This window comes from Bidens hawaiensis, unplaced genomic scaffold, assembly GCF_021521415.1.
Source record: "Bidens hawaiensis isolate Kalapana, Puna unplaced genomic scaffold, B.hawaiensis_p1.1 tig00013690_1, whole genome shotgun sequence".
Lineage (NCBI taxonomy): Eukaryota > Viridiplantae > Streptophyta > Magnoliopsida > Asterales > Asteraceae > Bidens > Bidens hawaiensis.
Window position 1 is genome coordinate 335,142 of NW_027492164.1, and position 288,358 is coordinate 623,499.

Sequence of the window (288,358 nt, forward strand, 5' to 3'; positions counted from 1 at the left end):
TTGGTGTAAATTCTCGTTCATGTAGTTTTTCCTTTTTGTGTTATTTTTATGTGGCTTCTCTCCGGGTTGTGGAGGTTGCTTTGTGGGTGTTTGTTTGGCTGTTTATAAAAGTTCACAATTCAAAAAAAAGTAGCATGCAATGGAAATAACCAACACACTCATAAGAAAACAAATATCACGTAGAAACAAAAATTTAAACGACACAAAAAAAAATAATGTGATTCAGTCCTAGCTGGTGATCTACATACACGAGATACAAATTATGGTTTCTCTTTATTAGCTCGGTACTAAAGATTAGAATTACATTTAACTAGATATTTCAACTTAACAATAAACAAATTTGGGCCTTAGACCTTGTGGTCAGTTTAAGCCCATTTCTAAAACCGGCCCAAATTCTAATAATGAACATTGCCAAATGCCAACTATTTAACTAATATTTTATATTTGTTATATTTATTCAGATTTTAAGTTTTAGTTTTTAAGTTTTTCAACTAAATAGTTACGGGTTCTAGTCTCTTTTAATAATGATACATGAGGTAAACAAGTGGGAAGAAAATTAGTTGTTAACATAAAAACCTTTTACAAAAATTAACTATTTATTCTAACTATTTATCGTATCATAGTCAATTATCAAATATTATGGTGTCTTTAAAGATTCAAGACGTTCTTAACCACCACCTAATACCAACCATCATCATGATAAACAATAATCAAATCGGTTCAGAACCACTATCACTACTACTAACATGAAAAAACAACCACATTGAAGAACAAAATTAACGGTTTATAAGAAGACAACTCATGATATGTTAAGTTTTTAACGAAATGATCTTGGATAGCTTATGAGCGTTTCAACTCGTTTACACCCTCATTTCAAATGATCCCATGTAATAAGCTTTCGATACTTAAGCCTTTATGTTAAAACATTTTTGTTAGTTAAGGGATTACTCCATAAAATAGTAACCAACTTTAAAAATTGTTCCAATCAGGTCACTGATGTAAACGTTTGTTTCAATTAGGTCATTGAACTTTCATTTTTGTTCCAATCCTATATATTTTACCTGGATAGCAGGTAATCTAGGTTTTTTTTTATTTTTCAATGTTTTTACTTTGCATAATAACTTTTAAAAGTTGCGAAAATTAATAAAAATGCAAAGTATAATTTTAAAATTCCGAAAATTTGCAAAAAAAAGTTCAGAAAATTACAATAAATTGCAAAAATTAAAAAAAAAATAAAAAAAATGTTCAAAAACGGGTCGGAACGGGTTAGGGTCAACATGTTCGGGTTAGAACGGGTTAAGATCGGAACTGGTCAAAACAGGTTTCGGGTCAGCTTTTTTTTTGGACCAACGAATCAGCGCGTTTTCAACACGTTACAGCTCGTTTTAACAGCAAAAGTTCGTTTAAGCGATTTTTTCAGTTCGTTTCAACACTTAACAGCTCGTTTAAGCGATTTTTCAGCTCGTTTCAGCACCTAACAGTTCGTTTAAGCGTTTTTTCAGTTCGTTTCAGCACCTAACAGCTCGTTTAAGCGATTTTTCAGCTCGTTTCAGCACCTAACAGCTCGTTTTAAGCGAATTTTCAGCTCGTTTAAGCGATTTTTCAGTTCGTTTCAGCACTTAACAGCTCGTTTAAGTGATTTTTTCAGCTCGTTTCAGCACCTAACAGCTCGTTTAATCGATTTTTCAGCTTGTTTCAGCACCTAACAGCTCGTTTAAGCGATTTTCAGCTCGTTTGAGCACCTAACAGCTCGTTTAAGCGATTTTTCAGCTCGTTTCAGCATCTAACAGCTCGTTTAAAGCGTTTTTTCAGCTCGTTTCAGCACCTAACAGCTAGTTTAAGCGATTTTTCAGCTCGTTTCAGCACCTAACAGCTCGTTTAAAGCGATTTTTCAGCTTGTTTCAGCATGTAACAGCTTGTTTTAAGCGATTTTCAGCTCGTTTCAGCATCTAACAGCTCGTTATAAGCGATTTTTCACTTCGTTTCAGCGTCTAACAGCTCGTTTAAAGCGATTTTTTTAGTTCGTTTCAGCACCTAACAATGATTTAGGAACGGGTTTCGGGTCGGAACGAACTGAAATATCGTTTAAACGAGCTGTTAGATGCTGAAACTAGCTGAAAAATCGCTTAAACGAGCTGTTGGGTGATGAAACGAGCTGAAAAATCGCTTAAACGAGCTGTTAGGTGATGAAACGAGCTGAAAAATCGCTTAAACGAGCTGTTAGGTGCTGAAAAGAACTGAAAAAAACACTTAAACGAGCTGAAAAATCGCTTAAATGAGCTGTTAAGTGCTGAAACGAGCTAAAAAATCGCTTTAAACGAGCTGTTAGGTGCTGAAACGAGCTGAAAAATCGCTTAAACGAGCTGTTAGGTGCTGAAACGAGCTGAAAAATCGCTTAAACGAGCTTTTGCTATTAAAACGAGTTGTAACGTGTTGAAAACGCGCTGATTCGTTGGTAAAAAAAAAGCTGACCCGAAACCTGTTTTGACCAGTTCCGATCTTAACTCGTTCTAACCCGAACATGTTGACCCTAACCCGTTCCGACCCGTTTTGAACATTTTTTTTTCAACTTTTGCAATTTATTGCAATTTTCCGAACTTTTTTTGTAAATTTTCGGAATTTTAAAATTATATTTCGCATTTTTACTAATTTTCGCAACCTTTAAAATTTAAAGTTATTATGCAAAGTAAAAACATTGAAAAAAAAAAACCTAGATTACCTGCTATCCAGGTAAAATATCTAGGATTAGGATTTAAACAAAAATGAAAGTTCAATGACCTAATTGAAACAAAAGTTTACATCAGTTTTCTAATTGAAACAACTTTCAAAGTTGGTTACTATTATATGAGTAATCCTTCTTATATGATTTTGTATTTTGATGTGTATCCACGGTACACCACACTTCAAAGTTCTAACATGAATTATTTTGGGATCCTGGAATCTAGAGCTATAATTGAACACATTAGTGGGCCAATATAGAAAGCCCAAGTATAGTGAGCCCTCAGTCATAGTCTCGGTGAACCATTAACCGGTTAATATGCTAGCCGCTTTTTTTGAGGGAATTAACCGGTTAGACCGGTTTTCGGGTCGGGTAGTAACTGGTTAGAGAGACGGATTTGACCGGTTAGACTGAACCGTTTAACCAGTTAATAATAAAAAAAAAACCCGATTTTTAATAAAATAATATTTAAAAAAGTCGGTTAACTGGTTCAGTTACTAACCGGCGGTTTGGATCCGTTACTAACCGGTGAGGATTAGACCGGTTAGTAACCAGTCACAAGATAATATACAAAACGGTTAGAAACCGGTTAATCGGTTTTTATGTGCACCTCTAGACCATATGGCAATAAAGTAATTTGAGTATGGTCATACTCAAATTACTTTCTTGCCATGTAAATCGCAAAATATTATTGTCTCAAACATTGGAAATGAGATGTAATAAAACAAAAATGCTAAGTAAATAAAGTCATATATAATAGAAATCTATTCTAAATAAGTTAAGAATAATAATTCAAGAGTAGCTTGACTAGAATTTAAGGATATTTCGTTGGATTTATATAATTAACCCCGAATTAAATTCAACCGTAGATGCATGTATAATATATTTTCATCGAAGATATTTTTTATTAACTTAATTGTTTTAAAAGTTATTAACAAGAATAAATACAAAAATAATAACAACCAGGAAGAAAATCACAAATTCATCGTTTTCTTAAAATTGTTTATTTGATAAGATCATTTGTAGTAGGAAAGCTCCACCTATGGTGTTATGTGACACATGACATACACGTCATAAAGAGGGCTTTATGTAAAATGTGGTATATAGTGGTATAAACTCTCATGGACCAACCTTTTTCAATCATTACATAATTATTATTTTTAATTTTTTTTTCTAGTTTTTTTTGACAAATAAAAATATAAAAGTGAAGGAAAACATCATAATTGGCCAAGGCTCTCCCCCACCGACGCTTTCACCAAAACGCCCAAGGTCGATCCCCCCTCCCTCAAATAGCACCTCGGGGCGGTGTTCTGGGGGCTGTGGGGTGTTTTCTCTCCCTTCAAAACGTCCACTATGTGTGGTTTAAGAAATCACTACTTTTAAGAATATTTACATCTCCATATCTCGTTAGATTTTATCATATAATAGTCATATCTATTATATCTATTGTTTTAAATATAGTATACGATACCATACATGTATACAACTTTATACGATTTGACAGTCTTAGTTAGAAATGATTGCGTATTAAATACGCCCTTATATGCATACAAAGTTCTTTTTATGTTAAAGTGAGGTCGTTCTTGATGAAGGAAGTAAAAAAAGTAGAAGTGTTTATGAATTGCTTAGAAGGATTAGTAGTCCGTATATCATAATGTGGATTAGGGATGAGCAAAATCTGTACCGGTACCGAAATTGGTACCGATTTGGTACCGTCGGTACCAAATTTTTGAGTTTCGGTACCGGTACGGGACGGGACCGTTATTTCCCGAATTTTACCTTTAATCCCAGTTCCGTACCGGTACCGGTACCGAACCAAATATTTCGGTACCGGTACCAAGAATTCACAATTTTCGGGACCGGAATCGGTCGGTACCGGTACGATCCCGATTTCATCTCTAATGTGGATTATTAATATCCAAATTCCGTTTAAATTATACAAAGCTAACTCTTTTAAGTAGATACATGTAGAAACGATACACCTGAAATTTTTTATAGTATCTATATGATAATTGTATATTTTTAAAAAGTCAACCATATATACACCCCTCTTCTAAATTTTCATTGTACCTTATCCTTGAAAACATCAATTCAATGAGTCTTGTTTTTTAAAATATACAAGTATTAGGAGAATATATTACTAATGTGACAAATTTACAAAGAAAGGAGTTCAGAAGTAGAAAAATAAATAAATAAGATGTAGGACCCATTTAACACAACCTACTGAATCTAGTTTTTGGAGCAACACTTATGCGAAGTTTATAAACATAAAAGCATCCACATTGACAACTACGAAAAACTTACAAAAAAAGACATGCATACTCAGCTGTCATAAAATAAAAACACTCCAAACTCACAATAAAAAGTTTTAAACACATTAAAAAACATTGTCACATCATCATTATCTTTTACCCCTAAAACTCTCACCCGGGCCCACTGCCTACAAAAAGCTATGTTTTTTTTTGTTTTATGTAGAAAAAAGATCTTTTTAAAATGGATGACAAAAATTACACCCACAATAGATAAAAATGAGTGAGGTAGGCAAACACCTATGGGTGTAAATGAGCTGAGCCGAGCCCGAGCTCGAATAGGCTCGAACTCAGCTCGTTTAACTTACACAAAGCTCGAGCTCGGTCATTGGGTAGATTTTAAAGCTCGAGCTCATCTCGGTGTCAGCTCGTTTACTATTTATCAATTATTTTTTATATAATTATAACTATTTTTATATATTTTTCGTATTATAACTTTTTTGTATAAAATAATATATATTATTTAGTTATTTTATTTATTTATCACATAATATATATTAATTAATAATTATTAAATAATATATTTTAAAAACTATATAAACGATATGCTTGTTGCTCGAGCTCGATGAGTGAAGCTCGGACTTGGGCTTGTTAAAGAAGCTTACTTTTAGGCTCGAGCTCAGGCTCATGCTCGATTAAACTCAACTCGATCGAGCTTTTTAACGAGCATTCCGACTCGTTTACACCCCCTACAAACACTCAAAACCACCTCTTAAAAATCTATTATCATAGATGCTCTTAGGTCATCTGGTATTATAGAGAAAATGAAGCTGCAACTCTGTAAGATCTCAAGTTCGAATCCAATTCAAACCAAATTTTACCATATTGAACCTTTGGACAATATGTTTTCGGTCTTTAAAAATATATTAAATAAATATTTAAAACGCATATAAAAATGACCGGCAATGACCGGTTCCCAAATCAGCGAGTTCACACTGACTAAATAAAAGACGTCAACACGACTCTCAACTCTTTCTTCTTCTTCTTCAGAACTCACACACACACACCTTCAGCTGCGTCTTTACATACAATCTCTATACGTATAGTTTCTATACACACACACACAAACACCTCAATTTCTCTCTAAATTCCTCTGCATTCGTACAAGAGCCTATACATACACACATTTGTACGTATAGTTTGCTGTTGCAGAGTACGATTATTATTATTATTATTATTCATCTCTGTTTAATATTACTGTTTACGTTTTATTATTATTATTATTATTATTATTAGTTACGATTATTCGGATTCTAACGTTTAATGACGCAATTTAGTTGAATATTAATAATAATATGCAATTGTTGACGGTGATCTGTACATACGAGTTAACAGTTATCGATAATTTAGGTTTTTAGGTCTAATTTCAGGATTATTAATTATTATTATTATTAGTTCGAATTCAAAGTTTAATGTCTGCAATTTAGTTGAATAATCAGATGATCTGTACAGAAGAGGAAACAGTTATAGATAATTTAGGTTTTTAGGTCTAAATTCAGTATTATTATTAATTTATTATTATTATTATTATTATTATTATTATTTCGAATTCAAAGTTTAATGTCTGCAATTTAGTTAAATAATAAGGTGATCTGTACGGAAGAGTAAACAGTTATCGATAATTTAGGTTTTAGGTTTTTTCACTTGCTAATTTCAGTATTATTATTATTATTTATTTTTATTTTTATTTTTATTATTCAAGGTTTAATGCTGCAATTTAGTTGAATAATAAGGTGATCTGTACAGAAGAGTAAACAGTTAATGATAATTTAAGTTTTTTAGCTTGCTAATTTCAGGATTATTATTATTATTATTATTATTATTATTATTATTATTATTATTATTCAACGTTTAATGCTGCAATTTAGTTGAATAATAAGGTGATCTGTACAGACGAGTAAACAGTTATCGATAATATAGGTTTTTAGGTCTAATTTCAGTATTATTTTTATTAATTTATCATCATTATTATTATTATTATTATTATTAGTTTGAATTCAAAGTTTAATGCTGCAATTTAGTTGAATAATAAGGTGATCTGTACAGAAGAGTAAACAGTTATTGATAATTTAGGTTTTTTAGCTTGCTAATTTCAGGATTATTATTATTATTATTTATTTTTATTTTTTTTATTCAAGGTTTAATGCTGCAATTTTAGTTGAATAATAAGGTGATCTGTAAAGAAGTGTAAACAGTTATTGATAATATAGGTTTTTTAGGCTTTTTAATTGCTAAATTCAGGTTTTTTATTTTATTTATTTATTTTTTTTGTGTTTACAGGGATGAAGAGGTCTAGAGATGACATTGATTCGCCGCGGCCGATCGTATCGGAACCGTAAGTGTTAATATTTGGATACATTTTGATGTAATTTTGAAGAGTAAAGTTGTGATTTATTGTGTCTTTTGAAGGTTAATTTTGTAGGTTTTGAAGATTTTGCTATGTGATTTGTTTGTACTTTTGTGTACTTATCTTCTAATTAGTCACCTAGGGTTTAAAGTTAAAAAAAGGTTAAATTTTTGTGTTAATGTGGTCTAATTATATAAGTTTAGGGTTAAGACGACTATACGAGAGGTGTATATAAAAGATTAGGGCTGTAAACAGACTGAACGCTCGAAGAAATGATCGGTGGGAAGTTCGTTTATGTTCATTCATTTAATAAATGAACAGACATAAACAAGGAATTTTGTGCGATTAAGTAAATGAACGGACACGAACATAGGCCATGTTCGTTCAATTGTGTCTGTGAACGTTCGGTAAGGTGTTCGTTTGTGTTTTTTTTTTAAATAAATTTTTAATGACTTTTCTAACTTTATCATATGGATTTAAGCAATATTATCGACTATAAACCAAAAATATATAGGAGTATTATGTGATTAGTTTTGATGCACAAGGGAGCTAATCACCTAGGGTTAAAACAAAAGGTTAGGATTTGTGTTAATGAGGTCTATAAGTTTAGGGTTAAATATGACCGCGAACAGAGGCCATGTTCGTTCAACTGTGTCCGTGTACGTTCGGTTAAGGTGTTCGTTTGCGTCCGTTAATGTTTGTTTGTACATTAAAGGTTTTTTTATATTAAAAATGACTTTTCTAATTTTGTCACATAGATTTAAGCAAATTTATTAACTATAAAGCGAAAGTATATTAGATCATTATGCGATTAATTTTGATGCACAAGTGAATTAATCACCTATGGTTAAAACAAAAGGTTAGGATTTGTGATAATGAGATGTGATGCTATAAGTTTAGGGTTAAATATGAGAGTTTTTTTTAATGGTTGAATGAATTGTTTACTTTATTTAAATTATTACGTGTGGAGGGAGTGCACCTAAGGTGACAGAATGTGATGTAGTTGCTTATCTTAAGGACGTGCAAGACACATTTCATGATGACAAGGATACATTGAAAAGTTTATTGGTATTATGAAAGATTATAAAGATGAAAGGTTTGGCTAAACTGTTGCTTTGTTAACCTTGTAATGATGAAGTATAATGATTAATGGTTTTTTTTATTTGGTTATAGGGTTACTAGAACGGGACGCTGTAGAATTGGTTAAAGAACTGTTTAAAGGGCACCAAAAGCTACTATTAGGTTTCAATGTGTTTGTACTAGAAGATGATGAACCACAAGTTAAGAAAGATGTGGAGTTTGAGGATGCGTTAGAACTTGTAATGAAAATTAAGGTAATAATAATAACTAAAATATCACATGACATATATTGTATAACAGTATAATGATTAACAACTTTTATCAAACACACTTTATGCTTGCAGAGGAGATCCCAAGGCGATGATGATCATGTGTACAAATCTTTTATTGAGATTTTGAATATGTACAAAAGGGGAACCAAATCCATTCCTGAGTCCACCAGGAGGTTTGTTATTCATTGACTATATATTCAAGGTGTCGGGTTCTTAACTTGTTAAATAATTTCCTATTCTACAGATTGCTGCTCTTCTTCATAACCATACGGATCTAGTCAATGAATTCACCAACTTTATACCTGATACTTCAGCAGCAGCATCCAATCGTGAAGTTCGTTCCAGTAGGACCCACAAAGATATTGCTTGTCATGATGTCACCGCTGACGCAGCGGATCGTTGTCATGACAATGACCATAAGATTCATGGAAAGAAAGAAAAAATGAGAAGGGAAGAGAGAGTACAACATTCACAAGATAAGATTTTGATAATCATGCGATGAACAAAGCTAGCCGCAAACATAGATCTGCTAATAACACGCTTGAAGATACTGTCACAGAACTATTTCATCAAGGTATGTGCTAGTTCATAATATTAATTATTATATCGGGTTAAATTTTTTATTTAAATTAGTTGTGGCCTTTGGGCAGATATGCGTGAACAAGTGATTAGTCTCCGTGAGAAGGTGAAAGAAAGATTACAAAACTCAGAGATTTATCATGCATTTTTAAAGTGCATTAGGCATTACTGTACAGAGAATCTTACTCGACCAGAACTGCAAGTGTTGGTAAATTTATCTACTCTTCATATCATCATTAAGATTAACTAATTAATTCCCAATATTCAATTATTACAACTTGTATATGGGCCGGTATCTTTATCACTATCAGATTATCCGTCGTTACAAAAAATTTTGGACAATCTATTTTGTTAAAACTTACTTATTTTTGAATGGGTTCTGTAATCGTAAACTAAAAACTTTATATTTCATTAGGTGAATGATCTACTTGGAGCTTATCCAGATCTTATGGAAGAAGTCAGTGAGTTCATTGATCAAAGTGAGAAAAAACAGTAAGCATCGTGAACACTGTAATTTGATCGCCAAATGAGAATATAATTATCCTTTTGACTCTTGTAAAAGTAAAAAAAAATATCTCTAACTATATATGTTGCTAGGTTCTTTGCGGAGTGAATCTTTGAAAGAGGATCAAGATCGTGATAAAGATCATGACAATGAAGAAGAAGGCAGGTGTCGCAAGATCAATGGCAGTAAAAACGCATCAGGATTTAAGCCATCTTTGCTTCCAAGCAATAATGAGTATCTAGCAAAACCAATTCATGAACTTGACCTTTCTGACTGCAAACAATGCACTCCAAGTTACCGGCTTTTACCAAAGAATGTAACTATCTTACATTTATCTACATATAATTAATATCTCTTACCTTATTCTCTTATGTGTTGATTTATTATTTTTTGAAACAGTTTCCAATTCCTTCAGCAAGTCAGCGAACCAATATTGGTGCTGAGGTGTTGAATGATCATTGGGTGTCTGTTACTTCCGGTAGTGAGGATTACTCTTCTAAGCAAATGCGTAAAAACCAGTATGAAGAGAGCTTATTTAGATGCGAAGATGACAGGTATGTTACAGTTATTAAGTTTAATTTTATTTATAAATATAATGTCCTTTATTTTGATTTCTATTTGGGGTAACAAACTTCGTTTACATCCATAAAATGGTAGCGTGCTTCCAAAAGAATTTAATCCGAGTTACCAACTTTAAAAGTTTTGATTTTGAGTAATCTGATCCGGTTACCTCGCTATAATGATGATGTCGCAGCTGACGTGTTGGTAACTTTGACCATGTTGACTTTTATTTCAGGTTTGAACTGGACATGCTATTAGAATCTGTGAATGTGACAATCAGACGCGTGGAGCTACTTTTAGATAAGATTAGTAATAATTCAATCAGAAGAGATGGTGTGGTCCGAGTTGAAGATCATTTTACTGGTGAGAAAATGATAATAAATTCATAAGTCATTAATCATTTTTTTTATATACTTTTACATATTTTTCACCATTATTTTGGTTTGTTATTCAGCTTTAAATTTGAGGTGCATTGAACGCTTATATGGAGATAAACGGCTTGATGCGATGGCTGTATTAAAAAGGAACGCCCCTCTTGCTTTACCAGTAATATTAACTCGTTTGAAGCAAAAAGAAGAAGAATGGGCAAGATGTCGTTTTGGTTTTAATAAAATTTGGAGAGAAATCTATGCAAAAGTTTATCACAAATCTCTTGATCATCGCAGCTTCTATTTCAAACAGCAGGATTCAAAGCGCTTGAGTGCTAAAGGTAATTAAAAATGTAACTTCATAAAAGTTTACTTTTTTACTAAGCTTATAAAACTTAATACATATTCTTTCATAATGCAGCATTATTACTGGAAATTAAGGAAATCAGTGAAGAAAAAACTAAAGAAGAAAACATTTATGAGTATTTTGTTTCTGTGAAAAGACATAACAGTACACCACATCAAGAATTTGAGTACTGTGATTTGGATGTTCATGCTGACATATATCAACTCATGAAATATTATATACCAGAAAATTGTTCCATTGAACAGTTTGACAAATTCATGAAAGTCTGGACTACTTTTGTGGAACCCATGTTTAATGTTCCAGTTCGCCCTCACCTCATCGCGAAAAAAGGCACACAAATTGAGGAAAAAAATGTCCATACAGAAAGAGAGGAGGGTGAAATATCTCCAAATGGAGATTTTGAAGATGATTTTGCATCATTTGGAGAAAATGGCACTAAAGAAAATTACCAAAACGGTTTAGAAAATGAAGCAGACGATGAAGGTGAAGAAGCAAGTGCACATAGATCATCTAGTGACACTGCTGATGATAAAAAGGCTGAAGGTGAAGGTGAAGCAGAAGAACGATTTCTTGAAACAGTAAAGCCAGTTGCAAAATACGCACCTGCAGTGTCACATAATGACGAAAATGGCCCCCGCGTTTTCTATGGGAACGATGACTTCTATGTTTTCTTCAGACTCCATCAAGTAAGACTCATTATGTTACAGTTTACAAACTTTTCCAAATTTTATTTAAGTTAACCTGACCGAAGCGCTGACGTGGCAACTGACATGTTGGTCATATTTTGTCCATGTTGACTCTTTCCTGGTTTGGCATTAATGTGGCAATCTAAATATCGATTATCTTTATTCGTATTTTGTTGGTATTTAATTATTTATTTGTTTTTAATGTATAGACGTTATATTCAAGATTGAAGGAGGCAAAGGAAAACTCTGCTAATGATAAATGGAAGGGTTCGAATGATACAACGCCTAATGATTCATATGCTAGGTTTGACATCTTTTAAATTAATTAATAGATAGTTGTTTGGATAATTATTATAATTTTTGTTTTATGTTGGTGCAGATTTATAAAGTTACTCTACGCTTTTCTTGGTGGTGATACTGACAGTGCAAAATATGAGGATGAATGTCGAACTATTCTTGGAAATTGGTCATTTCCTCTCTTCACATTAGACAAGCTGATTTACAAACTTTCTAAACAGGTGACATGCTTATTTTATATCATTTATTTGTCACAAACAAACCGTCTTTTCTTGCGAAAAAAAAAGAAATGCGACTAATTTTTGCATTTATAGCTCTGCAAATTTCCAAAATTGCTCATGCTGAGAAACAAGGTTGCCGTCTTTGCATTTCTACAAGATTGTTTTTTTTTTGTTTTTGTAAAGGTGGCAATTTTGCATTTGGGTTATCTTTTATCTCAACAGGTTAAATGGGTAATATAAAAAAAACGTTGTTCAAAAGGAAACGGGTCAAATGGGTCAAAACTCACCCGAATTCTATCTTTAACATAAAAACCCTAAATCATTACAAAAACAAATTTTAATGAAATTAGTGGTTTGCATGAAACCGAAATAACTGAACACAAACAAAAACCCGACGGTTTGGTCATATGTTTTAATAAATCCGAACTTTCGGTTCAGTTTCGGTTTTGCATGTAACAAAACCGAAAAAGCCAAACCGAACCGAAGTTATGGATTTACATTTTTTTTTTGAATTTTAAATAATTTAAAAGAATAGCGTTTTACCCATATATATTAGCCTGAATGTATAATAATCAATTTTCTAATTAACAAAAAGATTTAGGCCCAACTTTATTATTTTGGCGGATATTTTTTAATTCTGTCCAAAATTTTTAAGCCCAAATGGTAAAACGGAAAAAACCGGACTGAACCCAAACCAAAATCAAACAGTTTTCGGTTTTAGCCCAAAACCGACCCAGGGATACCCCCCTTATTGACTGAATTGTGTGCCGATAATACCCTTCCACAGCTGCTAGCAATTGCTATGGATGAAGTTGATAACAAGCTTCTTCATCTCTATACTTATGAACACATAAGAAATCCCAGAAGATATGCAGATCAACTCTATTATGCGAATGCAAGAGTGATTGCTAATGATGATAACATTTACAGATTTGAAAATGTAAGTACCAAAATGCCCTTATTTTTTCTGATTGTAGTGCAAAAAACAATGGTTAATGAGTTTTTTTGTTTCTTGATAGTCGGTTGTATCGAAAACAGTTGGTCAAACCCGGTTGACTATTCGGCTAATGGACCCTGGATGTGACATATCAGAAGCACCTACCGTTTCAGTAGACACAAATTTTGAAGCTTATCCAACAAATCAGTTAGTTCCGGTTGTTCCTGGGAAAAAGCAGGCCCCTCTCTTCTTAAAAAGGTATTTAACTTACAAAATCTCGGTTATTTTTGTTCGTCACATCATTCACACTTATGCAAAAGTGTAAATATTTGCATGTAACTGTTTCTTTTTACGTGTTTGTAAGGTTAAATATTTTGACAAAAAATCATACTTTTAAGCTGCATCGAAAAAAGCGTATGCAAATCTAGTAGTTGTCGTAGCGTGTGCTTTAATTTGTTACTAACTTGCTATGCAGAAATAAAAAAGATATGCTTGTGAGGATGAAGATTTGGCATTAATACAAGCCACGGCGGACGTTCAAATATCTAATGGGATAGAATGCTGGATAAATTGCGTCACATATAAGGTATGAATCTTACTCATCATATCGTTAAGTTTATCCCTTTTTTTTTGTTTTGGGATCATGTAACCAATTTTAAATCAGACAAACGGGGTTAAAAGGATTTTCTTTTGTTTTTCAATAAACACGAGCTTGTCTTCGTCCTTATAACGTATGACGAAATAAACAAACAAAGTTGCAGTTTATAAAGCATGATACAAAAAATACATTAGTGATTTTACTATTAAATTTTAATTACTAAGTTGCAGTTTATTACTGATATAGCATTAAATGATTTGTTCAACACATGCTGAACATGATAATAAGTCGTAATTTACATTTTATTACCGATATATGTATGTGTTGTGAGTATATTTATTTTTATTTTTATTTTATTCTCTTTCGCATACGTGGCATCTAATGGATTACTCAAACATGATAATAAGTTGCAAGTTGGTTTTTATCTCGCAGCTAGTTTGAAGTTGTTTGCTAAAATCATGAAAAAAACGATAAAATCTTGTTTCTGTTTCGTGATTAAGAAAATTAAATGACTCTTTAACACTCTTACCTCGAAATATATTTATATTTTTTTTCTTGTGCATCGTTTGTGGCAGATAAAGTATGTTTTAGATACTGAGACTGTATGGTGCGTAAAAGCCGGATAAAAGTCTAACAGTCTAGGATTCAATGCACACCAACATAACAAACCGATTTTAAACTTCAAATTTGGTAAGTATTCTTTACGGTTAGTTCGTTCTCGAATTCGAAGTTGAAAAACTTCCAGTTTGATACTCCATCCGTCCCTCTACAAGTGTCATAGACTCATAGTTTGAAAACCACAAAATTTAAGAAAGTTTGAATGATTGCATTTTTGCTTAATAAATGACAATAATGCCCTTGACATATATAAGCACAAATTTTAAGAAAGTTTGAATGATTGCATTTGTGTAAGGGTAAACTTGGAAATTAACTAATAAATTTTGAAATCGGACATTTGTAATGGGACAAACTAAAAAGGAAATGTGGACACTTTCAAAAGGATGCAGGGAGTAGTATTTAACTATTTATAATATTATTGTGTTGGTATTTTGCAGGATTTGACGGTGAAGAAGGTGGTGTAACGGTAGCTGTTTTTTTGCATATAGACTTGATTAGGAAAATCTTTAATAAATTTCTAGTGATTTTTGTGGCATTTATATTTAGTAAATTCTTCCTTAAACTTGGTTGTGGAACTATGTAAATAGAAAACGAAAATGGTAGTTTTGTGTTATTTCTTATACTGTCTGTAGATCTTTGTTCTTCGAAAATAAACGTTGAGCGGTTTCTCATTTACATATAGGTTTAGAGTCATTCACATGGCTCCTAATTTGGAAGATGAAGATTGTTAAATGTAACTTTAATTCCAAACTTGATAAAAAAGACAAAAATTCTACTATTGCCTTTACCGAAAATAGAAACGTGTCGAGGATCAAGACCCATTAGTTTCACGTTTGAGGTCGTTCGGGAGGGTGAAATCAATAAATTTCGTGTTTATTTGACTTATTATTATTTTCTTTATTTACTCAATTAATTTAAAGCAATGTGTGTGCCAAATCACGCGTCTATTAATAGTGTCTGTAGAACTTTGTTCTTCGGATATAAGCGTTGAGTGGTATCTCATTTATGTACAGGTTTAAATTCATACAAAGTAAATTCTAGCTCCCAATTTAGTTGAAGATTGTTAAATGTATCTTCAATTCCGAATATGATAATAAAGAAACTTCTACTATTGCGTTTAACGAAAATAGGAACGCGTCGAGGATCAAGACCCTTTGTTTTCACGTTTGAGGTCATCCGGGAGGGTTGAATCAGTAATTTACCGTGTTTATTTGATTTTACGATTGATTTATTTTATTTTCTTTATTAAATTTAATTTAAAGTAATGTGTGCATGCCAAATCACGCATATGCTCAAATGTGTTTTAACCGTTTGTGTTCACCATCTACTCATTCATTTCATACATGAGGCCTTAAATATTTAAAGACGTCTTGCAACATAAATGTTTGCGCTACTCACGTACCATTGGTTAGGAGTTGTTGCTACTCTGATGAATCAGTGATGCATACGGAATGACTAACCCAACTAGTGACTTTGTTTTGGGCATTTGAAGACAACCCGACTCCACAATAAAATTGACCCTTACCTTCCATCAAATAAAGAAAAATAGGATGGACCAGACCCGGCCAATAAATGATCAACTTGCCACCCTTCCGTTTGCGATTGCAGTGTGAGCACGGTTCGGTTATTGGGTGAAACTCAAAACGAAACCGAAGCTATCGGTTATTTTAGAATACCAACCGATTGGTTTTCGGTTATTTTCGATTTTCTTAATTGTGAGTAGACATTAAAAAAAAGAATTAAAAAAAATAGACTACCTCATATATATTGAATTTAAAATACAAAAATAGGCACTTGTTATGTGGAACCAAACAAATACAAAGTTATTTGAGTAGTAGAGTTTAAAATTCAACAAAGTTCTTAATTAAAAAAACACTAAAAGTTTGGCCTGAATCTTCGTTCATTATCTTATTCATAACCTAATCTTTAGCATCTTCATAATCTTCATCATCGTTAATGGTAGATTCTTTTGGTGTTTTGTGTCCAGTCATAACATCTTAAAAAAACACGTAGAAAACTATATTCGACCAATCGGTTCGGTTCGTTTTTTCGGTTTTTTTTAAATGGATAACCGAACCTAAACCCAAAAATCGGTTTTTCGAAAAACTAAAAAATTAACCATCGGTTAATGCCTCGGTTCGGTTTTTTTGATTATTCGGTTTCGGTTCAGTTAATTCGGTTTTCCAGCTCACCCCTATTTTATAAAACACGAATTATATATATCTTGTTTGGTTTGTAAGAAGTATTAGGTTTTGGGTTTTCATTTTCACTTCGTCTTCGTATATCTAATTTGATCGGTTCCATCTAACATATTCTCGTATTACATCACCGGTATGCAACTTTATTAATTTAGTCTACTTGGTTTATCATCATGATGAGTTTCGGCTCAAACCGCTTTCCTTAACCCATTCTTTTTATGAACCGAACCTTACTTGCTTAACACAAACTAGTCCAAATAGCTCGTTTATTATCAAGTTTGTGACTTCCCTTTATATCATAATCCGATCTAACAACCTACCAATTTTCAAGACAAGCTGGCATCAAATGAACTACCTTTTTAACGAAAACGTATCTTATTGAGTCTATATCCGAAATCCGGGTTTTGTAGATCATGTTTTTGATGTTAAGCCTTTCACGTTTTCTTTTAATATAATACCGATCCTATGCCTTGGTGAAGTCCTTTCTTGATTCTGAGTTAAACCGATACTTGGTAGCTTGTTATGGGTGTGTTGGTGTTAGGGAGCGTTTAAGCGTATTTATACTCTTGGCCCATGGACCTTAAGCTCGTGCTCATCCTTTAAGCCCATCAAATTTCAAGTCTATGCTCCTTAACAATATTTATTATTTAAAATAAACAATAAACTTCAATCAAGCATAATAATAATTTTCTTATTACTTCAGTGAAATTCGGATGTTACATCTTGTGTGTTGTTGTGGAAAAGGCTTGGATCTCGTTTTGTAAATAACTTCATATTTTAGTTACTTCCACAATGTAATCAGATATGATACAAAATTGGCTCGAGTAGTGTAATTATTCGAAGAAGAAGGAAATGTGGTGTAAGGAATATTTGTATAATGTGGCGGGTGATTTGGAAATGATTTGAAGATAAAGTTAATTTTTTTTTCGAGCGTCAATTTTTCTTTTTATATAAAATTAGCTGTTAAAAAAATTAAATCAAATGGTGTTTTATTCATGAGAATTGAAATAATATGTTTTGACATATTTGCTGAAGAACACCTGAGAATGAAAAGCAAAACAAAAGACTAAAGAGTTTTGATGAAAAGTTTTAGTAATGTTATTAATTTATTTACTAAGGTTATGTGTAGTGTACGTTTCATTATCAATTTATTTACTATTTGATTTTTTTTTCATTTCTACTTTACGTATGTTATACACAATTACACATGGTTTAATGATGGCTTGATATTGAATGGAGGGTTCCATGATAAAAATAGGATGTTAGAATTTTAGTCAATAAATTAATTTAGAGAGATTTTGTAAGGACCATTATCTACTATATATAACCTACAAGTTTGGTGCCGCTAAGCCGGCACTGGGCCACTTGGCGGCACCTTACTTGTCCGTACAATTTTGTTTTTTTTTTTTCGTTTTGGTATCGTAACGAACATAATGAAAGTTGACCGAATGATAATTTTGTTTTTTTTTTGTTTTAATTCTGATATCATAACGAACGTGACGAAAACCGACCCAGTTCGCATAGACTCAACGTCTCAACGTCCGGGACTGACAACGCTCGGTTTTACCAACACCCGAGTTTACCGGCTGACAGCCTTACACCACCCCACTGGTCCACTCAAATTTTATATTTATTTTCCTTTTTAGCTCTGTTACCGTAACAAACGTAGCCGAAACCGATCGAATTCGTGTCCAGTACCGCTTCAATGCTCGGAACTGACAATGTTTGGATTTTTCCATCGCCTGGGTTTACAGACGAAACAGACTTCGTTTTTAATAATTTAATTTTTGTATATGTTAATTTGATGAACATATATATTTTTGGACGCTAAAGTTTTACCAATGGTGCCTATACTATAAAGAATGTAATCGATACTAACTGAATTCGCGTTAACTCATCGGTAACGCTCGGGTTTTACCAACTCCCCAGGTTTCAACGTTGAGGTTTTATTAATTGACCCGACGCGTAGATAGGGGGGGGGGGCAATTACTGGTTTCATAACCTGCCACCCATCAAATTCACCTCGACTCGCAGACGCACTGCACAATTTGATAAGTTGTACGAGTACGACTTTCAATAACATCAACCCGGGGCAACGCGCCGGGAATTTTGCTAGTTGTTTATAAAGCTAATCAAAACGGTAGCGATATGGTGAAGTTAATAAAAGTCAAGATGGAAAATCCGGACAAGTGGAAATTAATGTATCATTAATAAAAGGTGCAACGTGGCACGCTATGATTGCACGAGTTGCAATGTGGCAAACTTTGATTGGCCATGACAGGTATCACACCCCGACCTAAGGCGGCGGAACATGCCGGGGTGCAACGATTGCTCATAAGCGCATGACACTATTTAAAGCGACAATATTTAACAAACTCATTTCATTTCACAACATCGAAAATGTCACATAACAATATTCAAGAGATAGTCAACATCAAGATATAACAAAATATAGCAAATCAAATATTGTTCATTTTTGCTAAATAACTTAAAGGTCTTGGATTTCATTTCTCCACAAGCATCGAATCAAACGAGATGTAAACCTGTAACATTTCATAAAATAAAGTTTGTCAACACAAAGGTTGGTGAGCAATTCATAGTTTTTGAACATATATGTATATAACAGAAAAGCCACAATCTTGTATACGAAACAACAAATAAATAGCAATAATTTGGATAATATGAGGTCGTTAATAAGAATATATTAGCGTCACCGTCTATAAGAGAATACCAAATAGATTCGGATTTCATGAGGTCGTTAATAAGAATACATTAACGGCACCGTGCCATAAGAGAATACCAGATGGTTCACGGATTTATGAATCAACCTTCCAAAAGCGGTAAACACATAAGCATATAATCATGTAAGCATAGAACACCAAATCGAGCATTTATTAGAGTAAAGTATACAATAACGTTCGTGGTTTAAGACTCAAGTATAAAGCATTTGATTTGAATAAGTATGAAATGTCACCCCAAAACAAAAGGTAGAAAAACGGGGTATGAAAGTACTCACGTTCAAGTATAAAACTTGATCGGTAAAAGATGAATAACCGGATGGATGAAGTTTAACGAGCAAGGCCTAAATGAAAATAAAATCTTGGATTTAGAATGGTTATCTTGGAGATCTTTAAATAAAATAATTGTTGCAAAAAGTAAACAATTAAAGTTGAAGGTTTAAAATGTAATTATTTAAGAATTTATAATAACAATCCTTTAAAAATGTAAGTTTGCTCGAAACCGGGTTAAAGTATCTAACCTTAATATTTACTTAACCAATGTTAAGTAATAAGGTGGGAAAAATGCTAAAATGCAAGTTCCTTTGGGACAAAGATACTAAAACGGGTCTTTAACGAGTGTTCGGGTTGTCAGTTCGGGTCTTGACAAATGGTCAAACCCAAAGTCAACTTTCCAACATATTAATTGTTATGAGATAACTCATTAAAATATACTAACACTTAACCAAGAATGTAGATCTATTGTTTAGAACTAACAACGCACGTTTAAGCGAGTGTTCGGTTTTATCGGTCCAAACTATGTGATGAGATCAAGTTGGATCCAACAATTCCAAGTACTTAAGAAAATAATTAAAATCAGTTTGTAAACTATTTTTAAAGAAATATACAAGTCTTGATAGCTAAAAACACACTTGTGTGTCTTAAGCGAGTAAAAGTCGGTATAGTTCGGTTTGGTTCGGTCTCCATCTCACAAATAGTTCATAGATGGTTTCTACATGCCCAAATATCATAGAACTTGTATATTGGTTTATAAATGAAGAAAACTTAAATTTTACAACTAAAAAGTTAACTACAAGTCTTTTAAGCAAAAGTTTCGGTTTAGTTCGGTTTCCATCTCCCAAGGATTTCATAGATGGATTCCATATGCTTAATATCAAAGAACTTGTAAAAATGATTTTGAAACTCAAATCTAGCAATAAACATGTTTAAACAACTATTTTAACAAAACTAGTAAACAAAAGTTCGGTTTCCGGTTTGGACTAGTTTCGGTTAAACCGAGTGAAGAAACACTAAATGACCCCGGCAGATTATGGATAATCCGGGGGTTAAGTAGATGTTTCCCACGAGGGTTAGGTCCGGCAAAGATGGTTATTCTTCTCGACCTGCAAAACAGACACCGTGAGCTCGTCACTGAGAAGGGGGGGGGGGTTCCTTCTTGTGACCACCCTCCGGCGTGAGAATCAGACTAGATTGCTCTGAATATAAGTGTATATTGAGAGAAATAGCTAGAGAGAAGATAAGATGATATGAGATGATAATAAGATATGATACCGTTCCAAGGTGTTGGAGTATTTATAGCCGAAGGTAGGTTTCCAAGCAGGTACGGCCGGCTGTATATAATATTCCTTTTCCACCAACTATGGGCTACGTTCGTGCCACGATGAGAGTTGGTGGGTAGGCAGCGGCTGATAGCGACATTTTGTACTGGAGCGTGCTCCTCCTCGTACTATTGTCGGTGAGCTGTCACCCTGTGATTGGTTCAAGGGTCGCTTTTGTCAGATCTTGTCTATTTGTCCATACCTTGGTAGGTATAGTACAAAAGATCTTCTAGAAGCGCACGGACTGGCTCTTTTGGGCAGGAATATTCCCTCCTTGCTCATTCCTTCTTCAGGTGACATTACTGAAGTATTAAGAGTTAGTGCCTTATGCGTGTAGCCTCACTGTTAGTGCGGGTAGCCTTCCTTCTTGGCTTGTATCTGCAACTGCGGGAACAGGCAGGGTACTTTACCAAGGGAGGCTTTCCTGCGGGAACAGCTGGCTTACTGCATGTAAGGTCTTCATCTCTGAGCATGGTGGGTCCTGCGGATCCAGTTGGTTTTTGCGCAGACATCCCTCTTCAAGGTGAGTCTTGCGGGTCCAACTGGGCTTTGCTGGGACCTACCTCTTCAAGTCCCCCCAGTCCATTGTTCTTCTCATGAATTGTTAATAAGTGAGGTGAACTTTTGGACTTTAAGCAAGGGGTTTTGAAAAGGGTTTTTCATTTTTTAAGGTTTTCCGTGGGGATTCTTCCCGCAGTTTTCCTAATGTCACTTGCAGAAATTCCCGACTTTTCTGCTTGATCTTTGGGTATGATGCGGGTAGGTGTGTAACCTCCTCGCAAGTCGGGAGCGTTGAGTTTCACTTGTGTAGATTCTCCACGAGGTTTTGGTAGTTTGACATAGTGATCAGTTATGTTAAACAACCAATTCCACCTTGAAGCTTCAAACAATCTAGTTCTCAACGTTCCCGCCATGCGGGGGTGCTATTTCTCTTTCCGCAACCATGGCCCATAAGATCCTTCTTGGTTTCAATTCCCTGCAGGTGCTAAGTATGTGAAGGGTTTCGCCTTGACACTGTACCCGCACTTGTCTTATGGTTCCTTGCTTTCCAAGGTATTCTTGGCTTCAATTCCCTGCAAGTGCTAAGTATGTGAAGGGTTTCGCCTTGACACTGTACCCGCACTTGTCTTACGGTTTCTTGTTTTCCAAGGTAAGGGGGTATATTCCCTCTTATTTTTGAATCTTTTTGAATCTTTTTGGAATTCGGAGAGTTGGTGAAAGGATAAGGACAGTCCAAACGGTTGAAGGGACGTTGGCGTCTTCTGACGGTTTCAGGACGTGCAGGAAGTTATGACGACGTGACAGCATGTGGTCAATCAGGACGCTTTTTCAGGCGCTGTGGGCGCGAGTTTCATGACACGCGCCATTCCGACGCCTGTTGCCAGCTTGCTTTATCCACGTGTCGCCGTGTCATTGCGCATGCGCTTTCTCTTTCATCCGCATTAAATTCATCGCATTCATTGCGATGAGTATATAAGGGGGGAGAGGGTGTATCTCGTCCCATACCTTCACTTCACTCTCCTTTTCCTTTTAAGCGATTTCCGGAGAATACTCATCTTTTCCGGCGAGCATTCTCCTGAAACCGCTTTCTTAACACTGAGAAATGTCTTCTTCTACTCATGATCCAGAGGTTAACGTCGAGGAGTCTGACGTTTACCTTGAGAACCCGACGTCTACATCCGATAAGGACGATAAGAGTACTGCTGGCGAGTGCCAGTGTACTCTTTCTGTCGATGTATACCATTACATCGTCAAGAAGTTCATGCTTGAGCCGTATGAGCCAGAGTTTCCGGAGGCCCATCAGACGGTGTACGATGCCCCTAAGGGCAAGATAGGGGTTTACGCCTCGTTCTTCTTATATGGGAATCTGAGATTCCCATTAATGAAGTTCGTGTACCATGTTTTAGAGAAATACGGTGTTCACTTGACGGAGGTGCACCCAATGGCGATTGCTAAAATTCGTCATTTCGAGTGGGTGTGCCGTATTTTGGATGTCGAACCTCTAGTCGACCGCCTGATGACCTTCTACGCTTGGAGGTGCATCCAGGGTTGGTATACCCTTGTTACTCGGATCAAGGGTTTGAAGATCTGCGCTACTGAGCGCAGTCTTCGTTCTTGGAAGCGGGAGTTTTTCTACATCTCCGATCGCGTCGTCCCCTTCGCGATGACATTCAAGAATGGGAGGGCACTTCCTAACCTTCACGCCTCCAACTACCAGGAGACGGAATGGTTCACCAAGATCTCCCAGGTTCAGACTCCGGTTTATCGCTTAGCGGAGTCTGGGATGGTGATGCTTGGGATTAGCCGCGTGTGGAAGGATGCCGGGTCTGGGACGCCGCAGATGCCCATCGTCCTTGAATACGGTTTGAGCTTTATTCCTTACGGTATGCTCCGTCTTTTGTGTTGGTTTAGGGTTTTTCTTCTAACATTGTTATCTTTTTTATTTCAGAGGGGAACGACCTACATTCGCTCTTGCATCCGCGGGAGACTGGTGGTCCCGCACGGTTGAGTATTCGTGATCTTGATGAGAACGAGTTGCCCATTTTGGAGCAAACGGCCGATAGATTCGTAGAGGTTTATCCGCCAGGCCACGAGATTTTGAGCGCCACTCGGCCAGGTAAGGAGTTCTTTAACCCCCGTCCTCTTCACGCTCAAACTTCTGCTGGAATTCCTCTGATCTTGTCATCTTCTGATGAGGGATCCGCAGATGAGCCTTTTATAGTGAGGAAGAAGAAGGCTGCTAGCGTGAAGGGCAAGGCGAAGGTTGCTTCCGTCGTCGACCTGGGGAATCAGTCTGATTCCGAGACTGGAAGTGAGGAGGCGGCGGGGAACCTTGGTGGTGGTGACGAGACCATTGTCTCAGAGGTTGAGACAACTGTCACTTCCGAGCCACCAAGTGTTGCGCAGGTGACTGGCGTGAAGAGGCCAGTCCCGTCGGGTCTATCTCCGCCTGTCAGGTCTTTCAGGATCAAGAAAGCCAGTAAGTATATTTTTTGTGTACCTTTTCTGCATTTCTTTCTGCCATTGTTTTTAATATTTTGTTCTTTATGCAGGAGTGGACGTATCCGCTTTCCAGAGCGGTGCGGGAGGAAGCCGTTCAGGACCCACGACGATAGGTTTGGTCAACCTATCTGAGGCGATGACCCAGGCGGATGCGCCTGTTTCCGGTGCTGGTTCAGTTGCTCATACTGTTGAAGCAACTGTTCCAGTTATGACGTCATCTCCGTCGGCCGTTAGTGCCATCTTTATCACATCCTTCACTGGGCCGGCGGTGACTTTTTCTGCGAGCTCATCCGCAGCGGCAACCACGGTTATGAGTTCATCTCCGATGGTCTCTACCACAGTAGCTTCTACCGTGCCCCAATCGGCGTCAGCGACTACTTCGTCCATGACCGGTTCTTCAGGTATGTTTAGGGTTGGGACCTCTAGACTTACCTCTGTTGACGAGGGGGTCCAATCTTTGCCTCCTTCCCATCTCCTTGACCTCTTGGATGGATATCCTTTAGGTTCGGGTGATGGGTTTGGTGGCTATCGGCCTGTTATCGACCCTACAGGTGCGTGGGGTTACTTTGGCCTATTATCCATTCTTATCATTTTTTTTCTAACTGTTTTTTGTTTTTGCAGTTTCGGATTCCAATGAGGTGTATGCTCCACGGTGGAATATCCGCCGGGGAACGACCCTCCGGACGGTTGCGGACTGCGTCGACTGGGCACGCCATTCCGCCCCAAGCGGTGCGTTGGGGGAAGCAATGGCTAGCTACCAAGAGGGCAGGTTGTCCAACGAGCTCCGAATCCTCCTCGCCCGGATGCAGCCGCGTGTCGAGTTACTTTGTCGTGAAAACGACAAGTTAAAGACTGCGCGTAGCCTGGAATTGGCTCAGGCGCGAGCATTGCGGGAGGAGAATAAGAAGCTTGCTGCCAGCGCTGCAGAGAAGGAGAAGGCCTTCAAGGACCTTGAGGTCGAGATCCAGGCCAGGCATGAGGCCCATTCCAAGGCTACCCAAGCTGTTAACGAACAGCTTAGGTTGGCCAAGGAAACTGCGCGTAATGCGACCGAGAGGGCCACCAAAGCTGAAGCCGTTGCTGAGCCTCCTGAGAATGAAGAGCTTAAAGCCAAACTAGAGAAGCTTCAGCAGGCTCAAGATGCTTTGGCTTTAGAAGATGCCAAGAAGCTACAAGAGCTCTTGGATCAGAAGGGTATGCTTGATCGCACTGAGCGAAAGCTTAAGGGCGTTGAAGAGGCTGCTGCCAAGGATGTGTTGCTTGCCAACCTCAACAAGAATGAAGCCGAACGCGCCCGCGATCAAGCTCAAGCTACCCTTCAAGAAGCTCTGACCAATAAGGAATGGCTTCTACGAGAAGCATTGCCGCAGGTACGCATAGCTCCATAATTTCTTTGCTTTACGCTTTTCTTTATACTTAGAAAAGTTTTTATATATATTATTTTTTTTGTAGGTTGTGCATCGGATTTTCGCGAACACATCTTATGACGATGCCATGAGTGCAGCCCTCAACGCTTCTCATGAGGATGGGGAGAAAGCTGGTTTCTTGCTTGGTCTAGGATTTGCAGAGAAGGGCATCCCGCTTTCTAACTTTCCTTTACACGATGTTGACACTGAAGCTGCCTATGACCAATCTGTGAACCAGTATGCTGCTTTCTTTCATCCGGTCGTGGAGAAGGTGAACGAAGCTGCTGCTGCTGATGACGGGCTAGCTGTTCTCAAAGCTTTCCTTGAAGAGCCGCAGCCAACTGATGGTGCGGGTTCAAGCGGGTTTGGAGGGAGTGGTCCCGAAGCTTGAAGCCGTTTGGATAGATTTACATTTTTTGTAGGCGGGTAGATACCTAGCCATTTTGTAATGCTTGAGCAGCTTTTTATCGTGAATATAAATGATTGTGCGGGTAGGACCGTCACTTTCACTTAATGGCTTGCTTTGTAAACTTTATATGATTTGCTCATGCATATTTTAGTTTAACTTGCAATTGCCTTGCTTTATAAACATTATATGATTTGCTCATGCATATTTTAGTTTAACTAAGCAATTTTCTAAGTGTTTCGAATAAGTTAACTTTTCGACGCGCGATTGATAGTAGGTTAATGTTCAGTTTCCTCTATCATGATTGTGCGGGTAGGACCGTCACTTTCACTTAGTAGGATGACCAAATTTCACCTATATCTGACCTGCGTGAAGGTTTTCCTCATCTTTTCTTTAGAAATTTTCTAAGTGTTTTGAATAAGTTAACCTTTCGACGCGTGATTGATAATAGGTTAATGTTCAGTTTCCTCTATCATGATTGTGCGGGTAGGACCGTCACTTTCACTTAGTAGGATGACCAAACTTCACCTATATCTGACATGCGTGAAGGTTTTCCTCATCTTTTAGAAATTTTCTACCGTTTGTGTTTATGCGGGTTTTGCCGCTTTCCACACTCAACGACTTACTTCCTCCCTCACTTATTTATGCGGTGAATACCGGCATATCAGTGTGGTCAGTTCATAAGTATAAAGGTAAGGCTATCAACATCAATGTGATAAGGAGAATCATTTCCATTAGAAGTGGCTCTAGGCCTTTTCTTTACAAGTTTGGAATTGATCTACATGTGGCATCTGTGTAATTGAGCTCCATTCCATGTTCTTGGGATGGGGGTGCCATCGAGCCTTTCGGGCCGGTATGCGCCTGGTTTGGAATCTCGTTGTTACGCAGCATGTAGTCTCCGACATTGAAGTTGCAGAGTTTCACCCGTGTTTTCCCCAACTGGGGTTCTACACGCGTTAGCCTGCTCAGCATCCATTACGCCACGAGGTGTGTGAGTTTCCCATCTCTGACGAATGCTTCGATGACTTCCTTCAAGGATATGCATTCCTCGTGGTGTGGCCTTTTATCCCGTGGAAGTCACAGGATTTGCTTTGATCAGCGTTTAGACGCTGTCGGATTATTGGAGCCTCTGGCCATGGGAGCCTCTCGGTGGCAAATATCTCGGTGACGCTTTTGGTGAGTGGCGTCCATCTGGGATTCCGGTTCGACGACTGCATGTTGTCCCTTCCGCCTAACCGAGGGTGAGAGCCGGATGAGGTGTCAAAGTTTACCCTTGACTGCCAAATACCAAGCTTCCTCTTTTTGTTTTGTCGAGCGGTAAGGACGTTATTTTCTCTTGTTTTCTAGGTGTAGAGGTTTGTGTTCTGGGGAATATCTCTACCCAGTTGCTTCTCCGTTTCCGCAAAGCGTTTAGCTGCCGTCATGATGGCATCCCACGTGGATGGCATGCCGTCTTTACCCGTCAAGGTGCGGATGAGGTCTGGGTCTTCAGCGCCCTGGATGAAAGCAGCGCGAACAAGATCTTCGCTAATAGTGCCCAGACTTAGCTTCTTTGAGTTGAAGCGCGTGATGAAGTCTAGCAAAGACTCATCTTCCTCTCGGATGCAGTTGAGGATCGTCCATTGCTCTTCAGTATATTTTCTTTGTTGACTGAAGTGCTGGCTGAACTTGTGCTGGAAATCTGCCCAATCATAGATGTGGTGGACCGGTAGATGATCAAACCACGCTCTGGCTGCCCCGACGAGCGTCATTTGGAACATGTAACACCATGTGGGTTCCGTCCAATTACTGACGGTTGCCCCCGCTATGAATCTGTTCAAGTGATCGTCCGGGTCAGATACGCCATCATAAGTGCCTATGTTGGACATCTGTTTGGCACTTTTTGGAGCGATTGCTTCCGCAATGTCCCTTGCAAATTTGGACGTTCCCGCATTCGCAACATTTGGTCTGAAAGTCTTGGTGAAGTCGCGTGGGTTCCCCCCGTGTTCTTTGGTTTGAAAGTTTCTTCAAAATTTCTTCTTGAGTGGAAGTCTGCTTCTTTAAGCTTCTCTTTCGCCCTATGGCGTGGGTTTGCGTCACTGTCAGATTCTTCCCAATCTTCATCATACTCGCACTCATTGCTCATGTTGAGCTGTTGTCGAGTACTTCCGAATTCGTCATTGGCCTGTTGGAGTGAACGTAAACGTTCGTCCAACTCGGCTTGGAATTCTTTTTGACGTGCTTCCGCCCAAGCTTTAACTTGTTCTAGTGTTTGGCGGGGAAGCCTCGTCTGTTGTTTCTCCAACTGGGTATCAATGAATCCCAGGGGAGGATTGTTTACTGCACTTGCCCCGGCTTGGGTAACCAGGGTAGTGTTCGTAAAAATCGTGTATTCACCCGTGTTCCCCCCAGTAGCTGGGGTTGTGGTTACCGGATTTTCTTGGTCACTCGGTGGCTTTGGCATCGGAGTAACCTTAACCATCTTTCCAGAAGTTTGAAAAAACTGAGAAAAAAGATGAATAAGTTCTAGCTTAATGCACGGATGACGCCAATGAAGAAACACTAAATGACCCCGGCAGATTAAGGATAATCTGGGGGTTAAGTAGATGTTTCCCACGAGGGTTAGGTCCGGCAAAGATGGTTATTCTTCTCGACCTGCAAAACAGACACCGTAAGCTCGTCACTGAGAAGGGGGGGTTCCTCCTTGTGACCACCCTCCGGCGTGAGAATCAGACTAGATTGCTCTGAATATAAGTGTATATTGAAAGAAATAGCTAGAGAGAAGATAAGATGATATGAGATGATAATAAGATATGATACCGTTCCAAGGTGTTGGAGTATTTATAGCCGAAGGTAGGTTTCCAAGCAGTTACGGCCGGCTGTATATAATATTCCTTTTCCACCAACCATGGGTTATGTTAGTGCCACGATGGGAGTTGGTGGGTAGGCAGCGGCTGATAGTGACATTTTTTACTGGAGCGTGCTCCTCCTGGTACTATTGTCGGTGGGCTGTCACCCTGTGATTGGTTCATGGGTCGCTTTCGTCAGATCTTGTCTATTTGTCCATACCTTGGTAGGTATAGTACAAAAGATCTTCTAGAAGCGTACGGACTGGCTCTTTTGGGCGGGAATATTCCCGCCTTACTCATTCATTCTTCAGGTGACATTACTGAAGTATTAAGAGTTAGTGCCTTATGTGCGTAGCCTCACTGTTAGTGCGGGTAGCCTTCCTTCTTGGCTTGTATCTACAGCTGCGGGAACAGGCAGGGTACTTTACCAAGGGAGGCTTTCCTGCGGGAACAGCTGGCTTACTGCGTGTAAGGTCTTCATCTCTGAGCATGGTGGATCCTGCGGATCCAGTTGGTCTTTGCGCAGACGTCCCTCTTCAAGGTGAGTCTTGCGGGTCCAACTGGGCTTTGCTGGGACCTACCTCTTCACCGAGGTTAGTCTTATACAAACCCAAACCATGGAACTTGTAAATAAGATGAACAAACTAAAAGGGTTAGAAGTTAGTTATAAGTTATATGTATAATAAGTTATGTGTGTGTAAATATATATCAAGAACACGAGGTCCTCCATGAAGCCTTGCCTGTCGAAACTTAACCAACCGGAGTCGGTGAAGTAGCAAATAAAGGAAACAAGGGGTGTGTATTATATATATGTTGTACCACCATATTCAAGAGTTAGTAATGTTAGATGAACAAGTTAGAATTAAAGATAAAACTCAGTTTGACTTTTAGAAGTCAAACCTTCAAGAACACAATGAAAATAACCTTAAGATCTTTGAATTTGAGATTGAATTTGGGGTTGTAGTAGAGATTAATGGATGGAAAGGGTGGTGTATATATAGGGTAAGTTGAAATGGTCAAGCATAAAGGGTTTTGCATGAAAATGGGGTGTTTTGGGTCACATGTATGAATAAAAACAACCAAAACGAGCTGCTGATCTGCAGGTCCGGTCACGGTACGCTCCCAAGTATTTGATGTCTGGTCGCGATACGCTATGGGTGCAAATATGATATTTTTCAATTTTCAAAAATGGCAGTTTTGGTCCCTGCAGTTCGTTTTAAGTGATTTTTAAGCGTTTTAAAGACCGAAATGAATGTTTTCAAGACCCAACAAGTGTAAAACAATATTGTAACATAAAATCCATCATTTTGATTATATCCAAGGTTTCGGTTTACAAAACGGGTCGGTTTACATCAATAAAGTTTACAAAACGAATACGAATCGAGACCCGAAATTGACGATTGTCACAACAGGTCATGAGTAAACGGTGCAATGTGCACTCTATGATTGCATGAGTTGCAACGTGTCACATTTTGATTGGCTATGACAATTCATCGGCTAGTTGTAAACAGTCTGTTATGGGTATAAAGCATGTAAGGTTTCTTATAGATGTAAACAAGTCGAGTGTCTAGCCAGCTACGCATTGAGGCAAAAACACCTCAAATTAGAATATATCAATTGAAGTACTTGGCTTGGTAAAAGTTCATGGTTACTCTTGGTGGCGAAGCATCATTTGTAATGAACCATCATTGTTAATCGTGAGTTCTTTTTGTCTTTGGTTTCGAATCCATTTTGGAATGCATTTTTCTTTTTAAATTATATTTTAAACATGATTGCTATTGTTTATAACACAAATTGCTGCATTACCTATAGGATGATAAGAAATCAAATCTTTGGCCACAATCACACCGTTTGATGATTTGCATTTTGTCGAGAAAGAAGATGGTACACCTGCTAATGTGTTCAAACCAAGGTCAAATCTTCTAACACCTTGGTTTATAAACATTGATTTTTAGTAATTGTTATAACTTTTGTTTTGACCGATCCATACAAATACAGAGGAATATGTTAGTCTATATTGTGTGAATTTGTGATACGACCGGAACGAAACACGAAATTTGCATCTTTCGGTTTGGTATAGATGGGTTCAGGTCGCTCTCGTGAACCCGTTTAGCTAATTGGGTCGTGTTCAGGTCAAAACCGGTGGGTTTGTGGGTCGACCCGTTTAACGGATTTCTTTCCTTTAACATATGTGTGCAAATATAGTAGTTGTCGTAGCGTATGCTTTAATTTTTTACTAACTTGCTTTAACTTTATCTATGCAGAAATAAAAGAAGATATGCGTGTGATGATGAAGATATAGCATTGGTGCAAGCCATGGAGGAAGTTCAAATATCAAATGGGATTGGGATTGATTGCAAGATAAATTGCATTATACCCTTAGCCCATGAACCTTAAGATGATACTCATCCTTCAAGCCTAATAAATTTCAAGTCTATGCTCTTTAACAATATTTATTTTTTAAAATAAACAATAAACTTAAATCAAGCATAATAATAATTTTTTATTACTATTTCAGTGAAATTAGGATGTTACATCTCGTGTGTTGTTGTGGAAAAGACTTGGATCTCGTTTCGTAAACAACTTTATATTTTAGTTACTTTCACAATGTAACCAGATATGATACAAAATTTGGCTCGACCAGTGTAATTATTCGAAGAAGAAGGAAAATGTGGTGTAAGGAATATTTGTATAATGTGTTGGGTGATTTGGAAATGATTTGAATATGAAGTTCATTTTTTATTCGATTGTCCATTTTTAATTTTATGGATTGTTACTAGAAACAAAAACATTAGTATTTCGTAAACCGGTAGTTTCAAAACCCTCTTCTTTCATGTGATTTTGCTTTAGTGTTATTTAGTTTGCTTTTTCTAACAATCATCTTTTTATATAAAATTAGTTATTAAATAAAATAAATCAAATGTTGTTTTATTCATGAGAATTGAAATAATATGTTTTGACATATTTGCAGAAGAACACTTAAGAATGAAAAGCAAAACAAAAGACTAAAGAGTTTTGAACTATAAATAACAATTATAAGTGGCTGCAAAAAGTATTATAATTTAGACCATGGAGTTTTTTACTGCGAATCTTAATTATTTAATTTTAATGGAAAGTTGTAATAGTGTTATTAATTTCTTTATTATTAGGAGTGACTAAATCTTTTGTAATCACCTTCGTGTGGATGATTCGTTTATGTGAACCCTGTTTATTTTAGTTCATTGAATTGTTTTTCTTTATTTGAAAAATACCTGTGGTTTGATTTATTTAAATGAATTGTTTATGTTTCATTTGTCAATATTTTATCCTTCACATTTGTTTTCTTGCATCATAAGCGGTTTGGTAACTATGAGGGGTAGATGGCATTTATAATTTAGTAACTAGATTGCACGAGTTCATATTAAAAACTTGTGTTTAATTATCACTTGAGTTAACCATTTACAAGACCATATCTATATGTTTAAGGGATCTACCTACTTAAAAAGGTTTCGGTGGATCATTGAACCTAAATCCGAATGGGGTTACATCTTCTTTATATAAATTTTAATTATAATCAAGTACCTAGCTTTATTATAAAAATAATTTAAAGATTATACAATTTGCTTAAGTATTTAGTAAACTTAGTTTATAAACTAAACACTTTTCACTAATTTTATATGGAGATGACCTTTGTTAGCCGTATTCGTATAGGTATTTAAAAGATCATAATTACTTTAATTTTTATTGGACCACGACATCTAGATCATTTAAAATAAATGATTATATCAACCAACTTGAAGGTTTGTGCTGAGTAGTGTACATTTCATTTGCTTCTTATCAATTTATTTACTGTTGTTTTTTTTTCATTTCTACTTTAGGTATGTTATATACATGTCTATGATAAATATAGGATGTTAGAGTTTAAGTCAATAAATTAATTTAGGGAGATTTTGTAAGGACCATTGTTTGTAAAGTTAATCATAACGGTAGCGATATGGTGAAGTTAATAAAAGTCATGGTGGAAAATCCAAACACACATGGAAATAAAAGTGTCATTGTGACAAAAAGGTGCAACGTGGCAAACTATGATTGCACGAGTTGCAATGTGTCAAAATTTGATTGACTATGACAAGTCATAAGTAAACGGTACAACGTGCCACTCTATGATTGCATGAGTTGCAACGTGTCACGCTTTGATCGGCTATGACCAGTCATCAGCTAGTTGTAAACAAGTTGTTATGGGTATAAAGCCTGTAAGGTTTCTTATAAATGTAAACAAATCAAGTGTATGGCCAGCTACCGATTGAGGGAAAAACACCTCAAATTAGAATATATCAATTGAAGTACCTAGCTTGGGTAAAAGTTCAAGGTTACTCTTGGTGGCGAAGCATCGTTTATAATAAACCACCATTGTTAATCGTGAGTTCTTTTTGTCTGTGGTCCTGGATCCATTTTGGAATGCATTTTTCTTTTTAAATTTATGTTTTAAACATGATTGCTATTGTTTATAACACATATTGTTGCATTATCTACAGGATGATAAGAAATCAAATCTCTTGCCACAATCACACCGTTTGATGATTTGCATTTTGTCGAGAAGAAGATGATACGCCTGCTAGTGTTTCAAACCAAGGTCAAATCTTCTAACACCTTGGTTTATAAACGTTGATTTTTGTAATTGTTATAACTTTTGTTTTGACTGAATCCATACAAATACAAAGGAATTTGTCAGTCTATATTGTGTGAATTTGTGATACGACTAGAACGTAACACGGAATTTGCATTATTTGGTTTGGTATAAATGGGTTCGGGTTGCTCTCGTTAACCCGTTTAGCTAATTAGGTCGTGTTCAGGTCAAAACCGGTGGGTTTGTGGGTCGACCCGTTTAACGGATTTCTTTCCTTTAACATATGTGCGAAGTTCTAGTAGTTGTCGTAGCTTGTGCTTTAATTTGTTACAAACCTGCTTTTAACTTTATCTATGCAGAAATAAAAGAAGATATGCGTGTGATGATGAAGATTTAACATTGGTGCAAGCCATGGAGGAAGTTCAAATATCAAATGGGATTGGGATTGAATGCAAGATAAACTGCGTTATACCCTTAGCCCATGAACCTTAAGATGATGCTCATCCTTCAAGCCCAATGAATTTCAAGTCTATGCTCTTTAAAAATATTTATTTTTAAAAATAAACAATAAACTTAAATCAAGCATAATAATAATTTTTTATTACTATTTTAGTGAAATTCGGATGTTACATCTCGTGTGTTGTTGTGGAAAAGGCTTGGATCTAGTTTCGTAAATAACTTTATATTTTAGTTACTTCCACAATGCAACCAGATACGATACAAAATTGGCTCGAGCACTGTAATTATTCAAAAAAGAAGGAAATCTGGTGTAAGGAATATTTGTATAATGTAGTGGATGATATGGAAATGATTTGAAGATGAAGTTCATTTTTTATTAGATTGTCCATTTTTCATTTTTATGGATTGTTACTAGAAAAAAAACATTAGTATTTAGTAGACCAAGTAGTTTCAAAACTCTCTTCTTTCATGTAATTTTATTTTAGTGTTGTTTAGTTAGCTTTTTCTAACCATAATCTTTTTATATAAAATTAGTTGTTAAAAGAATAAAATCAAATGGTGTTTTATTCATGAGAATTGAAATAATGTGTTTTGACATATTTACATAAGAACACTTGGGAATGACAAGCAAAACAAAAGTCTAAAGAGTTTTGAGCTATAAATAACAATTATAAGTGGCTGCAAAAAGTATTATAACTTGGACTATGGAGTGTTATACTGAGAATCTTAGTTATTTAATTTTAATGACAATTTTAAAAGTGTTATTAATTTCTTTATTATTATAAGTGACTTAATTTTTTGTAATCACCTCCGTGTGGTTGGTTCGTTTATGTGAATCTAGTTCATTAGATTGTTTTTCTTTATTTGAAAAATACTTATGGTTTGATTTATTTAAATGAATTGTTTATATTTCATTTGTCCATCTTTTATCCTTCGCATTCATTTTCCAGCATCATGAGCGGTTTGATAACTATGAGGGGTATGTGGCATTTATAATTTGGTAATTAGATTACACGAGTTCATATTAAAAACTTATGTTTAATTATCACTTGAGTTAACCATTTACAAGACCATATCAATATATTTGTGGGATCTACCTACTTAAAAAGGTTTTGGTGGATTATTGAGCCGGAAATCCGGAAGGGTTACTATTCTTTATCTAAATTTTGATTTATGAGGAAAATTATAGTAAAACTTGAAAACATTTCATTCATTGATAAGGAAATTAAGCTCGTTTTATGTGATGAAAGTTGTGAAATTCTTATTAAATTATGCTTGTAAATCAAACATGTACGTTATGATGTAGTTTTATTAATTACATCAGAATTTATGAATTTCACCCTAGAAAACAAACATTAAGCAAGAGATTAATTACTAAAACAAGCCACTCATATAATTTAAATTCGTTATAATTTTATAATAAAAAAATAAATTAATGAGTATGTATCTCAAATAACAATATATAATTTTAATAAAACTTTGACTTTTGTATACACTTTTAAAGTTCCACCTGTAAATAACATTATCACAAGATTATTTAGTTTTTGAGAAACATTAAATACAAAAATTTTAAATCAGTTATAATTGTTTAATAAACAAATGAATTAGTCTGTATATATCTAAAATACTAATATTTAAAAACAATTAGGATGATCCGTTAATTAGTAATACTTATTCTAGGAATATGATTCTAGTTATAAACTTTTAATCAAAACTCTTGTTATAAATACTTCTTTCACCAACACCAATTCACATATCATTTTCCTCAAGAAATCTTAATGAGTTAAGAAGATGATGAACTTTTGCAAAAAGTTAGTTGTCGTGTTGTTACTCTTACCTCTTGTTATCACCACCGCCTCCACTAATTCGCTGGAAACCGCCACCACCACCATCTTGAACCCGAAGCACATATATCATCCTTACTTAAAGTCGCACTTGGTCCATACTCGTAGGCTACTTCTACCACAACCGTCTTTGTTGCCGGAAGAAATCGATCCAAGATATGGAGTTGCAAAAAGATTAGCCCTTCTGGACCTAACCCAATTCACCACTAAAAGCTTCAAGTTCCCGTTGCATTGATCCAAGATTTTATAATTAGATTGTTTCTTTCCGTTTATTTAATCGTGATGTTTTATTTTACATGTTATATTATTGTTGATTTTTAGTTATTGGCAGGGGCGGATCTAGTGTTCGGTCAGGGGGCGTTTGAACCCACTCTAGTCCATAGTTTCATTTATAAATTTTTAATATATAAGGTCCAAATACCCAAGTGACTCATCCAAAAAAAATTTAGTGACCCATCCGAAAATATTTTAGTGACCAATTCATAATTTTTTTAGTGCCCCAACTTACCTTTTTAAACTATGTGTTAGAGATGAATGTAGTAATCCTTCTTCTCAAAATCAAGCAATCAAGATGTTAGGCTATTTAAACTCATTTGAATTTATTTTTTATTTGCAATTGATGTTACACATTTTAGGGCTTACAAATGTATTATCACGAGCTCTACAAAGAAGAGAACAATATATTTTGGAAGTTGTTTATTGGTGGAAACGATTAAAGGACAGTTGCAAGAGTATAGAGAAAATGGATATGATCGGCTTTTAGAGAAAGTACATTCATTTTGTGGAAAATATGGTATTCAAATTTTGCACATGGTATAAAACTATGTCGATGACACTGGTTATAGACCCAAAAGACAAAGGTACATAATCACCAATCAACATTATTATAATTTTTATTGTTTCAACAGTGTTGTCGATATGGAAATTCAAGAATTTGGTAATCGTTTTAATGAAATTAACACGGATTTACTTCAAATCATGTTGGTTTTCAATCCGTATGATTCATTTTTCAAGTTTGATGGATCAAAGGTAATGAGACTGTGTGAGTTTTAGCCATATGGTTTTGATAATGGGGACAAAATTGTTCATGCATTTCAACTTGGCTTGTACATTGATAGTGTGCGAAAAGATGAAAAATTTGCTAATCTGAAATGTATTACTGATCTTGCAAGAGTTATGGTGGAAACAAGGAAACATATGTCTTTTCATTTAGTTTATCGATTATTAAAGCTAACATTAATTTTGCATATTGCAACAGCAACAGTTGAGAGATGTTTTTCGGCAACCAAGATCATAAAGACAAATTTAGGTAATTGATTTGGTGAAGATTTTTTGAATGCTTGTGTAATTTGTAGTGTTGAAAAGAAGCACTTTTAAGTGTTACGAACGAAGCTGTAATTGACCGTTTTTAAAAGATAAAATCATGTAAAGGTCAATTGTAATATTTATTTTGTTTATCTTTAATGAAATTTAATGTTTACATTTCTATACGTAGTTTGTTTAATGTAAATTTTTTACTCGACTCGTTACGGTTTGACCCGACCCACATTGGTTTGACTTGTTTTAGTTTGAATTGACGAGTTCTAGGTTGAACTTTTTTTTTTTGCAACCACTGGCTAATTTTCTGGATCCGCCAGTGGTTATTGGTATCAAACTTGTGTATTGACATGATTTTCTTGAATAACATATGTTCCATATCTTGGTTGATAACCTTTGTTGTTAAAAAATGTAGTGAACGTAAATTAAGAATTGTTTTAATTTTTTATTTAGTTTTCAATGCATAAATGTAAACGTGAAAATTAACATGCATAAGATAAACGTGGCTCTCAATCTTCTACTGAGGCTTCAAGATTTAAGCTCAAACCGTAAGATCTTGTCTTATATTCTGTAACTAAGACTGAACTATATAAAGATAATGCACTAGTATTCATGAAGCATTATATTTTTTTCTTACTTTATGATTATGCTGTTATACCAGTTCATTAGTTATTATTGTCTTGGTGATAGCTTCATTATATTAATTATATGTAGAGTAAATGCCCATGAAACCTTACACCATAAAATTCTTGTAACATTTACAAGGTTAAAAAAGAAGTCATCAGATTATTCACAAATATGCCTTTTTTTGCATGATTAAGTCCCCAATCTACAAAAAATAAGTCTTTCTTTTGCATGATCAAGTCTCTAAACTTTATAGAAAGGACCTTTTTGTTAAGTATATGAGTTTTATTAAGTTTAGGGACTTCATAATGCAAAAGTAAAGTTGAAGACTCAAGAGCTTATGTGTGGATTAAATACATGATATTATGTTTTAGGGATATATTGATGGGGTTGATGAAGCGGTTGATTAAATTGCGTCCTCCAATTTGAAAGTGTTGATCACTTCAGCTACTCTTGATGGTGAAAAGGTGTCAAAGTTTTTCTCTGATTGCCCGATTCTAAATGTTCCTGGGAAATTGTTTCCTGTAGAAATCTCTTAATAGTGCAGAGCAACCGAAAAGTTATATCGAGTCTTCTTTGAGAAAAGCTATTGGTAAGCATACATATCTTTTATCATTCACCATGATCACCATAGTTGTATGATTGATTTTGTGCTCACATTTGCATTTCATATTCAGTAGATAACGTGTTAGGGGTCTGTGGGTTTGCTTATTAAAACAATTTAGCTGCGTATCGTGTTTTTAAAAGCAGATAAGCACTTTTGAGTGTATGAATGAAGAAAAGTGTGAATGACATCCATATACTTTTAGGTAAATTGTAATATAAGTTGTTTTCAATAAGCAGTTTGAAATTGTTTGTTCCAACTGATTATTCTTTGTGGATTCCAAATTACAGTTTTGCTCTTCGAATGAAATGTAACCATATTTGTAAAGTTGTAAGTTGTTTAAATAAGCAATACCAAAGTCCCCTCAAAGTGCATCATTTTTCTGTTGCTTTTTTTTTTTAAATAATTTTTTATGTTATATGCTGAAATGCTAAGTTGCTGATTACTATTTTTGGGACTCTTATGCTGGTAAACTTTTTTTCAGATATACACGTTAATGAACCCGAAGGGGACATTTTGATATTTATGACCGGGCAGGTAATTTATATTTCATGTCTTATAATACCTGCTTTTGCTGTAATAGTTTTTTTCTTACACATTGTTCTTTGCTATTTATATTATCTATTGGAAAGTGATAAGATTTTCTTTAGGATGACATAGAGAAATTGGAGGAAAAGATTCAAAGCCTTGAGATAGGATCTTGTTTGGGCTTCATGGCTCTTTGCCACCTGAAATGCAGGCATGTGATAAACGTCCCCCTTATTCAATTATTTTTTTTCTTTCTCTGATTTTGATTATTTATTCTTATGTTGGTGACATGTTACTTATTTTCACATTTAGCTAATCTTTTCCTCATTTCTTATACAACCATTTTCGCTATAACTGATGTTGAGTCTTGCTTGTTTCTGCAGGTGCGAGTATTTAGTCCTCCGCCTCCAAATTGTAGGCGTTTTATTGTGGCTACAAATATTGCTGAAACCTCATTGACTGTTGATGGTGTTGTGTAAGTGACTTCATACTTGCAAGTTGCAAGGGAGTTTGTTATTGTGTCAACTTAACAACATATTAAAAACATGGTTTTGATTTAAAATGTTGCTTTATCATTCATAGGTATGTCATCGACTCTGGCTATGTGAAGCAACGGCAATATAATCCATCAAGCGGAATGTATTCCCTCGATGTTGTTCAGATTAGCAGGTAATAACTAATTGTATAGGTTTGACTATTTGACTTAATTTTCATAATTTTTTTAGAGACGTTATAGATGTCCACGAATTAAGTATTTAATTTCAAGATAAGTTTAGATGAAATTAGTTATGTTTATTTATAATTCAATCATTATTCTAGACAAACTTTGATTAATATAGAGTACAAATTAGATGACGGATGTCAGTGAATTTTATGTCTATATATTTCATGTTTTGATCATGACGAATACAACAACAAACATAATGCTTTTAGTTTTCTCATAAGCAATCACGCACACGTTTCTTTTTCTTGCATGCTTTTATGATTTAAATTGTATTACTTTCCTGAAAAATCTCATTTTTAATTGACAATCAAAAGTTTAGGAAAAACCTTATGGACTTTTGTTGATTTAACACACAATTCCCTGAACTTTATTGCATGGTTATGTCTCTAAACTTTTAAAATTCAACTAAAAGGTCCTTTATATAAAGTTTAGGGACTTGATCATGCAAAAAGTGTTCAAACAACAAGGACTTGTGTGCGGTTTTTTAGCTTTTAGCGGAAGTACATAAGGTCCTTTCAACAAATTCTTCATCTTCTTGTTGGTTTGTAACAGTTGATTTTCTTGTAAATAGAGTATTTTCTGAATTTTGTTTGATTATTTAATGGAAGGGTGCAAGCCAACCAACGAGCAGGGCGAGCTGGGAGAACGAAGTGCTATCGGTTATACCCATTGGCTGTTTACCATGACGATTTGCTGGATGCTACTGTGCCTGAAATACAACGCTCTTCTCTAGCTGGAAGTGTTCTTTATTTAAAATCACTTGACCTTCCTGATATTGATATTCTTAAATTTGACTTTCTTGATCCACCTTCACGTAAGTTCTTTATTTAAGGTTTTAACGGGACTCTGTTCACTTACACACTTAATATGTCCGGTTTTTCCACGAGCTCATAGGATAACCTTTCATGACTTTTGCTGCAGTTGAGTCTTTACAAGATGCTCTTAAGCAACTGTTTTTGGTTGATGCCTTAGATGAAAATGGTGCCATCACAGAGGATAGGAAAAACTATGGCAGGTATTGCATTAAAATGATGTGTTGCTCTTGAAATTTATTAACTTCTATAATCATATTTGACACACACATATTTTTTATGCAAAATCCAACATGTTCATGTTGAGACACTAGAAAATTGAAGTGTACTATCTGCCATTAATTTTTTTTCACTGTTGACCTGTTTAATATTCTTTTGATAGAGCTTCCTTTGGAACCTTCATTAGCAAGGACTTTAATTGAGGCAAATGAAAATGATTGTTTGACCCAAGCTTTGACTGTAGCTGCTATGCTATCGGTTGAAGGCACACTGCTTCATGGACGAAGGTATAATTCTAAGCATGCTACTTGTTTACCTTACACTTTTTGATATACATTATAATAGCATCATCAAGGTGTTCAACTTGTTTATGCATTATTTTATGATTTGCAGTAAAAGCAGCACAGACAAAAAGAGGAAGCCTCCTCCCTCAGAGCTTCCTGACGGTTTGGGATTGGGTGATCACATTCAGTTACTTCAAATCTATGAACTCTGGGACCAAACTGACTATAGTATTGACTGGTGCAAAGATAACAACTTACAGGTACTTTTTTTAACCTAGAATCATTAAGGGGAACCAATGTGTTGTGTTATATGCTATTCTTGCTCAATAGCTTGGACTTATACAGTATACTTTGTTATGTGTATATTCAGATACGGGGGATGCTATTCGCCAAAGATGTCCGTAAACAGCTGTCTCAAATAATGCAGAAAATTGCAAAAGGTTAGCCATGAACTGACTTAAAGTAACAGAAAATATATTTACTCAAGTTTTCATATTATAAGATGCCAAATAAACGAAAGCAGACATCATGCACCAAGATTATTCTAATTTCACAATAATAACATTTTTTACGCATTTACTTTTTTTTACAGGATTTTTTTTAACGACTACTTTTACAGAAGATGAATATGATGTTGCTTAATGTTTTGAAAACAAAAGTGATATCGAAAATTTAGAAACACATGCAAGAAATTTTGGATGGATCTATATGTAGTTAATCTTTGTATGTGTATGCATCAGGGAGCTTGGATGTAAAGAGAAAGGAAAGACGGAGAGATAGAGAACATGATTACAAGAGTTTAAGGAAGTCTCTGTGTGTTGGATATGCAAGCCAGCTGGCTGAACGGATGATTCGTCACAATGGTTATCGAACTCTTGGCTTCAAGTCTCAGCTTGTTCAGGTAATAATAAAAGGGTTTTTTTTATAGTTTTTCCTGATATTAGCATCCAACTTCAGTTTAGGTGCAAAACAGAAGCCAAAAAGAAAATAAAACGGGTTGTAATTATTTTGTTTTTTATCTTTTTGTTATGTAGGTGCATCCGTCTTCTGTATTGCGAACAGATGACGAAGGAATGCTTCCGAATTATGTTGTATACAATGAACTTATTTCCACTTCACGCCCGCTTATGCGTAATGTTTGTGAAGTAGAGATGCAATGGGTTACTCCAATATTGCAAAAGCTTGACAAAATAAATGTCAACAAGCTCAGGTACATAACTCTCTCTCCCTCTCTCTCTCTCTCTCTATATATATATATATATATATAATATATATATATAATATGCAGACATGTATATGTCCATTTAATAATTTTATTGTTATCTTTTAAGCAGTGGTGGAGCCTACCAGCCCATAGAGAACACCCAAGAAAACCCGAATATTCCCATTAAAGAGGTTAACAATGTGGCCCCTGCAGATGACTCCAGCAGTAGAATACAAGCAGCCCGTGACCGATTTCTTGCTCGTAAAGCAGGCAAATAAAATGGAAACTTTTGGTACACTCATTTTATAACCCCAAAATGCAGTATAGAAACACTCGATTTGCAACAGTTTTTTACACAATGTAACCTGTATTTAACTAACATTGTAGTTATACTAAAATTTTTGAATTTTTGATCATTTAATTAGCATGCTAATGGTTAACCGCATGATCTACATGCAACACGAGCCATGGTGGTGATCTAGGGAAATCTTTTGGAAAGAGAAACTGATGTTTTAGTATTTACTATTTACTTAAAGAGCCATCGGCTTCGGATTTATCTTCCATTTGACTTTTAAAGTCAAACATATTGATTTTGACTTTTAAAGTTAAATGTACTCCTTCAGTCCCAAGAAAGTTTTCCACCTTTCTCTGATTTTAGTTAGAAGTGTTTTGACTTTAAAGCTATTTTTTTCAAGTTTCCCATTCTTTCTTTCTTGTTGACAGCCTTTTGAGATAATAAGAAAATTTGTTTTATCAAATTGAATTTCATAAGACAGTCCGCAACATACGCATTTCTAACATGCTAGCCTAGTCAGTATGCCATATAAGTTTTCCACCTATTCTTCTCAAATGCACATTTTAGCCTCAATGTTACCATTTTCATTCTTTCTACATGCAACCTTATTATTTCCATATCATTACATTTATATTTTTATTTAACACACTATTATTTTTATTAAAGATATAATTTAAATAACTAAATAAAATTTATTAGTTAAGTTTTATTATAATATTATTCTTTTAATAAAATAGTCGTTGGAAAGGTATAAAATAAACTAGCAGTTGGATTTTTTAAATTCTCAACTAAATGGCCATTGTATGTTGTAAGATTATTAAACAAAATTAAAATAATACATAAATATATTGGCGTTAACTTTAAAAATATTGAATAGATAAACCATAATAAGTTATTTATAATGGTATTTATTAAAATATTATATATTTATTAGTTATTATTGTTAAGTATGATGTTAATTATTTATTCTTATTTATTGATATTTATTATTATTATTGAAAAAAGAATATGATGTGAGTGTAGTAGTGGACCCACCAAAAGATGCATTTATCCACGTGCGTCTACCTGTATGCCTGGAGTGCACTGGTCATGTCACAACGTGTGCCGTATTTAATCCGCGTTGTGGGTGGTTTAATAAAAGTTACAAATTTAACAAATATGTTCAGTATTTATTATTGATGAGGAACTAATATCTCAATTGGTTGACTCACAATCTCACAGGTAAAACATAAGGAGAAACAAGTATTTTCATCCTTTTAATCTTGCCAAATAAGGGTTTTTACACATTATTATTTTAGTCTTATTTGAGTTGTAGTGCATTTTTTTTTACATTTGATTCATAATAACTTTAGAAGATATATCTATGTCTCATTGCAATCATTATGACATACTAAGACTATGTGTAGTGATTTAATTAAAAAGTGAAAAACGTCATCATCCACGGACAAACTTTTACAAATAAATGAAAGTACTAAATGAAAATATTTGAATTTAGAACTCAAAAGGGTACTTATTCAAGAATGACTAAAATGAACCCATGCAAAGCCATAACTAAATAACTAATTAACTCAGTTTTTGTTTATGATTTCAGATTTTATTAAAAGTCTACATTCATTTTAAGTTCATACAAATAAGTGAATAACAATGTTGTACGGGTGTAAATATTAGATTAAAATAAACCCAGTAAAGTTATTTATTTATTATTTGGTTAAAATATGTTTCCCTTTTTTTCAAAGAAATATATTCCACATAAAAATGATCGAGATAATCAAAAAGTTAATATAAAATCCTTTCCAAATGTGAATACGATTAATATTAATACTAAAAAAATAGCTTAATAGTTTTTAATTTGATATATGTATGGATATTATTAAATGAAGAAAAAGGTTTTAGGGACTAATATGTATATAAATAATGTTAAAAGCTAATAGTAATTGATCTAATAATAAGTTCAGGAGAGTGTATATTCAGATAATATAGTGGGGGTACGTTTCACAGCACCCATTTTAAACATTGTATCAATTACATAATATGATAACAAATATTGTTACCAAAAATATATATATGATTTTTCCCATATTATTTTTCAAATTTAATAAAAATGAAACTTATAACGGCCAATCACATCCCAAAATTAATGCAATAAAACGCTTAAAATATGACCATTATTTGCGCATGTAATAATTAGAATACAAAATATTTTTGGTAACACTAAATATATTTCATTAATACCCAAAATCACATGCAATATTACCCAAACTAAATCAAATATATAGTTATGGCAGTTATTACCCAAAACCATAATAAGTTATTATTTTTTAATACGTATATTTTATATAGAAATAACCAAATATAATCCAAAAATAATAACATAACTGAAAATCTCATGCATGAAATGATCCAAATAAACTACCATCTTCACCTATATATATGTATATGTATAACAACATCTTCTACAAACAACCTTAACAACATTACCCATAACTTGAACCAGTTTTCCGATTTTCGACATGTCGATGAACCGAAAACAAACTGTCTTGATGTTCCCATGGCTAGGCCATGGTCACATTTCACCTTTCCTAGAACTAGCCAAAAAACTTAACAAAACAAACCTCTTCAACATCTACTTATGTTCCACTCCTGCTAACCTCAACTCCATCAACAAAACCGAGTGCGATTCCATTGGTTTCATCGAACTACACCTCCCGGCACTACCCGAGCTCCCACCACACTTTCACACCACAAATGGTTTACCATCCCATCTTATGCCTACTCTTAAACAAGTCTTTGACATGTCAAGCACAAAGTTTTCAAGAATCTTGAAAACATTAAAACCCGAGTTGTTAATTTACGATATGATCCAGTCGTGGGCCCCGGTGTCGGCTGCTGCGCTTGGAATCCCTTCGGTGGTGTTTGTGACTACTAGTGCTACTATGGCTGCTACCATGTTTCATCTTTACTTAAATTATTCTAAAGGCATTGGGTTCCCGTTTCGAAAGATTTACTTTCGGACGTATGAGTATAAGCATGTGCATGAGATTCTTGAGAGCTCGGCGAATGGACGGAAAGATAAGGATCGTGTGATGGAAGGTGTTGGGAAGTCGTCAAGTATTGTGCTGGTTAAGTCTGTTGAACTGGTTGAAGGTAAGTATGCTGATTATCTTTCTATGCTGACCGGTAAAAAAGTTGTACCGGTGGGTCCACTTGTGGTGGACCCATGTTGTAATAAAGATGGGGAACAGGAACAGGACAGTGTGATGCAGTGGCTTGACAGGAAGGAAACTGGGTCCACTGTGTTTGTTTCTTTCGGGAGTGAGTATTTTCTTTCGAGTGCGGATTTGGAGGAAATAGCTTATGGTTTGGAGATGAGTAATGTGAACTTTATTTGGGTATTAAGGTTTCCAAAAAGTGAAAAAAAAGTTGATATTTTTAAACATTTGCCATTAGGTTATGTTGAAAGAGTGAAAGATAGAGGCTTATTGGTCGACGGGTGGGCCCCGCAGACGATAATATTAAAGCATAAAAATATAGGTGGATTTGTGAGTCATTGTGGATGGAGTTCAGTAATGGAAGCAATGAAACTTGGTGTTCCAATAATAGCAATGCCAATGCATCTTGACCAGCCGGTCAATGCTCGGTTGGTGGTGGAAGTTGGGGTTGGGATGGAGGTGATTAGAGATGGAAACGGGCGGTTAATGCGTGAGAAAGTGGCTGCGGTTGTGCAGCGTGTGGTGGTTAGTGAGTTAGGACGAGTGGTTAGAGAAAAATCCAAGAAAATGAGTGTCAGTTTGATGGAAAACGGTGACGTGGAGATTGATGCGGTGGTGGATGAGCTGTTGAAACTGTGTCAAAGCGGTCGTGGTAATGATAGCCCAAAGGGTCTTCTGAAGACGAAAAGCGAGACGTTTGCTCTTGACTCGTATTTTGCAGTGGAAACTGAAGTTTAGTTTATCTTTAAAAGATGACTAAGTAAGGTACCGAAGAGCGAGTTTAATTAGAGTACTGCTTCTTCTGAGTATCGATTAGCTACCGTAACTCGGGTTTGTTTTTTGAAAATATTTTTAAATTATTTTCATTAAAACAAACTCAAATTCTGATGTTTTTGTTTTTGTGTTATAAGATGTTTAAGGGGAAAGGCTACCCTCTTTTGTGTAGCCTATATCAATTATTAATATATAACTGTTATGAAAATATTGAGTGCATGCTTCATAATTTTAGTTTTATATTTATATGTCAAACTTAGAGTCAAACAAATTTTAAGACAGTTGACTTTTAGAGTCAAACTTGTTACTTTGACTTTTAAAGTCAATGTCAAATTGGCACTCTATTTCTGTCCACTTTTCTCATTTTATTTTTCTGATAATGCGCTATTGATTCTAATGGCACGTCTAAACTAGCTACAACGGTGCTTCTAAGTTTGCCAGGTAAAACCGAGCGTCTAATTAGTTACAAGAGCGCGTTTTGACTAGTTGTAATTATGCATCCGAGTTGTCAAGATCTTACACGCTTGAACAAACTCTGTGGATACAACTGTAACGAAACAAACACTTCACACGCAATATTCACTTTGTATATAACCAACCTCTATAGTATATGCATAAGAAGTAATTAACCATAAAAGAACAGAAAAATTATTAATACTTTTCATCTGAATAAAATTACAAAAAAAATAGCCCGAGAAATGAACAAGCGCATTCCGAATATACAACACGAATAACAAATCAACAACGAGCTTCTTGTTTATACGACAATACTAATACGCATATCGGTCAACGGTCAACCTACCCAACCTTTACAATTCACCAATATACAACTTTCCATGCACACGGTACAAGTCATTACAGAATACTGCTCGGCAACTTACACCTTCACATTATTGTGCAGTTGCATTTAGATTCCAGCATTGGAGGTTTCTTACTCTCTCCGTTACTCGAGTCCCGAACCCCCACAATACGGGTCTTCTGTTGGCCCGTTTGACTTTGTGTTTCCGTGGTGTTTGGGGCTTTTGTTGGGTCAGTTTCGGCATCTTTCTTCTGTCGAGAGCGTTGAGATTTTGATGCGCGTTTGGTTATGGTTTGACTTTGAGTTACGAACTCAGGTTTTCCAGTATCAGATTTCCGGGTAGCGGGAATGAGCGGCCAAGAACCGATGTCATCCACAGGATCCAAACAGGTTTCGGTTTTCTCGATGGCGATTGTTGCAGCATTATGTGCCAAAGTATGAACTATTGAGCTGCAAAAGAGTATTGTGTCGGTTGCTTCTTCTAAAGTCAAACTTCTTCCGTTTTGTTTGACCAAAACCGTTGACTCTTCTGCAACAAAACAAACTTATTATTATTATTCATGGAATATTCATACAAGATTATTATTCACTCATGAAATACGTACCGACAATGTTGGCTGTATGATCAGCAGTATCATCTATGCTGCTTGTAGAACTTAATGACCCGTTACGTTTTAAACCAGGAGAAACCCGACCCGTTTGATCAAATTCTCCAGAAACCACGTCCGGTTGTACTTTATCAACATCAGTACAATCTTTTAGTGTACAAGACTCTAAACCAATAGTATCATCACATCCAGATCCTTCAATTTCTTGAAATTCAGAAGCTTCTTCAATTATGGAAGACTCGGTTAACAAAGATTCCCGGAATCAACATGGGTTTGACTCGGGCCCGTTTCAGAGTCACCCCCTTTGTCGTTTTCAGGGTTAAAAGTGTCATTTTCTGCGTTACCGGAGAAAGTTGATACGCTGCGCTTATGCTTTGCGTTATTAAGGTCGAATTTGTAAGTTTCGATCTCGGATTTTGTGCTGCTTGATTGACGTTGTAAACGGGTACCGGGTTGTCGGTTGACACCAGAAAAGTCAGCGGAAGACGAAACCGACATGCTTCTCATGCTATTATTAGTACTGTCTCTAACATACGAAAAATCATCGTATGAGATACTGCTTGCTGAAAATGTCATGTTTCGGACAACCGTACCCTTGGTGCTGTTTGACCTTTTAAGCAGTAATGAAATTCCTGCTGCTTCTAAAGACTCAACCTTTGACTTTGAAAAGTCAACTGTCATGGTTGACTTGCTTCGTATCGCATTCTTCTGACCGTGATCGAGAAAGAGAATTCTGCGATAAAAAGTTCCAGATTGGTTCTCCCTATGTACCTTGACCGTCTTTGACTAAATCATCATGCTGACTAGACTGAGGTTTGACTTCAACTTCAGCCACTTGGGGGTCAACTGTTGTAGCTGATTCAGTTACCGGGTCAACAGTGGTCAAAGGTAAATACGACTCTATGCATTCTCCACAAAGAGTAGTGTCATTTTCTAACCCATTTGGAGAAAACGAGCATCCGCATTTCGAACAGATTAACAAACCCGATTGACCATCAAAAGTCAAACCGCCAGTCAAAGTTGTTGGATCACGTAATTCATTCAAACCATCATCATCTTTCTCCATCGCAAACACTTCATCACTGACATCAGGCTCTTGAATTTTAACGGGCCCACTAATTACATCATCCGGGCCCATTTTGGGCTCGTGTAACCCTACGCCAGAACTAGTATTACTACTAGTAGTAACCGAAGAATTTCTGGTGTTGTGAGGGGAACTTGATATCTCAACATGAAAAGTTGAACTCGGAACACTAGAAAGTAGCGGTCTAAACATATTTTGAGGACCAACAAAAAAAATAATAAGAAATAAGAACAAAAGAAATTAAAATAATATGAAAATCTTAGGGTTGTTCAAAAAGCTCATACTCGCTCGGAGATAGCTCGTTAGTAAATGAGCCAAACTGAGCTGGCTCGATTTGTAGACGAGTCAGAATAAGAAATAAGAACAAAAGAATTTAAAATAATATGAAAATCTTAGGGTTGTTCAAAAAGCTCATACTCGCTCGGAGATAGCTCGTTAGTAAATGAGCCAAACTGAGCTGGCTCGATTTGTAGACGAGTCAGAGCCAGTGGTCGGCTCGGCTCGTTGTCTCACTCATTTGGTTCATTTAAATCAAAATCCAAATGTTAATATATATGATGATAATAACAATTATAATAATAATAATATAATAATAATAATAGCATATAAATATACTGAAAAAAACAAAAATAACATATATCGCATTTTAAATCAGTCTCTCGATCGTTAAAAAAATGGAAAAAAAAAATTGATACATAAAATATTTTAATTTCTTAAGTTATACATTTTTCATTATGTGAAGGTTAGAAAATTATTTTGTTTTTGTTTTTGTATATAATAATGTCTAAGAGAAGCTAACACGCCACAAGCTGGCACGAGCTTTCTATGAGCCGAGCTAGAGCTCGACTTTTCTGCTTGTTAAGGACGGCTCGTTTAACTTTGAGCTAAAGCCCGGGCCCACCTAGCACGGCTTATCTACAGCCCTAGAAAATATTTAGGATTAACGTTAACATACTTTTCTCATTTTGTATGAAAAAGTCCTCAACCAAGTTTGAAGCATTAAAGTTCTAAACTTGTTAGATTAATAAAATATGGACAATTATTTTATAACAAATTTAAGAAGTAAAAATACCATTTGTCTGAGGGCAAGGTCGAAAGATCTCTTGGGAGCTGAACTAGAAGAAACCGTGCTACTCGGTTTTTTTGAAAATTGCTGAAGTGGCTTCTTCTTACTATTATTATATTGTAAGCCACCAACTCTTCTTGAATTTAACCTTTGTGTGCCACCACTGACAACAACAGACGAAAAAGATTCCACGTCATCAGACGAGCTGATGCTTCTAGAAGCCGTGGGGGACATTGATTGTCTGCTGTTTCTAGAATCCGGTGAGGACCCGCGTACATACGAAGCGGGTCGATCCGCCAATGAGGTCCTGAGATTTGGTGGGGCCTCGGAGGGAAAACCGGGAATGGTTGACTGCCATGCTTTGACTTTTGGTGAAGGTGAATTACCTCTACTGCCTCTTGAGCCCGGGGTACTGTTATTAGATCCCGTACTTAATCGTCGTGGACTCGGAGTGGAAACCCGTGGAATGGGTGTTACGGGTTTTCGAGATGGTGGAGATGATCTCGAGATGGTAGGTGGACTAGCGGTAGGTGCTGACATGGCACGTGCACCTCTGGATTCAAACGGACTGTTATTAGACCGCGGAGATATGCTCACACGGTTAGGGCTTGCACTGCCTCTACTGCTTCTTCGGCTCTTTTCCATCTAAAGTTATAGAATTCACAAATTATTAGTACGTAATTTTTTATTGCAAAAAATTATAGTTGGTAAAAAAATCAAGAAAGAAAGATTGTGGACGATAATGGAAATGTATATATTAATAAATACAACCACCTAAATCATTTTTGTTCAAAAGCTTAGATTTTTACCATTGTTAACAATATAGTTTTTGTAATTATAATTAACACGTCAATTATTCATAATACTTTAGACCGGACACATAAAAAAAGTGGACTTGCAAATATAAAAATAGGTGTTAATTTTGACCCGTTTACTTAAAACGGGCCAATTTTGGTTTTGTTTTATCTCAAATGGATAAAATAACTAAGCACCCAAAGTCTAGTTTTAGTGTATACAAACTCTTAAATTGTTTTCACACAGATTTATATGTTTTGGTAACCATTATTTGCACACACTATATTTATAAAGAAAACGTATAAATATAATTAGAAAGTGTTTAGAAAGTGTTTTTTTTTTCATTTTCCCAAGAAAGATTATTCTTTTTACAAATATAATTTTATATTTATATATTCAAAGCAAATATCGACACGCATAATCAATAAAGATAACTTACAGTAGATGATCTTGAAATTGAAATCGGTTGAGTCTTAGCTCTACCTCTTTGTGCAACATTAGCTTGTGGCACTTCATCGTCCAATGATGGAAACAAAGGTGTATCGGGAGGAGTTAATAGCCTTTAATTATATAGGAAAAAAAGTATCAGACGTGACCTAACTAAGATAACAACCACCATAGAATTAAACAAAAAAGAAACAATAATGCCATAGCTAACGTTCGTTTTTGTGATGATATTAAAACACGTTAGAAACCACTCAACTATAAATTTGGTTTCGTTTATGTCAATTCTTGAATACCAAAACTTGCTAGAGAATTGTAAAATATTTTCAAAAATCCGGTCTTTATTATATAAAACTAAGAACAAAATAACTACCAACCATTCATAATCATTCTTCTCTTCTTCTGCATGAAGGAGATCACTGCTTTCTCCTCGAGCCGGAATGTTTATCCCAAGCTTGTACTCCGAAAAATGACTCAACTTACTTGCTGCAAAAATGCAAAAAACAAAATTAGAAACAAATCACTTAAGTATTACTACTTTCTATTTTTCTATATGTAACTTAAGCTATGCAGTCAATGTCGTTGGTATCTCAGTGGTATCTCGGTTATCGGTCCTCGTGTGAAATATTGGTCAAAATATCGGTACCGATTATATCGGCGATATTGACTAATATTCCCGATATCGGTGTTTGAAGTCTTAATTTTCAACTTTTAGTGTTTAATGTTAGTTTTTTGAGTCTTAATCAATTCCTACTTGCTACAATTGTTAGTGTTTTGCAAGTTGCAAAAGGATAATTTGTTAAGTTGTTAGCGTTAAAAGTGCTATATATATAAATTCTGCATGATATTAAAATTACCGATATCCCACCGCGATAACCTATACCTCAAATATCGATCCTCGACAGATATCCGATATTTTTCACATTAACTGCTTAGAACTTAAGAATCCCAAATTTCTTAAAACTAAAAAAGCAAAAAAACATTACTGAAAATGTCTTCAAAATCATCATTGGCATCAAGCAAGAAATTATCTCTTTCTCTGCTTTGCACTTCATTGAATAAAGCAAGATCATCGTCTCTTTGTTTTAACGGTATCCCACTCTCAAGACTACGCCCTCGTTTGTGATTATCGCCTCTCGGTTCCCTCCCCGGTGAACATCTAATCGCCGGTGACGGCGGCATTCTGTTTCCCCAAAATTCCGGTAACCACTCAACTTGAACCCAATATTGTCATCAAACACATTTACCCGCCTTACAAACTCCAACCGCCCCTTCAATCGCCCCAAATTCGGTCGAAAACACTTCAATTTCCCGTATAATTGAGCTCATGAACAAAACCCCAAATTAAAGCCAAATTCGGAAACTTTTAACTTAACACTCCTCTTCGAGCTTACACCCGCAAGTAAAGAACCGTTAACTTACAGAATTACCCGTACCAAACAGAAGCTCATTTCGTCGAACACTTGGCGGGCCAAACCGAAATATCACCAAAACATGAAACTACTAACAACCCCAATTGCAGCTATAATCACAATGTCTTTAAGCACAAATCCCCCAAAACGAAATCAAAAACCACTTCAATTTCCAGTACAATTCAGCTCATAAACCCTAATTGGTCAAAACCAAAATACCCAACAAATAAACCCCCAAATTGAAGTCAAATTCGGAGAATTATAACTTAAAACACCTCTTCAACCACACAGTCGCAAGTAATTAACCCTTAACTTACTCAATTACCGGTTAAAAAAACAAACGCATTTCATCGAACACTTGGTGGGCATAACCGAAACCTCACCAAAATGAGAAATTGAACACAAACCCAGGTCATAAATGGGGTGAATTAGCCGGATCTGGATGGATTTGGTGGATCATGGAGGTTAATTGTCGGTGGGATGAAATCAAGAACCCTAAAGAAACCCAATTGAATTGAATTGATGTGAAAGAAATTGAGAATTAGAATTAGAAGAAGAAGAAGAAGATAACAGGACAGAAGTAAGAGAGCAGGTGTTGATCATTCAACTACTGTAATTCTTTAATGGAATCTGATCATATATATCATAAAGTTATAAGTCTATATGTATTAATGTTCATCAATTTTGTCTTATCGTTTATTCTACAGGTATAGAGGTAGGTCCCGCAAAGACCAGTTAGACCCGTAAGACCCACCTTGAAGAGGTACGTCTGCGCAAAGACCAACGGGATCCGCAGGAACCACCATGCTCAGAGAGATGAAGACCTTACACGCAGTAAGTCAGCTGTTCCCGCAGGAAAGCCTCCCTTGGTACAGTACCCTGCCTGTTCCCTCAGTTGTGGGTACAAGCCAAGAAGGAAGGCTACCCGCACTAACAGTAAGGCTACACGCATAAGATCTTTTGTACTATACCTACCAAGGCTACCCGCACTAAATAGCCAGTCCGTACGCTTCTAGAAGATCTTTTGTACTATACCTACCAAGGTATGGACAAATAGACAAGATCTGACAAAAGCGACCCATGAACCAATCACAGGGTGACAGCTCACCGACAATAGTACGAGGAGGAGCACGCTCCAGTACAAAATGTCGCTATCAGCCGCTGCCTACCCACCAACTCTCATCGTGGCACGAACGTAGCCCATAGTTGGTGGAAAAGGAATATTATATACAGCTGGCCGTACTTGCTTGGAAACCGACCTTCGGCTATAAATACTCCAACACCTTGGAACGGTATCATCATCTTCTCTCTAGCTATTTCTCTCTATATACACTTATATTCAGAGCAATCTAGTCTGATTCTCACGCCGGAGGGTGGTCACAAGGAGGAACCCCCCCCCCCCTTCTCAGTGACGAGCTTACGGTGTCTGTTTTGCAGGTTGAAAAGAATAACCATCTTTGCCGGACCTAACCCTCGTGGGAAACATCTATTTAACCCTAAGATTATCCTTAATCTGTCGGGGTCATTTAGTGTTTCTTCATTGGCGCCATCCGTGCATTAAGCTAGAACTAATTCTTTTACTCAGTTTTTTCAAACTTCTGGAAAGATGGTTAACGTTACTCCGGTGCCAAAGCCACCGGGTAACCAAGAAAATCCGGTAAACACAACCCCAGCTACTGGGGGGAACACTGATGAATACACGATTGTTACGAACACTACCCCGGTTACCCAAGCCGGGGCAAGTGCAGTAAACAATCCTCTCCTGGGATTCATTGATACCCAGTTGAGGAAACAACAGACGAGACTTCCGCGACAAACACCAGAACAAGTTAAAGCTTGGGCGGAAGCACGTCAGAAAGAATTCCAAGCCGAGTTGGACGAACGTTTACGTTCACTCCAACAGGCCAATGACGAATTCGGAAGCACTCGACAACAGCTCAACAGGAGCAATGATTGCGAGTATTTGGATGATGAAGATTGGGAAGAATCTGACAGTGACGCAAACCCTCGTCATAAGGCGAAAGGGAAGCGTAAAGAAGCAGACTTCCACTCGAGAAGAAATTTCGAGGGCACCTTCAAACCAAAGAACACGGGGGGAAACCCACGTGACTTCTCCAAAACTTTCAGACCAACTGTTGCGAATGCGGGAACGTCCAAATTTGCAAGGGACATTGCGGAAGCAATCGCTCCAAATAGTGCCAAACAGATGTCCAACATAGGCACTTACGATGGCATATCTGACTCGGACGATCACTTGAACAAATTTATAGCGGGGGCAACCGTCAGTAATTGGACGGAACCCACATGGTGTTACATGTTCCAAATGACGCTCGTCGGGGCAGCCAGAGCGTGGTTTGATCGTCTACCGGTCCACCACATCTACGATTGGGCAGACTTCCAGCACAAGTTCAGCCAGCACTTCAGTCAACAAAGAAAATATACTGAAGAGCAATGGACGATCCTCAACTGCATCCGGGAAGAAGACGAATCTTTGCTAGACTTCATCACGCGCTTCAACTCAAAGAAGCTAAGTCTGGGCACTATTAGCGAAGATCTTGTTCGCGCCGCTTTCATCCAGGGCGCTGAGTACCCAGAGCTCATCCGCACGTTGACAGGTAAAGATGGCATGCCATCCACGTGGGATGCCATCATGACGGCAGCTAAACGCTTTGCCGAAACGGAGAAGCAACTGGGTAGAAATCTTCCCCAGAGCACAAACCTCTACACGCAGAGAACAAGAGAAAATAACGTCCGTACCGCCCGACAAAATAAAATGAAGAAGCTTGGTATTTGGCAGTCAAGGATAAACTTTGACACCTCATCCAACTCTCGCCCTCTCCTAGGCAGAAGGGACAACACGCCGTCGTCGAACCGGAATCCCAGATGGACGCCACTCACCAAAAGCGTCACCGAGATATTTGCCACCGAGAGGCTCCCATGGCCAAAGGCTCCAATAATCCGACAGCATCAAAACGCTGATCAGAGCAAATCCTGTGACTTCCACGGGACAAAAGGCCACACCACTGAGGAATGCACATCCTTGAAGGATGTCGTCGAAACATTCGTCAAGGATGGGAAACTCACACACCTCGTGGCGTCAATCAAGAACGGAGGGAGGAAAGACAATCGGTACAAGGGCAATGGAAGGAAGCTCGTCGACATCAGCATTCACATGGTTCACAGCAACATCAGCGGAAGAAAACGACGAACAACAGAGCCAAGTGCGTGGAAGGAAGCAGAAGTGCGCTTCCCGCGTGTGCCAGGGGGGCCAAACAAAGAAGGCCCCATAGTCATCAAAAGCCAGCTAGGGCACTACATCACCTCCCGCGCCCTTGCTGATAATGGCGCTTCCTCAACGGTCATGTATAGGCAGTTCTTCGACAAGCTAGACGACGAAGATAAAGAACGCCTAGAAACAGTTTACGCCTCGATGGAAGGGTTTGACGACAGCACAAACACTCCCTTGGGGATCCTATCCTTCCCGTCACTCTCACGGACGGGAAGTACTCCCGCACAGAAGATGTGGACTTCGTCGTAATGAGGAAGCCACACCACACATACGACATTCTCTTCGGGAGAGATGGGATGGCAAGATTCAATGCCGTGGTGTCTTCGGTCCATGGTATGATGGGATGGCCAACAGCTGAGGGCGTTGCTATGATCACGGGCATTCCCCAGGTATGCATCGCATCTGTCTCATCTAAACCCAAACCAAAAATGGCTAAACCAACAACCTCTGAGCCGGAAGAATGGGCCTTCAATGGCAAATACCCTGACCAGGCCGTTACCATTGGCCCAACGATCACTAATCCCACACGCACCTTACTCAAACGCTTGTTGCAAAAAAATGTCGACATCTTCGCGTGGACACCAGCTGACATGACTGGTGTACCCCGAAGTAAGGCTGAGCATAAGCTCAAGTGTGACCCGGCGTTTGCGCCGGTCATACAAAAGCGTCGCGTAATGGGTGCTGAGCAGGCTAACGCATGTAGAACCCAAGTCAAGGAACTCCTTGACGCAGGCATCGTACGCGTTAGTAAATATCAAACATGGGTTGCAAATCCCGTCATGGTACCGAAATCCAACAAACAATGGCGCATGTGCATAGATTTTAAAGACCTAAACAAAGTATGCCCCAAGGATTGTTACCCGTTACCCGAAATTGACCTTAAGGTAGATTCATTAGCACCGTTTCGCCTTAAATGCTTCCTTGATGCGTATAAAGGGTACCATCAAATCCACATGGCTGTTGACGATCAGGATAAAACCGCATTTCGGCCGCCCGATGGCACATTTTGTTACCAAATGATGCCATTTGGACTAAAGAATGCCGGATCTACATATAAACGCCTGATGGACAAAGAGTTTCATGCCCAAATTGGGAGGAACTTGGAAGTTTACATGGATGACTTGGTCATCAAAAGCCTCGAGCCAGAGGCGATGTTGAAAGACATCGAAGAAACTTTCAACACGCTCAGAAAGATAAACATGAAGCTCAACCCGAGCAAGTGTTCCTTTGGGATGGAAGAAGGGAAGTTCTTAGAAGTCATCGTTACCAAAGATGGCTTCAGAGCGAACCCTGAAAAGGTCGAAGCCATTATGAAAATGGAATCACCTGCTACCATCAAACAGGCTCAGACACTGAATGGATGACTAGTCGCACTTAACCGCTTTTTGGCAAACCATGCGGATAGGTCGTTCCCATTCGTGTCAACATTGAGAAATTGCTTGAAGAAAACGCACTTCCGCTGGACACCAGAAGCGGAAGCAGCTTTTCAAGAGATTCGGTCACGCTTGATCGAACTCCCAACGCTCACAGCACCAGAAGTGGGGGAGGAATTAATTCTCTACCTCTCCGCCACAGACAGAGAAACCGGGGCAGTCTTACTAGTATAACGAAAAGGCATCCAGATGCCCATCTACTATGTAAGCCGCGTCTTAACAGACGTAGAAACCCGGTACTCTACCCTTGAAAAATTAGTCTTAGCGCTTGTACAGGCTTCACGCAAGCTAAGACGATATTTCCAAGGCCACCCAATCACCATTCTCACCAACTTCAAACTTTCAAACGTTCTAGGCAAACCCGAGTTGTCAGGGCGCCTAGCCAAATGGGCAATTGAGTTGGGGGAATACGCGATAAAGTACAAGCCAAGACCAGCCATAAAAGGCCAGGTCTTGGCCGACTTTATTGCAGAAGTCCCCGCTTCGCGGGAAAAAGAGTGCCAGGAAGAGGCTCAACCCTCTCCATCATAAGACATTAACGATGTCTGGCGACTCTATACTGATGGAGCAGCCAACAACGAAGGTTCAGGCGCAGGGTTGAAACTAACTAACCCAGCAGGCCAAGAGTACACTTACGCTATTCGGCTGGATTTCCAAGTACGAATAACGAAGCAGAGTACGAAGCATTCTTGGCCGGATTAAGAATTGCGCGTAAGATGGGGGTGAAAAACTTGGAAGCCCGCGTGGATTCCATGCTAGTAGCCAACCAGATAAACGGGACGTACACGGCCGTGAACGACACAATGGCCCTGTACCTCGCACAAGCAAAAACCCTTATGCGCGATTTCAACGATTGCAAAGTTGTGCACATCAACCGAAGCGAAAACAAATCTTCGGATGCGTTAAGCAAGCTTGCAACGTTAGCCTTCACCCACTTGGGAAAGTACATCCGCGTTGAACTTCTTGGAGCACCATCAGTCCCGCACAAGGAAATTTGTGTCATCCAAACCGGCACGGAAACATGGATGACGCCAATCATAAATTACCTTGCGACGGGTGTATTACCAGAGTCAAAGACACAGGCAAGAAAGATACGCTGTAAATCACTGAACTACCAACTTGTTGATGACATACTTTACAGGCGTAACTTTCTTGGCTCACTCCTCAGATGCGTTGACGACCAAGATTCCAACTACCTCCTAAGGGAAGTACACGAAGGCATCCGTGGAGTACACGCAGGTCCACGCGCAGTTGTAGTTAAGCTAAACAATGCGGGATACTTTTGGCCGGGGATGCACACGGATGCGCTGGCCTACATCAGAAAATGTAGGTCCTGCCAGCTCTACGCACCCATCACGCATCACCCGAAGAATGAACTTGTACCAATCACTTCTTCATGGCCATTCCAGAAGTGGACCATCGATGTGACATGCCCATTTCCCACAGCAGCAGGGAACGTTCAGTTCCTAGTGGTAGCCATCGACTACTTCATCAAGTGGATAGAAGCAAAACCCCTAGCCCAAACAACCGCAAAACATATCAAAAAATTTATTTGGGAATTTATTATTTGTCGTTTTGGACTTCCACGGAATTTGGTGAGCGATAACGGCACCAACTTTGTTGACCAGAAGCTACAAAAGTGGCTGAAAGAACTTCAAATCACCCACACCTTTACCTCAGTGGCACACCCGCAGGGTAATGGTGAGGTGGAAAGAGCAAACAAAAGCATCGTCGATGGCATAAAGAAAAGACTCTTGGAGCATATATCCGGCTGGGTGGACGAAGTTCCACATGTCCTTTGGGCAAACAGAACGCTGAAAAAAGCAAGCACGGGCGAAACCCCGTTCAGCCTCACCTATGGCACTGAAGCCATGGTTCCAATCGAGATTGGTCTACCCTCACCAAGAGTCATAATTCAACCAGAAGACAATGATGCGGAAAGACGGTTGGACCTTATGCTAACCGAAGAGCGCAGAGACCTAGCCGCAGCGCGTGAAGAGAACTACAAGCGACAAATGCAAAAGTACTACAACACGCGGGTGAAACTCTGCAACTTCAATGTCAGAGACTACATACTGCGTAACAACGAGGCTTCGAACCAGGAGCGCCCAGGAAAGTTGGCCCCGGTCTGGGAAGGGCCATACATTATTAAAGAAGTTCTGGGAAAGGGCGCGTACCGGCTCGAAAGGCTCGATGGCACCCCCATCCCAAGAACATGGAATGGAGCTCAATTACGCAGATGCTACATGTAGATCAATTCCAAACTTGTAACGAACAGGCCTAGAGCCACTTCTAATGGAAATGATTCTCCTTATCACATTGATGTTGATAGCCTTACCTTTATACTTATGAACTGACCACACTGATATGCCGGTATTCACCGTATAAATAAGTGAGGGAGGAAGTAAGTCGTTGCGTGTGGAAAGCGGCACAACCCGCATAAACACAAAAACAATAAAAATTTCTAAGGGGAAGATGAGGAAAACCTTCACGCAGGTGAGATATAGATAAAGTTTGGTCATCCTACTAAGTAAAAGTGACGGTCATACCCGCACAATCATGATAGAGGAAACAGAACATTAACCTATTATCTGACACGCGTCGAAAGGTTAACTTATTCAAAACACTTAGAAAATTGCTAAGTTAAACTAAAATATGCATGAGCAAATCATATAATGTTTACAAGGCAAAGCATTAACAAAACATTTATATTCACATTAAAAGCTGTTCAAACATTACAAAATGGCTAGGTATCTACCCGCCTACAAAAAGTACAAGTTTATCCTAACAACTTGGAGGATTCTGAAGATTCAGACTTCGGGACCACTTCCTCCAAACCCACTTGAACTCGCACCATCAGTCGGCTGCGACGGTTCGAGGAAAGCTTTGAGAACAGCTAGCCCGTCATCAGCAGCAGCAACTTCATTAACCTTCTCCACAACCGGATGAGAGAAAGCAGCATACTGGTTCACAGCTTGGTCATAGGCAGCTTCAGTGTCAACATCGTGTAGGGGAAATTTGGAAGGCGGGATGCCTTTCTTTGCAAATCCTAGACCAAGCAAGAAACCAGCTTTCTCTCCATCCTCATGAGAAGCGTTGAGGGCTGCACTCATGGCATCATCATAGGATGTGTTCGCGAAAATCCAATGTACAACCTACAAAAAAAAAAAGACTTTTCTAAGTATAAAGAAAAAGAGCAAAAAGCAAAGAATTATGGAGCTATGCGTACCTGCGGCAACGCTTCTCGTAGAAGCCAATCCTTGGTGGACAGAGCCTCCTGAAGGGTAGCTTGAGCTTGATCACGCGCGCGTTCAGCCTCACTCTTGTTTAGGTTGGCAAGCAACACTTCCTTGGCAGCAGCCTCTTCAACGCTTTTAAGCTTTCGCTCAGTGCGATCAAGCACACCCTTCTGATCCAAGAGCTCCTGTAGCTTCTTGGCATCCTCCAAAGCCAAAGCCTCATGAGCCTGCTGAAGCTTCTCCAGTTTAGCCTTCAATTCCTCATTTTCAGCGCGTAGAGGCTCAGCAACAGCTTCAGCTTTGGTGGCCTTTCGGTCGCATTACGCGCAGTTTCCTTGGCCAACCTAAGCTGTTCGTTAACAACTTGAGTAGCCTTGGAACGGGCCTCATGCCTAGCTTGGATTTCGGCCTCAAGATCCTTGAAGGCCTTTTCCTTCTCAGCAGCGGTGGCGGCAAGCTTCTTATTTTCTTCTCTCAGTGATCGCACCTGAGCCCCCTCCAGGCTACGCGCAGTCCTTAACTTGTCGTTTTCACGACAAAGTAACTCGACACGCGGCTGCATCCGGGCGAGAAGAATTCGGAGCTCAGTGGACAACCGGCCTTCCTGGTAACTAACCATTGCCTCCCCCAATGCACCACTTGGAGCGGCATGGCGCGTCCAGTCGACGCAGTCTGCGGCAGTCCGGAGAGTTGTTCCTCGGAGGATATTCCACCTTGGAGCATAAACCTCATTGGAATCCGAAACTGCGAAAACAAAAAACAGTTAGGAAAAAATGACAAGAATGGATAACAGGCCAAAGTAACCCCACGCACCTGTAGGGTCGATAACAGGCCGATAGCTGCTAAACCCATCACCCGAACCTAAAGGATATCCATCCAAGAGGTCAAGGAGATGGGAATGAGGCAAAGATCGGACCCCCTCATCAACAGAGGTAAGTCTAGAGGTCCCAACTCTAAACATACCTGAAGAACCGGCCAAGGACGAAGTAGTCGTTGACTCCGATTGTGACACCGTAGAGGCCACAGAGGTAGAGGCCATCGGAGATGAACTCATTTGAGATGAACTCATAACCGTGGCAGCCGCTGCAGATGAGCTCATGGAGAAGGTCACCGCCGGTCCGGTGAATGACGTGGTAAAAACAGCACTGACGGCTGGCGACGAAGTTGAACTGCTCAACGCAGCAACTAAAGTAGACGCCATCGTCGGCACAGCAGCCATGACAGACGACGTCATCACCGGAACAGTTGCTTCAATGGTAGAAGCAACGGAAACAGGCGCAGCCGCCTGGGTCATCGCCTCGGATAGGTTGACCAAACCTATCGTCGTGGGTCCTGAACCAATTCCTCCCGCACCACTTTCTTCAAAAGCAGACAAGTCCACTCCTGCATAAAGAAAAACCAAAGATATAAAAAACAAAGGCGGAAGGAAATGCGGAAAAGGTACACAAAAAGTACACTTACTGGTTTTCTTGATCTTGAAAGCCCTGACAGGCGGAGATGGACCCGATGAAACTGGCCTCTTCACGCCAGTTATCTTCGCTACGCTTGGCGTCTCGGAAGTGACAGCCGTTGTCTCAACCTCTGAGACAATAGTCTCGTCACCACCACCAAGGTTCCCCCCCGCCTCCTCACTTTCAGTCTCGGAATCAGACCGATTCCCCAGGTCAACGAAGGTAGCAACCTTCGTTTTGCCCTTCACGCCAGCCGCCTTCTTTTTCCTCATAATAAAAGGCCCATCTGCGGATCCCTCATCAGAAGATGACAAGATCAGAGGAATTCCAGCAGAAGTTTGAGCATGAAGAGGACGAGGATTAAAGAACTCCTTACCTGGCCGAGTGGCGCTTAAAATCTCGTGGCCTGGCGGGTAGACCTCTACGAATCTATCCGCAGTCTGCTCCAAAATGGGCAACTCGTTCTCATCAAGATCACGAGTACCCAACCGCGCGGGACCACCAGTCTCCCGCGGGTGCAAGAGCGACTGTAAGTCGTTCCCCTCTGAAACAAAAATAACAATGTTAGAAGGAAATCCTAAACCAACACAAAAGACGGAGCATACCATAAGGAATATAGTTCAAACCGTATTCAAGAACGATGGGTATTTGCGGCATCCCAGACCAAGCATCCTTCCACACGCGGCTCATCCCAAGCATCACCATCCCAGACTCCGCGAAGCGATAAACAAGAGTCCGAATCTGGGAAATCTTGGTGAACCATTCCGTCTCCTGGTAATTGGAGGCGTGAAGGTTAGGAAGTGCCCTCCCATTCTTGAACGTCATCGCGATGGGAACGACGCGAGCGGAAATGTAGAAAAACTCCCGCTTCCAAGAACGAAGACTACGCTCAGTAGCGCAGATCTTCAAACCCTTGATCCGAGTGACAGGGGTATACCAACCCTGGATGCACCTCCAAGTATAGAAGGTCATCAGGCGGTCGACTCGAGGCTCGATATCCAAAATACGGCACACCCATTCGAAATGGCGAACTTTGGCAATTGCCATTGGGTGCACCTCTGTCAGATGAACACCGTGTTTCTCCAAAACACGGTATACGAACTTCGTTAATGGGAATCTTAGATTCCCATATAGAAAGAACGAAGCGTAGACCCCTATCTTGCCCTTAGGGGCGTCGTATACCGTCTGGTTGGCCTCCGGAAACTCTGGCTCATAGGGCTCCAGCATGAACTTCTTGACGATGTAATGGTATACATCGACAGAAAGAGTACACTGACACTCGCCAGCAGTACTCTTATCGTCCTTATCGGACGTGGACGTCGGGTTCTCAGGAAAACGTCGGACTCCTCGACGTTAACCTCTGGGTCATGAGAAGAAGACATTTTTTTAATGTTGAAGAAAGAAAGCGGTTTTAGGAGAATGCTCGCCGGAAAAGATGAGTATTCGCCGAAAATCGCTTAAAAGGAGAAGAAGAGTGAAGTGAAGGTATGGGACGAGATACACCCTCTCCCCCCTTATATACTCATCGCAATGAATGCGATGAATTTAATGCGGATGAGAGAGAAAGCGCAAGAGCAATGACACGGCGACACGTGTGGATAAAGCAAGCTGGCAACAGGTGTCAAAAGGGCGCGTGCCATAAAACTCGCCCGCACGCGCCTGAAAAAGCGTCCTGATTGACCACATGCTATCACGTCGTCATAACTTCCTGCACGTCCTAAAACCGTCAGAAGACGCCAACGTCCCTTCAACCGTTTGGACTGTTCTTATCCTTTCACCAACTCTCCGAATTCCAAAAAGATTCAAAAATAAGAGGGAATATACCCCCTTACCTTGGAAAGCAAGAAACCATAAGACAAGTGCGGGCACAGTGTCAAGGCGAAACCCTTCACATACTTAGCACTTGCAGAGAATTGAAACCAAGAAAGATCTTATGGGCCATGCTTGCGGAAAGGGAAATAACACCCCCGCATGGCGAGAACGTTGAGAACTAGATTGTTTGAAGCTCCAAGGTGGAATTGGTTGTTTAACATAACTGATCACTATGTCTAAAACTACCAAAACCTCGTGGAGAATCTACACAAGTGAAACTCAACGCTCCCGACTTGCGAAGAGGTTACACCTACCCGCATCATACCCAAAGATCGGGCAGAAAAGCCGGGAATTTTCTGCAAGTGACATTAGGAAAACCGCGGGAAGAATCCCCACGGAGAACCTTAAAAAACGAAAACCTCTCTTTAAAACCCCTTGCTTAAAGTCCAAAAGTTCCCCTCACTTATTAACAATTCATGAGAAGAACAATGGACTGGGGGGACTTGAAGAGGTAGGTCCCCGCAAAGACCAGTTGGACCCGCAAGACCCACCTTGAAGAGGTACGTCTGCGCAAAGACCAACGGGATCCGCATGAACCACCATGCTCAGAGAGATGAAGACCTTACACGCAGTAAGCCAGCTGTTCCCGCAGGAAAGCCTCCCTTGGTACAGTACCCTGCCTGTTCCCTCAGCTGTGGGTACAAGCCAAGAAGGAAGGCTACCCGCACTAACAGTAAGGCTACACGCATAAGGCACTAACTCTTATACTTCAGCAATGTCACATGAAGAAGGAATGAGCAGGGCGGGAATATTCCCGCCCAAAATAGCCAGTCCGTACGCTTCTAGAAGATCTTTTGTACTATACCTACCAAGGTATGGACAAATAGACAAGATCTGACAAAAGCGACCCATGAACCAATCACAGGGTGACAGCTCACCGACAATAGTACGAGGAGGAGCACGCTCCAGTACAAAATGTCGCTATCAGCCGCTGCCTACCCACCAACTCTCATCGTGGCACGAACGTAGCCCATAGTTGGTGGAAAAGGAATATTATATACAGCTGGCCGTACCTGCTTGGAAACCGACCTTCGGCTATAAATACTCCAACACCTTGGAACGGTATCATCATCTTCTCTCTAGCTATTTCTCTCTATATACACTTATATTCAGAGCAATCTAGTCTGATTCTCACGCCGGAGGGTGGTCACAAGGAGGAACCCCCCCCCCCCTTCTCAGTGACGAGCTTACGGTGTCTGTTTTGCAGGTTGAGAAGAATAACCATCTTTGCCGGACCTAACCTTCGTGGGAAACATCTATTTAACCCTAAGATTATCCTTAATCTGTCGGGGTCATTTAGTGTTTCTTCAATAGGTATTAATGTATTATTATACCTTTTTTTTGTATTGTATAATGTGAGTAGTGAGTACTTAATATTTTGTTGTTACATAGGGTACTTGGGTTGGTAAGCCCGGTAACGCTGTCGTGACTCGTGGTGTCATTACCAGGTTAGCTTTTTAATACAGTTTATTTTTCGAGTGCTACGGCTTGATGGAGGACGAGGGTTGTTGAGAGGCTATGTTAATGTTATTGGTTTTTTATGGCACTCGAATAGTTTTTTGGATGTCAGACACCGTCCCAACTGGAACGGTTATTTTGGTAGTTTTGAGTTGTCTCTTTGTAATTGGCTGAAAGATTTATAAAATTTGAAAAACGAGAGATGTGCCCAAGTTTCTTCACGTGTCTACAGTGGATAAAATTTTTTAGAGTTATTATAAATTGTGATTAAAAATATATTTTGATGTGATTAGGAAAATTTGCTTTGTGTATATAATTTAAGCATTTTAGTTTTAATATAAATCAACTAAAGCAACGTTAAATATGTAAAAATGAATTCCGCGTAACGAAGCGTAGGAAGTAATGATGCAATAACACACATACATGAGCGAGTTTAATGACGATGGGTATTTACGTTCATTTGCGCACACAAATTTATGATACACATATCATTATCGTGCAAAATGGTATAACAATGATAATCAAAACTGATTTTAGATTAAGACACATGTCTGCACTGTCGAAATTTCCCTGATATGTATCGATACCATGTAAAACGACATAACTATACCGTGTAAATGTAAAAATTGTATAACCGTACACTTATATCTTATAATGCATTACATTTATTATATTTTTATGAAAATATAACAATATTATACGTATATAAAAAAGATAAAAAAAACAATTAATTTTATGAGGTACCCTTGAAATAAAATAAACGTATATAAAATTTATTTGACTTATAAAAAACAATGAGACTAGTGTATTTAATAATAGAAAAGGCAACATAAAGAATTTACCTCTTTCTATTATATAATTTACAAACTTATAAAAACTCATTAAAACATAAATACAACAAATTGGTTCTGATTCCATTTCAGGTATACATTCCTTGTAACGAGACCTTATATTTTTTTTTTGAAAATTGACTTTCATTAAAAACAAACACAACCAACGACTCTCCCCAAGACGGAGAAAGACGCCGAAATCCAAAAACCAAAAACAACAATCACGTTACATCAAATAAACACCATCTTTTCCAATCCACTACCCATATCTTAGATCTATTTTTGTACCAAAGAAAACCCAAAGATTTTATATCCGCAACCATTTCTACCACCTTAGTGTTCTTGCCCGAAAAAATCTTTTCATTCCTAGCCCGCCAAATCCTCCAACAAGTAATGATGACAATGCCATGAATAATCAATCTCTTGTTCCCCGTCGCACCACAAACCTTATGCACTTCCACCAAATCATTGACATGGAAAACAAAAGATCTAGGGATGTTGCACCATGAACCAATCGCATTCCAAACGGCCATAGAAATGAAACACCCGGTTAACAAGTGCTCGAGCGATTCCTCATTACTCTCACATAAAACGCAACTATGATCATCACATTGCAAATGACGTCTAGCTAAAGCCTCCTTGGTTGGAAGACTATCCAGAACGACCCTCCACATAAAAATATTACATTTTTTCGGAACCCAATCGCTCCATTGAAAACCGAAACTCCCAGCATCCACAACGGACCGCACCATCCATCTTTTAATCGACGAAACCTCGAACTCTTTGCAGCTACCAACCGCCCAAGACCATGAATCTTCACGATCAACCATCACCACCCCTTGAAGGAGATCTTCCAACTCTTGCTTCTCGATCACCTCCTGTTGGGAGCAAGGAGCTCTAAGCCAATCCCACACAATGCGACGAGAGGATCCAGTGACCACCAACCGATCTGCTAACAAGACATTTTTATGTTTTTCTACCGCATATAAGGACGGATACTTGTCCATAATCGGCGCCGAACCCAACCACAAATCCATCCAAAACCGAACTTGGCGACCATTCCCAACTGTGGCCCGGATCACTCTATTAAAACCCACACCATCAACCTTAAATTTGTTCCAAAACATAACACAATTCTTCCAAACCCCAGAAACCTCATTATTAATCGGAGCAAGCCCCCAACAGCGCGAGGACCCGTGAATATGTGGACATTAACTATACGTAACTAATATTAATGTTTTTAATGATGAATAATCAAATTTGGTCAAATAATTCGATAATGGAATTCTCTTTAAAAACAATAAAAACAGAAAAAGTTGACATTCCATTAAACCTAAGAACACCCAAGGATGGCGAATGTTTACTTAACTTTTCTTTTTGCAACTAAAAAAAATACTTTATAATTTACATATTTTCATTAAAAGAGAGACATGAATTAATGGAAATGATTTTTCATACAATTAATCAATTATAGTTAATGGATGTTTATGTGGTGTTCGAAACTCAATTAAACTGAACGAATCTTCAAAACCGAAATAAACGGTTGTTTAATGGTTCAATCTAGTTTAAAATGTGAAACTGACAACGTAAATTAAAAGTGACCGTTTAACATTTATTTTTTTATATAATAAACATATTTATTTTGGAAATATGTACCTTTCTTTTTGTTCAAGGTTCGAGAGAAAAAATTAAGAGGAGTTTTCGCCTAGTGGTGCGTTTATAAATATACGCACACAACTAGCTAATACTTTCTCGACACTATTGAGGTACACGATGGGCGAGGCTTTCTATCCTCTAGCTAGTGGCTACCGGCTAAAGCGGTAGACGGTGTGGGTACGACAACTACAGTTGGGTAGCTAGACCATCTACCCAATGATTCACTGTTAAACCTCGTCAAACCAACAAAACATTATTTAAACTATACTTGTGAGATTGAGTATCTTACGCCACAATTCCTACTACTATCGGTGCCACTTGGCCACTTTCTTATTGTGTGCAGGAACTGTGAGTGAATGTAGCTACCCGACCCCAAGGGAGGTTCTTGTTATCGCTCTCCGGGCGAGTCGTATGTATGATATATGACTGATTGAATCAGATTATTATTTTAATTGACTTATTTAGAAACTAAGTAATACATATTTATGGTATATTTCAACCACAATAATCTTGGTTAGTACTCAACCTGATAATGATTATTTTGATTCGTATTAGAGTGACGAAGCATGTTTCACTAATAGTTGGAAAGAATATATTCTTCAACTGACATATAGGTGCACAGAATACTCGTTTTGTATCCGACCCGTGGGTACGACCTTATAATAGATTTCTCCCCTGATCCATACTTGGAACCTACCCGAACCCACCTAAATTAGAAATACCCGGTCAAGACTCAGTCCGACCCGAACCCAAAAAACCTGGTCAAATACTAGATTATACCTGGAACCAGTTCCTACCCTACCTAGTTTTGACTTTTGTCGACCACCGTAACTGGTTCCTGAAAATACCCAGTGGAGGTGCACAAAATACCTGGTTCCGTACCCGACCTGGTATTAGATTTCACTTTGAAACTGTGCCTTGAACCGAAACCGACCCGGACCCGCCAGAAACGAAACCCCCGTCAAAACCCGACCCGACCTGAAACCCGAAAAATCTAGTCAAATACCCGATTATGCCCGGAACCAGTTTCTACCCAACCCGGTTTGACTTTTTTTTATCATACCCGATTCCGGTTCCTGGAAATACCCGGTTTATGCACCTCTAAAATTGACATATCTTATTCATTTCAAGCCCAGCCCAATTTCCCAACCCGATCCAATTCTCACACCATCTTCTCAAATCTAATTCCACAACCACCGTAACCGCCTCCACCTAACCAACTACCACCGTAACCACCGCCGTTCGATCATGTGGCCGTCCGTACGAAACCGAGCTCTGTCCGACGCCGTCCGCCAGTTCAAATCACGTGTTCTTCTTAACCGGTCCGTTTGCTCGAGCGGTGAGTTGCTGAAGCTAGAGGAGGTGGAGAAGATACTCAGTGACGTTAGAGCCGATGACGTCAGAGTCATACCTGTTAATAATAATAATAATAATAATAATAATAATGAGTCGTCGTTTACCAATTTCGTTGTGGTTGCCACCGGCAAGTCGCAATGGCATGTTCGTAATATCGCCCAAGCCCTAATTTACAAGGCATGTTCTTATTTTATAATAATATTATTATTATTACTATAATAGAGTATGCCTATTAACTATTAAGTTAGTGAATTAGTTTTAAATGATTATAGTGTTTACTTTATAGAATTAGGGTTTCAGAAATGTGCTGGTACTATCAATTACCTGTGTTCTGTGAAGAAGAAGAATGCACATTATTATTTGTTAAACATTATTTATAGTTTGTTGCTCGAGATCAAGTTTAAAAAACAAAATACTCCGTTTTCTGGCTTAATGCATGTAAACGAATTGTTCGTGAACCGTTAGGCCGGAAGTTCGATTATTTAAAAAATGGACTAACATGAGCATATGCTTTTGTTCGTTCGTGAACATTCGTTCATGTCAATGCATTTATGTTTGTTTCTGTTCATTTATGTATGTTTGTTCAATTACGTTCATTTATGTAACATGAACACAAAGATTTGTTCGATTACCTGTTTGTGTTCGTGTATGTATTCATTCAGTTTGCTTACAGGCCTACCTAGCTTCCGATACCTCTAAAGATCCATGTTGTTATCTTATGATCTTATTTTAAAGATTATTTGTTAAACATTATAGTTTGTAGAATTATGGTTTCAAAAATGTGCTGATGATTGATTTTGTTTGATTTGTGAAGAAGAATGCAGTTTATTTGTTCAACAATATAATTTGATGGATGATTAACTACAAAATGTACTTTATTTTCCGGCTTTAGGCCTGTAAACGAATTGTTCGAGAACTGTTAGGTGGGAAGTTTGATTATTTAATCAACAAACGAACATGAACAAAACTTTTTGTTCCGTTAATTAAACAAACGAACATGAATGCATGCTTGTTCGTTCGTTTATGTTTGTGAACGTGTTTGTGTATGCTCATTCATTTATGTTTGTTTGTGTTCATTTATGTGTGTGTATGCTTATGTACGTTTGTGAAGTTAAGTACATTTATGTTAGTGAACTATTCGTTTAGATATGAATATGAACATGAACATGATCCATATTGTGAAAATGTTGAAGCCCCAATTAAATTATCTTATGATCTTTAGATCATATTTTAAAATTTATTACAAATGGAAATGTAAATCTCATTGATTTTATAACTAATCTGTACCATTTAAGGATGCTGTGAGAAATTTGTCAACTTTTTGATAAAAAAACCGAGTCTACTGTAAACCTTATTTAACTGCGTTACAGAGCCAAACGAGGCATCCTGCTTTCCAATGTTTAACACAAGCGGGAAATGTTGAAACCCGAATGTTAGGTATGAATGGGTTCATTAACTATTACAACGTGATATAAAAAGCTAACAATTTTCTCGTTTTATGTAACGAACTATAGTTTCTTTTACCATTTGATGTAATAAATTTGTTTATCGTTATCATTTGGTACACTTGATCTACTATAACAAGGTGTTTTCTGACTTAATATAAAGTATAATTCCAATGTTAACTCTGAATATTTACAAGTGATTATTTGCGTTTTGGATCAGGTGAAGCAAAAACAAACAGGAGCTAAGAGAATGTTGCTGCCAAGTGTGGAAGGTGAAGAAGGAGGAAATTGGATTGTTATTGATTCAGGTATATATTATATGGAAATAATAATCGTTGATTTATCTTTCATACTGTATGTTAGGGGTGTGCACGAAACCGAAAAAACCAATCCGCAACCGAAAAAACCGATAATTCCAAACCAAAAAAACCGAACATAAACAGCAACCGATGGTTTGGTTTTATGTTTTGTAAAAACCGAACTAACGGTTCGGTTTTGGTTTTGCATATAATAAAAACCGAAAAAACCGAACCGAACCGAACCGAATTCCCTAATTTTTGTTTATTTATATTTTATATTTTATATTAAGTAATTTGAAAGAATTTAATAAATATGTAACTCAAATATTTTTGGTCAAACATATAATAGTCTTATTATTTTACAATTAACAAAATTATTTATACCTAAATTCATTATTTTTTGCCAAATTTTGTTTCGGCATAAAGTTTTCAAGCTCAAATGGCAAAAACCGAAAAAACCAAAACGAAAACCGAAAAAACCGAAACTAAACGGTTTCGAAAGCTCCAAAAACTGAAGTTTTTGGTTTTAGCCAAAAACCGCACCGAACCGCACCACACACACCCCTACTTTATGTAAAGAACTTTAAGAATAAATGGTGGTTATCTTTTGCACTTTTCAGGTTCATTAGTAGTCCATGCTCTTGATGAGAAAGCAAGAGCTTATTACAACTTGGAGCAGCTATGGAGTTCAAAAGAGTCAACTAGTGACAAAAGTCAAAGTCAAACTCAGGTAAATGTAAATATGAAATTTACAGGGTTTTTCTTCTTACATGTTTTGAATTATTTATAGTAACCAGTTTTGATATGCTATACAGGACTTGGGTCAAGCTTTCGTGAAGGTGCGTCGAAAGAACAACTCTAAAAAACCAGCAAAGTAATTTGTTTGATCATCAAGCTGTGTTAAATGAAGGATTTGTAAATTAACAAGGAATGTTTTTGTATTTGGTCTTTTAAGTCCAGATTGTAGTGAACTTGATGCATTTTCCGGGTTCTTAATTTTATTTTATATCGTCAAAAAAACACACTCTCTCTATTCTCTAGCCTTTATTTATGTCTACTTGTTAAATCTGAAAGTGTTTTGTTCAGTTATGTAGCTTTTGACAAATATATATAAACTTCTCTTGCGTCTGCTGCTTATATCTGAAAGTGTTTTGTCTAGTTATGTAGTTAAACAAAGCATTACAAAATCCAAGATAATTGCTAACAACTTGTTCTTATAATGATATATTCAATTCCAGAACAAAAGAAGTATGGTCCAATGACCAACCGAACATCTAGGCTTCAACAGAGGCAATGTGTTGAGACAAGTCAATAACACAAAAGCTACAAATACAAAAGAGAAAAACAAAAGCGTCACAAGACCACCTTGCTCACCGCCTTCACCCAGCGCCAAAAACCAAAAATCAAACACTTTATTAGCTATTTACAACTTAAAATCATTGTTACCGCCTTTAGTAGCAACTTTAAAGTTAAGTAAGTCGGAAGAAAGTACTTGTATCCCCATTCATTGTCATACCGCGACACAAGTTTAAAAAAGTTATTGTCCAGTGCAATTCCAGCCTTGGCATCAAAGATGCTTGATATGAAAATAATTAAAACGCCGGTTAAGAGTTAAGACCTAAAGCAAAAACAACTGTCTTTTTTTAATGCTCGAGAGATTATATCATAAACATTCACCTGTTTTCATCAATAAAGTCAGTGGACAGTGGATACAAGATCATCCTCAACATATCCGAAAATAACCTTGAGCTTTCCTTCTGATTCCTCCCTGGTTTACAACAACCATGAGTTGGTTACAACTTACAAGTTTGAGACTTAAATAACCGTTGATAAAACGAGTCATTGTGTGTCGATTGTGTGAAGTTGTAATGCAAGTGACGCACGAAAGGCCTTGTCATGATCATGATCATGACAAACTCAGAAATTGGAAGTTGTTCGGAAAGTGTTGCCCAATCTCAACCGTGTCACTAAGATAATACTTGGTCTTACTCGGTTTGAACACCAAACATTAACATAAAGTTTGCATACTAAGAAACAAGAACCAACTATGTTGATTTTGCTTTAATACATGATCATGTAAAGTTATCAAATGATTCTATGTGTTTCTTGTTGGGTTAATCTTACCCTATAACTTGATTCCAATTAACACAAAAGATATTATACAGTAATCACAAAAAGAATCATAAACTAATGATAGCAAGTATCGCATTGTAAGTTGCCAAAACCAGTTCCTACTAGAATATTAATTTAACCAAAAAAAAAAAAAAACTTACTAACATAAGCTTGGGTCTTCTAAGTCCCTTTAAATAAGTATATATATTTTAATGCAACACAAAAGAGCCCATTAACATAAAGCTGGGTCTAATATAATCGTTTGTATGGCAAGTACTCCTCGAACCAGCCTTCTTCCTTGCAGCATTCCAGCATGACATCATATACCCCCATCAATAGGTTAGGAAACCTTTCGCGCAAGTAGTGGTCAAGCTCTTCCAGCATAGGTAGATACTGCAACTGTGTTAAAAACGAGTCAGCTAACATGCGCGCAAATGCCCCAACCCACCTCTACTCTTTTCATTTTTTTTAAGAATTGTAAATAAGTGATGCAGTAATGATTTAGCGGTTTTAAACATTTGAGAAGAAAATACCAGTTCACTTTTTTAGTTAATTTCTATTTTCTATAACTTGAGTGTCGTTAAAAGCATACCTTTTTCTTAAAAGCTATGCGGCGCAAGTTTACTACTTTTATTTGAACGAGGCGGAGCAACCTTTGAGCGTTGACAAAAACAGAACGGCTCGTCTTGTTCCCTTTCAATGATGATTGTTTCAAAATTGAATAAAACATTAACCGCTCCATGGAAGACCTTGCCACCTCTTTCTATTACTTCACCAATGGAACGATCTCCGTTCATTTTACCATTCACCCTCACACTCGCATCTCGTAAGAACGACATTCGCTTAACAGAATCCCAAAACAGAGGATGGCGCAGTACCTCTGACGCCTTTGGCCTGACAAATGTATGTATCATAAAAAAATGCTAGTAAATATATAACAAACTTATAGAAAAATATAAAAATATGAAAAGGCTGTACCTGAGTTGAGCTTCAAATTCCAATAATCGAGAGATTAGATCCTTGGCTTCTGGAATGCGTTCCACCAGGTAGAGATTGACTATGTTGTTGTCGGCCACATTGTTTCGCTGCTTTCACCAAACGGATGTTTTCCTTGAGTCAAAAGAAAGAAGAAAACACAACCTAAATTAAACACATCCATGGCCTGCGTTTGGGGCAAATCAAGGATTTGTTCAGGAGTTCCTGAAACTGACATTTAACAAACCAAGTGAAAACAGGATCTAAAAATACAAAATCAATCGAGCTAAAAATATCTCTAGTTACCAGTAGCATCAGATCTCAATGATGTCTCATCCTCAGCAAGACGCCTGCAACTTCCCACCATAGAAAGTTTGGCAATATCGGTATCGAATTTTTCTATCAACACGTGGGAAGGGTTCAGATCCCCGTAAATAACCCTTCGAGCATGCAAGTGTTTAAGGCCATCAGCAATGTTCCTATGAAACAAACAACATTCATAAATAAAATGGAACAAAGAAAAAAAAAAGCCCAAAAACTGCCATAATAAGCGCTTGAACTGATCACTCACGTCATCAACTCCAACAAGTGAGGTTCAGGGTATCCTTTTTCCTCCAACAAGTCTGCATAGAGCCATTCGTTCCGAACCAAGTGATTAAGGTCGTAATCACAAAGCGATACCATAGCGCATATATAATTCCCAACTTTTTCGAATGCGAACAAACGGACAATATGCGCATAACCAGTCGCACATCTCCTAAGAATTTTGTATCCTTCTCTCTTAGCATTGTATTGATCCTCCGAAAGGCATTTCACAGCTACCGGACCCCCACGTGGGTATTCCCCTAGATAAACAACAGTCCCATTGCTTCCCCGGCCAATTTCTTTATCTCGAAATACTTGGAAAGATGGCCATATGATAGTCTCCTTCATCAACTGAAAGTGTTAAATCAACAGATTATGATCCTTGTCAATTTGCATACAAACCATAGTAATCAAATGCGATAAGCGCTCGAAAGCGTTGAGGCTGGGTCTAGCGCCCAATTTTGCAAAAAAAGCCCACATTAACAAAACAAAATTTTTTAACTTAAAAAGAACATCTTACGATACATTCACAGTCCTTAACATTAGGTGTTTAAAGAAAGAAATCCGAATTTATGTTTTTTAAGAACAAAACTAACCTGTAAATTCTTAGTTTATTGATGATTTTGTGTGCTGTAAAACCCCTTAAATAGTGGAGTGTTAGGGAATAGGAACAATTTCAAAATATAAAAATACATGAACCGTGTGTTATAAAAACAAAAGATTTTACCGTTTGTTCATGTGGAGTAACATAATTTCCAGCAGCTTCAGAAGCAACAACAGCAGGTGCTTTCATCTCAGGTGTTGTTTTAAGGTAATCAATAAAATTTACAAAAAACCACAATTCTGCAAGTAAATAAAATTGCCAATAAAAAAAACAAAAGATTTTACCGTTTGTTCATGTGGAGTAACATAATTTCCAGCAGCTTCAGAAGCAACAACAGCAGGTGCTTTCATCTCAGGTGTTGTTTTAAGGTAATCAATAAAATTTACAAAAAACCACAATTCTGCAAGTAAATAAAATTGCCAATAAAAAAAACAAAAGATTTTACCGTTTGTTCATGTGGAGTAACATAATTTCCAGCAGCTTCAGAAGCAACAACAGCAGGTGCTTTCATCTCAGGTGTTGTTTTAAGGTAATCTATATCTATACTATATTACAATACATATAACAAGGACAAGATGGTGGCTTTGACACAAACAACGATACCAGGCATCAACAGTGGTGGTAGTTGGTTGTAAAGGTAGCGAGGTAAAGTATACTCCAGCCCCGATCTACTATCGGTATTTTCTTTGTGCTCTCCGATCTAAACTATGTAATTTTTATTTTTGGGTGTTGAAATCAATCCTGTTAATCAGAGATTTACAAGGAAAAACGAATCCATATTATATTTAGCTTCTAATTTGGATGCAAATGATTTAGGAAATTGTTCTACAGTTTTATGCATATATGCTTTCATAACTAAACTGCTATACGTGATAATCAAAATCAACCAACTAAATTGCATGTTGATTAGGGACTATTAGATGTTTATATGAATGATGTTGGAAGACAATAGGTAGTTGCATTAAGTCACATCTCAAGACAAAATAATTATTTTTTTTTTTACAAAATATTTATAGTTCATTTTTTTCTCAAAAATTTGAGAAATCAAAAAACTTGCAGGTAGCTTTATCAACAATGTCTACAATTTCTGGCATTTATTCCTCTGGCCTGAAAAGAGCTCTTGAAATGTGTGGGGCTTCAGGTATGATTCCAATGTCACTTGTAATTTCTCTACATATTCCTTCTTAATATACATTTTTATTATTTTTTAATCATGTAATTCAACATCTTAAACTTAGAGAGGCATTTTATGATGGTGCATCCAGAATAAAACTAAAGCCATATAATCTTGTCGTCACTGTGAATTTTTCTAGAGAATTCACCAGCATTAGTTTTTATCACAAGCTAATATAAAAGTAGGTTAATTATTACTTATTTAATTAAATGTTTTGTTGACAATATTATGTATAGATAGATGATAATGAAAGTCAAATGCAAATGCAGGTAACAAAATAGTGTGATTTGGGATTGATGATATCGTGTGTTCAATTGGGATTTGGGTGGGCACAACTTGTGACTAATCTTAATGTTGGGACACTTTGACTTCAACAATTTATTTTTATAACATATTAATGCTAGAAAAAAATCATCATCTATCTTTTATCATTATATATTAAAACATAATGTATGGAATAATCTTTATTCAAATAGAAAATATGATTTATTGTTTGATTTCAATACTCTAACTAAGGCCCACCAAAGAAAAAAAGGAAAAGAAAAGTAAACTGTAGCATGAAATTTAATAAAGTTATAATAGTTATGCATCCATTATGAATGTGCAGACGTTTTTATTGCTTGAACATTTGTATTAACTAGATGGTGTTAAATTTACTATAATTATATTGTTGCACTCGGTATGTTTATCGATTTCTTTTAAATATTCATAGTTTTTTTTCCTTCTGATTTTTGCTTATAACATAGCCCCAACCTATTGCTTATAGCTTCGATGCTATCTTCGGGAAGACGAGACAAAAGTATACTTTAGCGTGATCCTCATGCACTAGAAGATTTTGTTAGTAAACTAAGTGGTCATAAATCAAATATGATTGTTTCCTAAAATCCAGTTTATTATTATTAGTTAACATAAATTAATACACACACCATTTATGGTTTCTTCCTTATCTTGATATATGAATTGTAGGCATGTGACTCAAGTGGTCTTATGATAACCGTGAGCTAGCATCGGTTGGAAATAATAACTAAGTTAGTTGTTAAGTTACTTAAATTATCTTAATTATCTTTTATGGTTTTTATGCAGATATTTGTATGGAACCAACATCAACACCTGTATTGAAATACTGTGAACATAGCTTCTGTGAAAGCAATTGCTTGGTCTCCACATATTTAACCAAGGTTTATATGAAGAAATATCATTTTTGTTTAGGAGAATGAACCAACACAAACTTGCATGGTCTATATACGTTAACTAGCTTATATCCCGTGTCACACACGGGTTTAAAAAAATTAATTAATAAATATAATCTTTAAATTTTGAAAAATCAAATTAACATGTACCTAAATAAGTTAAGTTAGAATATTTGGACACGTGTTGGTTCCTATCACGTAAACCAACGAACACGTATAGGGGCATGTTCATTTTAACATATGACGAACACAAACAAACAATCGAACAAATTCTTTTTGTTCATGTTTGTTAGATAAGAGCTTACAAACACAGACAAACATAAAAACACAAACAATGTAAACATACAAAAACAAACAGAGTAAATAGGGAAATCATGGCTTAGGCAAATTCACTACTCAATGGAAAAAATGATAATACACGGGCTTGTTTTTTTGATTATTTTTACTAAATTAACTTGATATGTACACTTGTAATAGCACATAAATCAATACAAGTGGTAGTAGCAGAAGCATTACATAACTTTTCACACGTCAAGAAGCAGTATGAGTGAATTCATCTTATATCAACTTAATTGTTTAGCAAATAATCGCTATCATAACGCGTTGTCCGACACATATGCGACAGGAAGTTATCCTGCAACATTCAACATCAAGAACCAAAACGGAAGAATCTTTATAAAGAAGTCTCAACATGTTTTGTAATGAACTCAACTAATATAACATACAAACCTGGATAACCCTGGATGCCCTCTTTGCAGTGGTCTTTGAAAGTCAAAAAACCTGCATTTTGATAATATTAAAATCATAAGTTACCCGTGGGGGTGCTTACACTAATTAAGTGATAAAAGGATTTAGCATATACTTTATTGCGTTATCTTTGGCCCCAGATATCAAAATAGGATTTTGAGGATGGAAATCCACGTCATTTACTGGCTGCAGCAGTATAAGAATATTATTAGTTTAAGGAAAAATGTACATTCAAGTTGTATTTTTTAGTTAAAATGGGTCAAATAGTGAAAATAAACGGGTCAAACAGGTCGGAAGTCGCCTAAAACTTTCTGAATCATTTTATTTCAAAAATTGTTTTTTGTTATAATAATTTCACTTTTGTAATCATATTAGCATTAGTAGTAATGTACAATATCAAAAAATTACTTGGTTTGACCCGAGCACATTTTGACCCATTAGCCAACCCGCCCTTGTCACCTCTTTATGCAAGTAATTCAACAACAGTCCAGCGTTTGCGTTTTGGAGAACAAATCATATTGATTTGAAACAAAAATGCATTTTTTTTTTCGCATCAACAAAGACTTACTTGTAGATGGTCATAATATGTCCGCATGACGGGTCTAACAGGACCATCCTTTCCCTTTGGCAGCAGCATCTGCTTGAGTTTTCCTACCTGCACATGATACCGGCTTTATCTATAACGGGTCAAACTGATAAACTAAAAAATTATTATAAATCAAACAGGTCAAATGGGCTGAACATCTTCTAAACCTATGTATTTAAAAAATATATTAATAATAAATTTTAAAATTTACCTCAAAACAGTTTAATTGAATTATCTGCACTACCCGATGCAAGAAACCTTCCATCAGGACTAAATCTTGCACATCTTACTGCATTCTACATGACAAAACACCAAAATTGAAGTATAAACATGAGCCAATTTCAAACCTTATTAAGTTCAAATGATGCATACCTTGTGTTCTGATACATGTTTTGGGAAAGTTTTTGATGAGCCTTTTGTATCACTGTAAAGAATGAGGCATTTGAAATGTTTGGTACCTTGGTTCGTCCGTATGGGCTGGCTGCAGATAACGGGAAATCTTCTGTGCAAGGTAACACCTTAGGCCAACCATAAACAGTAGCTGACGATCTGCAACGTTTAAAAAACGAAGAAAAACATGTCACATTTTACAAACTATATATTAACATAATATGTACAAAGTGAAGCAAAGAAATAAAAAATTTTATACCTTTTTGCATCTGTGAGCTTCCATAACTTCCAACAGAGTTAAAAGTACATTAACGGCTTCTGCACACTTTCACCAACCGCCTTCAAACCTAAGTTTCAATTAAAAAACCAAATTAATACAGACTCCCACTTGTTTATAAATTATAACTTATAAACCATCAGTAAATAACGCTTTTTTACTTTGTGGAGGCCATATTGGAAGTGTAATTAAGAAAGCCCTAACTGACAAAAACCTAAAATCAAAAGAAAATATGAAACCCTAGAAGTAGAAGAAGATGAATTAAATATGGTAATGAGCGTACTGATTATGAAGAAGAAGATATGTTTGAATCTTGAGAGAGAGAGAGAGTATAGATCTGTGTCAAATTTGAATTTTTAATTGTAAATGAATGTAATCAGCTTTTTGACTGAATATCATACGTCAAGTCTATAAAAGAGTGTGATCATGCTTTTGACTGAATATATGACAATAATATTAGACTAAGGGGGTGTGGGGCTCCAGCAGAGCCAAGAACCAATAATATTATGACGTGTGTCAGAGAGAGAAACTGGATAAGGGGGGTGTTGGAGCCCCTGGTGTGAAGACGATAACCGTCGGTTCGTTACGTTACGGGTGCACACGAGTTGAGCTGTTCGTGAAAAAGCTCGGTCGAAGCAAGCTTAAATAAGCCCATGCCTCAGCTTGATCCTAAAGACAAACTCGTTTAATAAACAAGTATGGGCCCAATCCTTGCTTATCGAGCTTGAAGAAGCTTGCCATTAAACAAGCCCATGCCTCAACTTATTATTTATTTATTTGTTTTTGTTATTACTATTACTACCTAGGGTTTGGGATTCAGTTACGCTGTTTACATTACCAAGGGTTTCGGTGGATTCAGTTTCCGGCGTTTCAGTCTTCGACGGCGAGCTTAAACATTAATATAAATTTTATAATATCTATATATATGAAATCATTAATCAATCTATATAACGGATATAACTAAATAATATATATTAGACATAATTACATAAATTGTGTTTTATATTTTTACTAGATGTACTAAGTTTCACGTGTTGTCCTATATATTTAAAATTGATTTGTTTTTTCCTTTTACATTTACAAATTCAACACTGTTTGTCCTTTGATGAAAACCCTGTTAGTTTTTTGTTTTCATTAAGTTACGTTATGTGTCTTAGACATGAGGATAAGTTGATCGTTTTTACTTATTCACGTTAGAAACCCAAATTCCCAAATCAAAAGATCTAAATTCTATTCTAACCACAAAATTTCATCTCCGTATGATTGTTATTAGCTCATACTTTTTCACATTTAACCGCGCCTATGAAAATATTTGGCGGGATTGATAGATAAAAGAGACGGTTTGCTACCCTTCCACCCTACATAGAAATTCATCGTTATAAAACTAAACATTTCAACTTATAAAAATAAAATCATTAACCATTAAATTGCATACGAGTAAGTTACTTACCTCATGCTCCTTGAGCTTTTTGTCTAGCTCCAAGAAGTTTTCTTGAGAGTCATATTGACCCGGGTGGTGAAAATATCTTTCAAGAAACTGATCCATCTTTTCACCACAATTCTCCATAAAAAATATCGTTCATGATTCACATCTAGTAAAGCTTAAAACGTTTTTAAGATAAAAGCAAACAAACATAAAAAAAGAATGAAAATGATTCACCTTTGATCGATTCTGCATGTAAGTGTCTTGCTAACCATGGCTCTAAGGTCGGAAATATAGTGAAATGCTGGTTAACCAGTCGGCAAACATTAAAATCAAGATGAAATATGTAAAAACAAACTTTATAAATATATATAAAAAAAGGATTATTGGATTAAAATAATCTCACATTTAATGTGTTGGCCAATAATAATCTCACCTGAGTTATTTCTCTCTGGCAGTCCCACCTTTTTCATGTTTTTTGTTTTATGATCCCCCGTTAAAAATAACTAACGGTGTTAGTTTTTGGCTGATGTGGCTTGATGAGTTGGCATTTAAAAATCCTACATGGCTTTTTTTTTTCTTTCGAGGCATTTAAAAGTCCTGCTTACTTTACCTTAACCTTGCCGGACCTCCACCGACGAAAACCCAATGAAGTCACCAGAGGTTTTTACTTCACCATTTTTAGCCCTGCCGGCAAGAAACAACGGTGGGGTACGGCGGTTTTCGTCGTCGTTCTCCATCGCTCTCGACGCCTTCATCTTCTTCTCCGGCGCCGTCGCTGCGTTGCTTCTCGTCTGGACTTTCTCAAACCCTCAAACACCCACAACACCAAACTATGAAAGACCTGTTTCCGATCCTAAATCCTCAATTTTCGTCACGAGCAACGTTTGTGTCGGCGGTTTTACTGGTTTAAACCCAAGATCCGACCCACCCGACCCGAATTTCTATGACGACTCGACAGTCGGGGTACACTATCAACAACCGGATTATAAACTGGGATGAAAAGAGAAAAGAATGGTTGAAACAACACCCTTCATTTGGGTCAGGTTCCGAAGAACGGGTGGTTGTGATATCCGGATGTGGAATTAGGGCTCCGATCATTTGGGGGTTAAATGGGTGAGGGATTCCAATTATTTTGCCCAGAAAGACAAAAAAAGCCATGTAAGATTTTTAAACGCCAACTCATCAAGCCACATGAGCAAAAAACTAACTTCGTTAATTATTTTTAACGGGGGATCATAAAACAAAAAACATGGAAAATGTGGGACTGCCGGAGGGAAATAACTCAGGTAGGATTATTATTGGCCAACACATTAAAGGTGAGATTATTTTAATCCAATAATCCAAAAAAAAAAGCACAAACCTTTGGTATAACCTTCATAATAAAGTGCAAAAAGTGCAAAAAATATCTTCTTCTTAACTGTTGAGTTTTCTTTGTTGAAGTCGACATTAGCAACGTCTGTAATTTCTTCGGGAAGTGTGACAGGTGGGACGGATAATATTCCATCTTTCAATATGTTAGCAGGACCATCGCTTCACTCGTATATTGAAACAACTTTATAGAACACCCAAGTATGTTAGCGGTTTCGTTTATGCTGAATCTGTCTGGCCAAAAACATGTCTAATGATGAAAATTTTATTAATATTTTGAAAAGACAAAATTGTTTTTAAGTTTTGTAAAGGCAAAAATTGCCCTTGTATCATTATAAAATTTTTGTTTCTATTAAATCTTGTCTTTTCGAAAACTTATGGGTATATATCATTTTGTATAATATGGGTGGATTATGTATAAATGAAAACAAATACATCATTGGGTGGCCTGTAAAGTAGTTATTATATACGGTAGTTGTTGAATTTGCATACAAGTGTCTGGAATTATGTTTTGTATACCAAATTCTTAAACTTAACGAAAAAATTCTCTAACAAAGTTTATGTACTTAAATCATGCAAAAACACCGTTTCTTTATAGTTTGAGAAGTCTAGGGATTTAGTCATGGATAAAAGGATTTTATGCTATAAATTTAAAAAGAGTTAATGGTTATTTTCGTCCCTATGGTTTGCTACTTTCGCCACTTCAATCCAAAATTTGTAATTTTGTCAATTTAGTCCTCATAGTTTTAAATATTAGCCAATTACATCCCATCCGTCTAACGGCATCCAGCTATGCCGTTAGTTTAAGGGTATTTTTGTCTTTCTCCTTTTAATTTTGAGTTAATGGTCATCTTAGTCCCTATGGTTTGATATTTTTGCCAATTCAGTCCAAAGTTTGAAAATTTGTCAATTTAATGTTCAGTTTAATTCAGCTTTTTTATTTTTAATTTTTTTTGTTTATAACCCTGAAGAGCATAATTCAAGCCCAAAACCATTGAGCAACCTCAAATACTGGTATGAATTTACTCTGTTGACAGCAGTAATCATACCGCCCCCCCTTTATATTTACTTTCTAGACATTTTCTAAAATCTTCTCCATTGTGGAATTCAATGGTAAAGCGGTTAAGGTAATTCCCTGAAACCGAATTGCACAGAAAAAACTAAAAATCGTTTCGTTGATTAGTGTATAATAGTTGATTACTGTAGGTTCCCAGCCGGATCTACACGGAAGTATCTCGTAGTACGTAGGTGCGGAATCCCTACGTAAGACGATACGAGCATAGGATGCGTTATATGTTAATACCGAACACGAACACACGTTACAATACTCAAAAGACACGTTGTATTGCAACTCCTTTAACACGTGATATGCAAATCACAATTTACACGTTCTGAACAACTCTTTACAATTACAAGCCGTAGTCAAACATATATAGTTATCGACAACTTCGCCTAACAGACTAGGCGAAGTTGTTGATAACTACGCTTGTTCCACAAGTTCGCTTATATCAGGCGAACTTGTGAGACAACTTCGCTAAAACATAACAAAACCAACTAAACGATTACAGACACTAGATACTGAACTACTGGCATCATGTACCAACAGACTCCCCCTTGGCAGTAGCTTCATATCTCTAACTTCAATCACGTGTCTTGTAATCCCAAAACTCTTGTCTCTCTCGTCTTCAAGCATGAACTCCCTGTCTTACACAGACAGAGACGACTCTCAACAGAGTTAAAGTACATTAACGGCTTCTGCACACTTTCACCAACCGCCTTCAAACCTAAGTTTCAATTAAAAAACCAAATTAATACAGACTCCCACTTGTTTATAAATTATAACTTATAAACCATCAGTAAATAAGGCTTTTTTACTTTGTAGAGGCCATATTGGAAGTGTAAGTAAGAAAGCCCTAACTGACAAAAACCTAAAATCAAAAGTGAAGAGGTAGGTCCCAGCAGAGCCCAGTTGGACCCACAGGACTCACCTTGAAGAGAGACGTCTGCGCAGAAACCAACTGGATCCGCAGGACCCACCATGCTCATAGACGTGACGTCCTTACGCGCAGTACGCAAGCTGTTCCGCAGGAAATGCCTCCCAATGGTGAAGTACTCCGCCTGTTCCCGCAGCTGCGGATACAAGCCATCAGGGAAGGCCACCCGCGCAGCAAGGCTACACGCAGAAGGCACTTAGCTCTCAATAATTCAGTAGTCACCTGAATGAATGAGCAAAGCCGGGAACAATCCCGCACAAAGGAGGGAGGGGGAATACTCCCGCCCAAATGAGCCAGTCCGTACGATACTGGAAGATCTTTTGTACTGTACCTGACGAGGTATGGGCAAAAGATCTGACCAGAGATACGACAGCCCATTGACAACAGTATGGCGAGCAGCATGCTCTTGTACTGTATGTCACTATTAGCCGCTACCTACTCACCAACTCCTGTCATACCACGTGCATAGCCTGCAGTTGGTGGAAAAGGAATAGTACACAGCAGGCCTGGTCACTGTCAGCAGCTGCCTACCCACCAACTGCCAGCATGGCACGTGCGTAGGCCACAGTTGGTAGAACAGGAATACTATTCAGCCGGCTATACCCTCTTGGAAACCTACCTTCGGCTATAAATACCCCAAATGGTATGATCATCTCATCTTATCTTGTATCTTACATCTTATACCTGATATCTGCTCTAGCAATCTCTTAATATACACTTATATTCAAGAGCAATCTAGTCTGATTCTCACGCCGGAGGGTGGTTACAAGGAGGTACCTCCCCTTCTCAGTGACGAGCTCACGGTGTCTGTTTTGCAGGTTATCAGAAGAACCATCTTTGCCGGATCTAACCCCTCGTGGGAAACATCTATTTAACCCCCAGATTATCCGTAATCTGCCCGGGGTAACTTAGTGTTTCTTCATTGGCGCCATCCGTGCATAAAAGCTAGAACTTCATTTCTTTTCAGTTTTTTCAAACTTCTGGAAAGATGGTTAAAGAAACTCCGGTAACCACAACCCCAGCTACTGAGGGGAATACCGGCGACAACACAGTTCTTACGAACACTACCTCGGTTACCCAAGCCGGGGCAAGTGCAGTAAATTTTACGAACACTACACCAGTTACCCAAGCTGGGGCAAGTGCAGTAAATAATCGCTCACTGGGATTCACCGATACCCAGTTAGAGAGACAACGAACGAGGCTCCCCCGCCAAACACTCGATGAAGTTAAAGCGTGGGCGGAAGCACGTCAAAAAGAATTCCAAGCCGAGTTGGATGAACGCTTACGTTCACTCCAACAGCCTGAGGAATTCGGAGAGTACTGGGACAATGATTCGGAGGAATCCGATAGTGACGCAAACCCTCGTCATAGGGCGAAAGGGAAGCGTAAGGAAACGGACTCCCAACCGAGAAGGCGTTTTGGAGAAGCCTTCAAACCAAAAAACGCAGGTGGAAACCCACGTGACTTCTCCAAAACATTTACACCAACTGCTGCAAAGGCGGGAACGTCCAAATTTGCAAGGGACATTGCGGAAGCAATCGTCCCGAAAAGTGCCAAACAGATGTCCAGCATCGGCACTTATGATGGTATATCTGATCCAGACGATCATTTGAACAGGTTCATAGCGGGGGCAACCGTCAGTAGTTGGACGGAACCTACGTGGTGTTACATGTTCCAAATGACGCTTGTTGGGGCAGCTAGAGCGTGGTTCGATCGTCTACCGGTCCACCACATCTACGATTGGGAAGACTTCCAGCAGAAATTTAGCCAACACTTCAGCCAACAAAGAAAGTATACCGAAGAGCAATGGACAATCCTCAAATGCATTCGAGAGGAAGATGAATCTTTGCCAGACTTCATCACTCGCTTCAACTCAAAGAAGCTAAGTCTGGGTAATATTAGCGAAGATCTTGTTCGCGCTGCTTTCATCCAGGGCGCGAACGACCCAGAGCTCATCCGCACCTTAACGGGTAAGGATGGCATGCCATCCACATGGGATGCCATCATGACAGCAGCTAAACGCTTTGCGGAAACGGAGAAGCAACTGGGTAGAGACCTCCCCCAGAGCACAAACCTCTACACCTAGAAAACAAGAGAAGACAACGTCCTTACCGCCCGACTAAACAAAAAGCGGAAGCTAGGCATTTGGCAGTCAAGGGTAAACTTTGACACCTCATCCGGCTTGCAACATCGGTTAGGCGGAAGGGATAACGTACAGTCGAACCAGAACTCCAGATGGACGCCACTCACCAAAAGCGTCACCGAGATATTCGCCACTGAGGAGCTCCCATGGCCAAAGGCTCCAATAATCCGACATCGTCACAATGCTGATCGGAACAAATACTGTGACTTTCACAGGACAAAAGGCCACAACACTGAAGAATGCACAGACGTAAAGGACATCGTCGAAGCATTTGTCAGAGATGGGACGCTCGCACACCTCGTGGCGTAACGAACGCTGAGCAGGCTGATGCGTGTAGAACCCCAGCTGGGGAAAACACGAATAAAATTGCAGCTTCAATGCCGGAGACTACATACTGTGTAAACAACGAGATCCCGAACCAGGTGCATATCGGCTCGATGGCACTCCCATCCCAACAACATGGAAGGGAGCTCAATTACACAGTTTGCATGTAGATCAATTCCAATTTTGTAAAAAAAAGGCCCAGAGCCACTTCTAATGGAAATGATTCTCCTTAGAACATCGACGCTGATGATTTTACATTTATACTTATGAACTTTCCACACGAATATGCCGGTTTTCACCGCATAATTACGTGGAAAGTCGTTGCGTGGGGAAGGCGGCAAAACCCGCATAAACCCAAAAAACGGCAAACCTTCACGCAGGTCAGTTAAAGGTAAAGTTCAGTCATCCCACTAAATGAAAGTGCCGGTCTATCCGCATGAATCATGATAGAGGAAACTGAACACTAACCTATTAACAACCGCGCGTCGAACGGTTAATTTATTCAACACCGATGCCGGTACTCACCGCATAATTACGTGGAAAGTCATTGCGTGGGGAAGGCGGCAAAACCCGCATAAACCCAAAAAACGGTAAACCTTCACGCAGGTCAGTCATAGGTAAACTTTGGTCATCCCACTAAATGAAAGTGCCGGTCCTAACCGCACAAATCATGAGAGGAAACCGAACCTATTGACAACCGCGCGTCGAGCGGTTAACTTATTCAAAATACTTTAGAAAATTTCTAACAGAAGGATGAGGAAAACCTCCACGCAGGTTAGATGTAGGTAAAGTTTAGACATCCTACTAAGTGCAAGTGACAGTCTTACCCGCACAATCACGAACGAGGAAGCAAAACTTCAACCTATTATCTACCACGTTCAAAGGTTAACTTATTCTAAACACTTAGAAAATTTCAAAGGAAAAGATGAGGAAAACTTCCACGCAGGTCAGATATAGGTAAAGTTTAGCCATCCTACTAAGTGCAAGTGACGGTCTTATCCGCACAATCATGAAAGAGGACGCAAAACTTTAACTTATTATCTACCACGTTGAAAAGTTAAATTATCTAAGTACTAAAGAAATTGCTAAGTTAAATCAGAATATGCGTGAAATAAACAAGGCAAGGGATTGGCAAATAATCTTTATTCCATCGAAATTCAAATACTACAAAGATTGCTGGGTACATACCCGCATACAAAAGAAGCTATACAAAAATAAAAATCTACTCTAATGGTGGAAAGGGATCTTCAGGATCAAGCCTCAGGACCACTTCCACTTGGACCCGCACCATCAGTAGAGTGTGGCGGTTCAAGGAAAGCTTTAAGGATAGCTAGCCCATCATCAGCAGCGGCAACTTCGTTTACCTTCTCCACCACCGGATGCGGGAAGGCGGCATACTGATTCACTGCTTGGTCATATACAGCTTCAGTATCCACATCAAATAAAGGGAAGTTGGAAGGCGGGATGCCTTTCTCAACGAACCCTAGACCAAGCAGGAAGCCGGCCTTTTCCCCATCCTCATGAGAAGCGTTGAGGGCTGCGCTCATAGCATCGTCATAAGACGTATCCGTGAAGACCCGATGCACAACCTACAAAAAGAAAAAATACAAGTATCAAAACCTTTTCTATTTACAAAGAAAAGCGTAAAGACATTATGAAGTTAAGCTTACCTGAGACAACGCTTCTCGAAGAAGCCATTCCTTGGCAACCAGAGCCTCTTGGAGGGCGGCTTGAGCTTGGTTACGGGCGCGTTCGGCTTCACTTTTGTTGAGGTTGGCAAGCAACACTTCCTTTGCAGCAGCCTCTTCAACGCCCTTTAGCTTCCGCTCAGTGTGGTCAAGCACGCCCCTCTGGTCCAAGATCTCTTGGAGCTTCTTGGCGTCTTCCATCGCCAAGGCATCATGAGCCTGTTGGAGCGCCTCTAGTTTGGCTTTAAGTTCCTCATTCTCGAGGCGTAAAGGCTCAGCAACAGCTTCAGCGTTGGTGGCCCTCTCGGTTGAGTTCCGTGCAGTTTCCTTAGCCAGCCGAAGCTGTTCGTTAACAGCTTGGGCAGCCTTGGAACGGGCCTCGAGCCGGGCCTGAACTTCAACCTCGAGGGCCTTGAAGGCCTTCTCCTTTTCCGCAGCCACTGCGGTAAGCCTCCTATTCTCCTCCCGGACAGCCCGCGCCTGAGCTTCTTCTTGGATGCGAGCTGCTTTTAACTTGTCGTTTTCACGACAAAGCAGCTCGACGCGCGGCTGCATCCAGGCCAGGAGAACCCGAAGCTCATTGGTTGGCCTACCCTCCTGGTAGCTAGCCATGGCTTCCCCCAACGCACCACTGGGAGCTGCGTGACGAGCCCACTCCACGCACTCCACAGGCGTGCGAAGGGTTGTTCCTCGGCGGATGTTCCATCGTGGAACATACACTTCATTGGAATCCGACACTGCAAAAAACAAAAAGCAGTTAAGAAAAGATGATAAAAAAAAGGCCAAAAGAACCCTACGCACCTGTAGGGTCGACAACAGGCCGATAGCCGCCAAACCCATCACCTGAACCCAAGGGAAATCCGTCCAAGAGGTCAGGCAGATGGGAAGGAGGCAGAGGTTGGCGAGAAGCCCCAAGCATACCTGAAGGATCGGCCGTCGTTGCCGATGACGGAGGAGGCATGGTGAAGGCCGCCGCGGTAGTAGAAACCAACGGAGGTGGACTCACCGTAGGTGAACTCACAACCGTGGTCGCCGCTGCGGAGTCCGCAGAAAAAGTAACCGCCGGCTCAGTGAAAGATTCAGTAAATATGGCACTGACAGCCGGCGGGGATGTCATCACAGTTGGAACAGTTGGCTCAACGGGGTGAGCAACTGAACCAACTGAAGCAGGCGCAGCCGCCTGGGTCGTCGCCTCAGGTAGGCTGACCAAGCCTACCGTCATGGGTCCGGAGGTACTCCTCCCCGCTCCACCCTGGAATGCGGTAGCATCCACGCCTGCACAAAGAAGATAAGTATTAATGATGGAAAGCTATGAAGTTAAAAATAAAGGAAGTTTGTACTTACGGGTTTTCTTGAGCTTAAAAGTGCGGACAGGCGGGGACGAACCCGATGGAGCCGGCCTCTTTACGCCGCTCACCGTCGTCATCCTGGGCTCTCCGGAGGTGACAGTCGTCGCAGCCTCCGGAGCAGTGGTCTTATCACCACCAGGGTTCCCCGCCACCTCCTCGCTCTCGGTCTCTGAATCAGACCGAGGCACCGGATCGTCAGTGGAGGCCACCTTCGCCTTCCCCTTCCCGCCGGCAGCCTTCTTCTTCCGCACCAACGGAGGACCATCTGCGGATTCCTCATCAGAACACAAGATTAGAGGAATTCCAGCAGAGGTTTCAGCATTGAGGGGTCGAGGGTTGAATAACGCCTTACCTGGCCGCCTGGCGCTCAGGATCTCGTGGCCTGGCGGGTAGACCTCCACGAACCGATCCGCCGTCTGTTCAAGGATAGGCAACTCGTTCTCATCTAGAGCACGAGTACCCATCCGAGCGGGACTATCAGCCTCCCGCGGATGCAGGAGCGACTGCAAGTCGTTCCCCTCTGAAATAAAAGAAAAACAGTTAGAAGACAAACCTATATAAACAAAGAAGACAGAGCATATCGTAAGGGACAGAGTTCAAACCGTATTCAAGGACGATCGGGATCTTTTGCGCCTCCGCATCCTTCCACACCCGGCTCATCCCGAGCATCACCATCCCGGACTCCGCAAAGCGGTAAACCGGAGATTGGACTCGGGAAATCTTTGAGAACCATTCCGCCTCCTGGTAGTTGGAGGCGTGAAGGCTGGGGAGTGCTTGCCCATTCTTAAACTTCATGGCAAGGGGGATGGCGCGAGCGGAGATATAAAAGAACTCCCGCTTCCATGAACGAAGACTGCGCTCGGTTACGCAAATCTTCAAACCCTTGATCCGGGTTATCAGAGTATACCACCCCTGGATGCACCTCCAAGAGTAGAAGGTCATCAGGCGGTCGACGAAGGGCTCAACGCCCAGAATCCGGCACACCCACTCGAAGTGGCGAATCTTTGCGATCGCCATCGGGTGTACCTCGGTCAGGTGTACACCGTGCCTCTCCAGAACACGGTACACAAACTTCGTCAAGGGGAACCTAAGATTCCCATAGACAAAGAATGCGGCATATACCCCGATCTTGCCTCTGGGGGCATCATACACCGTCTGATGAGGTTCAGGAAACTCAGGCTCGAAAGACTCGAGCATGAACTTCCTGACGATGTACTGATATAGATCGACAGGCAGAGCACACTGGCATTCGCCAGCAGTACTCTTGTCATCCTTGTCGGACGAGGATGACGGGTTCTCGGCATACACCCCAGCCTCTTGGGCTGTAGCCTCAAGATCGTGAGCAGAAGACATCTTGCAGGTATGAAAGAAGAGAATAATTTCAAGAGAATGCTCGACTGAAAAGGTGAGTATTCGCCGGAAATCGTTTTGAAGATGAGAAAAGTGAAAGTGTGGATTACAAAGGACCCTCTCCCCCTTTATATACTAATCGCAATCAATGCGATGAATTTAATGCGGAAGAGAGAGAAATCGCAGGTGCAATGAAACTATGACACGTGACAAAGAGCAAGCTGGCAACAGCTGTTGAAAGGACGCGTGCAATTAATTTCGCGGCCACGCGCCCGAAAAATCGCGCCCACGCGCCTGAAAAGCGTCTGGAATGACCATGTACTATCACGTCACCATAACTTCCTGCACGTCCTGACACAGTCAGAAGAAACCGTCGGACGACGTTTCAACAGTTTGGACTGTTCTTATCCTTTCACCAACTCTTCGAATTTCAAAAATTCAAAAAGATTCAAAAGTAAGCGGGAAAATACCCCTTACCTTGGCAACCAAGTAACTGTAAGACAGGTGCGAGTACAGTGTTAAGGCAAAACCCTTCACATACTTAGCACCCGTAGGGAATTAACGCCAGGAATACCTTGGAAGTAAAGTAACCGTAAGACGAGTGCGGGTACAGTGTCAAGGCAAAACCCTTCACATACCTATCACTCCGCAAGGAATTGAAACCAAGAAGGATCTTCTGGGCAATGCTTGCGGAAACGGGAATAACATCTCCGCATAGCGGGAACGTCGAGAACTACATTGTTTGAAGCTTCAAGATGGAATTGGTGGTTTTAACATAATTGATCACTATGTTCAAAACTACCAAAACCTCATGGAGAATCCACACAAGTGTGACTCAACGCTCCTGACTTGCGAGGAGGTTACAGACCTACCCGCATCATACCCAAAGATCAAGCAGGAAAGTCGGGAATTTCTGCAAGTGACATAAGGACTTCCACGGGAAGAATCCCCATGGAAAACCTTAAAACTAAACCCTTTTCAAAAACCCTTTGCTTAAGTCCAAAAGTTCACCTCACTTATTAAACACTCATGAGAAGAACATTGGACTGGGGGGACTTGAAGAGGTAGGTCCCAGCAGAGCCCAGTTGGACCCACAGGACTCACCTTGAAGAGAGACGTCTGCGCAGAAACCAACTGGATCCGCAGGACCCACCATGCTCAGAGACGTGACGTCCTTACGCGCAGTACGCAAGCTGTTCCCGCAGGAAATGCCTCCCAATGGTGGAGTACTCCGCCTGTTCCCGCAGCTGCGGATACAAGCCATCAGGGAAGGCCACCCGCGCAGCAAGGCTACACGCAGAAGGCACTTATCTCTCAATAATTCAGTAGTCACCTGAAGGAATGAGCAAAGCCGGGAACAATCCCGCACAAAGGCGGGAGGGGGAATACTCCCGCCGAAATGAGCCAGTCCGTACGATACTGGAAGATCTTTTGTACTGTACCTGACGAGGTATGGGCAAAAGATCTGACCAGAGATACGACAGCCCATTGACAACAGTATGGCGAGCAGCATGCTCTTGTACTGTATGTCACTATTAGCCGCTACCTACTCACCAACTCCTGTCATACCACGTGCATAGCCTGCAGTTGGTGGAAAAGGAATAGTACACAGCAGGCCTGGTCACTGTCAGCAGCTGCCTACCCACCAACTGCCAGCATGGCACGTGCGTAGGCCACAGTTGGTAGAACAGGAATACTATTCAGCCGGCTATACCCTCTTGGAAACCTACCTTCGGCTATAAATACCCCAAATGGTATGATCATCTCATCTTATCTTGTATCTTACATCTTATACCTGATATCTGCTCTAGCAATCTCTTAATATACACTTATATTCAAGAGCAATCTAGTCTGACTCTCAAGCCGGAGGGTGGTCACAAGGAGGTACCCCCCCCCCCTTCTCAGTGACGAGCTCAAGGTGTCTGTTTTGCAGGTTATCAGAAGAACCATCTTTGCCGGATCTAACCCCTCGTAGGAAACATCTATTTAACCCCCAGATTATCCGTAATCTGCCCGGGGTAACTTAGTGTTTCTTCAAAAAGAAAATATGAAACCCTAGAAGTAGAAGAAGATGAATTAAATATGGTAATGAGTGTACTGATTATGAAGAAGAAGAAGAAGAAGAAGAAGAAGATATGTTTGAATCTTGAGAGAGAGAGAGAGAGTATAGATCTGTGTCAAATTTGAATTTTTAATTGTAAATGAATGTAATCAGCTTTTTGACTGAATATCATACGTCAAGTCTATAAAAGAGTGTGATCATGCTTTTGACTGAATATATGACAATAATATTAGACTAAGGGGGTGTGGGGGCTTCAGCAGAGCCAAGAACCAATAATATTATGACATGTGCCAGAAAGAGAAACTTGATAAGGGGGTGTTGGAGCCCCTGGTATGAAGACGATAACCGTCGGTTCGTTACGTTACGGGTGCACACGAGTTGAGCTGTTCGTGAAAAAGCTCGGTCGAAGCAAGCTTAAACAAGCCCATGCCTCAGCTTGATCCTAAAGACAAACTCGTTTAATAAACAAGTATGGGCCCAATCCTTGCTTATCGAGCTTGAAGGAGCTTGCCATTAAACAAGCCCATGCCTCAACTTATTATTTATTTATTTGTTGTTGTTATTACTATTACTACCTAGGGTTTGGGATTCAGTTACGCTGTTTACATTACCTAGGGTTTCGGTGGATTCAGTTTCCGGCGTTTCAGTCTTCGACGGCGAGCTTAAACATTAATATAAATTTTATAATATCTATATTTATGAAATCATTAATCAATCTATATAACGGATATAACTAAATAATATATATTAGACATAATTACATAAATTGTGTTTTATATTTTTACTAGATGTACTAAGTTTCACGTGTTGTCCTATATATTTAAAATTGATTTGTTTTTTCCTTTTACATTTACAAATTCAACACTGTTTGTCCTTTGATGAAAACCCTGTTAGTTTTTTGTTTTCATTAAGTTACGTTATGTGTCTTAGACATGAGGATAAGTTGATCGTTTTTACTTATTCACGTTAGAAACCCAAATTCCCAAATCAAAAGATCTAAATTCTATTCTAACCACAAAATTTCATCTCCGTATGATTGTTATTAGCTCATACTTTTTCACATTTAACCGCGCCTATGAAAATATTTGGCGGGATTGATAGATAAAAGAGACGGTTTGCTACCCTTCCACCCTACATAGAAATTCATCGTTATAAAACTAAACATTTCAACTTATAAAATAAAATCATTAACCATTAAATTGCATACAAGTAAGTTACTTACCTGATGCTCCTTGAGCTTTTTGTCTAGCTCCAAGAAGTTTTCTTGAGAGTCATATTGACCCGGGTGGTGAAAATATCTTTCAAGAAACTGATCCATCTTTTCACCACAATTCTCCATATAAAATATCGTTCATGATTCACATCTAGTAAAGCTTAAAACGTTTTTAAGATAAAAGCAAACAAACATAAAAAAAGAATGAAAATGATTAACCTTTGATCGATTCTGCATGTAAGTGTCTTGCTAACCATGGCTCTAAGGTCGGCAATATAGTGAAATGCTGGTTAACCAGTCGGCAAACATTAAAATCAAGATGAAATATGTAAAAACAAACTTTATAAATATATATAAAAAAAGGATTATTGGATTAAAATAATCTCACATTTAATGTGTTGGCCAATAATAATCTCACCTGAGTTATTTCTCTCTGGCAGTCCCACCTTTTTCATGTTTTTTGTTTTATGATCCCCCGTTAAAAATAACTAACGGTGTTAGTTTTTGGCTGATGTGGCTTGATGAGTTAGCATTTAAAAATCCTACATGGCTTTTTTTTTCTTTCGAGGCATTTAAAAGTCCTGCTTACTTTACCTTAACCTTGCCGGACCTCCACCGACGAAAACCCAATGAAGTCACCAGAGGTTTTTACTTCACCATTTTTAGCCCTGCCGGCAAGAAACAACGGTGGGGTACGGCGGTTTTCGTCGTCGTTCTCCATCGCTCTCGACGCCTTCATCTTCTTCTCCGGCGCCGTCGCTGCGTTGCTTCTCGTCTGGACTTTCTCAAACCCTCAAACACCCACAACACCAAACTATGAAAGACCTGTTTCCGATCCTAAATCCTCAATTTTCGTCACGAGCAACGTTTGTGTCGGCGGTTTTACTGGTTTAAACCCAAGATCCGACCCACCCGACCCGAATTTCTATGACGACTCGACAGTCGGGGTACACTATCAACAACCGGATTATAAACTGGGATGAAAAGAGAAAAGAATGGTTGAAACAACACCCTTCATTTGGGTCAGGTTCCGAAGAACGGGTGGTTGTGATATCCGGATGTGGAATTAGGGCTCCGATCATTTGGGGGTTAAATGGGTGAGGGATTCCAATTATTTTGCCCAGAAAGACAAAAAAAGCCATGTAAGATTTTTAAACGCCAACTCATCAAGCCACATGAGCAAAAAACTAACTTCGTTAATTATTTTTAACGGGGGATCATAAAACAAAAAACATGGAAAATGTGGGACTGCCGGAGGGAAATAACTCAGGTAGGATTATTATTGGCCAACACATTAAAGGTGAGATTATTTTAATCCAATAATCCAAAAAAAAAAGCACAAACCTTTGGTATAACCTTCATAATAAAGTGCAAAAAGTGCAGAAAATATCTTCTTCTTAACTGTTGAGTTTTCTATGTTGAAGTCGACATTAGCAACGTCTGTAATTTCTTCGGGAAGAGTGACAGGTGGGACGGATAATATTCCATCTTTCAATATGTTAGCAGGACCATCGCTTCACTCGTATATTGAAACAACTTTATAGAACACCCAAGTATGTTAGTGGTTTCGTTTATGCTGAATCTGTCTGGCCAAAAACATGTCTAATGATGAAAATTTTATTAATATTTTGAAAAGACAAAATTGTTTTTAAGTTTTGTAAAGGCAAAAATTGCCCTTGTATCATTATAAAATTTTTGTTTCTATTAAATCTTGTCTTTTCGAAAACTTATGGGTATATATCATTTTGTATAATACGGGTGGATTATGTATAAATGAAAACAAATACATCATTGGGTGGCCTGTAAAGTAGTTATTATATACGGTAGTTGTTGAATTTGCATACAAGTGTCTGGAATTATGTTTTGTATACCAAATTCTTAAACTTAACGAAAAAATTCTCTAACAAAGTTTATGTACTTAAATCATGCAAAAACACCGTTTCTTTATAGTTTGAGAAGTCTAGGGATTTAGTCATGGATAAAAGGATTTTATGCTATAAATTTAAAAAGAGTTAATGGTTATTTTCGTCCATATGGTTTGCTACTTTCGCCACTTCAATCCAAAATTTGTAATTTTGTCAATTTAGTCCTCATAGTTTTAAATATTAGCCAATTACATCCCATCCGTCTAACGGCATCCAGCTATGCCGTTAGTTTAAGGGTATTTTTGTCTTTCTCCTTTTAATTTTGAGTTAATGGTCATCTTAGTCCCTATGGTTTGATATTTTTGCCAATTCAGTCCAAAGTTTGAAAATTTGTCAATTTAATGTCAGTTTAATTCAGCTTTTTTATTTTTAATTTTTTTTGTTTATAACCCTGAAGAGCATAATTCAAGCCCAAAACCATTGAGCAACCTCAAATACTGGTATGAATTTACTCTGTTGACAGCAGTAATCATACCGCCCCCCCTTTATATTTACTTTCTAGACATTTTCTAAAATCTTCTCCATTGTGGAATTCAATGGTAAAGTGGTTAAGGTAATTCCCTGAAACCGAATTGCACAGAAAAAACTAAAAATCGTTTCGTTGATTAGTGTATAATAGTTGATTACTGTAGGTTCCCAGCCGGATCTACACGGAAGTATCTCGTAGTACGTAGGTGCGGAATCCCTACGTAAGACGATACGAGCGTAGGATGCGTTATATGTTAATACCGAACACGAACACACGTTACAATACTCAAAAGACACGTTGTATTGCAACTCCTTTAACACGTGATATGCAAATCACAATTTACACGTTCTGAACAACTCTTTACAATTACAAGCCGTAGCCAAACATATATAGTTATCGACAACTTCGCCTAACAGACTAGGCGAAGTTGTTGATAACTTCGCTTGTTCCACAAGTTCGCTTATATCAGGCGAACTTGTGAGACAACTTCGATAAAACATAACAAAACCAACTAAACGATTACAGACACTAGATACTGAACTACTGGCATCATGTACCAACAGACTCCCCCTTGGCAGCAGCTTCATATCTCTAACTTCAATCACGTGTCTTGTAATCCCAAAACTCTTGTCTCTCTCGTCTTCAAGCATGAACTCCCTGTCTTACACAGACAGAGACGACTCTCTGGTATTTCCTGGCTTCTTCTTTCCATGCCGGAATATAGAATATCTTTTTCTCGTTCAGCACCTGCAAGTCAGCTTGAGACAAATTCACCAAGTGCATTGGATCATACACTCTCAGCAACTCTTGTTCATCTTCATCCTCCATCACCGCTTCAGTTGTTTCACTATTGACATACCACCATTTCAAATTCTTTAGGACATCCTTGGGCATCTGTTTCATCGGCACTTCTTTTAAACACCGGATCGGCTTATACTTCATTATTATCCAAGGTTTGCCATCAGCTCTCATACCTCTATCTTTATCTTCAACGAGCTTTCCTTTCTGCGGTTTTAACAATTCGAACTTTTTCTCTTTTATACTTTCTTTCCACACGATTTTCCCAATAATCCTAGCCATATTGTCATCACTCCTGTTTATCAACACCAACTTGGCTAAGTCCTTCACCTCACACTCCGGCAAGGTATTCAACGATCTCAACAATCTCTTGAAATACTGAACTCCGTCAAAACGTTTAATCACAAACAGCCTCAACTGCTCATCATATAACCAGCATATAATCCCCTTCTTCGATTCAGCATATCCTTTGATGTTGTAACTCTTCTTGAACATAGTGGGAACCGCCGGTTTCTTTGTCTTTACGAACCATTGAGCGTAGCCTTCTTTCCATCTCGGCTGCTCTTCCCATTCAGTCTCATCGCTTCCCATATCTTGACCCATATTTTACTTATCAACTTCGGGAATTTCATGCTCAACGTTTTCTTCCACAATCTCTCCCTCTTCAATCTCACTCTCAATTACAATATCCGCCCCTATCTTCTCAATCTCTTCACTCGGTAACACATCGTCGTCACCTGCAAAATCAACATCCAAACTTTCCACATCATCCACTACCACCACATCATCACCCCCTGATCCACCAGTTGCACCAGTAGACTCCCCCTGAGATGTGGAAGTCGCAAGAGCTTGTTCAGTTCTTGGCAACTCACCACCTGCACCTTTCGATGCATTGGGATCATCGTCTCGATCATTTCTCTTCTTCGTCCTCAACTCATCGCCCTTGCAGCTCGTCTTCCCCTGAGATGCTAAGAACTGTTGTAAAGCATCAAAAAGTTTACCGTGCTCAATCAGGAGGGACGACTGAATTTGATTTTCTGCAACAAGGCGCTGAATAGCGTGGGTCTGGATCAGGTTGATTCTCGACTGTTCTACCACGACCCTCTCAAGAGCCGCTATCCTGTCTGAGTCAGATAAAGTTGCATCAAAATCAAATCTCATATGAGAAGTGTCTTGAGCATATGGTGGAGGGATTCCCAAAGTAGCCGGAACATCATAAACAGGCATAAAAGTAACCGCAGGTGGTATCGAAACAGATAACCCTGCAGTGGCAACCAGTGTCTACTCAACGAATCTTGCAACAACCTCCGATGGAGTAAGTGTAGGAGGTGGCAAGGAAACAATTTCTGACGCCGAAAGCTGAAATGTGGTAGGTGGAATGCCAAAAGAAGATGATGTTGTCAACATGGGGGCACCTGAGGTGATCGGTCCTGTCACAGACAACGATGCAGGTACCATAGTCATACCAGATAGAGCAGGTGGAGAGAAACGAACCACCCTCGAGCTTTCACCAGCTCCCGATCCTTCACCAGTTCTAACCCTCTTAGATCGACGAATCAAACGACCCAACTCCTCCTCAAAATCAGATTCACTGTCATCAGTATCTTTCTTTCTTTTTCCATGAATCCTCTCTTGAGCGACCAGTATCTGTCTTGCTTCAGCAACATCATCAGCTGAGCAGTCAGAGTCGGTTCTTTCAGAATCAGCTACCGACGTAGCTACCAACGACACATCCATACTAGAAACCTGTGCAACTGAAACCTGAACCTCTTCCTCAGGATCAACACGTTCCATGTCAAAAAATCCTTGGCCACCAAAAGCAGCTTCAAGGTCTACGTGTTCCTCCGGTGCCACAACAGGGGCAGCAGGCAAAGCTTGCTGTACCACAGGTGGTGGTTGAGAGACAACAGCCTGTTGCGGTGCCGGATCCCGAAACTCGTCTCCACGAGGAGCAACATACGCCGGGTTTATCAAATACCCAAACAGCGGAGTATGTCGTGGACGAAGCTCTGGTTTACTCCGAGCACTCGATGCTCTGCATTGTGCAAATATTCTCTTGCTGACACTCTCTACATAACGAATCGGTCAGCGCTGAAGTAGCGTAGGAGCTACGTGATTCAAGATCATTTGTAAAAACCGTGGATACATCAAGAATCTTTCACGAGCCACCGCTCGTCTCTGACGGTCTATCTCATAAAACACCATCTGACTGAAGCTGTAACGCTTGTTGTATGTCAGTGCTATCATTGCCGACTGCATCGTCACACCCATCCCGTCCGTACCAGCCTTTCTACCTGACATGCACACGATCATCACGTGCATGAGAAAACGCCATTGATCCAACAAGAATCCTTTACGTCTCTGAGTGTCACCCAATGGACCAGAATAGTCCATTCTTAAAAATGCACCGTCTCCGATGAGAACTGCACCTGCTGATTGTTGACTGTGGCGCGCATGACCGGGGGCTCGACTCTGCAATCATACTCAACCGTCTGCCAGAAGTCTTCTATGTTCGGCAGAGAAATGGGCAGAGTTGTAGTAATAGCATGGAAAATACGCGAGCGAATCAGAAAAGTGATGATCTCGCGGTAATCATCAACACCGGTAGCATCCGGGTCCAGTGTGATGTACATATTGTGCCCCGGAAAGAATTGACGGTTATTATCGCCGCCTTCGTCACCACCAGCACCACCGGCTCCTGCTACAACTGCCATATCTGCACCACGAACGGTCTAAGTTAGAGAATCGTCAAAGCAGATCATAACTTCGCCTATTACCATGAGCGAAGTTAAGATAAACAATAGTGTGCAGGCGAAGTTAGACGTTGGGCGAAGTTGAGCACAACTTCGCCTATACAATAACTTCGCCCGACAACGGATTAACATATAAATAATATGTAAAGCACCAGGCGAAGTTAGGGGTAAGGCGAAGTTAAGGATAACTTCGCCTAACCATAACTTCGCCCTTTGAACAACTTCGCCCCTGATTAATTAAAAAATAAAGCAGCAGGCGAAGTTAAGCCTTAGGCGAAGTTGAGAACAACTTCGCCTAAACGATAACTTCGCCTGAACTGAAACGGCAAAGGGTTAGAAGGCCAAATGATGTGAATATGGTGAAGTTGGTGATTGTGGACAATAAAGACATGATACTAAAGAGATCTAGACGATCACATTAGTTACGAACACGTTAAAATAAGTTTGAAAAGTGGGTGTTTAAAAGTTTGCAAGAACGAGATCTCGAATCGGACCGAAACGGCATCTTATTAACGTGATTAACATTGATTATACATTATCCCAACCCACACACCTTTAATACGGGTTGGAATTGAGAAATAATAATAAGGTTTGATTCGATTGACAAGTTCGCCGAGGGTTGTTATGATAAGTTCGCCTGGGTTTAGTAAAATTATGTAAACAGTTGACCAAGTTGACCCTTATATAGGGCAGAACATTACACAGGCGAAGTTAGGGTTAACTTCGCTTACCCCTTAACTTCGCCTAGTAACAAGTTCGCCCTTTCACAACTTCGCTTATTCTTAACCTTGCGAAACAGACCCTTATAAATTTGAACAAAGTGCAACTTTCTTTCAAAAACTACCGTTAAAGATATAACGTTACGTTCAACGACCAAGTAACCAAGTTTTCAACCATAAAACAAAATATGCAATGAAAATTTTAGAAGTAAAATACACGGGATCAAATTTCAGTCTTGACAGGGACTAACATGTTTTAGAAAAGATCCGAACAGGAATCATACTAATTAGATGGCTGTCACATAGATCCATGTTCAGCTGTATTATGACTCAAAGAAACAGGTTGTAAGCAGGTAAACAACTTAGTATGGTTTCCATCGCTTCTGTGATACGGGTTAGATTCAATTAAGCTCAAAATATAAATGGACACCACATCAGAGATTGTGATGCCTCCTATCTATTCTCAAAGCTTATTTGGCTTTCCCCAAGTCACCCCGAGTTGACCTCGACCCGTGGTGTCTGATTAAACTGTAAATACATCTTGATCTTTTAGAGTCTTCGTCTCGTTCTCGTTCTTGCCTCTCGATTGATAAGTATAACATAATAGACTTCAGAAGGCTTAATAATTTATTTATTTTTAATAACGATTTACATAGCTTCAAACAGTAGACTACTGCAAGTCCCGAATCTGGATCACTGCAGTCTCTTGACACACTATCTTCTCGGGAATCAGAACACTCACGGGCTCGTGTATGACTGGGTAATCACTTTTCTGCCTATCATTCGGAAAGATATATATGGAGACATACACAACTCTTAATGAGTTGTCCCTTTAAATCGAGAAGATTTAGTTAGTATCACTTCTACTTTTACGCACCATAAAAAGCTACCATAACATACAATGACTGTTCTAGAGTCTTTTAGGCCTAATAACTTCACTAGTTAAGCACACAGAAATAGTTTGTGTATCACTTTCCAAGGTTGGATCAATTTTCATATAAACATTGTATAGAAACTTCTTACGAAGTAGTAGACTTGAAAAATTATTTCATCTCCCTAAAAATTCAAATTCTATCGCCCCGATCAAGTCAAAGTCATCAGGTAAACGGCTATCCTGAAGATCCAATGGATCAGCTGGACCGACCACATACGAATATGCGTCCTTTTAACTAAGTATGAACGACTACTTTTCAGCGAAAGAATAAAAACACATCATAAACCGCCCCAGTCGCTTTCAGTCATTTGGTTAATGGCTATCCTCATAATCTACTGGTAGAAGTGAGGACCAAACACATCCGAAGATATGTCCTTCAAACTGAAGCAACCGACATAATTCTAAGCGATAGTGACGTTTTTTTAAGTAAAAACGAAAAATACGGTTACTCGGGATTGATCATTCCATTAAACTCAACAAGGTTTTGAAAACGAGTTCTGTCAAACGCTTTAGTAAAAAGATCAGCGAAATTATCTAAAGAATCAACCTTTTTGAGCACTATTAATTTTTTCTCAGCATAATCCCGTATAAAATGATGACGAATGTCAATTTGTTTAGTTTTGCTGTGCTTTACGGGATTGTTAGTTACTGAGATCGCTGCAATGTTATCAATGCAAATAAGAGTTTGAGTGAAATTCAGACCGTAATCGCGCAATTGCTGTTGTATCCAAAGAACCTGTGAGCAGCAGTTTGATGCTGCCATGTACTCTGCTTCACAGGTTGAAATGGCTACAGAGGTCTGCTTCTTGCACTGCCATGACACCAATCTTCCTCCCAGAAACTGGCATCCACCGATTGTCGATTTCCGATTCTGATTGCATCCTCCATAGTCAGAATCCGTGTAAGCGACCAAATCCAACTCCCCCCCTTTCGTGTACCACAATCCCAGCTTAGGCTTGCCTTTGAGATACCGTAATATCCTCTTTACTCCCTTCATGTGAGATTCCTTTGGGCTTGCCTGAAATCGGGCACAGAGACAAACAGCAAACATAATATCAGGTCTAGATGCAGTTAAATACATTAAAGAACCTATGATTGCTCGATATTGGGTGGGGTCCACATCTGCATCACTGTCTGAATCAGCACCCAGTTTGTGGTTGACGCAAACCGGAGTGTCAAATGGAGTGCTGTCCTCCATCTTGAAGCGTTTGAGAACGTCTTGGACATATTTAGTTTGATGGATGAACATCCCCTCCTTCTTCTGATCAACCTGCAATCCTAAAAAGAAAGTTAATTCACCCATTGCACTCATTTCAAACCTCCTTTTCATGACTTCTTCAAATTCCTGACACATGGCGACTTTTGATGCAGCAAAGATGATGTCGTCCACGTAGACTTGAACAATAAGAAAATCTCCCCCCTTTCTCTTGACAAACAGCGTGCTGTCGATCTTTTCTCTTTCGAACCCATTCTCAAGTAAGTAATCAGACAAGGTTGCATACCAGGCACGAGGGGGCCTGATGTAGTCCATATAGCGCTTTACTTAGCTTGTACACATGATCAGGAAAGTCTGGGTCAGGAAAACCTGGAGGCTGTTCAACGTATACTACCTCATCGACTTTACCATTCAGAAAAGCACTTTTCACATCTAATTGGAACACCTTCATCTCATTGTGTGCCGCAAATGCCAAAAATAGTCGAATCGCTTCTAATCTTGCCACAGGAGCAAACACTTCATTGTAGTCGATTTCTACCTGCTGATTAAACCCTTTAACGACCAGCCTCGCCTTGTTCCTGATAATTATCCCTTTCTCATCTCTCTTACATTTGAAAACCCATTTGGTGCCAATCGCATGCACATTCTTCGGTTTTGCAACCAATTTTCATACCTCCATCTTCTCAAACTGGGCTAACTCTTCTTGCATGGCTTCGACCCACTAGCTGTCTTTTAGAGCCATTTGATAGTTCTTTGGTTCAATCTGGCTGATGAAGCAGGTGTACAAGCACTCGTTAATGATACATGTTTCTTTAATGCTTACGTAAACACAGGTGTGCTCATTCAAGCTTCGTCTTGTTTGTACACCGTCAGACAGATCACCTATCACATTCTCTAAAGGGTGATTTTTGTGAACTCCAGTAGTTGGAACCGAACTGACTTGCATATTGTCTTCCAGGTTCGAAGAGAGTTCATCAATGGGCGATTGTTGTTGAGAGTGAAATGGATTGAAAAATTCGTCTTCAGTAGGAGCAGCAGGGGTATCGACAGCAGTTGACGAGGAAGGTTGACATTCATCGTACTGCGGACGTTGCACAAAATTTTCTTCCTCATCATACAGAATTTGTGTAGCCATTTTCTCATCAACTTCTGCAAAATCCAAGTAAGGCATATTAAAAGATTTGAACAATTTATCATAGACGAAAGCCTCAGCGAGTCCCATGCTAGGCTTTGGTGGTTTGTAACTTGTGATGTCAGTGTTACATACCACCTCAACCTTGCTGGTCGATAGATTAAAGACTCGTCTGTTGGGTGTCCCAACTACATATCCGACTAAAATACCTTCGTCGGCTTTCTCACCAAATTTTGAGTTCGTCTTTAATATCGAACACGGGGACCCGAATGGTTCGAGACCATTTAAATTTGGCTTTCTACCATGCATAAGTTCATAACAAGTTTTATTCAATCTTTTAACAGTTAAAACACGATTAAGGATATAACAGGCTGTCGCAACAGCTTCAGCCCAGAACACCACGGGAAGTTTAGCATCAGCCAGCATGGTTCTGGCTCATTCAATTAGCGTCCTGTTCTTCCTCTTAGCCACCCCATTTTGTTGCGGAGTATACGGGACGCTGTACTGGTGGTCTATCCCTTTCTGTAAGCAGAACATCTCCATCTGGTAGTTCTTGAACTCTGTCCCATTGTCACTCCTGATGTACTTAACCTTCCTTCCCACAATATTTTCAACCTTGGTAATCAGGTTAATTACCAACTGAACCGTCTCATCTTTTGTCTTCAGAAAGTATACCCAAGAGTATCGAGAGTAATCATCGGTTATTACCAAGCAGTATGATGTTCCACTTAGACTCTTTACATTCACGGGACCGAAGAGATCCATGTGAAGTAAGTCTAGGGTACTGACTATTGAATTAACCTTCTTGGTGTGATGAGGTTTCTTGTGTTGCTTTCCCTTCTTGCACGATAAGCATTGGTCTTCAAAGTTTAAATTCTTCAAGGGAACACCAAGCACCAGCCCATTCTTGACAATGTAGTTCATTTTTCTAAGATGTATATGCCCCATTCTTCGATGCCATAACACAGACTCAGATTCAGTTGCCTTTGACAGAAGACATGACTCTTCTGTTGCCATCTCGGTTGATCTCATGTCCATTACATATGTGTTCTTTTCTCTTGGAGCTTTCATCACCACCCATGCCTCTGGTATCTTGAAACCAGGATACAGAACAATAGCTTCATTTTTAGTAAAGTGCACTGTGTACTCTTTGTCACAAATCTGAGACACGCTCAACAAATTATGCTTCAACTCCTCAACAAAATTCACCTTCTCTAGTTTCATTTTACCATTTGTCACAGTTCCAATACCCGTAATCCTACCACCGCTCTCTCCAGCGAAACTTACTCTTCCTCCTTGAACAGGTTTCCATTCATGTAACAAATCCTTGTTACCAGTCATGTGCCGGGAACAGCCACTATCTACAACCCACAGATTGTTTACAGTCCTGTTCAACTGTTCCTGCACGATTAAAGCAAAGGATTAAAATCAGGGGACCCAAGACCTATTGGTCTTGGGTCGATTAAACCTGTTAAACGGCATCCCGTACATTGATTGTCTAAAGTCAGTTTTAGAATGACTTCTGTAAGTTCTGAAAGGATACCTTCTTGTGGATTGACTATGAGGCCATCTAAACCTTCGTGAATTAAATGAATTATAACTAGTGGTTCGGTTGTTATCAGGGAAAAACCGAGATCGATTTCTTTGAAATCTTGAATTAGTCCAATGTCTGAACTTTGATGAGTTTGCATTCTTACCATTATAGTAGTTACTATTCATATTATTCTCAGTTTTCGGAGGCCTCATACCTCTGAATCTCTGATTAAGAGGGCAATCAGCAATCAGGTGTCCTATTTGATTGCATCTGAAACAACTCCTGTGTTCAACCTTCGTCTCAACAGTTGTTTCAGATGTTGAGGTTGCGTTACTATTCGTTTGTCTAACATATGGTGGGACAAACGGGTTTAGGGGAGAGTTCTTTTCAGTTGGCTTATATTCCTCCCCACGTTTTAGTAACACTACCTCTTCTTTTGTCTCACTTGATTCGGATGGCTTGTCCGAATTAGATGAGACAGAACTAGGAGCAGAAATCTTAACATTCGAAACAGGCTTACATGTTTCGCTTTTACTAACTTCAGGTTCTTTAATCGAAACTTTGACAGGAATTGTCTGACTAATTTCAACATCAACAGATTTCTTATTACTAGGATCATATGTATAGTTATGGTTATATGGTGGTGGAACTTCAGAATATCCAATTCCCCCTTTTTTAACTGGGGAACGTTGAACACTTACGATGTGATCAAGCATTGCAGAGGAATTTCTAGACTGTTCAATTTTTCTGTTCAGTTCCACCACTTTTACCTGGTAATCAACTATCTGTTTATCCCTCTCAGCAATTTGTTTGGTTTTCTCTTCTAAGACTTCATAACTAAGATCAATTACTTGTATTTTCTCAGCTAGACTGGCTTTAAGACTTCTGATATCTTTTTCACTAGCTTTTATTTTTACAGAGTAACTGTTTTATCTAGTTTTAGTGTAATGATGATCTTCTTTTAGCGTTTTAAATTGAGCGTCCAAACTAACAAATTGATCAGTTACTGTTTTTAATTGTTCAGACAGATTTTCACATTGCATACAATGGAGTTCAGAACTTACCTCAGAGAGCTGATCATTCACTTCTGCCATATAAGCTTGATCTTCTCCCGTCTCTCTGTCGCTCCCTCCAGTTTCGATGTTTACCAAGTTGGCCTGTTCGAACACTTCCTCAACTTGCAGATTCCAGTTGTATCCCCCATTCTGTCTGGATACCATCGCCCTATTCTCACTACCTCCCTCATTCTGTTGTGTAGGCCTGTTCTGACTACGTTCGACTCTTTCATTTGTGCATTCCTTAGCAAAGTGACCATTCTGTTGACAGTTATAACAGCGAACCTTTGACTTATCAAACCATGGTCTTTCGCCAACGAACTTTCTACCCGTTTTCTTCATGAACCTTTTAACTATTCTTACTATCATCACCATCTGCCACTGCAGATCCATCTCTTCCAGATCATCAGCATCGATCTGATCATAGTCTTCATCTAAGGTTGCAGGGTCGACTATTTTACCCTTTATGTAATTCTCATAAGATGCAATGAAAGATGCATAGAGGGCAAACTGCTGTTCAGCTGATTTAACACTCATGGGCATCTGTGAGTATTTGTTGGTTTGAGCATTTGCTGAAAAGTTACCATTTCTGGCTTTAGGTTTTGAAGAATTACTTCCTCCAGCTACAAAACATACATCACCATCCATGTTGAGAGTCACATGACCATCATGAGTTGAGTTTGAGCTTGAGTCTCCCTTTGAGTAGTAAGCAGATGATTCTGATCTTGAACTTGAACTTGAACTAACTTTTGCACCGTACATACCCGGATCCTGAACCTGATCAGTTGGTGTCTCTTTCCAAACCATGTTAAGTTCAAAAGTTCGTAATTTATTGACTGTTGTTTCCAAATAAAAATCGGCAAACTCTTTATCTTCTCTCATCAAAACCGTGTACATTTCCCATTTCGGTGGTAGAGCATCAAGGAGTTTCTCTACTATCTCCTCTTTTTTGTATACAATAGAGTAATTGCTGAGTTCGGTCATTATGTGATAATATCTTGTGATGATATCATCAAGTGATTCATTTTTCAAATATTTGAACACCGAGAATTGGGTTTTTAGTAGCTTAATTTTGGATGCACGTATTCCCACATTACCTTCATATCGATTTTCAAGCGCTTCCCATAGCTCTCTAGCGGTTTTGTATTTCCTGAAGGTGTGAAGAATCTCTTGTGGAAGAGCCATGGTGATCACCGCATGAGCTTTACTCTCTGCCTCATACATTTTCCTCTCCTCCTCATCCATCTTACTGTACTTCTTTATTTGATCACGACCCTCAAACAAGGCCGTTGGTGGAATGTATCCATCTTGTATGCACACCCACATCTTAGCATCTTGATATTTGACATACTGCTCAAACCGATCTTTCCAAGCAACAAAATCGGTACCCTTAAGCATTTTCGGAGCCTTAGTAGCTGAACCTGCTTCCACCTCCATTTTCATCGGTTCCGTAATGTTTATAGAAGTCATCTTTGAGAAAAATACGACTTGAAAACACAAAGAAACCCAAAAATAATATTTTATTATTCTGAACAGTACCCAGTAGGCGAAGTTATGATTAACTTCGCTTAAGGTTAACTTCGCTTATACTCAACTTCGCTAAAACCTTAACTTCGCTTACTTCTTAACTTTGCCTGATGTTAACTTCTCTTAATGACAACTTCGCTTAATTCAAGCGAACTTGTGAGACAGACGAAGTTAAAGATAACTTCGCTTAAACTTATATCTTTGCCTAAACCCTACAAACAGTGGCGGCAACTTCGCCTGAAGAACACAAGAATTTTGCAGGTTTTGATTTGACATATTGCGAGTTTTGTGAGGGTGTAATGGGTTGTATTTGATAGTGGGAGATGGGTAGGACACAAAAACTCGGTATTTCAACGTAAACTCGTTCCGCGAATAGTCAAACGGAACGATTTCTACACTCGTGTGATAATCCTGAACCACACAATCATGAGCAAAAGCTCTGATACCAATTGTAAGTTCCCAGCCGGATCTACACGGAAGTATCTCGTAGTACGTAGGTGCGGAATCCCTACGTAAGACGATACGAGCGTAGGATGCGTTATATGTTAATACCGAACACGAACACACGTTACAATATTCAAAAGACACGTTGTATTGCAACTCCTTTAACACGTGATATGCAAATCACAATTTACACGTTCTGAACAACTCTTTACAATTACAAGCCGTAGCCAAACATATATAGTTATCGACAACTTCGCCTAACAGACTAGGCGAAGTTGTTGATAACTTCGCTTGTTCCACAAGTTCGCTTATATCAGGCGAACTTGTGAAACAACTTCGCTAAAACATAACAAAACCAACTAACACGATTACAGACACTAGATACTGAACTACTGGCATCATGTACCAACAATTACGACCCAGATTTTCGTTATGATATGTTAATCTCTAAACCCTAACTATTATGCATTCATCAAAGAAACGATTTTTAGTTTTTTCCGTACAATTCGGTTTCACAGAATTGCTTTGACCACTTTACCATTAAATTCCACCATGGGGGAGAGTTTAGGAACCGTCTAGAAACTAAATACGAGAGGTGAGGGTATGATTACTGTTGTCGACAGAGTAAATGCAGACCTGTTTTGGGCTTGAATAATGCTCTCTAGGGTTATAGACAAAAAAAAACTGAATTAAATTGACAAAATTTCAAACTTTGGGCTGAAGTGGCAAAAATATCAAACCACAGGGAAGAAAATGACCATTAAATCAAAATAAAAAGGAGAAAGACAAAAATACCATTAAACTAACGGCATAGTTGGATGCCGTTAGACGGATGGGACGTAATTGGCTAATATTTAAAACTATGAGAACTAAATTGACAAAATTACAAATTTTAGACTGTAGTGGCGAAAGTAGCAAACCATAAGGACGAAAATGGCCATTAACTCATTTAAAAATAAAGTAGAGAACTTCATTATTAAGTTTGACAAGTTTAATGATTGTTGCATCTAATAGGTGAGTCACCATCCTATTATTGTTAATAATAATAATAATAATAATAATAACTGAAAATGTGTTTCATAAAATAGAATAATAGGGAAAATTCTTAAAATAAGCGTTTATGATAACGTTTTTCAGGTTTTAGGTGTCATTTGCCATAAATTCTTAAAATAGGTATTATAATCTAGTCGTGACGAGTAGTTTGTATAACCAATTAAAACTTGACACGTGTCTTTAAACTAACCATAACGAACAGATTTACTAAGTATTTACTCGTCACGACTAAATAAGTTTTATGCCTCGTAATCAACGTCCACGAGTAATTCATAAGTTCTTTAGTCGCGACAAGTAGATTGTAAGGTTAAACCAGTCACGGCGAGTTAACTACTAATAAACTACTCGTGTAGGGAATGTAAACCAGGTAAACTAGTCGTCGCGACTAAATGACTTGTGAATTACTCGTGGGCGTTGATTACAAGGCATGAAACTTATTTAGTCGTGACGAGTAAATGATTAGTGAACCTGCTCGTTACGGTTATTTTAAGGCACGTAACAAGTTTTAATTGGTTCTACAAACTACTCGTGTGTAATCATAAACTATTCGTCACGACTGGTTTATAATTATAATACCTATTTGGGGAATTTCTTACAAATGACACCTAAAATCTGAAAAAGGTTTTCATAAACGCTTATTTTGGAAATTTTCCCGAATATTAATTTTTTCACTTTAGGGATGGAATACAAAAGTACAATAGGTACGCAAATATCTTATATTAACGAAATCGATCCATGAAATCATATTCCAACACATCGGAATCATCAATACATATCCAATTAATCATTAGTTCACAAAAAAAAAAGTTTTGGATCTTTAATCATTGAACATTTCCATTAATCAATAGAATTTGTTAACACATATCCAAAACATCTCAATCATTGAACATTTCCATTAATCAATAGAATTTGTTAACTTAGAGTTCAAATTTCCCAAGACATCATACCTATAAAATCACAAATGGTACCCACCTACAACCAAGTAACAAGTAATTTATATGATTTTTAAAAGATGGCATAAATGTTACTAGACACAGTCACTGCTTGTCACGGTCGTGAACAAAATTGCAAGTGATGCACGAAAGGCCTTGTCATGATCATGATCATGACAAACTCATGATCATGCTCAGTTCCGGACACGACCCGAAACCAATTCCTACCCGTACCCGACCCGCCGGTACGCCCTGGTATTGGGTTTCTCCCCAGACATGTAACCGGACCCCACCTGGACCCTCCGAAACCAGTTCCACCTTTACCCAGTCAAAAACCCGATCAAATACCCGACTATACCCAGAGCCGGTTTTTACCCGTTTTTGGTTCCTAAAAATACCCGGTTTGTGCACCTCTAGGATAAGCATGCATAAAACAGCAGAAAACAAGAAAAAAGAACACAAATATGAAAATTACCAAAAAAACATTGATGTCTTGAAGACACCTTTGTCTGATCAACTTATGTCATCTTATAAATATGGTTAAAGAAACAAACATGTTACTGGGCATCCTATAAAACAAAACCTATTTTGCTTCTTAAAAAAAGAATACAATTAAATTCATTTTTTTTATTCTTACAAGAAATAAAACATTAATCTAATGCACACCTAATCTGAGGAATGTACACAAAACATGAAGAGAAAGAAAAAAAAAACGAATCTTGGATCAATACATTCCCTTGAAAACAGGATTTGTTCTGCATATACTTGCGCCGTATTCCTCATACTCTGCTTTCGTATGGCAAGCCTGTTCATAAAATTGTTAATTATTCAATAAATTTTAAGAATAAAAAGATAAAAAGTGCATACAGGTGGGCCTGGTTCGTCTAGTCCTAAAATGATTTTAACTGGTAATTCCCTGTCTAAAATATAACCGGAAAACAAACAAAAAGAGTGTATGTGTGGGCCCGACCCGTTTCGAACCCGATTATAAATTACCCGTTTGCCCATTACCCAACCCAACCCACTATTGAGTTGTCAAACCATTGTTCTTGCTAAAGTGACAATAAAATGAAGAATACTGTAAGTATTTATCTGATAATTCAAAAAACTTTGTTTTTAGTCGGATTGGGTTTGCTATCCAAAAGAGGGGTTGCAGCGCAGCTTGTTGCCCGCTTACCTGCCACTTCATTGTAAATCGTTTGGATGTTTCTAAATCGAACTGCTTTATATGGGTAAAAAAAATTCAAAAAAGAAAAAGATGAAATATTAACAGGTTGGCATGGCCCGTTTTGGCTGTGACTATGAATTACCTGTTTGAGGGCGTCCATGAACCAAAATAACCGACCCGCAATCAAAATAACCAGTTTTTACGGTTCTGTTATAAAAGTCGTTTCGCTTTTCGGTATATTCAAAATCTAAACCGAGCCAGAAAATCGTATTTTCGGAAAAAAAAAACACAAAACCAACCGTCGGTTTTGGGTTGGGTTTGACTTCTTTTATGGAATTTTTGAATTATTAGAGTCGTTATTTTTGAATGTTAATACTTTATAGGAAAATAGTAAATGATGTAGCCCCAAAATTTAAGAACTCTAAATGTATAGCAATCAACTAAACATTAGTTAAGAAAAAAAAATTTAGGCCCAAACTTTCATGCTCAACTTCATTATATTAGGCCAATTTTGTTTTTGGCCCAGCATTTGCAAGCCTAATGGCAAAACCAAATAAAAACCCCAATGTGAAAATCGATGAAGTGAAACCAAACGTTTTTAAATTTTTGTTTTTGGTTTGGTTGAGCCTAGAACCAACCCATGCACACCCCTTGATTTGATCCTGTTAGGCTGTTACCCAGCCCGTCTGTCTGTCCATTTTGCCACATTTAGTTACACGCAACTGCACTTTGGTTTTTTTTGTTGCAAATAAACTGTTGTGCTTTGCTAAAATGCAGAGAGTAATTTTAATAAATACCATAAAAAATTCTGGTGTGGATGCAAGAACCGAGCCTCCAAACCACGCTGCATATCTCTGGATAGGATGACTGACTACATTGAATTCCATTTCAGCAATAGATTCAGGTCCGATTAAGCCGTTAAACGTCCCACTAAAGACCCTAGGAGCATCTCTTTCTAACGCTTCAACAATGGAATGAGCTTCCTTCTTTTTACCATTCACCCTCTTACTCGAATCTCACAGAAACGACATCCGCTTAAAAGAATTCCAAAACAGAGGATGACGCGGTACCTCTGACACCTTTGGCCTGACAAATGTGTGTATCATAAAAAAATGCTAGTATATATATAATAAACTTACTTACAGAAAAATATGAAAAAGTTCTACCTTAGCTGAGGTTTAAATTTTACCAATCGAGATATTAAATCCTTGGCTTCTGGAATGTGTTCTACCAGGGAGAGATTCACCATGTTCTTGTCGGCCACATTGTTTTCGCTTTCACCTAACGAATGTTTTCCTCGAGTCAAAAGAAAGAAGAAAACACATCCATGGCTGGCGTTTGGGGCAAATTAAGAATTTGTTCAGGCGTTCGCCATCCTGGAGTTCCTGAAACTGACATGTAACAAACCAAGTGAAAACATGATCTAAAAGTACAAAATCAAACTGTTGGTGCATAATGTCAGTAGTTCAGTATCTAGTGTTTTGTATGTGTCTGTAATCGTGTTAGATTGTTTGATTTGGTTTTAGATATTGTGTCACACAAGTTCACCTGGGATGTAGGCGAACTTGTAGACAAGCGAAGTTGTCGAGGATTATATAACCTCAGCTTCGGCTTGTTTGTGTTAAAGTTTTTTAGAGAACGTGTAAGTGATATTGGAGATCACGTGTTGAAGTGTTGCAATACAACGTGTTTTATTAGTATTGTAACGTGTGGTTGCTTATCGGTTTAACGTATTTCATATCTTACGCTCGTATCGTATTACGTGGGGATTCCGCACCCTCGTGTTACGAGATACTCCTGCGTAGATCCGGCTGGGAACCTACAATTGGTATCAGAGCATTTGCTCGTGATTGTGTGGTTCGGGATTATCACACGAGTGTTAAGATCGTTTTGTTCGACTATTCGCGGAACGAGTTTACGTTGAAATACCTAGTTTTTGTGTCTTACCCATTTCCCACCATCAAATATAACCCATTACACCTTCGCATACCTCGCAATACGTCAAATTAAAACCTGCAAAAACCTTGTGTTCATCAGGCGAAGTTGTCATCACTGTTCGTAGGGTTTAAGCGAACTTATAAGGTTTAAGCGAAGTTATAGATCAAGCGAAGTTATAGATCAAGCGGAGTTGAGTATAAGAACTGTTTTAAAGCATCAAGCGAAGTTGTCATAACTTCACTGTCTGGTCACTGTTTAAAATTTTAAATACTTCTTTAATTGTGTTTCTTTCAACTATGACTTCAATAAACATTACAGAACTGGTAAAAATGGAGGTTAAAGCCGGTTCAACAACCAAAGCTCCAAAAATGCTTAAGGGTACCGATTTCGTTGCATGGAAAGATCGGTTTGAACAGTATGTGAAATATCAAGATGCTAAGGTGTGGGTTTGCATTCAAGATGGATACATTCCACCAACATCCTTGTTTGAAGGTCGTGATCAAATTAAAAAATACAGTAAGATGGAAGAGGAGGAAAAGAAAATGTATGAGGCAGAAAGTAAAGCTCATGCAGCAATAACAATGGCTCTTCCACAAGAGATTCTTCATACCTTCAAGAAGTACAAAACCGCTAGAGAGCTATGGGAAGCACTAGAAAATAGATATGAAGGTAATGTGGGGATACGTGCTTCCAAGACAAAGCTGCTAAAAACTCAATTCTCTGTATTCAAGTATTTGAAAAATGAATCACTTGACGATATCATCACAAGATATTATCATCTGATGACCGAACTTAGTAATTACTCAATTGAATACAAAGAAGAAGAGATAGTAGAGAAACTTCTTGATGCTCTTCCACCGAAATGGGAAATGTATACGGTTTTGATGAGAGAGGATAAAGAATTTGCCAATATTGATTTGGAAACAGCAGTCAATAAGTTACGAAATTTTGAACTTAACATGGTTCGGAAGGAGATACCAACTGATCAGGTTCAGGATCCGGGAATGTATGGTGCGAAAGTCACTCCAAGTTCAAGTTCAAAATCAGAATCCTCTGCCTACTACTCAAAGGGAGAATCAAAATCAAACTCAACTGGGGATGGTCATGTGATTCTAAATATGGATGGCGACGTATGTTTTGTAGATGGAGGTAGTAATCCTTCAAAACCTCAAACCACAACTGGAAATTTCTCGTCAAATGTTCCAAGCTACAACTACTCACAGATGCCCATGAGTGTTAAATCAGCTGAACAGCAGTTTGCTCTCTATGCATCATTCATTGCATCTTATGAGAACTACATCAAAGGTAAAATAGTCGACCCTGCAACTTTGAATCAAGACTATGATCAGATCGATGCTGATGATTTGGAGGAGATGGATCTGCAGTGGCAGATGGCTATGATAGTAAGAAGAGTAAAGAGATTCATGAAGAAAACGGGTAGAAAGTTAGTTGGAGAAAGACCAGGGTTTGATAAGTCAAAGGTTCGATGTTACAACTGTCAACAGAATGGTCACTTCGCTAAGGAATGTACAAATGAGAGAGTCGAACGAAGTCAGAACATGCCTGCACAACAGAATGGGGGAGGTAGTGAGAATAGGTCTATGGTATCTAGACAGAATGGTGGATACAACTGGAATATACACGTTGAGGAAGTGTTCGAACAGGCTAATTTGGTAAACATCGAAACTGGAGGAAGTGAGAGGGAGACGGGAGAAAATCAAGCATATATGGCAGAAGTGAACTTCATTGTATGCAATGTGAAAATCTGTCTGAACAATTGAAAACAGTAACTGATCAGTTTGTTAGTTTGGACGCACAATTTAAAACGTTAAAAGAAGATCATCACTATACTAAAACTAGAGAAAACAGTTACTCGGTAAAAATAAAAACTAGTGAAAAAGATATCAGAAGTCTAAAAGCCAATCTAACTGATAAAATACAAGTAATTGATCTTAGTTATGAAGTGTTAGAAGAAAAAACCAAACTAATTGCTGAAAAAGATAAACAGATAGCTGATTACCAGGTAAAAGTGGTGCAACTAAACAGGAAAATTGAACAGTTTAGAAATTCATCAGCTATGCTAGATCACATCATAAGTGTTCAACGTTCCCCAGTTAACAAAGGGGGAATTGGATTTTCTGAAGTTCCACCACCGTATAACAATAATTATACCTATAATCCTAGTAATCAGCAATCTGCTAATGTTGAGATTAGTCAGACAATTCCAGTCAAAATTTCGACTGAAGAACCTGAAGTCAAAAGAGCGAAACAAATAAGTCAACTTCTAAGATTGAGATTTCTGTCCCTAGCTCTGTCTCATCAAATTTGGACCAGTCATCCAAATCGGGTGAGATAAAAAAGGAGGTAGTGTTACTAAAACGTGGGGAGGAATATAAGCCTAAATCCGATGAAAAGAATTCTTCCCTAAATCCGTTTGTCCCACCATATGTTCGACAAACGGGTAGTAATGCAACCTCGACATCTGCAACTACTATTGAGACGAAAGTTGAAAACAGAAGTTGTTTCAGATGCAATCAAGTAGGACACCTTATTGCTGATTGTTCTCTAAACCAGAGAAACCTTAGAGGTATGAGGCCTCCGAAAAAGCAGAATAAAACGAAGAGTAGTTATTATACTGGTAAGAATGCGAAATCACAAAATTTCAGACATTTGACTAATCCAAGATTTCAAAGAAATCGGTCTCATTTTTCACCAGTTAACTACCAAACCAACAATTATAATTCAGTTAATTCACTAAGGTTTGGAAGGCCTCATAATCAATCCTCAAGAAGGTTTCCTTTCAGAACTTACAGGAATCATCCTCGAATGGGCAACCAAAGTACTGGATGCCGGTCAACATATTTAATCGACCCAAGACCAGTAGGTCTTGGGTCCCCAGATTTTAATCTTTTTCTTTAACTATGCAGGAACAGTTGATCAGGGCTGTAAACAATCTGTGGGTTGTGGACAGTGGCTGTTCCCGACACATGACTGGTAACAAAAATTTGTTACGTGACTGGAAATCTGTTCAAGGAGGAAGGGTTAGTTTCGCTGGAGAGAGTGGAGGTAGAATCACTGGTATGGGAACTGTGACAAATAGAAAAATGAAGTTAGAGAAGGTGAATTTTGTTGAAGAGTTGAAGCATAACTTGTTGAGTGTGTCTCAGATTTGTGACAAAGAATACACGGTGCACTTTACTAAAAATGAGGCAATCGTTCTTTATCCGGGTTTCAAGATACCAGAGGCATGGGTGGTGATGAGAGCTCCAAGAGAAAAGAACACGTATGTAATTGATATGAGGTCAACTGAGATGACAACAAAAGAATCATGTCTTCTGTCAAAGGCAACTGAGTCTGAGTCAGAGTTATGGCATCGAAGAATGGGGCATATATTTCTTCGCAAAATGAATTACATTGTCAAGAATGGGCTGGTGCTTGGTGTTCCCTTAAAGAATTTTAACTTTGAAGATCAATGCTTGTCGTGCAAGAAGGGAAAGCAACACAAAAAACCTCATCACTCCAAGAAGGTTAACTCAATTGTCAGCACCCTAGACCTACTTCACATGGATCTCTTTGGTCCCGTGAATGTAAAGAGTCTAGGTGGAACGTCATATTGCTTGGTTGTAACCGATGATTACTCTCGATATTCTTGGGTATACTTTCTGAAGGCAAAAGATGAGACAGTTCAGTTGGTAATTAACTTGATTACCAAGGTTGAAAATATTGTTGGGAGAAAGGTTAAGTACATCAGGAATGATAATGGTACAGAGTTCAAGAACTACCAAATGGAGATGTTCTGCTTACAGAAAGGGATAGACCATCAGTACAGCGCCCCGTATACTCCGCAACAATATGGGGTAGCTGAGAGGAAGAATAAAACGCTAATCGAAGGAGCCAGAACCATGCTGGCAGATGCTAAACTTCCCGTGGTGTTCTAGGCTGAAGCTGTTGCCACAGCCTGTTATATCCTTAATCGTGTTTTAACTGTTAAAAGATTAAATAAAACTTGTTATGAACTCATGCATGGTAGAAAGCCAAACTTGAATGGTCTCGAACCTTTCGGGTCCCCATGTACGATATTAAAGACAAATTCAAAATTTGGTGAGAAAGCCGACGAAGATATTTTAGTCGGATATGTTGTTGGTACACCCAACAGGAGAGTCTTTAATTTATCGAACAGCAAGGTTGAGGTGGTATGTAACACGGACATTACGAGTTACAAATCACCAAAGCCTATCATGGGACCCGCTGAAGCATTCGACTATGATAAACTTTTCAAATCTTTTAATATGCCTTGGATTTTGCAGAAGTTGATGAGAAAATTGCTTCACATATTCTGTATGACGAGGAGGAAAATGTTGTGCAACGTCCGCGATACGATGAAAGTCAACCTTCCTCGTCAAGTGCCGTTGATACTTCTGCTGCCTCTACTGAAGAAGAATTCTACAATCCATTTCTCTCAACAACAATCACCCATTGATGAACTCTCTTCGAATTTAGAAAACAATCTGGAAGTCGGTCCGGTTCAGACTGCTGCAATTCACAAAAATCACCCTTTGGAGAATGTGCTAGGTAATCTGTCTAACGGTGTTCAAACAAGAAGAAGTTTGGATGAACACACATGTGTTTACGAAAGCATTAAAGACACGGGTATCATAAATGAATGCTTGTACACCTGCTTCATCAGCCAGATTGAACCAAAGAATTATCAAATGGCTTTAAAGGATAGCTCGTGGGTTGAAGCCATGCAAGAAGAGTTAGCACAGTTCGAGAAGATGGAGGTGTGGAAATTAGTTGAAAAACCAAAGAATGTACATGCTATTGGTACAAAGTGGGTTTTTAAATGTAAGAGAGATGAGAAAGGGATAATCATACGGAACAAGGCAAGGCTGGTAGTAAAAGGGTTCAATCAGCAAGAAGGAATCGACTACAATGAAGTGTTTGCTCCTATGGCAAGATTGAAGGCAATTCGACTGTTTTTGGCATTTGCTGCACACAAAGAAATGAAGGTGTTCCAGTTAGATGTGAAAAGTGCCTTTCTTAATGGTAAAGTCGATGAGGTGGTGTACGTTGAACAACCTCCGAGTTTCCCTGACCCAGATTTTCCTGATCATGTGTACAAACTGAGTAAAGCCTTATATGGGCTACATCAGGCACCTCGGGCCTGGTATGCAACTCTGTCTGATTATTTGCTTGAGAATGGGTTCGAAAGAGGAAAGATCGATAGCACACTGTTTGTCAAGAGAAAAGGGGGATATCTTCTACTCGTTCAAGTATATGTGGACGACATCATTTTTGCTGCATCAAGAGTCGCCATGTGTCAGGAATTTGAAGCAGTCATGAAAAAGAGGTTTGAAATGAGCGCCATGGGCGAATTAACTTTCTTTTTGGGATTGCAGGTTGATCAGAAGAAAAATGGGATGTTCATTCATCAAACAAAATATGTCCACGACGTACTCAAACGCTTCAAGATGGAGGATAGCACTCCATTTGATACTCCATTTTGCGTCAATCACAAATTGGGTGTTGATTCTGACAGTGATGAAGACGTGGATCCCACCCAATATCGGGCAATCATAGGTTCCTTAATGTATTTAACTGCATCTAGACCTGATATTATGTTTGAAGTTTGTCTTTGTGCTCGTTTTCAGGCAAGCCCGAAGGAATCTCACATGAAAGGAGTGAAGAGAATATTGCGGTATCTCAAAGGCAAGCCTAAGTTGGGATTGTGGTACACGAAAGGGGGAGATCTGGATTTGGTAGCTTACACAGATTCTAACTATGGAGGTTGCAATCAGAACAGGAAGTTAACAACTGGTGGATGTCAGTTTCTGGGAGAAAGATTGGTGTCGTGGCAGTGCAAAAAGCAGACCTCAGTAACCATTTCCACCTGTGAAGCAAAGTACATAGCAGCATCAAACTGCTGCTCCCAGGTTCTTTGGATTCAACAGCAATTGCGCGATTACGGTCTGAATTTCACTCAAACTCCTATTTGTATTGATAACACTGCTGCAATCTCAGTAACTAACAATCCCGTCAAACACAACAAAACTAAACATATTGACATTCGTCATCATTTTATATGGGATTGTGCTGAGAATAAATTAATAGTGCTAGAAAAGGTTGATTCGTTGGATAATTTCGCCGATCTTTTTACTAAAGCGTTTGACCGAACTCGTTTTCAAAATCTTGTTGAGCTTAATGGGATGATCAATCCCGAGTAACCTAGTTTTTCATGTTTATTAAAAAAAACATCACTATCGCTTAGAATTATGTCGGTTGCTTCAGTTTGAAGGACACATCTTCGGATATGTTTGGTCCTTACTTCTATTAGTAGATTATGAGGTTAGCCATTAACCAGATGACTGAAAGTGACCGGGGCGGTTTATGATGGATTTTTATTCTTTCGCTGAAAAATAGTCGTTCATACTTAGTTAGAAGGGCACATACTCGTATGTGGTCAGTCCATCTGATCCATTGGATCTTCAGGATAGCCGTTTACCTGAATACTTTGACTTGATCGGGGCGATTGAATTTAAAATTTTTCTTTTTAGGGAGATGATATAATTTTTCCAAGTCTATAACTTCGTAAGAAGTTTCAATACAATGTTTAAAAGAAAATTGATCCAACCTTGGAAAGTGATAAAAATACTATTTCTGTGTGCTTAACTGGTGAAGTTATTAGGCCTAAAAGACTCTAGAACAGCCATTTTAAGTTATGGTAGCTTTATATGGTGCGTAAAAGTAGAAGTGATACAAACTAAATCTCTTCGATTTAATGTGGAGAATCATTCTGAGTTGTGCATGTCTCCATATACATCTTTCCGAATGATAAGCGGAAAAGTGATTACCCAGTCATACACGAGCCCGTGAGTGTTCTGATTCCCGAGAAGATAGTGTGTCATATACCTGCAGTGATCCAGTTTCGGGACTTGTAGTCGTCTATTATTTGAAGCTGTATTAATATCTTTATTTAAAAAAAATGTTGTTAAGTCTTCTGGAGCTTATGTTATTTCAAACATTAATCAAGAGGCAAGAAAGAGAATGGGAAGAAGACTCTAAAGATCGATGTGTGCTTACTGTTTAATCAGACACTACGGGTCGAAGTCAACTTGAGGTGACTTGGGGAAAGCCAAATATGCTTTGAGAATAGATAGAAGGCATCAAAATCTCTCATGTGAGGTCCATCTAAAGTTTGAGCTTAATTGAACCTAATCCGTATCACAGAAGCGATGAAAACCATCCTAAGTTTTATACCTGCTTACAACCTGTTTCTTTATGTCATAATATCGCTGAACATGGATCTATGTGACAGCCACTTAATTAGTATGATTCCTGTTCGGATCTTTTCTAAAACATGTTGGTCCCCGTCAAGACTGAAATTTGATCCCGTATATTTAATTACTAACATTTTCTTTGCATATTTTGTTTTATGGTTTCAAACTTGGTTACTTGGCTTTTTGATAGTAAAGTTTAAATCTTTAACGGAGAATTTTAAAAGATAGTTTCATTTTGATCAAATTTATAAGGTCCTGTTTTGTAAATTAAGGTAAAGAGGCGAAGTTGACCATGGTTGACCTTAAGCGAAGTTAATAATAAGAATTTAGCCAGCGAAATTATCAGATGGGCGAAGTTAACCTTAACTTCGCCCATGTATTTTCAAACAGATATAAGGTGAACCAAGGGTCAACTTGGTCAAATTCTTTCTAACTTTCTTAAACTCGGCAAACTTATAACCTTACTTTCACCATCGGCAAACTTAACCCTTGATTCGAACCTCCTTTTTATCTACTTCTTGTCAGTGGTAAAGGTGTGTAGGATCGTTTAACCCGTAATTGATGTTAATGTTGTTAATCTGAAGTATTTTTGGTCCGATTCGTGACACAGTTCATGCAACCCTTTAAACATTCGATAAACATTCTGTGTCTAATGTGTTCGTAACCCAGTTGGTCTTCTAGATCTTAATAAGAAACATCTTTTCATGTTTTCATTCACAAAACAAAACCATGATCGGACATCAGTTGCTCGCCGTTTCAGATTCAGGCGAAGTTAGGGCTTAGGCGAAGTTGTTCTCAACTTCGCCCTAGGTCTAACTTCGCCTGCTTAAGTTTTTCTCAAATAATTAAAGTCTGATCTGTTCTTAGGCGATGTTAGGGTTAGGCGAAGTTACACTCAACTTCGCCTAAGGTTTAACTTCGCCTGCTGCTTCTATTATTTTCAAGTTCTGATTTGTTATCAGGCGAAGTTGGGAGTTAGGGCGAAGTTGTACTCAACTTCGCCATATGGATAACTTCGCCTGTACATTAAATGTTATCATAACTTCGCTCATGGTAATAGGCGAAATTATGATCTGCTTTGTCGCTGTTCTAACTTAGACCGTTTGTTGTGCAGATATGGCTGCTGTAGCAGGAGCTGGTGGTGCTGGTGGTGACGAAGGTGGTGACAACAACCGACAGTTCTTTCCGGGTCACAATATGTACATTACTTTGGATCCGGATGCTAGTGGTATTGACGATTATCGCGAGATCATCTCCTTCCTAGTTCGCTCACGTATCTTTCACGCTATAACTACAACTCTCCCCATTTCTCTACCGAATATTGAAGATTTCTGGCGAACGGTAGAATATGACTGTAGAGTTGAGCCTCCGGTTATGCGCGCCACAGTGAACAATCAGGAAGTGCAGTTCTCAGCAGATCAGATCAGGGTTGCCTTGCAGTTCGGGGCTGAAACTACAGATGATCCAACAGACTTTCCAGCTCCATTCAGAGATGGTGCATTTTTACGTATGGGCTTTTCAGGTCTTTTGGGTGACACTCAAAGGCGAAAGGGATTCTTGCTGGATCAGTGGCGTTTTCTGATGCACGTGATGATTGTTTGCATGTCTGGTCGTAAAGCTGGTACTGACGGTATGGGGGCAACGGTGCAATATGCTATGACAGCCCTGACTTACAACAAGCCCTACAGCTTCAGTCAGATGGTGTTTTATGAAATCGATCGTCAGAGACGCGCGGTCGCTCGTGAAAGATTTTTAATGTACCCAAGATTCTTACAGATGATCTTGAATCATGTAGCTCCTACGCTACCTCAACGACGTCCCATTCTTTATGTTGAGAGTGTAAGCAAGAGGGTCTTTGCGCAATGCAGGTCGTCGAGTGCTCGCAGTAAACCAGATCTTCGTCCGCGGCATACTCCATTATTTGGTTATTTGATAAACCCTGCTTATGTTGCTTCTCTTGGAGATGAATTTCGGGACCCGGCACCGCAACAGGCTGATGTTCCTCAACCACCACCTGTGGTACAGCAAGCATTGCCTGCTGATCCTGCTGTGGCTCCGGAGGAACAGGTAGATCTTGAAGCTGCTTTTGGTGGCCAAGGGTTCTTTGATATGGAGCGAGTTGATCCTGCTGCAGAGATTCAAGTCTCAGTAGCTTAGGTTTTTGGTGTAAATGTATCGATGGTAGCTACGTCTGTAGCTGATTCTGAGAGAACCGACTCTGACTCCTCCGCTGATGATATTGCTGAAGCTCAACAGATTCTGGTCAGCCAAGAAAGAACACATGGAAATAGAAAGAAAGACTCGGACAACAGTGAATCTGACTTTGAGGAGGAGTTAGACCAGTTGATACATCGATCGAAAAGGGTCAGAACTGGTGAGGGTTCGGGAGCTGGTGAAACCTCAAGGATCGTTCGTTTCTCTCCACCCTCGCTATCTGGCATGACTATGGTTCCTTCTTCGACGACTGTGACCGTACCGATCACCTCCAATGTTTATGTGGTGACGACGTCATCATCATTTGGTACTCCACCAACCACGTTTCAGTTTTAACTCCAGAGATAGTTTCCTTGCCTCCTCCTACTGCTACTCCATCGGAGGTTGTTGCAAGATTTGTCGAGTAGACATGGTTGCTACTGCGGGGTTATATGTTACAATACCACCCGCGGTTACTTTTCAGACTACTTGTGCCACTCCAGCTAGTTTGGGAATACCTCCACCTTATGCTCAAGACGTGTCTCATATGCTGTTTGATTTTGATGCTACCTTATCTGATTCTGAAAGGATAGTGGCTCTTGAAAGGGTGGTGGCTGAACAATCAAGAATCAACCTAATTCAGACTCAAGCTATCCAGCGCCTTGTTGCAGACAATCAGATTCAATCTTCCCTCCTTGTTGAGCACGGTAAACTTTTTGATGCTTTAAAACAGTTCTTAGCATCTCAGAGGGAGACGAGCTGTAAGGGCGATGAGTTGAGAACAAAGAAAAGTCATGACAGAGATGATGATCCCAATACATCAAAAGGTGCAGGTGGTGAGTTGCCAAGAACTGAACAAACTCTTGGGACTACCACATCTCAGGGGAGTCAACTGGTACAACAGGTGGATCAGGTGGTGACGATGTTGTGGTTGTGGATGATGAGGAGATGTTGGATGATGATGTTGTGGGTGATGACGATGTGTTACCTGTTGAGGAGATTGAAAAGATAGGAGAACAGATTGTGATTGATAGTGAGATTGAAGAGGGAGAGATTGTGGATGACAGGTTAGAACATGATATCCCAGACGTTGATAAGGCAAATGTGAGTCAAGATATGGATGTGTTAGATGAGTCTGAATGGGAAGAGTAGCCGAGATGGAAAGAAGGCTACGCTCAGTGGTTTGTAAAGACAAAGAAGGCAGCGGTTCCAACCATGTTCAAGAAGAGTTACAATATCAAAGGGTATGCTGAATCGAAGAAGGGTATTATATGCTGGTTGTATGATGAGCAGTTGAGGTTATTTGTGATTAAACGCTTTGATGGGATTCAGTACTTTAAGAGGATGTTCAGATCTCTGAATACCTTGCCTGAGTGTGAAGTGAAGGATTTGGCAAAATTGGGGTTGATTAATATAAGTGATGATAATATGGCCAGAATTATTGGGAAGATTGTGTGGAAAGAAAGTGTGAAATAGAAAAAGTTTGAGTTGTTAAAGCCGCATAAAGGGAAGCTTGTTGAAGATAAGGAAAGAGGAATGCGAGCAGATGGCAAACCTTGGATGGTGATGAAATATAAGCCGGTTCGGTGTTTGAAAGAAGTGCCGATGAAGACAATGCCCCAGGATGTTTTAAAGAGTCTAATGTGGTGGTATGTTGATAGCCAAACAGCTGAAGCGGTTATGGAAGATGAAGATGAACAAGAAATTCTGAGAGTGTATGATCCGATGCACTTGGTAAATTTGTCTCAAGCTGACTTGCAGATGCTAAATGATAGGAAGATATTCTATATTCCTGCATGGAAGGATGAAGCCAAGAAGTACCAGAGGGTGGTCTCTGTTTGTGTTAGACAGGGCGTTCATGCTTGAAGACGGGTGACACGAGATCTTTGGGATTACTAGACACGTGAATGAAGATAGAGATATGAAGCTACTGCCAAGGGGGAGTCTGTTGGTGCATAATGTCAGTAGTTCAGTATCTAGTGTTTTGTATGTGTCTGTAATCGTGTTAGATTGTTTGATTTGGTTTTAGATATTGTGTCACACAAGTTTGCCTGGGATGTAGGCGAACTTGTAGACAAGCAAAGTTAAGACAACTTCCCCTAACATGTTAGGCGAAGTTGTCGAGGATTATATAACCTCAGCTTCGGCTTGTTTGTGTTAAAGTTTTTTAGAGAACGTGTAAGTGATATTGGAGATCACGTGTTGAAGTGTTGCAATACAACGTGTTTTATTAGTATTGTAACGTGTGGTTGCTTATCGGTTTAACGTATTTCATATCTTACGCTCGTATCGTATTACGTGGGGATTCCGCACCCTCGTGTTACGAGATACTCCTGCGTAGATCCGGCTGGGAACCTACACAAACAAGCTAAATATATATCTCTATTTTACCGGTATCATCAGATCTTAATGATGTCTCATCCTTAGCAAGGCGCCTGCAAGTACCCACAATAGAAAGTTTGGCAATATCGGTTCCGAATTTATCTATCAACACGTGGGAAGGGTTCAGATCCCCATAAATAATCCTTCGATCATGCAAGTGTTGAAGGCCATCAACAATGTTCCTACAAAACAAACAAACAACATTAATACATAAATACAAGTACAAACGAAAAATGCCCAACAAACACTTCCATGCATCGATCACTCACTCATAGGGATGGCAATGTGTCGGGTTTAGGTATTCTCAAACCCATACCCGGTTATTAAAGTCCATCCCAAACCTGTCGGGTTTTAATCGGGTAATTACCCGTCGGGTTTCGGGTTTTCCCATCGGTTTTCGGGTTTCCTATCGGGTTTTGATAAAATACCCGTCGGGTATCCTCGGCTCAAAACCCGCCTGGTTTTGACAAAATATATTAATCGATTACAATGATGGTTATCATAAAGATAAATATCTCAAATAATTAACATAAACAAGTTTCGACAAATAATATATTTGGAATATAGTAAGCTATATTGGGTATATAATCGGGTAATCAGGTATATTAGAAATCCAATACCCGTCCCAAACCCGTGAAAAATTTTAAAACTAATCCCAAACCCGTCCCAATATTTATGCCGGGTTCAGGTTTTCTCATCGGGTTCGGGTTTCATTGCCATCCTTAGTGAGTCACTCACCTCATCAAGCCCAACAAGTAAGGTTTAGGGTATCCGTTTTCCTCCAACAAGTCCGCATAGAGCCATTCGTTCTTCACCAAGTGATGAAAGTCGTAATCACAAAGCGATACCATAGCGTATATAAAACCCTCAGCTTCTTCGATTGCAAACAAAGAAACAATATTCACACAACCTTCCCCCCCAACGCCCAAGATTTTCATATCCTTGTCTCTTAGCATTGAATTGATCCTCCGACATGCGTTTCACAGCTACCTCACGCGACCGACGTGGGTATGCACCTTGACAAACAACTATTCCATTGCTTCCATGGCCAATTTCTTTATCAAGAAATATTTGGAAGGGAAACCTTATCACTTTCTCCCTATCTTTGTTCAAATACTCCTCAATCTGTACAGATTATTAATACGTTAGCAGCATGCATGCATACGTACAAACGAACAAAACATTAAAACCCTAGAAACAAACAATAAATATATATCAAGTGTCAATGATCTAACCTGCAACTCGGATATTATGGATTGCGTGTGAAACAAGGAGAGAAAAAACAATAAAATCCTGATATTTAAATCCAAGAATTGTCGGCCAAGTTATTTGTTAGTTTTCTTTAACTATAAAAATGGATTGGGCCGCCATAAGAGAAAAGGCCCATTTGATTAAGAATGCCTGACAGAATAGATGTGAAGACAGTCATAATAGATATGTTGGTCGACAGAATAGATATGAAGGCCCCGATGGATTAAATCCGTTGGCCCACTGTTTATTAAACTGTCGGACTGGCCGTTTAAAGGTTTTTAAATCGTCGGACCGAGTGTTTAATAAACGGCTGACGTCAAAACTGAACGGCTTTTTTTTTAAACGGTAGGGTCAATCTTTTAAGTGTATATGCGTCAAGATATGGTTGGTTTAAAAACGTGTCAGAAAGATCTGTCGGGTGTCAGCTATATTGTGGCGGATCTTACCATTTAGAAAAGGGCCATTTTGGGTATTTTTTTTTTAGTTTGGGGGCTAGTCAAGGAATTGGTCTGGTCAAATGTGAAACGTAAAAGGCCCCAAACGTTAGATGAAGTTGAGTTTTGCATCAATCGGCTCGTATCCTTTTTTGATCAAAAGCCATAAAACATCAGTTTGAAACTCAAAAAAAACTTAACAACGTTAAATGTTTTTCATTGAAAAAAAAAATAGTTAAAAGGTTGGACCATTGGTAATTTTATAGGTGAAATTATTACTGACCAAATACATAAAAGACTAACAAAGTACACACTATAGATAAGATTACATATTATGTACGATAATTACCACTCTATAATATTACTAATGACTCGTTGGATGAAAATAAAACCGTAAATTCATATATGAGCAACACATTTGAAACAGAGGCAAGGTAGGCTAGGAATGAGCAGATTCGAACCAAGTTTTGTGTTTACGGTACCTATATAGTTTATGAAATCGCTAATTAAACAGATTCCCAAAGCCCAACCAAAATAGAACTGAGAGAAAACAAAGCCGTAGTACAACTGCTAAGGCGAATGATCTGAAACCGATTGAGTGGGGTTGGGCTTGAGCAATGAATTGATAAAAGCTTCGGCTGACCGGCCCCATAAAATACTTTGTTTATTTATAAACAGTTTAATACTTTAATGTGATTAATTTTGGTTACATGTACATTTCAAATAAAAATATTATAATATCTATCTATAATATATATAAACGAAATCATAAAAATCATACGTGTCGTGATGTGGTAGCTCCCATTTTTTGGAATCACCAGATTTGTTTGATTTTTAAATGGAGGTTTCTCATGCATTTGACCCGAATTCACGGGTATGGGTTTTATCAAACCCAGATATTTCTTAAACGGGTATAACATCTTATTAAATTAAAAGCTAAATCTTACCAAATATTTAATATAAAAATCCTATAAAGTAGGGATATACTAAAAATTAATATATGATTTATTTAAAAAAAAGATATATATTATTTATAATTAAAAACCAATTTTGTAGTAATAAAATAAACGGGTTTTAGGTCTCATCATACCCATATAGCTTTTAAACCGTGTTATAACATCTCATTTATTTGTGTAACAATTTATCATAAAACCATAAGTATATTATTAACTTTCATATAACATCTCGTTTCGTAAATAACTTCATCTTTTAGTTACTTCCACAATGCAACCAAATGTGATACGAAATTGGCTCGAGCAGTGTAATTAATTGAAGAAGGAAAATGTGGTATAAGGAATATTTGTATAATGTGGTGAGTGATTAGGAAATGATTTGAATTGAAGTTCATTTTTTATTCGATTGTCCCTTTTCATTTTTATGGATTGTTACTAGTATGGGTGTGCAAAAAACCGAAAAAATCGATACGAAACCGAAAAGGCTGAAAAATCCAAACGGAAACAAAAACCGACAGTTGTTTTATGTTTTTGTAAAAACCGCGCTAACGGTTCGTTTTGGGTTTGCATGTAAAAAAACCGAAAAAACCGAACTGGCCGAATTCCTACTTTTTTGTTTTTTTATATTTTATATTAAGTAATTTATAAGAATTTAATAAATATGTAACTCCAATATTTTTTTTATCAAATGTATAATAGTCTATTATTTTACAATTAATAAAATAATTTATAACTAAATTCATTATATTTTGCCAACTTTTTTTTCGGCCTAAAAATTTTCAAGGTCAAATGGCAAAAACCGAAAAAACCGAAACCAAACCGAAAACCAAAACCGAACGGTTTCAAAAACTCCAACCCGAAATTTTAGGATTGGTTTTAGGCTAAAACCGCATCGAACCGCATCACGCACACCCCTAGTTATTATAAACAAAAACATTACTATTTCGTAGAACAAGTAGTTTCAAAACCCTCTTCTTTCATGTAATTTTGTTTTAGTGTTGCTTAGCTAGCCTTTTCTAACCATCATCTTTTTTTTTTAATTAGCTGCTAAAATATTTTAAAATCAAGTAGAGTTTTATTCCTGAGAATTGAAATAATTTGTTTTGACATATTTACAGAAGAACACTTGGGAATGAAAAGCAAAACAAAATACTAAAGAGTTTTGAGCTATAGGTAACAATTATAAATTGTTGCAAAAAGTATTATAACTTGGACCGTTTTCTAGTGAGAATCTTAGTTATTTAATTTTAATGAAAATGTCACACCCCCATCTGGGGCCTAAGCGTGTGACCAATAGTTGGTACCTGTTTTTATAAATAAATCAGAGTTGCGGTTTATAGCGGAAGTCTTTAAAATATTTATATTGAAAACTTATTAAAATCTCGGGTTTAAATACCTGCTTGATATTTCAAATACATTTCTTTATAAAACATAACTCTTTTATAATATTTTCAAATAAAATATATGAGCCATCAGATAGCATCTAATGACTATAACTCCAATCTTCTATTCCTTCTTGCTTGTCTGTTCTAACCTTTCTTGTTTCCCTATAACATGGGTGGGAAAATACGTTAGCACAAAGCTGGTGAATAACGCTGACTCTAAAAAAAATCTTTTCAATACATTTGTGAAACCAACAATAATACCTTTGTGACTACTCATTAGGCGCCCATATAAATTGGAATCAAATTACCCTAAGTACCTTGTACAATTAATTATATACAGAATATCATTTCTCTGAACAGTCTCGTAGACCTTCAGATGCATGTTGATGATATGCATGGCCTCAGGGAACTCCGAGTCACCAGGTATGTTTGGATCCAGACACATGTATACTCTTAATCAGAGTGTCCGTTTCCTATTATTGTAACACAAAGTTTTTAAGGATTCGTAAATCCTATGCAAACATTCAGAATAATTATAAAATGTTTGGGGCGTATTCACCTGTTCTGTTTATAATCAGTTTCTGATACTGATTCCTGTTTCTGTTTCCTTCCTCTTGTTTTGTTACCTGGACCTTAGTACGAGAATAACCTTTTGTATAAATAACTAGATCAACGATCTAGCTTCAGACCTTTAGTCTGTTTTGTATAGCTTTAACCTTGATAAAATCATTTGTTTATATAAAACATTTGGACCTTTAGTCCCTTTGTTTATTTATCAATTATATGCTACGTTTCTTCTTGAAGAAGAAACGTCTATACTGAGTTTCTTCTTCAAGAAGAAACATTAATCAAACTATATTCTTTGAATATTATATTTCTTAATAATAAAGAAATACTATTTTTGACTATACCCTTCGTATGCGATTGCTTACATTTCTTATTCAAGAAGAAACAATATTTTGACTATAACCTTTACTTAAGAAAATTTATATAATACTTAATTGTAATCAAGGTTTGGCTATACTTCCGACTATGGTCTAAGCCATTTATAAAATAATAACTTAGGCAGAACCCCTACCTCGCACGGGTATTCGGAGTTAGATATTCATAAGTTTATACAAGCGGCACTTATATTCTATTTGCACGTTTATCGAGGCATTCTTGATCAACTCTTCTTGGCACGCAATTCGGCAATGTTCGGTCGCCGGGTCATGCACGTACTACGAGACGGAATGTCGGGTTATTTTTGGGTGGCACGTACTTCGAGGAAAACACCGGGTATTTGGCACGGATTACGAGATAATTATTTGTCGGGTTGGCGGCACGCAAAACGATGTTCGGCACTCAAACCGAGGTAGAGAGTGTGTAATTCTAGAGAGAGAGTGGATGTGGGTGTGAGGGAATGAGCCTTAGCCCTCCCTATTTATAGCTGATTTTAGATCCTATCGCGGTACGCGATGGGACTCCTTTTTCAACGGCTTCGCGTACCACGACGCCCCCTTTTCTGGGGTCACGCCACGTGGTCTGACACTTCTGTCACGTGTCCTGGTGCGTTTCCACGTGTCGCCTGAGTGCGACACGTGTTGCTGACTCATTACGGCCCATCGCGGTACGCGATGGCCGTGTCCTTGGACTCGTCGCGTATCGCGATGGGTCCCTGGATATTATTTTTCACTTTTAGTCCTTTGTCTTTAGTAGCTTGTCATATCTGGATCTGACTCACGTTGTCCAAAAATACTAAGGCGGCTCTTAAAGCGGCTCGCGATGATGCGAGCGTGCGAAGTGCGCCATCAAAGCGCCACATTGCGCCCAACGCCCTTCGCCGTTGCCCTCACCCGAGCCCGAGTGCGTTGGGTGCTACGCACCCTCCGCTAGGACCACTTGGTGCATGATATCCATAAAAGAATATTACTATGGAAAATCTCTTCCTTATAAAGAGCTTCCATTTCTTTACCACTTCCCATGTGAGATGAGATTTATATTCATTATTTATACCCAAGTAAAGTGCTTCCACTTTCTTACATCTTTCCATGTGGGATGGAGTTTCCTTATTTCTTTCTTATGGAAATACTTCTCTTAGGAAATATTTTTATTTCCTTGTTTTCTTTATATTTCCTTATTTAATATTTTCTCATGACTTGTCTTGATATTATTTTTGATCCCTCAACTTTCCTAAGTTGTCAAATTTGGATTGAAATTTTGGGGATGTTACAGAAAATTTTAATAGTGTTATTAATTTCTTTATTATTATGAGTGACAAAATCTTTTTGTAATCACCTCTGGGTGGATGGTTTGTTTATATGAACCCTGTTTATTTTAGTTCATTGGACTATTATTCTTTATTTGAAAAATACATGTGGTATGATTTATTTAAATGAATTGTTTTAGTTTCATTTGTATATATGTGTGAACCCTTGGGTGGGCAAAATTGAAATGGCACTAATTTTGACGTTCTTTTACTAATCTCGTGAAAATAACGTTAAAAGTGGTGGAAGGTTAATAAGGCATCACGTGGTGGCGTTGATAGCCGATAGACAATGGTGCATGCACCAATAAGCGGTGTCCCGATGGTTAAGTGTTATGTGCCTTATGTTCAAGGCTTGATGCAAAACTACTATCGAGCCTAGGGTCTCACCGGAAGCAGCCTCTATATTCCTAAAGGGTAGAGGTAAGGTTGTCTACATCTTACCTCCTCAGACCCTACCATAGCTTTGCTATTAGTGGGATATACTGAGTACGATAATGATGAATGATGATGTTTCATTTGTCAATCTTTTATCCTTCGTATTTGTTATCCTCCATCATGAGCGGTTTGGTAAATGTGAGAGGTAGGTGGCATTTATAATTTGATAATTAGATTGCACAAGTTCATATTAAAAACTTGTGTTTAGTTATCACTTAAAGTTAACCATTTACATGACCATATCTACATATTTGTGAGATCTACCTACTTAAAAAGGTTTTGGTGGATCATTGAACCGAAATCCGGATGGGTTACATTTTCTTTATATAAATTTTAATCATAATCAAGTTCCTTTCTTTATTATAAAAATAATTTAAAGATTATACAATTTGCTTAAGTATTTAGTTAACTTAGTTTATAAACTAATCACTTTTCACCAATTCTATATGAAGATGACCTTACTTACCTGTATTCGTATAGGTAATTAAAAGATCATAATTACTTTAAATTTTATTGGACCACGACATCTAGATCATTTACGATAAATAAATATATCAACCAACTTGAAGGTTTGTGATGAACAATGTACATTTCATTTGCTTCTTTGTCAATTAATTTACTATTTAATTTTTTTCCATTTCTGCTTTAGGTATATTATATACATGGTTTAATGATGGCTTGATTTTGAATTGAGGGTTCTATGATAAATATAAGATGTTAGAATTTAAGTCAATAAATTAATTTAGGGAGATTTTGTTAGGACCATTGTTTATAAAGCTAATCATAACGGTCGCGATATGGTGAAGTTAATAAAAGTCAAGGTGGAAAATCCAGACACAAGTGGAAATAAATGTGTCATTGTGACAAAAAGGTGCAACGTGCCACGTTGTGATTGCACGAGTTGCAATGTGTCAAAATTTGATTGGCTGTGACAGGTCATGAGTAAACGGTGCAACGTGCCACTCTATGATTGCGTGAGTTGCAATGTGTCACGCTTTGATTGGCTATGACAAGTCATCAGCTAGTTGTAAACAAGTTGTTATGGGTATATGCATGTAAGGATTCTTATAAATATAAACAAGAGTGTATAGCCAGCTACGCATTGAGGCAAAAACACATCAAATTAGAATATATCAATTGAGGTACCTGGCTTGGGTAAAAGTTCATGGTTACTCTTGGTGGCGAAGCATCGTTTATAATGAACCATCATTGTTAATCGTGAGTTCTTTTTGTCTGTGGTTTCGAATACATTTTGGAATGCATTTTTCTTTTTAAATTTATGTTTTAAACATGATTGCGATTATTTATAACACAAATTGCTGCATTACCTGCAGGATGATAAGAAATCAAATCTTTGGCCACAATCACACCTTTTGATGATTTGCATTTTGTCGAGAAAGAAGATGGTACCAGCTAAGGGGTTCAAACCAAGGTCAAATCTTCTAACACCTTGGTTTATAAACATTGATTTTTAGTAATTGTTATAACTTTTGTTTTTACCGATCCATACAAATACAGAGGAATTTGTCAGCCTATATTGTGTGAATTTGTGATACGACATGAACGTAACACGGAACTTGTATCTTTCGGTTTGGTATAAATGGGTCCGGGTCGCTCCTGTGAACCTGTTTAGCTAATTGGGTCAAGTTCAGGTCAAAACCCGTGCATTTGTGGGTCGACCCGTTTAACACATTTATTTCCTTTAACATATGCTTTATGTAATAAATTAAATTGGTTGGGTATCTAAAGGTAAAATTGAAAACAAAAAGAAGGAATCAACATAAGATTTTATAATTTTAAAAATGTCATTGTTTTGTATAAATTTGGAATTTTTGTAATTTTGAATTAAAGTATTGATTTATGAAAAGGAAAAGATAATAAAACAAAAATATTTTGTGTCAAATGGGTTGTGTCCAGGGCAACCCGCGAACATGCATGTCATTTTCTGGGTCAAATATGTGGCATTTAATGTGATTACTCAAACTTGATAATAAGTTGCAAGTTGGTTTCTATCTTACAACAGCTAATTTGAAGTTGTTTGCTAAAATCATGAAAAAAAACGATAAAATCTTGTTTCGTGTTTAAGAAAATTAAATTAATCTTTTAACACTCATACCTCGAATTTATATTTATGTTTTTTATTCTTGTGCATCGTTTGTGACAGGTAAACTATGTTTTAGATACTGAAGACTTTATGGTGCGTAAATGCCGGAAAAAATTCTTAACAATCTTAACAAGTTTCTTCATCTCTATACATATGAACACATGAGAAAGCCCGGGAGATATGTAGATGCACTCTATTATGCAAATGCAAGAGTGATTGCTAATGATGATAACATCTATAGAATTGAAAGTGTAAGTATTAAAATGCCCTTATTTTTTCTGACTGTAGTGCAAAAAACAGTGGTTAATTAGTTTTTTTGTTTCATGATAGTCGGTTGTATCGAAAACAGCTGGTCAAACTCGGTTGACTATTCGGCTAATGGACTCCGGATGTGACATATCAGAAGCACCTACCGTTTCAGTAGACACAAATTTTGAAGCTTATCCAACAAATCAGTTAGTTCCGGTTGTTCCTGGGAAAAAGAAGGCCCCTCTGCTCTTAAAAAGATATTTTTAAAGAGTTTTGAGCTATAAATAACAATTACAAGTGGCTGTAAAAAGTATTATAACTTGGACCATGGAGTTTTCTACTTAGAATCTTAGTTATTTAATTTTAATGAAAAGTTTTAATGGTGTTATTAATTTCTTTATTATTATGAGTGACATCTTTTTGTAATCACCTCCGTGTGGATGGTTCGTTTATGTGAACCCTGTTTATTTTAGTTCATTGAACTGTTTTTCTTTATTTGAAAAATACTTGTGGTTTGATTTGTTTAAATGAATTGTTTATGTTTCATTTGTCAATCTTTTATCCTTCGCATTTGTTTTTTTGCATCATGAGCGGTTTGGTAACTATGAGGGGTAGATGGCATTTATAATTTAGTAACTAGATTGCACGAGTTCATATTAAAAACTTGTGTTTAATTATCACTTGAGTTAACCATTTACAAGACCATATCTATATATTTATGGGATCTACCTACTTAAAAAGGTTTTGGTGAATCATTGAACCTAAATCCGAATGGGATTACATCTTCTTTATATAAATTTTAATTATAATCAAGTACCTAGCTTTATTATAAAAATAATTTAAAGATTATACAATTTGCTTAAGTATTTAGTAAACTTAGTTTATAAACTAAACACTTTCCACTAATTTTCTATGAAGACGACCTTACTTAGCCGTATTCGTATAGGTATTTAAAAGATCATAATTACTTTAATTTTTATTGGACCACGACATCTAGATCATTTACAATAAATGATTATATCAACCAACTTGAAGGTTTGTGATGAGTAGTGTACATTTCAATTTCTTCTTCCATCAATTTATTTACTGTTTTTTTTTCATTTCTACTTTAGGTATGTTATATACATGTCTATGATAAATATAGGATGTTAGAATTTAAGTCAATAAATTAATTTAGGGAGATTTTGTTAGAACCATTGTTTGTAAAGTTAATCATAATGGTAGCGATAAGGTGAAGTTAATAAAAGTCAAGGTGGAAAATCCAGACACACGTGGAAATAAAAGTGTCATTGTGACAAAAAAGTGCAACGTGGCAAACTATGATTGCACGAGTTGCAATGTGTCAAACTTTGATTGCTTATGACAAGCCATGAGTAAACGGTGCAACGTGCCACTCTGTGATTGCATGAGTTGCAACGTGTCACGCTTTGATTGGCTATGACAAGTCATCAGCTGGTTGTAAACAAGTTGTTATGGGTATCAAGCCTTTAAGGTTTCTTATAAATGTAAACAAATCGAGTGTATAGCCAGCTACCGATTAAGGGAAAAACACCTCAAATTAGAATATATCAATTTAAGTACCTAGCTTGGGTAAAAGTTCATGGTTACTCTTGGTGGTGAAGCATCGTTTATAATAAACCACCATTGTTAATCGTGAGTTATTTTTGTCTGTGGTCTTGGATCCATTTTGGAATGCATTTTTCTTTTTAAATTTATGTTTTAAACATGATTGCTATTGTTTATAACACAGATTGTTGCATTACCTACAGGATGATAAGAAATCAAATCTCTTGCCACAATCACACCGTTTGATGATTTGCATTTTGTCGAGAAAGAAGATGATACGTCTGCTAGTGTTTCAAACCAAGGTCAAATCTTCTAACACCTTGGTTTATAAACGTTGATTTTTGTAATTGTTATAACTTTTGTTTTGACCGAATCCATACAAATACAGAGGAATTTGTCAGTCTATATTGTGTGAATTTGTGATAGACGAAGTTTGTATCTTACGGTTTGGTATATATGGGTTCGGGTCGCTCCTGTGAACATGTTTAGCTAATTGGGTCAAGTTAATGTCAAAACCCGTGCGTTTGTGGGTCGACCCGTTTAACACATTTCTTTTCTTTAACATATGTTTTATGTAATAAATTAAATTGGTTGGGTATCTAAGGCAAAATTGAAAACAAAAAGAAGGAATCAACATAAGATTTTATAATTTTAAAAATGTCATTTTTTTGTAAATTTGGAATTTTTGTAATTCTCAATTAAAGTATTGATTTATGAAAAAAAAAGATAATAAAACAAAAAACTTTTGTGTCAAACGAGTTGTGTCCACGTTAACCCGCGAATATTCATGTCATTTTTGGGGTGGCATATGTGGCATCTAATGTGATTACTCAAACATGATAATAAATTGCAAGTTGGTTTCTATCTCGAAGCTAATTTTAACTTGTTTGCTAAAATCATGAACAAAACAATAAAATCATGTTTTTGTTTGGTGTTTAAGAAAATTAAATGACTCTTTTAACACTCTTACATCGGAATATATTTATGTTTTTACTTCTTGTGTATCGTTTGTGGCAGATAACCTATGTTTTAGGCACCGAAGACTTTATGGTGCGTAAAGGCCAGAAAAAAGTCAACGGTCAAAGGAGACGATCAACCGGTCACTCACACAAAGTTGAGAAGTTTCATAAGATGCTACAATTTAGGATTCTAAGCTTACCAACATAACAAACCAATTTAAAACTTCAAATTTGGTAAGTATTCTTTACTATTACTTTCATTCGCGAATTTGAAGTTAAATAACGTGTAGTTCGATAGTATCTTACTAATTATAATATTTTTTGTGTAGGAATTTTGCAGGATATGACATTGAACAAGGTGGTGTGTTTTTTGCGTATAGACTTGATTTGGAAAAATCTTTAATAACTTTCTAGTGGATTTTATGGCATTTGGATTAGTATTTTCTTCCTTAAACTTGGTTATGGAATTTTATGTAGATAGAAAATGAAAATGCTAGTTTTGTGTTGTTTCTTATGCTGTCTGTAAAAGGTTTTGTGTTGTTTCTTATACTGTTTATACATCTTTATTCTACGAATATAAGTTTTTTTATTTGTGTGTTTATAGCTGATCATCTATTTGAAATGACGGACCTCATAAATTGTTCCAGTGTTGTCAGATCTTTTATGGCGACATTGAGGTTTTTGTCTGAGATCTGGCATTTTAAATGTCGGTACCTATAATAATAAAGAGTGATCTGTCATTTGAAATGACATATCTTGAACAGTACACTCGTCATTTCAAATATGATTTACATCTTTTTTTTTTTGTTGGTGGGGAGGGGGGGGATATGTCATTCCTAATAGTGGATCACACATTATTTTTAGAGAAAATTTTCAAAATAACCATCTTTACCATGGTTTTCCACAAATAGTTCAAGACCAAACAAAATACCCAAACTAGCCAAAAAACTATGTCGGATTCAACTAAAACCATTTCTAATCCGACTGAATTTTTGGACCTTTAAAATCACGCCACGTGTTAACGTTTTAATGACAGGTCTCAGACAAAACTTTCATGTCACCAGACAAGATCTGACAACACCAAAACAACTATTAAGATCCACCAACAAAAAAACAAATCTCCCCTATAACATTTACCCACTTAGTTTTCTCCCATTTATTTTAAAAAAAATCTTTGAATATAAGCGTTTAAGCGGTATCTCATTTACATATAGGTTTATATTCATTCATAGTAACTTCTAGCTCCTAATTTATAAGTTGTGATTCCTAATTTATGATTGATTTATTTTATTGTCTTTATTTATTCAATTAATTTAAAGCAATGTGTGTGCTAAATCAACCTAAATGCTTGCGCTACTCACGCACCATTGGTTAGGAGTTGTTGCTACTATGATCAATCAGTGATGTATACGGAATGACCGACTGAGTGGAATCAAAGATCAAGGGTGTTGTGGCGGGCCTTTGGCTCGACTGTACAATAAAATCGACCCTTTTCCATCTAATAAATAAAAAATAGTACGGATCAGACCCCGTTCGAAAATTAACAACTTGCCACCCTTCGGTAGTTCCGTTTGTCATGGCTAGATATTTATTCAGAACGCGAACTATATATGTTTTACTTGTTTGGTTTATATAAAGTATTGGTTCGGATTTTAATAAACTTCATCTTCATATATCTAACATATTCTCTATGTATTAACTAACAGATTTTGACATCAATCCCTCAAATTCTCAAAATATACACCTATGTTGGGGTTTTGGGTTAACCCATAAACTGGTATTGGGCCTAGCCCAAAACCAATTGAAGAAACGTGGATCTACTCACTGGTAGCAGATCTACTTTCCTCGGGTGTGATTAAACTATTTCACCGATGGTTCTTCTGGATCCGAGTTCTTCCACCTACAAAATGAACAGCGCCGTTACTTACCCCTCAGAAAGGGACAGATGGGTCCTCTTTGGGGTAACCCTCCGGCGTGAGAATCAGTATCTTTTGGAGAAGATAATAATGTTGTATGTAAGTGAATCTCAAGAGTATTGCTGAATCGCTGAATACTCTTGATTTGTGTGACTGTGTGTTTTCTCTGTAACTGACTGTGAGTGAATATAATTCAATATGATTGAATGTGATATCACTGCTTGTAACTGTCAAATGATTGAGTGTGAATGAATGTGTCATCAAAGTGGAGTTGATGCTGTATTTATAGTGCTAGGGTTTCCACTGGTTGGGCTCAGCCTCGTTGGCCTCCTCCAACCGCACTGCGCCATGTGTCCTCTGGGACACCTGGCGCTTTCTCGTTGGTTGTAATCATGTGGTAGCACATGTGTCATGCTGAGTTGTCGACCTTTCATTTGGCAGCTGTCAACATCAGCATATTCTTACTCCTTAAAAAGATGCCTTCTAGAAGATTGTCTGACGTGCACAATCAAGGTTGCCCTAACCCTGATTTGGATAAGGACGAGGTTGATTATGTGCACGTGTGATATGCGCCCATCCTGAGGATGCGCGAAGTCTTCTTTTTATTCTCACGCGCAGATATTTCATGCGCAGGTGTGATATGCACGAGCGTGTGATATGCGCCGCGCGCTGGTGCGCCACGCGCATATGTGACGCGCGAGCATATGTGATGTGCAAGAGCATGCGATATGCGCCGCGCGCATATGTGATGCGCGAGCATATGATGCCTGAGCATGTTTTGTATGCGCCATGCGCCTGGGTTTTGGCTTTGTGCCTTCATAATGTCTTTATCTTGCGGGTTGACCCGCCTTGATTGGTGTTGAGGCGGGTACATACCTCTTCAAGCCCCCCCAGTCTAATGTGTGTCTTATCTCGCGCGAGCGCGGTAAGATAGATATTAGACTCACTGAATTGTCCTTTTGTAGGGGGTTTTGTCGTTTTCTTGGTTGTTTCCATCGTCGCGCGAAGTTCTATCCATTTGGTTGAAAACGAAAGGTCCAAACACGTGGTTGGTTGGTGATGACGTGCGCCGTAAACGTGTCAGACTTTTCGTGTGCTCGAGGTGCTACAGTTGCCTTTCACGTCCCCTCACAGCTGTCTTGAACACGTGTCGCACTCGCATTGGTTTGTACCTGCGAGTGAGGGCGCGTGTCTGTTCCGTGGCAGGTCGGTTACATCTTTTTGTCCCCTCACACAGCTGTTAGGGACACGTGTCGCGCCTTCCTTGGGTTGCCCCTGCGAGTGGGGGCGCGTGGAATCCGATCAGCTGCCACTTTTCTCTCTCCTGGTCCTATAAAAGCAGGCCCTTAGGAAATTTTTATCTTCATCTTCATTGTTTCTAAAATTCAAATTTCTGCTTTCAATTTCTGATTTGAGTGTTTACATCGATTGGAATCCTCGATTATCGGCTATTATAGTTGTATGTCTGATAGTTCATACTCGTCTAGCCCTTCAATCACCTCCGTTGCCTCTCGAAGACGCCGTGTGAAATCTGTGGTGATGTCGACATTGAAGCAAAAAGGAAAGGGGAAGAAGGTTGTTGAAACCACATCGGAGGAAGTAGGGAGGACCAAGGCCACCAAAAGGTGGAATGAAATCCCCTGCAAATTGAAGCAGGCCGATCTCGACAACCTCATCGCCTCTCAGGGGTTTCCCACCCTGTTTGGCTGCATGTTGCCTAGGTCCGGGCAAACGGCGGCGGACCCGCCTGCCGGCTATATATCCCTATATAGCCACTTTTTCACCCACTGCAACCTTCGTCTCCCGATGACAAGGTTTGTGGGTGCACTGTTGAAGTTCTATGGGATTCACATATCCCAAGTCCATCCGTTTGGACTCGTGCGCGTGACTCACTTTGAGTTCATGTGCAAATCCCAGCGCGAGGAACCCACTCCTCGGCGCTTTCAATATTTTTATAAGGCCAAGATCCAAGACAATTGGATCTCTTTTATTCCTCGCAGTCAGAAGGTGAAGTGCTCCACTGTTTCATTCAAGAGCCTTCATGACTGGTCTGAGAGGTTTTTTTACATTAAGGCCGGTGTGATCCCCATCCGTATGACCATGCGCTCTATCACTTCTGCGCCTGCGGATGAGGATGCCCTCAAGAACCCAACTGGCGCATGGGTTAAAAAGCTGACCGCCGAACCATCCCCCGCGAAGAAAATTTGCGAGGAGGCGCTGGTTGGGGTCGGGATGAGCAGGCTCTGGGCCGACAGCGCGCTTGAGCCCGTTATCCAAGTCGACGGGTTGTGTAAGTGTTTTTGTTATTTTTTTTGTTTTTTGTTGTTGCGCGAACATCGTTCTTTTGCTGATATCATTTAACTTGTCTTTGCGCAGTCACCAAGGATTACATCCTTGCCGCTTATGATGAACATGTGGAGGGCGGCTCCGTCGAACTTGGCGTTGGGGAGGTTGGTTTCCCGGATCGCTTCGATGACATGTTCATCCCAGTGGATCTGGATTTTGACTTTGACAGTGACGCGCCTGGTAAGCCTTCGCAATCCTGCTCATTCCTTTAGAATACCCAAGTTTATTAACAGTTCTGTCGCTTGTTTTTGTAGATGCGCTTGAAAACTACGAGCTAGAGCTCGCGGAAGAGGAGGAGGAGGAAGAGGAGGTGCCTCTACTAAAGCGCAAAGCTAAGGGGAAATCTGGCGCAGGGGCCAGTAAGAAACAGAAGAAAGAGGACACCCCTGTCGCTCATCCCCATGCTCAAACGAAAAGACCTAAGGAAACCACAAAGGTTTCTTTAAGTTCTCTGCCTGTGAGAGTGGGCAGACCTCCTGTCCACTTGAGGTATGGTGCCGTCGCCTCCTCCGTTCGCGCTGCTGAAGAGAGAAGCCGCGCCGCGCCTGCAACAGGTATACTTTGCTTATCTTCATCTGACTGAGTTATTATTAAACCGTTGGTTATTTGAATGATTGCAGAGCCGGCGACGGTAACAGATCAGCCGCAGGCGCCACAAGGTGCTACGGCTGCGCCGGGGACTCCATCGAAGTCCCCTGTTCTACCCTCTGAAAAGGGTAGGATGAATTTTATGGCGATGTTCGACGCGCGAACAGAGTTGCGCCAAGGTAAGTGTTGCACATTTGTCTTCTGAATTTTTCCTTTTGGACTTAGTCATAAACCCTTCCTTGTTTATTTGTTCATAGGAGTTGTAGCTGGTACAACAGTTGCTGATGATACTCCTGGCGCAGCTGCCGGCGCCGCTGGTTCTGGTCCTGCTCCTGCTAGTGCTGAGTCTCCCCTTGTTGGGATAACCAAGGAGCAGGAAACGGTGTTGCGCGCCGAACTGGCGGCGTCGAGACCTCCTTCGCCTCCTCCTGCACGTAGCCCTCCCCGCGAGGCTGGTTTGGAGCCTTCCAGGTCGCAGCAGAAGAGGCCTGTTGAAGGAGACGAGGAGGACGAGGGGGTTCAAGGTGAAGACTCCTTAGGAGATCGCGCCAGCCCTGCGATGCCGCAAGTGTTCGCAGCGCAGACCTCTGGTGGGGCTGGCGCTGACTTTCCTGCTTCATCCCCGCAGGTATGTATTGATTTGTTGGTCCGCTGCGCGTATCTCCCTATAAGTATGTTTTATGACTTAGAACTTTTCTTACATTTTTGCAGGAAGGTGACCACGTTTACCGCCCGAGATGGAATATTAATGAAGAAAGTTCCTTTCAATCCATGGGCGTATGCGAGGACTTCTGGGCTCATGCCGTGCCTCCTACTGAAAGGAGGTATCAAGAGGAGCGCACTCGCGCGGACTTGCTGAACGACCATGTTTTCGCTGGGTCGGCTTTTTTCGCTGCTTCCCAAGAGCTTCGTCGTGATTATATTAAAGTACGCGACGCTCTTGTGGAAGCCCAGCGAGAGGCTAAGGTGGCCGCCTGGAACCTGTCTGATGCTCGCGCGCGAGCTGAGAAACTCCAGGCGGAGCTCAGTGAAAACCGAGCAAGTGCCAACACCGCATACATCAAGCGCGGGCATGAGCTCCAGGCTGCGCGGGAGAAGCAGCAGTTGGCGGAGGCCGAAGTTGCCAAGTACGCGCGCAGAGTGCGTGTCTTGGAACAGCAGGCCGAGGCGCGTGACCAAGCTATCATCAAGAGTATTACTGAGAAATCATCGTTGGAGAGCGAGGTTGCGCGCCTGAAAAGGGATTTGGCGGCCGCGCAGGCCGATAGAGATGAGGCCTTGGCCACGGCGGCGTCCAGCCAGGAAGCACTTGGTGCTGCGCAGGCGGAGAAAGAAAAAATTTTGGCAGCAGCAGCGTCTGACAAGGAGGAACTAAAAAAGGCTAAGGAAACTGTTGAGTTATTAAACTCTCAGGTTCCTGCCCTCGAGACGTCTGTTGCTGGCCTCGCGCAGGATCGCCAATGGCTGGTGTCACAGGGCATGGCTCGCTGCGCTTTGGCGATGAAATATTCCGCCGAGTTTCAAGCCCTTGTGATGGACTGCAATGCCGCCGCGCGTTTGGTGGGCCGAGCTGAAGGGTTTACGGATGGGTATGAATATGGCATGTTGAGGAAGAACCCATCCGAGTACCCTTACAAGTTCGATGCGGCCTGCGCGGACATGGCCGCGGTGGGGGAAAAGTATATGAATACTCCCATCCCCATCCTTATGCAGGTACCTTGATCTTAATGAGTTTTACTTTACTAACATTTCTAAGTGTTTGTACTCATTACTTTTCTAATGATTTACAGATAGCTGCGCTTGCTGACCAGCCCGACCTCGGCGCACTAAAGAAGTTGCTTGATGATTGCGAGAGGGCTGGTGGCGATGATGGTGGCGCGGGGGATGTTGCCCCTGCCAGCGGCTCTGGCGCGGCGAAAGAATCTGCTCGTGACACCGTTGTGATCGAAGACTCCAATGAGGAGGAAGAACTTGACTATGGTCAGTTCGGAGATGAAGAGCAGACCGCGCCAGATGCTGCGCGAGATGATGAGGATGATGAAGCGGCTGACGTCGACGTGGAGACTTGAGAAGCCCTTCATCAAATTTTGTATATTTATCTTTTATACTTGTAGTTTGTAACTCATCATACTTGTAAATTTCGATCCAATGAAATGAAACTTGTTATCTCCTTTTCGTATCTTGCGCATTTCCATTCATCTCTTCATGTTTGGTTGTATAGATATAAGATATGCTTGAACGTTAAAATAAGAACAAGGTTGTAAGGAAATTATTCACTTAACCTCTGTTCTATTTTGTTTGTGGCTCTCGCAGTATCTTGCTCATGCTGACATGCACGCTAATTTTTCGTTATTTCTTTTTCGCGCGTTGGTGTCACGCGGTATGGAAGTATGAGTTTAGCCATTACATGTCAGCTTGTGTTACTCAGATATCCACTATGGTTCCGCGCGCGGCGTCGACCTGAGACCTTAACATGATATGGCATGTACTTTGCCTTAGTTTTGTTTAAGGATTTTTATGATCAGGCTGCGCGGGGTGTAAGATGGATGTATGTGAGTGTTTTGAGCTAAGGCTCTTTGTTTTGGGCTAAGGCCCTGACGATTTTAGAGTTAAGACTCATTAACGTGTTTGAGCTAAGGCTCGTAATTTTGGGCTAAGGCCCTGACGTTTTAGAGTTAAGACTCTTTAACGCGTTTGAGCTAAGGCTCGCGCATGTATGTTTTACTTCGCTTTATTTTGTTTTGAAGTCAATATAATGTTGTCATATTGTTCCAATTTAATAAAGGAAGTGTGAAACATGTATGCAAAGGTAATAGAACCAATATTGAAAGATAGCGCGAATCAGCATTCATGATGGCTTAAAAGCCTTGATTACAAATTTGAACTTTTTACATGAAGCATTTTCTAAGTTGTGCCGCGTTCCACGCGCGCGGTATCTTTTTTCCGCTCAAATCTTTTAAAGCGTACGCGCCTTTCCCCAGATCTTCTGAAATTTGATAAGGTCCCTCCCAATTGGGGGACATTTTTCCTGGGGGTATTGCGCGACTAGCTTCATTGTTTCGAAGGACAAAATCATTTTTCTTGAAGTGGCACTCTTTAACGCGCTGATTATAATACTTTTCCAGCTTTTTCTTGTATCTGGCCTCAGTAATGATAGCCGCTTCTCTGCGCCCTTCAAGCAAGTTAAGGTCCAATCTTCTTTCGCGGTCGTTATCAGTTTTGCTCATCATGAGTACCCTATGGGATGGGCATCCAATTTCCGCTGGGATCATAGCCTCTGTCCCATAGGTTAGGCTGAACGGGGATTCGCCATTGCTAGTTTTGCTTAATGTCCTGTGCGCCCACAAGACATTAGGTAACTCTTCGAGCCAAGAATGGGATTCTCCCTCCAATCTTTTCTTCAGCCCATTTAGCAAACTTTGATTCGCGCGCTCCACTTGGCCATTCCCCTGAGGGTGGTAGACGGACGTGAAGATTTGGTTGATGTGCAATTCTTTGAGCCAGCTTGATATCTTCCTGTCAGTGAATTGTTTGCCATTGTCGCTCACAATTTCCAGAGGAAGGCCAAAACGACAAATGATGTGGCTCCAGATGAATTGCTTCATCGCCTCAGCTGTGATTTTTGCTAGTGGCTTGGCTTCAACCCATTTTGTGAAATAGTCTATCGCCACTACCAAAAATTTCACCCGCCCTTGCGCTTGCGGCAGGGGCCCCACAATATCAATGGCCCATTTGTGGAAAGGCCATGCTGAGGTGACTGGAATCAAGTTGTTTTTTGGACGCATGGTGTTTGGCGCGTAGCTCTGACGTGCCTTGCATTTTTGGATTTCTTTTAGCGCATCCAAGTACATGCCTGGCCAATAGTAGCCCGAGCTCATCGCCTTGGTAACCACCATGCGCGGACCAGCGTGAATTCCACAGATTCCTTCATGAATCTCCCTAATCACATAGCTTGCTTCTTCCGCATCCAGGCATTTCATGAGCGGTCCAAGATAAGAGCGCCGATACACTGTACCATCAAGTAGTTCATAGTTCTGCGCCTTGTGTCTTATCTTTCTCGCCTGTGCGCGATCATCCGGTAACTTCCCCTCTTTCAGGAATTCCATTATTGGAGTTATCCAGGATGAAGGAGTTGTATGAATTACCAGGACCGATTGCGTTTGCACTGACGGGCTGCTCATTATTTCCACCCTGACATCTTTGCCAAAGTGATCAAAATTAGTTGATGCCATTTTACTCAACGCGTCTGCGGACTTGTTTTCGCTTCGCGAGATGTGTATGATTCTGAAGAAGTCAAACTGCTCAACGAGCTTTTTTGCCTGCTCTAGATACAGAGGCATTGTGTTCTCCTTGGCGTCATATAGGCCGTTGACCTGAGCAGCTACCAAGTAAGAATCAACATGCGCCTCTAGTCTTTTAACCCCAAACTTGCGCGCGATGCGCAGACCAGCCAGCAGGGCTTCATACTCAGCCTCATTGTTGGTACTCTTGAAGTCCAACCTGATAGCATAAGTATATTCATGATTATCAGGGTCCACCAGTTTGAGACCTGCGCCAGACCCTTCGCTGTTGGAGGCTCCATCAGTGAATAGCCTCCAAACATCTTCTTCATCATTTGGTCGCGGAGGGTCTACCTCGCGCTGAGCTTCTTCAATCTTTCCCTCTGGGATTTCCGTGATGAAATCCGCCAAAACTTGACCCTTTATTGCTGGACGGGGCTTATAAGTGATCGTGTGTTCACCTAATTCCAGCGCCCACTTTGTCAGCCTTCCGGAGAGCGCGGGACGTCGCAAGACTTGCTGGATGTTGTAACCAGTCAGTACTTCAATAGGATGACCATTGAAATATCTATGTAGCTTGCGCGACGCGTGTGTTAGTGACAAAACTAATTTTTCCATGATGGAATAGCGCGTCTCAGGGTCTGTGAGCACTCGACTCACATAGTATATTGGCGTTTGGATCCCCTTGCGATCCACCAATAATACTGCGCCAATGGCGCGATCTCCAGCTGACAAGTACAATGTAAGGGTTTCGCCAGGAAGTGGGGCTGTGAGCGCGGGCAGCTTTATGAGACATTCTTTTATCTCATTGAAAGCTTGCTCAGCCTCAGGCGTCCACTTGAATTGGCTCTTCTTCAAACAGTTCCTCAAGGTGTTAACGAATGGAGTAGATTTGCTGGCGTGGTTCGCTAGGAACCTGTTGATTGACACCAATCTACCATTCAGCCTCTGAACCTCTTTCATGGTGGATGGTGAAGGCATGTCAAGGATGGCTTCCACCTTCTCAGGATTCACCTTGAAACCCTCCTTAGTGACCATTACACCAAGAAATTTCCCCTCTTCCGCGCCAAAAGTACATTTGCTCGGGTTGAGCTTCATGTTAACTTCCGTTAGGCGCTGAAGAGTTTCCTCGATGTCGTTGAGCATTTGTCTCTCCTCCCTGCTCTTGATCACCAAATCATCGACGTAGACTTCTAGATTTCTTCCGATTTGTTCACTGAAAACCGAATCCATAAGTCTCTGATAGGTTGCGCCCGCATTCTTTAAACCAAAGGGCATTTTTGTGTAACAAAAAACACCCTTGTCGGTTCTGAAGGCCGTCTTGTCTTCATCCTGTGGTGCCATTTGAATCTGGTGATAGCCTTTGTAGGCATCCAGGAAACATTTGAGCTTGAAAGGCGCCACGGAGTCCACCTTTGCGTCGATGTTTGGTAGCGGGTAACAGTCTTTCGGACATGCTTTGTTGAGGTCCTTGAAGTCAATACACATCCTCCATGACCCGTTGCTTTTCTTTACCATCACAGGATTGGCTACCCACGTCTGGTATCGGATCGGGCGGATAATGTTTGCGCGCAACAAGTCCTCAACTTGCTCATTCATGGCCTTCGCCTTTTCATCCCCCATGATTCTCTTCTTCTGAGCAATTGGCTCCACCGACTTGAACGTGTTAAGAGAGTGTTGCGCCAAGTCTCGCGGGACCCCAGTCATATCGGAGTGTTGCCACGCGAAGACCGACATGTATTTTGTGAGCAACCTTTTCACTCTCAATCTCGTGTCGTCTGAAATGGTAGCGCCAATTGTGACCGTTTGGTCGGGGAATTTTGGGTTTAAAATCCACTTCTCTGGCGCATTGTCCGCCGTTGGAAGTTTCATTCTCCCTTCCCGCGGCGTGGTTGTCACTGCGCACAAATGATCGCGGTAAACAAATGCTACGCCTGTTGGTGTAGGGATCCCCAATGCGCCGTGCGCTGGCGATGGTACAGCATTAAATTGGGCAATTGTTCCCCTACCCAGGATCATATTGTGGCATGACGTGGTGGGCAAGACCAAAAAGTTAACAACTTCGGCTCGCTTGTGCTCATCATCCCCCATAGTTAGTTCAAATTGAATCTGGCCTAGGGGATGTATGATTTCATTTGAGACACCACAGATTGGTGCGTTCACAATTTCGAGCCGAGCTTGGTCTGCCGGGTCTAACTTTCTGAAACACTGCTCATACATAATGTCAGATTCGCTTCCAGTGTCCACCAGGACCTTTGACACTTCGTAATGAGCAATGTGTGTGGTAATAACGAGAGGACTGCTTATTGAAGGGCCTCCCCTGATTCTTGGGAAGATGACTTGCTGCTCGCGCCAATCTCCGTGAATTTGCGCGCTTCTCTTTCTTGACGTCTGCCCTTGTCGTCCCCCCTCAGCCACACAGATTCTTTTGTACTTCTTGCTGGCAGAGGCTCCCTCCGGTTGCTCATCTTCTATTCTTTGGTTTTTCACCAAGTGAGCCAGCCTGCCAGACTTTACATCCTTCTCGATCGCATCCTTTAAATGATGGCATGCGTCGGTGTTGTGGCCCGGGGACCTGTGAAATTCACAATATTTACCACTGTTTTGCGGCCCCTTGTAGTGTAGTTGCTTGGGAGGCTTGAATTGGACATTCTCAGTACTTAACACCTGTGAAGGTGTTTTAGTGAGAGGAGTCCATATTCTTGGCAGAGGTCTGCTAGGATCTCTGCCGCCCTCCCTCTTGTCACCCTCCCCGTGTTTACGAGCATCCTTTTGGGGCTGGGGTGAGCTTGGTTGCGCTTGTTTTTCCGCGGAAGAAAAACTTGTTGGCTGCAACCTGGACCATACAGAGTTCTGTTTGGCCCTCTTCTCTTTGCTGCGCGGTGATTCAGCCTGATGCGCTCTTTCTCTTGCCCTATCTTGGGCAATCTGTTTCTCATTTCTCGCGAAAACTCGCGATGCCTCCATTAACTTGGCCCACGTGGTGGGCATACCATCTTTGCTTACGAGAGCTCGTCGTAACTGATCACTGCGCGCGCCTTGTATAAAGGCCACGCGCAGGAGCTGCTCAGTTATGCCCCCGATTGCCAGGGACTCCTGATTGAAACGAGTGATGTAATCTTCAATCGTTTCATCATTCCTGCGGATGCAGTGCATGATGTCATCAGGATCGCGCGTGTGCCTGCGCTGCTGTACGAAGTGGGCCTGGAACTTTTCTAATAGTTCCTCGAACCCATCAATTTGCCCTGTCGGCAAGCTCTCGAACCATACTCGCGCTGCGCCCGTGAGGCAGCGGGCAAACATATGACACCATGTTGGCATCGTCCAGCTCTCTAGGTTTCCCGTGTTATAGAAACCTTGCAAAAAGTCATCTGGATCTGTCGTGCCATCATATTTCCCCAGACCACTTGGCATCTTGGTCTTATGCTGGATGGGAGCCTGCGCGATGCGCGCAGTAAACTTTGAGTGTTTTACCAGGATGGCTGGTCTGTAGGGTGTGGTTACGTCCACTTGCCCTCTGACCGGTGGGCTGTATGGCATGTGCAGATCCGGATCTGCTCTGGCTCCTGGCGCCATGTTCACAGGCGCGCGGAGCTGCGAGCCTCCTGCATGAGTATCCCTTGTCTTTCTCATGCTATGCACCTCTTCATCACTGAACTCTGTGTGTGCAGTGTGAACAGAATGCCCTTCTTCCGGCGCGCGCGGCCTTTTTGTGGGCTGCTTCTCCATCGCTTGCCTTTGTGTTTGGTCGGCTAGCTTCTTCTGTTTGATCATTTCAGTGTACTTTTCCATCAGACGCCGTTGCTCATTTATGAGCCATTCATTCGGATCGTCTGCTTCATCTTCTGGACCCATTGGTCCCTTCAGCTTCGCGCCGGCCATATTTTGTAACGTGCGATCGTCTGGAGGAGTTTCAGTCTGGCCGTGAGGGGTTGTGACGAAGGGACGGTTGCTGGTGGTACGCGTAGAATCACGCGGAACCCTCAGAACCTGCTGTCCGTCGTTAACACCCTCACGTTCAATATCCTCCAGAGCTTGATCAACGTTACGAACTCCAGAAACCATGGTGATTGAATTTTTTAGATCTGGATGAGATCTGATTGCCGTTTGTAACAGTGGATGGCGCCAATGAAGAAACGTGGATCTACTCACTGGTAGCAGATCTACTTTCCTCGGGTGTGATTAAACTATTTCACCGATGGTTCTTCTGGATCCGAGTTCTTCCACCTACAAAATGAACAGCGCCGTTACTTACCCCTCAGAAAGGGACAGAGGGGTCCTCTTTGGGGTAACCCTCCGGCGTGAGAATCAGTATCTTTTGGAGAAGATAATAATGTTGTATGTAAGTGAATCTCAAGAGTATTGCTGAATCGCTGAATACTCTTGATTTGTGTGACTGTGTGTTTTCTCTGTAACTGACTGTGAGTGAATATAATTCAATATGATTGAATGTGATATCACTGCTTGTAACTGTCAAATGATTGAGTGTGAATGAATGTGTCATCAAAGTGGAGTTGATGCTGTATTTATAGTGCTAGGGTTTCCACTGGTTGGGCTCAGCCTCGTTGGCCTCCTCCAACCGCACTGCGCCATGTGTCCTCTGGGACACCTGGCGCTTTCTCGTTGGTTGTAATCATGTGGTAGCACATGTGTCATGCTGAGTTGTCGACCTTTCATTTGGCAGCTGTCAACATCAGCATATTCTTACTCCTTAAAAAGATGCCTTCTAGAAGATTGTCTGACGTGCACAATCAAGGTTGCCCTAACCCTGATTTGGATAAGGACGAGGTTGATTATGTGCACGTGTGATATGCGCCCATCCTGAGGATGCGCGAAGTCTTCTTTTTATTCTCACGCGCAGATATTTCATGCGCAGGTGTGATATGCACGAGCGTGTGATATGCGCCGCGCGCTGGTGCGCCACGCGCATATGTGACGCGCGAGCATATGTGATGTGCAAGAGCATGCGATATGCGCCGCGCGCATATGTGATGCGCGAGCATATGATGCCTGAGCATGTTTTGTATGCGCCATGCGCCTGGGTTTTGGCTTTGTGCCTTCATAATGTCTTTATCTTGCGGGTTGACCCGCCTTGATTGGTGTTGAGGCGGGTACATACCTCTTCACCAATCAAGGGTTTCTTGAAGTTGAAAGTGAGCCTAGGCTGAAATCCCGCTAAGTTTAAATGAATGGGTGGACTTGGGACGTCACTTCAGGGGTGAGCAATAATTGAAACCGACTAAAACCAAACCGAAATAATAGAAAATCAAATTAACCAAACTAAACATTCATGTTTTCATATTGTCTAGCTTTTTATTTCATGTGTTTCATAATTATTCCACTAGTTCGTTATACTTCTCTTCATTTAATGTTTTCACATCTTTATTCCATGTAATTTGTCATTTAATGTATTTATATATTTAGGACAACAAAAATGAGAAGGGTGAGAAGGAATTTAATCCATTGATTTTAGATTTGGATGATGGAGATTAATTCAAGAATAAAAATTAAATAAAAATAGATGAGAAGGACATGAAGAAAATAACTTACTTATGAAGACTTTCTCTCTCCACATGCAAGGCACATGTCAATTCCCCCGTCATTTTAAAAACGTCTATAACTTTTGCATACGACATTTTTTTAGAAAATTTTCTTATCATAATAACGAGCGTTTTTTTTATGTTTAGTATGAATATCATATTGTTATATAAAAATAAAAAAAAGTTTGTGGGTTTTTTTATATTGTGTTATTTGGTTGTCCATTGTGTTTTTAATTGGGTTTTTCTATGCAGTGTTATATATTTTGGTCATTGTGTTTTTCAACTAATACTCATATTAAAGATAAAAATTAACACAAGATTACGTCATTGTGTCTTTCGTGCGTCATTGTGTCTTTGTGCTCAACATTTGCTTTATACTTAACTGTGTTTTAGTCATTGTGTTCAATATTCACTTAATTTGATAAAAATAGTATTATGTTGTTTGTGTATTACGTTCAAGGCATTGTGTAATATATAGATTCCATTGATTTACATTTCATGTCATTGTGTTATATGTATTTACCATTGTGTCTTGCGTTTCAGGCCATTATGTTATATTATTTACCATTGTGTCTTACGTTTCTGGCCATCGTGTTATATTATTTATCATTGTGTCTTACGTTTCAGGCTATTGTGATATGTATTTACCATTGTGTCTTACGTTTCAGGCCATTGTGTTTTATGTATTAGATAATTTGTTGGTATTTTTCATTATATATATATATATATATATATACTATTACACAACGGTGTTATTAGTATTTAAAAAAACACAATGATTAGATGAAACACACTATGGCAAAAAAACACAATAACAAACAGAAAGACACAATGACGAAAAAAGACACAATGGTACGCAAAAAGACACAATGACGTAAAAAAAATTTTATTACTATATAACAAAATTATACTCATATTAAAGGTAAAAACGCTTGTTATTATAGTGAATTTTATTTTTTTAAAAAATATCATATGAAAAAGTTATAGACGTTTAAAAACGATGGGAGAATTTACATATGACTTGCATGTGAAGAGAGAAAATGCGTAATATTACTTTTATACTCTTTTTCCTTTGATCCCTACTTGACACATGTCAATTAGTTATGGTTTCTCATCCTTCTTATTTTTGTTCCCCTTTGTAAAATAACTTGACCTTATATCTTTATTTCATATATTTTTTTCGTTTCTTGTATTTATGGATTCACTCCATGTATTATTAGGAAAAAATTAATTCAGCCAAAGTTATATTTTGGTTATTAACCAGAAACTAATCATTAATTCTACGCCACTTCCTACCACTCCACCGTACTTTAAATGTTAAACCGTTAAACCTTGAAGAGGGCATTCTAAAAAGTACAAATAGCATCACCAAAACAAAAAGCGAATTAAAAACACCAAAACTGCAGTTTCATCAAAATTTCACATTTTGTCGCAAACTGAACCCAAAACTCGAAAAATCTGAACCGAACATTTTATAAGAAATTTCACATTTTGTCACAAACTGAACCCAAAACTCGAAAAATCCGAACCGAACATTTTACAAGAACTCCAAAACCATATTATGCTAAAAGCCCTAAGCAAAACCAAACACAGGATAAAACATATCTGAACCGAAAAACTTAAAAGTGATTTTAAAACTCCAAAACTGTAATTTCACCGAAATTTCGGATTTTGGTATGAACTGGATCAAAAATCGAAAAATCTGAAGCAAACGGTTTTTACCAAAATAATCAGGCTAAAAACAAAACACAAGATAATAAAACATAATAAAGTAAGTTTGTAAACATAACATAATATTAATATATTTACAAACACCTTAAAAAAAGAGATGAATGTATAGAGATCAGGATGCCATTTATTTACATTACAGCTTCACATTCACCAAACGTATCATCATCATGTGCATGCATTCAAACCCATAAAAACACAAACCACCATTATTTACAGGTCAACAAATCATAATATTCATTTATTAGACCCAAACTCGTCGTCGTTTACTCAGGCCGATACGTCACCAAGTCCAGGAGATGCGACTCGTGGAGCTTCTTGATATCGTTTGCGGTTACTTTAGTTGATTCCAAACTTAGTGACTTCAAGTTCTTTAGTTTTGTTAAATGCTGTAATCCTGTGTTTGATACCCGAGAACTCGACACGTTTAAAGAGACCAATTGTGACAATTCTGCAGTTTTAAATCAAACCATAGTTGGTTAGGGTTCGTGCGCGTGTATTTTATTAATTAAAGGAATAAGGGCTAAATTGCATAAAAAAACATGCAATTTCAACTCACTAGGGATGTGCACAAAACCGTAAAAAAGAAAAAAAAGAAAAAAAAACGGACTTTTGTTTTTGGTTTTGCTCTCCGAACTGAACCAAACCGAGACGACAGAAATAACATAACCGCAAACAAAAAACCAGTTTTTAAGTAATTTGTAAGAAATCAGTAAATTGTGTAGCCCAAAAAACATTGTCCAAATGTGTAAAAACTAATAAATTATTAATCAACAATAAAATATTTTAGACCCTATTAATTATTTTGTGTACATTTTTTGTTCAGCCCAAAATTTTCAACCCAAAAAAAAAGCCAAAATCAAGCAAAACCCATGGTAAAAACCGAAAAGACTAAAACCGGAGAACTTTCACAGCCAAAATCTCAATTTTAGCCCAAAACCGATACAAACTAACCTATGCAAATCCCTACAATCCGGGAGAGTATCTTAATGCGACATCTTATTTGTCATTTTAGTTTTATATGTATATGCCACACATGGCATATAACTTCATGATTTAAATTACACAAAAAAAAAAACTTTTTAAACCCGTAAATAAATTATCCTTCTTATCAGCGCGGTGCTGGCGTGGCATCAACAGGTGCCACATCAGCAACTTACGCGTATAGAATCAGTTAAAACAAATATTTCATGCAGGTTAATATATACCGTAAAGTGAAGAAAATTACCAGAAATAAATTCTAGAGATTTATCAGTAAGGTGGTGGTTCTGTGAAAGATTCAAAAGCACCAAAGATTTAAGATCTTTAATATTCTTCACACCAGCATCAGTTAATCCACCACCGCAAATTTCTAAGGATCTTAAGTTTTTAAAATCTACACAAAAACCAAAATCACAAATTAATATTAAATATTAATATAATAATCTAATTCTGTAAAAAATAAATTATTAGAGATTAAAATGTAGGCATACTGCGTATATATTTCGTTCCAGTATCCGTTATCTTTGCACAGAATAGATCCAAATGAGTCAGCTCGGTCAAACCTGCATATACACGAAATCGAATATTAAAATATGTCAGTATTTTAGTTTTTAGTCTAAACAAGCCTACTATTTACTTAAATATTATATTTTTTATTAATATTATCATATATATAGTTATAATAAATATAACTAAACATCACATATTATTAGCGCATAAAGTCATAAAACCAATAAAATCATAAAAATATAGTTTATTAAAAGAATTGTGAAAAGTAATATAAAAGATATACAATTATACTTGATTCAGTTACTACATGCAAAAAAAAAAAAGGTTTGAACAAGGTATTCAAGGTCAACCTAACCATTTTGACTCAGTCAATGTAACATACCTGCAAGAGCTGCAAGACCCGCATCGGTTATTTGACTAACATCCAAATTAAGTGATTTAAGACATGTTAATTTAGCCAAGTTTCGTAAACCGCCGTCTGTAATTACAGTGAACGAAAGATTCAAGCTTTCAAGATTCACTAAACCTGAAAAGTCAAAACAATAACTTAATTTGAGTTCGACCGGTCAAATAAGATGTATGCACAATTATGTATGGGAATGTGTGTTTATTAACCGGAAATATGACGAAGACCGCTGTTTCCTACTTCTGTATCGGATAACTCCAAACATTTTAAATGATTAAGACCTGTAAACCGGTAATTATTATTAAAATTATTAAAATTTAGTTACTAACTTTTCCAACACAATAAAAGAAATATAATTCAATGAAAGAATAACCTGCTAAATGAACCAATCCATCATCTCCAATTCTACATGAATCAAGATTCAAGCTTTCCAAATCTTTTAGAACTGCATACATACAAAATGAGTATATATTATATCATATTATACTGTGTCTGTATAAAGTATGTATTATATGTATCTGTATATATGAATATATGTATCTGTGTGTTAGTGTGTATATGTATGTGTATATATGTGTGTATTTGTGTAAAATCTTTTAGAACCGCATACATAAAAACGAGTATATATGTATATGTATATGTATATGTATATGTATATGTATATGTATATGTATATGTATATGTATATGATTCAAGCTCTCCAAATCTTTTAGAACTGCGTACATACAAAATGAGTATATATTATGTGTACACGTATTTATATGTATATGTGTATATATGTATGTATGTGTATCTGTGTAAAATCTTTTAGAACTGCATACATACAAAATAAATATATACTGTGTATATACGTATCTGTATATGTGTATAAGCATATGTATGTGTATATATATGTATCTGTGTATAGATGTATGTATGTGTATTATGTATATATATCGTATAAGTGCATGTATATATGTATGCATATCTGTGCGCGCGTGTAACAATCCCAGATGCTAATAATTCACCTTTCAAGTGTGCCAAAACAGCATCTGATATATCATTGAATGCCAGATTAAGTACTTTCAAAGACTTGAGTTCTGCAAAATATATTCATTTATTTATTATCTGTAACTAAAAACTTTATTTTAAAAAAACAGTAAAAAGGATTACTTGAAAACTTTTCACATCCATCATCAGTGAGACCAGATCTGCTTACATTCAGATAAAGCAGAGAACCAAGATCTGAATAATTATTACAAACAAAAAAAAAATCAATATAGAGATTTAATTATCCAGTGGTATAATGAACTAAACACAAAACAAATGTAATATAACTTTATATAATTAACCTGAAAGTGAATCCAAGCATGCTGCGGTTATAGGACAGCGTTCCATATTCAGCAATGAAAGCTTGTTTAAGCCTGAAAAACAAATACATAATAATTTATATTCATCATTATATAACAGAAATAATATATATATATATATATATATATATCCGGTTTAAAAATCAAAACTTGATTGACCTTTCAAGAAGGTGACACCGTTATCTGTAACCTTGCTGCATGAGATTTGTAATTCTTTCAAGCTTGTAAGATCTGAAACATAAAACAAAAATTATTAGTATACAACATGATATTTAAATTCTTTCAAGTTCATTACAAAATATATTAGAAAAAAAAATATTAAAGTCAGAATCAATATTCTAAAGAATAGTTACCTGAGAGAGGCTTCATATCGACGTCGGTAATGCAATTACAACAATTGATATTAAGTGATTCGAGTTTTTTTAAACCTGCCAAACAAATATTAAAATACCCAAAATACCCTTGTTACATTATATACATCAGCTAAATTCAACAAAACACGAACGCTTCTTTATTATACGAATACAAGTTTTAATTAACATCAACATTCACTTTCAAATTACAAGAAACCAAAAAACATGAGGGTATTTTGGTCATTTTACACTTGGTTTCAGAGTTAATATTATTTTACTTTTGGTCATTTTACTCATATAAATTAATCATCTTTAGGTCAGTGAAAGGTTCAGAGTTAATATTATTTTAATTTGCAATAGTAAAATGACCAAAATACCCCCATGTGCAGGGCACATGACCAAATTTAACGGGAAAAGTTAACTGGGTTAGGGTCAAAGGACATAATGTGAGAGTTTTTAAATGTAAAGGATGTTTTCTGTCATTTCTTTTGCCAAAGGACATCCACTGAAAAAATGATTAAACATAAAGGACATCTTTTGCTATTTTGTCTAAAAATTATAATTATAAGTTTTAACAAATAAATACCTTTCAAATGAACAAGACCGCCATGTATCCCTGTACATCGTTCCAAGTCCAGTTTTGACAAACTAACCAAACCCGAAAGCGAACTCATTCCTTTAGCGGTAATATTATTGTTCCTCTTCAAACTCAAATTTGTCAAGTTTGAAAAACCTGAAAAATTAAACATTATTACAAAATAAATTAATAATAGTACGGCTATAAAACATTCAATAAATAAAGGTTCAATTTTTTTATAATATCGAGAGCGTACCACTAATGCAGCCAAGCCCGGCATCTGAAATCTTGTCACAAAAATTCAAATTTAAGGCCTCAATGTTGTTGCAGTCTTTAATATTTAACAACCCGGAATCTGTAACATCTGAACCAGAAATATCTGCAGTTAGTAAAGATGATCCCTGAGAACAAATAACATCCATCCATGCATCATCAACGCCCGGATACTCGGCTAATATTATATCCTGCAAAAAAGTATAATAAATGTAAATTGTAAAAATTTTCTAAATTATTCTAAATTACAAATACCATTATGCTAGTTATTTTCTAGAAAGCGTGTCAAACGGATTGGCGGATGGTAACCAAGTTGTAAACATGTTGATCGAGTTGGTGGGTTGTAAAAAAATGGGCTAAACGGGTCCTAAACGAGTTAGCGGGTCAACCCATTTAGTTAAACGGGTTGGCCCGCCAACCTGTTTAGTTAAGCGGGTCGTCCCGCTAACCCATTTAGGACCTGTTTAGCCCATTTTTTTTACAACCCATCCAACTCGATCAACACGTTTACAACTTGGTTACCACCCGCCAATCCATTTGACACGATTAGTCAAACTAGTCGTGCTCGGAAGTGCGTTCGGGTTGACGATAAAAATATGGCTCATGTTAAAAACAGCTGATGTGGCACCCATTCGCGCAAAAAAAAAAAGATGACGTGGCATTCACGTCATCATTTTTTTTACAAATTTTTTATTTCTTTATTCGAAAGATACCTGCAGATAACAATCTTCAAAAGCTTCAAGATGTGCTTCGGTTAAGCGTTGAGAACAAACCAATTCGTTAAAAATCTGCTGACTAATATCTCTTGGAAGCATTGAAAAGGTCCCATACTGATCAATTTCCTGTTTTAACACCAAAAAGATACAATCTTTAATGTTTATTACATAGATCAAATTATTAAAAAAATTATAGAAAAAAAGTATATTGGTTTTTATTATTAATCCCAAGTATCGCCTTTTGGTTGCTGCCGTCCCAACTAACGAATTGGCTGCTGACAATCCCAACTATTAATGTATTTGTTGGTCTGCGACTAACAGAATCCTAACGCCGTTAGTTGCAGGTCGCCGAAAAACCGTTTTTGGCCGGAAAAATCACATTTTTTTCCCAAGCATCTTTGTAACTTTGTATCGGGCCTTTAGGAACTTTTTTATAGTAAAAATCCATCGTCGGAAATGGTTGGTGGGGATCAAGTGGTGGTGGCGGTGGCGGTGTTCTGGAAAAAATGTTACTTTTCCGACAAAAACGTTTTTCCGGTGACCTACAACTAACGGCGTTAGGATTCCGTTAGTCGCGGACCGTTGGGAACAAATACGTTAAAATTTGGGGCCGTCAGCAGCCAATTCGTTAGTTGGGACCAACAACAAACAAAAAGGAGATAGTTGAGACCAATAAAAATCAATATAACCAAAAAAAAAAAAAGATAACATACTTCAGAAATTTTATAAATGCATAGTTCCATGAGAGACGGGCATAACGCGGATCCTTCTTTATTATCTACACTTGTTCGGGACAACGACGTTCCAAGCCATTTTGAGCTTCCGCTTTTCGAGTACCTTCTAGAAACCACTCTCTGTACATTCTCCTCGTCGGGTTGCGGGTCCCGTTTTCTAGAACAAGATCCTCCCATGGTAATTTAACCTTAAAAGCTGCTTAAAGTTATGTCGGTTATTCAGCATTTGAGTCCATTTGATCACTTAAAAGCTGCGAATTTAAATGGTTTTTAATAAGTAAGCATGTAAGTAAAAGAACACTTTAAAGTGACTATTCTGACATAAATATTACTAACTGGGATCATAATAAATTAAGTGATCAGATTGTGTAATTACAAAAAAGTTTCAATCTTTCTTAAAATTCTGGAATATACACACATGAATTAAGCTCAAACAAAAGTCAAAATTGCAACTTCACTAAAAAAATCAAACTTGTCTAAATGATACAGTTTTCTCCTGTCAAAATTGCAACTTCAAAAAAAAAAAAAAAAAAAAATCAAACTTTTTAGTATTACCTATAACAAAGAACACTAATTTTATATAACATATATTGAATAAAAAAAGAGTCTGAAATTAAAGTAATTATTGTGACTTAATATTATCAATTAGTATAAACTAATCATAATTCAGATACTTAGATTAAAGTCTGTTTGATAACTTTACACCAATCACAATAAATTAACTAATCAGAGTGTACAGATAACAAGAAATTTCCCATATTTATTGAAATCTCTGGAAAACAAACACATCTGCAGATGAATTAGAGTCAAAACAAAAGTCAAATCTGTACAGTATTAAAAAAAATTCACACTTTTAAGTCAAAATTGTCAGTTTTCTCCAGTCTAACACTGACAACAGCATCCAGCAAATGAAGAAACCTAATTTCATAACATGAACAAGATATATAAACAGCTAAAAAATCAATTAATCACCATCATCATCACTAAAATACCCAAATTAAAACGAAACAGCCTTTTAAGTCAAAATCACCACTTTCCTAACCTAAAAAATCAAACTTTATGAGTCAAAATTGAAACTACCAAAAAAAAAAATCAAACTTTTTCAGTCAAAAATCAAAATTGACAGCTTTGAGTTTTCTCCAATTTATACAGTATTACCTATTGATTAAACACAGCAGATTAAAACCCTTAATTATTTGAAACTTTGATAAATTCAAACTTTATTTAGTAAAAATTAAAACTTGTTTCCAATTTAGTATTAATGAAGAACCCTAATTTCAAAAAAAAAATCTGAAATTAAACAACATCATCATCAATTCATCATCATGACATCATCAGACAACCATCACTAAAAATACAAATAAAAACAAATAAAATTACACCCACATCAAATTAACTAAAACAATCATCAAGCAAAAGAATCAAAATAGTGGATTGATATTAAACAGATATGAATTGAGGTCAAACAAAAGTCAAAATTGCAACTTTACTAAAAAAAATTAACCTTTTTAACTCAAAATTGAAATTAAAAAAAAAACAATTTTTTTTAAATGAAATTATTATTATAACATAAACAAGAAATACAAACAGTTGCATATGTAAGTATTTAATCACCATCAACAATTCATCATCAATTGATCATACAATCATCACTATAATATACCCATGAAGCAAATAAAATAATCAAAAGGGTTGATTCAAATTAAGCAGAAATGAAAAGGGTATTCGATAAACAAACCTAAAGAAACAAGAATCATCAACGATCAATTTCAATTCTTGAAATATAATAATAAGATTATTATTAATTAAATTAAAGATGATCAGATGATATTGAATTGAATTGGGTGGGTGGGTGAAGAAGAAAAGAATGAATATGAATATATGAAAATAAAGAAGAAGCGTGTAAGTAATATTATTATTATTATTGTGTATGTATTTATATAAAATTCAGTGTAACGAAGCAATAAACGAACCTGCAGATGAACAACAGATGGAGGCTTGAAGTTTGATGATTAAACTCTGATCACGGACCTAAGGATAAGCTTTAAATAGGTCCCACCTCTATATATTATTCAACAATAAAATCTTTATCCAATTTTTAATGATATTTTATTGGGAAATGAATTTTTTTTCCTTTTCTTATTGTATTCGTTGGTTTGAATTCGAGCTAAAACAGGGGTTACGCTGATTGCGTTACGTCCAATGTTTACATAACCGGATCGAACATCAAACCGGACAGGCTACCGGTTCATCGGTTTAACCGGTCGAACGGGCCGAACAACCTCAGAAAAAAATGACGGATAAAGCCGAAAAAAAGGTTTTTTAGAAAAAAAAATTTGTTCATAGAAAACCGGTTCAACCGGTCCGGTTTTCCGGTCAAATCAGTTGAACCGGTTTGGACCGGCCGATTCAGTGGGAGCCGAGCAAACTGCACATTACTGGACCGGTCGGTGGACCGAATCTCAGTCGGACAGGTTCTGTCTCAACAACACTGGTTACGTCAGAGGGTTCCGAGTGTTGTGACGTCGTAGCTGGTATCAAGTGGCATTATGGGAGAAGCTCCTTCGAGGGCGTGGGGAGGACCTAGGAACAGCAAGCCAACCTGCGACCACCTTGTCAGACTGTAGACTGACATTGACATTGTTCTAAAAAAACAAAAAAAACTTCATGGGTGTTCGGTTTTAAACCATGAAACCATACAAACAAACGCACGGTTGGTTCTTTTTTTTCCTTTAAATATCGTGTTTGGTTATAAATATTTTAGGGTATTTTTGTTTACTTTATGTGGCTTCTGGTGGGCGATGTTTGAGCCTCACAACCCTAAAATGACACGAATGAGTCCCAGTGGTTTCATGGCGAGTCCTTTTGAGTCTTCCGTCAAGAGGTGCTTCTAATTGAAAACTGATATAACTATTGTGAGCTTTTATCACGTTCTTGTTGCCTCCATGTGGTTTTCAAGAATTACACTTTTCAATACCACAACAGTTTGAGGCTTGCATATTTCGATTATTAGCCTCATTCAAATTAAACAATCGGTTTTCGGTTAATTGGTTCTGTTAATTTCGGTGAATAACCAAAATCAAATTTGGACTAAAGTTTTTATTTAGAAATACATGAAATAGAGCCATAAATATTTGAAATTAAGGTATAGATACATGAAATGGTAGTGTATAAACTGTAAAACATGAAAAACCTGAAATGAAATATAAATATAGAATTACATGAAAATATAAATAGTTTGGTTCAGTCCCGAGGTACAAAAAATAACATATTTTTGGTTATTATTTAATTTAAGTTTGCTTTCGTCGATTTTTGGTTCAGTTCGGTTATTGTTCAACCCTAGCAACAGCTACAAGTACAAAACCAGTTAAGTAAGGTGTTGAATACAATCAAAACACCCAAGTTTATTTGGCTTATAAATGTGAAAATCTCCATAATTTGTATAGAGGACAAATCAAAGAGAACCGAGCGTTAACCCGCCAGTCGGGATGGGACAAAGGAAATCCGATAACACTGTTTGATTAGTTAAATTCTAAATTAATTCACTTCAGATCTAATAACATTGTTTATTCAAGACAATCGACAATCACCAAGAACATTGAGATAAAAAAAAAAGTGACCAAATAAATTCGTTGATTAAAATAATGCAGGTTTAACAATATTTACTTATTTAGAGGGAAAGAAAGAGAGAAAAGGATAAACCTAAATAAATAATTCAAATTCAAATTCAAGATTAAAGAAACTACACAAATGTTTCTCTTGTTTGGCTAATGACTATAAACATGGTTTAGTTTCAAATGTTATGCATTTGGATTATTGGTCAGGTACGGGTAGGAACCATGTCGTACATACGGGTAAGGTACGGATAGAAACCAGTTCCGGGTCAGGTCCGGAACCGGGTATTTTGTGCACCTCTATAATAGGGTAGTGGGCCTAATTTGAAGACCACTTTAAACTGGGCTTAAGCAAAAACAAATAAAGCAATAGCAAATTAGCAATAATCATGATATGTAGTGTAACAAAGATATATAATAATATAACTTGATGGAATGTATACTAGACAAATAAGATGGCATGACACACAATAGTACAATACTATTCCCTCTTCAATTATTCACCACTCCTGAAAAACAAAAGAAAAAAAATGTTACATATCCACTTATTTAATGTAGGGGCGTGCAAACGAGCTGAGCTGCTTGCGAGTTACTCGAGCTCGGATCAATAAAAAGTTCGAACCAAGCCGAGCTTTTTCAAGCTCGAGCCTTGTATGTGAAGCTCGTTTGAGCTCGTCGGGACTTAACGAGCTTTGCGTAATTTTAAGTTTTACCTATTTTGTACTTCTATGCATTAAATTCACACCACACCTGAGCTCTAGCCAAGCTTAGTAGGGGTGTGCGTGGTGCGGTTCGGTGTGGTTTTTGGTTAAAACCAAACCGAAAGCCAAAACTTTGGTTTTTGGAGTTTTTGAAACCTCTGGTTTTGGATTTTTCGGTTTTCGTTTTGTATTCGGTTCGGTTTCGATTTTTTTGGTTTTTGCCATCTGAACTTGAAACGAAAAAAAAAAGTTGGCAAAAAATAATGAATTTAGTTATAAATAATTTTTTTAATTGTAAAATAAAAGACTAATATACATTTGATCAAAAATATTGGAGTTACATATTTATTAAATTCTAATAAATTAGTTAATATAAAACATAAACAAACAAAAGTTTAGGAATTTGGTTTGGTTCGGTTTTTTTACATGCAAAACCAAAACCGAACCGTTAGTGCGGTTTTTACAAAAACATAAAACCAAACCGTCGGTTTTTGTTTCGGTTCGGTTTTTTCAGTTTGGATTTTTCGGTTTTTCGGTTTCGATTTTTTCGGTTTCTTGCACACCCCTAAAGCTTAGGCTCATTTACGGTTTTCTCAAAATATATTAACAAAATTAAAAACATATATAAATTACTTAAAAAAGAAAAAGCGAGCCGAGCTCGGGCCAAACTTTAGCTCGTTTAAGGTACTACAAAGACGTTTGTTTGCTGCTAGCGCAAAACCACCATTTGGGTTGAATCTAGTAACTTTAAGCAAGACAAAGAGAAAAATACCTGAGGAATCTTGTATTTCCTTGCGTAAGAGTTCAACGCGACGTCTCAGTAACTGGTTCTGTGCTTCTGACTGGAAACACATCAAAACTAGATATAAATATAATGCCTTAAACAACAACTACATATGCAAAAAAATTGCATTTTTATTTTGAGAAGAGATATTATGTAATTGAAACCATAAAAATATGAATGCAGATGAACTAAGGAGTTGAAGCATACGTCATGGAGCAAAGTTGTAAGCCTTTGGATCTCCTGTTCCTTTAACGTGGACAGAACGTGTGTGACGTCATTCAAGTTTGTCCTGAAATCATATGAATGATTATAGGCATGTAAACGAACCAAAGTGAACTGTTCGGCGGGAAGTTCGTTTATGTTCGATCACTTAATAAACGAATGAAAATGAACCAAAATTCATGTTCATTTAATTAGACGAACGAACATGAACACATGTTTTGTTCGTTCATTTATGTTCGTGAACGTTTGTTTATGTATGTTTGTTCATGTTCATTCACATGTTAATATAAATTTTAAATATTATTGTATTTTACATATTATATTGCCCTAATATGTTTTATATTTGTTTGTTTGGGTTCATTGAAGTGTGCTTATGGTCGTTTGCATCCGTTTACGTATGTTCATTTATGTTCGTTTATCTTTGTTCAATTATGTTCATTTTTTTTCGTATATGTTCGTGAACTGTTTGTTTAGATTTTAAATGAACGAACACGAACACGTTCATTTTTTAAACGAACGAACGTGAGCACAAATATTTGTTCGATTAGGTGTTCATGTCCGTTTAAAGTTAAATAAACAAACCAAAACATGTCCTTGTTTGTGTCCGTTCAGTTCGTTTACAGGCCTAGAGAATGAATATAAGTATGTAAGTAACTAAGCAGCAGCGAACGTTTATTATGATTGAAAATATGAGATGCATACTTATTCGGATATAGAGGATCAAGGGTTTGTTCTTCCACAAGTTCCTCTACCCTACCAAGAATGTCTCCAACCTGCATCAACTCAAATATAATAATACATACACAGTCTCATAGCTCTGTTATTTATTACACAAAACAGTGATAACCTTTATATGCATATGACAAGTTTTAAAAGATATTGTACAGTCTTATATGCATTAAATCAGGGAGCTATGAAATTAATGGCGGTGGGATAGTGGTTATATGTCCCTTGCAAAATAGTGGTTCCGATATCATCGACAATATTGACCAATATTTTGCACGCCTTGGTTGATGTGGACTCGGAGGAAGATTTCATGGCTTATGATTAGATCATGTTTCAAAATTCAAACATTGACACTTTTATGTTGACTTATGATAGTACTATTAATATTATATGTGTTACGTTTTATACATGTGTGTGTGTGTATATGATCAGGATCATGAGAGAACTTTTTTGAAATTGAGAACTATGAGAACCATTTTGGACCACAAAAACCCAAAAATAAAAAAAATCATAAAATAAAAACACAAAAATGAAAAAAGTAAAAAAACCAAAATTCTTATTTTTTTCATCCCGGTTTCATAAAAAAAACAAGGTTTAGCTACATTATATACACATATGTATAATATATACATATATGTACATTTACATGTTTTTTATACACATGTATAATTTAAGATAAATGATACTGTACATATGTGTATATTACGTAACTAAAAATTAAATAAAATTATACATATGTGTATAATACAACATTTTTTTTAATTGAAAGCGGAATGAAATATAAGAATTTTGGTTTTTTTACTTTTCTAGAATTTTTTGTTATTTTTTGTTTTATGATTTTTTTAAAGGTGTTTTTAGTGGTCCAAAATGGTTCTCAAAGTTCTCAATTTGCAAAGGGTTATCTTTGGATCCTTACCCTATATATATATATATATATATATATTCTGCATGGTATTAAAATGACCGATATCCCACCGCGGTAACCTATATCTTGAACTGCTATAACTGCATAGCCAGTAAAAAATATGTTTGTATTTCACAAAGCTAAATGTTACAAAATCTATGCTATTTATACTGATAGTAAACTAGTAAACTATTCCAAGCAACTAAACAACCTGCAGGTCTATCTCCTACACATACTTTAACAGCCCAAGTGTCTTTCTTATTGTTTAATAGTTATATTATCTAACAAAAATGAAGTTGTACTTGTAGAAAAAATACCTTGGTCTCCTCACACAAAGCTTCAAACTCATCCTGTAAAATGGCAAGCAATACAAAGCATAAGGTTTTGAACAAACCGAAAACTCACATATCTAACAATATTCTTCTAGCATTTGATTTTTCTCATCAAACATTATATCATATTTTCATGAAAGAACTAGTTTTTTTTTAAATAATTTACCCTCAACTATATGTTCTTTTAAACATACAAATATCATAAAAGTCGAGCGAGAACATAATGAGCATTTGATGAACAGAAACACGTTTACCTCAATATTCTGATGCACGGACACAATAACCTGTGATATTAATAACCAAAAATCTGAGTTAATGACCAGCAAGAAGGAAGGTACTTGAAATAAGAAGATAGAAATGGTTGTAAAGGGCGACCTGAATATACAGTCGATGAAGACGCTCTTTCTCTGCTTGAGTAAATCTTGGAAACGCTTTGCAGAACTCCTTCATAACATTAGACAAAACCAAATGTAAGCACTAAAATAGTGCAAAAAACATAACCTTTTAGCATAGCTTCACTAGAAATATTGATGCGGTGTTAGCACTATTTTTTTTAAATTAGTACTTACATGATAATTTTGTCAGTTAAACTACTTTTTTTTAAATTAAAAACTATAACTGTCTTTTGAAAAGTGTGAGGAGGTCCAAGGTGATATGGACCCCGGAGCCAAGGCAAGAGACAACTTATGCGAGGTTTAAGCTTCAAAATAATGCTTTAGTTACGTATGCATCATAGTTTCTATTGAAATAGCTTGATTATATGCAAAATTAGTAAAAAAAAGGTGACTGTTTGCAATCCAAATTCCAAGACATATAATACAAGTGACCCGTTAAGTAAGAGCATTGTTCACTTTGACTATGGGCTAAAACCACATTCACCAGCCCGCCCGCACTGATTGTTAGTACAGTTAATCAAAGGTTAAAAATGAAAATTTTAGTATTAGTGTAAAGTGTTTCACCAAATTTAGCACAGCTGCCTATAACTAGAATAGTGTAATGACTTGCGCAGTATTTTAATGCAAACAATCGCTAACAATGGACAATATCCTGATGTACAAACTTATTATGGGTGCAAACGAGCCAATCCGCTAGCAAGCTACTCAAACTCGGATCAATAAAAAGCTCGATACGAGCCGAGCTTTTTTCGAGCTCAAGCTCAGACCGAGCCTCAAATAAAGCTCGTTTAGTTATCGAGCCCGAGCTCAAGCCTTGTATGGGAAGCTCGACAGCCCATTCAGGCTCGTCGACCTTAACAAGCCTTGTGTATTTTTTTAGTATTACTAATTTTGGACTTTTGTGTATTAATTTTACACTGCATAGTCTAGCTCAAGCCAAGCTTTGGCCACACGAGCTCGAGCCGAGCTTAGGCTCATTTAATTTTTTTCTCAAAATATATAAAAATTGTTAGAACTTATATAAATTAATTAATCTATAATAACCGAGCCGAGCACGAGCTTGAAAAAACAACTCACGAGTCACGAGCTGAGCTCGAGCCTAGTGGAGCTCGGCTCGGCTGTTTACCCCCCTAAAAATTATGAGTAACATATACTTTGTGATCCCTAAACATAACTCAAACTCTCTATTCACATCTGTAGAAATTTAACTTCTAAAACAAATCTCATTGAATTTGATATAAAGTTAAGCAGATATAACTACCTCTTTGGAGCAAGTGGTGAGAAGGGCGTTCAGACCGAGCTTAAACGACCGCTTCAAATTGCTTTCGCCACTACTCCTACCTTTCTTCACCATGGAACCTTCATTTTGTTTGATACTTTCATTTGCATTATTATCCATCTGAAAAAAAAACGAAAACAAAGAAAACTGTTATGTTAATGTGTTCATTCATCATTAACAACTATCAATAACAAATGAAAATCAGATTATAACCAACCATTAAACTAACAGGTAGTCATATGATTTATGTAGTACACGGATAAGAATACATAAGAATCATAACCAACCATTAAACTAACAGGTAGTCATTTTTGAAACCGTTCGGTTTTGGTTTTTCAGTTTTCATTTTGGTTTCAGTTTTTGCCATTTGAGCTTGAAAATTTTAGGCTGAAAAAAAATTTGGCAAAATATATTGAATTTAGGTATAAACAATTTTGTTAATTGTTAACTAATAAACTATTATACATTTTACCAAAAAGATTTGAGTAACATATTTATAAAATTCTTATAAATCATTTAAATTAAAAAAAATCATAATTCGGTTCAGTTTTTATTACATGTAAAACCGAAACCAGACCGTTAGTTCAATATTTACAAAAACATAAAATCAAACCGTCGATTTTTGTTTCGGTTCGGGTTTTCGGTTTTACAACGTAGTGTAATTACATTACGATGTAATTACATAATTACACTACTTGATTCTCAAAGTTAACACGCTAATTTAATTTGTACGTTAACTTTCCCGTTACAGCTAATCATAACATATAAGTACAGATCCTAAACCCCAGCCAAAATGACCTAATTGCCCTAATTAGCTACAATAATAATAATAATAATAATAATAATAGTAAATTGCGTAAGGAAACAAAGAGAGGAGATATTACCAGAATAATAGAAGTGTAGACGGCTGAATCAAAGCAAGCCCTAATTCTTCTTGAAATGAAATGGAGGGTAAAATGGTAACTTAGGTGTTAATAGGTTGGAAGCGGGAGAATTGATTTTCAGAGAAAATTATGATTTCTGCTTTTCCCGCGGATACACTCTTCAAGCCATCTAATGTTTTAAAAACCAGTACGTATAACCGGCATTATATATCTGGTGTTAATGTACCGGTGGTTTTTTTCTAAAATATCGGTTTAGAGTCCAAGAAATTTTTTGATATTTGCGGTCTACATTTTTTCAAAATTCTTTTAACCCAACAATTTAAACTGGAATGTTTTACACTCTGACTATTTATTTAAAATTGAGCGGTTTCATATTATTTTTTTAAAATGGATTAAGTTTTTATTATTTTTTATTCTAAATTCATTAACTTTTGGAAGTTGGAGTTGCATTCGCTGAAAATTATAAGGTAAACTATTTAGCCGGTTGAACCTCTCGATATAACCCAGTTCAACTGGTTATACCATTTTTTAGTTCAATCTGGTATGAGTAAAAAACGGTTTTTAAAACATTGGTTTATAACGACCAAAATGACATTTTTTATACTAACTATATTCAATATTTCTTAATCCACGCTCCCAACCTAAAAAATATTCAAAATGCGTACTTTCTAAACTATCGAATCTAACAAATTAGAAATGACATATGACAGATCTATTTGACATTTTTTTATTCTTTAACCAACCACATCTAGACATGTATACATTTAAACTAGTAGGATACCCTCGCGATGCGGCGGTAGAGACAATTTGCAAGGTGATACTTATTTCCGTTTCTTTTGGCACATATCTCACTATGGCACTATAAATCGACTCTATTAACAATAATTAACAAACTCAGCATTTCTAGCTTCAAATGTAATAAAGTACCATCTTATAGATTATGTGCAAAATTGAGAATGAGAGTACCATCTTGTACTTTAGGTGCAAAATTGTTGACACTGGCCTTTATTAATTGTTATAGTCTGGTTAATTTTTTTCAAATAATATAATTAATGTTTAAGCAAAATTTTTACTCTAAAAGGTAAAATCTTAAATGAATGAGATTAACAAACATAAAATGAGTCATTTCAACTAAGACCAACTAAAGAAGAAGGAAGATTTGTTTACTTGATCAGTTACATGACCAATTCATATCAACATGTTACTACGTTAAAGGGCCTTTTCCCCACAATAGGGGGGCTGTTTGGGATTTGCTTATTTGAGCAACTTAATTATAACTTATAACTTAATAGAAAAGTTTAAAAAAAAAGTGTTTGAGATTGTTTATAAGTTAATAAGTTACAGTATTATAACTTATAACTTATCCCAAAAATAAGTTATAATGAGGTAAAAATAAGGAATCCCGAAAACCCTCATATAACGAGAATTAAATAAGAAAACAAAAATGCATCTTAAGGTTGGCACCACTTAACCAAAATTCTATAAAATTTCTTAAATTTATATGCATGCATTCGATAATATAAAGATTAGAAATTTGAAGGAATACAATTTATGTAAAAACATTAGACAAAAAACCATTGATCATTGCATAATAATAAGTTTATATGCATGTATACAAGAAAACTGTTGATAAAATATGTTGAACAATAACTTACTACTTCAGTAATGCTTTTATAAATGTACTTAGAAGTAGTAGTTAGGGTACCAAAATTCAGGAGAAATATTAGATTCTTACAACACTCCAGTTCTTTCAAATGTGAATCAAGTCAAAAGTCCTCATCAAGATAATATCAAAAGTCCAAAACCCATTGGCTACATAATTATTTCAAAACAAATCACCTTATACGGATTAACAGTCAAAGTGTCCTTGCACACCAATTTTGATAACCATAGATCAAGGAATAAGACTCCCTGTTAATATTAAAATGGGATCATACTCCAAGTAAGGTTAGATAAACAAAACAAACATACAAAGCCTGTAAAAGGTGTTCCTTTTAAATCTGAATAAATATTTGATCAAGAGAACATGAGCATAACCAATCCCTAACGAGAAAATGGACTATGGGAAAAAAATTAGAAAAACCCGATTGAGAGAAACATATAAAAAGTAGTATCTAAAAAATATATAATTATTAGTAAATGGGTCAATGTAACAACTCGGGTTTTCAAACTTATAATCTTACCCGATTTGGTTCAACGTTCGGGTTATTTGTACTAAATAAATATAATTTGCGTTTATTGAACTAAATTAATTTTTATTAATATTTAATTTCTTATAATTGAGTTAATGGCCATTTTCGTCCCTGTGGTTTGCTACTTTCGCCACTTCAGTCCAAAATTTTTAATTTTATCAATTTAGTCCTCATAGTTTTAAATATTAGCCAATTACGTCCTATATGTCTAACGACATCCAGCTATGCCGTTAGTTTAAGGGTATTTTTGTCTTTCTCCTTTTAATTTTGAGTTAATGGTCATTTTAGTCCCTGTGGTTTGATATTTTGCCAATTCAGTCCAAAGTTAGAAAATTTATCAAGTTAATGTTCAGTTTAATTCAGTTTTTTTTATTTTTTATTTTTTTTGTTTATAACCCTGAAGAGCATAATTCAAGCCCAAAACCATCGAGCAACCTCAAATACTGGTATGCATTTACTCTGTTAACAACAGTAATCATACCCCCCACCTTATATTTAGTTTCTATACATTTCCTAAAATCTTCTTCATGGTGGAATTCAATGGTAAAGTGGTCAAGGTAATTCCCTTAAACCGAATTATACAGAAAAAACTAAAAATTGTTTTGTTGATTAATGTATAATAGTTGATTACAACCCAGATTTTCGTTATGATATGTTAATCTCTAAACCCTAAATATTATGCATTCATCAAAGAAACAATTTTTAGTTTTTTCCGTACAATTCGGTTTCACGGAATTGCTTTGACCACTTTACCATTGAATTCCACAATGAGGGAGAGTTTAAGAACCGTATAGAAACTAAATACGAGAGGAGGGGTATGATTAATGTTGTCGACAGAGTAAATGCAGACTTGTTTTGGGCTTGGATAATGCTCTCTAGGGTTATAGAAAAAAAAACTGACTTAAATTGACAAAATTTCAAACTTTGGACTGAATTGGCAAAAGTATCAAACCACAGGGACGAAAATGACCAATAACTCAAAATAAAAAGAAGAAAGACAAAAATACCCTTAAACTAACGGCATAGCTGGATGCCGTTAGACGGATAGGACGTAATTGGCTAATATTTAAAACTATGAGGACTAAATTGACAAAAATACAAATTTTGGACTGAAGTGGCGAAAGTAGCAAACCATAGGGACGAAAATGGCAATTAACTCCTTATAATTATAACTTTTAGGTTTTGGCATATTTAGCCCAAAAATATACATTTTTATCTTTCTTTGAACCACCTTCAAACTTTAAGGGTTCATATTGCAATTTTGTCATATAACCCATATCATTGAACTGGATTATCCATTACCCATATTCTTATCTATTGGGTTTTCTTGTACCCGAATCTTAATATCACAAAATTGGTTTAACGAATCTTCGTGTATTTGATGAATTTGATCTCGTAATCATTTATAATTGCCAAATTCGGCCTAACCGACACCTTAAACGAGTTAACAATATCAAGTTTTGATCCGCCTTTCCTTTTTATTCTAGCCGACAACTGTACGGACTTGTTCAACAAGACATCCTTCGTAATATCTCAATTAAATTAACAGTTACGGTCTTTAAACCCTAGCCGGCGTTTCCCTTCTATTTAATTAGATTATTTTGGTCGTTTTTATCTCGTTCATCAACCTGTTTGCGCCGGCCCTGTCTAGTCCGATTAACCTTCTTCTCGTCATCAATCAAGGTAACTAATGTTATGGTTTTGATCAAGATATTGAGTAGATCAAATGCCCTAAACTTGTTTTGGTTAATAATACCCGATTGAATCAAATCCAAATTCTAGGGTTTATGTTCAAACCTTGTTTAATCTGTTTCTAGTTATAATTTTTTTGGTTATGTTTTTGATGCATGTAGCTGGTCAGCCCAGTGGTTAAGCAACATGTATCACGGGGGCAGGTCGTGGGTTTGATCCCTGCACCCTTGATTTTTAGCTAATTTACATTATTTTCTTCTTAAACACTTAATAACTATATATTATTAATAATAATAATTAATAAAAACTAGTTTCTTGAAAACCGACTTTATAAATATTTGTTTTCTCATGTTTTGGTTCGTGTATATACGTATATGTAAGTATATATGTTTATATACCTATAATATGTTTATAAAACTAATAAAAATAATTTTGAAGATATATTTTACTTTTATATTATTATTTAAAAAAAAACATGTTTTAATAAATATATACATCAAGTAAACCAATTTTATAAAACAACAAATAATATTTAAATTATGTTTTCATAAATCAAAATAATTATTTTAATAAATCCTTATATAATATTATAATAAATACCTGTTATTGATTATCGAGTTGTTTAAATCAATCTTAAATCCTTACTTAAGTGTATTCGTTATTCTCGTTATTTTAGGCTTTAATGTTCGCATGTGACTTTTCCCGTCTTCTCATTATCTTAATCATCTTTTGTTCGTCTTTGAGGTGAGTACCACATTCCCTTATTTTACTTGTTTTCCACGTTTTGGGGACATATGCGTAAATATATTTCTTATATATACTTATACTCAAAAACTGCAACTTTGTCTTATGTGTTAACAACTTATACCTTACTTGTTTATGTGCTTATTTGCTTTGTATGCTTTCGCATTCGGAGATGTCCAACATAATCTCAGTCTAGTATGATCATACGCCAGTCGTTATAGCGCTGTGCTTCTCGACATCTTAGTTATACTTGCTCTTTTGATTATTTTGTTATTCTCATATGACTTGTTGCAAATTCATATTTTTATTTATACTTTGAACTGATGTGTTGCTCACTCAAACTTGTGTTGACAAAACTATATTATTTTCAACGTATATACAGATATTCGTTTGATGTGAAGTACAAGATCACTTAAGGATTTATGTTAAAAGAAAAACTTAATAAGATATATTGTTATTGATTGATATATGTACCCGTGTATTTGAATTTGTATGGATAATTGTTATTTGGAAATTTATTTAATAGATATCGACACTTTTAATAATGCATGATAGTAACCTTGAGAGTTGTGATAATCAGTTCACGCCCCGACATTTTCGTCGTAGGTTGGGGTGTGACAGTCAAAATACCACACTTTACAGTACTCATCATGGCTTTGGGTATACTTAAAAACATGCTCAGCTCAGCTATTATGGTTTTTGACACACATATTATTGCGCTAATAGTTAAGAGGGAGCGTATGAAAGAATGTGAAACTGGCTTAAACAATAACTGTCCTAAACCAAGTCAAATGCATTTAACCTTTACAAGTTTAATTAAGAGAGAACTTCGGTTTTGATTCCTATGATTTATTAAAATTATCAATTTTGGTTCAATAGTTTATGTTTGGCTTTTATAGTACAATAGTTCAATTAACTATCCGTTTTAGTCCAACCCATTAACGTCATCCACCAACCGTTAGTTAATAAACTTTGAGGGTTTTTTTTGTATTTTTCACAAACTTTTAATTCATATGAATATTTCTTTTTTCTACTAAATATAAATTTTATACTTTTTTTATTTTCGGACTATTATGGCTTATTATATTTTTTTATATATAAACATATACTTTTTATTTATTTTTTTATATATAAACATATACTTTTTTTTTCAAAACTGGAGCTTCTATGCAATTGTATAATTATTTATTTATATTAGAATACTTTTATTTTTACTTATTTTATAGCTGTAATAGTATCTATGCTTTAAAATATATAATATTGATGTTTTAAAGTTTATTTTAATTCTACATTTCTACTAATTTCAAATGATTTATAAGAATTAACTTTTCTACTTTTATTTTCCAATAGTAAAAAGAGCATATATTTATTTACACTTAATTAGCTAAATAAAATTAATTGATCCAACGGTTTTAATAAATGTGCTCTACTCTATTTTCCAATCAAAATTTTCAAAAACTAAATTAAATTAAGTAGCTATGTACCATTACTAAATGCAATCAAGAATTAAAATAAAAAAATTGGTTTTTGAAAACTCTCCGTCAATTGAAAAGTAAAATAAAAACAATATAAAATAAATATATGCTCTTTTTACCATCGAGAAATAAAATAAGGAACGTTGATTTTTCTAAGTCATTTGTAGTTAACAAAAGTCTATAACTAAAATCGTACTTGAAAATAATACTAAATACACTTTTTTTAAATCGACATAATATTACAACTATAAAAAATAAAAAAAATAATAATAAAAGTATTTTAAAATAAATAAATATACACTTGCAGTAAAGCATTAGTTTCGAAAAAATATATTTTTTAAAAATATAAAGTGTATAGATATTTATATATAAACAAATATAATAAACCATAATACTAAAAAATAACAAAAAGTTTAAAACTTATATTTAATAAAAAAGGAAATATTCATATGAATTAAAAGATTGTGAAAAGTAAAAAAAAAGCCCCTCAAAGTTGTATTAACTAACTGTCGGAGGATAACGTTAATGAGTTGGACTAAAACTGATAGTTGATTGAAACTATTATACTATAAAAGCCTAAAATAAACTATTGGACCAAAATTAATAATTTTAAAAAACCACAGGACCAAAATTGAAATTCTCTCTTTAATTAATTATACTCTCATACAACTTGTACACTGATGCTTAGTGGACTTGTACTTTATAATACCCAACTCGGTTTTTAATAAAATTTATATCAAAACGTAAATAAAAATAAGAGCGTTGCAATGGTATGTTTGATTTTTTTAAAAAATTTAATAAACTTAAATATATAAAAGAAATAGTAAAAAAAATAGATTTGAGGAATATGAGGAGAAAGATGAGGGAATGAAAAAGTAATATTGCTTAAATTTACAAAAAAAAAGGCAAAGACAAAGGGGAAGAAATGTAATTATATATATTGTTACGTAACATATTGTGAATTAAAAGGCTATTTTAGCCCTTGAAATTCAAAACTAAATGCTATGAGTTGTAATTATAGCAATAAGTTAGGTACTTCTTAAAATTTAAGAGGTCCCTAACTCCTCTATTATATATAGTAGAGATGACCGTCCATTGATCTATTCCATCGAGTTTTATATCTATTATGTCGGACCTCCATATCTATTACATCGGGCTTTTTAAAATATTTATCGTTCTACACTTTCTAAAATATTTTTTTATAAATATTGTTTGCTCATAATGTTGTTGGTAAAAATGGTAATTTTGGTCATTCCTTATTCTGCTCGTTGGATCTTGATTTTAATTCTAATTTCGATTATATTTAAACAACGTTTTATTTTTACTTCATTTTTGTTTGATTTGGATTGTATTCAAAATCTCATTTGAATAATTTGCCCGAACGCGAACAAAATTTGATAACAAAAAACAACAGTATCAGCCATTGATTAAAATCTTATCCTACGAAGAACAATGCTTCCTAATTATCAAAACTGTTAAAGAAAAGTGTAGCGTTAGCGGTTAGCCAAAGAAAACCAAACTTGGATCAGTTATCAAATAAATATGTAAACCGCAACACGATTATCAAATGCTCCATCTCAAAACCTACTTAACTACATGTTCATCGTTATATTTAAATCTATCACATGTTCACCTTAGAATACATATGAAAAAAAAAATCGAAGATCAATGTGTTCGGTTCACGTGTCGTGTAAATAAAGTTCATCAAAGTTTATGTAACAAGCTGCATAAACATAACCTAAATGAGGATAAACTTGTCGATAATCATAAAAACAATCTACGTTTTGCTTTAACTCGTCACAACATTCTGGGGTTGGTGTTGTGTAGTAATCGGTTGACGGTCTACAATCCTTTATATCTTCAATGGAGCAATCTCGTGATTTTTGTTTTTCTTCGTCTCGTGTAGCAACCACCACCATCATGAACATTCTGATCATTAGAATGCTTAACAACTTGATCATGATGAAGATGAATCAATGTTAGAATGAGAATGTACACACAATAAAAATTGCTTATAGTTAGATCACCATTCACCTATTGAACTTACAATAAAATTTTGACACATGACAATTTTTAAATGGCTATATTTAAGACAACAAATATAACTGTTTTAATGCAAAAGTAATGAAACTGCTCCATGCATATATTAAATGCTTCCGTTTAATTAATAACTTATCTATGACATTTTGCATGTTACATATATACATATGAAATCAATAATATGAGTTTTAGGAGTATTGTAACTTTGTTATAAAAAACATATTGCAAGAAGATAATCAAAATAGTTGAGAAAAAAGTGTGATGGTTTCATAATCGTCTTGCATGTGATTTTCATAACATACATACAAGTTTGCTTAATAAGATTTTCGCAATTCTTTATATAGTTTGTTCTTAAAATGAGCATTTATATGTGTATATGTGTGTGTGAGAGAGAGAGAGAGAGATTTTTTTTTGGGGGAGGGGGGGGGGGGGCGTAGATGATGTTATGCTGGTATAAATGAGTAAAAATTCTCGACATATTTTGGGTTGTTATACTTAACGTATTATGTTCTAAAAAAACCTAACATCTTTAATAAACGTGTCATGTTTGGGTTGAATTGTTTAGTCATGTTTGAATATACTTGTTTAATTAAACGGATCGGGCCATATTCTAGTTGACTTGCTTAAAGTTTAACTAACTTTAACTAACCATTAACTTGATTAACCCAATTGTACAACCCATTACCACATTCACAACCTGATTACTATCTATCAACCCATTCAACAAATTTAATTAAATAAGTTAAAGAAGTTGAGTACTCGGATTACATGATTTTGTGTATATAATGATTATAGACATATTTTTTCAAAAAAAAATTTGCCCAACATGATTATAGAATAATTCCTCTCAGAAAAATATTTACTTTAAATAAATTTAAAAAAAAAAAACAAAAAACCAAAGAAACAAACAAAAAAGTATAGTTAGTTTGAGTAAATGATCCAACACTAGTTTCAGTGAGAAGGAGTAAAAGACAAAACAGGACTGACAAATTAATGCTTATTAATTGGGCACTTGAACAAAATCTATGGGCAATTTTGTAAATAAAATATAAACGCATTAGGTGTTTGTACTGTCTGTAACACATACGTACAACTGTCTTTTTCAGTATCTTTTCCTGCTTTCATTCATTCAAATAATAATAATAATAATAATAATAATAATAGAGAACCCTATGCACACACATGACACATCCATATGTCTTCATGTATGATGTATCTAAACACTTTATTTGAATTAGTTATGGCCCAAGTTATAAATACCGAATTGAATAGTTTGATTAGGTTCCTGAGTTTAAATAAGTTTAGGGCATCCGTCGCGTCTTCAGTTTCTTCCATTGGTTTCATCATTGGTTTCATCGGTTTTCTTTACATCACCGTCCATCGAATTGGGATTTCGGTATGGTGTGACCGAACTGATTTCGAGTTTGTAATGTTGGGTGACCAAATTGATGGAATACCATCCCTAGAGCATTTGGGTACTTGTGAATTGGTCAAATTCATTAGGTGGCATGCGGTAGCTCGGTTTTATTGGTGTACGCTCCTAGTACCCTTATTATTTATAAAAATATGAAAGCATTTAGTATTTTTTTTATTAAATGTGTTTTAAGTGTTAAATAGAAAACAATGAAAAATATATTTAAATAATGTATATTTTTTTATATATAAATTATAAGTATATGTAAGTTATCATGTGTGCATTAATGTAATAATTAAATATTTTATAAGAGTGGATGGAGTGTGTTAAGGGATATCTCCGTTTGGGACCAAAAAAAAACTATATGCAACTCAGAATGACACCATCATGTAAGAAAAAAACGAGACAAGGAGAAGCAGGATGTGAAAGGAGCTTCCGGTGGCTTCGGGATGGAGGAGAGGCACAAAACAATGAAAGAAATATTTTGTTTAGCCTAATTAATAAATAAGTCGAGTTTGAGTTCAAAAGATGATAACGAGTCAAGCTTATACTCTTTGAAATAAGACAAGTTCGACTTAGCTTATTTAAATACTAGTATACAATTATTATCAAAATAAATAAGATATTTAACAAAGTACCACTATCCAAGTTGTAAAGGGGAAACGAGCAAACAAGGAACATGATCATTATCATCTTACTAATCTATTAAATCAATACAATTTGTCACATGTCATTCTACTAGGCTATCCACCTAGGCTTCCACATCACCAAATTTCCATTATAAGAGTCTCTATTATGCTGTCATGTGTCATCTCACACACTATTTAAACCTTAGAATTTTCCACCATCATTTTAATCATTTTAATTTCTCTCTCTCTCTCTCTCTCTCTCTCTGCTTAATTACTTACTCCACCATCTTCTATATTCCGGTAATGTATATCGAGATTAATCGTTTTCCGGTAAGGTTATATATTATACTTTAATGGCCAACAATGTTATATGATTTTCCGGCAAGGTTATATCTTTTTCCGGCAACATCATATTTTCTTCCGGTTATTGTAGATCTAACTTTTTTATCTTTATTTTCATTGTTAAGGTTCTAAATCAAAAACGACGATGAAGCTAATATTTGTACATATTTACGTTATTCCGGTAAGTTTTTCGTTTATGTGTTATATCTATATCAATGGGTGTTTTATATTTATTTGAAGTTTAATATTTTTCCTGTTTTTTTGTTATACATGTTTTTCTTCTAGGTTCTATATAAATCAGCTTCATCCATATTCGGTATCATTATTTCGTTTTTTCGGTAAGACACATTTAAATTATCCGGTTATAAATTATAAGTATAATATTTCATAATATCAATGTTATAAAAAAACTTTATTATTTCAGGTAATATACCCGATTGATTTACGGAAAATTTGATTATAGTTTCTTAATAAAAAAGGGAGATACCATGGTTATTATCATTATTTGTTATTTTTCGGTAGGACATTTAAATTTTTCGGTTATAAATTAAATATCAAATGTTCCATAACATAAACATTAATATTCTACTTTATAATTTCAGGTAAATGTCACGAGTCATACAAACTAATTTCAATTTAAATTATACGAAAAAATCCGAGATACCATAGTCATTCTCACAATTTCGTTTTTCCGGTAACACCTTTAAAATTTTCCGGTTATTAATTATAATTAAAATACTCCATAAATTCAATTTTAATATTTGATTTTATTATTTCAGGTTATTAATACAATTGATTTAGTTTGACTTTCCTTATTTGTCTAAATAACCGAATTAACATGAATATGGTAATTTAAATACTTTAATTATCTCAATCACACTTTAATTAACATAAATATTGAATATTGACTTTCCTTATAAATAATGGTCCATAATAATAATGATTTGACTACAATATATTATTTTATATAGATTTAAATCTTGACTAAAATTTAAAACATAACTTATATTACCGTATTTTTATAGTTTACAAAACTATTCGATTTCTATTTATATTCTAATTTAAAAAAATATTATCATTATAAATTTGGTCACCATATATAAGTATATATAAATGATAGTCATAAAATTTATCACGCAATCAAATTTGACCTTACATATTTAAGGTCAATGTAGGTCAATGCTTTGAATATGGTAATTCTAAGCAATTTTGGTATATGATTAACCATTAATTTATAATTAATGGTCCATAATAATAATAATGATTTGACTAAAATATATTTTTTTATACACATTAAAATTTTGACTATATTGTTACATTTAAATAACTTAATTTTAGAATTAATGATCAATAATTTAAATAATAAGTTGAATAAAATTTTCAAATATAAGTTATATTACCTTATTTTGATAATATTTTGATAATTTACTAACTATTTGATTACTATTTATATTCTAATTTCAAAATTTTATTATCGTTTCTATTTATATTATATCTTACATAATATAAGATATGCAAAACTCGGCATATCGTTTCAAAATTTTATTATCGTTTTTATTGTTGTTTCTAATTTCAAAATTTTATTATCGTTTCTATTTATATTATATTTATATTATATCGTCAACCAACTTTCCATTTGTTTTTATTTGATCATTTTTAATTACGCCTAAATGTTAAAGTAATGTCTAAAAATAAACCCCCAAATTAATAATTTCAATCTTCTATTCGAAATTCAAATTAGAATCATCATTATAAGTTTACTTTTAAGTTACTAAAAATATAATAAGTTGTTGCTTAAATACGAAATTTAAATAAATCATTTCGAATTTATATTTAAATTTCAAATTTTAAATAGTCACTATAATTGCTTAATTTATGGTTAATAGTCATAACATAATTAAACCCGATTAATACGTAATTTCACAAATTAAACACACACTTTTAAAGCTTTTCATAATTTTCAATCTCAACAAACTTTCCATTTTTTTATATTTGACCATTATTATTATGTCTAAATGTCAAAATTAAATTCTAAAATAAACCTCCCGATATCAATGTTTCAGAAATAAAAAACATTTCCATAATTTTTTGAAGTTGACTAATTAACCATTTTTTTTAATATTTTGTAATTATTTCGAAACGTGTTGTGTTAATTTTAAAAGAGTATCAAATTTGTTCGGTATGAATTCGTGTCGTCACAGGTTATTTTTAAGTTATACTATTTTTTTTAACTAAAAAGACATATTCATTTTTCATATATAAATCATTTCGTAACCAAATTTGACAAAATATCAAATTTGTTCGGTATGAATTCGTGTCGTCACATGTTTCATCTACATAATACGTTTAACAAAATTAATATTATCTAATCCTATTATGTTTTAATTTGTTGTCAAAATTTTGAATTTCAAATAAGAACAAATTAAATTATTGATTGTTTTTACTGACTATTTTTGTTAAGCAGTCAATAAATTAGTTTAAAACGGATTTGACATTTCCATAATAACAAATTATATTTTAAAACTTTTTAGAGTTAAATGCATATTTTTTAATGGGTCAGCTCGGGTTTGATTTTCCTTTTAACACACACACACACACACACACACTTATTTAGCAACCGATTTTATGATAAAGTTAATCTTTCCAAAGTTATTTGAAAATTCATTTATTGTAAAACGTTTTTAAGTTTTGAAAGTTTAACAAAATATTAATGTTAATGATTTAAAAGTTTGTTACAAGATTGGTTAAAAATGAAAAATAAGTGTTCAATATGAGTTTCTTTTGGTAGAATGTTTGAAGAAGTTTACAATTTATTCTACTAATAGTATTATTTATTATAATATATTTAATTTGGATGCTATTGTTTTATTAAATTTTCAGGTGATGAAGCAAAATGAGTTTCTTTTGGTAGAATGTTTGAAGAAGTTGACGGTGGTTTAATATGAAAGAACATGTTTATGTCTTTTGTTGATGTTTTTTATTTGTTCGGTGTACATTAACTTATTGTAACTTTTAAATATCTAGACAAAATAAATGGTTAACGTTTTGGTCTGAAAGTTTGAAGAAGTTTCGTGTTGCTTGAGTTTGTTATTTAAATTTATTATGTTTGTTGACATGTTTTTCCACCCGCGTGTTACGCGGGTATATACCCTAGTTAATTAATAAATATATTCATTTAATAACAACAAATTCTTCACTCTTTATAATAAAGCAATATTAAATTATAGGTTGTTCATGAAAGACTACCACATATAGTAAGAGAGAAACAAACACTTGACAAAGTGTCTTATATTTCATTTAAAAGTTAAAACAATGCACTACATTTCCATTTAAAAAAATGTTATATATTTACCGCCATTAAATCTTTACCCCAGTATATCTGTTACATCATATGAAATATATGATTTTTGCAAACAACATACATATCACATATGTGAAATCATACGAGGTGTATAAAATAAACTTGTACATCATACTATTGTGATCTTAGTCAATTTTAGTTATATACAAGTCCACGGAACAACTCATTTAACATCTTATGCGGGTTTCAGGGTTTGTATATACATTCTCGCATATCAAAGTCTATATGCGATTGTATGACCCATATGACATGGTTAAAATGTTATACGAGTTGTATAATATGTACGTCAGTGACATGTCAGTGATGTTCGTATATTTGTTTAAAAAACATTTTTTTATAAAATTGTATATAGTAAGAGCAGGTTCATGGAATTTAAAGTGGATTGACAATACATAAGCCATGTCGGAAAACAGAGGAGGTGGTGGGCCACGTGGCATGTGATAGGGTAACTGTGGTGCACCAGTCCGCTGACAATAGCAAATTTATGCATGTTTTTTTATTTTAATTTAATTATTATTTAAATAAATTGATATTAAAAAACACTTTAATTTTAGCTTTCTACACATCTGCCACCGTTATATTCCACAGCTGGATTTTGCTTTTGTCCTTTTTTGCTCTTTATTTAATTAAGTGTAATTTATATCATTTAATCATAGCTTTGAAAAGGAGTGGCTGAGAGACCGTGGCTTTAATCATTTATTTAATCATAGCTTCGTACCGGGACAGGCGGTTTTGAGAGCGGAGTCTAGGAAGGTTGCAAAGTATGAAACATCGTGTTTGGAGAATCAGCACGTGTTCATTCCATTTGCCTTCGACACTTTTGGATCCTAGCTCCCGAGGCGGTTCGCTTCTTGGAGCGGGTGCAGAAGGTGGTCCACAGTGACTCGCAGAGCCCGAGGAACCAAGGATTTATATTTAGTAGAATAGGCTTTGCGATTCAAAAGGGGATAGCTGCGCAGCTTGTTGCTCGCTTACCCATTATCCAGATGTAGTTCGGTTTGTGTTATATATAAAAGGATCAATATTATCTGAATCGAAACGAAACGCATCATGCACTTTTATACCAAGAACTTCAACCCTAAAGAGTTAATGCAATTTTACTAGAGCATTGATTTATGTTTAAACAGACTCTAGCCATCATATATAGAGTTCACAAGGGTAGGTTGTGCCAAACTTGTTTACCATTAAATATACGAGTCGTATAGGATAACTCAATTCGTTTAGATTTTATAGTATGACAAAACTTATAGAGTTAACCAGATAAACGAAGATGAATAAAATTTATAAACTTATAGTCCTATTTATATGTAGAATACTAAATTTGTCAAATAGTTTTTGAAAGAATACTAAATCTGCAAACATATAATTTTCGGTGTAATCTTATACTCGTCAATGTTACTTTCACGTGACATCACCCAAGAATCATGGACAAGACACCAAATTATGCGTTTATACGAGTCACATTACAACACATATAAATACGAGGTTGTGGGGGTACCATTGGCGTGCACCCGAAGTCTATTCAATTCGTATAAGCATATACGAGTTGTATAGACCCTGAAGAGATGGTGTTTGAAATTGGGGGTCGGTGTTCAAATATCACCTCTCATACATTGAGATGATATTTGAAATAGTTTTATTCTTTTTTTTATTATATGTAACTTTATAAACTTTTGTTTAATTTTACATCATTTGGTTTTTAAGACGATACTTTCAATTTTAAACACTAAACTATGGTTAATTTTGTATGAGATAATGAAATTGATGAGTGAATGAAAATGACAAGAGAATTAAATGTATAATGAATCATCATCATTTTATTGTCTTATTTCACTTATTTTTGGATGTAATAAATAATTACCTTATTTTGTTTAATAGTAGTTTGGTAAATACAAAACATGAGATAATGAAAAAAATGGCAAAATACTATTGCCTAGAAGTAAATAAAATTTAACAAAATACTTATTCATTTAACCAAACTGAAAATAAGACCACCCACAAATAATGCCTATTAATTTATGTATATCAAACTCAAAACCTAACAAACTATGACTTAAACTCTTATAAACTTATCATAATAAAAAGATAATTCTGACTTCAAAATTTAAACAACTTGATAAACTTAGATAATAGACTCAAACTCAAACTCTAATAATTTAAACAATTTTCAAGATTATCCTTTTTCTGATCGTTGTGGCGGATAGATGGTGGTGGAGACGACGACGATAAACTTATCATGTAACGACTTATAACGAACTATTTGCTTTTTTAACTGTAAGCAAAACTTTATTAGTTGACAAAAATATTTAAAATTTAGTATTTCGTCTATAGTAACTTCTCAATCAATTGCTAATTAATCATTTGTTTATTTTAGCTAACCATATTTACGAAAATCCATTTTTTACGTATAACAAGCAAAATTTTATAAATTGACAAAAGTATTTAGTTTTGTATCATTCGGTGCTCAACTGCTCATTTATAATCCTCTACAATTATTTCTCTAAACGGTTATTTATTAATAACGAGGCATCCAAATACTTTATTTAAAAATTAAAAAAAGTTTTTTTAAAACGAGGCATTCAAATACTTTATTTAAAAATTAAAAGTAGTTTTTTTTATTCAGATCTCACCGGTGACAAAAACTGTCGTATCAGCTTAGCACCCAACAGTTTCATACTCGAAGATTGAAAATAGCTCAAGTGAACCGGTGAAAAATAAGTTATTCGAATGACCGTTTGACCACTTTGCTTGCCAGCAAGCTATACGCACATTATATACATACACTCTCACCTGTATCTATATATATATATATATATATATCGATAATGTACATATATAAATACACTCATATCTCTATATCTCATTATAAACAATCACAAACACACAGAGTCACCGTTGACCACCTTCTCGCCGGAGATGAAACCCTAACTCTCAAAACCTTCCAATAACCGTCATCTTCACTGGAAAGATGACGTCATCTCCGATCAATCCTCTTCACATTATCCTCTTACTATCTCTCCCACTACTCTCCATCGGCATCCGCTCTTTTCCGGCCACCGATGACTTCACCTCCGGCAACCAGCTCTTCCAGTTCACCGAGTCGCCGGAGTACCGCAACGCCGCAAGCTGCCGTACCTCCGCCGTACACGTGGCAATGACCTTAGACTCCGAGTACCTACGTGGCTCAATCGCCGCCGTACACTCCGTCCTCCGCCACGCGTCGTGTCCGGAGAACATCTTCTTCCACTTCATCGCCGCAGAGTTTGATCCGGAGAGTCCACGTGTCCTCACGCGATTGGTCAGAAACACGTTTACTTCTCTCAGTTTCAAAGTTTATATATTCCGGGAAGATGACGTCATCAACTTAATATCCACGTCAGTCCGGGTCGCGTTGGAGAACCCGTTGAATTACGCCCGGAATTATTTAGGCGATATACTTGACCCGAATGTGAAACGGGTTATATACTTGGATAGTGATGTTGTATTGGTGGATGATGTTATAAAACTATGGAATATAAAATTAAATAATAACCGGGTTATCGGAGCCCCGGAATATTGTCACGCGAATTTTACTAATTACTTTACTGACGCGTTCTGGTCCGACCCGAGTTTAAATCAGACATTTGTGTCTGAGACCAGAACGGGAACTAGATCACGCCCGTGTTATTTTAACACGGGCGTGATGGTGATGGACTTAAGTAGGTTTCGTAGGGGGAATTACCGTAGAAACATCGAGAATTGGATGGAGATTCAACGGAAGAAGCGGATTTACGAGTTGGGATCGTTACCGCCGTTTTTGTTGGTTTTTGCGGGTGATATTGAAGCGATTGATCACCGGTGGAATCAGCATGGGCTCGGTGGGGATAATGTGAAGGGGAGTTGTCGGTCGTTGCATCCGGGTCCGGTTAGTTTGTTGCATTGGAGCGGGAAAGGGAAGCCGTGGGTGCGGTTTGATGAGAAGAGACCATGTCCGTTGGATCATATTTGGAAGGTGTATGATCTGTATAGGAAGAGATCTCAACCGTTGGATTTTTTTCAATTAGTCGTAGTTTTTTAGAATATTATTTGGATTCGATTCGGATTATTTGGTTAAGGAAAAGATTTTTTTTTTTTTTTAGGTTTTGTTTTTTAAGGTGCTGTTTGTTTTTGCAGACATAAACTGTCTGCAAGCTGATTTCATCTGTTTTCATGTCTGCAACTGAAGATGTGGTCTGAAGATCTGCAAGCTGAAAATATAAGACTGTTTGTTTTTATAAGCTGATACTGTCTGCAAGCTAAATAACTATTATTATTATATGTATCCAGAAAGAAAAAAACATTTGCGGTGATGATTATCGAAAACCACATCTCTTAAAAGTTAAAACTGACCTCACGAATTCGAGTATCGCTGCTCCTCTATATAACTAGACCGATATAGAGGAGCAGCGATACTCAAACTCGTAACTTTCACGAGAAACCCACGAAACAAGTAGTTGGAAAAACAGGTGGTCTAGCTCAAGAATCACTTTTCAAGCAACGAAGAATTAATCGGTTTCCAGTGAGTTGCGAGCCCCTTGATTCATTCTAGTAAATCAGTCTTAACAATAAAGAGAGAATGTGTTTGTAATGGATCTTGTCACTGGTTATATTTTTGTCTTTTTTGGTGAAGAAGTAGGACTAGCGTCTAGCGATCACGCCAAAAGAAGTCATGGGGCTGGTCAGTGGTCAACAAAGGTTGGTTAAAAGCAAGTATCGGACTAAACTAAGCCTGTCTTTAGACGGTTCAGATCAGACCTTAGACAGACTGAGGTGTTCGCCTCATACGCTTCTCGTGACTTAAGCCACGAGCACATATTTAACTGGAGACTGCTGATCAAACTAGAATTATAATATATATCAAGCATTAAAGTTACTATTCAAAACATTATTCACACAACTTCAAATGTGTATTAGATTTTGTAGACAGGGGTAATGCCCAAAAGATGAAAGCATTTCCTCATCACCACTGCAGTTGCCTCACACAATAATAATCGGCTCGTCTCCTCAGCAGACCCGACAACCTGCCCGATATCCAAAAGTAACGACAACTCCCTTATATAATAAATAAACAAGATTCTATAAAATAAACAATTTCTCGGAAAGTATACCTTGCACTCTGAGTAGAAACTTGTAAACTTCTCGGATAAATCATATAGATATTCACACAAGACGTTTGGTAACAAATTTGTGCAAGCATCTTCGACCGCCTTTAAAACAAATTAAAATAAGATGTTTGACCGGTACTTCAAATTATAGACAAAAATGCTTGATTTTGGTTCATTTCTTACCTCAGCAAACCGGAGCAAATGTAATCCCAGCTTGCGTTCATCGTCTGTATGTAATAATATTTGCCCCTCCTGTCACAAACATGTCGATATTTTATTTCAACTCAAAATTAAATAAATAAATAACTCTTCCCTTTTCAACTCCTCTATGTCTTTACCGGATTTTCTGATAATCGAACATATTCGAGCGTGTGCATACAGCAGATATACTGCAGTATTACCCTATGTATCAAAAAAATATGTGCAGGTAAGAAACAATAACGGTGTCACGGTTTCAAATTAATAAAAGCACCTTGTCATTAAGCATCTGATCAAAATTGAACGTGTAACTGGTCGATCTGTTATTCTTCAGGTCTGCATACCTGTTAAGAACACAAATAGTCAAAACAATATAACTTGTTGCAGTAATAAATGTGTTGGTGCTAATAGCATGAGCACAATAACCATGGTAAAAATAATAATAAAAGCATGATAAACTTACTTAACAGCACCGTATCCAACCGCTTCAGCAGTCTGCTCAAGCTCCTCAGCAGTCCGTTCGGCCGCCTTACCTAATAAACTCATAATTATTGATTGACTTCACTTGAATGATAATAATAATAATAATAATAATAATAATAATAATAATAATAATAATAATAATAATAATAATAATAATAATAATAATAATAATAATAATAATTAATAAAGTAATAAGAGGTTATACCTCGTTCCACAAGAGCTGCTTTACAACGAGTTTTAGCTTCATCCAACCAGCTTAACGACTTCAGTATGGGAGGGGCTGGTCGGAGGAGAAGAGGGAGGTCACCAGATTTTAGGGTTCTTATATCCTGAAACACTATTAATTACTTGAAACGATGGTGTATAGAAGGGTTAATTGAGTGAACTGCAGCTGGCATAAAACGTAATAACGATCTTTCGAGATCAATTCTAATATTATACCTAAACCCGACCCCCCCTAGTTTAGGGTTTTGTTTTTCAATCAACACCATGGGAGGGGCTGGTCGGAGGAGAAGAGGGAGGTACCTGGTCGGAGGAGAAGAGGGAGGTACCTGGTCACCGGAAAAATGATCGGAGGAGGAGCGCCTGATGTTGTGTGCGTACCTGGTCGGAGGAGAAGAGTGAGTAGGGTTTTGTGAAGATGTTATAAGAAAGAGATCTGTGTCTTATTTTTTAAGAGGAAATAAGATGTGTTCAGATCTGTTTAAAAAAAAAAAACAAACAGTCTTCAAGGGTGACGTCTGCGCGCCTGCAGACATAAGCTCCCTTGAAGATGTTTGAAGAAAAAACAAACACCCCCTAAGTTTTTGTATTTTTGGAGGATTTGGTGATTCAAAGATGACATATTGGTAGAGAATAGGGATGTTTAGTGATATAAATAGAAAATTTGATTTGTTCTTGTGATTCATTTCATCTCTGTAATGTTTTGATATGGTAATTTAATTGTTTTATGATTATTATTTTTACCTATAGTTTTAATAATAGTATGACATACTGATCGGTAGTGAGTTGACTCGTATAATTTGTTGTAGGTTTACACTTGATTTTCACTTATTTCCCGCTTTCAAGAAGTTTCCTTGTAGGTTTACGTATCTCATTTGTGTTCATGCCTAAGAGCAAAGTCGAAAAGAAATTAACTGAATCGCGGGTTATTACATGAGAATGATGGATAATGATGTATAACACATAGCCTAATGTGTAGATGGCCGGTATAAGTAAATAAAAATTAGGATTATGATTTTTTTTCTAATAAATGATATAGATAATGTGGTTTTGTCATTTCATAATCACCTTCTTATCTAAAATTCAAACTGAATAAATTGAACTCGATAACCCGAACAAACTGAAAACCGAATCGATAGACTCATAACAGATTATAGCATGTAATCTCCCTGATTAAGCTATAGTAACACACCTTACAAAGTACATAAAATTGTAATTTTTAACATGCAATATATGAAGTAAAATAGTATTCAAAATGTATTATATTATATATTGTTTCTCAATTAATTACATGATAGTTTATGGGGCTTGGTTTGGAGGTTTGCTTATGACAATTGATTGGAATTTTTAACATGTAGCACCGAAATATTTCAGAATAATAAATAAGAATTATTAAACGTTAAATGGAAATCATACAAGAAAATCTAATATATTTATGAGAATATAAGTTAGGTGGTTAATGACAATTAAATAGAGGTTCATGTGTTTTGGTACCATTAATTTCATTTCCATAATTGAATATATGTAAAATAAATGTTGTCTATTGGAAAATCATGTCTAGCAGTTAATTGAAAACTTTAAACTAGTGTTATTAAAGAACTTAGGACATCCATAGTGCGCTTCACTAACGCCCAAAAACCATCTATGACGCCCAAACACTATTATGCCTTGGGCGTGTTTTGACAAAGAAAAGTCCATGTTTTTTTAGCAACGGCATCAATTATTACAAAGGTTTTAACCACTATACTTAAAAAATGAAAAAGTCTCCGCGCACATATGTCATTGACGTAACATGAAAAAAATGACGTTTTTAACCTCTCTGAAAGAGGCATCTCAGGAATAACCCCATCAAACTTACATTGTATAATGTATATTCTTTAGAAATATAAGTTAGAATTTATAAAGCAAGATAAAATATATGATGCAGTTCAAAAGAAAAAAAATATATTTGATGATGATTTATCAAAAATGAAAATTTAATTTCACACTATTATGGGTTGTAAAATTTTGTGGGAGTTGTTGTATAGGGTTATGATTGGTTAATTTTGATAAGTGATGATTTAAAGGCAAAGGTAATGGGAAGATGAATGTGTCAAACACTCCCCTTTGCTTAGCCATTGGAAGTGGTTTTCACTTTTAATCACTTTTTCAAAGTCTTTTCTTCTCCTTCAAGGGTAATTATTTCAACTACTTTTATTATCTTGGTAAACTTCTTAGACGTCTAGCACGTTTTAGTTGCTAAATAAGCACATCAACGTTGGTTACACCGGCGTTGGGACGTTAATGCGACGGTATTAATGAGGGGCAATAACTCATTAATGACCGTTGCAAATGAATTTAAGTGGGGTCCATTCAATCAAACTTTTTTTATTTGTTTTATTTAATCATAGTTAACCTAGAACTTAGATCATGCGTAGTTAATAGGTACATCCGGGTATTTTACGTCATGTGGCGCCTAGTAAGGTTTTAGGCAATTTGCAAAAAATGGGTATAGTGGGAAAAATACCCCAAAACGCCTCTCTCTCCCCCCTCTCTCTCACAAAACCCTCAAAATTTGTGCCATATCCGTGTTTTGTAGAAAACCCTACTCCAAAACGCTATGCCAAAAAGAGGGGGGGGACGTTTTTGTGTGATAACTCCACAACTTCATCCCATTATGGATGGTCTTATAATAGTTAAATGGCGAGTTGGTTTTCTAATGTCTACGTGGGTGGATGTTATGTTATTTTTAGTTAGCCCACAACACATAGTCTTAATGCATTTAAATGTATATTAACACTTTCATTACATAATCAAATATAAAAAATTGAGGAAAAAAGTGAGTATTTGTATATATTCATTTTCATTTATTTGTAGTGTACTTATATTTTATAAGTTGTACTTTTACAATAAATGATAATAAAAAAAACAAATAGTATAGAGAAATGAGTGAAATGAAGAAAACATCGAATCCAAGAATGGTCAAAGTTCATGTGGCCTAGTTGCTCTTAAGCTAATACATTGATAACATATATTCCCTCCATCTTATTTATTTTATAAAGATGAATTAATTTGAATATTTCTATGGGTTACATCACATGGTGGCAAATGACATTTTCTAATGGAAGAGAATATATTCTAATGTACTTGTGTTCATAAACATTGCTTTCATTGTTAGATAAGCATGAGGAGATACCTCCAATGCCAACATTTAGAAGTATAGAATATGGAATCCAAGGATAGCATTATGTTGCAAGCAAAGAGGTAGGCAAGAAATGAATATAACAAAAGGAACTAGCATATGTTCCTTTCTCAATATCGAATCAACGCGTATTTGTGTTGAAATACTTATACGTGTCTAGTTGGATGTTTATTGTTAATATTAATAAAATCGTCACAAATATAAGATTGAAAAGTTAATCGAGAAAATACAAAGACAAAATTCAAGTTTAGAACTAAAAAAACACATAATGGTGGAGGGGTGGGAGCAGGTGGTAACATCGCTACCACTCCTTCCATTATTCTTTCTGGGTGGCTTGTGCGGGTGATGTAACCTGGAGAAAGAGGAGGTGAGAAAAACATGTTTGTGCATACAAGGGAGGGTTAGGTGGGTAATGTGGTACCGGTGGATTCGGGTTAAGACCGGTTCAACTACAGTGACTGAGTTGGTTATTGGGTGGGACGGTGGGTAGTGCCAGGCTGCGCCCCCTTCCACCCTAATAAAGTAACTTTCAAAATCCATAAACCTAAATATTAAACACAGATGGGTTTAAAATCTATACATAATAAACAAGTAACTGGTTGCGTCACGTGTCATAATTATGTGAGGTTCCAAGTGATAGGCTTCCATTTGAAGAAGTGCCATCTAACACCCTACAATTCCTGCTCGGGAAATAGAGATAATCAAGTGTACCATAGATTGTTAGTGATCCAAATTAGGGATGTGCAACAAACCGGAAAAACCAATCCAAAACCGAAACATTTAAACCGAAAAAACCGAACCGAAACAAAAACCAACGATTTTGTTTTATGTTTTTGTAGAAATCGCACCAATGGTTCGGTTTTGGTTTTGGATGTAACAAAAACCGAAAAAACGAACCGGGCCGAATTCCTAAATTTTTGTTTTTTTATATTAAATAATTTATAAGAATTTAATAAATATGCAACTCCAATATTTTTTGTTATCAAATGTATGATGGTCAATTATTTTACAATTAACAAAATTATTTATATTTATATAATAATTTTTTGTCAACCTTTTTTTTCGGCCTAAAATTTTCAAGTTCAAATGGGAAAACCCGATAAAACCGAAACCGAACCAAAACCAAAATGAAAACCGAAAAACCAACACCGAAAAAACCGAAGCCAAACGGTTTCAAAAACTCCAAAAACCGAACTTTTATTATTCAGTTTAGTTTTAACCAAAACTGAATCGAACCGCATCACGCACAAAGCTGATCCAAATTACCGTTAAAAAAACTTCTGCTTAATATCATTTATTCAACAATAAATTAATAACGAGTTTGTAAATAATAATATTATTTATGGAGTGTGCCGCGACGGGAAATTCACGGCGGTGCTCCGGCGGAGCCAATCGCCGGTGCGACGGTTGTGGTGCCGTATACTACTGCTCCGCCAGTCATCAGGTTTTCTATTATTATTATTATTATTAAAACAATCACACAATTCGTTATTATATATCTTCAGCTGCTTAAACCTCAATACAAACCCTAGATAATCATATGCAACAAATTTGACTCTGTGGATCACCTTCATTTGATGCATGTGATCAGGTTTCCGAAACCGAACCTGAATTATCCGAAATACGGAACCTGAATTATCCGAAAATTCGGATATTCGAAATATATATTTTATAATTGTTTATTATAAATATGAATAATAAATTTAGGATATACAAAATAAGTTTACTTTTTTGACTCTGAATATTTGGATTTCCAATATATATTTAATTAGTATGATAAATATGAATAATAGATTTAAAGTAGCTAAAGTAGTGATAAATCCTGTTAATAAAACGGGTCCTATAGACAGCCCATCTATTCCTAATTTCCAACGGAAATCAAAAAAATTGATCCATTTATAGTCCTCTACTAGTTGGATTAATGGATCGTCCAATTGGAAATGATAACAGAATGCATAGGTTGTTAGAAGAAGTTCTAACATGCATATACATATAGTATACCACCTAATTACCCTATTTCCTTTATGGGGAAGAAAGAAAATTAAGGAACCTGCAAATATTGGTAAAACTACAATTATTGTTAACCAAGGAAATTTGTTCGTGGTAAAGACAAGATACACTTGGACCAGAAAAACCTGTGCTCAAAAATATAAATAACTTTATTTTTTTAAATCTGAATATTTGGATATCCAAAATAATATGAATAATAAATGTACTTTTTTTAGAATTATTATATCCAAAATAAATATAATAATTTTTTTAATTATTAATGATATAATATGAATAATAAATTTAGGATATCCAACATAAGTTTATTTTTTTAAGTTTAAATATGTTTTAAAAATTAATAAATTATAAATGTACTTTTTTTAAGAATTATTATATCCAAAAAAATATATAATAATTGTTTTCAATATTAATGATAAATATGAAGAATAAGTTTAGGATATCCAAAACAAGTTTATTTTTTAACTCTTAAATGTGTTTTTAAAAATTAATATATAAATAATAAGTGTACATTTTTTAGAATTAGGATATCCGGATCCGAAATTTTGGTTACGGATTCGGATAGTGATATCTAGGGGTGCAAACGAGCCGAGCTACTCGAGCTCGAATTGACAAAAACCTCGGAACAAGTAGAAACTTTTTAAGCTCGAGGGGATCCAGAGTATCAAATAAAGCTTGTTTAGTTATCGTGCATGAGCTCGAGCCTTGTATGGGAAGCTTGCTTAGGCTCGTCGCCTGTTAAGAGCCTTATTTATCTTGTATGTTTTACCTCTTTTGGACTTTATTGTACAACCGAGCTTTGGCTCGTTAAGGTACTACACGAGCTCAAGCCGAGCTTAGGCTCGTGTTAAGGTTTTTCTCAAAATATATAAAAATAATTAAAAGCGTATATAAATTAATTAATAAATAATAAACGAGCTGAGCCCAAGCTTGAAAAAACAACTCATAAGCTAAGCTCGAGCTCTCGTAAGTCAAAACGAGCAGAGCTCGAGCTTAGTCGAGTTTGGCTTCGGCTCGTTTATACCTCTAGTGATATCAACCATCTGAAAATTTCAGATATCCGGTTTTGAACACCCTTATTAACTATTTGTGTTTGTAATAATTTGGTTTAAGATATCACATTGGAGTGTTCATAAAGAAGAATGTGGAAGACTAAAACAGCAAATGAGTTGTGTTAAGCTGCTAAATGACTTCCCTTTTACTTTTTCCCGGGAAGCTACTTATCAGGTGATTATATAGTTTGATCAAAAGGCCAATTTGTCCAATTTTCTAATACAAGATTAATACAAGATTGATATGTAGTATGCAATTTCTTGAAGATTGTTAAGAGTTATAATTAAGGGTGCAAACGAGCCGAGCTCGACTAGGCTCCAGCTCAGCTCGTTTTGACTTACACTACAAGAGCTTAAGCTCGAGCTCAGCTAGTTTCGAGCTCCTTTTCTAAAGCTTGAGCTCGGCTCGTTTATTATTTAATAATTAACTTACATACATTTTAAATATTATTATAAAACGTTAAACGGGCCAATGTTTGGCTTTGCAGTGTGAATTTAGCACATGAAGTCCAAAAGAATTAAAACTTAAAAAAAACACAAGGATCGACTAGCGTAAACGATCTTCTGATACAAGGCTCAAGCTTGGGCTCGATAACTAAACGAGCTTAATTTGAGGCTCAGGCTCGGCTCGTTTTGAGCTTTTTTTATCGATCTCGAGTTGCTCGCTAGTGGCTCGGCTCATTTGCACCTTTAATTATATTGTTGTAAATTTAGTACACAACTTGAATCAATCCTAGTTTGTAAAAGTAAATCATTGACCTCAAAAGTCAAAAGTGTTCTCTTGATTAATGGAGCTTATTTGGATGATTTTAACTGGTTTAAATGACTGAATTGTTGCAGGTGTGTGAAAAGGTGGAGACCAGGTGTTCATTCTTGGATAAACTTGGAATCCACCTAGCAGGAATCTGGATCTGTGAATGCAGTTGCGGATCCTCAGATTTGCCGTTGGATCATTTGAGGTTTCTATTGTAATCTTTTATATTCTTGAAGTTTAATCAATATAATTGCAATGTCAACATTTTGATTATTATTATTATTATTATTATTATTATTATTATCACTGTTTTATTCATTTTATTGATAGGTCTGATAAGGGATGGAGTCTTCCAAATAGATTATGTCCTTGTAGAGGTAATTTTATAGTTTATCAATTATTATAGTTTTTAAATCAGTTACAATTGCTTCTTAAAGCTGCAATACACAAACTCAATATGCAGGCCCTTTGTCTATATTAAAGAAACAGTTATGCAGTTGGAGTGAATATTATGAATGGCGAGGCATCTCTTTAGATTCTCCAGTTGCTCTTCTTCTTCACTGGGTACTAAACTACTATTACTTCTCGTGAATAATAAAAATATCATTTTGTAGAATAATATGCGTATGGTTAATACTTTGGTCATTAATACTTTGACTTTATTCCAGCCATTGACCATGTATCAAGCCATTCAACTTGCTTTTGGTAAACAGTTGACCAATGAAACTACAGATGAACTTTGCATACACTACCTAGGTATTATTCCACAAGCATTTTTCTTTTTCTTTCTTTTTTTTTAAATAATTTTAGAACCCGATTCTTCATTTCACTCAGTGAACTTCATTTATGAAGGTCCAGAGCGGGAACTTTATCAAACTGCTGTCTTTGGGGAGTTGCATGCTCTTCTTCCTGGAGTACGAGTGCATATAGATTTCGTGGGGCCCGAAGTTCCACATGACAGGTCAGCGTCATATATTACTAAGAAACTTGATTTTAGTGTACATTTCATATCATACCTTTACCGTTTTCCCTCAAATTACACGTCAGCATCACATTCATCCTGATTTTTGAAACCATTGAAATGGTCAAAGTTTTAACGGTAGCATATCATACTTTTATCATTTTTCCAAATATTGCTGATGTGGCGTGGCGTCTTATTTGCCATTTAGTGTACGAGAAAAAGACACACGACATCTGATGTGGCATTTAATACTTAATAGTTACTCCAAGTATAAATCTTCAAAAAGATATCATTTTTTTTTTCAATTTATAAGTTATAAATATTGCTCTTTCCACATAACCAATCTTTGAATGTGACATCTGACGTGGCAGCTGGTATATAGGGACGGTGAGACAATCAGTCTCAGTAGCTATGCACATTGCATGGAGGCAAACTGCAGTTGTAAAACTCCTATAAGTACCGATGATTCTTCAAAGATTACGTTAAGGTTTCATTCAGGCTATTATCATGACTGTTATGAAGAACTCACCAAGGTATATATTATTATTATTATTATTATTATTATTATTATTATTATTATTATTATTATTATTATAAATCACCAGTATTTTACTTTATGCATTTTAAATTGCATTTTATTCTTCATGACCAGGAATTTCTTCCTGATTTGATCATTGCTCCAAATGCCGGTATTGCTGCTTACAAAAGCTGGTTACCGACTATCGTATGTCTTTTATCTATATGAAGTTTAAGTTTGTATACTTTTAACCGTTTGATTCAGTCTGACTTGTTTGAATTGCAATTTCAGGAGTTGATAAGAGAAATAGAAGTTCCAACTATTTTTTCTGATTATTGTGAAGAAGCTTGTCATCTTGCAGCTAACTGTATAACCTCTGTGACCGGTACTCCACTCGCAATTCCTGTAAGTTCACTATATCTTTTAGTTATCGTCATACTTGTGTTTTATAAATATTTGTTTTCTATATTTTTATATTCTTAGTACAGTAAAACCTCTATAAATTAATACTCGATAAATTAATAATCTCGATAAAATTCGTAATTTGTTCGGTCCCAACTTTAGTACCAGTGCAAATTTGGATCCCAATCGATAAAATAATAAGATAATAACTTTTACGAAATCCCGGTGTATATATATTGTTTTTTGTTGAACTTCAAATCTATATTGAGCTCATCTTTAAATCTCCTCATTGCACTTAAGAGTTGGGGCATTGTGTTCTGTAATGCAACAAAATGTTGTGAAGAGTTTTTGCCGCTTGCAATGCTTCTTTCCGAGTGAGTGGTTCAATTAATTTGTTATTAAAAAACAATGAACTTGACAAATTAAATTAATTTGTGAATGTACCTTTAAATTAATAAATTATTTATTTATCGATATAATAATATCTCGCTAAATTAATAAAGTATCTCGGTCCCAACATTATTAATTTATAGAGGTTTTACTGTATATGTACGTCTGATATCACAAAATGTGTGTATCTTTTTAACGCGTTATTACCGTAAGTATGTGCATAACGTATATAGAATATTTTTATTTTTTATTTGGTTTTCGGCCTGATGTGATTTGTTTTCGACTTTACGGCTCAGGTTCAGCTGAACCCATTTAGGCACCCTTTGGCTGTTGAAGACAGTGCTCTGCTTCTTCCTTGCTACTCAAATTGTTTCTTGTTTGGGATATAGAGTATATATATGGGCTGAACTCATGGGCTGGGCTGCCAATTTTTTCTGTGGGCTTGAGCCCATTAAGCAATTTGTAAGTTCATATAATTTGTTAGCCAAAAATAAAATAAAAAAAGTTATTGTAGATGAGTTCACATGGTTGTATTGTATAGCTGATTTTGTTGCGGTTAATGAGACGGTTTGTTAAAAATTAGGGTTACATGTATATAAATTATAAAATTGCTCGAAGTTAAGCTGCTAGAATTTGAATAGGCTCGGTGTTTGGTTGTATTTAGACCGGACCGAAAATTGGAAAATATGCAAATTAATTTGGGCTAGCCTTGAAACATCCGATAGTCTATAAAGGCAATTGCTAAAAAGAAGCAAGCGTCCAAAAGAAAACTAAACCGAGTTACAATTTTCGTGTAAAATTGAAATTACATTGAACATGCCCTATGTTTGATACAAAGAAAAGACGTAACTAGAATCTCTTCCAAAATCCTACCTGAGCATGCAATCATTTTCTTAAATACTTTGTTGTTTCTCGACCTCCATATGCTCCACAACGTCGTAAAAAAAGATCCCCCCTGCCTTTTATATTCCTTTCGATAAATGTTTTTGCTAGTATTCTCATCATACCAATCACCGATGAAATTCTGAATCAATGGGAGCTTGCACCACGCCAACACTTAGGGGCGGACCAATGTACACCATACCGCATCCTGGGACTCCATTGAATTTTGAATATTCTATAGTGCATATATACTAATAGTTGTAAGTAGAGGTGTAAAAAAACTGGTTTCAAACAGGTTCACCGGTTTCAAAACCGAACCGGGTCGACTCCCAAACTGGCCCCTAAATCGACCCAACCTGCAGGTTCGGGTTTAATTGAAAACTGGTCATGTGACTTGGGCATATATGTTTTTTATTGTGGGTTGATGCCTGATGCATGCTTCTTTGCCTCCTTGGGCTTCACCAAGTCCAATTGTCTAAAAGTAGATAACTTCTCAAATAACTTTACCTGTTTACTTTACTCTAAAGGTGAAACCATAAAACTTGAATGCATGCATACATTATTACAGTGTAACACTAGGTAAGCAAGGTAGTTACTAAGTACTAAGTAGGCTAACAATTCACAATAATATTAATAATTAACATGCATGCTATAGTAATGTTACCGTTTTTTGAACCCTTTTCTTTTACCGTTAAAAAAAAGTACTTGGAACTAGTATTAAAGAGTTTCACAACACTCTTTATTCACAGTTATTCCTTAATCATAGAAATACACTCTTTGTTCACTTTCAAATGGCTATTTCAAGTGCTCCAACTCAATCCACTGTTGGTGCAATCGGCGTAGTTGTTCAAATTCATCCTATCAATAGAAACCGGGAAATATAGTGTAATTTTTGTAACAAGTAACAACTGCACCGAACATATGTAATGCAATAATGCAAATTTGCAAAATGCAATGATTTTGACTTGGACTTGGAGTTTGGCAGCCCTCTAGTCCATTTTAGACTTAGACCGGTCCGGGTTCTTGCTCACTGTTGAAATGTGTCCAAGCTCAATTTGTATAAATAAAAAATATTATATAATATTGTATGTTTTAGTTCTATTGGTTTGCTCTTGTATTATTAACGAGGGTCGGTTAATTGGCGAATGGGCTTGGAGTTGGTCTTGTAGCAGATGGGCTTGGAAGTTGGGCTTATGTGGCTGGCCTGTTTTAGATTTTTATCTTTATATATGATAATAGAGGTTTGAGGGTTGTTGGACTTCATCATCTTCTGGCTCGCTTCGCTTTGGTCTTCACATTAGTCTTCATACTTTCTCTCATCTCTTGGATTATTATCTTTGTTTGTTATTTGTTGAAACCTTCTACCGATTATTTTTCTGTTCAGTTTGTATTGTTCTTGTCTGGATTGTTCATGACATTAGTTGATTAATTCTGAGTTTGTACATTGGATTTGGAGTTAATAGAAATCTTAATTCTCTGTTTCTGACACTCACTGAAACCGATTCCCAAACCGAACCAGTTTAGAGCAAACCGGTTTTAAAAAAGGCTTTAAGAAACCGGCCTGGTTTACAAACCGAACCAGTAACTGATTTTGTACACCTCTACTTGTAAGTGACCCCATAAATATTATTATTGTGACCGCATAACGAAGTGTTGACTAGAGGTGCACAAATCGGGTTTTTAAATACCTGGGTTCGGGTATAGAACCGGGTTCGGGTATGACCGGGTACTGGTATGATCGGGTATTGGTAGTAATCGGGTCGGGTTCGGGTAGGGTATTGTCTCTAAAAACCATACCCTATGCATCGGGTTTGGGTCGGTTATAGCACCGGGTATTCTAAAACCGGGTATTTGAATACCCTATTATCGGGTATTGAAAAAACCCTATTTACGGGTTTTTTTTCCGGTATTTTTTTGGTATAGATTGGATTTTTTAAAAGTTTACACTTTTTAGGGGTATTATTCGGGTATTTTTAAGGTATTTTTCGGGTATACATCAGGTATTTGAAATACCCGATTTCGGGTATTGGAAAACCCCGGTTTCGGGTTCGGGTATTACCGGGTACAAATCGGGTTTTCGGGTATTACCAGGAACAAATCGGGTTCGGGTTTTAGTGCCAAAATGCATACCCTATCCGTACCCTACGGGTAGGGTCGGGTACGGGTTCGGGTATAAAAAACCTGGTTATTAGAAAAACCGTTCCGGGCATTTATTTCGGGTCCGGTTCCGGGTTCGGGTTTTTTGTGCACCTCTGGTGTTGACAATGTGAGAGTGGTCTAGGATTCAGTTTTTTTTTCAAAGGGACGCGATAGTTGTAAGTCTCACTAGTTTTTTAAAAAAAAAATAAGTTTTATAGATAAGCTCTAACATAACATAGGATTTTGTTTTTTAAGTTATATTTTGAACTATTTTACTTCTTTTTAATTATTATGCAACTAATTTGATGTCTCATTTTATTTGATAACCCAAATTTATATATTTATCAATCTTTTTCTTTGTATTTTATTTCTTTTCAACGATACTTATCTTTGTTCATTTTATTTCTTTTTAATATATATATATATATATATATATATATATAAATATATATATATTGTAACACATTACAATTTGTAAGCTTCATATATGCTTACAGGCTAAAGGGAATTTACCATTAATGTAGTTGTAGTTCATGAAACTTACTCCGTCTCTAAATGCAATATGGCATTATAAGTTGAAATTTATGAAACTTGAGTAGTTTGTTTATTTTATGTAAATATGTGTAATTTGTGTAATTTATGAAAGTTGAGTAATTAGTGTATTTTATATAAACGTGTACTTTGTGCCGTATAATTCATGTACATGGTTTTGTATATGTAATTGGTAATAATATCATTGGCGGACCTATGTTAAAGGTAAGGGGGGCGGCCGCCCACCTTAATTTTTTTTAGTGTTATTTTTATGTGAAAATCCCGATCGCCCCCCTTAAAACTAGTGTTAAGTTTCGATGTCGCCCCCAAGAAAATAATTCCTGGGTCCGCCTCTGAATAATATAGTGTGTTTTCGTGGTTAAGTTATTAATATAATTTGGGTAATTAATAATATGCACAAATGGGTAGTTTATGCCATTTATGTATTATGCAGTAATCTATATTATATTATTAAGCATAACTGATGGACAAAAGAGTAATTTCATAATTAAAGGCCAAGGACAAAAATGACAATTCATAATAGGGCAACAAAAGTAATTTGTCATTACATTGTTTCGCCCTTCAAGCGTCTCGTACAGCTTTACGATGCGTCATGTCTTGTGTATTTACTCTTGTACCATTTTCATTATGATCCAACTAAGTATGCATTATTTAACATAATAGAATAATATATATAATAATATAATACAAGTAACCGAGTCATTTGTACTTGTCAAAGTTAATTCTTGCAGACCACCCTGTCCATTGGTGCCGCTGATGTTAGAGTTCCGGCAAAGGATCGAGTGACTGAATCCACAGCAAAAGTGTTGGATTTTGACAACTGAGTTTGTTTTTTGTTGGGCTACAATAATTAAATGATATTTTTATTGAAATAACATATGTTCTGTTTTTCCGGTCAAACTGGCAGTCAACCGGTTCTCTTCCGGACAAGAGGTTCAAAATTTTTGTGCTTTTCCAGTCGAATCACTCGATTAATTAGAAATTTAACTTATTTGACGAAAAGTTTTTAAGGTCAACTCAACCCAATCCGTTTGACCCATATTGACCCGTTACCCAATTTATTGATGTTCTTTTTTGCAGATACAGCATATCCCAAAATCTTGACACCATATGTCAAATTTGAAAACATTTATCCCACGCCAATTTCTATAATTATGGGAACCCGAGATCAACCCATTACAGATAATGCCACAACACATAGATACATATGGCACCGATAAGCCAAATTAACAGAATACCCTACAAAACCAGCGTGTACATTATTCACACCAAGTTGTACTAAGTTCTTACTCTCGGGTTTAACTTCATCAACACAATATGTTATAAAAGTTGTTCACTTTGGAAACACTCGCGAACTTGGAATAAATGAAATGTCGTTTCAAATGACAACCGATGATGAAAAAAAGCCCGCTGACGAATTCTAGCAGCCTTTTGAATCCCTCATAAGTTGAAGATGGAAGCAATAATATTGTTAATAATAATAATAATAAACAGAAGGATAAAGAGGTGGTTGTAACCACTGGTGTTGTAAACATTAAGAAAAGTATTCAAAGATTATGAAAATAACGAAAAAGATTATGACCCTTTTGCCCACTACTTCTGCTAATTTACCAATCATCCCCTGCAAGACAGAAATCGTTAAAGATTCGATCTTGGCAAGAAAAACGCGAGCAAAGTCATAAAAAATAATCTTGATGAGATTGAACCGGATGAGTCCGATGATCGGGATTTCGGGTATTATGTGAAAATAATCAGATGGTTGTCCGGAAGAGAACCGGTTGACTGTACCTCTAGCCCGTTTGACCGGAAAAACAGAACATATGTTATTTCAATAAAAATATCATTTAATTATTGTAGCCCATATATTTATAACAAAAAACAAACTCATTGTGAACCCGCGGGCATTTTGCTAGTAATGTAATATAAAATATAGATAATATAGATATTAGGAGGACAAAATGGTAATCGACTATTAAATTTAATGTGCTGTTACACTTGAACTTCTGGCTACATTAAAGCATCCCCCGGCGACCTACAAAATACATCACTTACATGAGAGATTGAAAACCTGGCAGTTTAAAGGGTCTTGAAAATATGTAATGGCTGTTACTCAAGTTCAGTATCTTATTTATTTCTTGAATCTATGAACCATAAAATTAAAAAAGGTTCGGGCTTTAAATTGCAGGAATCTTTATCTGAGTTTCATAAGCTAACATCATATGGCACTCATCTAGATGGCTTATTTGGCCTTTCAATTCTGTAAGTTTTGTCTTAATCATATAAAAGGAGGTTTTCAAGCCCCAAAAATTTTGTTTCCTACTCACTTTGATGTTTTACTAGCATTTGTATGATGACAATCATGGCCCAAAGATAAAAGATAGCATATGTTGACAACAAATATAAAACCACCAATCATCCAAGTAGTTGATATGCACACACCAACATTGATTTGTTATTTGGATCTTTTGCCAGGAGATTGGTTCCATTTGACTGACCTAATATGCTAAGAAAAGCACATGAAGACAAACAGTTTCTTGGATTCAGGCTATTAAACTGGTATGCAAATTTATTAATATGTTGGTAATGATATTCTTTTATATAATGAAGTTTTAAATCATATGCATTGATTTCACGCATATATCTTCTTCACCATGATGCTATTTGTATATGAGCGGATTCTTAGTCAACGACTGATCAACACAGTTACGACAGACAAGTTTTGGTACAAGCTTGTGGGAAACCTGATTATATGGTTACCTGCTATTTCTTGTATGTAATAGGTTTGCCATTTCTGCAATTGTGATGTTTTAGTACTTTTTTAATGTTATGATCAAACTTTAAACTTTGTTTTATATTGGCTAAGGTTTTGTGGCTCGTCCTCCCACTGAAAAAAGAAGTTGTACAAGTATTAGTTTGGCCAATACGCATGGGACACACATGATCCTTATCGCGGTTTGCACTCAGTCTTCGTTCACAGTTGCAAACATATTTGAAGGAATTTTCTGGTATCAGAATATTGAGTTATTGCATTTTATTAGTTTTATTAGTTTAATATACAAGTTTACACTGTTACTGGCTCATGGGACTCTACTTTTAAGAATAAATGAGAGGTGGGCAGGGCCTGTAAATTAACCGAAAGAACACGAACGTTTCATGTTTGTGTTACTTCATTTAACTTTAACCAAACAAATGATCAAACATAAACGCTTAAACAAACGGGGTATCCTTGTTTGTGTTCATTCGATAAGAAAATGAACGAACGTATAGGAAAAACAAACAAATATAGTTGAACATAGATGAAAGAAGATAAACGGACATAATCAAGCAAACATCAACTAAAAGTAAACGCGAATATCAGTCTGGTCAAAAAACTAATAAAACTAGACTAATCCGTAATGCAATGATATTTTAATTTAATAAAACTAGATTAAACTGTAACGGTCCTAGCAATTCGAATGAATTCAATATTGAACAAGCATAGACATACGCATGCGGATGAACACAAACGAACGAGAACATAAACGGACGTAAATGAACATTTACGAACATAAATGAACTTCTCATTGAATGGTTCACTAAAGACTTGGTTCGTTTACTAGCCTATGGACAGTTGGCTATATCAACCAATTTACTTTTAAATGGGTTGATTTGGGTTTTGTTTTATCTTTAGCGGGTCATATGAAAAAATGGACAAATTTGTAAATCATGCAGGTTCCTTCTTCCAGCATCATTGATTATCATCAATGTTATTAGCTAAGTTTTTTTTGGTTACCTATAATCTGGTGGGAAATAGAGGTTGGAATGATGTCTTGATGATCTGGAATGCTAAGGGCAGAATGGTAAATTGGTTGAGATCAGGCAAGGGCAATATGGTAATTTGAGCTATAATGGGTAAGTTGAGAAATCTGGTTAATGTGGTCTAAGTTGACTTTTTTTTGGTCTTTTGGGGGTAAGTTGAAATCACCGGTACATTATCATTTTTAAGGCCATTTTATTGATTTAAATGTTTAAAGATGTTATATGTGCTTAATGGTTCAAGTCAACAGCTGTGGACTTGAATTGTTTGAAGCGCCTATAAAAGGGAGGTCCAAACTGATGGTTTTCATGTCTTTTGATTATTATTTTTTTTATTATTAATTATTATATGTTTTTTTGGTTGGATAGATAATAACTTAGTAGGTTTGTGATGTAGGACCTATCAACCGGTTGGCTGGCTTCAATGTGACCCCAATCCTCTATCAGTTGGTTCGAACAACAACGGATCTGGTTACCTACGACTTCTACCAACAGAATACTTACTAATAGTATTAACATTTGGTGTTTATCTTTGATCAGGATGTTATTATGTATTTATGTTTGCATTCAAAAAAATATTTGAACAAACGAATTCAAATAAATTTTGGAAATATCAAACAAATTTTGGAGTTGCAGAACTAATAAAATTGTTCAAGTAAGCGGGTCAAAGTTCAAGATAAGCGTTGTTTCAAATTGCTATCATTCTAGGGTCATAGTGTCATCAGGACTATTTTTGGATATTGTGACAGAAGTGATTTCGGGTAACTCTTGTGACGAGTTAAGATGTATTGGTTATTACATGTCAGGGGCAGTTAGTTTACGTTTTGTTTGAATCAAATGTAGCCGTGATGGAACTAAAAAACCCTTTGTGCGGTTGACTTCGAATTATGTTGAGTTGGATGTTGACAACAAGATTCGAATCATCTAAGCTAAAGTTTTATTGGTTCAGTCAGTGGTTTAGTGTTACTTTTGTTGTCTTGAGTAGATTTCAAAATTTGTTATGTTTGATTAAAAGTTTTTATTGGATTATATATTTTATAGTTGTATATTTTTATACTGATATAATTAATAAACAAATTGCGTTTGGTCAACATGATCCTAAATCAAATGATGGTTCAGCTTGCTCAAATAATTTGATTTAACAAAAAGGGTAATGCCATAATTATACCATCAATACATTAAGATATATTTACAAATTAAGTTCATATTTTAATTACATTAAAGGAAATCCGTGTCTTAATATACTTTAATAATATAACTCAATTGTGTATTAAAGCACGTCAAACAAAGCACTTAAATGACCTTATTAGCTTTAACATATGTAGTGGGTATTTTGGTGACACACACCCTTTTATCAAAGTTTTGGGTTAGAGAGTTGTGTAGGAAACACTAATTTTGAGATATGAGAATAATGATTGTAGGGGAGTTTTGATACTTTTCAACACTCTACCAGTTTTACATAACTTTCATTGTTGACTGGGACGCCACGTTTCATACAGCGTCCTTATGTGGAAAGTTTTGCATACAACCGCCGTAACGCGCGGACTCTTAGAGTGTAGACATATATTAATCCTTAATTACCAACTACCAAATGAGTTGAAAAATCTGTTTTGTATTACAAGCTTTTTTTTCATACCAAATCTGTTGCGTACCTTTATTTGTTGTATTGTAAACTAGACCGACTACAAATTTGGCTATACAAAATGTCAGTACCATATCAAACCAAACCCCTACCGACTGAATCCCCGTTGCGTTCCCGTCGCAACGCGCGGGCACTTATGCTAGTTTAGATAATTTGTGTTGTTTTCTAATTTGAGTAACTTATGTAATTTGTGTAGTTTGGGTAAGTTTGTGAATGTAATTTCCTAAATGCGTGTAAAAAGTAAAAAAAAAATATATATTTCATAAACATAATATGTGTATTTTTCATATTTAAATTTAATAATAATTTAGTTTTTTTTTAAAACATGATTTTGAGATAAATTGTTTGCTTTTTTATTGGAATTTGAAAAAGATGAAACTAGTACTCGGATTTAACTAAATACCCTTTTATCATTATTAGATATTCTTATTTCTCTCTTATCTCTCGATTTAACATTTTTAATTATTAACAACCACACAAAATCAAGCACCTATATAAATATGTGTCACGAATTGGTTCTGAATGTATGGGTGAGTTATAATAAAAAGAAATAGTTTTCTAGAAAGAGTACGAATAAATCTAGGCCATTGAATCTATGATCTAGTGGTTGAGATTGATAGTTTTTACAATACCAAATAGTTTTCTAGGATTAAGGATTTATGCTACATACTTTACTAACTCTAAATTTTGTGTCATTAATACTTTTTCTACAAAACTATGTATTTTTATTTTAATTCTCTCTCTCTCTCTATATATATATATATAGAGAGAGAGTAAATATATATATATATATATATAGAGAGAGAGGGGGGGGGGGGGGGAGAGCAGTGACACTTATATAACTTAGTAAATAAAATTAACACATTTACAATGACGTTTGTTTTGTCAGAAAAACTCGGGCGTTGGTACACCCGAAGTTGTTGCAGCGAGTTGACGCACATTTAGTTAGTAGCGATTACATTTGTTAAAAAGCCAATGAGCTTTAGCTCCGACTGACTATTAAGGGGAAAATGAAGATTTAGGCTGGAATTACCCAGTGTTGTTTGCAATCGCGAGCATATGAAGCTCTCTTTTACCATTGGATTATCTCGAATAACTGTAATTTATTCGTTGGTTCTTATAATCTATTAACTTATTAAACAAAATAATAAGATATTTGGAATTGCTTTTGGTGTGAGAAGAAAAAGTTAGATAAGTCACACAAATTTTGTGAAACACCCTCTACATAATAACATTCTCCCCCAAATTCCATCAACCAATTTACTCCCAATCATCATCATATTCAAACTCGTTAACAATCACTCAATCGATTCACCAAATACTTCAATTTCAGCATCCTTCCTATATTCGATTAACTCCACGATATTGACATGGATCTGTTAACACAACACGGATATTGATAGGTTTCTTGCATTAAACATGTCTACATTTTTAAGATGTGTCTAAATCTGTGTCCAAATAGGCTAAAATTTGTTAACATGTTAATGTATGTTAAAATTAAGTAATTATGGCCTATAAGTTTTTATGAATGTTAAAACTGTTGGCTAATGTGGATTTAGGCTTTTTTTTTTTGTTTTGAATTATGTGATGATAACTGATATAAACATGGATTATAATTCTATAAGTATGTGTAGTTTGTTAATATTAACTGAACTAATTAGAACATATATAATTTTGACTACTATTTAGTAGAGCTGAAAATTTACGACACGAAGTTAACAAGTTTGAATTTGAGCTTAATAAGTTTTGTGTTTTAAACAGGTCGACACGTTTAGGACGTGTTTAAATTTGCGTCTAAACATGTTAGAATATGTTAACATGATAATAGGTTTGTAAACAAACAGAGTTTGATCGAACGTGTAATACATGTTTGTATGTGTTCATTAAAGCTACCATGTTCGTTTTTATTTGGTCAATTATATTTTTTCAATTATGTTATTTTATGTTTATTTATGTTCACACATTGTTTGTTTAGGTTTTGATTATGTGGTGAAAATTGCTATGAACATGGAGAATAATAGATCGTGTTATAAGTTATTGTAAATGCTAAAATTAAGTGACTTAAGTGGAACGTATATGAAACTTGATTACTTTTTAGCAGGAATGGTAATGACATGGACCTCTTAACATAACACAAAGTTAAATAAGTTTGGGTTTGGGCTTAATAGGTTTTGTATCTTAAACATCTCGGCACGTTTAAGACGCGTTTTTAATTCGTTTCTAAACATGTTAAAGTCTGTTAACATGTCAATAAGTCTGTAAACGGACCTTGTTTGTTTGTGTTCATTAACACTATTACTTTTGTTTTTGTTTGATCAATATGTTCTTTTAAGTTTGTTTGTTTACGTTCGTGAATTGTTCGGACACGAACATGCCCATTTTCTTAGAACATGAATGAATACGGACATGCTCCCGTTCATGTTTGTTCGATTCGTTTACATGCCTATTTTGTAGGGCTGACAATTTACGGCACAGACTTGTTAACACGACACGAAACGTTTAAGACATGTTTAAATTCGTGTCTAAATAGATTAAACACATATTAACGACCTGTTTAAACTTGTTTACATTGATTTTTTATAAATAATATATATTCTCTACTTAGTAGATGTTATGACTTGATTTTAGACTATTATGGATACATATTTCAAATATGTTAAGGATTCCGTGTTAATTAGACTTTTATGAACATTATGCAACTTTCGTTTCACTACATAAATGATATTTATCGTGCTCTAAGCAGTTCATGTCGTGTAACATGTTTCTGAACAGGTTCGTGTTTGGATAAAAATGACACGATTAAGTATCATGCTTGTGTCTTAACACGATAGGTAATCGTGTTGTGTCTGACTTGTTATGCCGGCCCTTCTATTTAGTGATTAATAGGTTAGATTCTGTGTCACACATGAGTAGAAATATATAAAACTTCATATACACACATACACATACATGTTATACATTTTAATGAATTGTAAATGTTAGATAATCTAACATTATTAATATAAGGTGTGGCAACTGCCCAAATCCGACCCGACCCAGGTACCCGTTTTCGGATCCGATTTTAAGATTTAAATTTTGATTATAATCTTTATATATATATTAATAATAATAATAATAATATTTCCCTTCCGCCGTCCCGCCCCTTTTTCTCTCTTGTCGCCGTCCCGCCCCTTTTTCTCTCTTGTCGCCGTCCCGCCCCTTTTTCTCTCTTGTCGCCGTCCCGCCCCTCTGCTTAACCCTTAAGCCTTGAACCCCTTTTTCTTTTAACTCTTTGCTTGTCCTTTGGTTCTTCCCGCCTAAGGATGTCTGCGCAGCTCCACGCGCCAGACTCCTTACAAGGAAGCCTGCGTGAAGACCAGCTGTTCCTGCGATACGCGAGACGAACTGTTCCCGCGGCGCGCAAAGGATTGTAGTTCTTCCCGCGGCGCGCTAAGGATTATAGTCCTTCCCACGGCGCGCTAACGATTGTAGTTCTTCCCGCGGCGCGCTAAGGATTGTAGTTCTTCCCGCGGCGCGCTAAGAATTGTGGTTCTTCCCGCGGCGCGCTAAGGATTGTTCTGTCTGCCTTCGCCCTCGCGCTCTCAAGCCTTCTCGCGCTAGACACTTAAGTCTTTTCTCCGGTTTAAGCCAGCCTGTATGCTTTTGAAATATCTTATCTTCTATGCTATACCTGCCAAGGTATGGGCACAGTAGGCCAGATCTGACATCTGTCCGAAAGGTCACTTTCGGCGCAGCTTGCTTACCAACCCTCTTGGTTGTCAGATAAAGTAACTGACATAATCTTTTAAAATCTTCTTTTCCATGTCTTGAACAGTAACCTGTCAGCCTTCCCCATCCCCTGCATCTGCCACCATATCTTTTGCTTGTGATATCTTTTGCTTTTGATATCTTTTGCCTTGATTTGATAAGATCTTTTTCCCCAATTCAAGGGATGTGTTCCCTAGGGTTTTCCTACAAATTAAGCTGATTTCTTGAATGATTAAACACTACATTCAAACACTTAAACACTCCCCAAAATCTTTCTCCCTTACTCTCTGCCAAAGATCCTCAGCTCCCCTCTTTGCATCCGTCTTCTCTTCTTTTCTGCCCAGAATCTCGGTAAATATATAATATATAATTTTCTTTTTTTAAATAATTTGTTTAAGTAACTTGCATATATTCAAGACATAAAAACCAATCGTTAAACCAATAACTTCTTATTTATAGGTTAAATTTCACCTGTTTAAAAGTTGGTTCTTACATTATCTTTCAACGCACCTTTTACAAGTGAGTAATCTCGTACCTAATCCCCTTTTATTTTTAATGTTTTGGGATGTTCATGTGTTCGTACAACTTGAGTCTTAAACTTGTTTATGAATTTATGTGCGCAAAACCCATGTGTTATGGACGTTTACTAGTGTTGTATATTTGTATGTGTGGATCATTAACCGCTTTGATCGGCCTATTCCGAAGTTTTCATGGATCCATTAGATGAACACGGGAGACCTATCGTTACGATTTTCTTGATTTGTTTGCACATACACGAATGATTATTTGTTTTTGCTCGATTTGGAGCACGCTATGAACTATGAGCTATGATCTATTTAGGCTTGATCACAATCTGTTTACACACTATGTTGAACACCAGTTATACACATGTTGCGCGCAGTGCTTTGTTATTATCTATTTATATCTATTAAACTTGATTTCTCACCGACACGCAAGTGTTGACGTTTTATTTTAACACATGTTCAGGTTTGCTGTAGCTGCTTTTGGAAACTCGAGGACACGTAGGATGTTTTCTTTTACTTTGGACCTAGTTTAAAATATAACAAGACAAATTTATGTATTTGAATATTATGAGTTATGATATGTGATTTATGTTACTTTATGGTGTGTTATGCGCATGCGCAATGAAATGTATTTATTAATATTGACACCCAAATAGTGTCACGAGTAATGAAACAATACGTAGCGCCCCGATGTATAATCCGCCGTCGGTCGGGGTGTTACAGATTGGTATCAGAGCTTCGTGACTTTAGGATTAGGTGGTTAGACGTAACGACCTAGAATACCTAAGAGTCCCTTCTCGCGCATGAGAAAAATCTCATGATTTCGCGCTAATTGTTAATTACTCGATATTTATAAAATATGCTTGCGCATACGCAACACATGATTTCATGTTTTATCCGCGATCTTTCGATTTTTATTGTTAAATTTCAATTCGTTTCTTTACTTACATATTCGTTTGTTGTTGGGACTTAACATTGAAAATCCGAAAAGTCATGGTGATACATGAATAGTTGATTTTTAATCCCCATTAACTTTATGTTCTAAAATTGAAGATTTGAAAAGTCATGGTGATACATGAATTGTCAACCTTCAATGCTCATTTACTCGTATATTTTAAATTGAAGATTTGAAAAGTCATGGTGATACATGAATTGTCAACCTTCAATGCTCATTTACTCGTATATTTTAAATTGAAGATTTGAAAAGTCATGGTGATACATGAATTGTCAACCTTCAATGCTCATTTACTTGTATATTTTAAATTGAAAATTTGAAAAGTCATGGTGATACATGAATTGTCGATTTTCAATTCGAATTCATTACCTGTATTAAGTTTGCATTTAAATTCATATTTTTACTTCAAAATTTGATAGCATTTAACTCCGCGAAACAAGCTTTATAATGATATACTTTGCGCTAAAACGATTTCCCATACCAAGATATTAACAAAAACTAAAACTTTTATAGAATGCCTCCGCTATCAGCTCGCTGTCATCAGAGGAGAGAAGCCTCGCGCAGACGTATGCAGCGTCGTTCCCAGGAAATGGCCGCCGCAATAGCCCAAGCCTTAAATCAAAATAATACCAACCCCTCCGGGTACAATATTAAGTCCTTTAATGCGGGTAACCCTCCGAAATTCACAGGGCTCGAAGGAGCCACCGTAATGCTCCAATGGCTCGAGAAAATTGAGAACACCTTCCTCCATACCCATTGCCCTCCAGACCGACGAACCTTATACTCCTCAAGTGTCCTGGAATCAAGGGCGCTTACATGGTGGAACGGAGTAGCTCACGCGCGTGGCGCAGAGGCTGCTTCTAGCATGCTCTGGGAGGAATTCAAGGATCTTCTGACTCGAGAATTCTGCCCTCCCAACGAAGTAAAGCGCCTTGAGGAGGAATTTTGGAACTTGAAACAGTACAGTGGCGAAGCGCGCGAGTACGCTACGCGCTTTCACGAACTAAGTTTGCTTGTCCCGCACCTAGTTACCCCTTCCCGCCGCGCCATCGAAAAGTTTCTTGGGGGTCTCCCCATGGAAATTCAAGATTCTGTATGGGCCAGGAACCTAGAAACCCTCTCTGACGCCATCGAGTTGGCCGCTGTGCTCAGCGACAACCATGTCAGGGCAGGAACCCTGTTCCTGCGGGGAGCCGAGAAGACCAAACTCACCAAGACTGTCCCAGAACCAACAGAAACCAAGCCAGAACCCTCAAACCGTAACAACCTCAAACGCAGGCGCAAACCCAATCATCAAGCCTACGCGCTTACCAACCCGCTCATTGTCCAGCAACCCGCCTACCAACCCCCAGTACACGCTCCTAACCCACTGTCAACCTACCCAACACCCCCTGTAGTCCATAACTATGCCTTAACCAATTCCGCACTCCCTGCCCTGTCAACTAAGAAACCTTACACAGGAAACCAACCCTTTTGCCCAACCTGTAAACTTCATCACCCAACTCAAACCCCGTGTCGACAATGCAACCAATGTGGCCGTATTGGTCACACTGCTGAGTACTGTAGAGTCCTTCCCGCCAACCCAATCGCGCAAACACCACCAACCTACCCGCAAAACCCACAATCAACATACCATAATCCACGACCCAGGTCGTGCTATAACTGCGGTGACCCCAGTCATTTCCGGAACGCGTGCCCGAGACTGCAAGTACAAATTACGCAAGCTAATCCGGTTAACCAAATTTCAAACCAAGTGGCGCGCGGACGAGCTTTTAATATAACCGCGCACCAAGCGCAAGCGAATAATGACGTGGTTAATGGTACATTTTTACTTAACGGACAATATGCATCTATACTTTTTGATACTGGCGCCGATAGGAGTTTTATTTCTCGCGCATTTGAACAAAAACTTGCGGGACCGCGAATAAACTTAAACGAAAACTTTACAGTTGAAATGGCTAACGGTGAAACAATTATAATAAACTCCGTGATCAAAGATTGCACGCTTAACCTTAATGAACACGATTTTCTAATCGACCTCATTCCCATGCCTCTTGGAAGTTTTGATGTTATTATAGGTATGGACTGGCTCTCGCAAAATCGCGCCGAAGTAATCTGCGCCAAGAAATTGATTCGCATTCCTCGGGAAAATGGTCAAGATCTTCATATCTACGGCGAGAAACCATCTAACGGTCTTAAACTTATGTCATGCACTGAAGCCCGAAGACTTTTACGAAAGAAATGTGTCGCGTTCTTAGCTCATGTGGTCAAACCCGATGAAGGAAAGAAGAAACTTCATGAAATCCCCATCGTGCGTGACTTCCCTGAAGTCTTTCCCGAAGATCTTTCTGGTTTATCTCCCGCTCGGGAAGTCGAGTTTCGTGTTGATCTTGTTCCTGGTGCATCCCCCGTAGCCAAATCTCCTTATCGACTTGCACCCGCTGAAATGCAAGAATTAGCAAGTCAACTTCAAGAGTTGACCGATAAAGGATTCATTCGCCCTAGCTCTTCGCCGTGGGGTGCTCCGGTTTTGTTCGTTAAAAAGAAAGACGGTTCGTTTCGCATGTGTATCGATTACCGCGAGCTGAACAAGCTCACCATTAAGAACCGGTACCCCTTACCGCGTATTGACGACCTCTTTGACCAACTCCAAGGTGCCTCTTGTTTCTCCAAAATCGATCTCCGTTCTGGCTATCACCAGTTGCGTATCCGCGAAGAAGATATTCCCAAAACTGCCTTTCGAACCCGCTACGGTCATTTTGAATTCTTGGTCATGCCCTTCGGTTTAACCAACGCACCCGCTTTCTTCATGGATCTAATGAACCGGGTGTGTAGGCCTTCTTGGACCAATTCGTAATCGTGTTTATCGATGACGTTCTGGTATATTCCAAAACCAAGACCGAGCATGAACAACATCTTCTGTTGGTGTTGCAAAAGCTTCGAACCGAACAACTCTATGCCAAACTCTCCAAGTGTGAGTTTTGGTCTGACGAAGTACAGTTTCTTGGTCATGTTGTAAACAAGACGGGTATTCATGTCGACCCATCCAAAATTGAAGCAATCAAGCACTGGGTTACACCGACCACTCCTACCGAAATCCATTCCTTTTTGGGCTTAGCTGGTTACTACCGGCGATTCATTTCGAACTTCTCAAAAATCGCCTTGCCTTTAACAGCATTAACGCACAAAGGCAAACCGTATATTTGGGGCTCGAAGCAAGAAGAAGCCTTTCAAACGCTCAAGCGAAAGTTGTGCGAAGCTCCTGTTCTAACGTTACCAGAGGGTACTGACGACCTTGTCGTTTATTGTGATGCCTCCAACCAAGGTCTCGGCTGTGTACTTATGCAACGAGGCAAGGTTATCGCTTACGCGTCAAGGCAACTCAAAATTCATGAAAAGAATTATACGACTCACGACCTCGAACTTGGTGCAGTTGTATTTGCCTTAAAAATCTGGAGACACTACCTCTATGGTACTAAGTGCATCATTTACACCGACCATAAAAGCCTTCAGCACATTTTTGATCAAAAGGAACTTAACATGAGACAACGCCGATGGAACGAACTCATCAGCGATTACGATTGTGAGATCCGATATCACCCTGGAAAGGCTAATGTGGTAGCCGATGCGCTCAGCCGCAAACCCAATCAACTCAACTGTATTTTGCCGCGCACGCAGCTTCACTTCGCGCCGATCCAAAGCAATCTTGAATCGCGCATTCGCGACGCGCAGCGCGCATCGATTAGCAAAGGCAACCTACGCGCCGAGTTAGCGTGTGGCGCGGAAACACATCTAGTCCCTAACCTGAATGGAATTCTCTGTTATCTCAATCGCATCTGGATTCCCAATGATGAGATTCTTCGCACTGTCATACTGAGTGAAGCGCACAAAACTCGGTATTCCATTCATCCTGGCGCTGACAAAATGTACAAAGATTTGCGCCTTACTTATTGGTGGCCCGGTATGAAAAAGGATATTGCTGTGTTCGTAGCTAAATGCCTAACTTGTTCTAAGGTAAAAGCTGAACATCAACGCCCATCTGGTTTGCTCGAACAACCAGAAATTTCTACGTGGAAATGGGAAAGTATAGCAATGGACTTTATCACCAAGTTACCCTTGACCGCAAGCAAACATGATAGCATTTGGGTAATAGTGGATCGATTGACCAAGTCTGCCCATTTTCTGCCCATTCGTGAAACATACCGTGTTGAACAACTTGCGCATCTATATGTCAAGGAAATTGTCTGCCGTCATGGTACTCCCTTGAGCATCATATCCGATCGCGATGGCCGTTTTATATCTCGCTTTTGGAAATCTCTCCAATCTGCGTTAGGAACTCGTTTGGACATGAGTACTGCATATCATCCTCAGACTGACGGACAGTCTGAGCGAACCATCCAAACCCTTGAGGATATGCTTCGATCTTGTGTTCTTGATTTTGGAGGTAATTGGGATTCACACCTACCTCTGATCGAGTTCTCTTATAATAACAGCTATCATTCCAGCATCGGTATGGCCCCATTTGAAGCACTTTACGGTCGAAAGTGCCGCTCACCGATTTGTTGGAACGAAGTGGGTGAAGTTCAAATCACAGGACCCGAACTAGTTCAAGAGACAACCGATAAAATCGCCAAGATCCGTGATCATCTGCTGACTGCCAGAAGCCGACAGAAGAGTTACGCAGATCGCAGGCGGAAGCCTCTCGAATTTCTAGTTGGTGATCTTGTTCTCCTCAAAGTGTCGCCCTGGAAGGGTGTTGTCCGCTTTGGGAAGAAAGGTAAGCTTGCACCTCGTTATGTTGGTCCATTCAAGATTCTTGCGAGAGTGGGAAAGGTTGCCTACAAGCTGGACCTGCCGCCCGCGCTCAGCAATGTACATCCAACGTTCCATGTATCCAATCTCAAGAAATGTTTAGCTGACGAGAACCTCCACATACCACTTGATGAAGTTCAAGTTGATGAGTCTATGCATTTCGTTGAGAAGCCTGTTGAGATTATGGATCGCGAGGTGAAGCAAACCAAGCGCAGTCGCATCCCTATTGTCAAAGTTCGCTGGCAGTCCAATCGCGGAGCCGAGTTCACTTGGGAAAGGGAAGATCAAATGAAGATCAAATACCCGAACCTTTTCTCTGCGCATCCTACTTCGAGATAAATTTCGAGACGAAATTTCTTAAAGTAGGGGAGACTGTGGCAACTGCCCAAATCCGACCCGACCCAGGTACCCGTTTTCGGATCCGATTTTAAGATTTAAATTTTGATTATAATCTTTATATATATATTAATAATAATAATAATAATAATATTTCCTTTCCGCCGTCCCGCCCCTTTTTCTCTCTTGTCGCCGTCCCGCCCATTTTTCTCTCTTGTCGCCGTCCCGCCCCTTTTTCTCTCTTGTCGCCGTCCCGCCCCTCTGCTTAACCCTTAAGCCTTGAACCCCTTTTTCTCTTAACTCTTTGCTTGTCCTTTGGTTCTTCCCACCTAAGGATGTCTGCGCAGCTCCACGCGCCAGACTCCTTACAAGGAAGCCTGCGTGAAGACCAGCTGTTCCTGCGATACGCGAGACAAACTGTTCCCGCGGCGCGCAAAGGATTGTAGTTCTTCCCGCGGCGCGCTAAGGATTATAGTCCTTCCCGCGGCGCGCTAAGGATTGTAGTTCTTCCCGCGGCGCGCTAAGAATTGTGGTTCTTCCCGCGGCGCGCTAAGGATTGTTCTGTCTGCCTTCGCCCTCGCGCTCTCAAGCCTTCTCGCGCTAGACACTTAAGTCTTTTCTCCGGTTTAAGCCAGCCTGTATGCTTTTGAAATATCTTATCTTCTGTGCTATACCTGCCAAGGTATGGGCACAGTAGGCCAGATCTGACATCTGTCCGAAAGGTCACTTTCGGCGCAGCTTGCTTACCAACCCTCTTGGTTGTCAGATAAAGTAACTGACATAATCTTTTAAAATCTTCTTTTCCATGTCTTGAACAGTAACCTGTCAGCCTTCCCCATCCCCTGCATCTGCCACCATATCTTTTGCTTGTGATATCTTTTGCTTTTGATATCTTTTGCCTTGATTTGATAAGATCTTTTTCCCCAATTCAAGGGATGTGTTCCCTAGGGTTTTCCTATAAATTAAGCTGATTTCTTGAATGATTAAACACTACATTCAAACACTTAAACACTCCCCAAAATCTTTCTCCCTTACTCTCTGCCGAAGATCCTCAGCTCCCCTCTTTGCATCCGTCTTCTCTTCTTTTCTGCCCAGAATCTCGGTAAATATATAATATATAATTTTCTTTTTTTAAATAATTTGTTTAAGTAACTTGCATATATTCAAGACATAAAAACCAATCGTTAAACCAATAACTTCTTATTTATAGGTTAACTTTCACCTGTTTAAAAGTTGGTTCTTACATTATCTTTCAACGCACCTTTTACAAGTGAGTAATCTCGTACCTAATCCCCTTTTATTTTTAACGTTTTGGGATGTTCATGTGTTCGTACAACTTGAGTCTTAAACTTGTTTATGAATTTATGTGCGCAAAACCCATGTGTTATGGACGTTTACTAGTGTTGTATATTTGTATGTGAGGATCATTAACCGCTTTGATCGGCCTATTCCGAAGTTTTCATGGATCCATTAGATGAACACGGGAGACCTATCGTTACGATTTTCTTGATTTGTTTGCACATACACGAATGATTATTTGTTTTTGCTCGATTTGGAGCACGCTATGAACTATGAGCTATGATCTATTTAGGCTTGATCACAATCTGTTTACACACTATGTTGAACACCAGTTATACACATGTTGCGCGCAGTGCTTTGTTATTATCTATTTATATCTATTAAACTTGATTTCTCACCGACACGCAAGTGTTGACGTTTTATTTTAACACATGTTCAGGTTTGCTGTAGCTGCTTTTGGAAACTCGAGGACACGTAGGATGTTTTCTTTTACTTTGGACCTAGTTTAAAATATAACAAGACAAATTTATGTATTTGAATATTATGAGTTATGATATGTGATTTATGTTACTTTATGGTGTGTTATGCGCATGCGCAATGAAATGTATTTATTAATATTGACACCCAAATAGTGTCACGAGTAATGAAACAATACGTAGCGCCCCGATGTATAATCCGCCGTCGGTCGGGGTGTTACATAAGGTATCACATTGTTTTTTTAATTATAAATCAAATCAATCAATCAATCATACCCAGTAAAGTCCCACCGACAGCAAAGCTATAAGTAGGGTCTGGGGAGGGTGGGATGTAGGCACATCGTACCTCTATCCAAAGGGATAAAGAGGTGGCTTCCAGAGAGACCCTCGGCTCTAAGTACATATGTATGAAGCAAAACAAAGGAAATAAAAGTTCAATAGTTATATAAAAAACTAATAATAATAATATATGTAAGGAAAATACCATTATGGTATGTGACCTAAATAAGTTAAGTATAAGCCCTAAGGTATTCATTTCTCCCTAAAAATCCTTAACTTTAATTCTACTTCTCCAAGAATTGCTATCCTCAACCATGTCCTCGGAGAGGTTTAGGTCTATCAAATCATGCCTAATCCTCTCATCCCAAGTCAATGTAGGTCATCCTCTACCCCTCCTCCCCTCTATAGTAATGTTTTCTACGGATCTAACAGGATTCATAGTGTATCTTCTCTTCACATGTCCAAACCATCTCAATCTCCACTCTCTTATCTTGTCTGCTATGTTCGCTACCCATAATCTCTCTCGAAACACAACGTTTCTTATATACAAAGGCAAACAAAACAAAAAACAATTTAAAACATATTTTTAACTTATACCACATATTTCTAACTTATACCATGAAACAAAAAAGACATATTAATTAAAATTTCATCATCATTTACTGAAGTCATATGTTGTAAACTATGAAGCGTAAACATGTAGATTCTGTAACATAAGTTGTGTGTTATAAAAACTATTTTTATTGAAATTATAAAATATATAAGTACACAACATAAAGAATGCTACAAATTTGAATGTAAGAATGAGATATAACAATCATATTTTTTTTAAAATGTTTAATAAAAACAACAATAAATTCAAACTTCGTGACTTAAACCCCATTTCAATCCAAACATCCAGTCCAAACGTTCATAATAATTTCCCAAAATCCAAAAAAAATAAAATAACAAAGTCTCAAAATTTTAAAAATAACAATGAAAACAATTTATTGCCTTTATTACTCAATAAATAATGATTATAACAATTTGTTTTGAAACATTCTCCACCTTTGGAATTAATGTTCAAATTAACTTGTTTATTAATTAGTGGATAATTTATTTATAGAATTATATGCTTGACATCGTATATGGATAACCTAGTTAAAGTACACGTAAAAAAATGTTTTACTTTTAATAACACACGTAGATTTCTTTTGAGTTAAACATATAATGGGAGGTAATTATGAAGAGAAAAGTCACTAAATAATAAACTAGCTTTATAATTGTTCTATTTATGTCATTTAACTTAAACAATCATGAAAACTTTTATAAAAATGACGCAAGGATTATGTTCTTGATATAATCGTTTGTTTATTTTATTACAGAAATTAATTCTAGATCAATGGGGGTAATGACACAACAAATCGCCATAATCGAGCAGGCATATTGGTATGGGATCTTAATATTTATTATTTTTCTTATTAAATACATATTAATAACGAAACAGTGGCCAACCCAGAATTATAGGGGTCAGAAATTTATTGGGTCAGTACTCGATTTTATATTTTTATGTATAAAAAATTGTTGTTCTGGTTCGTTTGGTTGAGATCAAATAGGTATATAACTTTTTATTGGTCCAGTTTGATCGTTTGGGTGCGATCGAATTAGGTCAGGTCATATAAAAAAAATAACCAAGCAAAATATCAGATAATCAATATAATTAAAGTTATTCTCTACAAATTTTTTTCATTTTTTGAAATCTAACCATTATATCATCTACTTTAACATTCATAAGCAAGTCTTTCTCGATTTGACAAATAAAACTACCGCTTAAATTTTCATCACTCGTTCGATTACGCAAATCAGACTTCACGTACTTCATCTCCGAAAACCATTTTCAACGCATGCGGTTGCAACGGGTAATATAAGAGCTAACTTTAACAAACAATACACCAATGCAAATGAATGATGTTTCTTTGTTTCAATCATCAATTGAACAAGCACTGCTACACCAATTGTTTATCTTCAAATTATCGATGTATGTCGCGGGTTCAAACGGGAGTCTTCTTTTAGCACTCTCATCAAGATCGTAGAAAATAGAATTGGACTGGGTGTTTGGCTAAAAATTGGGTAGGGTTTGGGGCTTAAAAGTTGGGTATTGGACTTAAAGATTGGTATTAAGCTCAAATTTAATAGGAATATAGTTCATATATCATTTATATAATTATATGTAAAACTTTCATTAGGGTCGGTCTCAAACTTTCATATGGTCATCTCAAAATTCCACAGGGGTCGGCGTCAAATTTTACAGGGGTGGGTCGGGAATTATACAGTATATTAACACTGAAAGAACAATTTTCACAGGGGATGGCAGACCCCCTTATCTTGTGAGTAGGTACGCCAATGTAACGAAAGTGATTTATTTGCTAGTGGTGGTGGTGGGGGGGGGGGGCCTCCGACATTGATTTTATATCTTGGCCGTTTCTACCCGCATAACTCCTATCTGCTGGTGACTTCAATAGTCAATGTTCGAACAATATTTGATAAGGAGGTAAAAAAATTATGTTCATTCTTTTAGCTAGGGGTGTGCGTGGTGTAGTTTTGGGCTAAAACCAAACCGAAAATTAAATTTGCTGTTTTTTTATTTTTTGGAAATTTAGGGTTCGGTTCGGTTTTCGGTTCTTTAATAAAACATAAAACAAAACCAATATTTCAGTTTTTACTAAACATCCAGTTTCTAAGTTTCTTATTTGGTTAGGTATTTTTTGGTTTTTGGATTGCGGATCGATTTTAATAGTTTTTATGCACAACCCTACTTTTAGCATATTAGGTTGTTTATAAAAAACTTATATCAATGATCACTTGAAAAAAAGCAATGAACATGTCAAAAATGAGATACTTCTGCTAGACATGTGATTTTGTAAACAGGTCAAGTAGGTTAAGAAAAAGTTGAATCACTCCAAAGTACATTTATCTTATAGACAAATTTCACAAGTGCAACTATCAGTATATGTATGCATACAAGCCGAACTGAGATATCATAAAACATAAAATAAATATATTTAATATTGATAGGTTTTAAGAATGTTACATGACTACTCAATGATGCATTTCTCTTCTGAGTTATGTAGTAACTAACGACGGTTTGATTTGTTACCTGAGTTGCTGAAAAGAGTAAATCGGTGAAACATAGCCATAGTTATGGCTCAAGATGACAACTTCGGCAGCGGGAGAAAAAAAACACGAACTAAACAATTAACCGATGTTCATAACTAAATTAATCAAACTAAACCAATGTTCATGATTTTTATCTTACGTGTCCAGTTATGTTGTTTAAGGTAGTGTTTGTTTTTGCTTAAAAGGTCTGCAAGGCGCGCATACATAAGCTTATAAAGACTGTTTGTTTAAAAAAAAAAAATCTTAAAAGTGTTTTTTGGTCTTAAAGAATAAGCTAATGTTCAACTTCTTCACATTGCTTTTTCTCTCTGGACGTCATCTTCCAAGCCTAAAAACACCCACCGTCATCTTCAAGATTGTAGCAATAACAGTAAATGACAACGTTTATTTGCATGAAGCACTTAAAATGTGGTTGTCATTTACCATTCTGTTATAAAACTGGATGAGGTGCCTGATGTAAATGCAAATAAACATATCAACAATTTCGGTTACATGAACACATGTTCCTACTTGTTCTGGGGACATGATCAAGGGTGCATCGGGGCAACATTTGATACACATTGGGAGCTCGAAACATTCTAGCACTTAAGATGTATTTTTTTGGTGGGTGTAAGTTGTTAAGATTAATGAAGATAACGACGTCATCGCAAGATGCAAATTTATCATTTTGCGATCAAAATCTGAAATTTAAACAGATAGTTGTCCGTTCACGTTTTGAGGCTTATTAAGTATTAACAAACCTCCGGTGTGCTACTAGCAGCGTTAGCATTCCGTTAGTCGCGGATTGTTGGAAACAAATATGATAAAAGTTGGGGATCATTATCGGCAAATACGTTAGTTGGGACCATCAATAGAGAAGCGACTAAAAGATGATAGTTGAGATTAATAAAAACCAATACATCTATAAAATATGATGAAATAAATAATTCTAGAATAACATTAATATACTAACTTTGTCATAAACCGCCTATATATGTATATTAGACCGTCTCCAATGTGGACACTTGTTAGCTACACGTTCTTAAGTGGCATGATGATTTGGAAGAAGCAACTGGCAAAGGGTACACACATAGATGAGAGAGAATAGATTTTGAAAGGGAGACGTGACATGTAGCAAATGTGCGCGTATGTAGACAAGAGAAAATGAGATTTTAAGAGGGAGAGGTGGGCCAGGGCTTCATCGAGTGTGGCAAAGAAGGGGGGGGGGGGGACAAACAGTCAGTATGAGGTGGTATCGGCAATGCAAGTACATAATTCAATTCTCACCGTCAGAAACAATCTCAAATATTATGAGGTGGTATCGGCAATGCAAGTACATAATTCAATTCTCACCGTCAGAGACAAACTCAAATATGAGAACGCTTCGTCTTCGTCATTAACAAGGTCAAATGAACAAGCTGATACCTTGAAGCATTGAACCTATTTCCAAATAATTTTCTATGTATCACAAGTAACAAAAATATAATTTTTATGTAACAAAATATTTATAACACAAATGAGAATATGTCCTCCCCACCCCTCAATAATACAAAATAATAATAATAATAATAATAATAATAATAATAATAATAATAATCCAAAAAGATTCGTAATATTTAATTATTTACAATAAACAAAAAAATAATATAATTAATAACCCTCTAAAACATCAATCCAACAGCCAATAATAATAATAACCCAACCAAACCCAACGATCCACTTCCACGTGTCGCACCGCTCATTTCCCTCTCACCAAACGTTGGTCCAGTTGTACCATTACTATCCGGATTTGTACCGTACAACTCCTGAATACCGTCCACGTCATCTCTTGCCAGCTCAACCTTCCGTACACCGGAAGATATCGTCGGAAACATAACCGCTTCTTCCACTGACGAGTGGCCGAGACCTAACAAATGTCCGATCTCATGCACCGCCACAGACTCCAAATCCATCGCGGACGCCAATCCGGAAGCGAACACGTCGTTAATAATCCACGTCTCCGCGCTGTCCATATGCAATAGTCCAGCGGGAGGCGCAAACGCGTGGGCTAATGTTCCCAACACTCCGTCAAACGATTCACCTGAATATTATAAATTAATATTAAATACTTACATATTTAAAAAAAAAAAACAATAATTTCTAAGTAAATAAAGATAATAAATCAGAAAAAAAAAAGTAACCACTACTTTTAATTGGTTTATTTGGCTTAATAAAAAATTATATATTATTCACTTTTGTTAAAAAAAAAAACATAATTGGAAATATTATGGCTATAATTAAGCCGACCCTGAGCGAGCTCAAACTTAAACGAGCTCGCTTTAGCTCGGCTTGTTAACTTCATCGAGTTAAGAATTAAACTAGCTCAAGCTTAGTTCATTTAAAACTCGAGCCAACCTCGAGCTCATTAACTTTTTTATTTTTTAATTTTTTCACAAATAGTGATATATAAATGAACCAATGAGCACCGAGCCACGAACCAAGCCAACTCTTACTCGATCTCGGCTCGTTTAGAAATCGAGCTAAGTCGGTTCGTTTAGATTTGAGATTTTCGAACCGAATTGACCCGAAAATCGAACCGGTTTGAAACCGTAAGTTCGGAACCGGTTTGTAATTTTCTTCACCGAAACCGGTTCCAAACCAGTTAACCAAATTGAAACCGGTCAAAACCTGAACCGAAACCGGTTTCAGCCTGCACCGAAACTGATCATAAACCAGTTTTGACTTTTGTTAACTAAACTTAACCGGTTTCAATCCAAACCAGTTTTGGGCCCTAAACCGGTTTGTACATCTCTACTATAACATGTGTTATAGTTACCAAAAATATACGAGCTATATTTAAAAGTTCTAAGCCTAAAAATAAAGGACAAACTCCTTTCGGAGAGTTTATTCCAAAATTAATCGCTTTACTCAAATACGTACCGTCTCCATGCTCCCCAGAGTAAAACCCGATCTTCAGATCCGCGGCGTTATACTGACTAATGTTCCTAAACGTCAACGGGGTCCACTCCGACCACCGCGCGAACGCGTTAGTGAACACGCGCTTAACGTCGTCCGAAAGTTGATTCCGCGGGTCAAACGCGTAAGTCAACTCACGCTGCGAGGGGCGCCAGCGTGGCGCCCCAGGGAAAAACGAGTAATGCGCAACCGAATACTTCCCAAACGGCGTAAATTTACCCGAATTCATAGTACTTGATCCGTTAATAATATCCGCAACTCCACATCTTGGTTTTAATATTTGTTTCATTGTCTCCTCATCCAGTGTTCCAGTAGTGTTAAGATTGAAGTTTTTTTGGTAGTTTTTGACTGCGGATTCAAGCGAGTCGTCGAAGTTGTCAGTGAAGTTGCCAGTTTGGTTAAAAGAATTCAGATATCCGAAGTAATGGAAGTAGTTTTTGAGTTTTGAGATGCCAGCTACGGTTTGACCCGAGCGGCATCCAGAAAGATTGTTGAAGCCATCCCACGCGCCTTTGGTGGAGTTGGGAAGGAATGCTGGTGGGATGGAGGATATGTTTGGGAAGGCTGATATTGAAGATGTGAATATAGATATAGAGAGTGTGAATGTAATAATAATAATAATAATAAGAGGTGATTTGGTGTTCATTTTTTTTTTTTGATGGTTTTGAGTATGGATATGTGGAATGGAATGAGGATTTGGATTTATGGAGTTTGAAGATGGAAATGTTAAAAGAGGTTGGAAGGAAGGAAGGAAGGAAGAAAGAGGTGGGAACTAGGAAGGATGATTATTGTGGGAATATTGTCATTTGTCAACTTGGATTTGAATATTATTTTGTTGAAGAAAAGGTAAATATAAATAATAATATATTAATATATTGTGTTTTGTGTTGTTTAAGCATGTTATGTTTTTATAATTATGCGAGTCGGTTTTTTAAATTATATGGTATTGTTTAAGTGTTTATGAGTAGAGAAAAGAGCGGAAAGTGGTTGTGAATAGAGAGACAAATTCAATGACATCATCTTGATTTTGGATTAATTCAGCCGGTTTGAATAGGGAGACAAATTCAATGGCAGAGACGTTCTCAAACTTATTTAATCAAAAGTTAATTTATATAATTTGACATGTTCATACTTAACTGTAGAAACGGCCATCTAGTTTCAATATCAATATCTTGACTTTTGTTCACCAACTATTTAATTTGTTTAATATTTCCAAATATATTTAAGTCGTTGGTAGTGTGAACTTATTTTTATTAACACCTTGTTTTCATGTTTACCAAGCAACAAAGACATTTTGTGTACTTACGTTGTACTATGTCATAGATGAGTTTATAAACAAAGGTTGGTACACGTTGGAAATGTCTTCATAAGAAACGTATGGTACCCCTGACAAGTTTTGAAGTGTATGGTATAATTCCTTAAAGCGTTAATGTTGACGGTCTTTTATTGGTTATTTTGACGGTGTGCTTTTGTTTATACTCTTCTTCTCCATTGACCACTCCATCTTTCAACAAGTTTTCTTCTCTCCACCGATGGCCTCTTGATTTCCGTTGATTGTGGCCATCATCTCCTGTTGTTACCGGCTTTGATTTACGAATCGTAGGCAGCGATCGTGTGGTGGTGGCAGTGCTCTGGCGTGGGTGTTAAATCTAGTTTCATATTATTATACATTAAAGTATTTAACCCTTAATCAAATATTAAACACGTAACCTTTTTTTAGAACGCAACTTTCTTGTATTTAGGCTACCACACTCTCCAAATTTGGAAAGTCATGTTGCCCTACTTTGACCAGACTATGTTGTCTTAACCGGACTCACACTGGCTTTAGAGCTTGGCTTGAACGTTCTCTGCCATACTGCCGACTGCCACTTGACAGTCGTTGTGCCTTCACAAAAGCATAACTTTCTGATGTAAGACACAGTGGGACGAAAACCCGGGTTGGCTCGGGCTTCGAACTGACAACCTTGCACAAGGCCTAGCTTAAACCCATCATTGCCATAATCCATAAAAAATGACAGATAGAGATCGAACTTAAATCTTCACTAGAGAACCCAAATCTCTTACTATTAGGCCACGTAACTAAACGTGTAATTATATAAAAACATATGCAGATTGACTAAAAACTTTTGCAATTAGAGGTCTTTCATTTGACCCGTGTCCTAAACAAGTACCACACTTGCAATAAAGAAGATTCTTCCCTTAAAGTTGAAACTTTCATACACATGATATTAGTATTACATAGAACTTGTAAACCTTCTAGATTCTCGTTCCAAATTCATATTCTATTAAATTTTTTATTTTTTTATATTAATATTTTATTGAGTTTTTTATAAATAATTTCATAGTAACTGTACTATTAATTGGTGTTAAAAATAGTTAAAATCGACTTAACCATCAGAACTAGGGATGATCAAACGTGTCTTACCCGTCAAAACGACCCGAACCTAGTTAACACTAAAAGACTATACCATCACCCGCGGCCCAAATTCATATTCTATTAAATTTTTTATATTATTTTTTATTGATATTTATTATAAGTAATTTCACAGAAACTGTACTATTAATTGATGGTGTTAAAAATAGTTAAACCCGACTAAACCATGAGAACTAGGGGTGATCAAACGTGTCTTACCCGTCAAAACGACCCAAACCTGGTTAACACTAAAAGACCGCGGCCCGCCAAAACCGGCCGGGTTTCTAGAAAACGGGCGAACTGCTGCAAACCAGATTGGTATGCTTAGCCGGTCCCGGTCCAGTCCAAATTTCAAAACATTCGATTTCGACTCAGGTTTAAGAACCTTTTGTTAGTGTTGGAACCAATTTATGCTAGACGTGCACAAATCGGGTTCACCTTGAAAACCCGAACCGGTTCGGAACCGGTTCGGTTCCCGACCCGAACCGATGACCAGAAATGCAAACTTTTAGGAACCGGGTAGGGTTGGAACCGGGACCGGTTATTACGTAAAAACCGGTTCCACCGGTTTTTTTTGAAATTCAAACATTATAGCCGTTAGAAACCGGTTCCAACGGCCATATAGCCGTTTTTGACCGTTGGAACCGGTTTTATTACTATATTTAGCTAATTTTCATTCTATAAATATCAATGTATGAGTGTGTACTTGTTAAACCACTTCCAAAACTATAAAACACACTCCAAAACACAATTAAGCTTAAACCAACAACAAATGACAACTAATGACGACGTTGTTATGGTGATCGAAACAACAAGATGCCCGATGTTTGGGTTCATTACGATTTGTGTCTAATGACCGACTCACATGAGATGGCACGTTGCAAATATTGCTCGAAGTTTCTTAAAGCAGGGTCCAACTCGACATTATGAAAACATACGAATAAGTATTGTCGAGAGAAAAGAAGTTTGGATGCTAAAAAAACAGAAGTGGGAGAATCGTCCGGCTCTACAACCCAAAAATAAGTATTCCCGAATTAAAACGACGGACTTTGTTTTTTAAGTTTTAGTTGTTATATTTAGTATCGTTTATGTTTTAATAATGTTTGTAATAGTTATTGTTTAAATAAATAAAATGTTCGTCGTTATTAAAAAAGTAACAAAAAATTAATCATGAGTAACAAAAGTAATTATAATTAAACAAATCAAAACTAAATATTAGTTGAACAAGTTACAAATAATTTTACTAAAACAAATAAAAAACACAAATTACAACTCTTCTTCGTCTTCATTCTCGTCTTCACCCTCGTCTTCGTTATCGGAAGAAACCCCGTCCTCCGCCTCCTCATCATGAATATGACGCTCTATTGGTATTTCGTCTTCAAAGTTCGCCTTGTGTTGTACACGATCCACCGCATCCAAATGGTCCTTTAGGCAAATGCAAACCTCTAGAGACTCGGGAGTTAATTTTGTTCTTCGCATAGATAACACCCTCTCACTAAGAGAAAAAACCGATTCGGAAGCAACCATTGAGGCTTGTACGGCAAGCAAATCACGAGCCATGGCGGATAGAATGGGAAATTCGTTTTGTTTACCTTTCCACCAAGCCAACAAATCAGTATTCGTTTTGTTTACTACCGTAACAACCCTTGGGTCCTCCGTAGCAGGAACGGGGGCAACAAAAACACTCTTCTTAGCCTTCTTGTTAGTTTTTTTGATGGGTGCCATAATAATATTTAGTTGGATGGTCGGGTAACGGAACAGGTTTGCTAAAGGAGTAGTATTTTAGTTTGTTTTTGAGTTTGGTGGTGAAACAAGTAATGGAAAACAACTTATATATAGTTTTTGGGCTACAAGAACCGGTTCCAACGGCTATATTACCGTTGGAACCGGTTACAACGGCTATTTTGTGTCTCAAAAACCGGTTCCACCGGCTATATTACCGTTGGAACCGGTTCCAACGGCTAGTTTGACCTGTGTTTGACTTTTAAAAAAAAACCCGCCGGAACCGGCTTTTTCGGGTAGGAACCGAACCGGTTACAATTAGGAACCGGGTAGGAACCGGGTTGGAACCGATGGGGACATACAAATAGGAGAACCGGGTACGATTTTCGGGTACAAAAATACCCAAACCGGGCATTGGGCCAACTGGGTAGGAACTGGAACCGGTTCCGGTTCGTTTCCACCAGTTAGGTTCCGGAACCGGTTTTTTTGTGCACGTCTAATTTATACAGTTTCTAAGCCGTTCTTGCAGACCCAGACCTAGAGGTGAACAGAAGAACTGGTTCCGGACCCGACCAGGCGGTTCCTACCCGGACCCGACCCTACCCGCGGGTATGGACCGGCCTTTGGTTTTCCCCCGAGAACTGTACCCAGACCTGGTGGAACCGGTTCCACCAATACCCGGTCAAAACCCAACCCTACCCGAAACCCGATGAAACTGGTCAAATACCCAACTATACCCGGAACTGGTTTTGACTTTTGTTGACCATACCCGGTTCCGATTCCTGAGAATAACCGGTTTGTGCACCTCTACCCAGACCCGATCCAAACCTGGCTCTTTTGGTGTTTATAAGACCCTGGAACCGAGTCTATTAAATTCTAACATGTATAATCGGTTCTGGCTTAATATGCCTCGCAGGTTTGACGGGCAAAACCTGGCTCACGCTCACTCCTAATCAGAACCGAAAGAAATTAGCTAGCTTTGCTGGTTTGGTATCCAAATTGCCAATACACACTTCGAATTTTCAGTTTCGCAACTATACAAACCAACTCTTTAATCTATATTTCATAGTTAGGTAAACTATAAGCATGAACTGTATTTAGTATTTACCACTGAATGAAACCAACAACGCTCCTATTACCACCGATAACAAAAGCATCAATGAAACGAGATATGGAGAACTATAAATAAGCATATACACACAATAACGTACCTACAATAACCATTTGGAAGTTACACATAGACGAAATTAGTGCTTACACGTACAACCGTCTTATATACCATGAGCGTGTAGATAAACGTAGCAAAACAACATAACACGAAACTTTAAACGTATTTAATATTCGTGACAAATCGAGTTATTAGAACTTACTTCAGCAATGCATAGGCCTCTCGTAAGTTGGAGGGAGAGACGGGCAGTTTTCATTCATGTTGGAATACGGCTCTAACGTGTTGTATAGAGGTAGTTCCATACGATACTTACCGAGAATTTGGCAAAATGGAAGCTTATCATCACCATTGTTGCACCACTTCGGTAGTCGGGTTTGGTTATTTTCAAAGATTTTGAGCATGTAAGCATCACGAATCTGTAAAACACCAACGGAAGTGTTGTCATGACGCTGCGGTCTAAAACGGACATGTTATGATTAACTGACTTTTATTTAATAAGTGTGAGATGGATAAATACGATAATCGCAGCGTTTTGAAAGGGATAATATATTATTATGAAAGTTGGAGATTTTTTTAAAATATAGAAATATGAAAAAAACAGTTTAACATGTTTTAAGAATACTATATATATTTTTATTTCATAACTTAATATCTTTGGAGGTCAAATAAACTCATATTGAAGGCGCAAGTCGAAAAAATTTAACTTTTTTATACGGGTCAAAATGGACTTTGGTTGACCAGAAAAAAACTTTCTTTGTCCAAATTAAAAAATTTACAAATAATAAATGTTTTAAATATGATTAAAAAACTATATTAGTATTAAAATAATCTAATTCTTTGAGTAAATAGACCTTATGCGACTTCCAGCCGTTTGAGTTGTAAAAAGAGCACAACCCAAATTCGACTCGTTTGGGTTGACAAGTGTTAAAACTGCCACCTCTAATTTATACCGGTATGAATTCGGAAAATTACGAGATTGCCCTTGAGAGTTTTGAGTTATGGAGCATAAAACAGAGATTCTTACAGTGAACTCGGTTACTTGAATAGAATGTGCAACCGAGCCAAAAACTCCAGCAGCTTTGTACATTTGAAGAATAAAGGCAACACAAGTTGTAGACTTGCCATCACTGTAAACCCATTCATCATTCTCAGGAATCGTCAGCAGTTCATCGAAAGATATACCTCGTCTTTCGGTCTCTTCTAAGATTCCATACAAGTCAAGCCCCTGAAAGTAGAGGTGATAAGATGAACGGGAAAGTGGGTTAGGTAACAAGTCAAACCCGGTTTCAAGGCATGTATACAAACCGAGCAAACACGAACGGAGCATGTTCGTGTTTGGACTTTGGACGTTTGGCTTTATAACCTAACGAAAGGCCAAAACGAACAATTAAATGAGCAGGGTGTTCTTGTTTGTGTTCGGTCATTAAGAAAATGACTGTGTTTGCATTCGTTTATGATCGTTCGATAACAGTATAAACGAACTATTCAAGAGCGTACATAAGTGAACTAACAAAACTAAGCTAAAACCAATAATAAGTTATTAAAACTAGACTAGATGAACGCAAACAATATTAAAAAAACTTAAATGAAAGCATGGTCATGAATGACTGAGACAAATGTTCATGTTCGTTTGTTAAACTAAATGAACAAAGTTTCCATTCATGTCCGTTCACGTATTAAATAAACAAACATAACTTCTCGCTGAACAGCTTACTAAACGTTTGGTTTGTTTACAAGCCTACAGCGTTTAGGGTCGAAAAGGGTCAGTTTCCAGTACACTTCATCATGTTACTTCTAATTATAAAAACATAATTATTAGTTATCCAAATGACTAAATAAAACTAAGCCCTCTGACCTCGACCCGTTTTGAGATTGAATATAATAGAAGCAAAAAATCGACACCTTTTGAAGTAAACAGGTTGAAATTGTCACCTAGAAATTAGTGCAACCTTAAAAAAGTGAAATATTAACTTCAAGAATGAACGTCTACCTCGGTCCCAAGACGCATATTTAGGGCTTCATTCCACATATTGGCAGCATATGCTGGCTGCATTCTAGTCCACATAGACATGACAGAAATAACCTGCAGTGTATTTTATAATAGGTGCTCAAAACCGAACATTATATAGAAAACAAACATTTGTATACGATAAATTTAACAATTTTATACAAAAAGTAAGCATACCAAGTGAGCATCAATAGGTGGCGGATAATTGTCGCCAATAGTGTCAATCCAACTAAAAATCATGTTATGATAACCGTAAGGCTTTCCGGACATGCTTAGAGCATACTCCCATGCTGCAGTGTTATTCCACTTTGCACGTATATCAGGATGTAAAGGTAACAATGCTATTTGTGGGTTAGATTCGTCTATAAGTGCTAAATCCCACCATTCATCCCATGGAATCACCACTATTATTTCTTCACCCTACACTTACACAATAACAACTCAATGTTTGTATGAACATATTTAACAAACACACTAATTATTTTACCTTTTCATTCTCGTGACCTGATTCACCAACCCAAAGATTTCCAAACTCATCTTTCATACAAACGGCTGTATGACCTGCAAAGGCACCCGTGACCCATTTCTCCAATGTTTCAAACCCGCCCCATCGCCCACGGATCTTTGAAACCGCTAAGAAATCACCCGAATGAACATCCTTTGGATCAATGGTTGCACGCCATGGTTTAGGTCATGCCTCAAAAGTAGCACCCATGTGGTTCTTTAAGAAAGCAAGGTTTGCATTTTGACCATATTTTGTGTTGGAAAATAGAGGTGCAACATCTACCAATGATAGCAATGTTCCTAGCATTCCAGATGGCATTAGAAATACAGAAACGCCGTGCTGTTTTACCTGAATATAAATAATTCAAGATCATAAATGTTGATTGTGGAATCAAATACACCAGGTTCATAAAAAAATAACAAAATTAATGTGGATCATAGCATACATATTCCAACTCTGCAGGTTCTTCCCATGATTTCAAGTCTAAAGTATGTTCACGTGATATGAAGTAGTAATCCCATGTAATCCTGTAAGGTGTAGCAAAGACATAGAGATCCATGCATGTGTAACTGTTGGCTTTAGAAGTCTGTAGAACATAAAAAGAGGGCTCAAAATCAACGCAATCAGGACTCTTACTCAACTAGAATTTTCGGTAATTGAACATAAACAAACAACTACTCAACATTCGATTCGATTACACGCCTATTAACAAGTGTTAGCCTATTTAGACACAACTTAAACAGGTCTTAAACGTGTCTGCCTGTTTTACGACACAAAACCTGTGAAGCCCAAACACAAACTTGTTTAGCCCCGTGTCGTTGACTCATTTCATGTTAATAGGTACATGTTAGAAATTGTCAGCCACTACTAAACAGTCATCAGGTTTCATATATGTTCCAATTAGGTCACGTAATTTTAAGTTTTTAACATTCATAAAAACTTATAAAACATAATCAATCATTCTCCATGTTTATAACAATTTTCACCACATAATTAAAAGCAAACAAACTGAATCAAACATAATAGACCTTCAAATAGATGATTCCACCGCCTAAACCTCACTCATCTCCTTGAGTAATGAACATAAACGAACAACTATTCAACGCTCGGTCCGATTATACGCCTATTAACAAGTGTTTAACCTATTTAGACACGAACTTAAACAGGTCTTAAACGGGTCGACCTGTTTAGTTCCGTGTCGTCGTCTTGTGTCAGATATTGTCACTTAATTTTAACACTTATATAAAAGCTTATACAGCATAAATACATAATCAATCGTTCTCCATGTCTATATCAAATTTTAACACAGAATTAAAAGCAAACAAAGTGAATCAAACATATAAACCATTTCATGGATTTCTAAACAAAAATTTTAGCCCAAGTTCGGTTTTAGTTATTAACTGAAATTAGCCAAACCAAAAACTGACAACGTAATCGAACAAACATAGCCAGTTAACCAAAAACCAATAGGTTAATAAAATAGATTAACCAATGACTTCAGTTCCGGTTTCTGTTTAGGCGATTAACCGAAACAAACCGTGCACACCCCTAGTAAACAGTCATCAGGTTTCATATATGTTCCAACTAGGCCACTTAATTTTAACACTTATATAAAAGCTTATACAACATAATCAATCATTCTCCATGTTCATATCAAATTTCACCACATAATTAAAAGCAACCAAACTGAATCAAACATATATAAAAAAAATTAACAGTCAATCACACACAGAAACCTTCAATAGATGATGCCACCGCCTACACCACGATTACACGCCTATTTAGACACGAATTTAAACAGGTCTTAAACGTGTCAACCTGTTTAACGACAAAAAAAACTTATCTCGTGTTAACAGGTCCGTGTCAGAAATTGTCAGCCACTACTAAACAGTCATCAAGTTTCATATATGTTCCAATTAGGTCACTTATAATCAATCACTTACTCTCCATATTTATATCAAATAAGCAAACAAACTAACAGTCAATCAAACATATAGAACTTCAAATAGATGATTCCACCGCCTAAACCACGATTACATGCCTATTTATACACGAATTTATACAGTTATGTCGTGTTAACAGGTCCGTGTCAGAAACTGTCAACCACAAGTAAACAGTCATCAGGTTTCATATATGTTCCAATTAGGTCACTTATAAGCAAACATAGTTAATCAAACATAATAAACCTTCAAATAGATTATTCCACCGCCTAAAACCTTAAACCTCGCTCATCTCCTTGAGCAAATGAACATAAACGAACAACTATTCAACGTTCGGTTCAGCTTGGTTCGATTACACGTCTATAAACAGGTGTTTAACCTATGTAGACACAAACTTTAACAGGTCTTAAACGTGTCAACCTATTTACTAAACAGTCCTAATAAACAGTCATCTAGTTTCATATATGTTCCAATTAGGTCACTTATAATCAATCACTTACTCTCCATATTTATATCAAATAAGCAAACAAACTAACAGTCAATCAAACATATAAACCTTCAAATAGATCATGCCACCGCCTAAACCACGATTACATGCCTATTTAGACACGACTTTAAACATGCCTTATTCATGTCAACCTGTTTTATGACTCGAAAATCTTATTTTCACAAAATTAGTAAAATAAAGTTAGAATTGTCACTTAATTTTAACACTTAAATAAGAGCCTATACAACATAATCAATCATTCAACATGTTTATATCAATTTATAACACAATAAACAAATTATATGATATAATAAACCTTCAAATATATGATTCCACCGCCTAACCACGAACTATTAACAGGTGCTTAACCTATTTAGACACGAACTTAAACAGGTCTTAAACGTGTTAGCTTTGTGTCATCGTCTTGTTTCAGAAACTGTCACTTAATTTTAACACTTAAATTAGAGCCTATACAACATAATCAATCATTCTACATGTTTATATCAATTTATAAACATATATACAAAAAACTAACAGTCAATCAAACATAATAAACCTTCAAATAGATTATTCCACCGCCTAAACCTCGCTCATCTTCTTGAGTAGTAATAAACATAAACAAACAATTATTCGACGTTCAGTCCTATTAAGCAATCATTCTCCATGTTTATATCAATTTATAACACAATAAACAAACTATATCAACTTATAAACATATATATACAAAAATCTAACAGTCAATCAAACATAATAAACCTTCAAGTAGATCATTCTACCGCTTAAACCACGAAAAACTTATGCCGTGTTAACAGGTCCGTTTCAGAAATTGTCAACCACTACTAAACAGTCACTTAATTTTAACACTTAAATAAAAGCCTATACAACATAATCAATCATTCTACATGTTTATACCAATTTATAAACATATATATTACAAACTAACAGTCATCAGATTTCATCATCATCATCATCATCATCATCGTACTCAGTATATCCCACCAATAGCAAAGCTATGTTAGGGTCTGAGGAGGGTAAGATGTAGACAGCCTTACCTCTACCCCATAGGGATAGAGAGGCTGCTTCCGGTGAGACCCCCGGCTCGATAGTAGTTTTGCATCAAGCGTTGGACATAAGGCACATAACACTCAATCATCGGGACACCGGCTGATCGGTGCATGTACCCTTGTCTTTCGGCTATCAACGCCACCACATGATGCCTGATTAACACTCCGCCACTTTTAACGTTATTTTCACGAGATTAGTAAAATAACGTCAAAATTAGTGCAATTTCACTTTTGCCCACCCGAGGGTTCACACATATATACATTATATGCGCGCACCACAAGCAGGGCGAAGTCATCAGGTTTCATACATGTTCCAATTAGGTCACTTATAAGCAAATAAACTAACAGTCAATCAAACATATAGACCTATTTAGACATGAACTTAAACAGGCCTTAAACGTGTCGACCTGTTTAGCACCTAATTCTAACAATTAAATAAGAGCTTATACAACATAACAAATCATTTTCCATGTCTATATCAATTTATAACACAACAAACAAACTATATCAAACATAATAAACCTTCAAATAGATGATTCCACCGCCTAAACCTCACTCATCTCCTTGAGTAACGAACATAAACGAACAACTATTCAACGTTCGGTTCGGTTCGGTTCGGTTCAATTACACGTCTATAAACAGGTGTTTAACCTATGCAGACACGAACTTAAACAAGTGTTTAGACTATGTAGACACGGACTTAAACAGGTCTTAAACATGTCGACCTGTTTAGCTCCGTGTTGTCGTCTCGTCAGAAACTATCACTTAATGAGTTAATTCTAACACTTAAATAAGAGCCTATACAACATAATCAATCATTCTCCACCGCCTAATCAAACTTATAACACAATAAACAAACTATATCAAACATATATTATGAAACCTAACAGTCAATCAAACATAATAAACCTTCAAATAGATGACTCCACCGCCTAATCCTCTCTCATCACCTTCCGTAAACTCCATCCTCGCTTCGTTCCCGTCAAAACACGAACCGGTCCACCGAACCGATCCATTACTCGGCGAAACCGTACCGACGAACGACGGCAGCAAGTCCACATCCTTACCGAAGCTATTCATCACCGGCCACGAAACCTGACGCGGCAGAACCGGTAAGACGTCGTTGACTGCGAACGGCAGCTTGAATGAAGCCGTGAACTGGACTGTAAAACCTAAACCTAGATATAGAAAGCATAGTAATAATCGGTTGTTGTGTAACTGCATCGTTGAGTCAATTAATCGGTTATAGAGTGTGATGAATCGGTTGAGTGATTGGTTGATTGTTAACGAGTTTGATGATCCATTGAACTGTTTGGGAGTAAATTGGTGGTTATTGTTATTATTATTAAGTCAAAGTTTTGTAATATTGTGAGGGGGGTGTGGATATCGAGACGGAGGTTTTGGATATTTTTTAGATTTGGGTTTTAATATCTATTAATTGTGATTGGTCGATAATAACTAGAGCTGAGTTTTATTTTTATTTGTGTTTTTAAATCGGTGTTACTTAGTTGGTCGTTAAAAAAAAAAAATTGGTTATCAGCGGGTTTATGTTAAAAAAAACTTAATGGCGTTAAGTTTTTTCTGAATTTCAAATTGATTTTTTAAGGCTTTTGATCGGAAGTATGATACGAGTCGACTGATAAAAAGAATTAACTCGAAACGATACTTAAAACGGTTTGATTAGTGCTTCAAATCGGGTGTTTGAACACCCGTTTAACAATAATTAAGTCGTTTCGAGCTAATTTTAATTTAATTTATTGTAAGGAAATTTGTAATATACTTGAACCTATTTTGATGAATTTATGTTTAGTTATGTTTTTTTTATGTTCAGTTTTGGATGAAACATTGAATAACTTATTTAATGTTTTATATTTTTCATTGTGTTCATTTAAGTGTGTGTATTTATATTCGTTTATGTATGCTTGTGTCGTTAACGTTTGTTCATATATTTCCGTTTACCTTTGTTCAATTACGTTCGTTTACGATCTTTTTTATTCATGAACTATTCATGCATGAGAGAGGAGGTTGACGGTGATGGGTGGTAATCGGAAGTTCACCCTTGATGGAGAGGAGTGTTCATTTATGTTTGTGTTTGTTTACATTTGTTTATATTTGTTCAATTATGTTCATTTATGGTTGTTTAGCTTATTAATGAATGAATATAAATGGACACAAACATTTTTCATTTTTTAAACAAACGAATATTAACGCAAAGTTGTGTCCAATTAAATGTAACGGGATCCTTTTATTTTCTAACTGTTTTAAAAAAAATGTTTTTTAAGTTAAATGAATGAACACGAACAATGGCATGTTCATGTTCAATCTATTCATTTACATGCCTACATTTATAATATAACAAAACAAAAAGGATATTGGGTTTAGTATTGTTGCCTTTAATGGTCTGGACTTATCATGACCCCAGAGTACCACAACTTATACCAATTATACTTGGTCCATTTATGTTTATCATTGTTAATTGAATGAACGTAAACAAGCGTTCAAGAGCATAAAGAAACAAAATTTTTGTTCACATTCATTCATCTATTGAGTAAATATATATACACAAATGAACTTCTCGCCAAATAGTTTATTGAACGTGTAGTTTGGTTTTAGGGCCACCAAAATCTAAAAAAAATAATAAAACCGTACTTCGGTCTCCCTAACACTTTATTCTTATGGATTGCTCTTTCATGTTTTTCTTAAAGTTCACCTAGGCTAATATCATTTCCACTTCCACCATGTCATGCTCTATAATAGCAAATCTTACATGTTCTTTTAAGTTTCTTGGTATTTCCCTTACATATATTATTATTATTATTATTAGCTTTTATATAGCTGTTAAACTGTGATCTTATTATTAATATTATTATAATTAGTAGTAGTTTTTATATAACTGTTAAACTTTGATTTCCTTTATTTTGCTTCATACACATGTACTTAGAGCCGAGGGTCTCTCTGGAAGCCACCTCTTTATTCCTTTGGATAGAGGTACGGTGTGCCTACATCCCACCCTCCCCAGACCCTACTTATAGCTTTGCTGTCGGTGGGATTTTACTGGGCATGATTGATTGATTGATAAGTTCCTTGGTTTTCAGCTACACATACGTCTTTTTAACCGTTAATTTCACATAACATATTTGCTAAATGTAAGTGTTTGTTATTGAACTGTGATTCTAAGCACATGTTTCTCCCGCCCGGTGTAACGCACAGAGCGTGTGTGGGTAGAGTTATTAAAGACAAAATCCGAACCACAATCTCCAAAATATGCTAGTATCGAAAGAGATAAAAGCGGAAAGAAACTCAACACAAGTGTTTATAACCATAGAAGTTCTTCTCACACATCCCATCTGTATATATACTAAAAGTTCATCCATTTTCATCTGAAAAAAATTAATTGATGGACAACTAAACATACAAAAATATAACACATTTAGAAACTAATACTTCCTCAACAACTTTTTCTATCGGTCGTGATAACCAGAAAGTTTTAATCTCGACTTGTAATTCACTCAACTATCATCATTTATGCAAAATTCAAGAAAAAATCCAGTAACCCCCTATCCGGTTAAATAAAATTGGACGATACATATTTTAAGGGTAAACCCAACCCGGTCCATCCCATTAAATAAATAACATGTTTTGACCCATTTGTTACCTTACCGAACCAGGTCAAAAGACAAACGGAGGGAAGTTGTCCTTGATGTTAGACAAAAAGGTTAGGATGATGAATCATAATGGTCAAATATTGTTAAGATATGCTAATCGCGACCAATTTAAGAGTAAAGAATGTCATGCCAGTCGATTCGAATACTTGCAAATTAAATTTTATAAATTGATTTAAGGGTAAACAAAATATAGATCAAGACAATAATAATACCAATGCTAGGAGAAAATGCCTAATAGTTTGCATATTTACTTATCAGTTAATAACATAGATTAGTGTTGGTTGAACACTTGAACCTGCAACTATAAAATGAACTATAATGAGCAAAAGTACTCTGCAGTCTAAAGCATGTGTCGAGAATCAACGCGTCTTTATTCCTTTTGCTTTTGATAAATTTGGGTCCCTTGCCCCCGAAACTATTACGTTTCTTAAAAGAGTTCAACGGGTCGTGCACAAGAACTTATCGACGCCAAAGAACTATAACTTTGTTTTCAGTAGGATCGAGTTTGCCGTTCAAAAGGGGGCGGCGACGCAGCTTGTTGCCCGCTTATCTACTTCTTTATTGTAATTGGATCATTTTATTTAATATATGAAAAAAAATTATGAGTCTAAAGCAATATAACACCCTAAAATTAAACTTTCACAGTCCCTCAATATCATGTTGTAACTACCAACACTATGCATTCATATGCAGACATGAAGCATAAATCTAAAGCAATTATGGCACTCTAATCTGTTGTATATATAGTCTTACACACATAAATGTATACGATTAAAATACTTTAGTAGAAATAATACGATTAAGTTATATAGTTAACATGTGAAGTTGTAAAAGTTGAATTATGAATTTTAGGTGACTAGTTTAAAAAGAAAGTGTATGTATCCTTACGAAGACTCTTAAGAAGTAATTTTGCTAGAGACATGTTAATTTGATAGGTTATAAATTCAACATAGGGAAAACAACAAGTCCAAGAAACCCACATAAAATTTACTTTTGTTATTTTGATACGTTTTAAATTCAACATTTGAAAATTGAATTCTAGTTAGAATTCGTAACTTATTTATAAAACTCAACCCGTATTGCTTAACGGACAATCGACTCTAGGCATCCGGACATGGCCAGCTCGAGTAGTGCCAGTCGCATCATCGATCGGGGCACATAACTTTTGAGGGCCAAAATTTTTATTTTTTTATTTTTATATATACATTTAAAAATATAAAAGATTTGATCTTTACTATCTTATAATTAAAAAAAAATTATCCATAATTCATTTAATCAAGTTAAAATTAATGGGTCCAAACTAAAACTAAAAACTAAAAAAATAAAATAATAACCAAATGCAAAATTAAAGAAACAGCGGTCGTTCCTTCTTGGTTCTTTCCTTCTTTGGGAATGCTGAACAAAATCTCATCAACGATCAAACAAGCCGGCCGACACTTTTAGTTCGTCGTTGACCACCAAGCTCCTAAGCGCCATCAAGGACCAAGCTATTTTTTTCCCAATATTTGAAGAGCTTCACGAATCCTTGGTTAATCGTTAGTTATTACTATATTTGACTTTAATAGTGTATTTTCCTATTTTTATTCTTATAACATAAAACGTCGTTTATAAAAATTAGTTTTTATATCCTGTTACTCGTTACTCGGCCGAGATATTTAAATCCTCGTTGACGGCTCCGCAGGCTGCAACCGATCGTGCCTAATACCAATTGATCGTCCCACCCACTTTCTTCTTGAGTTTATAGACCAACTTACATGAAGAGGTAGGTCCCAGCAGGGCCCAGTTGGACCCGCAAGACTCACCTTGAAGAGGGACGTCTGCGCAAAGACCAACTGGTTCCGCATGACCCACCATGCTCAGAGAGATGAAGACCTTACGCGCAGTACGCCAGCTGTTCCCGCAGGAAAAGCCTCCCAATGGTGAAGTACCCCGCCTGTTCCCGCAGCTGCGGATACAAGCCATCAGGGAAGGCTACCCGCACTAATAGCAAGGCTACACGCACAAGGCACTAACTCTCAATAATTCAGTAATGTCACCTGAAGAAGGAATTAGCAAGGCGGGAATACTCCCGCCCAAATGAGCCAGTCCGTACGCTTCTGGAGGATCTTTTGTACTATACCTGCCAAGGTATGGACAAAATAGACAAGATCTGACCAAAGCAGCCCATGAACCAATCACAGGGTGACAGCTCACTGACAACAGTACGACGAGGAGCACGCTCTAGTACAAAATGTCACTATCAGCCGCTGCCTACTCACCAACCCTTGTCGTGGCACGTACATAGCCTGCAGTTGGTGGAAAAGGAATAGTACACAGCCGGCCATGTCACTATCAGCCGCTGCCTACCCACCAACCACCAGCATGGCACGTGCGTAGCCCACAGTTGGTAGAAAAGGAATATTATACAGCTGGCTGTACCTGCTTGGAAACCAACCTTCGGCTATAAATACTCCAACACCTTGGAACGGTATCATATACTATCTTATACCATCACATATCTTATCTGCTCTAGCTATTTCTCTTAATATACACTTGTATTCAGAGCAATCTAGTCTGATTCTCACGCCGGAGGGTGGTCACAAGGAGGTACCCCCCCTTCTCAGTGACGAGCTCACGGTGTCTGTTTTGCAGGTCATCAGAAGAATAACCATCTTTGCCGGACCTAACCCTCGTGGGAAACATCTACTTGACCCTAAGATTATCCGTAATCTGCCGGGGTAACTTAGTGTTTCTTCATTGGCGCCATCCGTGCATAAAAGCTAGCACTAATTCTTTTTCAGTTTTTTCAAAACCTCTGGAAAGATGGTTAAGGTTACTCCGGTGCCAAGGCCAACGAGTGACCAAGAAACTCCGGTAACCACAACCCCAGCTACTGGGGGGAACACCGGCGAGTACACAATTTTTACGAACACTACCCCGGTTACCCAAGCCGGGGCAAGTGCAGTAAATAATCCTCCCCTGGGATTCACCGATACCCAGTTGGAGAGAAAACAGACGAGGCTCCCCCACCAAACACTTGATCAAGTTAAAGCGTGGGCGGAAGCACGTCAGAAGGAATTCCAAGCAGAGTTGGATGAACGCTTACGTTCACTCCAACAGGCTGACGAATTCGGAAGCACTCGACAACAGCTCAACATGAGTAATGAGTGCGAGTATGATAAAGATTAGGAAGAATCTGACAGTGACGCAAACCCGCGCCATAGGGCGAAAGGAAAGTGTAAACAAGCAGATTTCCACAGAAGAAATTTTGGAGAAACCTTTAAACCAAAAAACGCGGGTGGAAACCCACGTGACTTCTCTAAAACCTTCAGACCAACTGTTGCAAATGCGGGAACGTCCAAATTTGCAAGGGACATCGCGGAAGCAATTGCCACGAAAAGTGCCAAACAAATGTCCAACATAGGCACATATAGTATATCTGACCCAGACGATCATTTGAACAGATTCATAGCGGGGGCAACCGTCAGCAATTGGACGGAACCCACGTGGTGTTACATGTTTCAAATGACGTTTGTTGGGGCAGCCAGAGCGTGGTTCGACCGTCTACCGGTCCACCACATCTACGATTGGGCAGACTTCCAGCAAAAGTTCAGCCAACACTTCAGTCAACAAAGAAAGTATACCGAAGAGCAATGGACGATCCTCAACTGCATCCGAGAGGAAGATGAGTCTTTACTAGACTTCATCACGCGCTTCAATTCAAAGAAGCTAATGTAACATCCTAAAATTTTTATATTGATAAATAAAAGAAAGTTATGTTTAGTAAATTCACGTTTTAGTTATTTAATGTCGAGTAAGGAACGGGTCTTGGGCTTAGTTATTTTATGAACTCGGCCTGTCTCGACCCGTAGGAAGCCAACCCGAGCCTAACCAAACCCGTAGTATATAAACGAAAGTTCTTGACACTTCCACCATTTTCACCATCTTCCTTCACTTACACCCACCCAAACACTCTCATTTCTAGAGAGAGAAGCTAGAGAGAGAAAGTTCTCAAATCACAAATCCGAGTCCACAATCTTGTTCCTAATCGTTTTTGGTAAGTCCCTCTCGAAAATCATCCGTTTTCATAACCATTTCGGCCTCAAATCGAGCAAAAACGTAACTTGAGTTTTCGGGTTAAAAATCGCCTTGTTTTGGGTCAAAAATCTGGAAAATCTGGAAAACCCGTGGGTTTCTCCGTCGCCCAGCTTGAAGGAGTCGAATCAGACTCATTCGATCGAATCAGTCGATCGAATCAGTCCATTCGATCGAATGTGTAGATCGAACAAGTCCAGTCGACCGAATAGGGAAGCAACCGAACGGTCTCCATCTTATTCGACCGAATGAGCTTCATATCCGACCGAACGAGTTCCTATTCGATCGAACAAGTGCCATGTCCGACCGAACGAGTTTTCCCAACTGGTTCGATCGAGTGTGTGTCTAGTTCGATCGAGTGTGCCTCAGATTCGATCGAATATGTCCCTATTCGACCGAATCAAGCCAGAACCAAGCCGAACGAGTTTTCCCAACTGGTTCGATCGAGTGTGTGTCTAGTTCGATCGAATGTGTCTCAGATTCGATCGAATATGTCCCTATTCGATCGAATCAAGCCAGAACCAAGTTGTTTCCAAGATTCGCCTGAAGTGAAGTTCGTTTATGAAATAAATTAAAAACCTAATGGAAAATGTGTTAAGGCGGTTATCAAAAATGAGTAGTGGTAATAGTAGTAGTAGTAATTGATATGTGTAAATATTATACAGTTAGCCGAGCCCAGTTAAAGAAAGGAATTACAATCAACGGCGAGCGTAACAGAATCCAGGTGAGTTTCTAGCCCCATTCCTTGTTATGTTTTCGGGGCTGTGTGCATACTCGATGTGTTGTTAATACATTTATCCTAAGTGATAAGTGTATGCCATATGTGATATATGTGATATGTATGAATGATTGCTTGATGGTACGTGAACGATCTTCGGATATTGCACGTACTGTCAGGTTGTAACGTTATAAATATGGCAAGTATGATATGTATGTTTACGTGTATGAACGTAATAAAGTTAATAAAAGAAGGAAATGACGGTTGTAGGGTTGTATGGTTACGAAAAGGGTACCAAGCCCTAATAATACTCGAGGTATGTTGCATGGTTGTATGGTAACGAAGAGGAAACTGAACCCTACTAATATTCGAAAGCAAGGGACCAGACCCTTATAATATCTGTGATGTTAGGGACCAGACCCTTACAATATCTGTGATGTTAGGGACCAGACCCTTATAATATCTGTGATGTTAGGGACCAGACCCTTATAATATCTGTGAGGTTATAGGGCGAAAGGCTCTTTAAAACGTATGATTATGAAAGAAAGAAAGTATGTAAGTAAGAATGAAGGTATGAGTACTTATGTGTGTATAAAAGAAAGTTATGAGGTTAAGTACGTATGTATGTAACAAGGTATTGTATGGTAGTGTATGATTAACTAGAACTCACTCAGCGTAGCTGACCTTTAGTATGCACGCAGGTGAGTAGGATGAGACAGCTGGCTTGAGTGGAGGACACATGGCAGAAGACTAAAGCCTGGCATCTGAAGATCCGATATGTTTTATAAGTTACGTTTTGATTTTGAAAGACAAGAGGAATGTTTAAAGACATGATTATGAATTGATATGTAATGTTTTATGAAAGTTTTATATTCCGCGTAAAGATTTTAATTAACTCTGATATTTAGAACTGTGTTTATGAGTAAATCCAACACGAAAGTAGGGTTACCGGTAACGGGGCCTTACAAGTTGGTATCAGAGCAAAGTTCGAGAGATTTAAGCATCCTACATGCTTAGACTCGAACAGAGAATGGGATTTAAGTAAGAAAGGAAAGAAGATGCCAGTCCAAGAATGCCATGTGTCGCTCAAGCAAGATCAGTGAAGGTAAGGTGTATGATTAAATGATATATATTAATGAGAAAGGAAAGATATGTGAACGTCAGGGATAGGAATAATTGATTGTTTGATTTGACAAACTGCTTAAGTAGAACCAGCACAAATAGACTCATAAAGGGAAGTGTATAGGACACGGAAAGTAACGTGATCAGCTAATCACAACTGGCCACTGTTATTACCTGTTAGCCTTACTATCCTTGTACTAAATAGTTCCTTGAGTGATGATGTTTGTGTTTTCTCATATAGGATACTGATGGCTGGAGCTGGAGAATTTGTTGAAGCTGGGGGTCGCACTGGACGTCGTGGCAGGCCTCGTCTTGTCCGGCAACCCTCGGTGGAAGAAGCTTCCCACACCGAAGATGAGGGAAGCGCAGCTGGAGGAGACCAGAACAACAACGAAGAAGTTCAACTTAGCCCCGCAGTTCAAGCAGCCATCGTTCAGGCTGTAGTTGCTGCTGTGAAGAACCTGAATCCCGAAGGATCTGCTGGAAGCCGTGAGCGAACTGCTGAAGGGGCGGGTGGTGATGGTAGAAGGGATGGGGAAGGTGAAAGAGGGGCCTCGAGTGGGGATAAGTCTGTGAAAGTCGATGATAGGAGAGGAGGACAAGGTGGGTGCAGCTATAAGTCCTTCAAAGGTTGTGACCCGCCTAAGCTGACTGGTTTGGGAGACGCAATCGCTACTCTCCAGTGGATAACCGCTATGGACAAGGTTATCCGCATTAGCGAATGCCGTCCCGACCAAGCTGTGGGTTATGCTACTCAGTCATTCGTAGATGAGGCTATGTATTGGTGGGAGAGTGTGGAGCAGAGGAAGACCCGTGAAGAGATCAAAGAGATGAAGTGGGAAGATTTGAAAGAGTTGGTAATGAAGAAGTTCTGTGCAGATGCCGAGGTTGAAAGAACGGAGATGAAGTTCCAGAATTTAAAAGCCGGTATGATGACGCATCGTGAGTATACCACGGAGTTCAACCGACTATCTAGGTTGGTGCCTGACATGGTTGACACTGAGGTCAAGAGAATCAAGTGTTATGTGAGGGGGTTGCCACAAAAGGTCCGCATGTTAGTCAGGGCGATTCAACCTGCTACTTTTGATTCGGCTGTTGGACTCGCGGAAATGGTCTATGCTGACGTGGCCGCGGATGATAGGGTGGAAAGGGACGAAGAGAAAGAGAAGAAAGGGGTCACTCCTGCTAAACGACCCGGTACTCAGTTATGGAACTCCAGGGATAAGAAACAGAAAGTGTGGGAGAAGAGATCGTGTAAGACCTGCGGAAAGAGGCATGGTGGTGAATGCAAGTGGGGTAAAAGTTCTAATGTTTGTCTCAAATGTGGAAAGGCTCATGGTGGAGAATGCAGAATGGGGTCGAATGCCTGTTATAAGTGCGGGAAGGTAGGGCATTATGCCAATGAGTGCAGTGCGAAGCCAACATGTTACAAATGTGGCAAGGCAGGCCATATGTCAAGGGAGTGCACTGAAGGTGTAGCTGGAGGTAGTGGAAAGAATGATGCCGATCAAGCTAGGCCCAGAACTAGAGCCTACATGCTGACCCAGGAACAAGCCAGGCAGATTCCGGATGTCGTCACAGGTACGTTTCTAGTGAACGATGTTTCCGCTTCTGTATTATTTGATTCTGGTGCGAATAGAAGTTTTGTAGCTACGACGTTTAGTAAACTAGCTAAAATGAAAGGCTGCCGAGTGTCTGAAACTTTTGTAGTAGAAACCGCAAGTGACACTTCGGTGAAAATAACAAAAATGGTGAAGAATTGTAAGATAGAGTTAGAGGGACATGAGTTCCCTGTTACTTTGTATGTTATGGCCTTAGGAGGGTTCGATGTAGTCTTGGGTATGGATTGGTTGTCTGAGTTTGAGGCTCAGATAGTATGTAAAAGTAAGATGATAAGGTTAAAGTCATTGGATGGTAGTGCGGTGACGGTTTATGGTGATAAGGAGAGTTATGGGCTTAATGTCATTTCGATGATAAAAGCCGAGGGTTTGTTAAGGCGAGGGTGCGGTGCCTACCTGGCGTATGTTGTCAACGCTACGGCCGAGACGAAAGAAATGAAGAATGTTCCTATTGTGCGCGACTACCCAGAAGTATTCCCTGAGGATCTTCCGGGGTTGCCACCCGAGCGAGAGATAGAATTTCAGATAGATCTAGTACCAGGAGCCCAGCCCGTCGCGAAGGCGCCTTACCGTCTAGCACCGTCCGAGATGAAGGAATTGATGTCCCAACTGCAAGAACTCCTCGACAAGGGTTTTATCAGACCGAGTGTTTCTCCGTGGGGCGCACCGGTTTTGTTTGTGAAGAAAAAGGATGGGAGTATGAGAATGTGCATAGACTATCGTGAGTTGAATAAGCTTACGGTAAAGAATAGATACCCCTTGCCTAGGATTGACGATCTGTTTGACCAACTGCAAGGTTCGAGTTGGTTCTCACGAATAGATCTCAGATCAGGCTACCATCAGCTGAAGGTGAAAGAGGTAGACATCCCTAAAACAGCGTTCCGAACGCGGTATGGACACTACGAGTTCCTTGTAATGTCATTCGGTCTAACAAATGCTCCTGCAGCATTTATGGACATGATGAATAGGGTGTGTCGACCGATGTTGGATAAGTCGGTTATCGTCTTCATCGATGATATATTGATTTATTCAAAGAGTGAGTCTGACCATGCCGAGCATCTGAGAGAGGTATTGGAAGTTCTGAAGAAAGAAAGGTTGTACGCCAAGTTTTCGAAGTGCGCGTTCTGGTTAAGAGAAGTGCAATTTTTAGGTCATGTGGTTAATCCGGAGGGGATTACCGTGGACCCAGCTAAGATTGAAGCGATAACGAATTGGAAGACTCCGCAGAATCCGACTGATATACGAAGCTTCCTAGGGTTAGCTGGCTACTATAGGAGATTCATCGAAGGTTTCTCCAAGATAGCCGCACCGCTGACCGGTATGACCCGTAAGACGATAGTATTCAATTGGGGAAAGTTTCAGGAGGAAGCCTTTGAAGAATTAAAGAAGAGACTCACGCAAGCTCCAATCCTTACTTTACCCGATGGTGATGAGGATTTTGTTGTTTGTGCTGATGCCTCGCATCAAGGGTTAGGTTGCGTGTTGATGCAACGAGGGAAGGTGATAGCCTACGCGTCTAGACAGTTGAAGGTCCATGAGAGTACTTACCCGACGCATGATTTGGAGTTAGCAGCTGTAGTGCATGCTCTTAAGATATGGAGGCATTATCTGTACGGCACTAAGTGTACTATCTATACAGATCATAAGAGTTTAAAGTACTTCTTCGAGCAGAAAGAACTGAACATGAGGCAGAGAAGATGGTTAGAATTGATAAAGGATTACGACTGTGAGATTAAGTATTACCCCGGTAAAGCTAACGTGGTCGCTGATGCGTTAAGTCGGAAGAATGAGGAAGTCCTTGCAACAGTGAAGTCATACAAGTTGATCATGAACTCAAGTCTTTTTGAAGAAATCATCAAAGTGCAGTCAGAAGTGTTAGTAGACGAAGGGTTAGTAAAGAAAGAAAGGATTTATGGCCAGCAAGATGAGTTGATGGAAAACACTCATGGAGTTAAAACTAGATTTGACCGTATGTGGATTCCACGCCATGGTGATCTTAGAAGTCGAATCTTAGATGAAGCTCATAAGTCAAGGTACTCAATCCATCCTGGAGCTACAAAGATGTACCAAGACTTGAAAAAAGATTACTGGTGGCCAGGAATGAAGAGTGATGTAGTGGATTATGTTAGTAAGTGCTTAACTTGCTTACAAGTCAAGGCCGAGCACCAAAAGCCTTATGGGAAGATGCAACCGCTAGAGATACCTGAGTGGAAATGGGAACACATCACCATGGATTTCATAACTAAGCTACCTCGTACAGCTAAGCATCATGATACCATCTGGGTGATTGTGGACCGTTTGACCAAGAGTGCTCATTTTCTGCCCATACGAGAGGCCATCTCGTCAGAAACGTTAGCAAGCTTGTTCATTAAAGAAATTGTAACCAAGCATGGAGTACCGTTATCGATCGTGTCTGATAGGGATACACGGTTTACTTCGAGGTTCTGGAAGAAATTTCATGAAGCTATGGGGACGAGGTTGAACATCAGTACGGCGTATCATCCTCAAACCGATGGACAGTCTGAAAGGACGATCCAAACCCTTGAGGATATGCTACGTGCTTGCGTTTTAGATTTTGGTGGAAGTTGGGATGATCATCTGCATCTGGCAGAGTTCTCCTATAACAACAGTTACCATTCGAGTATTGGTATGCCACCGTTTGAGATGCTGTACGGTAGACGATGTAGAACCCCGGTGTGTTGGGGTGAGATTGGTCAGAAGGAAATGGGAAGTATAGAAGTGGTTCAAGAAACGTCTTCAAAGTTCGATCAGATCAAAGCAAGAATGAAAACCGCTCAAGACAGACAAAAGTCTTATGCGGATAAGCGGCGACGACCAATTGAGTTTAACGTTGGCGACTATGTGATGCTTAAGGTCTCGCCTTGGAAGGGGATTATCCGTTTTAGGAAAAGAGGAAAGTTGAGTCCGAGGTACATTGGACCGTTCAAGATTGTAAAACGTGTGGGTGAAGTAGCTTACAAACTGGATTTACCCGATGAGTTAGAAGGAATTCATTCAACCTTCCATGTTTCTCATCTGAGGAAGTGTCTAGCTGATGACACGTCTCACGTGCCATTAATGGACGTTGAGGTTGATGAACAATTGAACTACATCGAGCAACCGATAAAGATCGTTGATCGCAAGGAGAAGCAGCTTCGTCACAAGATTATACCCTTGGTCAAAGTGATATGGAAACACCGCAAGGGATCTGATGCTACTTGGGAAGTCGAGGATGAGATGCGCAAGTTTTACCCTAGTTTGTTTATGTAATAGTTAGGTTTCGGGGACGAAACCTCTTTAAGGGAGGAAGACTTGTAACATCCTAAAATTTTTATATTGATAAATAAAAGAAAGTTATGTTTAGTAAATTCACGTTTTAGTTATTTAATGTCGAGTAAGGAACGGGTCTTGGGCTTAGTTATTTTATGAACTCGGCCTGTCTCGACCCGTAGGAAGCCAACCCGAGCCTAACCAAACCCGTAGTATATAAACGAAAGTTCTTGACACTTCCACCATTTTCACCATCTTCCTTCACTTACACCCACCCAAACACTCTCATTTCTAGAGAGAGAAGCTAGAGAGAGAAAGTTCTCAAATCACAAATCCGAGTCCACAATCTTGTTCCTAATCGTTTTTGGTAAGTCCCTCTCGAAAATCATCCGTTTTCATAACCATTTCGGCCTCAAATCGAGCAAAAACGTAACTTGAGTTTTCGGGTCAAAAACCGCCTTGTTTTGGGTCAAAAATCTGGAAAATCTGGAAAACCCGTGGGTTTCTCCGTCGCCCAGCTTGAAGGAGTCGAATCAGACTCATTCGATCGAATCAGTCGATCGAATCAGTCCATTCGATCGAATGTGTAGATCGAACAAGTCCAGTCGACCGAATAGGGAAGCAACCGAACGGTCTCCATCTTATTCGACCGAATGAGCTTCATATCCGACCGAACGAGTTCCTATTCGATCGAACAAGTGCCATGTCCGACCGAACGAGTTTTCCCAACTGGTTCGATCGAGTGTGTGTCTAGTTCGATCGAGTGTGCCTCAGATTCGATCGAATATGTCCCTATTCGACCGAATCAAGCCAGAACCAAGCCGAACGAGTTTTCCCAACTGGTTCGATCGAGTGTGTGTCTAGTTCGATCGAATGTGTCTCAGATTCGATCGAATATGTCCCTATTCGATCGAATCAAGCCAGAACCAAGTTGTTTCCAAGATTCGCCTGAAGTGAAGTTCGTTTATGAAATAAATTAAAAACCTAATGGAAAATGTGTTAAGGCGGTTATCAAAAATGAGTAGTGGTAATAGTAGTAGTAGTAATTGATATGTGTAAATATTATACAGTTAGCCGAGCCCAGTTAAAGAAAGGAATTACAATCAACGGCGAGCGTAACAGAATCCAGGTGAGTTTCTAGCCCCATTCCTTGTTATGTTTTCGGGGCTGTGTGCATACTCGATGTGTTGTTAATACATTTATCCTAAGTGATAAGTGTATGCCATATGTGATATATGTGATATGTATGAATGATTGCTTGATGGTACGTGAACGATCTTCGGATATTGCACGTACTGTCAGGTTGTAACGTTATAAATATGGCAAGTATGATATGTATGTTTACGTGTATGAACGTAATAAAGTTAATAAAAGAAGGAAATGACGGTTGTAGGGTTGTATGGTTACGAAAAGGGTACCAAGCCCTAATAATACTCGAGGTATGTTGCATGGTTGTATGGTAACGAAGAGGAAACTGAACCCTACTAATATTCGAAAGCAAGGGACCAGACCTTTATAATATCTGTGATGTTAGGGACCAGACCCTTACAATATCTGTGATGTTAGGGACCAGACCCTTATAATATCTGTGATGTTAGGGACCAGACCCTTATAATATCTGTGAGGTTATAGGGCGAAAGGCTCTTTAAAACGTATGATTATGAAAGAAAGAAAGTATGTAAGTAAGAATGAAGGTATGAGTACTTATGTGTGTATAAAAGAAAGTTATGAGGTTAAGTACGTATGTATGTAACAAGGTATTGTATGGTAGTGTATGATTAACTAGAACTCACTCAGCGTAGCTGACCTTTAGTATGCACGCAGGTGAGTAGGATGAGACAGCTGGCTTGAGTGGAGGACACATGGCAGAAGACTAAAGCCTGGCATCTGAAGATCCGATATGTTTTATAAGTTACGTTTTGATTTTGAAAGACAAGAGGAATGTTTAAAGACATGATTATGAATTGATATGTAATGTTTTATGAAAGTTTTATATTCCGCGTAAAGATTTTAATTAACTCTGATATTTAGAACTGTGTTTATGAGTAAATCCAACACGAAAGTAGGGTTACCGGTAACGGGGCCTTACAGCTAAGTCTGGGCACTATTAGCGAAGATCTTGTCCGCGCTGCTTTCATCCAGGGCGCGGAAGACCCAAAGCTCATCCGCACCTTAACGGGTAAAGATGGCATGCCATCCACGTGGGATGCCATCATGACAGCAGCTAAACGCTTCGCGGAAACGGAAAAGCAACTGGGTAGAGATCTTCCCCAGAGTACAAACCTCTACACTCAAAAAACAAGAGAAAACAACGTCCTTACCGCCCGACAAAACAAAAAGAGGAAGCTTGGTATTTGGCAGTCAAGGGTAAACTTTGGCACCTCATCCGGCTCGCACCCTCGGTTAGGCGGAAAGGATAACATGCAGTCGTCGAACCGGAACTCCAGATGGACGCCACTCACCAAAAGCGTCACCGAGATATTTGCCACCGAGAGGCTCCCATGGCCAGAGGCTCCAATAATCCGACTGCGTCCAAACGCTGATCAAAGCAAATCCTGTGACTTCCACAGGACAAAAGGCCACTCCACGGAGGAATGCGTAGCCTTGAAGGACGTCGTCGAAGCATTCGTCAGAAATGGGAAACTCACTCACCTCGTGGCGTAATGGACGCTAAGCAGGCTAATGCGTGTAGAACCCCAGTTGGGGAAAACACGGATGAAACTGCAGCTTCAATGTTGGAGACTACATACTGCGTAAACAACGAGATTCCGAACCAGGTGCATATCGGCTCGAAAGGCTCGATGACACCCCCATCCTAAGAACATGGAAGGGAGCTCAATTACACAGGCTGCATGTAGATCAATTCCAAACTTGTAAAGAAAAGGCCTAGAGCCACTTCTAATGGAAATGATTCTCCAAATCACATTGACGCTGATGGTCTTACATTTATACTTATGAACTTTTCAGACTGATATGCCGGTATTCACCGCATAAATATGGAAAGAAGTAAGTCGTTGCGTGTGGAAGGCGGCAAAACCCGCATAAACACAAAAAACGGTAAAAATTTCTAAGGAAAAGATGAGGAAAACCTTCACGCAGGTCAGTTATAGGTGAAGTTTGGTCATCCCACTAAATGAAAGTGACGGTCCTACCCGCACAATCATGATAGAGGAAACTAAACATTAACCTATTGACAACCACGCGTCGAAAGATTAACTTATTCAAAACACTTAGAAAATTTCTAAAAAGATGAGGAAAACCTTCACGCAGGTCAGTTATAGGTGAAGTTTGGTCATCCCACTAAATGAAAGTGACGGTCCTACCCGCACAATCATGATAGAGGAAACTGAACATTAACCTATTGACAACCACGCGTCGAAAGGTTAACTTATTCAAAACACTTAGAAAATTTCTAAAAAGATGAGGAAAACCTTCACGCAGGTCAGTTATAGGTGAAGTTTGGTCATCCCACTAAATGAAAGTGACGCTTCTACCCGCACAATCATGATAGAGGAAACTGAACATTAACCAATTGACAACCACGCGTCGAAATGTTAACTTATTCAAAACACTGATATGCCGGTATTCACCGCATAAATAAATGGGGAAGTAAGTCGTTGCGTGTGGAAGGCGGCAAAACCCGCATAAACACAAGAAACGGCAAAAATTTCTAAGGAAAAGATGAGGAAAACCTTCACGCATGTCAGTTATAGGTGAAGATGGTCATCCCACTAAATGAAAGTGACGGTCCTACCCGCACAATCATGATAGAGAAAACTGAACACTAACCTATTGACAACCACGCGTCGAAAGGTTAACTTATCCAAAACACTTGGAAAATTGCTAAGTTAAACTAAAGTATGCACGAGCGAATCATATATTGTTTATGAGGCAAAACAAGTGCCAAATTAAACTATAATATGCATGAGCAAGTCATATAACGTTTATAAAGCAAGTCAAAAAGATTCAAAAAGATTCAAAGATTCAAAAATAAGAGGGAATATACCCCCTTACCTTGGTAACCAAGAAACCGTAAGACAAGTGCGGGTACAGTGTCAAGGCGAAACCCTTCACATACTTAGCACCTGCAGGGAATTGAAGCCAAGAATACCTTGGTAACCAAGAACCGTAAGACAAATGCGGGTACAGTGTCAAGGCGAAACCCTTCACATACTTAGCACCTGCAGGGAATTGAAGCCAAGAATACCTTGGTAACCAAGAAACCGTAAGACAAGTGCGGGTACAGTGTCAAGGCGAAACCCTTCACATACTTAGCACCTGCAGGGAATTGAAGCCAAGAATACCTTGGAAGTCAAGTAACTATAAGACGAGTGCGGGTACAGTGTCAAGGCGAAACCCTTCACATACTTAGCACTTGCAGGGAATTAAAACCAAGAAGGATCTTCTGGGCCATGCTTGTGGAAAGGGAAATAACATCCCCGCATAGCGAGAACGTTGAGAACTAGATTGTTTGAAGCTCCAAGATGGAATTGGTTGTTTAACATAATTGATCACTATGTCTAAAACTACCAAAACCTCGTGGAGAATCTCCACAAGTGAAACTCAACGCTCCTGACTTGCGAGGAGGTTACACACCTACCCGCATCATACCCAAAGATCAAGCAGAAAAGTCGGGAATTTCTACACGTGACATTAGGAAAACCGCGGGAAGAATCCCCACGGAAAACCTTAAAACTAAAAACCCTTTTCAAAACCCTTTGCTTAAGTCCAAAAGTTCACCTCACTTATTAACAATTCATGAGAAGAACATTGGACTGGGGGGACTTGAAGAGGTAGGTCCCAGCAGGGCCCAGTTGGACCCGCAAGACTCACCTTGAAGAGGGACGTCTGAGCAAAGACCAACTGGTTCCGCATGACCCACCATGCTCAGAGAGATGAAGACCTTACGCGCAGTACGCCAGCTGTTCCCGCAGGAAAAGCCTCCCAATGGTGAAGTACCCCGCCTGTTCCCGCAGCTGCGGATACAAGCCATCTGGGAAGGCTACCCGCACTAATAGCAAGGCTACACGCACAAGGCACTAACTCTCAATAATTCAGTAATGTCACCTGAAGAAGGAATGAGCAAGGCGGGAATACTCCCGCCCAAATGAGCCAGTCCGTACGCTTCTGGAGGATCTTTTGTACTATACCTGCCAAGGTATGGACAAAATAGACAAGATCTGACCAAAGCAGCCCATGAACCAATCACAGGGTGACAGCTCACTGACAACAGTACGACGAGGAGCACGCTCTAGTACAAAATGTCACTATCAGCCGCTGCCTACTCACCAACCCTTGTCGTGGCACGTACATAGCCTGCAGTTGGTGGAAAAGGAATAGTACACAGCCGGCCATGTCACTATCAGCCGCTGCCTACCCACCAACCACCAGCATGGCACGTGCGTAGCCCACAGTTGGTAGAAAAGGAATATTATATAGCTGGCTGTACCTGCTTGGAAACCTACCTTCGGCTATAAATACTCCAACACATTGGAACGGTATCATATACTATCTTATACCATCACATATCTTATCTGCTCTAGCTATTTCTCTTAATATACACTTGTATTCAGAGCAATCTAGTCTGATTCTTACGCCGGAGGGTGGTCACAAGGAGGTACCCCCCCTTCTCAGTGACGAGCTCACGGTGTCTGTTTTGCAGGTCATCAGAAGAATAACCATCTTTGCCGGACCTAACCCTCGTGGGAAACATCTACTTGACCCTAAGATTATCCGTAATCTGCCGGGGTAACTTAGTGTTTCTTCAGGGCCAATTACCAAGTGTCAATACTTTTAAGTATTTCGATCTCTAGTTTCATTGCTTATGTTCGGTCTCTTACTTAATTCCAAGGTTACCACGTGTGCATACCGAGGATTGGGTCTATGGTCTCGGATTGTTCACGTTAGCGGTTGTACTTCAGCTTCTTCTCTCGCTTCTGCTTTAGTTGGGCTTTCGAATCTGACTGATCACCTGTTGCTTGATCATCTTCATTATAGAGATCGAGCTTAATTTCTAGAGTTCCCCGTAGAAGAATTAAAGTCACATTTAATATAATTTTCACGTTTACTTTTGTGCACGTTTCCCATTCTCCATGATATTTGAATTGAAAACAATTCTTAATTTATGTTCTTTTATATGGTTCCATCCAAAGAACCAAACGTTCACTAGTATTTGGTTTCTAACCTATAACAAACTAACGAGGTTGATTGGTTCACTAGTCAAAATTACGTACGGTTTGGTAATTGAAGTTTGCTTAAAATAAAACCACATATTATTAATAGGACATAATATCAATTCATAAGCGATCAACCAAGATATGAAAAGTATGTTATTCAAGAAAATCATGTCAATACACAAACATGATACCAATAACTAAAAATCAACGATAAAAAAAACATAAAAAACAAAACATCACAATTAAATGAAAGGAAAGAAACAATCTAATTATAAAATCTTGAATCAACGCAACGGGAACTTGAAGCTTTCAGTGATGAATTGGGAGCTTTCAGTGATGAATTGGGTTTGGTCCAGAAGGGACTAATCTTTTTGCAACTCCATATCTTGGATCGATTTCTTCCGGCAACAACGGCAGTTGTGGTAGAAGTAGCTAACGAGTATGAATCAAGTGCGACTTTAACTAAGGATGATATATGTGCTTCGGGTTCAAGATGGTGGTGGCGGCGGTTTCCAGCGAATTAGTGGAGGCAGCGGTGATAACGAGAGGGAAAAGTAACAACAACACGACAACGAATTTCTTGCAAATGTTCGTCATCTTCTTAACTCTTTTTAAGATTTCTTGAGAAAGATGGTTTGAATTGGTGATGGTGAAAGAAGTATTTATAATTAAGTGTTTGATTATAACTAGGAGTCATATTCCTAGAATAAATGTATAACTAATTTAATTAATCATCTTAATTTTTTTTAAATTATTATTTTAGATATAAACAGACTAACTCGTTTGTTTATTATACAATTGTAATTGATTTAAATTTTTCGTATTTTATTGTAATTTGTAAATGTTTATGAAAAACTAAATAATCTTGTGATAAAGTTAGTTACAGAAGGAACTTTAAAAGTGTATACAAAAGTCAAAATTTTAAAAGTCAAAATTTATTAAAACTATAGTATCGTTATTGAGATATATAGTAATCAATTAATTAGTTTATTATAAAAATATACTGAATTTAAATTATACGAAAGACTTGTTTTAGTGATATGGAGTTACCTTATCTTTAAATGGGACACAACGCTACTAATTAATCTCTTGCGTAATGTTTGTTTTCTAGACTGAAATTCATAAACTCTGGTGTAATTAATAAAAACTACATCATAACGTACATGTTTGATTTACAAGCATAACTTAATAAGAATTACAGATCATCACATAAAACGAGCTTAATTTCCTTATCAATGAATGAAATGTTTTCAAGTTTTACTATAATTTATAATTGATAGTAACTATTATACTATTTATAATTACAAATTATTGTTACCAATTGTTCTCAAAAAAACTTATAAACGGGCTTAAATTAAATTAAATTAAATTAAAAGCGGGTCATTGTCCCTTTAAATCATTGCTACTTTGTGTATATAAAGTTAACCCACATAAGTCCAACTAAGAACTAATAAAAATAAATAAAGAACTACTAAACTTACATAAGTTATTGTACATAAAGTTTAAATGATATGAACATGCACAATAAAAACGGTTTTTGGATCTCTCATCTTGCTCATCTCTTCTTTCTCTCTCACTGTTGTATTTATCAACCAAAATTTTCTTTGATAAAATGAACATGTACATGTAAAGTATATACCAACAATTTTTTAAATCTCAAACATACATATAATGTACATTTAATTAATTTACACAAGAAAACCAACTACAATCAAATCAATTTAATGATTAAGATTAATTTGATGACACTTTCATAAATAACTGAAAGTTACCTGTTAGATGAAATACATTGTTTTTAACAAGTTCATGTGTTACTACTTAGACCATGAGTAGTCATAACTCTCCACCTCAAGGCGTTATGCGTCACGTGGCGCCCAGTCAGAGTTATGGTTTTTTACCAAAACAGGGTGTGGTCATAACTCTCCACCCCAGGCGTTATGCGCCACGTGACGCCCAGTCATTTAAATAATAAATCATTTATATAAATAAACTTAAAATTAAAAATTACATTAAACCTCCAAATAAAAACTAAAATAAAATTGAAAAAATACATCAAATTAAAAAAAATTACAAAAAACATACTAATAAAACTACATGTTATATTTTTCTAAAATTTTCGCTTGTCGAGCGGCTTTTAGAGATTGGACTCTCGGGTCAGCTTCAGTTAGCTCACTTGATAAAATCTCGATGTCTTTGTCCACTTCATTTCTTCTAAGAAGTTCGACGGCGTCCAAATTTACTTTAAGTCGTTCGGTTCCAAGTTCGTGTAAATCTCGGAATCGAGAGTTCATTTCTTTGAATTGACTATCCATTTCGGGATTCGACGACGAAACGACCCATTTCCCTTGCCCTTGGTTCTTCTACCTCCCGGCCGAGGCATCTCGGTAGTATTCACGGCATCATTATCGCTTAAGTTGAAGTTTCGAGCGTCGGAACGGGGCGTGTCTGGATCAGCCGAAGACGATGTTTTAGACTTTTTTTACGCGGACCACTTTCGGCTTCGGCATCCAAAACCTAGCCCCATTTTGGGTGAAACCTCAACAGGTTTTTCCAAATGCCAAAGTAGTTGAAGGCCCCCGAGACCTTATGTTGATACTCTGTCAACGCGTTTTCCATGACTTCCGCGTTCGAGACACCGCTACTCCTCGTTCGATTGATCCGGGAGTAAACCGTATGGAAACCCATGCATTTGGTGTTTATGTCGCCCCATTTCGACAGTAACGAATCTTTTTCTCGACGTGAGTCCCCGCCAAGGTCGTGGAACAACTCTTTATATTTGTGCCAAAATGCCCCCGTTTTTTGACAGTTCGCTAAAAAAAATAAAAACATTACACGTTCAATGATTGTTTTAAGAAATTTAAAAAAATATATATGTACTTTAAAAACATACCGCATTTGGCATCTTCCGATATCGCGCACCAAGCACGAGCACATAATACGCACTTGTCGATACTCCACGGTATCACCGTCTTTTTAACCCGAGGTTCGCCGGCGGGCTTCTTTGCGTGTTTTCTCGGACGTCCGCGTTGGCTCGAACTGCCTACGATCTCTGGGACGGGTTGTGTCTCCGGCACGAACTCGACCTCAGGTTCAGTCTCCGGGACGGGTTGGGAACCCGAACCGGCAAAAATGTTTGCCGTTGGGTTTTGGAAACCGGGCACTGCATTTGGCATGGAGTTTTGTAAAAATGCAATGTACGCGGCCATTTGCGGGTCGATCATAGGTACGGTTGGCATCGGGGCGGTAGATGGGTTCGGTTGTGGATTTTGGTTGCCTTGACGGGCAAATTGACCGAAACCGAGAACATTTTGGTTGTTATTCGGAAACATTTTGATAGAAATATTTGAGTAAAAAATATATAGAAGTGGAAGGAATAAAGGAATGTGTTAAAAAAATATGAGTTTGGTTTGTTTTTATAGTATAAATTTAATTAATATATTTTTTTTTAAAAAAATCCCAACGGCATTCAACGGATCTTTTTTTTTTTTTTAAATTTTTGTGCCCATTTTCGCGTTATACTCAAAACGTTCCAAAAAAAACCCCCAAAAACGCCGGGGGAGGGGGTGGGGGCGGTGTTCCCCGGCGTTTTGGGCCAAAACGCGCCCCCAAAACGTTCGAGTACGGATGGTCTTATTAGGGGTGTAAATAAGTCGAGTAAAAATGACTTGTTAGAAACTTGAACAGGCTTGCTCGAGCTCTCTTAAACTAAACGGGTTAAGCCCACCTCGCTATTTTTAATAAATCTCAAACTGACACCTAATTAAGTTTAACATTATTCTGTTCAAAAATAGTAGCATATCATCCTAGAAAAAATTAAGCCTAATCTCTTTTAACTTAATCACTAACTGCTAGTGTAATAAATGAATCATTAGTTAAGAAGTGAAGATCACATCCCTATTTGTGGACCCTTTTTGCATACCAAATTAAAAGGGCGTTCGTAGTGGGGATCTAACCACACCCCCCCCCCCCCCCCCCCCTCTTTTCTTTAATGCCTAAATGCCACTACGCATATGGGCGTTTTTTATCAACTTTTGACATGCACGTTTTTACTAGTGGTGTTGGGGCAAAAGGGTTGGTGAATAGACCAAGTATATGTCTTCCTTTATATTATTTAATTAATTTGAACAATATTTAATCTTTAAAATGAGCTTCAAACACTAAGCATTAAAACTGGAAAAACTCATGTCTACGTGGCGTTGATTGGCATTATGGCATGAAAAGGGACGAATTTAACCCTTCAGTGACGCCAATAGCAATATAATTTGACATAATTTGACTGAGTGTTATGCTATTATGAATTAACTAAACATTTAAAAAAATCTTGAAAATTGAACATGTTTACAAGAAAGACAACAAAATGTAATGAAAGAAACCAAAAGCTAGAAAAAGATTCAAGTTTAACCTTTCTAATTCATACCATGAGAAATATGAAAAAAAACCAAGATAACATTTTTTTTTTACCTTTTACCGGGCTGACTCGTTGACCCGTTTGACTCTAATCCTCTTTTGGAGCAGGAAGAATAAGATCAATCATATCCAAACACGACGGTTTGTCGTGTTCCATACCTGCGAAATGATCGATTCCACGACTAAGAAAATGAGAACTTTTGTGACCTCCTAAAGCTTGCCCTGATTTAAACATCCTAAAACAAATCGGGCATTCGTGCCCTTTGCTCTTTTTCACCTTTATTTTGATATCATATTTTGGCTTTGCGTAGGTGCAAATTCACCTTCTAAACCGTTTTTACCATTGTTGGTTTTGGACCCGAAAGTATTATTCCTTTTGTGACATGGTCTATGCCACACCATGGTAGATTTAGTGACGGGCTAAATGTCTTGTCATAATCAAGATTGTACTCTTGTGAAAACCCCGGGAAACTAATCGTGCCTTATACTAAAGGATACTCCAGTATGCTTTCTTCTTGAGGTTATAAACCCACTTACATGTCACTGATTTTATTCCATCCAGTCTCGAGACCAATTGCCAAGTTTCAATACTATTAATTAAGTGCTTCGATCTCTAATGTCATTGCTTTTGTCCATTCCGGTTTCTTACTTGCTTCCTAGTAGTCTTTTGGTTCTTTTATTTCATTCTCAATGGTAACCACGTGTGCATACCGAGGAGGTGAGGATTGGGTCTATGGTCTCTGATTGTTCACCTTAGCGGTTGTACTTCGCTTCTTCTTCTCTCGGTTCTGCTTCGGTTGGGCGTTCAAATCTGATTGATCACCTGTTGCTTGATCATCTTCATCATACAGATTGAGCTGATTTCTAAAGTCCCCCCCGTAGAAGAATGAAAGCCACATTAATGTATTGCATGTTATTTTTCACGTTTACATTTATGCATGATATTTTGAATTGAAAACAATTCTTAATTTATGTTCTTCGGGAAGCGTTAATAGTGAGGTGCAATTATGGTTAGAGATCCGTTGGTTGTGTTTCAAGCTTTTGCGGCGAGTTGACTCTATATTTGGTAGGCATGGAGGTGACGGTATATGTAATTGGGGTTTTTTTATATAAAAAAATAATAACCATTTTCCACATAAGCATGCCACACGTGTAAAAATAGTCCACGTCACTAACAGAGTTAGTGCTCCGTTAGTTAAGGGATGATAGAAGAAAATAAGTTGAAAGTTGGTAGCGTGGGTAGCAAATCGAAAGTTGAGAGTGTTCCCTACCAAAAAATTAAAGTTGAGAGTATTAAAAACCAATATATTTTTTTATGTTCATTTTTGGATAAAACATTGAATGAATAACCTATTTAATGTTTTATATTTTTCATTGTGTTCATATAAGTGTGTGTATTTATATTCATTTATGTATGTTTGTGTCGTAACGTTTGTTCGCATATGTTCATTTATGGTTGTTTACCTTTGTTCAGTTACGTTCGTTTACGATATTTTATATTTATGAACTGTTCATGCATGAGAGAGGAGGTTGACGACGGTGGTGGGTGGTAATCGGAAGTTAACACTTGATGGAGAGGAGTGTTCATTTATGTTTGTGTTTGTTTACATTTGTTTATATTTGTTCAATTATGTTTATTTATTTTTGTTTAGCTTATTAATGAATTAATATAAATGAACACGAACATTTTCATTTTTTTAAACAAACGAATATTAACACAAAGTTTTGTCCAATTAAATGTAATTGAATCCTTTTATTTTCTAACTGTTTTTCAAAAAAATAAATAAATGTTTTTTTAAGTTAAATAAACGAACACGAACAATGGCATGTTCGTGCTCAATCTATTCATTTACATGCCTACATGTATAATATAACAAAACAAAAAAGATTTTGGGTTTAGTATTGCTGCCTTTAATGGTCTGGACTTATCATGGCGGACCCCGAGTACCACAACTTATACCAATTATACTTGGTCCCTTTATGTTTATCATTATTAATTGAATGAACGTAAACAAACGTTCAAGATCATAAAGGAACAACATTTTTGTTCACATTCGTTCATCTATTGAGTAAATACGCCAAATAGTTTATTGAACGTGTGGTTTGGTTATAGGGCCACCAAAATCTAAAAAATAACAAAACTGTACTTCGGTCTCCCTAACACTTTAGAAACTCAACACAAGTGTTTATAACCATAGAAGTTCCTCTCACACATCCCATCTGCATATATACCAAAAAGTTCATCTATTTTCATCTAAAAAAATTAATTGATGAACAATTAAACATACAAAAATATAATATGTTTAGAAACTAACACTTCCTCAACAACTTTTTCTCTCGGTCGTGATAACCAGAAAGCTTTAATCACGACTTGTAATTCACTCAACTATCATCATTTATGCAAAATTTAAGAAAAAATCCAGTAAACCCCTATCCGGTGAAATAAAAATGGACGATACATCTTTTGAGGGTAACCCCAACCCGGTCCATCCCATCAAATAAATAACATGTTTTGACCCATTTGCTACCTTACCGAACCAGGTCAAAAGACAAACGGAGGGAAGTTGTCCTTGATGTTAGACAAAAGGGTTAGGATGATGAATCATAATGGTCAAATATTGTTAAGATATGCTAATCGCGACCAATTTAAGAGTAAAGAATGTCAAGCCAGTCGATTCGAATACTTGCAAATTAAATTTTATAAAATGATTTAAGGGTAAATAAAATATAGATCAAGACAATAACTGCAAATTGACTTCTGATAATAATACCAATGCTAGGAGAAAATGCCTAATAGTTTGCATATTTACCTATCAGTTAATAATATAGATCAGTGTTGGTTGAACTTTTTGATTGTTTTCGGGGTCTGATAATAATTTGGAGTTCTAATATAATTGACTTATCAGATCTCAATATCTCATTAGCTAAAAATCACAAAACCTTGTTTGAAAGTTGAAAATATGTCATACGTTAAACCTGTAACTATAAAATGAACTATATATAATGAGCAAAAGTACTCTACAATCTAAGGGTATGTTTGGCAAAACTAGTTGGTAGCTGTAATGGTAGGTGTAGCTTTTTTGATATGTTTAGATGTTTGACAGAGTAGCTTGAGCTTTTAATAAGATGTATAAAATTATATAAAACTTCGTCATACATTAAACCTATAACTATAAATGAACTATATATAATGAGCAAAAGTACTCTACAATCTAAGGGTATGTTTGGCAAAACTAGTTGGTAGCTGTAATGGCAGGTGTAGCTTTTTAGATATGTTTAGATGTTTGACAGAGTAGCTTGAGCTTTTAATAAGATGTATAAAATTACTAAAATGGATATAACTAAAAACAATAATAGTAAATGTATTTATTTTGAAATGTTATTTAAGTAAATTAAAATACTAAAAGCTTGTAGCTCTTTCTAAACGCTACTAGTAGAAACTTTAAGTTTTTTCTCCTGATCTAAAAGCTTCAAGCTCCTTGAATCAAAAAAGAATTTTAACTATATAGGAGTTTTTTTCTTAAAAGTTTGAAGCTTAAAAACTAAAGCTCTTAAAAACTCCAAAAAGCTTCTTGCCAAACATACCCTAAAACTATATAACACCCTAAAATTAAACTTTTACGGTCCCTCAATATCATGTTGTAACTACCAACACTATGCATTCATATGTAGACATGAAGCATAAATCTAAAGCAATTATGACACTCTAATATGTTGTATATACATATATATATATATAGTCTTACACACATAAATGTATACAATTAAAATAGTTTAGTAGAAATAATACGATTAAGTTATATAGTTAACTTTGTGAAGTTGTAAAAGTTGAATTATGAATTTTAGGTGACTAGTTTAAAAAGAAAGTGTATGTATCTTTACGAAGACTCTTTAACAAGTAATTTTGCTAGAGACATGTTATTTTGATAGGTTTTAAATAAAAGTTGAATTATGAATTTTAGGTGACTAGTTTAAAAAGAAAGTGTATGTATCTTTACGAAGACTTTTTAACAAGTAATTTTGCTAGAGACATGTTATTTTGATAGGTTTTAAATTCAACATTTGAAAATAGAATTCTAGTTAGAATTCTTAACTTATTTATAAAACTCAACCCGTTATGCTTAATGGACAATCGACCCTAGGCATCCGGACATGGCCAGCTCGGGTAGTGCCAGTCGGATGGTCCGACTGGGGCACATAATTTTTGAGGGCCAAATTTTTTTATTTTTATATATACATTTAAAAATATAAAAGATTTGATCTTTAGTATCTTATAATTGTTGGGCCCAAAAAAAATTTATCCATAATTCATTTAATCAAGTTAAATTATTGGGTCCAAACTAAAACTAAAAAAATAAAATCAAAACCAAATGCAAAATTAAAGAAACAGTGATCGTTCCTCCTTGGTTCTTTTCTTCTTTGGGAATGCTGAACAAAATCTCATCAACGATCAAACAAGCCGGCCAACACTTTTAGTTCGTCGTTGACCACCAAGCTCCTACGTGGTTGACTAAGCCAACCATCAAAGACCAAGCTATTTTTTTTCCCAATGTTAGAAAAGCTTCACGAATCCTCGGTTAATCGTTAGTTATTACGGTATTTGATTTTAATAGTATATTATTCTAATTTTATTGTTATAACATAAACGTCATTTAAAAAGAATAGTTTTTATATCTTGTTACACGTTACTCGTCCGAGGTATTTAAATCCTCAGTGACGGCCCTGAAAACCGGTCGTGACTAATAACAATTGATTGTCCCACCTACTTTCTTCTTGAGTTTATAGACCCACATACGTGCCATGTTTTACTCCATTCAATCTCGGTCCCAATTACCAAGTGTCAATACTTCTAAGTACTTCGATATGTAGTTTCATTGCTTATGTTCGGTCTCTTACTTACTTCTGAGGTTACCACGTGTGCATACCGAGGATTGGGTCTATGGTCTCGGATTGTTCACCTTTGTGGTTGTATTTCGCTTCTTCTTCTCTCGGTTCTGCTTCGGTTGGGCTTTCGAATCTTACTGATCACCTGTTGCTTGATCATCTTCATCATACAGATGGAGCTTAATTTCTAAACTCCCCCTTAAAAGAATGAAAGTCACATTTAATGTTATGCATGTTATTTTCTCGTTTACATTTACGCACGTTTCCCATTCTCCATGATATTTCCATGTTTACTTTTATGCATGATATTTTGAATCGTAAACAATTCTTAATTTATGTTTTTTTATATGGTTCCATCCGAAGAACCAAACGTACACTAGTCAAAATTACGTACGGTTTGGTAATTGAAATTTGCTTAAAACAAAACCATATATTATTAATAGTACATAATGTCAATTCACAAGCTATCAACCAAGATAAGAAACATATGTTATTCAAGAAAATCATGTCAAATACACAAGTTTGATACCAATAACTAAAAATCAACAATAATATAAAAACATGTAAAATAAAACATCACAATTAAATAAACGGAATGAAACAATCTAATTATAAAATCTTTAATCAACGCAACAGGAATGTGAAGCTTTCAGTGATGAATTGGGTTTGGTCCAGAAGGGACTAATCTTTTTGCAACTCCATATCTTGGATCGATTTCTTCCGGCAACAACGACGGTTGTGGTAGAAGTAGCCGACGAGTATAGACCAAGTGCGACTTTAAGTAAGGATGATATATGTGCTGCGACTTTAACTAAGTGTTTAATTATAAATAGGAGTCATATTCCTAGAATAAATGTATGACTAATTTAATTAATCATCCTAATTGTTTTTAAAATTATTATTTTAGATATATACAGACTAACTCGTTTGTTTATTATACATTTGTAATTGATTTAAAATTTTCGTATTTTATTGTAATTTGTAAATGTTTATGAAAAACTAAATAATCTTGTGATAAAGTTAGTTACAGAAGGAACTATAAAAGTGTACACAAAAGTAAAAATTTTATTAAAATTATAGTATCGTTATTTGAGATATGTACTAATTAATTCATTTGTTTATTATAAAATTATAATGAATTTATATTATATGAATGGCTTGTTTTAGTGATATGGAGTTATCTTAAAAAAAAAGACACGACGTTAGTAATTAATCTCGTGCGTAATGTTTGTTTTCTAGGGTGTAATTCATAAATTCTGATGTAATTAATTAAACTACTCCATTCGTCTCATTAAAAATGTCAGTCGACCCTTTAAGTTATTTAACCACTCAAGAGCACGTGATGTGACCGCAAATATAATGTTTAGGCATGTAAACGAACCGAACGGACATGAACAAGGGTATGTTCGTGTTCTTTCATTTAATTTTAAACAAACACTTAATCGAACACATATTTTGAGTTCGTGTTCGTTTTATGTTCGTTTGTTTAACTTATAAATGAACAGTTGACGAACATAAACGAACAAAGATAAACAAACATATTGAACATATATTGACCTACTTAAATGAACACAAATAAACATATATGAGCATATATGAACATACATAAAAAAACATGAATAAACAGACATATACGAATGTTCACGAACATAAATGAACGAACGGAACATGTGTTCATGTTCGTTCATTTAGTTAAATGAACACACACTTTTTGTTCATGTTCGTTCAATTAATTATACTTCCCAATACATGGTTGAGTTATTCGTGAAATCTTGTTCAGTATGCTATTGTAGTCACCACCTGCCCAAGAATTTAATTAAATTAGTGGACTTTGATGGTTTGATCAATAATTTATGTGTATGTGATTTGTGTTTATAGAGTTGTAACACTTATGATTCATCTTTTATGAAACGTGCATCGTACTAGCTCAAACTTGACTAACACAAACTCATTCTAGATTAAACTAAAGTGACTTTTAAAAAGTTCTCTAAAATCCTTTATGATCTAATTACAAAGTGTAAGATACTATAGTACAAGTTTTTCTTTGAAACTGTATTATATGTAGGTCTACTTGAGACTATCCTTTATCCCGTACGTTCTGACACAAGATTAGAATTCTAACTCTTCCAGAGTTACATAAATTTGAAAAAATTATTAAGGTACTCTTCTTAGCTGCCATAACCAATGTTGTTGTAAATAACCGAGTGTACCGGATGTCTTGTGTCTTACATGCCATACCCAACCCCAACCTCGTTAATGGTATTCTTAGGACTTGGGGACCGATCCTATTGTAATATAACTGAGTCTTATAAATCCGGGTGTACCGGGCCTCGTGGGTCATGGTTTATGCTCATCTCTAGACTTTTCTTTGGATATATAAAAAAGATTATGCTTTTAATTTAACAAACCTGAATCTTATTTTACCGGTCTTTTGGTGTGGGGGTAAGTCTCTTCTATGCTCTAGAAGCGAATGGTTTAAATCCTATAAAATGCAAGTGTAAGGGTTAAGCGGTTTATTTAGCCGCTAAAAAAGTTGATTTTTTTAGTTTGAATTTGAATATAAGATGTTTTGTTTATGATCTTTGATTTTTTTTTATTAGTTCATTTGTTTTGGATTTGAAAAGAATACTAAAATAGCAAAAGTAGTAACTAAATGGAGTTGGGTTGTAGGGAGTAGTTATATGCTCAACATTTAGCTGCAAATGTCTTTGTATCCAATAACAATAATCATACTCAGTAAATCTTATACGTAGCAAAAAACTATTAGTAGTGTAGATAAACTTTACCTCTATTCTTGAGAATAGAGAGACTGTTTCAAAGGGACCACTGGCTCCAAAAACAAACAACATAATAGTAGAAAAAGTAAATAAATTATAAAATAGAATATTGAAAAAGTGTAATATTTTGTTCTAACGAAAAAAAAGGATGATAAGTAGATAAAATAACTATAATAAATAGCAGTATTAGTAGTAAAAATAAACAATAATAGTAATAAAAAACAAAGTATACTAAGCAGGTAATTTTATGACCGTAAGACATATTTCTAAAACAAAACTATATCATCTCCCTAAAAGTCCTTAACCTTAATCACATGTCTCTAAGAAGCCCTATGATCAACCATATCCTAAAAGAGATGCATGTTTATCAAATCATGCAAATGTGCTTGTATCCGTTGGATGTAATTCCTTCTCGAGTACAAGACGGTGTTGGGTTGAGTCCAGTGGGCCGGTTTCAAGTTATGTAATTGGGTTTCTTAATTAAATCAATTAGGAGTTGTATTGCATGTGGGTTTTATTTATTATTTAATTAAGAGTTCGCGCCCATCTTTAATTGTATCGAGTTATAGTCTATATAACCTAATTAAATTTGTGATTATGGTATGTGTTTGTAATCAGTTTTAAAGTTAGTGGACCATGCTAGATGACACATAGTATCACAATATGTGCTATAGTTATAGTGTTACGATATTCTGAAATAGTTAAAACATAAATATGATGTTAAATTCTTGGAAATTTACTTTCATGTTCTTGGTTCTTGGTTGAAGTTATACCATGGGACACTTGTAACATGACTTAGTTTATGACACTAATGTACATGGTTTGAGTTTTTTTGACATCTTGTTCAGTTGTCGTGTTGTAACTACCAACACTATGCATTCATACGTAGACATGAAGCATAAATCTGAAGCAATTATGGCACTCTAATATGTTGTATATATAGTCTTACACACATAAATGTATACGATTAAAATAGTTTAGTAGAAATAATACGATTAAGTTATATAGTTAACTTGTGAAGTTGTAAAAGTTAAATTATGAATTTTAGGTGACTAGCTTAAAAAGAAAGTGTATGTATCTTCGTATTACGAAGACTCTTAAGAAGTAATTTTGCTAGAGACATGTTATTTTGATAGGTTTTTAAATTCAACATAGGGAAAACAACAAGTTCAAAAACCCACATAAAATTTACTTTTGCTATTTTGATAGGTTTTAAATTCAACATTTGAAAAGTGAATTATAGTTAGAATTCCTAACTTATTTATAAAACTCAACCTGTATTGCTTAACGGACGATCGACCCTAGGCATCCGGACATGGCCAGCTCGGGTAGTGCCGGTCGAACCGTCGACCGGGGCACATAATTTTTGAGGGCCACAAATTTTTATTTTTATATTTTTATATATGCGTTTAAAAATATAAAAGATTTGATCTTTACTATCTTATAATTGTTGGGCCAAAAATTTTTTTTATCCATAATTCATTTAATCAAGTTAAATTGGGTCCAAACTAAAACTACAAACTAAAAAAATAAAATAAAAACCAAATGCAGAATTAAAGAAATAGCAGTCGTTCCTCCTTGGTTCTTTCCTTCTTTGGGAACGCTGAACAAAATCTCATCAACGATCAAACAAGCCGGCCAACACTTTTAGTTCGTCGTTGAACACCAAGCTCCTACGCGGTTGACTAAGCCAACCATCAAGGACCAAGCTATTTTTTCCCAATGTTAGAAGAGCTTCACGAATCATTGGTTAATCGTTAGTTATTACGATATTTGACTTTAATAGTGTATTTTCCTATTTTTACTGTTATAACATAAAATGTCGTTTACACAAATTAGTTTTTATATCTTGTTACTCGTTACTCGGCCGAGGTATTTAAATCCTCGGAGACAGCCTAATACCGATTGATCATCCCACCCACTTTTTTCTTGAGTTTATAGACCCACTTACGTGTCATATTTTACTCCATTTAGTCTCGGGTCCAATTACCAAGTGTCAATACTTTTAAGTACTTTGATCTCTAGTTTCATTGCTTCTGTTCGGTCTCTTACTTTACCTACTTCAGAGGTTACCACGTTTGCATACCGAGGATTGGGTCTATGGTCTCGGATTGTTCACCTCAGCGGTTGTACTTCGGCTTCTTCTCTCGGTTCAGCTTCGGTTGGGCTTTCGAATCTTAATTTCTAAACTCCCCCGTAGAAGAATGAAAGTCACATTTAATGTTATGCATGATATTTTTCACGTTTACATTTATGCACGTTTCCCATTCTCTCATGTTTACATTTATGCATGATATCTTGAATTTAAAACAATTCTTAATTTATGTTCTTTTTTATTTGATTCCATCCGAAGAACCAAAGGTTCACTAGTCTTTGGTTTCTAACCTATAACAAACTAACAAGATCGGATGATTTCCAACCGTTTTAATAGTAGCAAACTGACTAGTTCACTAGTTAAAACTTAATTTTTTTTTATTAAAACCGGGCAAACCTATTTAGTAATTGAAGTTTGCTTAAAACAGAATCATATATTTTTAATAGGACATGATGTCAATTCACAAGCTATCAACCAAGATATGAAACATATGTTATTCAAGAAAATCAAGTCAATACACAAGTTTGATACCAATAACTAAAAATCAACAATAATATAAAAACATGTAAAATAAAACATCACGATTAAATAAACGGAAAGAAACAGTCTAATTATAAAATCTTGAATCTACGCAACAACAACTTCAAGCTTTCAGTGGTGAATTGGGTTTGGTCCAGTGGGGACTAATCTTTTCGCAACTCCATATCTTGGGTCGATTTATTCTGGCAACAACGACGGTTGTGGTAGAAGTAGCCGACGAGTATGGACCAAGTGCGACTTTAAGTAAGAATGATATATGTGTTTCGGGTTCAAGATGGTGGTGGTGGCGGTTTCCAGCGAATTAGTGGAGGCAGCGGTGATAACGAGAGGGAAGAGTAACAACAACACGACAACTAATTTCTTGCAAAAGTTCGTCATCTTCTTACCTTTTTAAGATTTCGTCTTTACTCTTTAAGATTTCGTGAGAAAGATGGAGTGAATCGGTGATGGTGAAATAAGTATTTATAACTATGTGTTTGATTATAACTAGGAGTCATATTCCTAGAATAAATGTATAACTAATTTTATTAATCATCCTAATTGTTTTTAAAATTGTTATAATGTATACAGACTAACTCGTTTGTTTATTATACAGTTGTAATTGATTTAAAATTTTCGTATTTTATTGTAATCTGTAAATGATTCTGAAAAACTAAATAATCTTGTGATAAAGTTAGATATAGAAGGAACTTTAAAAGTGTATACAAAAGTCAAAATTTTATTATAGCTATACTATCGTTATTGAGATATATAGTAATTAACTAATTTGTTTATTATAAAAATATACTGAATTTAAATTATATAATTGACTTGTTTTAGTGATATGGAGTTACGTTATATTTAAATGGACACAACGTTACTAATTAATCTCTTACGTAATGTTTGTTTTCTTGATAGAAATTCATTAACTCTGATGTAATTAATAAAAAACTACATCATAACGTACATGTTTGATTTACAAGCATAACTTAATAAGAATTACACAACTTTCATCACATAAAACGAGCTTAATTTCCTTATCAATGAATGAATTGTTTTCAAGTTTTACTATAATTTTTCTCATAAATCGATAGTAACTATTATACTATTTATAATTACAAATTATGGTTACTAATTGTTCTCAAAAAACTTATAAATGGGTTTAAATTAAATTAAAATAAAATAGGGTCGTTGCCCCTTTAAATCATTGCTACTTTGTGTATATAAAGTTGACCCACATAAGTCCAAATAAATAGAGAACTACTAAACTTACATAAGTTATTGTACATAAAGTTTCAATGATATGAACATGCACAATAAAACGATTTTTGGATCTCTCATCTTGCACATCTCTTCTTTCTCATCACCGTTGTATTTATCGCGGCCAAAATTTTCTTTGATGAAATGAACATGTACATGTAGAGTATATACCAACAATTTTTTTAAATCTCAAACATACGTATAATGCACATTTAATTAATTTACACAAGAAAACCAACTACAATCAAATCAATTTAATGATTAAGATTAATTTGATGACACTTTCATAACTAACTGAAAGTTAATAAATATTGTACCAGATTGATTATGAGCTTACCTTTTTGATAAAATACATTGTTTTCAACAAGTTCATGTGTTACTACTTAATAGGGGCGTAAATAAGTCGAGTAAAAATGACTTGTTAGAAACTTGAGCGGGCTTGAGCTCTCTTAAACTAAATAGGCTAAGCCCACCTTGCTATTTTTAAGTAATCTTAAATTTGACACCTAACTAAGTTTAATATTATTCTGTTCAAAAAATAGTGGCATATTATCCTAGAAAAACTTAAGCCTAATCTCTTTAACTTAATCACTAACTGCTAGTGTAATAAATGAATCATTAGTTAAGAAGTGACGATCACATCCCTATTTGTTGACCCTTTTTGCATACCAAACTAAAAGGGTGTTCGCACTGGGGATCCCCCCCCCCCTTTTTGAATGCCTAAACGCCACTACGCATATGAGCGTTTTTGATTAACTTTTGGCATGCATGTTTTTACCACGTCGCTGTTGGGGCAAAAGGGTTGGTGAATAGACCAACCTTATGTCTTCCTTTATTTTTTTTTGAACGACCAATCAAGAAGTTATATAAATGAAAAGAAATCTACCTAGCAAGAAGCTAGACCGAGAAAAACACCTACAACGTCAACAATCAAAATACATCAAAAATTAAATACTCTCCACCTCTCCCACGTAATGTCTAAACTCTTAGACCTATTAGAAACCCATAAGAAACTTAACGCTTTAATTTCTCCCAGTATGTTATTGACGTTCGCCTCCTTCCTTTCGAATATCACCATATTTCTCATTTTCCATAGGCACCATACCAAAGTTAGACAAAACCGCATGAAACATCTTAGCTTTTCATTTGGGCAATCGGTAATGTTTATGAAGCTCCAGAATATCACGAATTGAGAAAGCAAAGAAGTCCAAGAAACCCACATAAAATTTACTTTTGTGATTTTAATATGATTTAGCACATCACCATCCATAGTCCGAATTTAATTCAACAATTGGCATTTAAAGCAGAGAATTCAAGGAGTCCAAGAAACCCACAAAAAATTTACTTTTGTGATTTTAATATGATTTAAATTCAACATTTGAAAATTTAATTACAGTTAGAATTCTTAACTTATTTACAGAACACAATTGGAATATTTACCTACCGAAACAATATTTTATTATTAAGTAAGAATTTATTTTGTAACCTGAATTTTGAATATTAAACTAAACTATAATAAACTAACGAAATTGGATTATTTCCAACAGTTTTAATATTAATAAATTGATCAATTCATTTTTTTAAACGACAAATTGATCAATTCATTGGTCAATTAGTCAAAACTATTGGTTTGAACGTAAAATTTATTTTTTTTACTAAAATTAACCTCGCAAAATATTGAGATATTCTTACATATCTGGTAAAACCGCAATTGAAGTCTGCTTCAAATAAAACATATATGTAACATATGTTATTTAAGAAAATCAAGTCAATACACAAGCTTGATACCAATAACTAAAAATCAACAATAATACAAAAACATGAAAAATAAAACATCACGATTAAATAAACGAAAAGAAACAATCTAATTGTAAAATCTTGAATCAACGCAACGGCAACTAGAAGCTTTTAGTGGTGAATTGGGTTTGGTCCGGTAGGGACTAATCTTTTTGCAACTCCATATCTTGGATCGATTTCTTCCGGCAACAACGACGGTTGTGGTAGGAGTAGCCGACGAGTATGGACCAAGTGCGACTTTAAGTAAGGATGATATATGTGCTTCGGGTTCAAGATGGTGGCGGTGGCGGTTTCCAACGAATTAGTGGAGGCGGCGGTGATAACGAGAGGGAAGAGTAACAACAACACGATAACAAATTTCTTGCAAAAGTTCGTCATCTTCTTAACTGTTTTAAGATTTCTTGAGAAAGATGGAGTGAATCGGTAATGGTGAAAGAATATTTATAACTAAGTGTTTGATTATAACTAAGAGTCATATTCTTAGAATAAATGTATAACATTTAATTAATCATCCTAATTATTTTAAAATTATTATTTTAGATATATACAAACTAACTCGTTTGTTTATTATACAATTGTAATTGATTTAAAATTTTCGTATTTTATTGTAATTTGTAAATGTTTATGAAAAGCTAAATAATCTTGTGATAAAGTTAGTTACAGAAGGAACTTCAAAAGTGTATTCAAAAGTAAAAATTTTATTAAAATTATAGTATCGTTATTTGAGATATGTATTAATTAATTCATTTGTTTATTATAAAATTATAATGAATTTATTATATGAATGGCTTTATGGAGTTATCTTTAAAAAAAGGCACAACAGTAGTAATTAATCTCGTGCGTAATGTTTGTTTTCTAGGATGTAATTCATAAATTCTGATGTAATTAATAAAAACTACTCCTTCCTTTTAATTAAAAATGTCAATCGGCCCTTTAAGTAATTTAACCACTCAAGAACACGTGATGTAACCGCAAATATAATGTTTAGGCTTGTAAATGAACCGAACGGACATGGACAAGGGTATGTTCATGTTCTTTCATTTAGTTTTAAACGAACACTAACATGAACATTTAATAGAACACATATTTTGTGTTCGTGTTCGTTATGTTTCTTTGTTTAACATCTAAATGAATAGTTGACGAACATAAATGAATAAAGATAAACAAACATATTGAACATATATGGACCTACTTAAATGAACACAAAGAAACATATATGAGCATATATGAACATACATAAAAATACCATGAATAAACAGACATATACGAATGTTTACGAACATAAATGAACGAACGGAACAACACAAACTTTTTGTTCATGTTCGTTCGTTTAATTATACTTCCCAATACATGGTTTGAGTTATCGTGAAATCATGTTTAGTATGCTATTATAGTCACAACCCGCCCTAGAATTTGATTAAATTAGTGGACTTCGATGGTTTGATCAATAATTTATGTGTATGTGATTTGTGTTTATAGAGTTGTAACACTTTGATTCATCTTTTATGAAACGTGCATCGTACTAGCTCAAACTTGACTAACACAAATTCATTTTAGATTAAACTCAAATGACATTTAAAAAGTTCTCTAAAATCTAAAATCCTATATGATCTAATTACGAAGTGTAAGATACTATATAGTACAAGTTTTTCTTTAAAACTGTATTATATGTAGGTCTGCTTGAGACTATCCTTTATCCCGTAAGTTCTGACACAAGATTAGAATTCTAACTCTTCAGAGTGACATAATTTTGAAAAAATTATTAAGGTACTCTTAGGTGCCATAACCTACGTTGTTGTAAATAACCGAGTGTACCGGGTGTCTTGGGTCTTACGTGCCATACCCCATCTCAACCCCGTTAATGGTATTCTTAGGACTTGGGGACCGATCCTATTGTAATATAACTGGATCTTATAGACCGGGTTTACGAGGTCTCGCGGGTCCTGGTTTATGCTCATCTATAGACTTTTCGTAGGGTCTTGAGAGGGTAGAATATTGTAGGTAAACCTTACCTCTATCCCTAGGAATAGAGAGATGCTTCAAAGGGACCTCTGGCTCTAAAAACAAACATAATAGTAAAAAAGTAAATAAAGTATAAAATAGAATATTGGAAAAGTGTAATATTCAGTACTAACGAAAAAAATGAATGATAAGTAGATAAAATAACTATAATACATAGCAACATTAGTAGTAAAAATAAATAATAATAGTAATAAAAAACAAAGTATACTAAGCAGATAATGTTATGACCGTAAGACATATTTCTAAAACAAAACTATATCATCTCCCTAGAAGTTCTTAATCATGATCACACGTCTTTAAGAAGTCCTATCATCAACCATATTCTCGAAAAGATGTAGGTTTATCAAATCATGCAAATGTGCTTGTATCCTTTTTTTTATGAGAATATTGAATTAAGTTAGAGTAATAAATTCATTATAAATACCAAACGATTACAATAAAGTTGTTGGGTCCATATTTGGTGGTTTGTACTTAGCTATATGTTTATTGGGTTTTCGTATTGGGCTATGCATATAAACCGAGGGCTTTGGGCTATGGTTGGGCTAGTGTTTTGGTTTCCCTATATATAGATAACATGTATAGGGTTTATGTTGGTTGTTCACATTAAACACTTTCATAGCCACCATCTAGAGAGCATAATAGTGAGTGTGAATCGGTTTATGTATTAGACGATTATTGATAATAAAATCGTATGCATTGAAACCATATTATATCGTGTTCATCTTGTTCTTCATTTATATTGTTCTTGAATCACCACGTTAACTAGATTCCGCATATTTGACGTGTTTGGTTGATATCATATTGTAATGATCCAGCAGTGGGACTTACAATTGGCATCAAAGCTTTTTGAACCATTCAAGGCTCGGGTTTGATATCAACGATTCAAGATTTCGGTGTTCTTGGTGTTTTAATTTGGTTTTCCGGTGAACAGTGGATCAGGGAAGAAAGAGTGCTATTTTTGGCCATAGATTTGGTTGATTTGGAAAATATTTGAATCCCATAATTCAAGGATTCAGTTGGTTACAAATCTCAATACAATACAGTCAGATCTCGGCTGAAATCAACAGTTCTCAGCCATCAATCAATAGATTTCAGTGTTTTCGGCTGAAATCAGCAGTTCTCGGCTTGAATCATCGTTCTCGGTCAACAATTGGAGTTTTCGCCAAAAGGAAGGTGTTCTCGGTCAAAGTTCGTTCTCGGTCAACATTGGTTCTCGGTCAACTGTGTTCTCGGTCAAAGTGTGTTTTCGGTCAACTTTGAGTTCTCGGTCAATACCTGTTTTCGGTCAAACAGAGATCAAAGTCAAGGGTTAAAAAAAAGGAGTTTTTTGACGGGAATAATTTTCTTGAACGAAATTTTTCCAGAATACTCCTTATAAGTAAAAATTCATTTTTGAAAATTTTGGCGAAAACAATTTTTTCCGGGTGATTTTCGGTGGGAAAAATCAAAAAAAATATTGTGGTGAAGAAATAGAAATGTATAAGTTTCATAATGACAGTCTAAGTAGAGATATGGAAAGAATAAAATCAGAAAATTTCAAATTAAAGAAAAATGAAAAAGAGTTTTTTAGACAAAATAGAAGCTCAGAACAAGGGCATTAAAAATCTTAAGTCTGACTTTATCATAAAATGTTGTCACCACCTCGATGCTAAACAAGAAATTGCTGAGTTAAGTGCTCAACTGGAAGCTTCCAAGTTAGAGATCTTAAATCTAACTAGTAAGTTTGAAAGAGCTGAACTTGATTTTAAAAAATTCAATGGTTCCAGTAAAGTAGTTAACTCAATGATTGAAAACCAATTGTGGTGAAAGGAAAATGAAGGTGAAGGAATAGGATACAGTCAAGTTCCCCCACCTTACAACCATAATTATGTCCTTACCCCTGTCACCAAAGAACAAGAAGAAAATAAAAGGACATGTATGGTAAACAGGTTCAATCTGAAATTGTTGGATCAGTATCCCTAGAGGAAATCAAGCCTGACTTTAAATGTGTGAACAATTTTGATGCTTCTACTTCATGTGCAGATATAGTAAATGATGCTTGTAACATTACGGAAATTTTGAGCCAAAAATGTCAAGTTTTCAAAGTCTAGGGATCAATTCAGCAAAATTCCAAACTCCAAGGTTAAAAATGAAAATTCTGATTTTCTGACCCATCGCGCTACGCGATGGATCATCAGAGAGACCCATCGCGATATGCGATGGGATGTCTGACACGTTTTGACATGTGTGCCACGTGGCATACGGTGGCATCATCTGCTGCCACCTGTCACCACGTGGCAACACTGCTGCCACGTGTCGTCACGTGTCGCCACGTGGCGCAGCGCCTGCCACGTGTCGCCACGTGGCAGGTCTAGTTGGTGAATCAGCAGGCCTATATCGCGTTACGCGATAGGCCAGCCCAAGGACCCATCGAGTACCGCGATGGGATCCAAAATCTTGTCTATAAATAGCAGGTCCGGGATCTTCATTTCCCACACCACTTCGGCTCACAACTTTCTCTCTCTAACATCTCTCTAGCCATATTATTGTTTTGGACAAAAATCACTCAAGGATAATGTATCCAAATTCGTAATTGTGAGGTCTAGTGCTATGATGATAATATTGAATGTGTAATCGAAATCTTGGTGAACACAATGATTTGATCACGAGGGAAAAAGCCCTTAACAAAAATAGTCTTACTTCGGTCAAAACTTATCAAGGTAATCTTTGGTAAAATAACTTCGGTCAAGGATTAATAAGATAATCTTTGGTCGAATTACTTTAGTCAATGATCAACAAGGTAACATTTGGTCGATAAGTATATGATTATCGTGGTCTCCGGCACAAAAAACCCCCGGACGGTGAAAACTATCACCGTCGATTATATTGATAATAAAAGGTGGTTACAAGTGTTGTGGAGTATATGATCGAGATTACAAAGTAAACTAGTGTGTAGAGAGAATGTTTGCTTCTGCTCTAGTGTGTGTGTTCGTACATGTGTTTAACCTAGCTGATCATATCTTCATTATATACAAGAAAAGAATAACAAATATCCCTAATTCAAGCCGCCAATCAAGCCATTCCTTAATTGTTATTGTTTCCTTCATTATCCACGCGGTATATTAATTAGATTGCGAGATTATAGCTTTGACTTGGTCATTAGCCGTTATACCTGCCAAAAATATCAACATAACAAAGGAAAATCGTTAATAAGCAATAAGTACTGAGGATCACTGATCCTGACGTAGCTCTGGAACTCTTCAGAAGGATAATTGATCCAGACACGTCAATATCTTCTTGACTGCAAGTTAGTGGATAGACTGAGTCTTCTAAGCGTTATACCTGCTAAATATAAGACTACACATGAGAATAACCGTTAATAAATAATAAGTACTGTGGATCCTTGATCCTGAGGGGATCTGGAACACACGCTAAGGATAACTGATCCAAAACATATGCCAGGATAACATATCCATAGTGTCAAATTTCTGTGCACTAACAATTGCCCCCAAAATGGCGGTTGTGATAAGATCACAGCTGTCATTTTGCCTTTGAAATCAAACTTCCTGCAAAACAGATGAGATTTGACAAGCTGGATATAATTGTCATCATGGAGTTTCCTTGGGAACTCCCTTCCGGCTGTATATCCTTTTACCATAAGTATTGATCCTTTTGTGATCCTCGTAATTGAATTTAGGATACCTGATGCAAATAACTTATGATATTAACTGGGATTAAACCCAACAAACTGGGGACAAGCCCAAATAAACTGGGGACAAGCCCGTGCAACTGGGTACAAGCCCGTGTAACTGGGGACAAGCCCGTGAACTGGGGACAAGCCCAAACTGGGGACAAGCCCAAAAAATTGGGGACAAGCCCAAACCGGGGACTGGCCCAAAGATACGAATGTTAACTGGGGACTCGCCCAAACCGGGATTTAGCCCAAACGTGAGATAACGTGAAAACGTTATAAACTGGTGGTATGGTACGTCTACCATAAATCGTAGGATCCTCCATATAGCCTAAGACAACGGAATTGTCAGCCACTAAACGTGTACTGGTCCCGCTGCCCCGGACTATACGTTGGATAGCGTGCGCTCCAGGCGAGAGTGTAGAAACTCTAATTTATAAGAAATGTGAAAACCTTTAAACCTTAGGGGATATGACCATCGGGGGTCATATCCAATCGTGGGCTAGGCCAAGGAAATAGTAAAGTACCTTAAGTGTGAGGGAGAGGTGGCCAACCTCTTAGACATTGAACCTCTTATTGAAATCTGCATTGTTATTTAAAACTTGGAAAAAGACAAACGTTAAAAATATATTGTCCTTAAATTAATAAGAATCTGAAATGAATAACTGATCGGATAGATATTACCAATTTCAGGATCCTTGATCCTTCTGAGGATACTTGATCCTGATTAGAAAAATTATTTCTTGAGATGAATAGCATTCCATGCTCTAGATAACCGGTTGCCTTCCATAGTCAGCAGGTGATATGCCCCATTTCCGGCTTCTGACTCGATCAAGTAGGGGCCTTACCACTTGGGTGCTAGCTTTCCATCTGCTGGATTAGTTGTGTTTTGGAAAGCTTTCCTCAAAACTAGATCTCCTTCTTGAAATCTTCGAATCCTGATATTCTTGTTGTATGCCCCAGCTACCCTTTGTTGATATGCTGCCATTCTGATTTTAGCTAGGTCTCTGAGCTCATTAACAGTATCCAGATCTTGGAGAAGAATTTCGTTGTTGGCTTGAGGATCACGGATGCTTGTTCTGGCAGTAGGAACCACCATCTCCGTAGGGATTACAGCTTCTGAGCCAAACACCAATGAGAAGGGTGTTTGACATGTTGCATTCTTTGGTGTTGTTCTATCAACCCAAAGAACATATGGTAGCTCTTCAGCCCACTTGCCTTTCTTGGATCCTAGTTTCTTCTTCAAGTTGTTGATAATAATCTTGTTACTTGTATCTGCTTGACCATTAGCTTGAGGATGAATTGGTGTGGAGGTAATCATCTTAATGCCCCAACTGTCACAAAAGTTAGTGGTTCTTTTCCCGATAAACTGGGAACCATTGTCACAAATAATTTCTGAAGGGATACCAAATCTAGTAATAATATTTCTTTTAATGAAGGATATCACCTCTTTTTCGCGGACTTGAACGAAAGCTTCTGCTTCTATCCACTTTGAAAAGTAATCAGTCATTGCAAGCATGAATACTTTTCCTCCTGGCGCTTTAGGTAGCTTACCCACGATATCCATGCCCCACTTCATGAAAGGCCATGATGAGGATATAGGATACATAGGCTCTACTGGCTGATGCAGAATATTGCCATGTCTTTGACATGAATCACACTTCTTTGAGTACTCCATGGCGTCTCTCTTCATGGTAGGCCAGAAGTATCATGTTCTCAGAATCCTAGAGAATAGGGCTCTACCTCTGGTATGATTACCACAATCTCCTTCGTGGAAGTCTTTGAGCATCTCTTGAATTTCAGGATCTTCGATACATCTTAAGTATGGACCTGCAAGAGATTTCCTATATAGAATATTATTTAATAAAATGTATTGTGATACCTTAAGTTTGAAGGACTTAGGTTTCTCTGTGGCTGGAATCTCTCCATTTTGAATGAACTTCTTGATCGGGAGGATCCAAGATCCTTGATTACTTGAGGATAATAGATCCAAAGACACAATATCTTTGTCAGTTGTTATCTCCCCAACTTCTTGTTCTCCTATTGCTGGTGAGAGTACATGGATAATTGGGATCTTCATATCTTCTGGAATCTTCAATGATGAAGCTAAATTTGCTAAGGCATCTGCCCCAGCATTCTCTTCTCTTGGTACCTGTATAATACTAAAAGAATCAAAGAACTTTGATAGTTCCTTCACAACATCTAGATATTTGATTAGTTTTTCACCTTTAACAGCATATGAGCCATTAAAGTGGTTAGCCATCAATAAAGAATCTACATATACTTGAAGATACCTGATCCTCATGTGTTTAGCTAATTGCAAACCTGCGATCAGAGCTTCGTATTCCGCTTCATTATTGGTGGCTTGGAATGCACATGCAATGGACTGGGGTATTATGTCCCCCTGTGGCGATTTCAGTAGGATACCCAATCCTGTTCCTCTTACGTTGGATGCTTCATCAGTAAAGAGGATCCAAGGATCCTTGGTTTCTTCTAGTTGTTGAACCTCCAAATCAGCTTCCTCTTGCATGTCACTACTGAAATCAGCCACAAAGTCTGCAAGCGCTTGTGACTTAGGGCTCATACTGAATATCATATGCACTCAATTTCACAGCCCATTTGGCCATCCTTCCTGACAATTCTGGTTTTCTAAGCACATCCTTAACAGGATAATTAGTTCTTAAAATAATAGTATGTGTTTCAAAGTAGTGTCTCAACTTGGTTGAGGCCATAATCAAAGCAAGAATTATTTTTTCAAGGTGAGAATACCTGACCTCTGCGTCTAACAGGCTTTTACTTACATAATATACCGGGTGTTGTTGTCCTTCATGATCTTTGACCAGAACAGCACTGATTGCATTACCTGACACAGCTAAGTACAGAGACAGCGGCTCACCATCTATTGGCTTCATCAAAGCAGGCGCCGAGGATAGATAATCCTTAAAAGCCTTTAGTGCATCTTCATGCCTTTGAGTCCATTCAAACTTTTTATTTTTCCTCAAGATATCATAGAAGTCTTTGCACTTCTCTGAGGATCTGGAAATGAATCTGTTGATAGCAGCTATTCTTCCCGTCAGTCTCTGGACATCTTTAGCATTCACAGGAGACTTTAAATTAATGATGGCTTCTATCTGCTCGGGGCTCGCTTCTATTCCCCTTTTGGTCACCATGTATCCTAGAAACTTTCCAGCCTTAACACCAAAATGGCATTTTGACGGGTTCAGTTTCATATTGTAATGATCAAGGATATTGAATGCTTCTTCAAGATCTCTAAGATGATCCTCAGCCCTTTTCGACTTCACTACCATGTCATCTATGTAGACTTCCATGGTTTTGCCTAACTGATCCTTGAACATCATGTTGACCAATCTTTGATATGTTGCCCCTGCATTTCTTAGTCCGAACGGCATAGCAATATAACAATATATGTCGGTAGGAGTCATGAATGCTGTATCCTCTTGATCAGATGGTTCCATCTGAATTTGTTGAAATCCAGAGGAAGCATCCATAAAGGTAAGCATCTCATGCCCTGCCGTTGCATCCACCATGGAGTCTATATGTGGTAACGGGAAAGGATCCTTGGGGCATGCCTTGTTTAAATCAGTAAAATCGACACACACCCTCCACTTTCCATTCTTTTTAGAAACAACAACCACATTAGCCAACCATCGAGAATACTTAACCTCTCTGATCATACCGGCCTTAAGAAGTTTTTCAACTTCCTCTTGTATGATCGCGTTCCTCTCAGGAGCGAATTTCCTTCGCTTCTGATGGACGGGTTTAATAGAATAATCAAGGCCCAACTTATGAGTAATTACCTCCTTAGAAATACCTGTCATGTCTGAATGTCTGAAGGCAAACGTGGATTTTCGTTGCTTTAGGAAGGATACTATATCCTCCTCGATCTTGTCAGGGATACAGGATCCTAGGAACACCTTCATGTCTGGATCTTCAGGATCTAAAGATACTTCTTTCACATCTCGCTCCCGAGCTTCCAGCACGTCCCTAGGATGTTGCTGTAATTGCTATGCTATCGTTTGTTTAGCTGTCGGCTTCATTGATGAAGAATAATAATTCTTGGCTTCCACTTGGTCACCATCTATCCTTACTACTCCCCAAGGAGTTGGTAGTTTGATGCACTGATGGTAAGTAGAGGCTACAGCCTTCATTCCATGTATCCAAGGCCTGCCAAGGATAACGTTGCAACAAGAAAGACTGTCAATAACACAGAACTTTTGGTAAGAGTTTAACCCTTCGATGTATATTGGGAGTTTGATGTCCCCCAATGTTTTATTGGTTTCACCACTGAAACCCACTAACACCGACGTTGTTGGGAAGATTTCTGAGTCCGGGATGTTCATTTTCTGTAGTACATCATGTTGGATGATGTTGACCGAGCTTCCACCGTCGACTAGGATCCTGCGTACATAATGGTTAGCAATAAATAAAGTTATAACCAAACCATCGTGGTGAGGATCCTGGATGCTTGTCTTATCTTCTTCATCAAAGAAGATTCTTTTATCAGTCGTCAAAGTAGTGGATATGACTGGTTGGTCTCCGTTCTCCAACTTTGTTTCTTTGGCGTGTCTTTTTGCTGAGGAGAAAGAAGTACCGCATATATCTGAGCCACCGGAGATGAAGTTGATTACTTGTGCATCTGGTGGGGGCGGAGTTGCTTTTTGTGGTACATCTTCAGGATCCTGGATCTTAGACTTTTTTCTTCCCAAGAGCTCTTTGAAATGACCCTAGCTCAAGAGGTATCCAATTTCCCTCCTTAAACCAATACAACCTTCTATCTGATGGCCAAATTCTTCATGGAATGCAAACCACTTGGACTTGTCTTTGAAGGATGTTGTTTTCTCATTTTTTCGAGGCCACCTTGCTTTCTCTCCAAGATCCTTCATGGCACAAATCAAACCATGGGTATCAACAGAGAAGCAATACTCGGAAATACTTGGGTAGTCCTCCTCATCTTCTCCTTCTTCAACTGCCAGGATATTTTGATTGTTGGATTTTGAGTACGGCTTTGAGTCGTTGTTCCTGAATGAGGATCCTTGTTTCTGGTTAGGTGACTCTTGTTTCGTTGGAGCTCCTAACCGTTCTTGGATCTTCTTGTCATCTTCTAGTCTTATAAATCTGAGTGCCCTGTTTCTGACTTCATCTAAAGTCCTGCATGGAGTCATCACAAGATCGTCATAAAATGGGGAGCCCTTTTGAAGTCTCATCTTGAATGCTTCAACAGCCGTAGCCATATCAAGACTAGGGATCTCTAGGGCCTCCCTGCCAAACCTTGTAACAAAATCCCTAAGGGATTCATTATAAGGTTGGACAACTCTATACAAATTACTAGTTAACTTCTCAAATTTCTCACTACAAGAAAATTGGCTGTTGAACAAGTTAACTAAATGCGAAAAAGAAGTAATAGAATAGGGAGGGAGACTTAGCAGCCATTTAAGTGTAGATCCTGTTAGTGTGGATCCGAAACCCTTGCATAGACATACTTCCTTGAGTCTTTCAGGAATTGGATTGATCTCCATCCTCTGCCTTTATTGAGCCACGTGCTCTTCCGGATCAGTGGTCCCATCATACACCTTCATGTTAGGGGTTTGAAAGCATTTCGGGACTTCAGCATCACAAATAGGTGGAGCAAATCTGGACAACTTATGGCTCCCTTCTGGTATTTCAGGAATTGAACGGACCACTCCTGGCACGCTGGATATCATATCCTTAAGCTTATGAAGTTCCTTAGCCATAGCCAGGTTGATACCTGTATCCTGTATAGAGCCAAGGTTAGTGTCTAAGGATATATGATTATACATGTTACCTCTCGGTTGATTGAACGTTGGTATCCTAGAAGTGTAGCCAAGATAAGAAGCATCTGCTATAGGAGTTGGTCCACCATAGGCAATGGTTTGCATGGGGATTATGTCTCCTTCATGAACCTCTGAGGATCTTTGATGTTGCACCCCTGAGGATCCTTGATTCTGCCATAAGGATCCTTGAGGTTGGGAGCTGAAGGATCCTTGGTGATACATCCCAGAGGACCCTGGTTGAAGGAACGATGATCCTTGAGTTTGCTGACCCATGGGTCCCTGTTGAAGGATAGATGATCCTTGTTGAAGGAACGAGGATCCTTGAGTTTTCAGACCCATAGATCCTGGTTGAATGATAGATGATCCTTGCTGGAAGATGGAGGATCCTTGAGTCTGTTGAGCCACGGATCCTGGAGTAGTGAAATCCAGAATCCTTGGCATCAAAGGAGTCTCATCCTCCAGTGGTCTCTTTCTTTTCTTGAGATCTTCAATTTCACGAAGGATCTTCTGATTAGTCTTGTTCTGCTGCTCCATGTATGCTTTAACCTGTGAAAACATAGCAGAAACATCATTGTTAGAGTTAACCACCGATGTGGCAGCAGTGGTCTTTGAGCTCTGGAAGACTGGAATTTGTGTCTTGTTTCCAGTAGCAGCAGCTCGTGATACTCCTGTAATTGGAGGAGGCATTGGCGGCAAATTCTTTGCTGAGAGAGAAACCGAAGATGGCATGGTTGATGAAGCAGAGGTTGATTGAGACGCCATTGATAGTAATATGGGTAAGAAAGGTTGAATATTGATAAGGTATTTTCTGGATTATAGCACCAATTGCCCCACGGTGGGCGCCAAATTGTTTTGGACAAAAATCACACAAGGATAATGTATCCAAATTCGTAATTGTGAGGTCTAGTGCTATGATGATAATATTGAATGTGTAATCGAAATCTTGGTGAACACAATGATTTGATCACGAGGGAAAAAGCCCTTAACAAAAATAGTCTTACTTCGGTCAAAACTTATCAAGGTAATCTTTGGTAAAATAACTTCGGTC

The 288,358-nt window shown here is 37.2% G+C and overlaps 7 protein-coding genes and 6 pseudogenes across 11 annotated transcripts; 6 read left to right on the forward strand and 7 right to left on the reverse strand.

Annotated features, from left to right (window-relative positions):
• The first annotated feature begins 8,218 nt into the window (after positions 1 to 8,218).
• On the forward strand, positions 8,219 to 137,626 carry LOC143544700 (paired amphipathic helix protein Sin3-like 3; annotated as a pseudogene). The gene is made up of 19 exons (XR_013137293.1): positions 8,219 to 8,234; positions 8,346 to 8,471; positions 8,549 to 8,709; positions 8,800 to 8,900; positions 8,972 to 9,301; positions 9,378 to 9,514; positions 9,722 to 9,807; positions 9,998 to 10,127; positions 10,211 to 10,365; positions 10,608 to 10,735; positions 10,827 to 11,081; positions 11,162 to 11,793; positions 12,003 to 12,097; positions 12,173 to 12,311; positions 13,099 to 13,251; positions 13,331 to 13,506; positions 33,607 to 33,712; positions 113,967 to 113,978; positions 137,329 to 137,626. The product of XR_013137293.1 is annotated as a paired amphipathic helix protein Sin3-like 3 (transcript).
• LOC143544711 (putative pre-mRNA-splicing factor ATP-dependent RNA helicase DEAH4) lies at positions 37,749 to 42,250 on the forward strand (annotated as a pseudogene). The gene is made up of 13 exons (XR_013137294.1): positions 37,749 to 38,083; positions 38,580 to 38,632; positions 38,746 to 38,834; positions 39,007 to 39,098; positions 39,206 to 39,292; positions 39,956 to 40,161; positions 40,269 to 40,362; positions 40,542 to 40,665; positions 40,772 to 40,922; positions 41,033 to 41,102; positions 41,403 to 41,563; positions 41,697 to 41,872; positions 41,997 to 42,250. The product of XR_013137294.1 is annotated as a putative pre-mRNA-splicing factor ATP-dependent RNA helicase DEAH4 (transcript).
• Positions 44,662 to 46,395, forward strand: LOC143544708 (UDP-glucosyltransferase 29 pseudogene; annotated as a pseudogene).
• Positions 46,782 to 52,371, reverse strand: LOC143544685 (uncharacterized; annotated as a pseudogene). Its single transcript, XR_013137292.1, has 7 exons — positions 51,927 to 52,371; positions 51,318 to 51,426; positions 50,936 to 51,056; positions 49,682 to 50,346; positions 48,420 to 48,819; positions 47,549 to 48,337; positions 46,782 to 47,472 (listed from the first exon to the last, which is right to left on the reverse strand). The product of XR_013137292.1 is annotated as an uncharacterized LOC143544685 (transcript).
• On the forward strand, positions 68,711 to 71,707 carry LOC143544710 (protein Iojap-related, mitochondrial-like). The gene is made up of 4 exons (XM_077036746.1): positions 68,711 to 69,113; positions 70,602 to 70,689; positions 71,301 to 71,410; positions 71,496 to 71,707. The coding sequence occupies exons 1-4, from the start codon at positions 68,829 to 68,831 to the stop codon at positions 71,556 to 71,558; spliced, it is 546 nt and encodes a 181-aa protein (XP_076892861.1). The 5' UTR covers positions 68,711 to 68,828; the 3' UTR covers positions 71,559 to 71,707.
• On the reverse strand, positions 73,995 to 75,146 carry LOC143544709 (serine/threonine-protein kinase/endoribonuclease IRE1-like). The gene is made up of 3 exons (XM_077036745.1): positions 75,080 to 75,146; positions 74,339 to 74,703; positions 73,995 to 74,246 (listed from the first exon to the last, which is right to left on the reverse strand). The coding sequence occupies exons 1-3, from the start codon at positions 75,143 to 75,145 to the stop codon at positions 74,066 to 74,068; spliced, it is 612 nt and encodes a 203-aa protein (XP_076892860.1). The 5' UTR covers position 75,146; the 3' UTR covers positions 73,995 to 74,065.
• A 16,120-nt stretch (positions 137,627 to 153,746) lies between the features above and the next one.
• Positions 153,747 to 159,824, reverse strand: LOC143544707 (uncharacterized). The gene is made up of 15 exons (XM_077036744.1): positions 159,547 to 159,824; positions 158,831 to 158,959; positions 158,101 to 158,308; positions 157,854 to 158,000; positions 157,268 to 157,342; positions 157,074 to 157,145; positions 156,897 to 156,968; positions 156,718 to 156,789; positions 156,573 to 156,644; positions 155,939 to 156,010; positions 155,775 to 155,846; positions 155,542 to 155,685; positions 155,141 to 155,212; positions 154,897 to 155,043; positions 153,747 to 154,119 (listed from the first exon to the last, which is right to left on the reverse strand). The coding sequence occupies exons 1-15, from the start codon at positions 159,742 to 159,744 to the stop codon at positions 153,935 to 153,937; spliced, it is 1,737 nt and encodes a 578-aa protein (XP_076892859.1). The 5' UTR covers positions 159,745 to 159,824; the 3' UTR covers positions 153,747 to 153,934.
• Positions 159,825 to 164,170: 4,346 nt separating this feature from the next.
• Positions 164,171 to 168,646, reverse strand: LOC143544688 (uncharacterized). The gene is made up of 7 exons (XM_077036729.1): positions 168,507 to 168,646; positions 167,226 to 167,294; positions 167,105 to 167,134; positions 166,836 to 166,868; positions 165,591 to 165,661; positions 164,874 to 164,955; positions 164,171 to 164,724 (listed from the first exon to the last, which is right to left on the reverse strand). The coding sequence occupies exons 1-7, from the start codon at positions 168,642 to 168,644 to the stop codon at positions 164,512 to 164,514; spliced, it is 636 nt and encodes a 211-aa protein (XP_076892844.1). The 5' UTR covers positions 168,645 to 168,646; the 3' UTR covers positions 164,171 to 164,511.
• Positions 168,647 to 186,177: 17,531 nt separating this feature from the next.
• LOC143544689 (putative galacturonosyltransferase-like 9 pseudogene) lies at positions 186,178 to 187,400 on the forward strand (annotated as a pseudogene).
• An 825-nt stretch (positions 187,401 to 188,225) lies between these two features.
• On the reverse strand, positions 188,226 to 192,513 carry LOC143544701 (arginine--tRNA ligase, chloroplastic/mitochondrial-like). Its single transcript, XM_077036737.1, is given in 7 exon segments — positions 188,226 to 188,336; positions 188,424 to 188,522; positions 188,604 to 188,822; positions 188,893 to 188,962; positions 189,082 to 189,151; positions 189,307 to 189,430; positions 192,499 to 192,513. Coding segments are annotated over 7 exon segments (708 nt in total).
• A 1,339-nt stretch (positions 192,514 to 193,852) lies between these two features.
• On the forward strand, positions 193,853 to 199,089 carry LOC143544690 (uncharacterized). The gene is made up of 11 exons (XM_077036730.1): positions 193,853 to 193,948; positions 195,625 to 195,738; positions 196,404 to 196,522; positions 196,648 to 196,694; positions 196,781 to 196,881; positions 196,986 to 197,073; positions 197,170 to 197,278; positions 197,661 to 197,811; positions 197,931 to 198,002; positions 198,087 to 198,200; positions 198,884 to 199,089. The coding sequence occupies exons 2-11, from the start codon at positions 195,676 to 195,678 to the stop codon at positions 198,974 to 198,976; spliced, it is 957 nt and encodes a 318-aa protein (XP_076892845.1). The 5' UTR covers positions 193,853 to 193,948; positions 195,625 to 195,675; the 3' UTR covers positions 198,977 to 199,089.
• A 25,717-nt stretch (positions 199,090 to 224,806) lies between these two features.
• Positions 224,807 to 226,761, reverse strand: LOC143544702 (metalloendoproteinase 3-MMP-like). The gene is made up of 2 exons (XM_077036738.1): positions 226,080 to 226,761; positions 224,807 to 225,240 (listed from the first exon to the last, which is right to left on the reverse strand). Exons 1-2 carry the CDS (start codon positions 226,759 to 226,761, stop codon positions 224,822 to 224,824), a joined length of 1,101 nt encoding a protein of 366 aa, XP_076892853.1. The 3' UTR covers positions 224,807 to 224,821.
• Positions 226,762 to 231,422: 4,661 nt separating this feature from the next.
• Positions 231,423 to 238,727, reverse strand: LOC143544712 (uncharacterized; annotated as a pseudogene). The gene is made up of 7 exons (XR_013137295.1): positions 238,332 to 238,727; positions 234,377 to 234,517; positions 233,914 to 234,279; positions 233,604 to 233,846; positions 233,409 to 233,501; positions 232,443 to 232,643; positions 231,423 to 231,834 (listed from the first exon to the last, which is right to left on the reverse strand). The product of XR_013137295.1 is annotated as an uncharacterized LOC143544712 (transcript).
• Positions 238,728 to 288,358: the final 49,631 nt, after the last annotated feature.

Coding starts and splice junctions, on each gene's coding strand:
- LOC143544710 (XM_077036746.1), top strand. CDS start 68,829: ATGTGGCCGTCCGTACGAAACCGAGCTCTGTCCGACGCCGTCCGCCAG. Junction 69,114..70,601: donor CCCAAGCCCTAATTTACAAG/GCATGTTCTTAT, acceptor GTTTTGGATCAG/GTGAAGCAAAAACAAACAGG. Junction 70,690..71,300: donor TTGGATTGTTATTGATTCAG/GTATATATTATA, acceptor TGCACTTTTCAG/GTTCATTAGTAGTCCATGCT.
- LOC143544709 (XM_077036745.1), bottom strand. CDS start 75,145: ATGAAAGCACCTGCTGTTGTTGCTTCTGAAGCTGCTGGAAATTATGTT. Junction 74,704..75,079: donor TTACTCCACATGAACAAACG/GTAAAATCTTTT, acceptor TAACACTTTCAG/TTGATGAAGGAGACTATCAT. Junction 74,247..74,338: donor CACTTGTTGGAGTTGATGAC/GTGAGTGATCAG, acceptor TTTGTTTCATAG/GAACATTGCTGATGGCCTTA.
- LOC143544707 (XM_077036744.1), bottom strand. CDS start 159,744: ATGGGAGGATCTTGTTCTAGAAAACGGGACCCGCAACCCGACGAGGAG. Junction 156,645..156,717: donor TGGATGTGAAAAGTTTTCAA/GTAATCCTTTTT, acceptor TATATTTTGCAG/AACTCAAGTCTTTGAAAGTA. Junction 155,686..155,774: donor CGGTCTTCGTCATATTTCCG/GTTAATAAACAC, acceptor TTGACTTTTCAG/GTTTAGTGAATCTTGAAAGC.
- LOC143544688 (XM_077036729.1), bottom strand. CDS start 168,644: ATGGATAATAATGCAAATGAAAGTATCAAACAAAATGAAGGTTCCATG. Junction 165,662..166,835: donor CTTTGTGTGAGGAGACCAAG/GTATTTTTTCTA, acceptor GAGTTGATGCAG/GTTGGAGACATTCTTGGTAG. Junction 164,725..164,873: donor TTACAACTTTGCTCCATGAC/GTATGCTTCAAC, acceptor ATGTGTTTCCAG/TCAGAAGCACAGAACCAGTT.
- LOC143544690 (XM_077036730.1), top strand. CDS start 195,676: ATGAGTTGTGTTAAGCTGCTAAATGACTTCCCTTTTACTTTTTCCCGG. Junction 196,695..196,780: donor TAGATTATGTCCTTGTAGAG/GTAATTTTATAG, acceptor CTCAATATGCAG/GCCCTTTGTCTATATTAAAG. Junction 197,279..197,660: donor CCCGAAGTTCCACATGACAG/GTCAGCGTCATA, acceptor GCTGGTATATAG/GGACGGTGAGACAATCAGTC.
- LOC143544702 (XM_077036738.1), bottom strand. CDS start 226,761: ATGAACACCAAATCACCTCTTATTATTATTATTATTATTACATTCACA. Junction 225,241..226,079: donor CTCTGGGGAGCATGGAGACG/GTACGTATTTGA, acceptor TATAATATTCAG/GTGAATCGTTTGACGGAGTG.